Source organism: Mytilus edulis, chromosome 2 (genome assembly GCF_963676685.1).
Source record: "Mytilus edulis chromosome 2, xbMytEdul2.2, whole genome shotgun sequence".
Classification (NCBI taxonomy): Eukaryota; Metazoa; Mollusca; class Bivalvia; order Mytilida; family Mytilidae; genus Mytilus; species Mytilus edulis.
The window spans coordinates 35,051,905-35,315,735 of record NC_092345.1 but is presented as its reverse complement, the minus strand read 5'-3'; the positions used below and the strand labels follow the sequence as shown (position 1 = coordinate 35,315,735).

General features: G+C 32.4%; 5 protein-coding genes across 11 annotated transcripts; 2 read left to right on the top strand and 3 right to left on the bottom strand.

Moving 5' to 3' along the window:
• Positions 1–36,303: 36,303 nt before the first annotated feature.
• On the bottom strand, positions 36,304–49,729 carry LOC139512076 (perlucin-like protein). Of its 3 annotated transcripts, none has more exons than XM_071299399.1 (6): positions 49,609–49,729; positions 41,939–42,129; positions 40,798–40,898; positions 40,076–40,157; positions 36,567–36,808; positions 36,304–36,379 (listed from the first exon to the last, which is right to left on the bottom strand). In XM_071299399.1, the coding sequence occupies exons 2-6, from the start codon at positions 42,105–42,107 to the stop codon at positions 36,362–36,364; spliced, it is 612 nt and encodes a 203-aa protein (XP_071155500.1). In that variant the 5' UTR covers positions 42,108–42,129; positions 49,609–49,729; the 3' UTR covers positions 36,304–36,361. The 3 variants fall into 3 exon arrangements, with proteins under 3 accessions (XP_071155500.1, XP_071155502.1, XP_071155501.1); XM_071299401.1 differs by having other exon boundaries at positions 49,521–49,634; XM_071299400.1 differs by lacking the exon at positions 49,609–49,729 and adding an exon at positions 42,873–43,044.
• A 3,586-nt stretch (positions 49,730–53,315) lies between these two features.
• Positions 53,316–74,756, bottom strand: LOC139512058 (WD repeat-containing protein 37-like). 2 transcript variants are annotated; one of them, XR_011662149.1, is made up of 13 exons: positions 74,658–74,756; positions 65,204–65,397; positions 64,077–64,147; positions 63,279–63,377; positions 61,111–61,293; positions 60,478–60,659; positions 59,408–59,468; positions 58,006–58,191; positions 57,356–57,494; positions 56,404–56,538; positions 54,385–54,499; positions 53,474–53,678; positions 53,316–53,431 (listed from the first exon to the last, which is right to left on the bottom strand). XR_011662149.1 is itself a non-coding variant. In XM_071299380.1 (12 exons), exons 2-12 carry the CDS (start codon positions 65,335–65,337, stop codon positions 53,553–53,555), a joined length of 1,431 nt encoding a protein of 476 aa, XP_071155481.1. In that variant the 5' UTR covers positions 65,338–65,397; positions 74,658–74,756; the 3' UTR covers positions 53,316–53,552. The 2 variants fall into 2 exon arrangements, 1 of the variants encoding a protein (XP_071155481.1); XM_071299380.1 differs by having other exon boundaries at positions 53,316–53,678.
• Positions 74,757–82,664: 7,908 nt separating this feature from the next.
• Positions 82,665–102,810, bottom strand: LOC139512055 (non-homologous end-joining factor 1-like). 2 transcript variants are annotated; one of them, XM_071299373.1, is made up of 8 exons: positions 102,536–102,810; positions 97,366–97,575; positions 96,428–96,566; positions 95,220–95,281; positions 94,806–94,914; positions 93,374–93,403; positions 83,850–84,025; positions 82,665–83,232 (listed from the first exon to the last, which is right to left on the bottom strand). In XM_071299373.1, the coding sequence occupies exons 1-8, from the start codon at positions 102,728–102,730 to the stop codon at positions 83,131–83,133; spliced, it is 1,023 nt and encodes a 340-aa protein (XP_071155474.1). In that variant the 5' UTR covers positions 102,731–102,810; the 3' UTR covers positions 82,665–83,130. The 2 variants fall into 2 exon arrangements, with proteins under 2 accessions (XP_071155474.1, XP_071155475.1); XM_071299374.1 differs by lacking the exon at positions 93,374–93,403.
• A 2-nt stretch (positions 102,811–102,812) lies between these two features.
• Positions 102,813–110,732, top strand: LOC139512057 (uncharacterized). Of its 3 annotated transcripts, none has more exons than XM_071299376.1 (6): positions 102,815–102,953; positions 105,257–105,318; positions 105,624–105,732; positions 106,581–106,610; positions 109,356–109,531; positions 110,165–110,732. In XM_071299376.1, the coding sequence occupies exons 2-6, from the start codon at positions 105,304–105,306 to the stop codon at positions 110,264–110,266; spliced, it is 432 nt and encodes a 143-aa protein (XP_071155477.1). In that variant the 5' UTR covers positions 102,815–102,953; positions 105,257–105,303; the 3' UTR covers positions 110,267–110,732. The 3 variants fall into 3 exon arrangements, with proteins under 3 accessions (XP_071155479.1, XP_071155477.1, XP_071155478.1); XM_071299377.1 differs by lacking the exon at positions 102,815–102,953 and adding an exon at positions 104,032–104,056; XM_071299378.1 differs by lacking the exon at positions 106,581–106,610 and having other exon boundaries at positions 102,813–102,953.
• A 23,772-nt stretch (positions 110,733–134,504) lies between these two features.
• LOC139510831 (uncharacterized) lies at positions 134,505–260,408 on the top strand. The gene is made up of 81 exons (XM_071297367.1): positions 134,505–137,594; positions 137,775–138,290; positions 139,179–141,878; positions 142,484–142,605; positions 150,197–150,502; positions 151,720–151,927; positions 152,230–152,480; positions 152,609–152,822; positions 153,613–153,864; positions 154,248–154,379; positions 154,869–155,072; positions 155,345–155,602; positions 156,381–156,591; positions 156,809–156,978; positions 157,573–157,737; positions 159,220–159,342; positions 160,191–160,313; positions 160,632–160,763; positions 161,737–161,853; positions 162,465–162,731; positions 163,025–163,156; positions 164,049–164,174; positions 164,531–164,656; positions 165,366–165,497; positions 165,763–166,026; positions 168,971–169,084; positions 170,917–171,042; positions 171,652–171,786; positions 172,562–172,684; positions 172,992–173,246; positions 173,675–173,941; positions 174,495–174,758; positions 177,642–177,767; positions 181,560–181,583; positions 185,408–185,443; positions 185,921–186,030; positions 186,798–186,868; positions 188,610–188,782; positions 189,368–189,473; positions 189,993–190,009; positions 193,798–193,919; positions 200,103–200,408; positions 203,931–204,138; positions 204,427–204,677; positions 205,379–205,592; positions 207,277–207,528; positions 209,621–209,752; positions 210,236–210,439; positions 210,737–210,994; positions 211,788–211,998; positions 212,223–212,392; positions 212,965–213,129; positions 213,901–214,023; positions 216,378–216,500; positions 216,841–216,972; positions 217,967–218,083; positions 218,681–218,947; positions 219,239–219,370; positions 219,914–220,039; positions 220,529–220,654; positions 221,107–221,238; positions 221,454–221,717; positions 222,120–222,233; positions 222,937–223,062; positions 223,656–223,790; positions 224,661–224,783; positions 225,095–225,349; positions 225,817–226,083; positions 226,611–226,874; positions 231,999–232,127; positions 234,875–234,910; positions 235,390–235,499; positions 236,155–236,225; positions 237,468–237,640; positions 238,184–238,289; positions 238,816–238,832; positions 255,298–255,433; positions 256,050–256,207; positions 257,487–257,566; positions 258,363–258,413; positions 259,755–260,408. Exons 1-81 carry the CDS (start codon positions 134,525–134,527, stop codon positions 259,785–259,787), a joined length of 18,687 nt encoding a protein of 6,228 aa, XP_071153468.1. The 5' UTR covers positions 134,505–134,524; the 3' UTR covers positions 259,788–260,408.
• Positions 260,409–263,831: the final 3,423 nt, after the last annotated feature.

The following is a 263,831-nucleotide window of genomic DNA, read 5'->3' as shown; positions in this document are numbered from 1 at the left end:
ATAAGTGCTATGGGCCATTTTAAGGGCAATAAGTACCTCTTCCTCTGGTAGCATTGCCCACGTGGAGAATCTCTTCGTTTGGCCAGCCGGCAATAGTTCATTTTCGAATTTGTGATATACCATGGTACCCCCCTTATCCTTTTCTGACTAACTCGTACGGGTCTAGGGCATAAGTGCTATGGACCATTTTAGAGGCAATACCAACCTCTACCTCTGGTATAATGGTCGATGTGGAGAATCTCTTAGTTTGGCCAGCCGGCAATAGTTCAGTTCGAATTCGTTGTATCCGGGATACCATATCCCCCCTTTGAACCCTCTACTGACAAACTCGTACGGGGTCTAGGGTATAAGTGCTATGGGCCATTTTAAAGGCAATAAGTACCTCTTCCTCTGGTAGCATTGCCCACGTGGAGAATCTCTTCGTTTGGCCAGCCGGCAATAGTTCATTTTCGAATTTGTGATATACCAGGGTATCCCCCTTATCCTTTTCTGACTAACTCGTACGGGTCTAGGGCAAAAGTGCTATGGGCCATTTTAGAGGCAATACCAACCTCTACCTCTGGTATAATGGTCGATGTGGAGAATCTCTTAGTTTGGCCAGCCGGCAATAGTTCAGTTCGAATTCGTTGTATCCGAGATACCATATCCCCCCTTTGAACCCTCTACTGACAAACTCGTACGGGTCTAGGGTATAAGTGCTATGGGCCATTTTAAGGGCAATAAGTACCTCTTCCTCTGGTAGCATTGCCCACGTGGAGAATCTCTTCGTTTGGCCAGCCGGCAATAGTTCATTTTCGAATTTGTGATATACCATGGTACCCCCCTTATCCTTTTCTGACTAACTCGTACGGGTCTAGGGCATAAGTGCTATGGACCATTTTAGAGGCAATACCAACCTCTACCTCTGGTATAATGGTCGATGTGGAGAATCTCTTAGTTTGGCCAGCCGGCAATAGTTCAGTTCGAATTCGTTGTATCCGGGATACCATATCCCCCCTTTGAACCCTCTACTGACAAACTCGTACGGGTCTAGGGTATAAGTGCTATGGGCCATTTTAAAGGCAATAAGTACCTCTTCCTCTGGTAGCATTGCCCACGTGGAGAATCTCTTCGTTTGGCCAGCCGGCAATAGTTCATTTTCGAATTTGTGATATACCAGGGTATCCCCCTTATCCTTTTCTGACTAACTCGTACGGGTCTAGGGCAAAAGTGCTATGGGCCATTTTAGAGGCAATACCAACCTCTACCTCTGGTATAATGGTCGATGTGGAGAATCTCTTAGTTTGGCCAGCCGGCAATAGTTCAGTTCGAATTCGTTGTATCCGAGATACCATATCCCCCCTTTGAACCCTCTACTGACAAACTCGTACGGGTCTAGGGTATAAGTGCTATGGGCCATTTTAAGGGCAATAAGTACCTCTTCCTCTGGTAGCATTGCCCACGTGGAGAATCTCTTCGTTTGGCCAGCCGGCAATAGTTCATTTTCGAATTTGTGATATACCATGGTACCCCCCTTATCCTTTTCTGACTAACTCGTACGGGTCTAGGGCATAAGTGCTATGGACCATTTTAGAGGCAATACCAACCTCTACCTCTGGTATAATGGTCGATGTGGAGAATCTCTTAGTTTGGCCAGCCGGCAATAGTTCAGTTCGAATTCGTTGTATCCGGGATACCATATCCCCCCTTTGAACCCTCTACTGACAAACTCGTACGGGTCTAGGGTATAAGTGCTATGGGCCATTTTAAAGGCAATAAGTACCTCTTCCTCTGGTAGCATTGCCCACGTGGAGAATCTCTTCGTTTGGCCAGCCGGCAATAGTTCATTTTCGAATTTGTGATATACCAGGGTATCCCCCTTATCCTTTTCTGACTAACTCGTACGGGTCTAGGGCAAAAGTGCTATGGGCCATTTTAGAGGCAATACCAACCTCTACCTCTGGTATAATGGTCGATGTGGAGAATCTCTTAGTTTGGCCAGCCGGCAATAGTTCAGTTCGAATTCGTTGTATCCGAGATACCATATCCCCCCTTTGAACCCTCTACTGACAAACTCGTACGGGTCTAGGGTATAAGTGCTATGGGCCATTTTAAGGGCAATAAGTACCTCTTCCTCTGGTAGCATTGCCCACGTGGAGAATCTCTTCGTTTGGCCAGCCGGCAATAGTTCATTTTCGAATTTGTGATATACCATGGTACCCCCCTTATCCTTTTCTGACTAACTCGTACGGGTCTAGGGCATAAGTGCTATGGACCATTTTAGAGGCAATACCAACCTCTACCTCTGGTATAATGGTCGATGTGGAGAATCTCTTAGTTTGGCCAGCCGGCAATAGTTCAGTTCGAATTCGTTGTATCCGGGATACCATATCCCCCCTTTGAACCCTCTACTGACAAACTCGTACGGGTCTAGGGTATAAGTGCTATGGGCCATTTTAAAGGCAATAAGTACCTCTTCCTCTGGTAGCATTGCCCACGTGGAGAATCTCTTCGTTTGGCCAGCCGGCAATAGTTCATTTTCGAATTTGTGATATACCAGGGTATCCCCCTTATCCTTTTCTGACTAACTCGTACGGGTCTAGGGCAAAAGTGCTATGGGCCATTTTAGAGGCAATACCAACCTCTACCTCTGGTATAATGGTCGATGTGGAGAATCTCTTAGTTTGGCCAGCCGGCAATAGTTCAGTTCGAATTCGTTGTATCCGAGATACCATATCCCCCCTTTGAACCCTCTACTGACAAACTCGTACGGGTCTAGGGTATAAGTGCTATGGGCCATTTTAAGGGCAATAAGTACCTCTTCCTCTGGTAGCATTGCCCACGTGGAGAATCTCTTCGTTTGGCCAGCCGGCAATAGTTCATTTTCGAATTTGTGATATACCATGGTACCCCCCTTATCCTTTTCTGACTAACTCGTACGGGTCTAGGGCATAAGTGCTATGGACCATTTTAGAGGCAATACCAACCTCTACCTCTGGTATAATGGTCGATGTGGAGAATCTCTTAGTTTGGCCAGCCGGCAATAGTTCAGTTCGAATTCGTTGTATCCGGGATACCATATCCCCCCTTTGAACCCTCTACTGACAAACTCGTACGGGTCTAGGGTATAAGTGCTATGGGCCATTTTAAAGGCAATAAGTACCTCTTCCTCTGGTAGCATTGCCCACGTGGAGAATCTCTTCGTTTGGCCAGCCGGCAATAGTTCATTTTCGAATTTGTGATATACCAGGGTATCCCCCTTATCCTTTTCTGACTAACTCGTACGGGTCTAGGGCAAAAGTGCTATGGGCCATTTTAGAGGCAATACCAACCTCTACCTCTGGTATAATGGTCGATGTGGAGAATCTCTTAGTTTGGCCAGCCGGCAATAGTTCAGTTCGAATTCGTTGTATCCGAGATACCATATCCCCCCTTTGAACCCTCTACTGACAAACTCGTACGGGTCTAGGGTATAAGTGCTATGGGCCATTTTAAGGGCAATAAGTACCTCTTCCTCTGGTAGCATTGCCCACGTGGAGAATCTCTTCGTTTGGCCAGCCGGCAATAGTTCATTTTCGAATTTGTGATATACCATGGTACCCCCCTTATCCTTTTCTGACTAACTCGTACGGGTCTAGGGCATAAGTGCTATGGACCATTTTAGAGGCAATACCAACCTCTACCTCTGGTATAATGGTCGATGTGGAGAATCTCTTAGTTTGGCCAGCCGGCAATAGTTCAGTTCGAATTCGTTGTATCCGGGATACCATATCCCCCCTTTGAACCCTCTACTGACAAACTCGTACGGGTCTAGGGTATAAGTGCTATGGGCCATTTTAAAGGCAATAAGTACCTCTTCCTCTGGTAGCATTGCCCACGTGGAGAATCTCTTCGTTTGGCCAGCCGGCAATAGTTCATTTTCGAATTTGTGATATACCAGGGTATCCCCCTTATCCTTTTCTGACTAACTCGTACGGGTCTAGGGCAAAAGTGCTATGGGCCATTTTAGAGGCAATACCAACCTCTACCTCTGGTATAATGGTCGATGTGGAGAATCTCTTAGTTTGGCCAGCCGGCAATAGTTCAGTTCGAATTCGTTGTATCCGAGATACCATATCCCCCCTTTGAACCCTCTACTGACAAACTCGTACGGGTCTAGGGTATAAGTGCTATGGGCCATTTTAAGGGCAATAAGTACCTCTTCCTCTGGTAGCATTGCCCACGTGGAGAATCTCTTCGTTTGGCCAGCCGGCAATAGTTCATTTTCGAATTTGTGATATACCATGGTACCCCCCTTATCCTTTTCTGACTAACTCGTACGGGTCTAGGGCATAAGTGCTATGGACCATTTTAGAGGCAATACCAACCTCTACCTCTGGTATAATGGTCGATGTGGAGAATCTCTTAGTTTGGCCAGCCGGCAATAGTTCAGTTCGAATTCGTTGTATCCGGGATACCATATCCCCCCTTTGAACCCTCTACTGACAAACTCGTACGGGTCTAGGGTATAAGTGCTATGGGCCATTTTAAAGGCAATAAGTACCTCTTCCTCTGGTAGCATTGCCCACGTGGAGAATCTCTTCGTTTGGCCAGCCGGCAATAGTTCATTTTCGAATTTGTGATATACCAGGGTATCCCCCTTATCCTTTTCTGACTAACTCGTACGGGTCTAGGGCAAAAGTGCTATGGGCCATTTTAGAGGCAATACCAACCTCTACCTCTGGTATAATGGTCGATGTGGAGAATCTCTTAGTTTGGCCAGCCGGCAATAGTTCAGTTCGAATTCGTTGTATCCGAGATACCATATCCCCCCTTTGAACCCTCTACTGACAAACTCGTACGGGTCTAGGGTATAAGTGCTATGGGCCATTTTAAGGGCAATAAGTACCTCTTCCTCTGGTAGCATTGCCCACGTGGAGAATCTCTTCGTTTGGCCAGCCGGCAATAGTTCATTTTCGAATTTGTGATATACCATGGTACCCCCCTTATCCTTTTCTGACTAACTCGTACGGGTCTAGGGCATAAGTGCTATGGACCATTTTAGAGGCAATACCAACCTCTACCTCTGGTATAATGGTCGATGTGGAGAATCTCTTAGTTTGGCCAGCCGGCAATAGTTCAGTTCGAATTCGTTGTATCCGGGATACCATATCCCCCCTTTGAACCCTCTACTGACAAACTCGTACGGGTCTAGGGTATAAGTGCTATGGGCCATTTTAAAGGCAATAAGTACCTCTTCCTCTGGTAGCATTGCCCACGTGGAGAATCTCTTCGTTTGGCCAGCCGGCAATAGTTCATTTTCGAATTTGTGATATACCAGGGTATCCCCCTTATCCTTTTCTGACTAACTCGTACGGGTCTAGGGCAAAAGTGCTATGGGCCATTTTAGAGGCAATACCAACCTCTACCTCTGGTATAATGGTCGATGTGGAGAATCTCTTAGTTTGGCCAGCCGGCAATAGTTCAGTTCGAATTCGTTGTATCCGAGATACCATATCCCCCCTTTGAACCCTCTACTGACAAACTCGTACGGGTCTAGGGTATAAGTGCTATGGGCCATTTTAAGGGCAATAAGTACCTCTTCCTCTGGTAGCATTGCCCACGTGGAGAATCTCTTCGTTTGGCCAGCCGGCAATAGTTCATTTTCGAATTTGTGATATACCATGGTACCCCCCTTATCCTTTTCTGACTAACTCGTACGGGTCTAGGGCATAAGTGCTATGGACCATTTTAGAGGCAATACCAACCTCTACCTCTGGTATAATGGTCGATGTGGAGAATCTCTTAGTTTGGCCAGCCGGCAATAGTTCAGTTCGAATTCGTTGTATCCGGGATACCATATCCCCCCTTTGAACCCTCTACTGACAAACTCGTACGGGTCTAGGGTATAAGTGCTATGGGCCATTTTAAAGGCAATAAGTACCTCTTCCTCTGGTAGCATTGCCCACGTGGAGAATCTCTTCGTTTGGCCAGCCGGCAATAGTTCATTTTCGAATTTGTGATATACCAGGGTATCCCCCTTATCCTTTTCTGACTAACTCGTACGGGTCTAGGGCAAAAGTGCTATGGGCCATTTTAGAGGCAATACCAACCTCTACCTCTGGTATAATGGTCGATGTGGAGAATCTCTTAGTTTGGCCAGCCGGCAATAGTTCAGTTCGAATTCGTTGTATCCGAGATACCATATCCCCCCTTTGAACCCTCTACTGACAAACTCGTACGGGTCTAGGGTATAAGTGCTATGGGCCATTTTAAGGGCAATAAGTACCTCTTCCTCTGGTAGCATTGCCCACGTGGAGAATCTCTTCGTTTGGCCAGCCGGCAATAGTTCATTTTCGAATTTGTGATATACCATGGTACCCCCCTTATCCTTTTCTGACTAACTCGTACGGGTCTAGGGCATAAGTGCTATGGACCATTTTAGAGGCAATACCAACCTCTACCTCTGGTATAATGGTCGATGTGGAGAATCTCTTAGTTTGGCCAGCCGGCAATAGTTCAGTTCGAATTCGTTGTATCCGGGATACCATATCCCCCCTTTGAACCCTCTACTGACAAACTCGTACGGGTCTAGGGTATAAGTGCTATGGGCCATTTTAAAGGCAATAAGTACCTCTTCCTCTGGTAGCATTGCCCACGTGGAGAATCTCTTCGTTTGGCCAGCCGGCAATAGTTCATTTTCGAATTTGTGATATACCAGGGTATCCCCCTTATCCTTTTCTGACTAACTCGTACGGGTCTAGGGCAAAAGTGCTATGGGCCATTTTAGAGGCAATACCAACCTCTACCTCTGGTATAATGGTCGATGTGGAGAATCTCTTAGTTTGGCCAGCCGGCAATAGTTCAGTTCGAATTCGTTGTATCCGAGATACCATATCCCCCCTTTGAACCCTCTACTGACAAACTCGTACGGGTCTAGGGTATAAGTGCTATGGGCCATTTTAAGGGCAATAAGTACCTCTTCCTCTGGTAGCATTGCCCACGTGGAGAATCTCTTCGTTTGGCCAGCCGGCAATAGTTCATTTTCGAATTTGTGATATACCATGGTACCCCCCTTATCCTTTTCTGACTAACTCGTACGGGTCTAGGGCATAAGTGCTATGGACCATTTTAGAGGCAATACCAACCTCTACCTCTGGTATAATGGTCGATGTGGAGAATCTCTTAGTTTGGCCAGCCGGCAATAGTTCAGTTCGAATTCGTTGTATCCGGGATACCATATCCCCCCTTTGAACCCTCTACTGACAAACTCGTACGGGTCTAGGGTATAAGTGCTATGGGCCATTTTAAAGGCAATAAGTACCTCTTCCTCTGGTAGCATTGCCCACGTGGAGAATCTCTTCGTTTGGCCAGCCGGCAATAGTTCATTTTCGAATTTGTGATATACCAGGGTATCCCCCTTATCCTTTTCTGACTAACTCGTACGGGTCTAGGGCAAAAGTGCTATGGGCCATTTTAGAGGCAATACCAACCTCTACCTCTGGTATAATGGTCGATGTGGAGAATCTCTTAGTTTGGCCAGCCGGCAATAGTTCAGTTCGAATTCGTTGTATCCGAGATACCATATCCCCCCTTTGAACCCTCTACTGACAAACTCGTACGGGTCTAGGGTATAAGTGCTATGGGCCATTTTAAGGGCAATAAGTACCTCTTCCTCTGGTAGCATTGCCCACGTGGAGAATCTCTTCGTTTGGCCAGCCGGCAATAGTTCATTTTCGAATTTGTGATATACCATGGTACCCCCCTTATCCTTTTCTGACTAACTCGTACGGGTCTAGGGCATAAGTGCTATGGACCATTTTAGAGGCAATACCAACCTCTACCTCTGGTATAATGGTCGATGTGGAGAATCTCTTAGTTTGGCCAGCCGGCAATAGTTCAGTTCGAATTCGTTGTATCCGGGATACCATATCCCCCCTTTGAACCCTCTACTGACAAACTCGTACGGGTCTAGGGTATAAGTGCTATGGGCCATTTTAAAGGCAATAAGTACCTCTTCCTCTGGTAGCATTGCCCACGTGGAGAATCTCTTCGTTTGGCCAGCCGGCAATAGTTCATTTTCGAATTTGTGATATACCAGGGTATCCCCCTTATCCTTTTCTGACTAACTCGTACGGGTCTAGGGCAAAAGTGCTATGGGCCATTTTAGAGGCAATACCAACCTCTACCTCTGGTATAATGGTCGATGTGGAGAATCTCTTAGTTTGGCCAGCCGGCAATAGTTCAGTTCGAATTCGTTGTATCCGAGATACCATATCCCCCCTTTGAACCCTCTACTGACAAACTCGTACGGGTCTAGGGTATAAGTGCTATGGGCCATTTTAATGGCAATAAGTACCTCTTCCTCTGGTAGCATTGCCCACGTGGAGAATCTCTTCGTTTGGCCAGCCGGCAATAGTTCATTTTCGAATTTGTGATATACCATGGTACCCCCCTTATCCTTTTCTGACTAACTCGTACGGGTCTAGGGCATAAGTGCTATGGACCATTTTAGAGGCAATACCAACCTCTACCTCTGGTATAATGGTCGATGTGGAGAATCTCTTAGTTTGGCCAGCCGGCAATAGTTCAGTTCGAATTCGTTGTATCCGGGATACCATATCCCCCCTTTGAACCCTCTACTGACAAACTCGTACGGGTCTAGGGTATAAGTGCTATGGGCCATTTTAAAGGCAATAAGTACCTCTTCCTCTGGTAGCATTGCCCACGTGGAGAATCTCTTCGTTTGGCCAGCCGGCAATAGTTCATTTTCGAATTTGTGATATACCAGGGTATCCCCCTTATCCTTTTCTGACTAACTCGTACGGGTCTAGGGCAAAAGTGCTATGGGCCATTTTAGAGGCAATACCAACCTCTACCTCTGGTATAATGGTCGATGTGGAGAATCTCTTAGTTTGGCCAGCCGGCAATAGTTCAGTTCGAATTCGTTGTATCCGAGATACCATATCCCCCCTTTGAACCCTCTACTGACAAACTCGTACGGGTCTAGGGTATAAGTGCTATGGGCCATTTTAAGGGCAATAAGTACCTCTTCCTCTGGTAGCATTGCCCACGTGGAGAATCTCTTCGTTTGGCCAGCCGGCAATAGTTCATTTTCGAATTTGTGATATACCATGGTACCCCCCTTATCCTTTTCTGACTAACTCGTACGGGTCTAGGGCATAAGTGCTATGGACCATTTTAGAGGCAATACCAACCTCTACCTCTGGTATAATGGTCGATGTGGAGAATCTCTTAGTTTGGCCAGCCGGCAATAGTTCAGTTCGAATTCGTTGTATCCGGGATACCATATCCCCCCTTTGAACCCTCTACTGACAAACTCGTACGGGTCTAGGGTATAAGTGCTATGGGCCATTTTAAAGGCAATAAGTACCTCTTCCTCTGGTAGCATTGCCCACGTGGAGAATCTCTTCGTTTGGCCAGCCGGCAATAGTTCATTTTCGAATTTGTGATATACCAGGGTATCCCCCTTATCCTTTTCTGACTAACTCGTACGGGTCTAGGGCAAAAGTGCTATGGGCCATTTTAGAGGCAATACCAACCTCTACCTCTGGTATAATGGTCGATGTGGAGAATCTCTTAGTTTGGCCAGCCGGCAATAGTTCAGTTCGAATTCGTTGTATCCGAGATACCATATCCCCCCTTTGAACCCTCTACTGACAAACTCGTACGGGTCTAGGGTATAAGTGCTATGGGCCATTTTAAGGGCAATAAGTACCTCTTCCTCTGGTAGCATTGCCCACGTGGAGAATCTCTTCGTTTGGCCAGCCGGCAATAGTTCATTTTCGAATTTGTGATATACCATGGTACCCCCCTTATCCTTTTCTGACTAACTCGTACGGGTCTAGGGCATAAGTGCTATGGACCATTTTAGAGGCAATACCAACCTCTACCTCTGGTATAATGGTCGATGTGGAGAATCTCTTAGTTTGGCCAGCCGGCAATAGTTCAGTTCGAATTCGTTGTATCCGGGATACCATATCCCCCCTTTGAACCCTCTACTGACAAACTCGTACGGGTCTAGGGTATAAGTGCTATGGGCCATTTTAAAGGCAATAAGTACCTCTTCCTCTGGTAGCATTGCCCACGTGGAGAATCTCTTCGTTTGGCCAGCCGGCAATAGTTCATTTTCGAATTTGTGATATACCAGGGTATCCCCCTTATCCTTTTCTGACTAACTCGTACGGGTCTAGGGCAAAAGTGCTATGGGCCATTTTAGAGGCAATACCAACCTCTACCTCTGGTATAATGGTCGATGTGGAGAATCTCTTAGTTTGGCCAGCCGGCAATAGTTCAGTTCGAATTCGTTGTATCCGAGATACCATATCCCCCCTTTGAACCCTCTACTGACAAACTCGTACGGGTCTAGGGTATAAGTGCTATGGGCCATTTTAATGGCAATAAGTACCTCTTCCTCTGGTAGCATTGCCCACGTGGAGAATCTCTTCGTTTGGCCAGCCGGCAATAGTTCATTTTCGAATTTGTGATATACCATGGTACCCCCCTTATCCTTTTCTGACTAACTCGTACGGGTCTAGGGCATAAGTGCTATGGACCATTTTAGAGGCAATACCAACCTCTACCTCTGGTATAATGGTCGATGTGGAGAATCTCTTAGTTTGGCCAGCCGGCAATAGTTCAGTTCGAATTCGTTGTATCCGGGATACCATATCCCCCCTTTGAACCCTCTACTGACAAACTCGTACGGGTCTAGGGTATAAGTGCTATGGGCCATTTTAAAGGCAATAAGTACCTCTTCCTCTGGTAGCATTGCCCACGTGGAGAATCTCTTCGTTTGGCCAGCCGGCAATAGTTCATTTTCGAATTTGTGATATACCAGGGTATCCCCCTTATCCTTTTCTGACTAACTCGTACGGGTCTAGGGCAAAAGTGCTATGGGCCATTTTAGAGGCAATACCAACCTCTACCTCTGGTATAATGGTCGATGTGGAGAATCTCTTAGTTTGGCCAGCCGGCAATAGTTCAGTTCGAATTCGTTGTATCCGAGATACCATATCCCCCCTTTGAACCCTCTACTGACAAACTCGTACGGGTCTAGGGTATAAGTGCTATGGGCCATTTTAATGGCAATAAGTACCTCTTCCTCTGGTAGCATTGCCCACGTGGAGAATCTCTTCGTTTGGCCAGCCGGCAATAGTTCATTTTCGAATTTGTGATATACCATGGTACCCCCCTTATCCTTTTCTGACTAACTCGTACGGGTCTAGGGCATAAGTGCTATGGACCATTTTAGAGGCAATACCAACCTCTACCTCTGGTATAATGGTCGATGTGGAGAATCTCTTAGTTTGGCCAGCCGGCAATAGTTCAGTTCGAATTCGTTGTATCCGGGATACCATATCCCCCCTTTGAACCCTCTACTGACAAACTCGTACGGGTCTAGGGTATAAGTGCTATGGGCCATTTTAAAGGCAATAAGTACCTCTTCCTCTGGTAGCATTGCCCACGTGGAGAATCTCTTCGTTTGGCCAGCCGGCAATAGTTCATTTTCGAATTTGTGATATACCAGGGTATCCCCCTTATCCTTTTCTGACTAACTCGTACGGGTCTAGGGCAAAAGTGCTATGGGCCATTTTAGAGGCAATACCAACCTCTACCTCTGGTATAATGGTCGATGTGGAGAATCTCTTAGTTTGGCCAGCCGGCAATAGTTCAGTTCGAATTCGTTGTATCCGAGATACCATATCCCCCCTTTGAACCCTCTACTGACAAACTCGTACGGGTCTAGGGTATAAGTGCTATGGGCCATTTTAAGGGCAATAAGTACCTCTTCCTCTGGTAGCATTGCCCACGTGGAGAATCTCTTCGTTTGGCCAGCCGGCAATAGTTCATTTTCGAATTTGTGATATACCATGGTACCCCCCTTATCCTTTTCTGACTAACTCGTACGGGTCTAGGGCATAAGTGCTATGGACCATTTTAGAGGCAATACCAACCTCTACCTCTGGTATAATGGTCGATGTGGAGAATCTCTTAGTTTGGCCAGCCGGCAATAGTTCAGTTCGAATTCGTTGTATCCGGGATACCATATCCCCCCTTTGAACCCTCTACTGACAAACTCGTACGGGTCTAGGGTATAAGTGCTATGGGCCATTTTAAAGGCAATAAGTACCTCTTCCTCTGGTAGCATTGCCCACGTGGAGAATCTCTTCGTTTGGCCAGCCGGCAATAGTTCATTTTCGAATTTGTGATATACCAGGGTATCCCCCTTATCCTTTTCTGACTAACTCGTACGGGTCTAGGGCAAAAGTGCTATGGGCCATTTTAGAGGCAATACCAACCTCTACCTCTGGTATAATGGTCGATGTGGAGAATCTCTTAGTTTGGCCAGCCGGCAATAGTTCAGTTCGAATTCGTTGTATCCGAGATACCATATCCCCCCTTTGAACCCTCTACTGACAAACTCGTACGGGTCTAGGGTATAAGTGCTATGGGCCATTTTAAGGGCAATAAGTACCTCTTCCTCTGGTAGCATTGCCCACGTGGAGAATCTCTTCGTTTGGCCAGCCGGCAATAGTTCATTTTCGAATTTGTGATATACCATGGTACCCCCCTTATCCTTTTCTGACTAACTCGTACGGGTCTAGGGCATAAGTGCTATGGACCATTTTAGAGGCAATACCAACCTCTACCTCTGGTATAATGGTCGATGTGGAGAATCTCTTAGTTTGGCCAGCCGGCAATAGTTCAGTTCGAATTCGTTGTATCCGGGATACCATATCCCCCCTTTGAACCCTCTACTGACAAACTCGTACGGGTCTAGGGTATAAGTGCTATGGGCCATTTTAAAGGCAATAAGTACCTCTTCCTCTGGTAGCATTGCCCACGTGGAGAATCTCTTCGTTTGGCCAGCCGGCAATAGTTCATTTTCGAATTTGTGATATACCAGGGTATCCCCCTTATCCTTTTCTGACTAACTCGTACGGGTCTAGGGCAAAAGTGCTATGGGCCATTTTAGAGGCAATACCAACCTCTACCTCTGGTATAATGGTCGATGTGGAGAATCTCTTAGTTTGGCCAGCCGGCAATAGTTCAGTTCGAATTCGTTGTATCCGAGATACCATATCCCCCCTTTGAACCCTCTACTGACAAACTCGTACGGGTCTAGGGTATAAGTGCTATGGGCCATTTTAATGGCAATAAGTACCTCTTCCTCTGGTAGCATTGCCCACGTGGAGAATCTCTTCGTTTGGCCAGCCGGCAATAGTTCATTTTCGAATTTGTGATATACCATGGTACCCCCCTTATCCTTTTCTGACTAACTCGTACGGGTCTAGGGCATAAGTGCTATGGACCATTTTAGAGGCAATACCAACCTCTACCTCTGGTATAATGGTCGATGTGGAGAATCTCTTAGTTTGGCCAGCCGGCAATAGTTCAGTTCGAATTCGTTGTATCCGGGATACCATATCCCCCCTTTGAACCCTCTACTGACAAACTCGTACGGGTCTAGGGTATAAGTGCTATGGGCCATTTTAAAGGCAATAAGTACCTCTTCCTCTGGTAGCATTGCCCACGTGGAGAATCTCTTCGTTTGGCCAGCCGGCAATAGTTCATTTTCGAATTTGTGATATACCAGGGTATCCCCCTTATCCTTTTCTGACTAACTCGTACGGGTCTAGGGCAAAAGTGCTATGGGCCATTTTAGAGGCAATTAAATGGACTGGCAATGTTGAGATTAAAGACTCTTATTGATCTCCGTAATTTTGAAGAATTATGTCATTGAAATAGTAATTGACAGTTTCTATTTTTCTGTTTATTATATTCCTTCAATAAACTATGTTTCTTGTTTTTCTGATCTTTTTAATTGTGTGATACTATCGTATGTATTGTATATTTTAGTTTTAGAATTGGACTATATTTGTAGACAACGAACAGATTATGGAATGCCCATATGACAATTAATTCCATTTAATTACCCTATATTTAATCATCTTGTTTTAATTACTATAGTTTACATTGATTCAATAATAACAACATTTTAATGTTCATAATTGTTTTGTGTTGTGTGAGGCAATGCAATTAAACTTTTCATTTACTTTCATTTTAAATGACGCGGACCTTGCAGAAGACACCTATTGGCTTACTATTTCCTAATTACTTTATATTACTATAAATAGCATAACCATATTGGATATTAACAGCAAAAGTTATTTTATTGTCACAATCTAATAACTACCCAAAACATTTCATCGAACGCGGTTTTGATCTCATGAATATTATTGACGGCTAGCCTCATGAATATTAACGCCGGCTAGATCCACACTAGTATCATTATCTCATGTTTTAACGGCTGTTTGAAGCGGTGAATAGTTTGAATTTGCCTAATTGTATTTGAAATGTAAATAATCTTTTTGAAACATTATCCCATGTTTAACCGGCTACTTGAAGAGATGAATAGTTCGAATTCACCTAATTGTGTTTGAAATGTAAATAAGCGTTTTGAATCATTATTCCATACTTTAACGGCTACTTGAAGAGGTGAATAGTTCGAATTCACCTAATTGTGTTTGAAATGTAAATAATCTTTTTAAATCATTATCCCATGTTTTACTGGCTATATGAGAAGGTGAATAGTTTGAATTTACCTAAATGTGTTTGAAATGTAAATAATCTTTTTAAATCATTATCCCATGTTTTACTGGCTATATGAAGAGGTGAATTGTTTGAATTTACCTAAATGTGTTTGAAATGTAAATAATCTTTTTAAATCATTATTGCATGTTTTAACGGCTCCTTGAAGTGGTAAATAGTTTTAACTCACCTGTGTTTGAAATGTAAATAATCGTTTTGAATCATTATCCCATGTTTTACTAGCTATATGAAGAGGTGAATAGTTTGAATTTACCTAAATGTGTTTGAAATGAAAATAATCTTTTTAAATCATTATCCCATGTTTTACTGGCTATATGAAGCGGTGAATAGTTAAAATTTGCCTAATTGTGTTTGAAATGTAAATAATCTGTTTAAATCATTGTCCCATGTTTTACCGGCTATATGAAGAGGTGAATAATTTGAATTTGCCTATTTGTGATTGAAATGTAAATAATCTTTTTGAAACATTATCCCATGTTTTAACGGCTACTTGAAGAGGTGAATAGTTCGAATTCACCTAATTGTGTTTGAAATGTAAATAAGCGTTTTGAATCATTATTCCATACTTTAACGGCTACTTGAATAGGTGAATAGTTCGAATTCACCTAATTGTGTTTGAAATGAAAATAATCTTTTTAAATCATTAACCCATGTTTTACTGGCTATATGAAGAGGTGAATAGTTTGAATTTGCCTTATTGTGTTTGAAATGTAAATAATCTTTTTGAATCATTATCCCTTTTTTTATCGGCTACTTGAAGTGAAATGTAAATGATCTGTTTAAATCATTGTCCCATGTTTTACCGGCTATATGAAGAGGTGAATAGTTTGAATTTGCCGAATTGTGTTTGAATTGTAAATAATCTTTTTGAAACATTATCCCATGTTTTAACGGCTACTTGAAGAGGTGAATAGTTCGAATTCACCTAATTGTGTTTGAAATGTAAATAAGCGTTTTGAATCATTATTCCATACTTAAACGGCTACTTGAATAGGTGAATAGTTCGAATTCACCTAACTGTGTTTGAAATGTAAATAATCTTTTTAAATCATTATCCCATCTTTTACTGGCTATATGAAAAGGTGAATTGTTTGAATTTACCTAAATGTGTTTGAAATGTAAATAATCTTTTTAAATCATTATCCCATCTTTTAACGGCTACTTGAAGTGGTGAATAGTTTGATTTCACCTAATTGTGTTTGAATTGTTAATAATCTTTTAAGATCATTATCCCATGTTTTACCGGCTATATGAGAAGGTGAATAGTTTGAATTTGCCTTATTGTGTTTGAAATGTAAATAATCTTTTTGAATCATTATATATCCCTTTTTTATCGGCTACTTGAACTGGTGAATAGTTTGATTTCACCTTATTGTGTTTGAATTGTAAATAATCTTTTTAGATCATTATCTCATGTTTTAACGGCTGTTTGAAGCGGTAAATAGTTTAAATTTGCCTAATTGTGTTTGAAATGTAAATAATCTGTTTAAATCATTGTCCCATGTTTTACCGGCTATATGAAGAGGTGAATAGTTTGAATTTGCCTAATTGTGTTTGAAATGTAAATAATCTTTTTGAAACATTATCCCATGTTTTAACGGCTACTTGAAGAGATGAATAGTTCGAATTTACCTAATTGTGTTTGAAATGTAAATAAGCGTTTTGAATCATTATTCCATACTTTAACGGCTACTTGAAGTGGTAAATAGTTTTAACTCACCTGTGTTTGAAATGTAAATAATCGTTTTGAATCCTTATTCCATGTTTTAACGACTACTTGAAGTGGTGAATAGTTTGAATTCACCTAATTGTGTTTGAATTGTAAATAATTGTTTAGATAATTATCCCATGTTTTTACGGCTACTTGAAGAGGTGAATAGTTTGAATTCACCTAATTTTGTTTGAAATGTAAATAATCTTTTAAAATTATTATCCCATGTTTTAGCGGCTATATGAACTGGCCTGGTGACTAGTTTGAATTTGCCTAACTATGTTTGAAATGTAAATAATCTTTTCGAATCATTATCCCATGTTTTACCGGCTACTTCAAGTGGTGAATAGTTCGAATTCACCTAATTGTGTTTGAAATGTAAATTATCTTTTAAAACCATTATCCCATGTTTTACCGGCTATATGAAGCGATGAATAATTTGAATTTGCCTAATTGTGTTTGAAATGTAAATTATCTATTTCAATCATTATCCCATGTTTAACGGCTACTTGAAGAGGTGAATAGTTCGAATTCTTTTAATTGTGTTTGAAATGTAAATAATCTTTTAAAACCATTATCCCATATCATTTTTTCTATTATTCCCACTTATTTGAAAGCCTTGCTGAAAATGATTCACTAAATCGTTTAAAAATGTAAATAATATTGTTTAAATCATTTCCCCATATTATATCGCTTACAAGAAAAGGAGAGTAATTTGTATTTACCAAAACTTGATAGAAATAAAAATATTATTTTTAAAATCGTTTCTCAAAGTTTGAACAGCTTCTTTAAAAGAAAATACATTTGGATGAACTGATATGTTTGATGCATAGATGTGCATTAAGGGATAGATAAACGCTGATGTTGTTTAATGGCAATTGGGGGACCAGGGTGACATCCGCTATTGCTTGCAATGGCAATTCTAGTTATTATTCTTCTTCTTCCTCTTCCTCTTCCTCTTCCTCTTCCTCTTCCGCCACTTTAAAAAATGAACTTGTCCGCAGCGTTTCTCCAAAACCGCTTGTCAGATTGACTTAGAATTTCATAAAATAGTAGACTAATATGTCTAGGTGAGCCATCAATCTTTCGTTTGTGCATTGGGGTCTGTTAAGGGGTATTTTGGGGGGTAGAAAGGAGGAAGGGGTTTACTATAGAACCCTATGGGATTTTATTTTCTAAAATTTTCAAATGAATATAACTTAAAAACTGTAAGTGATAGATACATGCAGTCTTCAGAATTGATTATAGGACAATAAAACAAATCATATGAAATATAGGGGGAGTCCCTGGGAGTTCATCCCCACCCCCTTCAATTTGAGAATATGCTTATATTTTGTAAACGGTCCAGATCCCTACCCCTAAACCATATATATTCTTGAATGGGATGATAAAACAAATCAAATGAAATTAATGGGAGGTCCCAGGGGGTCATCCCCACCCCAGTCAATTTGAGAATGTGCTATTATCTTGTAAACGGTCCAGATCCCCACCCCTAAACTACATATATTCTTGTAGGGGACAATAAAACAAATGAAATTAAATTAAAGGGAAGTCCCTAGGGGGTCATCCCCACCCCCTCTTGTTTGAAAACTTGTAAACGGTCAACATCCCCACCCCTAAACCATATATATTCTAGTAGGGGACAATAAAACAAATGAAATGAAATTAAAGGGAAGTTTTTAGGGGGTCATCCCACCCCCTCTTATTTGAAAACTTGTAAACGGTCAACATCCCCACCCCTAAACCATATATATTGTTGTAGGGGACAATAAAACAAATGAAATGAAATAAAAGGGAATTCCGTAGGGGGTCACCCCACCCCCTCTTGTTTGAAAACTTGTAAACGGTCAACATCCCCACCCCTAAACCATGTATATTCTTGTAGGGGACAATAAAACGAATGAAATGAAATAAGAGGGAAGTCCCTAGGGGGTCACCCCACCCCCTCTTGTTTGAAAATTTGTAAACGGTCAACATCCCCACCCCTTAACCATATATATTCTTGTATGGGACAATAAAGCTAATCAAATGAAATTAAAGAGAAGTTCCTGGGGGTTGCCCCACCCCGTTCAATTTGAGAATGTGCTATTATCTTGTAAACGGTCCAGATCCCCACCCTTAAACCATATATTCTTGTAGGGGACAATAAAACAAATGAAATGAAATGTAGGTGAATTCCCTGGGGGTCATCACCACCCCCTCCTGTTTGAATACTTGTAAATGGTGGAGATCCCTACTCGTAAGCCATATATATTCTTGTATGGGACAAAAAATCAAATCAAATGAACATGGGACCATATGAATGGCGAGTTATGGGAGCTTTGTTTGGGAGACTTCGTAACAGCATCCTGTTACAATTACTTCTTGTTTAACAGGATTTTATCATTGAATCAACATTCTACAAGAACATAACATACAAATAAATGAAATAATCCATGGGTACTAATAGTAATTTTGTGCAGGGGAGAACATTTAAACAATACTTTAATGTAAGAGACATACAGTGGTGTATTTTTAAAGAGACCGAAAGAACCTGTAATAACTTGCCATGAGTATATTTTCCCAACCAGAAGCTCGTTCATAATAATATACAATTTAAATTAAAATTATTGTATAAACATTACAGATAAAGTCTTAAAAGAGCAAAATTTAATTTAGTTTTAAATAATTACATTAGTCACATGTATGTTTCATTATAATATTTTATTCTGATTGGCTAACTGACATCACGTGTTATTCAGTAAGCAGTTGCATTGCTCAATACAACTTTTCACTCATGATAACACGTGCTCCAACAATAAAGTGCACAGGTGAATTAAATAATAAAATATATAAAATTCGTGTTTTCATGATCATAGCTAAAAATGTAATTATAAGTATTGAATGCTTCTTTTTGTAACTTTATAGGGTTGTAAAAGCGTTGACCGGTACATTTTTAGAATGAAGCGCTTCCGCGCTTCATACAAAATGTACTTCGGTCAACGCTTTTACACCCCAATAAAGGAGTAGGTCCGGTAAGGCCGATTTCGGCCTCAATTTTCAAGTTCATCTAACGAAAGATTTTAGACACTTTCTAAACACTTAAGTGTCTATTTCAATTGATTCAATTAGTTAATGGCGAAGATATTAACTTAATAAGTCGTTTAAAACGCCCCGATTCAAGCTTAAATAGGAAAAATCTATCAAATATGCCAAAAATCGTCACTTTTCAGATGATTTTTGTCAAAAATGAAAGTGTCCGCATCCGTGTTCATCCTCAACCTTTATATATATTATGTATTATCATCAAATACAACTTACATTTCAATATTATGAATGAACACGAATGCGGCCACTTTCATTTCAGACGGAAACCGTCTAAAATTTAACTAAAATGCTACAATTGTGAAGATTTCAGTAATTTAGCATGACTTAATGATGCTAGTACCCGATATATGTGCATTGTTTTGTCAAAAACAGCCCATATTTATGTAGCAGAAGCATTCTACTTTGCAATAAATATCTAAACGATTACATTTTCACAATTTTCTAAAACTGCTATATTTTGAGGCCAAAAAGGGGTCTTACTGAACCTACTCCTTTACAAAAAGAAGCATTCAATCGTTAAAGTACAAAACATTAAAATAAAAAAAAGCTTTTACAAACTTTTAGTCCTTTCCATGTTGTCGGACATGTAGAAAGTTTATGCTTTAACCATTTATGTAGCTCCATATAGCTATATAGGGGACTGGATCCCTGCCCCCTAAAAGAAAACGCCTTCGAATCCGACAGCAATCAATCGATAAAAAACAACAAACAAAAATCTAAAGGGAAATATGCCATTCGTACACTTGATACATATAGCATGCTCTCCATTGTGAATTAATAAAAAACTAAATCAACACAGATTTTTTTATGTTTTTTTTTTTAACATGATAAGGTTCCTACCTTGGTTCAGGCGTTTGAATAAATTATTTTTAGAATATTAAGTTGATAAATGGATTAGAAAAAAAATCATAAAAGAATGAACATCTTTCGTTCTGTCTTTTGCAAGTTAGACTCTTTTCCCTGAGTAATTTGTTTCAAAGTTGATCAACAAATACAACTAAAATCCAGGATGCGAGTCATCTATGTATATGGAACGCCAACACTGTCTTGTTATGACTATTTTCGTTATATGATGTGCATTTACCTTTATATGATGTGCATTAACCTTAATATGCTGTGCTTTTACCTTTATATGATGTGCACTTGTCATATGATGTACAAACACCTTTATATGATGTGCAAATATCTTTATATGATGTGCAAATATCCTTATATGATGTGCAAATATACTTATATGATGTGCAAACATTCTTATATGATGTGCAAACATTATTATATGATGTGCAAATGTACTTATATTATGTGCAAAGATCCTTATATGATGTGCAAAGATCCTTATATGGTGTGTACATATCCTTATATGATGTGCAGTTTCCCTTATATTACGTACAAACATCTTTATATGATGTGGTTGTGTCATTATATTATGTGCTTGTAATCTTATATTATGTGGTTTGGTTTACTTCATTATATGATGTCGAAACGTCATTATATGATGTGCTTTCATCGTCGTTATGGTCAATGAACATGATTACGATTAGAATGATTACTGTCTACGTCATAACTGATTCCGATCTGCTTCTGTAAACTATTAACCCGGCTCAAACATGTATCTATCGCTAGCGAAAGTGCAATTTATAGGGAAAATGAGACAATGCAATTTAACAAAATCAACGTTTCAAACATTTCGGTTGAAGATTAAGATCAGTTAATACAGAAGCTAGTTGAAGAAATTCCCGGCTGTGGAGAAAATGATAACAAATGTAAGAGCCTTTTTATAGCTTGCTATTCGCTTTAAGCATAGGCTCGGCGTTAAAGGTCGTACTATGACCTATAAAAAGTAAAAACACAAAAATACTGAACTCCGAGGAAAATTAAAAAAGGAAATTCCAAAATCAAAAGGCAAAATCAAAAGTCCAAACACATCAAACGAATGGATAACAACTGTCATATTCCTGACTTGGTACAGGTATATTATAATTGTTTCCTCTTACAAATTATGACTTAGATGGAGAGTTGTCTCAGTGGCTCTCATACCACATCCGCTTATTTCTATTCATTGCAAAAGACACCATTGAGATCACAGTCTGTTTCAAAAATATTTCATAACAATAGCTATAAAATTATCTACTGATCAATGCATAATATGGCGAGATGGTTTGTTTTATAAAATGTTATTGACTAATATTAATCTTTTAATTGTAAGATGTATAATGTAGTATTGAATATGTACAATGATATTAAATCTAGTGTATCATATAATCTATGCCACTAAAGGAAGAGACCGATTTCATTGAGCCGCAACTCCTCTAAAACCATACCAAGTCGGAAATATTTGTGATATGACGTTTACATGTAGTGTTTTTTACTTTTGATTTGTCTTTGAATCAATCTTTTTTTCCACAGAAAACGCCAATTATGTGAGAAAATACCCAATTTCAAAGATTGCAAGCTTAGTCGACGTAGTGCCCGCGAAATGCGAAATGGCTATGTGGGTAATTATAAAAAAAAAAGTGGTATCTTTGCTAATGAGACAACTCTTCACAACAGACCAAATGACACAGAAATTAATAACTATAGGTCACGATACGGTCTTCAACAATGAGCACATATTGGCATATACAGATTGTTTATTTTCAACTTATTTTAATGGAGATTTTTTTAATTGCTAATAAAATTCTGAAACATGAGTACTAGTATGTCAACAGATTTGGAGTAGCGTCAACGATTTCTGAGATACAAGGGGTTGATTCCTGATGAAGTGTTTTAGATTTAATTTTTCGTCCGATTACATCGGATTTTCCCCATTGTGGAAATGGCAACGGATTTTACGTAGACGATACAGTTATTGAGTTAAAATGGGGAAAAACCCACTGAAAATCACACTTTGCCACACTTTTTCCAATTAAGGGTATTTAATATTTCATTTTCCAACCGAGATGAATGGGCTGACGCCCGTCTTTTGCATTTTGTTCCTCTTTTTCGTCTCCTTAAAAAAATAGAATAAAAAGGATTAACTTTGTCATTACTGTGTCTACCTTATTACTGTGTCATCACTCTTTGTTCCAACACTTGCCCACTCGCTGGCATCTCCGTGTATCATCGGTACAGCGGATATAGGTACTAACCAAGTAGTCGTGATCGATTTTTCGTCTGACATGGTACGAAAATCTTTGTTTTGTTACATTATATCAATGTGTACTTCAATCTAAACATATTTGTTGTTTAAAGAAATGATTTGGTCGTAGGGTGGTGATTCGAGAAGTCTCACTATTTGCCCATGTGCAAATACTTGTCAAAGAAGTTGGCGCTCGTCTCATCCGATATGATTCGATATTCATTGCAACTCTTTTTCTGATAGAAGGCCACTGTTTGTGCGTAATAAGTATAGCTGTTTCAATAATTGGCATTGAAATATTTTGTACATAAGTTATTTTTCGATATTTTATTCCGACAAGAAGCGTTGTGTATAGCTGACCAAATGAATCCTGCTGTACGGTGCATAGTTAAATGAATGTACTGTATAATAGTTTTTCACGCTTCGAAGTACCTATAAAGCTATATCCGCTGTACCGATGATACACGGTAGTAATTATAATTCGGAATACTTTGCTTGCTTGTGACAATGGTGTTCGACAAGGAGAAAATTTATCACCTTTCCTATTTTATTTACTTTTGATTGACTAAATTAATTTCTTAGTGACTAAAAATATTACAGGACTAACAGAACTATACCAAAAGATCTGGAAAGAGGATTAAAATATATATCTTAAGTGTTTTGTTATATTGTTTGCAGATGACACGGTGTTGTTGGCTGAAACAGCACAGGACCTGCAGACTCAACTCAATGCTTTCCATGATTATTGTAAGGCTTGGAACTTGAAAGGAAAGTTGACAAAATTAAAGTCTTTGTGGGTTTTTTTTGGACGGAAGCCAAAAAATCTCCGATTTTCTTACAATGATACTAACATAAAACAATATAACTATTTGGCAATTGTTGTTACTAAAACGGGAAATGTTAATATGACAAAAAACATTAATCCGATAAGGCTTTAAGCCATGTACGAAAACTTGAAAACAGGAAGGATGTATAAGATTTCTGTAAAATGTCAACTTCAGCTTGTTCGTTTATAAAAAAAATATATAAACACGTGCATTTGTCCTCCAGCTGGCTTAGTAATTTTGAAACCTCTCTCTCTTGAGCTTGTTTTGTATATACTGTAAATAGTTATTATTTTTATCTCTGTATACTGATGTCATACATTGACTTTGTGAGACCAAATATATAGATTTAGAGGCCATAAGTATACCGGTATGGATTATTGATTGACTGTTATTTAGCGCCACTTTCAACACTTTCATGCTATTTCGTGGCGGTGAGTTTATATTGGTGGAGAAAGCCGAAGTGCCCGGAGAGACTCCCTGACCTTCGTTTGGAAAACAGACAATTCTGGTCAAGTAAGATTGGAATCAAGCTTACCTGCCACGTGCGGAATTTGAAATCGCACACCTCAGTGTTGACATGCTAGTGCTACAGCAGTTCGACTACTTATAAAAAAGAAGATGTGGTATGACTGCTAAAGAGACAACTCTCTACAAGAGGTCAAAATTACACAGAAATTAACAATTATAGGTCACCGTACGGCCTTCAACAATGATCAAAGCCCATACCGCATATTCAGCTATAAAAGGCCCCGAAATGACAATGTAACCACTCGACCACCAAGCGCTCATCACTTTCACCCGAAATGGATTAAAGGAGATATGGAATGAAGCTGAACTCGCTGCATTACATTTACGTGCAGCTTTTTATCATGTTTTTGTGCATATATTTCACAGTTTCAACTATAGATGATTATGGGTGGATTCCTGAGGTCCAGCGGCAAATTGATATATGCATATTCGTACAAGAACATGTTAATGTGATATGAATATTAACCCTGTTTTGTACTAGACCGACACCCTGAGCCGGATTTTTTAACATGCTAGTTCAAAAGGTAGCATTCCGAAGGAAGACATTATATCACCTTAACCAGACACATTTTTCTGATTCCGAGCCGACCAGCTTTTGCTCTTAATCCTTAATCTCGCGTGATTATATAATTAGCTGGGAAGCAGCATGTAAATATGAATTTTAAAGTCTTTGGTTTTGACCCGGCCGGGGTTCGAACCCACGACCTTTCTCACTCAAGGCGAACATGCTACGACGAAAAGGGGGAGGGGGCAAGGTGTTTTGTAAATGTTTGATTCTAAATTTCTTGAAAGAGATTTTATCTATTTCAGAAGGGAAGCAAAATAGTTTGTTTCCATCTAAAATGAGGAAAAAATAAAACAATGATGAAACTTAAAAAAAAAGATAAACCACGTTTTTCGTGTTTTTTTAAAAATTAATTTCGAACAAGGAATACACGTGCTCCTTCCCTCAAACTAGAGTCGGTGTCTACCACATTTATTTATTAATATATAATGTACAGATCATCTGTTTAAGCTTTGGATACAGAGATCTGACAACACGTCATTTTATTTTCTGTCCTTGTATATATGACATCAGCCAATGAAATTTCAGCCTTCAAATTTTTGAAGGTGTGTATCAATCCAACAAAACTGGAGAATTGAGTGTTTTTAATCTGGTTTCTAAATGAACTTAAAACACTGCATTTATTTATTTTTAACTGAGACCTGTTGTTCTCTTACAGATAGAGAGTGGTGTTTTGAATTTTTCAAAGTGAAGATTTACGGCAGCGGATTTTAATATTTTGCGTTTATCCTGGAAACATAATTAGATTTAAAAAAAACAAATAGTGCAATGTGTCTGAATTATACTCTATAGTAAAGGTTCCTTTTGTGCAATTTTGGCTTTTCAGAGTTTTGTTGTCTTATTGGCTATTATCTTGATAACTAATAATGGAGAAACCTTTTCTTGCAAGGTATAGACAAGAACATATCTAATCAAAGTACTGAAGTATGAAAGTTGTTTGCGACTTCAAGGAACTTAGTTTGGATTTGCCGTTTGTGGTTTCATTAATTTTTACCACGCCTTCATTCAATAATAGCTACAGATGAAAAATTCTCTGCTAGAAGAAATTGTTGAAACTAAATTTTCAGGTTTTAACAATTCAGGTGAGCGAACGAGGCGTAAAGATTGATGCCTACGGTTGACGAAGAATTCGCAATAACATTATACCGCGGCAAATTTATAACTATATAAAATTGAATGTCACTTTTCCATTCCAAAAATGATAAAATGAAAGGCCCCCTTTATTTTTTCCTATCCCCTCTTTTTTTCTTCTTCAAATGACCGGTTCCTTATATGAACCATTACTCTACCAGAGTCCGGTTTTTTCCATATTGTTTGTGTCTATCTTGAGAATATACAAAGAGAAACTCCAACAGCTAAAATGATCAGAAAGGCAATATTTACATAAATGAAAAAATGCTAACGTTAGGTATACTGAAATTGACAAATATAATGCCTTCCCTCGTTAAAACGTTCATAGAGCATGACATAAAAGAATTATTTATTAAATTTAATAACCTTAACCGTATTGTAGACTTCGTATGAATATGTTTATTATTAAAGACCCGTCGATTTAAACAAAACTTTGCAATTCATATATATTTTTACAATTTTCCAACAATATCAGATGTGATTTTTTGCAACTTAAAACGAGGTACTAACATGAAAAGGTTTATCTCAAGTCTCAACCATTTTCTAAACGGTAGCTACAGATTTGATCCTAATTAGTAGTAACGGTTACTCCGCAGAAGCAGATCGGAATCAGTTATGACGTAGACAGTAATCATTCTAATCGCAATCATGTTCATTGACCATAACGACGATGAAAGCACATCATATAATGACGTTTCAACATCATATAATGAAGTAAATAAAACCACATAATATAAGATTACAAGCACATAATATAATGACACAAGCACATCATATAAAGATGTTTGCACATACTATAAGGGAAACTGCACATCATATAATGATATGTACATATCAATAAGTATATTTGCACAGCATATAAGTATATTTGCACAACATATAAGTATATTTGCACATCATATAAGTATATTTGCACATCATATAAGGGTCTTTCAACATAATATAAGTATATTTGCACATCATATAAGAATGTTTGCACATCATATAAGTACATTTGCACATCCTATAAGTATATTTGCACATCATATAAGTATATATGCGCATCATATAAGTATGTTTGCACATCATATAATGATGTTTGCACATCATATAATGATGTTTGCACTTCATATAATGATGTGTGCACATCATATAAAGGTGTTTGCACATCATATAAGGATATTTGCACATCATATAAAGGTGTTTGCACATCATATGATGACAAGTGCACATCATATAAAGGTAAATGCACATCATATAAAGGTAAATGCACAACATATAATGAAAAATGGGCATAATAAGACAGTGTTGGCGTTCCATATATGTACATGACATTGCTTGTCTTCTTGCTGTATTGTCGCGCCTGTGACATGCGAAAGATACAGATAACAATCCTACGGTGTTAGCTATTTGTATTGAGCCTGATATTTTATATGGTAATTGACTTGAACTGGAGGCTTCATACCTTGTGTACAGATGGCTTATACATGTATAACGAAAGTCTGTATTGTGTCTGTTGGCCTTGACCTCTCATTTTCATTGTCAAGCAACTGCTTGAAAACAAATTTCTATTTTTGTTATGTTAATTTCTCGTTTACCTATTAGTGAACTACCGAATTGGACTATTTATCGGGTTTGTAATAACACGGGTAACAGGATGGGTACTACATTTATATGTGGAGCAGGATCTGCATACCCTTCAGGAGCACCCGAGATCAAACCCATGGTGGGGTTCGTGTTGCTTAGTCATTTATGTGTCTTGTGTACTATTATTTGTTTAATTTGCACAGGTCATTGGTCAATGTTAAATTTATGGTTCATTGGTCAATATGTAACTTTCATGGTTTTGTCTGTTTCTTGTTTAAGATATGGGCGACTTTTTTCTATTTTTTGGTTTATTTATCACTAAAATTCAAACGACTGTGGTTTATCTCACATTGACTTCATTTTCATGGATCTTTGACAATGTGTGGTGTATGTGACACTTCTACTAAAACTCTATCAATGGTCTATCAGAATAAAATAATTCGTGAATAGAAAAGCAGGCGAGACGATTCAGCTTGAGCATTCTTGATACATCTTATGTTATAAGTTATATTTGAGACATTATTGGTTAGAGCTTACAAGACTGACTGATTGTTGAGGACCAAGAAATTTGAACAACAAGAAAGAAATAAAGAAAGGTTGTATAAACTTAAACATGCTCACTACCAAAAAGAAAACATATTTACTTTCTATAATATTATCTAAAATATGTTCAGTTACTGTTAAATTCATGTAAAGGCTCGATTCGTGTTCATTTCCCATAAAAAAAAAATCATGTGATAGCTCGATTCACTTTAATTTCATAGGTAGAAAATTTGTCTGTAGTTTAGATAATTCTTTTACACTAACCGTGATTTTGAAAGTGATTTAGGTCAAGGACAACAAAATGCAGTTTTTTGCAATTGAACACTCTTTTACTTGTAATGTAAAAGATGAAGAAAACCGAATTAGACTCCATATAGTAACAGACTGAAATATCTTTGGTAGAAGGGTTACTGTTTCGTGAGAATTTAACTAATATTTCTTTTTATATTTGGAATATGTATTTTAATTGGATTCTGCCATACTACCCTAAAAATTGAACAAGGATTAATTTCATAGGTAGAAAGGTTGTATAAACTTAAATATGCTCACTACCAAAAAGAAAACATATTTACTTTCTATAATATTATCTAAAATATGTTCAGTTACTGTTAAATTCATGTAAAGGCTCGATTCGTGTTCATTTCCCATAAAAAAAAATCATGTGATAGCTCGATTCACCTTAATTTCATAGGTAGAAAATTTGTCTGTAGTTTAGATAATTCTTTTACACTAACCGTGATTTTGAAAGTGATTTAGGTCAAGGACAACAAAATGCAGTTTTTTGCAATTGAACACTCTTTTACTTGTAATGTAAAAGATGAAGAAAACCGAATTAGACTCCATATAGTAACAGACTGAAATATCTTTGGTAGAAGGGTTACTGTTTCGTGAGAATTTAACTAATATTTCTTTTTATATTTAGAATATGTATTTTAATTGGATTCTGCCATACTACCCTAAAAATTAGTCCAGCTTTTCATTCAAAATCTACTGCTGTCAAAATTATTATGCTATATATATTAAAACCACACAAAGAACAATAAGAAGCAAAGTTCTATTTTCTTGCCGTTGAATAGAAAATATCAATGTTGGTCAAAATAAGAAATGTGGTTATAATTTTCAATGACACAACTATAATTCACCAAAGTTTTAGTTAGATATACGCAATTGTAGTCAATTGTACGGCCTTAATAGAGTGAGTAAAAGTCGCTATAAAAGGTTTAAACATGTGAAATATGAATATGAAACTTGGTCCAAGGTTCATGTTATAAAAATATCTTGAAACGTGTGCTTATTCTTTTAAATTACTTTGAAATTATTCCTGATAACAAACTGTCATGGTATCAGAAGGATCTTTTCTTTCTATAGGAGAAACGTGAACTATATTAAAGACTTCATTGCAATTCAAGTGCTACAAGAAAGTGTGAAAGAGCAACAGTTTTAATATAGACGACTGCATATATAATCTACATATTTAGTTCTATTAATAAAACAAGGAGATGTGGTATGCCTCCAAACTAACAACAGCATAACAAGGATACTATATATATATAACCATAATGTTCAACGTCAGCCGTCGACAAAATCGGTTCAACCCGCCACATTTATATGCACCTCTGCCCCAAGTCGGACAAAGTCATGTTATAGATATGTCTTTGTGCAGTTATACATTTAGTTTGATGAACGATATTCTGACATTGTGCTGTACATCTAGATGACATCTATATTTTTTTTTGTCGGAGCTATTCAGAACTTCTTGTATGGTGTTGACTGCTTAATATTGGAAGAACTGTATTGGTGACCTCTGTCTAATGGTTTTGTATTTGTTGCTTATGTGATTGAATTTTACTGTCTATATGACAGCTCCTTTTCCGTCTTTCACATGAATCAACAATAAAAACATCATTGCTCATAAAAAGCTGTAAAGTCTACTTGATAACTAGTGAAACTAATCGTAAGGAAAAAAACGCACTGATCTACGCCAAAAACATTGAATAACACAAATTATGACATACAACAAATAACGACAATCAAAAATGAGAAGTCGTGGCTTGAAACAGGCACATATAGTTCATCAAAAGAACCCTGTTCAATGTATTAATGTGTTGATATGAAAGAATACATATAGCCATGGAGTTTTAAAAAAAAATACTTGTTTTTATCCCAAACCAACTTATGATATTTGTTGCTGATTGATTGATTGTTGATTGCTTTATGTCCAGTGGTAAATATTTCACGAAGGTTCAGGACGAGAACAAGTTAACAATAAATACAACAGGTACTAGTATAGGTCTTGTAATAATAGAGGCCCACCGGGATGATGATCGGGAGGAATTTCGACTTCCACTGGAAAATATAGGTATATTAGATAGGGACAGAAATTTTGCCATGCAACAGTAAGAGTTGTTGCAAGGGTTCTTACATGTAACGTGCAGAGATCTTGTCACTCTCTTTACACGAGGCATTGGATTTAAACTCCCCATATGCATTTTGACAGGACGTAGCTGCAAACTTGATACATCTCGCACAGCCAGACGGACGCCCCACTTTGGGAAGCTTTTTACTGCTGGTCGGAACAGGACCAAGTGACCATATTTCTATTCCCAACTCCCCCTTGGGGCTTATGATGTTTGTGATAGCATAACCGAGGTTTTTTTTTTTATCAGGTCTTGAATTTGACTACAACTTTCTGTACTTAAAAATGATTGAATTTTCAGTACTGTAAAATGACTGAAATTTTCAGTACTGGAAAATGACTGAAATATACAGTACTGAAAAATGACTAAAACTTTCAGTACTAAAAAATGACGGAAATATACAGTACTGCAAAATGACTGAAATTTTCAGTACTGAAAAATGACTGAAATTTTCAGTACTGAAAAATGACTGAAATTTTCAGTACTGAAAAATGACTGAAATTTTCAGTACTGGAAAATGACTGAAATATACAGTACTGAAAAATGACTAAAACTTTCAGTACTGAAAAATGACTGAAATATACAGTACTGCAAAATGACTGAAATTTTCAGTACTGAAAAATGACTGAAATTTTCAGTACTGAAAAATGACTGAAATTTTCAGTACTGAAAAATGACTGAAATTTTCAGTACTGAAAAACGACTGAAATTTTCAGTACTGAAAAACGACTGAAATTTTCAGTACTGTAAAATGACTGAAATTTTCAGTACTGTAAACAACTTTTTCCCAACATTACTGAAAATGATATAAAAATTAATGTACTGAATAGTGATGTTTCCTAAAAGTACTGTTTATATAGCGGCATTTAATGTACTGTTTAGTGATGTTTCCTAAAAGTACTGTTTATATGGCGGCATTTAATGTACTGATTAGTGATGTTTTCTAAAAGTACTGTTTATATAGTGGCTTTTAATGTACTGATTAGTGATGTTTCCTAAAAGTACTGTTTATATAGCGGCATTTAATGTACATGTAAATGCTAGTCAAATTGTTGGTAGTGTATATAATATCGTTCGTCAACCAGAAAATGAAAAAAAATATAAAAAAAATCAGGATGTTAGTTCTCTTCAAATTTTAACATGATTTGGTCTCCAACTGCTTTGATTCGAGTGTCACTATTGTTTAATATTGACGAAACAAATTTTAAGTCTGATATCTTTGTTTGGATTGTTTAACCGTTCTTTTGTTTTTCTGCGGTTTACATGTTGTGTCGACTGGTTTGTGCGTTTCTCTGTGATGAATGATCTCTCGTGTGTGTGCTGTGTTTCTGGCACGTAGTTTTTGTCATTTAAGCGATGTATTTTTAACATTGTAATGAAGCGGGAAGTTGTGCTCGCCATTAAACCAGGTTCCACTCATCATTTCTTCTATGATTTTCTACTATCTACACTACATTTCCACACAATTATATATAATATCATTGGAGTCACACTTTTCTTATAAGATTAAGTTCTAACTATATATCCTACTGCCACTTGTATGTTGGCATTACACAAGTCATGTCTTCTTTTACTGTCCATGGCGTTTAAACGCTTAATCCCTGGAATGTGTTTTAGTTGATTTTAGTCTTTGATTTACAATTCACGAAAGCTAGGTAAAGTCAAAAACAATTAACCAAAAAAATATTAAAATTAATCAGAGACTAACATTAACTACAACACATCTCAGTGATTTAGCGTTTAAACTCTCAAATCGTATGTTCGTGGTAATGAGACCTGTTGACACAGTTTTAATGCATTTTTGTTATTCAATATTTACTTATTATTTTATATGACGTCTTACTATTTATAGTATTGTGTCACGTCTCACTATTTTGTAATTTACCTCTTGTTTCACATGTCAATGTGACTGAGTGTTTTTGAAATAAAGCATATTGTATTGTATTGTATTGTATTGTAATAGTATGGACCACGTTTGAAAAGTATTCAGTATGACGATAAATGTTCTATTCTGTTCTTAAATCTTGAATCACAAAATTTTTCTGTTAAAAATATTTATATACTCCATGTACTCCTTACAACATGATAATTATATTTACCTGTGTTCGTTATTTTATCTACCATAATTTCGTCAAAGGCTATAGTCGTTTCTCTGATATAAGTTTGCATCTCCCTCCCTTTTTTAATGAGTATTGTATGTATAGTGTGTCATGATCCCATTTAATAGTTCAGTGTATATTTCGTTTTTGTTTATATATATATGTTTTTTTTTATTTAGTTTAGCCATTTCATTTGATATTTTATAGTGAGTCTTTCTATGTTTAAATGCTACGCTAAGCATTTGGTTATGATGAAGATTGGTGCATATTAAAACTTTTAAACCCAGCTGCATTTGTTTGCATCTGTCCTAAGTTAGGAACCTGTTGTTCAGTGATTGCCGTTTGTTGATGTGGTTCATAAGGGTTACACAATTCTCGTTTTTTTATAAAGTTTAGACCGTTGATTTAAATTTTTTTAACTAGTCAATATTGGGCCATTATAGTGGGTTTTTGGTGTGAGCCATGGCTTCGTATTGAAGGCCGTACGTACCTATAAATGTTTACTTTTTACACATTGTACTTGGATGGGAAGTTGTCTCATCAACACTCATGTCAGATTTTTAAAAATTATTTTAGACATTAAACAAAACCCCATAGTATACAGACAAAAATAAAAAAAAACTTGCCTATCGGAAAAACGAACCATGCAAACCGCAGTTATTTTTCTTATCGAAATCTATTACAAAACATATTAAGAATAATTTACTCTACTAGATTGGTGAATATTTCTCAATTAACCCGAGTTCATTATAATACCTATTTTAACCATAAGTACGTATAGATATTTATTAACTTCTAGTTCGTGATGTTAGGCATATACAATCATGTCAGTAGAGTTGATGAAGAAAGGAATTATTACATTTAAATTATCAATTAGTAAAGCATTACTATTATAGTATGCGTTTCGACATAGTGCAAGCAAGAATAGTTTTAACCTCGATTATATCATGTCGTAAGCTTACCAATTTTGCCTTGAATTATTAACAATGAAAACGAAAAATGAACTAAATCTGTTTGTCGGATCAGTAGTTTAGATATAAGCATAAATTATTGAATCAATTAATTGCTTTTAATTTTCAAAAGAGCTCATCAGATATATGAATAAATGTCAAAAACGAACTTGATAACAAACTATTCCTGTTATATAAATAGACTATAATAGCTAGTTAAAAGTTCATTTTGTAATTCCATATAAAATGCTAACAGCACAAAGCATGCAAAGCATAATGTGATCAATTATAGTCGGTGACAGCAACCAGTCAGATGATGTTGGTTAATCTAGTTTTACTTTTGTCAGTAGTAGCTGTATACTCAGGTAAGATTTATTTCGTACATAGTTCTACAAAGTTGTATAAGGAAAGTTATTTTTTGATTAACCATTATTTTACAGATAATTTAGGACTAGAGATATATTGAAGTTCTACATTAAAAAAAAAATGGTTTTTTTTTTTAATTCTTATTGTTAAATTCGTTTTATTTATGTACTGCTCGCTTGTGTCCAACAGAGGGCTGGGACTTTGTTGATAAAATTCATTATGATAACCAAAATATCATGATTGTAAGGGGTAGTTACGTTGTGTTTTCATTTAGTGGAAAACAAGGTCTGTTTCAATTTGTTAAACTATTTGATGAATGATGGCAAAAACGTTTTCACATAGATATAATGTGTCAAAGACAGCACAAACAGATGTATTTATCATACATTACTGCACAAGTTTATAACTATCTCAGTATACTCGTGGCATGCAATTTTACCCATTTAAAGTCTAGATGAACAATGTATCGAAATAAATAATATTTGTATTAATATTTCAAAACCTTTACAATCAATAAAAGAAACTCTTTGAACCAAACAAATTTCGGTCGATTTTTTTATGACTTTCGAGAGTAGAAATTTTAGCAAATACAAATCGAGGCGTTTTGAAAAACGTCTATCTTTCTATATTTTTAAAACTACATTAGGCAAATATGAAAATCGCAAAATTGTTGACAGGAGTATTGCCCGGATTGTGACAGGATATTTACCGGATGAGATTTTGTTATTTGGTAGACTTTTTTTATATTTGTAGGAGAAATTATATTTGTAGGACAATTTTTATAACACTATACAAAAGAGGGACGAAAGATACCAAAGGGACAGTCAAACTCATAAATCTAAAACAAACTGACAACGCCATGGCTAAAAATGAAAAAGACAAACAGAAAAACAATAGTACACATGACACAACATAGAAAACTAAAGAATAAACAACACGAACCCCACCAAAAACTAGGGGTGATCTCAGGTGCTCCGGAAGGGTAAGCAGATCCTGCTCCACATGTGGCACCCGTCGTGTTGCTTACAATATTTGTCAATGAAATAAAGAAATCTATGATATTAATAATTATCTTTTACGAATATATAAACTTTAAAGTAAAATGTTATCTTTAGATTGAACATGATTATGATGTATTTGATCAACATCTTGAAAGTAATATGTTTTATGACTTATTAGAAGTAAATGATATTATCAGTTTCTAAATTACAATTACAAACAAGAAATATCAAATTCTAAGCCGAAAAATGCCTTCCTGCTTATTATTATTTTCTCGTTATAAAACCTGATCATTTATACCTTAATATTGAAAAACACGGACAAGGTAAAACACTGCATTTTCAGTGAGCTACAAGGAAAGTGTGCACAACACATATAGTATTCAGAATAAGATGAACAAGATGACGTAAACAATTTTACTTGCAAAATAACAGCAAATTGGTCTGATCGAATGTAAGATAACTCGAAAAAAAACTTTGTCTTCAATCGAAAAAAATGGAACGATTTACTAGAAAACACACGATCTCAATCGGAAACACTACCTACTGTGGTTATTCTGTTAAGACCTGAACAATAGACATTGTCGTTTTAATAATGATAAGTTTCACAAAAACAGCCTTTAATAAAGACAATAACAATCAAAACCAAGGAGTAAACAAAGACTCAAAAAACCAAAGGACATTTACATAAACAGTTTTAAATAATAAATAAGAAACAACACGAACATTAACCTGCCTTTTTGTAATGGTATGTTCCTCTTTCATTGGCAGTAGTGTAACAGTGGCTCAAGACTTTTGGCATTTGTTTACATAGATGTGTTTGTAATAAACTGTGGCATTTTACACACTGTGTTATGTAATTTATAAATATGAGTCCATTTAACGATTTATCTGTTTCTCTTTTCATCATACCGTGATGAAAGATTAAGTTTCTGCTTGTATTGTCTTGAAATACACCTTACGTAATTTCACTTTTCGGAATTAACATTATCTGTAAAGTTCATAAGTTAAGGCATTGGGCTTTAAACCATTTATATGTTATTTGTATCTATTGTACCGTTATGTGTCGCTCACCTAGGCCTGTGTGCTTCTTCGATCATTAGATAGTCTCCACAGGTGATTTTTCTTGTTTTCTCCCTCCCTCTCTCTCTCTCTCTCTCTCTCTCTCTCTCTCTCTTCTGTTTCTATTTGTCCACTTGGAATATTTTCTGTATGTTTTTAAAATGAAGTACACTCCTCTTTTAATTGATACTGGAAGGAAATATATATTTATAATTTTAAGAAATGCATACCTATATTTGTATATACCTGACGTCCGCAAGACCCCTATTTATATTACTAAAAGGGCCGTGGAAAGGTTTATTTGTCAAATGCATATGATTATGTTGACCATGAGTAATCTTTGAGATCTTAACACATATCATAAAAGAGGTACGAAAGATAACAGAGGGAGAGTCAAACTCAAAGATAGAAAATAAACTGACAACGCCATGGCTAAAAATAAAAAGACAAACAGAAATATAATAGTACAGAAGACACAACATAAAAAACTAAAGACTAAGCAACACTAACCCCACCAAAAACTTGTGGTGGTCTCAGGTGCTCCGGAAGGGTAAGCATTGGATTATTGTGTATGTCTGCAAGTACGATGACTGTACATAATTTCATGTATTTTAAATGAAATACCTCCTTTTCAATAAAGAGTTCAATTGAAAACTTGCACATTAATGGCACCAAACAGTTTACGACCAGTTAGTATGTCTTTGGAATATATACCAACCTTGAAAGAATTATATCAATAATTTGAAGACTTAATATTCTTTAATTTGAATTTGAATAATTTTAGTTTTCTGTCTTCTTTCAATTGCAGTCTTGTCTCTGTAATAAAAAAATAATCTTTAGTTCATATGTACACGCATTTAATCTAATTTTTTTAAATGTCTTTGCTTGTAGTTAAACAGTGTGTTTGTTGATAACTATGTGATTCTTAAAAACGTCGTTCGAATAGTCTTTTATTTTATTCAGACTTAAATATTTAAAAAAAAAATGTTTTTTAAATATTTACCAATTTCTTTTTGCACAGGTAACGTATTTTTTTGTCACATGGAAAATCATTCCAAGTTCCCTTATACGTTTGGTAATTTAGCATATTCAGGCAATTTTCCTTTGTCCCGCCATTGGGTTCTCCACTTCCTTTATTCCAGTTAACATAAGTAAAGGGAGAGAAATCTGCCATCCAAATCCACTGTCCGTCTTTCAAATCACTGCCACCAAGCCATAGTAGAAATACGTCATGCAGTTGTAATTCTGGAAAGATAGTATACACAGCTTTCAAAACTATCAAATGACAGCAATGGACGATGTATCGAAAATAAAAACTTCGACTTTGAACAAATGAAAAAAGTACTGGTTAAAATGCACTGTCCGAATGTGTCTTTTGCAGTTGAACAACCTACTTTATTATCATGAAATAGTATGGGTTTTTTGTGTAAGAAAAATATTCGTATTCTTCAAAAATACCTTGTTTAGTTATTTAAAGTCATATGAAACGAGTGACCGGCGAAAAATAATGTTAATCTAATTCTTGAACCAATGCATACATATGTCATAAACTAAGTATTCTGTGTACGATTTTATCATTTTTACGCTTCCATTTCGTATAATCATCAAGAATTTATTTCAATCGGTCAGTGTTGTGAAAATATGGCATCTGAATATCTATGCTTCTTTGTTTGTTTTGAAGCCGAAGTTAACCTACTGTCATTTTTTGTAAACAAACAAAGAAGCATGGATATTCAGGTAAGTACGTGTATAACATGTACAATAAGATATATAAAATTGAAAATGGAAATGGGGAATGTGTCAACCCGACAAAAGATGACGAAGCGATGTTAACATTTGTTTTTTCCCTTCACACTTGCGTATTGCAATCACCGGATTTTTACGAGAAAGGACACGCTGAGGTAACTGCATACGGGAAACGTGTCGGCGAATTGTTTGCTGAAAGCATACTGTGGTAAGTGGTAACGGTTACTCTGGGACCTCCTCCATCTCATTTTATAGGGGGGAAGCCTACACCTGCCAACAGGTTGGACAATAATAACTGGCGCATTGGTAATACGAGTGTTTTCACAGGTCTCCCCCAATGGTAGGTGGTTGTGTAACCGTGTTTAACATCCAGGGGTTTTATGACGCTATGTCAACATAGGTCAGCTGCTAGCCATTGTGTATAGGTAATACGTAGTCTCTCTGGTGCATCAACAAAATATTATAGAATACTCTAAAGCCAAAGTAATCCACAGAGTTAAAATGTATATTCTAGGCATGAAAATGCAAATACAAGTTGGTGTAATAAAATGTGTTTTAATAAGAATTATTGCTTTTTGTATACCACAAAGTTAAAATGTATATTCTAGGCATGAAAATGTAAATACAAGCTGGTGTAATAAAATGTGTTTTAATAAGAATTATTGCTTTTTGTATACGTGGTAAAGGTTTTAAATGAAAAACAGAGGATGGAACCTCTACACAAATGAGTTTAGTTATAAAAAAACATTTGCATATTTTTTTTTTAATTTAAAGTTTCATATGACTTTAACGGTATTAAACTTAATGATTATAGTGTTGATGTAAACCTCAGTTGCATCGCTGGACATGACTTATATATCTAAAATTTTTATTTATATCTAATGTATCATTGCAATATCTGTCACATTATATCATAATGTAGAATGTGTATTATGTGGGTTTGCTTACATTATGTTTGTTTATAATTATAATTGTGGATCGTGAATGCCCCTTATAAAAGCATGATCAGAACCATTCACATTCAAAATTATAGAATTCAACAAAAAGAGTAATCACAAAAATACTGCACTCCCAGGAAAATTCAAAACGAAAAATCTCTAATCAAATGGCAAAATCGAAAGCTCAAACACATCAAACACATCAAACACATACTAAATTAATATAGGAAAATGTTCAAATTAAGGGGGAGGCCTTGGTAACACCAAACTTTTCCTCTCGTTTATTTTTTCTTATATTTACATCATTGAAAAGGTAGGGGTCAATGCATCATCTGCCAATGTCTTAATGAAATTCACCGTTCCATTTTATGTTTAGGGTATATTGAATATGACCAGTTTTGGGGTACCCTAAAAAACGGTCGAAAACACTAGTAGGTAAAAACCATTGCATGTTTTGCACATGTCATCATTAGAAATACCCCTGACTGTTAAGTTGCATGGAAGAAACATATTTTAAAGTAAATATGAAACATCATGGTAATACCAATAGCCTGAATGTTAAACAAAACGGTTTTTAATGATTGATACTGCGAAAGTCTGGCCAGCTCAGATAACACATTTTTTCTTAAAATTAGCCAGAAAAAAATGGTCGTTTAATCCTGCAAAAAAATGTTAAAACATTTATTGGTTATAAATCTTGAAAATCATTTAGATCTCTACTTTTATTGAATTTGACCGTTTCAAATTTTCAAAATCTTTTTAAACAAGTTGGCTAACAAGGCTCATGAAAAAAATTCATTTTCCCCGTACAAAACCTCATTCAGACTGTCTATGCATTCTTTTTATGTGTAATAGTTAAAGGTGTACTGTCCCAATAATATTTGTAATACATTTTAAAAGGAAAAACAGTAATAATCAGTATGGGATAAGAATCCTTGGGGCGAGTTGACAGAATTTTTTATCACAACCATTTATTGGTTTCACTTTCCAGACTACAAAATGCCCCTGTTATCAATAGCAGATGCTATCAGAATTCATTGTTTTGACATTCTGTCACTATCAAATACTATCTTTGTGTTAATGTAGATTATCTATTAACATAAGCTTGTACTAGGATTGATGTTCAGATCATAGTGCCTTTAATAATTGAAAAAACAAACACAAACAGTAAAGTACAAACTCTGTATCAACTATCAGTATTAATGACTTAGCACTAAAACCCTATTACTTCATTATTTAATCCATTTGCTCAAATCGAATTTCCCCCAAAAAAATCTAAATGATGCCACAAGATACTTTAGTCAGTATAGTTGCTCCAGAACTCCTCAGACTCAGTTCATTGGTGTTTTTTTAAGCATATGATGATGGTAATTTTCTACCTTTTCATCCACGTCATTATAAAAATATGTTCTTTAGTTGAATGCTTGGTGGTGTCAAACAGCTCACTGAATCTGTTTGCATCATTCTTACAGCCAAATGTAAACAACAGAGATGCTTGATCACTGTTTAATTTACTGTTATGTTACATGTTAAAACGCACTAATGACTTTCAATTCATGTGTAAAACCCTTAAACGATCGATATAATTTTTCTCCTGCAATAGCATTAAAACATGTGTTTTAACAACTTTCAAAGGAATTTATCATACTAATAACTTTTAAAGAAAAATTGAAATTATATTAAAACTGTGCGCTATTGTTCGAAGACTAGTTTAGATAGTAATTATATATAACATGCCAGATAGTTGAACACAAATATAAGTTATCTTATTGTTTGAATATAAATTTGGTATTTTATATTAACTGATAGCTGTAATAATTTTATATACCGTTTGTTTTTGAAGATATCCATGCATTCTCAGTAGCATCATCAATCTTCGCCAATGTACTTCCGTGTTTATGACAATATCGCTTGAAAATCAAAATTGAATTTAAATTTATTTACAGGAAAAAAATAAATAATACATTGTTTTTAATTTAAAAAAAATGTATTTGCATAATATAAATTGGTGCTATATCAAGTTATATGTTAATAAAATACTTCCTGACTTTAAAAAAAAATGACAATGACAACTTTTGCTCAAATCAAAATGTTTACACGGACGCCGTTGAAACAACAATTTCAAATTGTGATGTGGAAATTAAATTTTCGAATATATTACGAGTCGCTTGATCGCTATGGAATATCTGTTTCACAGTTATTGACAAATATGTTCCAATTGTTGCAACCGCAATCTCGTCCTCCTTTCCTCGACTGAAACCTTCTGAATTATACCTATTGTACTGACGTGACAACATGACAAGGGCTTCATATGGCGAAGGATCTGCTCACCCCTCTGGAGCAGCTGAAATCACTCCCAGGTTCTTTTGGTGAAATTCGCGTTGTTTACGCAGTAGTTTTCAATGCTGTGTTTTCTGTACTAGTTGTCTTTTCGTCGTATGTCGTAATTTGCAATGGTGTTGTCAATTTGTTTTCGACTTATAAGTTTGAATATTCCTTTGGTATCTTTCTTTTTGTTTTAAATATTCTAATTTACAATATCATACTAACCTGTGCTTCAAACCAGTCAAGTTTATTTAAGCCGAAGAAGTAGCAGTGATTTTCATATTCCGTCCATCCTTTCTGACAGCCACTCGTTTCTATGACTGTGACTGTGAGGTAAAAATAAAGTAAAAACCGATGTTTCTGCTAAGTTTACAAAATTTTGATAAGACGAACATGCATTACCTTATCTCCAAAATTGAAAGGCTTTAGAAAACATTTGAAGAAGTGTTACCGTCGTGAACCCTCTCCGCATATTCTTTGAAAAACCTATATGGCAAATTATTTTTGTAACAATTTTTGTTGAAAGAAGTTTTAAGTGTTTGATCAGTTCGATCAGCTAATTTTTCTAAGATGTACACAATTATAAAAAATTGGGGACCCGTTCTCGATTTTTTCTGTTTAGACATCGGTTAAGTTTAATTTTTCTACACGGGATCGAATACTTTCTAAAACTTGCCGATTAACATTGTTATCTAAATCTTAGATTTTAAAAAGGTTAGTAGCTTGTAATTGCAAAGCCATAATATTGTATTATTTATCTTTCTGTCAAGCAGGTTTTTTAAGTCTCTCAACAATATAATGGCTAGTGACAAACACAAAATATTGTAATTGTATATACAACTACTCAACTACTAACAACCCATAGTAAAGATATAACCACTCTATCATAAGGTATCTTTTTTGGTTGAATTTTTAAGGGGCCTCAACATTTTCAAATAATTATGCATAACATATCAGGACACGTCAACTCCCTCTAATATGTCTTGTATGTTAAGTTTGCAGTAAACAGTCCTTGTATTTAAACACACGTTTTTGCAATAACGTTAAAACACAATCTAGTTCAATTTAAATATTGATTAACTTCTCCATATATTTATACATAAAATTAAGAGCAATCAAGATACAATTTTAACTTGATTGGATTTAAACGTTGACTTTAATTAGATAACAATACTTTACAACGATTGGATGATCGGTCAATCGTTTTATATGTGGATCGTTCACCATGCGGCATTAGATAAATCATGATGGGTGTCTATTCCATGAAGTATACATTTAACTGAAATGACCGGAAACGTCCCCCAACATCGTCTGCGGACCCATATACTTCACTATAACAGCTACAAAGATACGTATATCAACATACGTTTTAAGCTATCTTCTAATCCAGTGATCTGGGAGTTGAGTTGTTGAATACTGTTTCTAATGGTTTTAATGATAGTTTTCTCTTTGGGTGCAAGACATGTATGATTTCCGTCTACATTGACGACGATCGTGCACATAGCAAGTACTGGGTACAAAATTGTCAGCATCATTATAATACAAAACCAGTAATCGCTGAAATGACAAATAAAAGTTTTCTCATAAAAAATACAATTATCCCGAAAAGGTCGTTTAAATTAATAGAAAATATACTCTTCCTTTCCTCCATAAAACTTCACTGTCATAAAAAAAAAACCATAGCATCCCCTTTTCATAAAATAAATTGATACAATAAATTATTTAAGGAATGACTGTAATATTTTTTCGGTCTATGAAGAAATAACATATAAATTTGGTGCACACTGAATAATGCGCGAAGCGGGTTGTTTAACAGTGTGTACCACATTTGTTATGTTATTTCGAATAGACAGATAAAATATTACAGTCATTTCTTATAATTTAATTCTAAATTCCATTTTAAACAGTAGAAAACTATGAAAAAAACGTTGATGACGTCACGGTCACATGACTAAATTATGTCTATGGGCTGATAAAATAAAAAACGTCAGCCAATCAGAAGACGCGTTACGTCCAAAATTAAATTATTTACAAAATGACCGTAACACTTAATTTGTTCCTTGCTCTGTGTTACAGTAACAATTCTATCGAAGATGAATAATGGTCATTTCTAAAGTTTATGTTAAGGTCATCACTCAAGAAATTTTACGGTCGACATCATGAGCTGATTGGCCATTATGACAAAAGTGTGTCGGAAATCATATCTAACATTCTGCTTCAGTCATAATAACCATCCATCATTACCGGACTGAAAAAGAAAAAACACGACGGGTGCCGTATACAGTGCAGGAAATGCTTACCCTTCGGGAGCACCTGATTTCACTCCCGGTTTTAAGTGGAGTTCGTGTTGTTTCTTATTTCTTATTTATAACTATTGATGTAAATGTCTTTTGGTTTTACGAGTCTTGTTTACTCCTTGGTTTTGATTGTTATCGTCTTGAATCTGGATTAAGAAGTGATTTCTATTTCACCCTATAAAATAAATGAGCCGTAGTGCGTATTAAAGCCTCTAAGTATGAGCAAAGAATGTCCCCTTAGTTTAGGCGGTAAAATGAGATGCAAATACTTCAAATCTTTCAGGAAAATAAAAAATTTTGACGGTTTATTTCCAACGAATATTTGATTGGTTTCTGTAATTTATCTAATAAATTTAAATCGACATTTGTTTGTCCTGCTTATTGATCCATGAAATTTGATGACCAGCATAGGTTATTCAACATTACAATTCAAATCAAATTTTGGTTAAATACAACAGACTATGTAAGTTTGGTATAAATTTGAATAACAAAACTACCGACCCCCGTCGAAAGTCCCTTAGCAAATGGCAAAACCAAAAGCTCAAAGACATCAAAGTAATGGATAACATTTGTTCTATTCCTGACTTGGTATAGGCATTTTCCTATGTTAAAAATGATGGATTATACCTGGTTTTCTGGCTAGCCAAACCTCTCCCTTGTATGAAAGTGGCATAAAATTCAATTATAATGATAACAATGTGTGAAAAAAACAAATAAACATAATAGGTAACTATGTCAAAAAGGAATATAGCAGTTAACATTGTGTTATAGTCACAATCACTACAAAAAACAAACAAATATTTCAACAAAGAAAAACAAAAGGGCGTGTAGACACAGCACATTAGCTAAATCGAAAGACAAGATCTAGAATACAACAATATACCACATCACAATATAAACATAATGACGGGATAAACTAGTACTCAGCAACTTGAAATGGACACTACCAAAAAAGACAGTAAAAATAATCATTTACAAAGTCAAATAAAAGAATACTATGACACGTTATTATTCTAATAATAGCAATCGAGTTGAGATGACCCATGATAATCTGTTTATCGCTATTTTACCTTTGACGACGTTGTCAATTTCATGTCAATTTCATTAGCAACGCCACGTGCCTCCTTAGTTTCTAGTGATAATTTTCCATCTCAAGCGAGTAGCATGATATGAAAAATTATCACAAAAATATCAAAGGAAAAATGCATAAAAACAGCGATAAATAAATATATAGGAAAAAATTTGCCCATTTGATCGTAATTTCAGAAAAAATGCACGACTTAAAAGCAAACGTACTACACAGAAGGACACATTGTGATATGGAGTAAATTTTAAATTTCACTTTTATGTTGATTTTAGTTATCATTGATATGTTCATATTTATAAATTTACTGTTAACAAAACTTTCAATTTTTGAAATACTTAGGCTTTCTATCTCAGGAATAGATTACCTTAGATGTGTTTGGTCATCAATGCTCTTCAACTGATTTTTTATTTGGCCTTTTAAGCATTTTTTTATTTGAGCGTCAGTGAATTTTGTAGACGAAACGGGCGTCTGGCGTAAATTTAAAATTTCAATCCTGGTATCTATGATTAGTTTTTATACTACTGTTGCCTTTATTTATCTATGTTATGTGTCATTTAATAAGATACATATGTTGATCGATAGTGCGCTCATTGGTCGGGTTGCTGTCTCTTTGACACCTACACCGATTCAATTCCCAATTCTATTATACATTGCATCAGATAACCGATTGGTTCGAATTAACATTACCGTTTACAATAGTAATGCATGTAAATTTGCTAGACTAAATGAAAATGATGTATCTTGAGCTCAATCAGTTTATCAAGAGATAGAAAACCACCCAAATGTGCAATTTAAATAGTATTGCTATTATGAAGAGGTCTTACAAGAACTGGAAAAATTTGATTTTTATTGCAAGGTATTTATTTAATATCATTCTTGGAACCAATCAAAAACATTAATTTAGAAATATTTTTTTGAAATATAGTTCAATCAATGAAGTTAAATAGATTGAAAAATAGATTATGAAATCACCATGCATGTGATGTTTTCTTGCGTGTTGGTTATCTTATAAACATCCGTCACAGATTGAAATAAAAAAATAAATACAATAAGAACAAACATTAAATAAATAACTTGATTTGTTGGCACAATCGAAGTTATCCAAAGATAATTATTATTGTTATATTTAATGAAATTATTGACGATTTAAATAGAAAAAAAAAATGACCATAAATGAAAAAATAAATGAAAAAGCAATATATGAATGAATACATTTTCTCCCGATAGGGTGACAGATTTTATCGGAACAAAGAAAAAACAAATGATAAGTGTTGGAGTAGATGATTGGAAATGATATGAACTCAATCTTCACGAAAGTGTCAAAGACAGTGAAAGTCTCCAATCTACCTCCAACCAACAAGTCCCTGATATAGTAGTTTGGAAAAATGTTACGTCCCATTTAATAGAACTCTGTCACGACTTAACAATTATTTATAGCCGCTGTGTAGTTCGAAATTGTTAATCCTTCGAGACACTTTCGCATTCCGCGTAATAACTAATTATTGATAACTATCAAATTTCAGCTTTCTTTCAATTATGGTTTTATTATTGTTGGAATTTATTTCAAGTGCCCATTCACATAATAGTAAATTCGATAGTAATTGTTGGTACAAAATAATAAATGAATCTTGTTTTAAAAATAAAAAGGAGATCAACCAGTCAACACATCGGTTTTGTCAATGATATTCTTTTGTGTCTTTTAAAAAAACGTTTACGTTCAATTTGTCAGAATGTAAAATTGCTCTTCTTCCTGCACATATATTGCCGAACAAGGATTTACAAATATCAGTAAAAGCAATCGATTACAAATTCTAAAGGAAAAGGATAACGGTATCATTTTCAAAAAAATAACCAACATACAACTTCAAATGATATAGAGATTTTTGATAACTCACATTGACCTTTAAAATCTGATACGAATATATAATGTTCTGTCTCATTCAAATAAAAACAAATATCAGCGAGACAGCATAACAAAGACAAAAAAATGATTTCTCAAAAAGGCGGGTGTCAACAAAATAAATAAAGCTCTGAATCGTCCCGAGTCTTGATAAAAGTTTAAAACAGAAACAATCAAAGATCTGATATTAAAATCATTTTTTTCAAATAACCACACAATTTGGAATATTTGTCATAATTATTTATTTTTTGTCCCTGTATATTTTTGCTGTCGTTCTATTATACCATAATACCTATATTGTAAAACAAATATAAAAAAGAAGACGTGGTATCATTGAATTGTCAATGAGACAACTGTCCACAAGAGACCAAAAGGACACAGACATTAACAACTATAGGTCACCGTACGGCCTCCAACAATGAGCAAAGCCCATACCGCATAGTCAACTATAAAAGGCCCCGATAAGACAATGTAAAACAATTCAAACGAGAAAACTAACGGCTTTATTTATATAAAAAAATGTTTATTTTGTTATTAACTTTGCAATCTTATTTTATGTTTTTCTATAAACCTTTGGTGAACGAGACAAAAATGGAAATAGTTGAGTTCTTTAACATACTGATTACCTCAGCACATGTTCATTTTCCAATTTAGGATTTTTGTCAATATAAAAAAGAAGATGTGGTATGCTTGTCAAAAAGACGAATCACCATAAGAGACCAAATGACACAGAAATAGTTTGTTGGTTTATTGAGCTATATCAATGTTTAGTGTTCAGTTGATGTTTCATTTGCGTACATCTTACATTTTCTTTTAGATATAATTCAAATATAAAACACTAGAATTTTGCCTTTGTGGTGAAAAGAGTCGAAACTTATGGGCGTCATCAAGAAAAATTAAAAGCTTATGATCAGCAGTTGGAGAATGCAATCGATATAAAAGGAGAAAAATATAGCTAATGAATGTTTCTATTGTAGATATTATTTGTTGATTATTACATGATAGTTGACGAAAGATCAACAATTCAAATTAACTTGTTTATTCATAGCGACATTCACAGATAAGCGGATAAGCCGACGTAAAAAACGAAGACAAATCATGCGATAGAATGTTATAAGAAACATGACCTAACTAACTTAAAACTACGAAATTGTCTTGAATTATCAAGATCAATGCTACTGAGTTTGATCCTTTTGGTGCACTTATCTGGATCAAAAGGAAAAAAAGACTTTTTACAAATAAAAACATGGTGACAAAGACATTTTCAAACTTGTGTAAATAACAGATGAAAAATAATGTTCAAAATTGTTTTCTTTTTAACTTAGCTGTGATTGTGTACATACAGTTCCTACCTTTCTGGTAAATGCCCGGTTGCGTCAGAAGTTTCCTACTAATTGTTTTGTGTACAATAACATAAAAATTCGTAAGGGTTCCGCGGAACCCAGTGTCTCGCCTACTCTTTCTGTTAATCGCAAGCTCAACAAAAATGAGGAAACAAATCAATAAAATATTTCTGTTGATACTATCTTTTGATTGTAAGAAGCTTCTGTCCAAGTTTGGTAAAAATCCAGGATAGTTTATGTAATAAATGTTTAAAAAGTTTAACTGCTGTTAACTAGAAGAAAACAAAATTTCCTTCTTGATACTAGCTTTTGATCATAAACAAGCTTTTTTCCAAGCTGGGTACAAATCCAAAATAGTATAAGAAAGTTATTAAAATTTAAAAAAGTTAAACCACAGAGTAAATGTGTTGTTTCGCAGCAAATCTAAATCATTTTAAAAGTAAAATACAAAAAAAATAGATTTTTTTTTTACAAAATTTTCTTCTAGATACTAGCTTTTGATCATAAACCAGCTTCTGTCCAAGTTTGGTACAAATCCAAAATAGTATAAGAAAGTTATTAAAATTTAAAAAAAGTTTAACCATAGAGTGAATGTATTGTTTCCTGGCAGAAAACTATTTATAAGTAAAATACGGAAAAAATGGAATTTTATTTTTACAAAATTTACTTCTGGATACTATCTTTTGATCATAAACAAGCTTCTGTCCAATTTTGGTAGAAATCCAGGATCGTTTGAGAAAGTTATTCAAATTTCAAAAACTTTAACCACAGAGTGAATATTTGTGGACGCCGCCGCCGACGACGACGACGACGGAATGTAGGATCGCTTAGTCTCGCTTTTTCGACTAAAGTCGAAGGCTCGACAAAAATGGTTTATTCCTTGAATGCCAACATCCTTTGATCTATCGACAATTTACCTGTTAAATTATGTTGGCGTTCAAGGAATAGGTGCAAGTAGTTATCACAACAACAGTGCATGCTTATCAAAACAATCATACTACATGTAATTAAACAGATAGGTAAAACACAAAGTCAATATGTGCATATTGTCAGGACAGGAATTCCAGTTTGCACAAATTCTACAATAGACTCTTTGGACTTTGAAGGTTTTTTTCAATATGTCTATAGTTGTGTGTGCTGTAATATTCTACCATATCACAGATTAAATTTCTTGAAACTTTGTATCTCGTGTTAGATTACTATTTTGTTTATTTCAGTTTGTTCAGGATATTTTTCTTGGTTATACAATTACACCCCTTTTTTTATTTATTGTAAGTGATTCGTAAAATAACATCGTTTAGTTGTTTGTAATGTCATGTTCGCAACTCATATGAATTCTTGTTGCCATATTTCATGAATTTTCTTGAAACTTTTGTAGAGTTTCCAGCTTAGATGTTATCAAATTAACTTGATTATTTTTTTAATTTAATTAATTGTACAACTGAAATCTTCATATACATTATGTAGTTTATATTAACTAATAAAATATATAAATTGATATGGAACTAAAACAAATCTCTTATATCCTTTATGTAGTTTGAAATAATTGTATTAAACTAAAATTTCATTAAAATTTTTAATATTTCTTATGTTATTAACATATTCCTTCAAAACATTTTTTGATAAAAAGTAATAAAACGTTTTAATTTTCTTTATTTCTTTAAAATTCATAATTTTACCCCTAAAAGCTACTATTTTTCCTTATGAGAAAGTGATAAAATGTTGCATTTCTATAAAGTTCATTAATTATTTTTAAAAGTTAAATACTTATAAAACACCTATTGTTATTTTATAAACATCTATTGAAATATTTTTGTTGGCATTCAAGGAATAGCTAGGTAACATAGAAAATGTTGGCATTCGCGGAAGACACCATAAAAATATCAGTTCCAAAATCTATTATATATGATTTTGTCACAGCTTTGATATGCAACTTTCAATAGCACGCAATACATTTTTACTTCCGAGTTACTTGGAATATACATTTAGCGATTTTTATAGTTAGTGTTAAATATATGATTTAAATGATATATGATCTAAGTTTCTGTCTTGATTAAACATTTAAACCATTTAGCGTTTTGACAAATTGCCATATTGTGTGAAAAAAGTTTATCATTTTAATCATATGCAAATATGAACACATAGTAAAACAATAGCTTCATCATTCAAAGCTAACAATGTTCAATTGGTTATCATAGCAATCTTGTGAGAATTGCAATAACTATTTGTATTAGCTGTTGATATAAGAAACATTCTGCAAATTTAAACGATGACAAAGTAAAAAAACGTGAGATATCAGATACTTAAGAAAACAGCCTAACCAGGTTTTTTGCAAAATGTGCTACTATACTCCTTTAAGTTAATACTTTGAGATATTAAATAGGATATTTTTGAATAAATTATAATTACCAGTATTCCGATAGAAGTATCAAATTAAACCAAGATATGTCTAGACAGGAACATATATATTAACGGGACTTGACACTACCTAATTATAGCCGATTTCCTTGTCGTGTAGTTAATTAATAAATGACACGATACGGAAACGGATATGTTATACTGTTCCCAGGTCTAGGTCAAAAACAATTTTATATCAAACAACTGACTGTTGATTTGCATAAAGTACAGTTTCTAGAACCAATATTGGCATGTCACCAATATAAGACAATGTTGTCTTCTTTTGAACGTATCATAGTATATAATTAGTTAGTATTGTATTCATTTTTCAACAGAACAATGCCTGCTCATGTATGATATTTTTATTGGTGCAATATCTGGTTGTTTCGATAGCTGGAATCGCCCTGCAGATAGAGCATTCCAAGGTCACTGGGATGATGGGACTGATGATTTATAAAGAGAAGCATATAATGAGAGGTTTAGGGGAAATATTCCTAATGTAAGTCAATGCAAGAGTATACGAAAGACATGCGAAACTATTTTAGATAAAGCAAATATTGATATAAAAAATGGTCCAAATAACTGTGTAAAGTGTAATAGGAATATGTGATTTTTAAACGTTTAAGATCAGCATTCAGCAATTGTGGAAAATAATTTATGTTACAATTTGAATATGAATAATGTAACTAAGGATTATAACATAAATTTTGGATGTTATGTTTTGAATGTTATTCCAAAATGAAGTACATGTACAAAAAATATGATTTCTCATCACATGCTTATTTTTGGAGTAGTTCTCTTAATGAATGTTATACCCAAATGAAGTAGATATTCGAAGATAATGTATGAGTGCCATTGAGACAGCTTTCCATCCAAGTCACAATTAGTAAAAAGTGCTAGTAAACACTTATGTAATACACAAGAAACTAAACATTTTAATTTTATTTTCTTGTGTATAATTTGGAGTTTAGTATGACGTCCATTATCACTGAACTAGTATACATATTTGTTTAGGGGCCAGCTGAAGGACTCCTCTGGTGCGGGAATTTCTCGCTGCATTTTAAAAGACCAATTGGTAGCCTTTTGCTGTTGTCTGCTCTATGGTCGGGTTGTTATGTCTTTGACACATTCCCCATTTCCATTCTCAATTTTACATATATCTCCGGATCGACCAGATACCCATATATCGTATATGTTTTCCTGCACATACACACTCAAAACAAAAGGCAATAGACCACGACTGAGGGGGCATGATCCAAGTAATCTCCGTGAAAATTAGCCAATGATAATTCGTAAGGGTACCAATTATCATTGACCCGACACCAATGGTTCCCCAAAAATTAGCCTAATCCTAACCTAACATAATATAAAACGCTGCCAGAAACAGCATACCTGCCTCGCTTTTAAACACTGTCAAGGCGAGACAAAAATCTGACAGTATTTGTTCATGCAAGAGCGCTATCAAGACAGGATAGACAGACGTAAAGACACACAGTATTAAATACTATTTTCTATGTCTCCTCTTACAGTTCGGTCAAGGACCAAAAAATATTCCTCATCAAAGAGAAGCAAAAGTTACCCGAGGGACATTCAAACTCATATGTCCAAAATAAACTGACGCCTTGCCTTTAAAGAAAATCAACATACAGACAAAAGTACACAAAACTAAGGTATAAGCAACATGAAACCCACAAAAACTGGGGTGATCTCAGGTGCTTCGGAAGTGTACACATATCCTGCTCCACAGGTGCCACTCGTCAAGATGCTCATGTTAGTAAAATACCAGGTAACAAGTCTAATTTAGTATGTCACATTTGTGAGAACAAGATTATAGATACAACATTCGGAACAAATCAGCTATCATCTGTGAAATGGACATTTCATAACTGTCAACAGAAAAATGAAAATAAAAATGGAACTCAACATCCACATATTCCAACATCCTTATTTAACTCATGTCAGACTTACTTAACCTGTCTAAGGAATAAAAATATTTCATTCCTGGTGATATTTTAATATATTCTAGAAAATCACTAGAGCTGAATGGATAAATTAATAGAATTGCTTGCATGAATCCTAGTATAAAAGTGACACCTAACATCCATGTAGTCCAACATCAATCCGAATTCTGATAGCAAACAATCTTATTCGGAAGACTCCGTATACATACTATAAGTATTTTATTGTAATTATGTTACAAAATATTGATCACATGATTACTAGACTTGCAATTGCTTTACATCAATCCGACATTAATTTAATGTTTCGGCGGTTTTTGTATTATATGCTAATGATAAATGTATAACATTTATGAAAGGGTTTAAGCATTGTAGGCCCGCCATCATCAGGGATTTACCTATATCAATTTATTTTAATTTTGTCGTTGTCAATAGATCTGCAATATTTTTATGCTTTTTATAAGCTATTATTGGTTTGCGTGATGGCGTAGGTAAAATTTATGCAGGGATGATTTCAACTTCACCATTTGGAACTCTTGGTTTAAAATCTATCTTGTGAAAAGCAACCATCTATCAAGGAAATTGTGATAGGAAATATAATCCCAGGATTATCCTATTCATTGGGAGATATATACTCTGTATGCAGGCGATGCTGAAAAGTTGCTACATGGATATAGAAAGTACACAATTAAGAAACCCATAGTTTCTGGAAACATATTCAAAGAATTCAACATTCTGCTATGAAATCATGCCTTCCTATGCTTTTATATTGGTAGATGGTTCAGAAAAGACAGGAAGACTAATATTGAATAAAATAAGAATTTAATTTTTTAATTTTTTATTCATTATATTACTGATTTAATATGGTCAAAATAATTTTATCAAAGAACTTTTTTATCATTCCAAGCTTTTCACACTAAGAAATTATAAAAATGCAGATTTATTTGAACAACAACTAACAATATGTAAAAATAAAACATAATAAAAATAAGGAAATATATACTGCAAGATATATCTAGATTAATCAACTAAATTAATATTGACAATGTCTTTAATAATAGTAAATTTCTTTAAATGATTATCTTTGAAAAAATTATCTTTAAGTGAAATTCCTTCACAAAAAATGACCAATTGATAAGAAAGAGATAATATAGCATGATATCTGTCTATTTCCTTATTCCAACTTTTTTGTATTTATATGCATATTCCCTCTCTTTGTTTTTCAAGATACTCTTTTCCGATATAAATTTATTACTTCCTCTTTATATTTATTTTCAAATAATTAAACCTGGCTTGGATGTCTCTTATTAAAGCTCAGCTCGTTTAAAAGATCTCTTTCTTACCAATTTACAACAAATACATCTAACTATTCAGCCTGAACTATGTTCTGTCAGCTATAAATAAGATTCACAGAAGCATCCCTGAGGGATAATGCCTTACATACTGAAAACACATGTGAAAAGTCAATATCGTATATGTATTGTATTTATACTATTATTTCATAATTTTCTACAACGTTCATTTTATATGACAAATTGAGACTAGGTAGGTTTCCCAAAACCCAAAAACCTTTTAGGACTTGTGCAATATTTATTTGATGTGCATACAGCAGAGAACTATCCAACATGAATTTCAAATTTTAACATCTGGCACAGAAATTTGACAACCCCTAAGCATTGGTCTTGCTACATGACTGGGAAAAACACATTATTAACCATATTTCTATACTCCCCGTGATTGTTAAAACAAAGATAAATACACAAAGGAGAAAACAAGCAACTATAATGTCAATCAATGTAAGCATAAAGTCAGATATCTGTTGACAGATAACAAATTATATCCACTGTTAACTGTTAATAGATAACAAATTATATCCACTGTTAACTGTTAATAGATAACAAATTATATTCACTGTTAACTGTTAACAGATAACAAATTATATCCACTTAAAGTATTGCACTAATCACACATATGTATTTTTCTCTATTTCAAAGTTTTTTATTCTTTACTTTGAAAATTAATAGTCCATCCTAGTACTTGTCTATCAAAACCACATGAGAAGAGATTGCACACTGTGTTTTCTGTCTCAGACCAGCATACTGATGTCACCATTTTACTATGACCCTGAAAAAAATAAAGCAAGATTCAGCTTCATTAAAAATTGGTTTTTATTCCATATTAACCATCTCTTTCTTGAACCTTTGAGTAAAGTTAAAACTGTAAAAGTCAATCACTCTGTTGTTATCTACAGTTCCAACTTCCAAATTCAATAAATGAACAACTTAATAGTTACAACAGTGAATTTTAACCATTTTAAAATATTCAAGTGTGAATGTGTGTTTCCAGGAATATTACTAATTTCTGTAATGTGAAAGATTCTAATTAAAGAACTTGCACATGAAATAAAAATGTATGCCGGCATCTTTTGATATACTTTATTAGTAAAGTCAACACTTATCACATCTCATTTTGGTTCAGTGTTTTCAATATATTTAAATTTGTATTCACAGTATAGTCATCCCGTGGTTTTAATGTAGCAAGTCAAACTTAATTCCCAATGTACATGATGTATTGATCAAAATCAGTAAGACAGTGGATACATTATTATTCATTGAATACCAAGTTTTGTTGATTTCTTAATTACAAATGAACCTTCAAATTAAATCTTCATAGTATAGCAAATTTTCTATAGGCTTGTATGAAGACTTCATCAAACCTAGGCAATTAAATATCCACAAACAAATACGTTTTTGTCAATCAACAAAAATACGGTACCCACAAAAATTAATGAATCCACACGTACAGTAACACAATAGCAATCTCAACAAACCTGTCTATTACTTCTTGGCAACCTTCCAATTCTGTTACCATGGATATCATACAACCTTATATGTCTGTTATCATGAGGTATAGCTATACAATTATGGCTACCTGATACTGCTAACCTATAAAATATTTAAAAAATATCATAATAATTTTCACAATCAAAACAATTATTTAATGTCTAAATATAACACTAAGATGTGAGATGATTGCTAAGGAGACAAATATCCTCGAAATACTAAAGGACTAGTACTCAATCATCAACAGCACATTATACTCCCTTCATCAATAATGTGCATATTGCGCCAATGAATAACTATGTACAAAATTCAAATGAAAACTTAAGGTCAGAGATAAGCCTTACAATTATGACAATTATGACAGACAGCAACCAATCACAATCACTGGACTACAGGATCCTAACTTTGAAATGTTTCTTCAGGTGCATGCATCTTATACAATTTCCATGGTGCAGACTTATTTGTGGATCTTGTATTGCTGATCATTTTTGCCATTCAAAGTTTCTGTCTTATCTACTAGAATTTTTAAGATATGAGGCAAATATACAAAAAAATGGTAAAATTCACTATAAATGACATACAATAGAATTTTTTTTCAAAAGTTTCCTTAAAAAAGTATAAATTTTCTTATTTGACCTCTCTTGACAGAAATAAAAATGAAATAAGACAGGAATTTGATGTTCATGTTCAGTAGTTGTTGTATGTTGATGTGGTTAATAAGTGTTTATTATATCTGGATTTTTTAAATAGATTAAAAAAACTCATCATAGATACCAGGACTAAATTTTATATATACGCCAGACGCGCGTTTCGTCTACAAAAAACTCATCAGTGACGTTCGAATCCAAAAGAGTTAAAAAAAAAAAAAAAAGGGCAAATAAAGTACGAAGTTGAAGAGCATTAAACCATTGGTTTTCCCGTTTGAATGGTTTTACACTTGTAATGTTTGTGGACCTTTATAGAAGAGGGACGAAAGATACCAGAGGGATAGTCAAACTCATAGATTGAAAATAAACTGACAACACCATGGCTAAAAATGAAAAGACAGACAGACAATAATAGAACAGAAGACACAACATAGAAAACTAAAGACTAAGCAACAGAAACCCCACCAACAACTGGGGGTGATCTCAGGTGCTCTGGAAGGGTAAGCAGATCCTGCTCAACATGTGGCACCCGTTATGTTGCTTATGTTGTTTCAAATCCAATAAATAGTCTTATTCGGTAGGTTACATTCATGAAAACAGAGGATATTGTAGTTAGGACATAAGGAACATATCTGATATCAACTGTGAAATGGTTATTCCATAACGGTCAACCAACTCGTGATGGCGTCCATAAAATTTACAAAGGGATGATTTCAACTTCGCCATTTGAAACTCTTGGTTTAATAGCTTCCTTGTAAGCAGCAATCCTCTATCAAGGAAATCATGATAGGAAATACAAGGCCAGCTGTTAATTGTGAGCCAAGGTTCTGTGTTGAGGACCGTTACATACTTTGACCTATAATGGTTTACTTTTATAAATTGTGACTTGGATGAAGAGTTGTCTCATTGGCAATCATACCACATGTACATCTTCTCATATCTATAAACTTTTTTACTTTTGTAAAAACATGAGTAATTATATTTCAAGATAACATAAATTTGTTCATAGAAATAAAAATACTTATTAGATTGCATTTCTGGATTGAAAGTTGCTCACTTAATTAAAAATCTAGACCAATTGTATTCTGCTATTAAACAATCCAAGATGGTGGAAGACACACACATATATTACCTTCAAGTGTTATTCTACTTCCAATGACTGTAGTTGTACTTTCAAAAAGAAGTATCTTAAATTATGAAAAGTTTTTAAACTTTATTATAAGTGCCTTCTGGTGCACAAAAGTTTTCATATTTCTTTTATTTGTCTGACCTTTATTGTTCATGAGAAGGCCAAATGAAGGTTTATCAAAAAAGTCCCAAATCTGGAATCCAGTTAGGAAACCTATGATTTGTAATTACCTATTTACAGATGAGTCTGTTCTAATGGTTGCTATGGGTGATCTCATGTTTTTTAGATCCCATACTTTAACAGTTCTATCATCACTACCAGAAACAACATTTTCACTTCCAGCAAAAACAGCACTTGTTACAGGCCTGAAATATATAATCATTACTATACACGTTATTGTCTTAAAGCTAAAAACATAAAAATTTACATCAATTTTCACTTAATCAATTTTTCTCTGCGTTGAAGACCCATTGTTGGACTTCGGCTATTGTCTGCTATTTGGTCTGGTTGTTGTCTCCTTGACATATTCCCCATTTCCATTCTCAATTTTATGCTTGTTTAATCATTGCTTTTACAAGACTTTTGAATATCTTACTAAAATGACACTGCATAGATATATCATACAGATTCCATAACTTTATATTATGATGATTTTGTTACTAAGTCTAAAGGAATAAAATGAATCCAGATAAAAAAAAAACAAGTCAAGCTGGCTCAAATATTTTTGGGAACACCACTTTTTTCATCATTTTAGGTTACTGAAAACTAGCTTCTTTCAAAATTGTACAACAGGACTACGCAGTATCATGGCAATATTTTTCCCAGCATATAAATATAGAATTTATGTCATCTCTATTCACAGAACTAATCCATGAAATATTCCTACAAAATAAAATAACATCCTTGAAAAAGGATTACTCCAAATGCATTGGTGCATAACCAATGTTGCAAGCCCCCAAAACACAAACACTCTCAAATTGAAGTAACAAAACAAGGTCCAACCCACACTTTTTCAGAAAATATGATTAAATGTCAAGGATTAAAACTTAAATTTTTAGAATTATCCATTTTGGTTATTTTTGCTAAATACAACAAAAAATTCCTCCTACTTCGTAATATAAAATATCTGTCCTTCTCTGGGGTTTAATGTATTATAAGCAACACAATCTAAGGCTAACGTACTGTGAGTGTCCCTGGAAGACATTTACAAGAAGATTTGGATCCCTCATATCAAACAATCTGAAGGTGGTGTCCTTAGATGATGTCACAGCCAATCTCTGTGTAGGATGAGCTCTCACATCAGTTAATTCTTGGTCATGACCTAAAACAAAGTTTAAAAAACAATCAACCCATGTTGCACAACATTGTAAGTTTTGTGATGAAATTAAAGACTATGACACAAAATCAATACACACAAAGAAGCTTAAGGCATAGTTTTTGCTGTTCGTCATCTCAAAGCTTTAACACAGAGCAAAAAACACCTCACTGCAAGTTTAACACATTCCTAAGCACCAGTTGGAGCAGAATTTATTGCAAACTAACAATCATCCCACTTTTGTGAATTCAAGAACAAAACCATAGAGTAATTAATATCAATAAATTAGTCGCCAAACACCCATGTACTAAAGTATGCAAAAGCAATACAAACATTTAGACAACCACAGGCCACTTCAAGATAGATGTAAGATAACTTGGCAGGAATTGTTTAGTTGAGACCATAAAAAAAAGATTTAAGTACTGTTTCAGTTTGCCTATGGCTACCATGTTACACTTTTGTCACAAAACCTTTTTTTTAATTTAACTTAACTATAAGTTACATGAAAGCAATTTACCAGTTAATGTTATGATTTGTTCCCCAGTATCTGCATCAAACAAAATGGCTGATCTATCCCATGATGCAGTTATCACCTGACTTCCTTCAGCCATCCAATCAGCAGCTACTACGACTCCCATGTGACCAGACAATTCCATAGTTGGTGTTCTTAATGTGCTAACCTCCTGAATCTGATCACACATATCTGTAATTCAAATTAATGAATTAAACCAGATTTTTTTTAAATGAATAAAGCATATTCTATATGTACTCACAAGATATCTAAAACCTTATATCCCAAGTTTCAGCCATTAAAATTTTGAATTTTGTTTGTCACATGCTTTCTTAAGAACTTTTTCATTTTGAGAAAGTTCTTGAATCAAACATTATACATTCATTTTCTCTACAATTATTATATGAATAAATAAATAAATAAATGAATAAATGAAAAGGAAAGTCAAGAATCTTACAAACAATTTATGTGAATTGTTCAAAAGTTAACAAAAATGATACACCCTCAATTATTTCCTGTCTTTATTTGTCCTCAATTTTGAGATAAAAATATTATGTGCTTGTTGCAAATATTTTATTGCTTAAAATTTGATGACATTATCAATCTTTATAACAGTATGCAAAAAGGTTACATTCATTCATTTAATAAAAATTTACAAATTCTATTTTTAATTAAATACATTGAAATGTCTTGCCTTTTTTAGTATTCATGACTGAATGTTATCTTGAAAGTTGTTCAGATTAAGGTTTTACTACAGGTCTTACAAAAAATACAATATCAACGATTTTCTAAAGATGATGTCAATGTCATTTGAACCCTCCTAGATGGTCACTGAACCATGAAATTTTGCTTAAAGCTTACAGGCACATGTCAGAGGGAAGATTTAGAACATACTTTACCTGTGTACAATATATCTCAAAATGTGTGCTGTGACCACCACCACATAAGCAGTATGTGACCAATGCTGGCAATTGTAATAACCTAACATTACATTATATAAAATTGTTTATTAAAGTGGTTTTTTTAAAGAATTTTAGTGTTTATGATAGATAAATCTTCAGCTTGACATACCAGTATGGTATAGATAATTGTATATGATAATCTATTGACAATTAAATGTCTAGACTTTTTTTTCTCTGTTGCTGTGAACATATTTTGTTGTTGCTGTTGTTGGATATCAAAGGTTTTGGTGAATTCAAATTTTAGTAAAAGATTGGAAATGGAACGAAAAAGTTAAGAAACAATCTACAACTTATTTACATACAAACAGGTTTAGTAAGATGAAGACAATCAATTTTTTTAAAAAAGGTTTCTAACATTCAAGTTAACCCAACTAATCAATCACTAATCTTATCTTTAGTTTTCTCAAGGTTCAGTTTAAAGAGATTTCACAGTAAAATCTATTTACCATCAACTACATCTTCTTTTTCTGATCCATCAATATCATCTTCTCCTGAAGAGTGAGATTTCTGAAAAAATCATTTGGTCTAGAAAGTACTGTGGATTTATTGTTGGATATAAGCTTTAAGTGAATCACTAATTTAAATGCTCAACTAATTACAAATTTTCGATAGAAATGAATGTCAAATCTGGCTAAACCAAGAAATCAAATATCCGTGAAAATGCCAGTGTTTATCAATCTACGAAAATTGATACCCACAAGAATAAATCAATCCACAGTATAAATAATATTGGCTAGCATTATTCTCTATATATAGGGGGTCTCATTGGGGGGTTCCGATCCCGGATCCTGCTTACTGTTTTGTCAGATTCCCGTATCCCGCTTACACTATGTATGTAAGCAATTCTCATTTTCTTGTCATTTCCCAGGTCCCGCTAGACCTCATTTCCCGTTTTCCAGAGACAATAACTTTGATTTTCACGTGTCACGCTTACAAAAAATTGGCAATCCCGCATTAAGCTTAGATCCTAATGAGACCCACTATATATCTGATTTAATTATGAGTGATGTGTAGAAGAGTAAGTGAAAATAATTGACTGGTAATATACATAACACATATCACTACAGCTATTCACTACAACAATACACAACAATGCCTTTGGTAATAAATATCCATTTTGTTTTGGATATTTTTTGTATTGGTGAAAATTGGATTCTTGTATCATCTCTTATTTTTATTGGCTACTGGTTATTTTCTCATACATTTTACACCACATCTTTTTATAAAAAAAAATTGTAAGGTGTTTTGCAGAACTCGGAGTCTTCTCTGAGATTGCTGCTGTCAGTGTAAAAGAATAATGTTGAATTAAAAAGTCAGTCTATTTATCAGTAAAAATACAGAATTTAAAAATAAGCTTCTGTCCAAGTTTCACAAGCAAATATTTACTCATATATCTATATATATACACAAACTAATGACTTCTATTAATTTTGTTTGATCAAGTGTGGATCTATTTCCAAAAATAATGTTTTCTCATTTCTTAATTGATTAAATTGAATCATGCAATAAATCTTACAACAACATTCTGAGACAATGGACTGACATGTGCTCCCCAAATATGTGCTGTCTGATCTCCAGAACCAGTTAAAGCCAGTTCCTGGTTTGGATGGAATCTCATTGAGTTGACTGACCCCTGGTGACCAATGTATTGCAATAAACATTGATTGGTACCAATGCACCATATTCTTGCAGTGTTGTCTAAAATATAGATGTATATTTGTCATTATTATTGGCAGATGTAGAGGTTTATTTATGGTTTAGAGTATTTTTCCTAACTAAGATTCAAACCTGTATCTAATGGGAAATATGTACTCTTTCTATAAAAATTATTTTAATGCATTGTTAAACGGATATCTCATTTTGCCCTAAATATGCAGCTTGCCCTTAATAGGCAGCTGTCATTTGTTATATAGATCCAACAGAATTTAACTGTGTATTTGAACATCACATATAGTAAAATCATTTGATTCCAGTATGCAAAACATTTACCTTAGTTTTCATGTATTTTGTTTTTCAAAATAATCAATGTTTTGATAGAAACTAATTTTGAATCATGCTCGTTAGCTAGTAACCAAATTAGCAATAAGAAAAGCATTATTTTAGAAACAACAAGATTAACATTTAATATTGTATAAGTGTAGAGAAAAACCTGCTGAAGCTGTTCCCAGGACTGGTTGACTTGACCTTGACACGCTGACCTCCCACACACCATCTCTGTGACCTCTGTAACTTCTCACAACAGAATAATTAGGTGAAGGATTTCTAAAACTGGAAACAATTTTGCTGGTAGAAGCTTTGTAGGTTGTCTTTATCTTCTGTGATATTTGTGTAGCTGAAATTAGAATTCAAATAAATAGTAATAACTCAACTGTGTTAAAATGGTATATTTACAAATCAAAGTGCTTGTAAGCACTGGAGGCCTAGGGTAAAGATTGTTTTAATTTATCAGTGAGAAGTAACATAACACTTTGAACTATAAAGGAAGCTTTGGTTGTAGATGATTCGACTACAAAGGAAGATGACTCCAATTTTTTAAATTTTTTAATATATATATGTTGTGTACAAGTTATCATTTTGTACAAATTATAATTTGTATTTTGACTGTACAAATTACAATTTGACGAAAATTCACTTATATGTCATACTATGAATTTTTGTGAAAAAGACTTGATACACACCATTGTTATTAAGTGACCATACAGTACATCTCATTTACAAAATATAAAATTGTTCTTTATCATTAGTTTGTGCAGGTTATTGAATTATGACATCGGTAATTGCATCTTTTGACTTTCACACTTATCTCTTCTCCAATACTTACTTTGGGGTCAATTGCTTTAATAAGTTGCCAAAACTAAATATCCTAGGATTTATCATTTACAATCTTTTATCCATTTACCCAAATGATGCAATAGTGTAAACATGGATGGCATTGTTGATCACAAGGAGAAATTTGTCCAAAACGTTCTGAACCTAGGTAGCAGGGAATAATGCACAAAAGAACATTGATTATGTGTACACCAAGGAAAATCATAATGTGCTTATAGTTAAATTGGGTAAGACACTGATATTGAAACACCGAATATTCTTGCAAGGAAGTGTGCACTGTGTGGGAAATAGATCCAAGACTAATATCTTACCGCAAAAACAACCAGTAACTATCATAACTTGTTGTTTTTGGTTAATGTCATTATACATATTCCTCTGTATGATCATGATGATTGTGTCCAAACCTGTCCTCGATAAATCTTATGCGTAATTGTTGAATCTGGAGATTTGGGTTACCAAATCGAAAAGCCAGTATAAATTTTAACAGGATATTTATCTATTAAAGTTAAACTTAAGCTCTGAAAGACACATGTTTATTCACAGCAACGGTCCTTGAGCTTCAACTTTCGCTATATGTGAAGCAGTTAAACAGACTTTAAAACAGGTTGTCATGGGTTTCTTTCAAGTAAACGCATAGGCGGGTACAGACCTTTTTAATGTAAAAATGTGAAAGTCAAAAGACGTTGTGCAATTCCCAATGCCATCGCAAACGAATGATAAAGAATTATTTTAGTATTTGATAAATATGGTGAATTGTGTGGTCATTCATTAGCAATTCTGTAGTGTGTATCAATGCTTTTTCCACCAAAATACATGTTATAAAATGTTGTACAAGTTATAAGTGAATTTTCGTCAAATTTTGTACAAACTGTAATTGTACAGGCCCTTTTAGTACAAAATACAATTTGTACAAAGTCAAAATACAAATTATAATTTGTACATTTTTTTTGTACAAAATGATAACTTGTACACAACATATATATGTCATTTTTTGTACATAAATTTTTCAGTTTTCTTATTTGAATTGTTCTACATTAGATATTTCAGGGTCTTTTATAACTGACTGTGCAGTATGGGCTTTGGTCATTGTTGAAGGCCGTATGGTGACCAATAGTATTTAATTTGGTCTCTTGTGGAGAGTTGTCTAATTGGCAATCATACCACATCTTCTTTTTTATATATACAATGTTTAAGTTAGTTAAGTACATACTATTCAAAACTCATATCTTTTCTTTTTTCATAATTCATAGTGAAATTTATGTATCTGATTTGTATCACTAATTCAATATATTCAAGTTAAACCAGTTTGTGATATTTTATTACAATTCTACAGAAATGTTCCTTGTAGAGACAGTAGAGTGCCTCCCCATGCCTCAAGTTTAAGTCCTTATAATATACAAGATAATGGAGTGTGTGTCCTTTTTTAATATTGAGAAATGTGAACTTTTCAAAGAAAATAACAGAAGCATCTACAATAGAACACAATACCTCTTTTAGGTTTGCTGGCACCAAGATCTGGTGCATCCAGACTATCTGTTAATGTCTTTTCACTTTCAAGTCTTTCTAGAACTTCTATTCTTTCACTTACTGTAAAATAATGGATCAAAATAGTAATAACTCAACTTTGTTTAAAGAATATATTTACAAATAAAAACCATTGATATTAAACCCAAACAGAGCTGTTCAAACAAATGGCAAGTGTCAGAAGTCAATACTTTTCTGGTGTTTAAGTAGCTTGGTTAAAGTGACTTAACTTTAATATTTACTTGAGTTCCTTTTAGACAATTTTAAATTCAATATTTTAATTCCTAATATTAACCCTTTCCTACATGATTTTATTTTTACATACTAGATTCGCATAGGATTCTTTCAATAAAAAAAAAAAATCATCAGGTTTAAAGTATTGATGCATTGTGAAAACAAATATTTCATCAATGAAATTAAATTCAGATATTTTCATGGATATCCTTTTCATATTGGATACAATTTTTTCTAAGTCTGATCCAGACATTTTGTAGTCAAAGCATTTCAACTGAGGTACTACACAGGCGTCAAAAGGGGTCATTATGGAGTAAAGGGGGTGGCGTCAAAGGCGTCAGTCATAATGGAGGAAAAAAAAGGATTTTTACATTCTCATCATTTTTGGTCATGGATGGATGGTTTTCTCATTTGGCAATCATACCATATATCATATATATTCGTTAGTTATATACTTGAATTTATTTCTGCCGTAAACTAAAATACTTTAACAAATCACAATTAAATATACCATTACAATAAACTTACATGCCTGGTTTTCTGCATACAAACTTTCAAATTCTTTTTCAATCTGACCGAACAAATTGTGAAGTTTTTCTCTAAAAAAAAGAGATTTTAAATGCATTCATATATCTGAAGAAAACTGGCTCCTTAATATAATTAACCTATTTCTGTACAATAAAAAGCAAGTCATTAAAGCATGCACTTATGGCCTAGTAGAATTTTAATATAACTTTCTGTAGTATTTTTATAATATGTATATTATTGAAGAATTTCATTTTTTTTTTTACACCTGTAACTTATAACAGTTAGTGATCATTGTTGTAGGGTGATTGTACTGCAGTAAAATTGTTTACATATATTCCAGGTAAACTTCTCAATTCTGAATTTTTTAAATAAACCACTGTAATTAAATCTTTGAATATTGTTTTTCTTAGTACAAATATTGATTTTGTAAAATTAAAACCATAATAAATATTATTATTATATGGTTATACACATTTGTTATTTCAAGGTAAATATGTACTACAATCTGTCGATATTTTTATTTTGGCATTGCACAAGATTATGTTTTTTTCTGAAATCATCATGTAAGGGAAATAACTCATGTTAGGGTTTAAATAATTCATAGTTTCAGTCATGTAAGTATTTTGTAGATCTTATATTGCTGATCATGATATCTGATTATCTGTATCACTACAGCATATATTAAATCAATACAAATGAGTATTACACTGTGACCTTTCACTATAAGGCAACGGAGATACAAAGAAGCAAACTGTAATTACCTTTCAATGTCATACAAAAGTGGAAATTCAAAAATCCAATGTGCCAATCTGCTTTCTTTACAAGTACATGTAGTTTATAAATCCTTACTACATGTAGGTAGATAGAAGTATTTGTATTGATTTAATATATGTTGTAATTGTATAATGATACAGAATATATCATGATCAGCAAAATACTTTTAAATGATCCCAATTATCAATTAACCCCTACAGGAGTTATTTCCCTTACATAATTGCCATTTATCTTAAAAACTCTATAGTAAATAGCAAGAAACTGTAGCATGATAATTAAAGATCAATAGAAGATAGCTTTAAGAGTTCCAACATTCATCAAGTAATTAGTGATAATGAAATAATTCAACATACCTTTGTTCTGTAGGTAAGAACCCTTCGCATTCAGACTCATATCTACTCATTCCTGTCACATCAGTTCTCATTTGATGTCGTCTATTTCCTCGTTCCAGCTTCTGTTTTGCTTTGTTTGCATTATCTCCAGGCATGCTCAGTTCCAGATCATATATCTTTTACAAAGACGCAATCTTTTGTCTTCAATCTATATACTGTAATGAAATTAGTGAATAATGAATTACTTTTGGTGTCCGATTATTGTCCTAATCATATCCCCTGGAGTGAAATGTGTTGAAAAGTTCTCAATTATATCACAGAAGAAACTCATTCATTTCGAAGGTGAAATTAACAACACAAAAGAGTATGTAAATGACAGAAATGTCCTGTTCCAAGAATGAAATTGATCTTTAAAAGCTTAATTCTTCTAAGGGATAATTAAATCATCCTTGCAAAATAAATCTTATACTTAATTCTCAAAGAAACCAATAATTGATATATATCTACTGTGAAAACTTTTCTTCTTCAAACTCAGCAATAAGTATTGATTTCTTGATTCGTAAGTTTAACTAAGAGAAAAATCAAGTATCCAAATATAAGACTATTAAAAATACCCTGCACATAGCTTATCTATCATAGAAGAGGGGGGATAGGAGGGGTCTTGATCCCGAAATCCTGGACTTGAAAAAACGAAATCCAGAGGTCCCGAATTTAAATAAAGCAAATCCCAACATCCTGAAATCCGAAAAAAAGGATTCCCGGATCCCGAAAGGGTCAATCCCAAAATCCCGAGCTTAAAAACACCCGATCCCGGAGTCCCGATAAAGGTTCTATCCCCCCTCATAGAACCAAAAGTTTCCAATATGTAATTAACCTAACAAATATTTAATCATTACCATAATTACATTTTCATCTTTCACCTGCATGTATACTTGTGCTCTATGACAGAAATATATAAACCTTTTTATTATGATTATGACAAATTGAAAAGAAAAAAATAGCTCTATTTCATGCAGTCATCTTTTAATTGCTTAAAGAACAAATGAAGAAACATATTACATTTTGTAGTTTACAAAATACAAATCTTAGTTCACTATCAGCAGGTGATATCAGTAATTATTTTATATAAAAAAGAAGATGAGGTATGATTGACAATGAGACAACTCTTCACAAGAGACCAAAATGACACAGAAACTAACAAATATAGGTCACTGTACGTCCTACAACAATGAGCAAAGCCCATACTGCATAGTCAACTATAAAAGGCCCTGAAAAAAACAATTCAAACAAGAAAAGCCTAATTTATGTAAAAAACAAGAATGTGTCCTCAGTACACGAATGCCCCACTCGCACTATCATTTTCTATGTTCAGTGGACCGTGAAATTGGGGTAAAATCTCTAATTTGGCATTAAAATTAGAAAGATCATATCATAGGGAACATGTGTACCAAGTTTGAAGTCGATTGGACTTCAACTTCATCAAAAACTACCTCGACCAAAAACTTTAACCTGAAGCGGGACAGACAGACGAACGAACGAAGGAACGAACGGACGGAAGGACGAACGGACGCACAGACCAGAAAACATAATGCCCCTCTACTATCGTAGGTGGGGCATAATAAATACACGGAAAACAAAATTGTAACACATTAATAACAAACAACCACTGAATTTCAGGCTCCTGACTTAGGACAGGCACATACATAGAGTTTATATAGCTCGGACAGATAGTTATATAAGCTGCTATTAGCATGATTTGTGCATCATGTAAAAGAATTTAGCAAATGTTATTGTTATATTAGCCCTGTATTAATGCCTCATAACCTACATTTTTGCACATGTATAGCAAATGTATAGGGCACACATACAGCATGGATTTAATCTTAAGATGAACTTTTAATTTCCCAGCGTTAAGATATTCAGTCAGAATTACAAGTATTTACTTTGACCCTCTGACAAAAATATAAAAATTTCAAAATATTTGAACCAATCGTTTTATCAGAAAAATTACACTGGTTATATAGCAGTTTGACAAACACTTATGTGTTCTCTTCTTTTCTATCATTCATACCCATGATTGTTTGACAAAATTACATTTATGTCATCTTTTTTTAAACGTGTGTACATTTGCTACTGTGCCAAACGATATTACATACTATAAATTACAATAAAAACTTAATCACTTTAAATAGTTTTCTGTTTTTATTTCAACTTCCTTTCACATGATCAAACTTTATTATTCAATTTCTATATCATTATTCACCATGTTCACTAGGAATCATTTATACACATTTGTAACTGTACTGAAAATGATATATTAGAAAGTAATATAATATGTATGTGACCAGTTATTTAGGGGATTAAGATCAACAAACCCAGCATGATGCATAATCTGGGGTAATTGACATCAGCATGATGTCTGATAAGACCACAGCTACAAAGTAGCTGAAAATTCGGGCTTATGTCTTAGAGTGTAGGTCTCAGATCACAATTGATTCCCTTTGTTCGTGGTCTAGGAATATACATGATATAGTTCCCAATCATTATATGGGGTATTTCTTCCCAAGTAATCTGTCTACTGTTTTCTTTGAAATGTTTACTATTTGAGTGGTCCTATCAGTTGCATATATATTTAAATAAGTAAAACATGTAGAAAAATGATTGTTGAAAGTGAAAGTAGTGATTTGGCCAAAATGAAAGTAGGGTAGAAATCAGCCTTCGTCATTTGTTCAAGATTCAAATCCTACCATTGGCATGCTAATAGGGCCCTCAAAAGAAAAAGCACTGATGGATTGTACTGGGACAAGCATATTTTATTAGAATAATAATGGTCTATAAGCAGTTAAATTTATTTCATGTTTGTGGCGGTGCAATTTTTTTAATTCAATTTGACTTTAACTAAAAAATGCATTGTAGCCAAGGGGAAGAATAATTGTGTTCTGAGGCCTGTAGCAGTTTGACAAACACTAATTTTGATCATTGAGAAGCTTAATATTCCCTTAACAACACAACGTAATTAAAACGTATAGCAGATTTTACAGAGTTATCTCCCTGTAGTGTTAGGTACCACCTTAAACATCATATTTTAGACAGTGAACTTTTTTGTTGCATCTTTTTTCCCTACATTTGTCATTTCTTAATGATTTTGTTATGGTCCGAAAAATAAATCTTCAGGCAAGTGTAGTTTACTTTTCATTGAATTTTGACAATGTTTACAAAAATTCAAACATTAAACATGTTATGAATAAACTTTTTAGCATACATGGCATAAGCAACAAATTAAGTATAACCAAATTTTCAGAATTAATTCTTTCTCCATAAGAAAACGTACATTTCCAGTATTCAAATATCATGAATATACATGTACAAATACCTGATACTGTACATAACATGTTAATCAGCAGTATAATCAGTGATAATAGCTTAAGAATAAACAAATCAATTTATTACAGAAAATGATCAGGTTATGCAATTAGTATACTGTAATTTGTATCATGTGTATTACATGTTATTATTGTATTTATTAAGCTTCTGTAATTTGCTGATAATTGTAACTAATATAAATAAACCCTAGTTTTTTTTAATACTTATCAAGAGAATATACCACTGATTTTACAAGTAAAAAAGTCCCAGCTTACCTGTTCATCCTGTCATACCTTTTATATTATTTATTTATTTTTTTCTATTTTCAAACAAATCATGTAAATGATATCCCTGCTTGCATATCATATAAAGTTATAAAGGGAAATAACTGAAAAATGGTAAAAGGGATGCTACACAAATTTTTTATTGATCTGAGTTTTGAAGTAATAAGCATGATAAGTATTGTGTTTAGATCTCCATTTGGTTGCGGCAAACTTAAGTTAGAGAGCGGAAATGAAGAATTCATCAATTTTATCTTTTGAAAAGGGAAATAACTCTAGAAAAGTCAAAGTGACACCTACAAAATTGATCTGTGTTTTGTGGTAATAAGCATTGTGTATAAGTTTCATATTAAATATTTGGTTGAGGCAAACTTAAGATAGAGAACAGAAACCAACTTTGGGACGTACAGAAGCACTGACGGACAACATGGACAAGGGTAAAACTTACCAGTAATACCCCTCCACTAAAGAGGGGGCATAAAAAATGCATATATAAATAAGTGAATTTAATGAGGATTTTTCAAAATCATACACCATATCAAGCTGGGACACCAATATAATCCCAAGAGCTCTGCTTGAGAGCTTATATGGGCATGATGGGTGTCTTGGGTTGATACAGTTGTGATATTGATAAAGGACATACACTATGACACATTGTACATGTATGTATTATCTATTTACATTTAATAAAATACAATCTACATGTACACCTATAAATCTGTTTAAAATGGTGTATGGTATACATGTAAAAAAGGTGAAAACAAAACATATACAGAAACAAAAATCAACTAGGAAATAACTCATGAATAAGTGAAAAGAATTAAAGTATCCGATATAAACAGAAATAGAAAAAAATATCACAACAAGGGGACATAACTCTCAAAGGGGATGATGAAGTCTTAGGCAGCCTCATATGGTAATACATTATGATGACGTCTACCTATTGTCCAGATAAGGTCATGATATCTTCAAAAACAACGAGGGGGGGGCCATGTCGAAATAAACCAATAAAAGGGAGATAATTTCTAAAGGGGATGATGAAATCCTACACAGCCTGGGAGCTCATCTGGTAGTACTTCATGATGAGGTCTACCAATGGTCCATATTTGGTCTTGATAACTCCAACAGAAACAAGGGGAGGCCATGTCAAACAAATGCTGGATGAAAAAAAAAACATGAGAAAAACAATAAGGTCTTTCCTCGCGTAGAGGAAAGACCTTAAATATCTATCCTTTAAAGACCCCTCTAAACATCTAATAGCTGGATAGAAATGACATGGCGTATAAGCTAAAACAAAAAATGTCTCTGGGTGGTCCAAGGACACATTTATCATCCTTTGGTGATTGTTGTCTACAAATATAGTCCCTACTGTGAACTGTGAATAACTTGGATTTTTAATTTGATACACTTTCCCAATTTATTTCTTGATATTAAATGCATGAAATATTAAGAAGGGGTATGAAATTACATGTTAAAAAAATTTAGGTGCTGAATCTTTGTTAAGTAGTGATTTGGTCCAATTCAAAAAGATCAAATTTTATTACGTCTGAAGCTGTCAAACTGGACGTCTGAAGCTGACAAACTGAATTTCAGGTCCCTTAACACAGAATTGTCAATAGTTTGAGTTAGAGCTGGTAGAAGTTTCTATAATTTTAATATTATTCGTCCCACTAGTAGCACACTACACTGTAAAAAAAAATTTAGAGATAGAGCAGGTGCAAATTTTTTAATTGTCTAAAATAAATGCACTATGAAATAACTGTGATCTCGGGTCAGGTGCTGGAATTTATAAAACTTTTCAAGTTGTAGTTTTGTTAGTAACCATGGTAACCACAAAATAATTTATTGAGTAACCACTGCCATTTTTGTCAAATAATGAAGTAGTAATGATGAACATTAATCAGTTAAAACAGAGATTTTGAGAACTATATTATAAAGGTTCATCAAATCCACAGGCACTTGTCTCAGAATTTTTTTTCCCTATATACCTTAAACAAGGGTATCCGGTCGTTCCGGCCCCAAACCGATCCGGCCCTAAGTCAAAACGGCCCAAAGTCGATCCGGCCCACGTCGATCCGGCCCCAAGTCAATCCGGCCCTATAATAAAATATGAATAAACTATATTCACTATATGGCAAATTTGAACTGTATAAACGGAATTTGCAAAAAGTGTTGATGATGGATGACAACAGGTAAGCGAAGTATTGAAGTACCAGTTAAACATGTTAAAGAACTACATGTATTTTAAATCGATACGAAACTGAGTGTTAGTTTAGTCTTAGATGCATGATTTTTTTATTAGTTGTTAGTGGCTTTGAACTATAGTTATTGTGTCTATTTGTACAGCAGCTCCAATGATATTTTAAAATGTGAAGATATTTTCAAAGTTGACTTTAAATGTCATGGCGATTTTTATTTTATTTACTTCTCACACAGAGTAGCTAAATAAATATTTACAGTCCAATGGAACCGTAAAAATTTAACTCATCATTAATGTCTTGTTCATGTTGTTTAACCAAATCATTAGTCTATAATTGGTTTGTTTATTCAATAATTGTCTGATGATTGTGAACTAAGGTACAATGTAATGCCAATCGTAATCACTTAATTCAATCAAGTCTTGATTAATTAAAGTTACGTTATCAACAAGGTCTTTGTAGTTTGATCTTTTGTTTGGTGTTTATATAATAATAACTAATTGTATTATTTTTTCAGGTAACATCAGAGGCTTCTATAACACATGTTACACTTGTTTTTCTTTTGTAATATCGAAAATAGTCAATTTATTTTTCTTAACATTGACAATACTTTGAATAGTTGTGTGTAGATAAAAAAAACAAGTAATATGAGTATCCATTATTCTTTATTGCAAGAAAATAACAAACCAATGACACTAAATGCACATGTAGGTCCCATAACCGTTGACACAAGGAAAAGCCATTGTGATATTAAAAACAAACACATTCTGTCTTCTCTTTTAGAAAGAACTACGCAAATCAAACAACATTTCTCAATTTTAGAATTTTAAGAACTTAAAAGAAAAACAAAATTTGTATGTATCAGCTTGGGGATCGGCCTGTACCGTTGTGTACAAATGTATGTAGCTATTTGTTATAACACAAGATAAAAGACGTATTGGATCACAGTCAGCATTTTATGTTTCCGCAAAAAAAAAGTCTACGTTTACGCAAAAAAAAAAGTCTACGTTTCCGGAAATTAATACCTTACTTTTCCGTGAAAATAGTAACCATTCCGGAAAAAATATATTAAAGATAATTAATCTGAGTACCTTGAACTTTGTCCTAATGAAACCTGCAACAACCATTGATTGTAGTAGCATGAAATTTTTGTAAGAGCAGTATGCATTGCGCATTTAAAGTCAATTTATCTACCTCGGGCTGGAGATTTAGTCTTCCGGTTGTGCACAAATCAATAAGCAGATCCCACATTTTGATAAAAAGTGGAAGTAACACAAACACAAGAGGACTGAAGTTGCCATTTTACACCCTTGTATGGAATAGTTAACCGTGCCATCCATGCAAATATCAGTTATTTCATTACATAGACAATCATAGACATTTCAAGTTGGCAAAACACGAAAATATAACGATTTCGACATATCATCTTTCACTAAGGTGAAACTTTCATATTTTGTTTTACTTCTAGTATATTGTAGATAGAAGATCAGAACCCTTTTTGTATGATAATAGGAAATGAATAATTTATCTAACATATATATACATGTATATACATACAGGTTGATGTCTGAATTCTTTTATAAACGTTTTAATATAATTATACTCAATCTTGAAAACTTGTAATAAAAACACAATCAACCTAGTTTTCTTATGCTCATCTAAAGAAAATATTTTTCAAAGGCTTTTTTATTTTACCGTACACCGTACACCTTTTACATTATAATAAAAAAAATCATAAACATTTATGAATTACAATTAATATATATCTTTTTATTTTTATTCCTTATAAATATATTTTTTATTGGGGCCGGATCGACGTGGGACCAGTGTTCTCCCCAGGATTTTTGGATAGCACCAGGGTAACGCGTGACGAAATGAATTTTACAGTATTTTGTGTCGCTTTGCGTCGCTTATTTTTTTTCTTGTTACTTTTTGTCATTACCTGTTTGCCTTTGTTTTGTTTACTGTGGAACTGTGTTGTAGGACTTTGGGTCAGAAAATTATTGGTAGAAAAAGTAAATTAATAAACAGTTTGTATACTTTAATATCTTTGAAGAATAAATAAAAGAAAGCACAATTAGTCTTTAAGCTAAAGTCACTTCTTATATTTTGATCAAGCCATTTTGTCCCGATACTTGTAGTTACACTACACATTCCCCATAACAATGAACTTTGAACAAGATTTTTGATACAGAACCTTCAGTAAATTAAAAGCTATTTTCCATAGTTTTAGATCTGATTCTTTTAGACAACAACAAATTTGTTTTTATGATTAATACTTTGTTACAGACATGGAGAGTACTTTAAAAGAGTTTTCTATTCACAAGGTTCATCCCTAGCTTTAGTCCTGCGTGGGAATGTATTAGAGTTGTGGCAGTAGGCTTTTTAGACCTGTTACAGTCAATAATTAATAACATCGTATAAATTACCTATTTATTATAATATGTCTGTGCATCAATAATGGTATGATTCTCAAAAATAATTTGCAAAACATTTTTGTTGGTATGTTCTAAGAATGTTTTCATCCTTAATGTAACATTCTAATATAATTTTGCATTCAATTTGTACTTTATTTTTATTTGCAATGAGAAATTATATGTGAGGAGCATTTATTTGTAATTAGCAAAATCAGGGGAAGTAACTCCACAATTAATTCCTAAAAGGCAAATTATTTTGACTTGAGACTGGCGTAATAGGGTTCATTAACAAATGTCTGCTTGTCCCTCACAAGTCTGTTATTTAAATTATGATCTCTTAATTAATTAAAACACAAAAGAATCATGTACATCGATTAAATCCAATCATCAAGGTTAACCTCAACAGGTAAATCGATCACGTGGTGTAAACAATCATCTTGTCAATACTGGATTAAACTGGTTAGAACTGGTCAATTTTGATGTAAAGTTGAAGTCATCTGAAACTTTACCGATTTTAATACGATTTTTTACCGAAAACTTTAGCACCACGGAAAAAAATTATACATCGCGGCAAGAACGATACCACCGCGGCAGAAAATTATACATCGCGGCAAGAACGATACCACCGCGGCAGAAAATTATACATCGCGGGCCCGTGGTCCTTTAAGGGCCTGGGGAGAACACTGGGGACGGATCGACTTGGGCCGGATCGACGTGGGGCCGGATCGACCCGAAAGCGAAAACAAATTTCTGAGACAAGTGCCTGTGATCAAAACCTTTCAGCAAATATTGCCGTATTTATAGTCCAAATAATTATGACGTCTTGGAAGGCTATTATAATTTTTTTCTTTGACGCCTTACATCAAAGAAAAAAATTATAATAGCCTTCCAAGACGTCATAATTATTTGGACTACCGTATTTACTATTAACACCACAAATTTCACTCAGAGTACAGACAACCAGTGCACCTGCAAAGGTTTTGGAGCATGACTGGACCTAGATATATAAAAGATAATTGCATTTTAAGTTTCATAAATTTTACATCAAAAACTTCACTGGATGTTGCTACATGTATAATTTCTGTATTCATTTTTTTGGGGGCTGTGTCCAACCAAACGCGCTGGTGCCAAAAATGAACAAAAACACCCTCTACCTGAATTAACGACTATAACCATTATTAGACTTTCATAAATCTTCCTTAAAGATAAAACTTACGCATAAACAGATAAATAAGTAGATCGAAAATTTTGACATTTTAACTTCCGGTGAAAAATAATATAAATTTGGAAACAAGTTCGTATAACTACGGTTATAATACGCATATTGTCATAGTTTTAGTTCAGCTGCCAGGCCGTTGCAACTGAGCATGTGAAACCTGAGACTATTAGAATAACAAGTGTTAAAGTAGTCTCAGGTGAAACATATAAATCTTAGACAATAGAAACATCATTCTAGTGTTCAGTGTTTTAAAAAAAATCAAGTTGAGTCATATAAAAAAAAATCGTACCTCTCATATTTAAAAGCCACTGATTGGGATACATTACAGACTTAATTTGAAAATAAATGTTGGTACTTTTTTTATTTGTTTATCATTATCCTGATTTCCATACATATTTTAAACGCCAAAGTGTCAAAAGACTGAAAATTGAAATAGTAATGTTGTTTTATAAATTAATATCAAAACAGATCACAGACGAATACAAATTAACAAATGATATGAGGATATATAAGCATAATGCGAAATTTTTAATATATTTTTGAGTACACAGGGGCGTAGCTAGGTATTCAGTCAACTGTAGGCACCAATCGGCAGGGGGTCTGGGCAGAGGCCTGGTAGGGAGTTCACTGAGGGACGGAAAACGGTTTTCAGCGTAAAAAAATGTACAAAAAATCAAATTTACTTATTCATTTAATTACTTTATTTAACAGTCTGTTTAATCATGATAATTATAATATACAAGATGAAAAGTTCGAAGAATTATGAATTTTGTACCATAATATCAGACTGGGGAATTAGATAACGCAGTACAATTGGAAATATATATAAAAAAAAATTTACAATATGCATTGCCCAGCGTAGATCAGCGTATGGACTATACATTGTATATCCCTTTAACATGTTTAATTAAGCAGTACACCCTGTTTGGTATTATCATATCTAATTCCGTTCTGATTGATATATACGTTTAACTACAATAGTACATATTGACGATCCTTCATTAAAAAAATAGGCACGTAAACACTGATATTACTATATATATATTAAAACAATCCTTTTGGCTAAACATCAACCATCAATCTTTTGAATCTTAAAACTTCACCCTAGCCACACAAACACATACACACAAAGTCGATGCCTAAGAGAATTCAAGAAATTCGTATTTCTTTATATCCTCTACTGTAAAATCCGTACCTGCTAAGGAATTTGAATAATTGTTGGCTGGCCATTAATATACGCAGATCTGAGAGTACTCAAAATTACTGGAAGCCAGTTAATTGATTGATTTTTAAACATCCAGTGTTAAATATCTATGCAAGTTCATGACAAAAAAAAACAAAACAATAAATACAACTTGGAGCTAGGACCTGTAATATGTGTCGTCCAGGACGAAAGTCTGAAAATAAAAAAATGCCATGCATTGGAAAATGAGGGACTATTGGATAGGAGCCGAAATTTTGCCTTTCAGTAGACCAACTACGAACTCCTTAAAGAGTTGCATTCTCTCTACAACCATCGGATTTAATGTCCCCATTCTGACCAGACGTGATTGCGTATTTATACATCCTGCACAGCCAAACGGACGACCAACATTGGCAAGTCGGGTGAAGACATAGTGGAAAGCTAGTTGAAAACTAACAGCAACTAATTAAAAAACTCATATGTCTAAGTTGAGGTTCATTCAGGTTTTTGTTGATAGAAGTGAAATGATCTGAACCAAAGTCCTAGTTTATAGTTTCTATATAAGGTAAAATCGTAAAAACATTCAATTCTATCCAATATTCCATTCACTAGTGTACACGTCACATGTCATTCGATAATTAAAGAGTTTTAACAGTTTCAATGGCTTTCATCTACAGATAACGTTGTTTATTATTTTTGTACACATATTTTTGTATTGTACACATTAGATTGCTAGAAATCTTAAATTTTGGTTAAACTAGGTTATATTCGGTTATATAGGTTAGTTTTTATATGTGCAAGTTGCTTTTTGCCAGTTAAATTTGTTTTGTATATGCGTTTCAGTTTATATTCAGTCAGTCCATGAAACATGTGAAAGCTCAGGGCTTATGTTTGTATTAGGTTTTATACATGCCGAATTAACATCGTTCAATGTCTATACCGAGATTACCAAAGCAGAGGCGGATTTAGGGGACAGAACAAAGTGGTCGATTATAGGGAATTGCTGAAGCATGACTGTAGCAGGCCTCCTCTTAGGCAGTCAGCCCCCCTTCCCCTAATGAACATTTCTGGATCCGCCACTGTATCATGCATTTGTGGAAGGGTGAAATTTCAATGGTTTGTATGTATATAGTTTTAACTTTCAGAATTGTACTTTGATCTATATGATGTTATGGTTTTCTGTATAATAAAATTTCATTGGAACGTATTTATTGGATTTGTTTACTTATTTACAGAATAGAATCTTATGTCAATAATAAAAGAATAAACCATGCTGTTTTGTTTATCTTTATATGCTAACTAAGGTGAAGACGATCAGATTCGTCTTATTGGTAACAATAACAACAAATAAATATTTATTAATTTACAGGACGTTGTCGGCGTTGGCGTCTTCGTCGACGATCTGAAGCAATTGGTTTCCAGACAATATCTTGACAATAAGTGTATGAATCTTTATGAAATTGTACCACAAGCTATATATGGTTCCATATCACAAAAAAAAGGTTGGGATATATTTTTGGGATAATTGTCCTAATTGCTTAGGAATAAGAGATAAAGATGGAGCAACAAACACATTTTTTTATTGTTTCAGGACATTAAACTGTGTATCATAGATCTCAATGAAATAGTAACGGTCCTTACAGACAAGGTTGTATACTCAAAAGGAAGGTTGGGATTGATGTATGGGGGTTAAGGGCCAAATCGTTCATGAAATAAGAGCCAAATTCAAGGATTTTCTGGTTCAGTTCTGACATTAACTTGAGTAAAAGTCTATGGAGGTATTTGAAATTGTCCGATATGGTTCCATACCTAAAAGGTCCTAAAACAGAAGGTTGCAATTGATTTGTTAGGGTTATGGCCCGAACTGTTTAGGAAGCACAATACTTTTCTAATAATTTGTATAAATTGTATATTTCTTGACCAATTTTAATGTTGATTAATTCAAAGTCTTGATGATTTTCAGGGTTATGAATCTAGCCGTGTATTTAAATTTTGGATTTTGAGCCCTGTTTAAAATTGATCCACGTTAAGGTCCAAAAGGCCCAAAATTATAATTTGTTTGATTTCATCAGGGACTTTCTATACTAGTTAGTATAGAAAGTCCCTTATTTCATAAAAAAAATATTTAGGAGATTCGATGATATGCCAAATCATACCGCGCTTGTAGTTATTTTTTTTATTTTGATTTCCAAATTGATACACGTGGATTAAGGTCCAAAGAGCACAAAATATTTAGTTTGATATCAACACAAATTGAATATAGGACCATATACGGAATTATTTGATATGCTAAATCTGACTGTGTATTAAGATTACGATTACGGATTTTGTGCCCCGTTATTAAAGGAATTCAAATATAGGTCTTATGAGTCCAAAATTGAACAAATTAAGAGCTCAGTGCACAATACTAGTAAATAGGAATTGTAAGTAAAATCGTGGTAAAATCACAGTTAAAAGTATATACACTGAGCATCAAATAATATTTCAGAAGAAAATTATGTAGTTTGACTATTCATTATTAAATATTTTGAAAAATAATCAAGGTAAGTTTTTTTTAAAGTTTTTTTTTTAAGAAAAATGTTTTATTGAGGAATGATATTTTGGAAATTTTTTTTTTTTTTCATTTTTTTTTTGTAAATGTTTTGAAGAACTTCGTGGAAAGTTTGTTGGTATTCTTATATGCCTCGCCTGTTTGCAGAAAATTACGAGAAAAGAAATCAATTTGATGGACAGCAACATTGCAACAATTTAAAGTAGCTGTTCGACCCAAGGGTCAGGGCCTTGAAATAGTCATCAAACGTTTGTACTGAAATTAATGCTATTTTACAGAAATTATCATTTATCTTTCGCAAGTTGTTCCTATCAAACTGGGTTAATCAGAAAACTTAATAATTGTTGACGCATCCCCCTCCCTCTTATCCCACTACCGTCGCCCAACGAAAAACAATACCTATGTCATGTATTAACACAAACAACGTTTGAGAAAGGTCGTGTAATAAAAATGAGGAGACCGTGAATCTTTGACAAAGAAAATCTTGAATATATATATAATTTTTTCAGAGACAAGTTCCAGTGGACCGTGCACCATTATTGCTGTTTTTTTTTCAATCAAAATAGAGGATCTAAATGCGTGTGTTGCTCACTTAGGTCTAGGTGCATTTACAACAGGCGACAGTATGCACCATATTGTGGATTAGCCAATGATTAGAATTCATGACAAACATCTCTTTTTTGTAGATCTTTATTGTATCGTGATCATGTTTTTTAAGTAGTTTCTCGTCTTTCTAAATAGTTTTTTTTAACAATGTAAAATGAAAATGAGAGCACGGTCAGAGGCGGACCTAGGGGGGGGGGGGGGGGGGGGGGCAGGGGCTAGATACGCCAGTGACGGTCAAATAAAACATATCAGACAGACATGTACACCCTCCGAAGTATCTTATTTGAAAAAGATCAAACCACAAGAACTAAAAATTGACAAACAAACCATAAATGATCGACAAAGTCAAATGAAAGTTTAATCTGTCAGACATGTACATCTTACGATAATTTCATACATCGAATATAGTTGACCAATCGGTTTTAGTATGTGAGATACGGAAAAGACCAGAATTGATCAATTAAATGAAATTCTATACAAATCAAATTGCTTGTAAGCACAGAAGGGTAAATATTACTTTAATTTATCAGTCGAAAGTGAAATTAAATATTGCAAAAATTGTCAATAAAGTATTGGTTGTAGTTGATTCAACTACAATTCTGAACAATGGGAGATAACTCCAACTTTTTAAGATGACTTTAACAATGACAACTTTTGTATTTTAAGAACAGATATTAGACTTCTGCACCGTGTAAAAGTTATGTAATTTTCTTGAAAGGTGTAAAATCGTTTTGTGACTTGAATATCTGAGCACATATTACATTGAAAAGTTTCTGGAAATGGTCATGGATAGGATGTATAGAATGTTTTGATCAATGCACTATATTTTGTGTATCAAAAAAGTATCGATAACCCTTGGAAGAGTTAGATATCAAGTCAGTAACATAAGGTTTTGATTGCATTTCATGCAATCTTTACCCAGAATTAGTTATCCTTTTACCTGTTCTTATAATATTTGAGTATTTCAAATGACAAAACAAGAGTGCACACACTGAATATTCCCACCTGCTTTAACTTTACTGACCATTGATTTTATTTTGATAATCCTAGTCATGAAGTATAACCATTAACATATAAAACAAGAGCAAAGAAAATGAGATCAAGATAAACCCAGCCGGAAATGCATGTACACCTTAAGTTAAAATCAACCTATACAAAGAATACAGTTGACCTTTTTTTTTTTTTTTAAAGTATACAAGAAACAGACCAAACTATGCCAAATTTATATTGAACTATGAAAATGATGTTAAGGACAGATGAACCCTGCCAGATAGGCATATATACCTACAATCATTCCAAACAACAAGTATAGTTGACCTATTGTAAATAATAGAAGTATTAGAAAAACAGGCCAAAACACAAACATAGACCTTTACCAGTGAACCATGAAAATGAGGTTAAGGTCACTTGACACCTGCTAGTTGGACATGTACACCTTACAATCCTTCCATACACCAAATATAAAAGACCTATTGCTTATAATAGTACATGAAAAATGATCTTGGCCCCTAATACTATAACCTTGTCCAGTAAAAACTTCTGACTGACCTTGCAAGGTACGCACATGCCAAGTATAGTTATCCATTACATATGAGAGAGAAATTATCATTACAAAAAAATCTTAACTTTCAAGTTGTCAAAATGAAAAAGAGGTCAAGGACAATGAACATATGACAGACTGAAATTTCTTATCATAGGACATCTCTGTACAAAGTATGTAGCATCCAAGCAGTTAACCATAAAAAGGATTATGATTTTTGTCTTTTATGTGATTTAGGGCCACGTTAAAGCACCACTTTTGGGCTTTTTCCTGGTGGCTAGTTTCTATTAGTGGATGAAACCACAGACCCTCGATAGGAAAACTGTCAATTCTAATCAATTCAAATTGAAGTAGAGTACACCCGCACGAGTGTTGACTGGCTGTAATTACAGAATTAACTGCTTAGACCACTCTGCCACCAAGCCCCCCACCCCCCATGAAAATGAGGCCAAGGACAATGAACATATGACAGACAGAAACTCAGTAACATAAGATAACATAAGATAATAGCATACAAGGTATGAAGCAGCAAGTCAAGGTATTCCACCTTCTGAAATAAAAAGCTTACATTTCGGTTGCAGCAAGATTTTAATATCTTTATCTTGGATTCTGTGACTTTTGTAGCTTACAAGACAAAAACATTGTAAGGGTTCCGCAGAACACAGTGCCTCTCCTACTTTATGAATGTTATTAATGTTTTAAGAACTTTAACTGCAGATAGACTGTATGTGATGTTTACTGGAGAAAAACTAAGTCCATATATAAGTAACATACGGATAAACAGGATTTTATTTTACCAAATTTACTTCTGGATACTATCTTATGATCATAAACAAGCCTCTGTCCAAGTTTTGTAGAAATCCAGGAAAGTTTAAGAAAGTTATTAAATTTTAAAAACTTTAACCACAGAGTAAATGTAATGTTAACTGGCAGAAAAACTAAGTCTTTTTATAATAAAATACGAAAAAACAGGATTTTCTTTTTACAAAATTCATTTCTTGATACTATCTTATGATCATAAACAAGCTTCTGTCCAAATTTGGTAGAAATACAGGATAGTTTAAGAAAGTTATTAAAATTTCAAAAACTTTAACCACAGAGTAAATATTTGTGGACATCGCTGATGATGACCAAATGTAGGAACACTTTGTCTCGCTTTTTCAACAAAAGTCAAAGGCTCAACTAAAACTATGAGATAAGTCACATTCATGTATATCATTATTTAGCAGGAGGACAGAGTTTTGGCTCTGGCAATTTGACCATATCCTTGCTCATCTGTGACACATATGAATACACCATAAATGTCAACCAAAATACGACAATGTCCCTAAAATATTAGAATGGAATACAGTCATTACTTCAACTTTCAAACAATCTGCCCAACTCAGAAACATAATACAGATATATCTTGAATGAAATTTATCTATTATGTATGTAATTCTGATTGCCAAGGTTACATCATCCTAGTATAACCAGTGAAGCATTTAAAAATATGTTGTTCCTTCTTCTTTACACATTTACACTACACACAATATCTTATAAAAACATTTGCTACAATTCCATAACAAAACAGTATTGAAAATTCCATCTGAAAATGTTTTATCAAAATCTGAATTGGTAGTTATGAACTCAATTAATTTTAAACTTATAGCCTTTACAAATGTACTATAAACTTAAAGTAAAAATAAAACAATTAATGTAGAAACTAATACCCTTTACAAACCTGAAGTAAAAAAAAACTTGATTAATGTAGGAACTAATTCCCTTTACAAATCTACTATAAAACTGACATAAATGTGAAATATTCAAGATTTGTATGTATTATATTATATGATGTATGATAACTGCTAGCTTAGTCTATATATAGTTGATAACTGCTAGCTTAGTCTATATATAGTTGACTGTTTGCTGGATGAATATAGTTTCATTGCAAATATTAGCATGCATATTGATGTTCAATGAATATAATCTGCAGTATTACTATTTTTGTGTTAATGTCTTGAAGACCTCAATCCAGTAACTAACAATGTATCATTGAACTTAAGTGATGGAAGGGATCTTCCTTCTGCTGTTTTTCATTTTGTTCATAACACTGTGTCATCTTTAATATCATTGAACACAAAATAATTCAGCTGCCTTTTTATTTCTTTAAAAATACATCTACAATATTTAAAACATAAAAATATATAAATAATTGAGTTAATGCACATTTCAAATATAGGCTCATGTTCATATTAAATTTATCCAACACAAGAATATTGAACAAGTAAATTGATGATCCAGGAACTAATAGTCATCATGAAAATATCTTTAAAACTATTAAACTGTGTGAAGTAGTTGACCTGTAAATTTTGACTTCTTAGAAAAAATACAAATAAAAGAAATTTTGTTTTCTATAATGTTTACTTTTTCAGATAAATGTCATGAATATTTAAATTTAGGTCCAACAACAAGGTATCTTATCATGTCCCTGATCCATTCATTAAATATAAAGATGCATGACATATCAGGAACTGAATAATACAAGACATCAAGTGATGAAAAAATCATGAAGGCTTAAATGAGATGACAATAAAATGATAAAAAGTTCTTAAAAAGCCATTTTCTTTTTCTTTTTTGTTTTCTCATGCTTCTTTGCCTCATCTGATTCAAGTCTTCTTTCTAATGCCTGTCTCCTCATGAGTTCTGTATCCTGAATAAAAATAAATAATATATGTGTTACTAAACATATGACCAACAACATAAAGATGGTAACGTTTTTTTGGGAAATTAAGCTTCAACATTTAATGCTGTAACCTCAAATTATTCAAGTGAAAATCAATACACATGGAATTTATTCCCTATTCTTAACAAATTAAAACATAGATCATATATATGTCATATATATGTTTTAACAAATTGTTAAGCATGTGGTCCATTTAATTTAAATTGTTACAAAAACTTTAATTAAAAGAAAAGAGACAAACAGATACCCTATATAATATTTCTCAATTGTGTTGATTCTATTTGTAAACATGTCACAAGGTACAAACAGCATAGCCAGATAAACAGTAGGTTAAACATTCAAGGCACTGGAAGTTTGCTTCTTTCAAAATAGTAGCTTAGAAGATGATTGTAGAATTAGAATTAACCAAGGTGACAAAGGAGATCTATGCATGTAAATTGTTTCTACAATTAGAAAAGGAATTGTGCTAAAGTCATCCAGCCATCCCTTTCTTCTACTAAATTGAAAACACTAAAATACAAATTAAAAAATTAAGATGTATTTTTTTGTTAAATTTTGCCCCATTCTGAAGACAAAAGGCCTACCTTAATTGGTGATGTGTCAGGTGTATTAGATTTTGATGATGCAGGTGATTTATTTGGACTTTTCTGTGATGGAGGTCCAGTCACTGATGGAGGAAGTCTACTACTTCCCCATGATGTCCCTGTTGACGGCTTTCTTCCTTGGTCACTAGTATCATTCACAGGTAATTCTTCCTCATCTGAAATTAAACAAAAAATTATTGTCAAAGATTTTATTCTACAACGGCTAAAATTATATGACCTAGTACAAAATGTTCCTAATCCTCAATCACATGCATCTTCAACCACTTCATTTAAAAAATGTTTTATCCTCTTTAATTAAATTCAATGAACAAACATGTAAACCCTTTCAATGTTGTGTGTATTACAAAACATATCCAGTGGATTGATATGATTTCAAGGAGTACTGTTTGTAGGTTATTGTTTAATGAATTATGCTACAAAGTACTATTTTGTTTAGGTTTATATGGAGAAATTATTGAACAATTAAAACTAATTATCCACAAAAGGGGCCACTTACTTTAGTGCAATTTTCAATTTTGACAGATATAATGTTAGCGCTAACTTTGTAGGTATCATCTGTTATGAATTGAGATAATGTTGCTTTTTTGTTGTGCTAACATATATATATATATAAAGTGGCGCAAAAACCGGAACATTTCCTCCAGGCGCGGATCCAGAGGGGGGGTTCCAGGGCTTGGAACCCCCCCTTTTTTTTGGACGATCAATGCATTTGAATGGGGACATGTAATTGGAACCCCCCCTTTGTCCTGGGTTAAACCCCCCCCCCCTTTTTAAAATGGCTGGATCCGCCCCTGTCCTCAATTCACAAAAATTCATTACAACCACAACTAGAGGCTCTCAAGAGCCTGTATCGCTCACCTGATTCTACTTGGGTTTTTGAAATCATATAAAAAAATATAAAATTTGGCTAAAAGTGACAACACAACCTCATTTATAAGAAAAGGAACATGTTTAATTTCATTCAAAAGTCCCCCACTGGCGGCCATCTTGGATGACGGATCGGCTACAAAGTAACAACACTTGGTCAGCACCTCATAAGGAACATTCATGCCATGTTTGGTTTTATTCCATTCAGTGGTTCTCTAAAAGAAGTCATTTGTATGCATTTCCCATAGGGTCCTATGTTAAACTAAGTCCCCTGCTGGCGGCCATCTTGGATGATGGATCGGCTACAAAGTAACAACACTTGGTCAGCACCTCATAAGGAACATTCATGCAATGTTTGGTTTTATTCCATTCAGTGGTTCTCTAAAAGAAGTCATTTGTATGCATTTCCCATAGGGTCCTATGTTAAACTAAGTCCCCTGCTGGCGGCAATCTTGGATAATGGATCGGCTACAAAGTAACAACACTTGGTCAGCACCACATTAGGAACATTCATGCCATGTTTGATTTCATTCCATTCAGTGGTTCTCTAAAAGAAGTCATTTGTATGCATTTCCCATAGGGTCCTATGTTAAACTAAGTCCCACGCTGGCGGCCATCTTGGATGATGGATCAGCTACAAAGTAACAACACTTGGTCAGCACCACATAAGGAACATTCATGCCATGTTTGGTTTCATTCCATTCAGTGGTTCACTGGAAGAAGTGATTTGTATGCATTTCCCATATGGTCCTATGTTTAACTAAGTCCCCCGCTGGTGGCCATCTTGGATAATGGATCAGCTACAAAGTAACAACACTTGGTCAGCACCCCATAAGGAACATTCATGCTATGTTTGGTTTAATTCCATTTAGTGGTTCTCTAGAAGAAGTCATTTGTATGCATTTCCCATAGGGTCCTATGTTAAACTAAGTCCCCCGCTGGCGGCCATCTTGGATTATGGATCGGCTACAAAGTAACAACACTTGGTCAGCACCCCATAAGGAACATTCATGCTATGTTTGGTTTTATTCCATTCAGTGGTTCTCTAAAAGAAGTCATTTGTATGCATTTCCCATAAGGTCCTATGTTAAACTAAGTCCCCTGCTGGTGGCCATCTTGGATGATGGATCAGCTACAAAGTAACAACACTTGGTCAGCACCTCATAAGGAACATTCATGCCATGTTTGGTTTCATTCCATTCAGTGGTTCTCTAAAAGAAGTCATTTGTATGCATTTCCCATAGGGTCCTATGTTAAACTAAGTCCCCTGCTGGGGGCCATCTTTGATGATGGATCAGCTACAAAGTAACAACACTTGGTCAGCACCACATAAGGAACATTCATGCCATGTTTGGTTTTATTCCATTCAGTGGTTCACTAGAAGAAGTCATTTGTATGCATTTCCCATAGGGTCCTATGTTAAACTAAGTCCCCGCTGGCGGCCATCTTGGATAATGGATCGGCTACAAAGTAACAACAATAGGTCAGCACTCCATAAGGAACATTCATGCAATGTTTGGTTTCATTCCATTTAGTGGTTCTCTAGAAAAAGTCATTTGTATGCATTTCCCATAGGGTCCTATGTTAAACTAAGTCCCCTGCTGGCGGCCATCTTGGATGATGGATCGGCTACAAAGTAACAACACTTGGTCAGCACCCCATAAGGAACATTCATGCTATGTTTGGTTTTATTCCATTCAGTGGTTCTCTAAAAGAAGTCATTTGTATGCATTTCCCATAGGGTCCTATGTTAAACTAAGTCCCCGGCTGGCGGCCATCTTGGATGATGGATCGGCAACAAAGTAACAACACTTGGTCAGCACCTCATAAGGAACATTCATGCCATGTTTGGTTTCATTCCATTCAGTGGTTCTCTAAAAGAAGTCATGTGTATGCATTTCCCATAGCGTCCTATGTTAAACTAAGTCCCCCGCTGGCGGCCATCTTGGATGATGGATTGGCTACAAAGTAACAACACTTGGTCAGCACCTCATAAGGAACATTCATGCCATGTTTGGTTTCATTCCATTCAGTGGTTCTCTAGAAGAAGTTCAAAATGTAAAAAGTTAACGACGACGACGACGACGGACGACGACGACGGACGACGGACGCCAAGTGGTGAGAAAAGCTCACTTGGCCCTTCGGGCCAGGTGAGCTAAAAATGATATCTACAAAATTAAATGAATCCAAAATTTACGATAAAAATAAACTGTTATCACAGAGATATGTCTCGCTTTTTATAATTTCGATAATGCAAATGTTGAAATTAGAATAGCAGCACTTTAACATGTAAGTTTTGCAAATGTTCAAAGTCAATGAACCATGACTGAAGGTACATGGCTAACAATCTCCATGGAAATGAGATGTGCCAATGCTAATACAACTGCATACCAAATACTATTGACTTATCATAAGTAGTTCCCTTTAAACAAACCTAAACACAAACTAATACATGTAAACTTAGCAAAAAGAAGAAGTCAATAAACCATAACTGAGGGAGCTGCATCAAATAATCTCCATGGTAAATGAGATATGCCAATGCTTATACAACTGCATTGACCTACCACTAGTGATTCCCCATAAACTGACCTAATCACAAACTAATACATGAACACTAAGCAAAAGTTTCAAAGTCAATAAACCATAACTGAGGGGGCATGGCCAAATAATCTCCATGGTAATGAGATGTGCCAATACTTATATCATGGCATACCAAATATCTAGTGGTTCACCATAAACTAGACCTAATCACAAACTACTACATTGTTGATGCCTGCCACCGCCGTCAACACTTGAAACTGCATACCTATGTCTCGCTTTTGGACTCTGCCAAGCGAGACAAAAATTTAACAAAAATAAAAATATCTCAATTTATAGAAAATTTGTGAAAAAAAAACATTTTTTGCATCCAATCAAAATACAGCATTATTACATGAGGTGGATCTATTACAAAAATAATGACATGAAAAGCCCCTTATTAAAATCTGAAACAACTATCTACAATATGTACACAATATCTTAAAAGCTTAACCATAAGCAACATGGCATTCAGCAACCCATGAATCCATTCTAACTCTAGAATTCAAGCAGCTTTACATGCGGTATGTAGATCTTGCATTTTCCAAAAAGAAAAAATAATGCTACATTATGTAGATAACTTAATTAAAATAATCCATCTTCATCGAGTTTTGCGTAACATCTAAAACAATAAATAAAATTTTGCTATAATTTAGATTGAACATGAACATATAATGCCTCTTTAATTGCTCATAGCAAAAAAAGATTTTCTGTCAACCTCACTAGCAAAACTATGTCAAGAGGTGGCAAGTGATTTTAAATTGCCGTGATTGCCAGCTTATTTATTATAATTACATAATGTTTTTTAAAGTTTCCATGGCAACAGAACCATTGCTGTCTAATCAAATCACTGGTTTTTACACAGGAAAGACGGAAAAAAAGATGTGATACACAAACATTTCTTTTATTTGCTTTTGAGCTACAATCTTTATCCACTCTATATGCATTCATGTAATGTAAAGTATATCATTTTAAAGGGTCAAATTATTTAGTGTTAGAACTTTTATACATCAATGTAGCAATTAGAGAAATATATCTTTTATACACATATTTTCTCAAAAAACTAGGAAAAAAAGATTATTGAAAAATTTTGTTTTAATTTTGACATAAGTTATCTCAGGAAATGATTGTATAACACTCATACTCTTTTTTGTTTGTTTATGGTATGGAAATTGTTTCACTACCATTTTTTTTTTGCAATTTCATCACCATGATCACCATTAAATAACTGTTTGATAAATGGTATAACTCACACAATAAACAAAATGCAAATATATTTTTTTCTAAAGTTTGATTGAAACAACATGAAAGCCAATTTTAGCCAATCTTTTCGATAAAACATCATTTCTTACATCTTTTTTAACTGTACACAATTTGTGATACAACTCAAGGAGGGTTGCACTCAAGAAATTATGTATTAAATTATATTGATACTGAAATGAATTCAATTCACAATAAAATTCATTCTATTGAACAAGGAAATATAATTCTACATGAATTAATGCTGAATGCATTAGCTTGAAATTTCACTTTAAAAAAAAATAAGAAATCATTTTTAAGGTGGTACCCAACACCTTAACTAAAATAAATTTGGCTCGTTTAATTTTCTTAAAATTTTGACAAAGTATTTACTTTGACCCTTTGACAAAAATATAAAAATTTCAAAAAATTTGAACCAATCTTTTAATCAGAAAAATTACACTGGTTTTATAGCAGTTTGACAAACACTTATTTAGATCATTGAAAAGCTTAATATTCCCTTATCAACACAACGGAAAACAAGAATGTGTCCATAGTACACGGATGCCCCACTCGCACTATCATTTTCTATGTTCAGTGGACCGTGAAATTGGGGTCGAAACTTGGCTATTGGTACTTTACGGAACGGAACGGAACGGAATTTCATTTAAGGTATCCAAAGGGGGCATTTATCAAAATTTCGAAAAATCTTTAAAACAAAACAAACTTTAGAATTTCTGTGTTTTACGGTTTTCCATATACAAATAACACAAATGTATACTTAATCTCATCTTCACAGGTGAAATGTGTAATAATGTATAACATCGGGAAATATTCTGTAGATGAATATGTCGGATTGTCCTGATAAATTATCATGAAATTAACGCATTTGCAAGTCATGCATTATGATATCTAGACTGACCTCACGTCGTCCTTGATTAGAGACAGTGATCAAAATGAATCTGATTTAAACTTTTTAATTTATTTTTCCGTTCTGTTCCGTTCCGCAAAGTACCAATTGCTCTGAGGAATTGGTATTTAACGGAAAAAACGGAAACAGACATCTTTAATGTAATTAAAGCAGTATGATAAAAAAAAATTGTCTGACACCTCTTTTTGCGTGAGTGGTATGTGTTTTAGATAGCATTTTCGACTTGATCAATAATAAAAAATTTAACACAAAGGCAGGTTACACAAAAAGTCTTTCTCCTTCCATCGGTAATTATATTTTAAAAAAGAGGCCTTCAACAGCCCATTCCGACGATGATTAGAGACAGTGATCAAGTTGAATCTGATGTAAACTTTTTAATTTAATTTTCCGTTCCGTTCCGTTCCGCAAAGTACCAATTGCTCTGAGGAATTGGTATTTAACGGAAAAAACGGAAACAGACATCTTTAATGTAATTAAAGCAGTATGATAAAAAAAATTGTCTGACACCTCTTTTTGCATGAGTGGTATGTGTTTTAGATAGCATTTTCGACTTGATCAATATTAATAAAAAATTTAACACAAAGGCAGGTTACACAAAAAGTCTTTCTCCTTCCATCGGTAATTATATTTTAAAAAAGGGGCCTTCAACAGCCCGTTCCAACGATGATTAGAGACAGTGATCCAGTTGAATCTGATGTAAACTTTTTAATTTATTTTTCCGTTCCGTTCCGTTCCGCAAAGTACCAATTGCTCTGAGGAATTGGTATTTAACGGAACGGAACGGAAAAATAAATTAAAAAGTTTACATCAGATTCAACTTGATCACTGTCTCTAATCATCGTCGGAACGGGCTGTTGAAGGCCACTTTTTTAAAATATAATTACCGATGGAAGGAGAAAGACTTTTTGTGTAACCTGCCTTTGTGTTAAATTTTTTATTATTGATCAAGTCGAAAAAACTATCTAAAACACATACCACTCATGCAAAAAGAGGTGTCAGACAATTTTTTTTTATCATACTGCTTTAATTACATTAAAGATGTCTGTTTCTGTTTTTTCCGTTAAATACCAATTCCTCAGAGCAATTGGTACTTTGCGGAACAGAACGGAACGGAAAAATAAATTAAAAAGTTTACATCAGATTCAACTTGATCACTGTCTCTAATCATCGTCGGAACGGGCTGTTGAAGGCCTCTTTTTTAAAATATAATTACCGATGGAAGGAGAAAGACTTTTTGTGTAACCAGCCTTTGTGTTAAATTTTTTATTATTGATCAAGTCGAAAATGCTATCTAAAACACATACCACTCATGCAAAAAGAAGTGTCAGACAATTTTTTTTATCATACTGCTTTAATTACATTAAAGATGTCTGTTTCCGTTTTTTCCGTTAAATACCAATTCCTCAGAGCAATTGGTACTTTGCGGAACGGAACAGAACGGAAAAATAAATTAAAAAGTTTACATCAGATTCAACTTGATCACTGTCTCTAATCATCGTCGGAACGGGCTGTTGAAGGCCACTTTTTTAAAATATAATTACCGATGGAAGGAGAAAGACTTTTTGTGTAACCTGCCTTTGTGTTAAATTTTTTATTATTGATCAAGTCGAAAATGCTATCTAAAACATATACCACTCATGCAAAAAGAGGTGTCAGACAATTTTTTTTATCATAGAGCTTTAATTACATTAAAGATGTCTGTTTCCGTTTTTTCCGTTAAATACCAATTCCTCAGAGCAATTGGTACTTTGCGGAACGGAACGGAAAAATAAATTAAAAAGTTTACATCAGATTCAACTTGATCACTGTCTCTAATCATCGTCAAAACGGGCTGTTGAAGGCCACTTTTTTAAAATATAATTACCGATGGAAGGAGAAAGACTTTTTGTGTAACCTGCCTTTGTGTTAAATTTTTTATTATTGATCAAGTCGAAAATGCTATCTAAAACACATACCACTCATGCAAAAAGAGGTGTCAGACAATTTTTTTTTATCATACTGCTTTAATTACATTAAAGATGTCTGTTTCCGTTTTTTCCGTTAAATACCAATTCCTCAGAGCAATTGGTACTTTGCGGAACGGAACGGAACGGAAAAATAAATTAAAAAGTTTACATCAGATTCAACTTGATCACTGTCTCTAATCATCGTTGGAACGGGCTGTTGAAGGCCTCTTTTTTAAAATATAATTACCGATGGAAGGAGAAAGACTTTTTGTGTAACCTGCCTTTGTGTTAAATTTTTTATTATTGATCAAGTCGAAAATGCTATCTAAAACACATACCACTCATGCAAAAAGAGGTGTCAGACAATTTTTTTTTATCATACTGCTTTAATTACATTAAAGATGTCTGTTTCCGTTTTTTCCGTTAAATACCAATTCCTCAGAGCAATTGGTACTTTGCGGAACAGAACGAACGGAAAAATAAATTAAAAAGTTTACATCAAAATCAACTGGATCACTGTCTCTAATCATCGTCGGAACGGGCTGTTGAAGGCCCCTTTTTTTAAATATAATTACCGATGGAAGGAGAAAGACTTTTTGTGTAACCTGCCTTTGTGTTAAATTTTTTATTATTGATAAAGTCGAAAATGCTATCTAAAACACATACCACTCATGCAAAAAGAGGTGTCAGACAATTTTTTGTTTTATCATACTGCTTTAATTACATTAAAGATGTCTGTTTCCATTTTTTCCGTTAAATACCAATTCCTCAGAGCAATTGGTACTTTGCGGAATGGAACGGAACGGAAAAATAAATTAAAAAGTTTAAATCAGATTCATTTTGATCACTGTCTCTAATCAAGGACGACGTGAGGTCAGTCTAGATATCATAATGCATGACTTGCAAATGCGTTAATTTCATGATAATTTATCAGGACAATCCGACATATTCATCTACAGAATATTTCCCGATGTTATACATTATTACACATTTCACCTGTGAAGATGAGATTAAGTATACATTTGTGTTATTTGTATATGGAAAACTGTAAAACACAGAAATTCTAAAGTTTGTTTTGTTTTAAAGATTTTTCGAAATTTTGATAAATGCCCCCTTTGGATACCTTAAATAAAATTCCGTTCCGTTCCGTTCCGTTGCGTTCCGTAAAGTACCAATAGCCTCGAAACTTTAATTTGGAATTAAAATTAGAAAGATCATATCATAGGGAACATGTGTACTAAGTTTCAAGTTGATGTAACTTTAACTTCTTCAAAAACTACCTTGACCAAAATCTTTAATCTGAACTTTGCACTATCATTTTCTATGTTCAGTGGACCATGAAATTGGGGTCAAAACTATAATTTGGCATTAAAATTAGAAAGATCATATCATGGGGAACATGTGTATTAAGTTTCAAGTTGATTGGACTTCAGCTTCATCAAAAACTACCTCGACCAAAAACTTTAACCTGAAGCGAACGGACGCACAGACGGACGAACGAACGAACGGACGAACAGAGGCACAGACCAGAAAACATAATGCCCCTCTACTATCGTAGGTGGGGCATAAAAAAAGTTTTGCTGATTTTACAGAGTTATCTCCCTGTAGTGTTAGGTACCACCTTAAGTATCAAATTCTGTGGATTCAAAACAAAATAAAGCTGTGTATATACAAATTTCAGCTATTAAGGGAATGTGTATAAAATTACTCCATGTAGTTTTCCTGAAATAAAAGCAAGCAACTATATATATATATATTCAATATACATATTAACTGAATAATTATCCACAACCTTTAAATAACTGATATAAATTTATACAATAAACTCTTTGATAGCATGCATACATCACATATAAAGACGAACATGTCCTTTTTTTTTCCTTATAAACAAGACAATAGCTAATACAAATTAACAAATTAACATGCTATAAATAGCAACAAACCTAGCGATGATGATTCTGTCTCTGTATCATCTAAAAATTGGAACAAAAGATATTATACTAACCATAGAATTTTCTGCTATTTCAGAAATTAACATATCATCCATAATTATGTCTATTAAAACAAGTTAAGGTGGCTCGGGGCCTATTAAAAGTTTCTATCAGAAGTGCCGTATTTTTTGTTATTTCATTGTTTACAGAAATTTTATCAAATTGGTCGAAAAAAAATAGGGGTTCACGGAACATTTAAGCTCAAAATTTTACTTTTAAACAAGTATGTCAAAGGGACCATTTTTCAATGAAATGATAGGGAAAATAGAGGTATTGACATAATTTTATCGGATTATCAAAAAAACGTTCTATGACACCTGTAATATAAAAAGCTGAAATATAGCTTCAAAGAATGAGCAAATAAAAAAAGTTGGTCACCGATAAGGAAAAAAATATATTTTGCCTTAAAACCCAAATTTTGGCGGGAAAATGGTGAAAATGGGTGAAATGTCATTTTAACCATTTAACAAATACGGATTATAACAAAATTATTCTATTATTCACATAACTACAATGATTTAACATTTCTAATCAATCAACATATTTTTAAAAATTATATCGAATTTACGACAAATACTTTTGTAATTCATGCGCAGTCGAATAGTCCCGAGTCACCTTAAGTTTGACTGTACATGTTTAACTTTGAGCTCAAAGTTATCGATAAGAGGTGGTCCTAAGGTTTTGACCACCACAATTTGCAAAGGACTGGCGCACACTTTCAGTATTTAACATTAGAAAAAATAGTGAAAACCAGCATATTTCCCTCAAGCACCACCAGGGGGAAAAAGATTTCTTAAAATCTGCAGTGGACAGAGCTTAACAATAATGCCCTGCTATAAGTATTTTGTAAACAGAAAGTTTTAACAAATAATAAAATAATAAAAATAGCTATTAATATGAAAACACACCACAGTATAGCATGCATGCATGGTCAGAAGAATATTGATATAGAGTACATAAATATTCTGTAATCAGAAAGCTGTATAGAAATGAATGTAAAAACACATCATACTGTATTGTATAGCCTGTTTAAATTTACATTAATCATTATTACAAACTTTTGGAAGCTCTATTTTCATGATTTTGTAGTTCCTACGAAAAATGGGAAGAAATGTCATACATGAACATTATTTGAAAGAATGTATAAGTATTTGATAAACAGGAGGTAAATGTGAGATGAATATAAAAACACATAACACAGTGATGCATGCTCAAATAATGCTCGATACCAAATTTTTTGATGCTCTGGCTCGTAAATTAAGAGACAGATGTGCATTAATTAATGAAATGAACAGGGGAAAACAGTATTCCCTTCAAATATGTAATGATCATAGTCTTACCTAAAATAAAGAAAACACCATTTTAATAATAAAAATAATCTCACTTTTTTGTCTGTGTAACCAAGAATGTTTTGTCATGATTTGACGGTACAGATCCTGGCCGCTATCATCAAATGCTGAACTACCAAAACTCTTCACTTCCTCTTCAAAACCCTATAATAACAAGTTACATTTAATTGACCTTCAAGAATTATTTATATCCAGTTAATCTATAATTAAATGCAATTAATACACAGGCAAAAAAAAATGTTCTATAAACATGATAAACGTAAATCTCTTACACAGCCTTTCGCACACTAATTATTTATACATTCAAATATTCTGGAAGTTAGAAGAATTTCAGTTATAGATATAAGAAAACGTGGTATGAGTGCCAATGAGACAACTCTCCATCCAAGTCACAGTTTATAAAATGTAAACCATTATGTATGAATTACTGTAGTTAGTGCAATTTATACCTTTGACATCAACATTGTGTTTTCAAATGCTGTTTCCACAAACTCCTGAGTTTCTATATGTTCTAAAATAGAAATTTAAACAAAAGTGTTTACCATTACTTTTAAATATAAATCACTATATTTCTATCCTAAATACAGCAAAAAAGTAAATCATTTAGCTTAATTAAAGTGATTAAACAATTAAATAATCATTGATAAACATATATAGTAAAATAAACTGTTGTTTCAGGTTTCTGTCATTATATAGCTTTTATTAGTGTACTATTAAAATGTTTATAGGAGCCTGTGGCCTTTGTTAGTCTTGTATGTTTTTTCTTAAAAAAATAAAATAAATTTATATGTTTAAGAGTTAAGTGTGACGTCCATATTCACTGAACTAAGTAGTACACAATATAGTGTAGGGGCAAGCAGCAGCCTGTCTTGGGATGTGGTATTGTCTCACTGTATTGAAGATCCACACTAGTGGCCTTGGGCTGTTTTCTGCTCTTTGACACATTCCCCATTTCAATTCTCAATTTTATTAGCTATACATATTTATCAAATTTCACATTATTGTTGATGTTTGCAGATTTACAGAAACAGGAGAAATGCACAAAATCTCTGTTATATTTATAGATCAAAACAGACTGTTAAACTTCCAAGCATTATTAATATGTTTTTTTACATTAAAAACACACTGAGCACTATCATTTTGATTACTGTTCCAAGAAAGCGCATAAAAGATTAAAAAGAAAATGAAAGTTGTTTTGAAAAACTTGGCCCTGTACAAACATGATTTAAACATGAAAATAGCAGACAAAAAGAAACTATTTCTTTAAAATAAAGAAAGTTTAATCAAGATAAAAACAATTAAAAGCAATGAATATTTGTGAAAAAACAATTATAAGGACCTAAACAGAACAGCTACAGGAAGTCATTTAAACTAGCAGTCAGTGTCACATGACCATCAAACCTGAAGATTGTAAATCTGTATACTGTGGATTCAATTTTTTTAGTGGGATATCAATTTTCGTGGATTTCAGGGATACAGGTGAACCACGAATACAATTGTTCATTGAAACACAAATGCTCTATAGGCTTGTATGAAGACTTTGAAAAATCACAAAATTAAATATTCACGAAAAGGCAAAGTTTACTGAATCCACGAAAATTGATACCCACGAAAATAATTGTATCCTCAGTAATTACTCTCCTCCACAAATACTCACTTCGTGTTGTTTTCCCACCCTGTGATTTGTAATCTTCAATCTCCTTGTCCTTATTTTGCAGTATTTTGATAAGTTCTCTCTGCCTTCTTGTTAATTCACCTACCATTGCCATTAGTGGAACTATCAAGTTTTCTGAGGCCTATATATAAAGATAGAGAATATAAAATTTTAAATAAGTGACAATATTCTATCATTGTACAGAATTGTAAAAAGATGCATGTTGTATAACCAAAAACTGGATCAATTAAAATCATTACTTTTACCATTTGTTAATACTGAAACCTTATATACTTATCATGCTTATACCAATTATCAAATATGATATGAGACAGATGAATAGTTCACTTTTGTTATACTGAATAATAGTGCTTCTTATTTTCAATACTATGACAATTATGAGTTGGGTGTAACCTGTGAAAGAACATGAAGAAGTGCACATTTTTTTTTATAATGGTACATGTATGCCTAGTCATGTAAGTAGAACATGTTATTTTTATGATTTATTGTAAACATTTTTATTTTTTAATTTTAATGTCTTTATATTTATTTATTTTAAATCAGATGTATATTTTTTTAAGACAAATTTAATGTTTATTCAAGATATATTACAAAATATGTAGTTGGTACGGATAAAACACAACTAAAGACATGAAAGATGCAATGTTCTCCCCAGGCTGTTTAAGTGTTGAGGCACCGAGACGCTATATGATGCTATAATAATTTTGAGGATGCTATTTTTCTTGTCTATCTGGCAAAACCGTGTCCTACATTTTTAACTTTCATCTAATTACGCTTGTGATCATAAAAACTCATTTGACTCCGTTCCAGTCAAGTTAAACTCTACATCATTTGTACATCTTCAAAAAGAACTGGCATAAATAAATAGATTTGGGATTACTGATCTTGACCACTTTCAATTATATTTTATTATTCCATACCATTTCTTTGTCAGCTGAATTTCCTACAAAATCCCAACAAAACGGCAACCCTGCAAGCTGGGAGTTAATCTTAAGAACCATTTTAGAATTTTCTTCTTCCTCATCTTTAAAGCCAATTGTAATGCTTGTTCCTTTTTCTTGACTTTCAAGGCAATTTTTAATCTGGTCCAATATCCTAGAAACTGATGCCTCTATACTAGGATTTAATTTCTGTGAAATATAAATGAATGATCATGGTTTTGATTCAAATTATTTTCTACAGCCTAAATCAAAGTATAAGATGTAAAAGAACGATCACCATGATCTCATGAAAAATTCATTTTGCAATTTCCAGAAAGATATATAAAAAGAATGTAAAACACAACAATATAAAACTAAGATCCCTTTACTTTCTTTGATTTTCAGTCCCCATACACTTATATAATTATTTAAAGTAACAATGCGAAATTAAACAAGATTTAAACAAATTTAATGAGCTCTCGCATTGTTCAGTCACATCACTATTGGGACAGGGTTTTTCTCCACATTTCATGCATTTAGTATTCTCACATTCTTCTTCTGCTTTAAAAATTTTGTAAAACAAAAGAGATATTTACACATTTTATTGATCAGTTCAATATAATCAAAGCATATTTTGATTGAAGCTACTGTCAAAACTGAGCAGTATTTTTTTTGGCTCAAAACTATTTTTTTAAATGTATGTATTACTTTAGTGTCTCAACATGCTCAAAGTCTCCAAACATCATTGAACATAAAAAAGTATGCCATAACGAAAAAGTTATAATCATTTTTATCTCATCCAATTGTCATGTCATTGGTGTGTAAATCCAAATTAACGAAATAATTGAACTCTGAATTATTAGATTTTCTTTTTATAAAGTAATTTTAATATTCCAGGGGCGGATCCAGGAATTTATTAGGGGGTGGTCACCTTTTGAAATCTTAAATCAAAATTCAATTTTTTTATTGGTATCATGAAAATAGTTACAACTATAGAAGTCAAAAGTTACACATTATTTATAAAATTGATTCAAATTAAGAGATAACTGTATTGTATTTGAAGCTTTAAGGACGTCCATCTGTAGTTTTACTGTCGCAAATTTAGTTTACCTGGTGACGAGGAGCGGAGACAGGTAAACGGGTATTTGCGACAGTAAAACTACCGATGGACGTCCGCAAAGCTTCAAATACAATACAGTTATCTCTATTCTAATGCAAAACAAGTTTATAATTAAATTTCAATCATTATTTCAGTGTAAAATGTTCATTAAAGAAAATTCCGCGAAAAGATGTTATGTTCTTTGGTCCCTACACTTGGTGCAGGGGTTAAAAAATACACTAGCCCGACGCCCGGGACTAGATCATTTACGCCTCGGGCAATTAAAATGTGTAATCCGATATGCCCGACGGACTAGTAACAAAAAATTCTTGACGTTTTCAAAATAGAAAGTGAAAAATCCCTTCATCACTATTCTATGTTAGCCAATTCGATTCAATTAAATCATCTGGGATTCCAAGAATTTGAACTGGTTTGTACAGGTCCTGTTGTACATATTTTAAAAATAGAACAAATAACTCTGGCATGTCTGGTGGCCTGGTATCATGTGTTGATTGCAATTCTCATACTTTAAATATCGATTTATCATACCATGGCTTGGGGTATTGTACATTGCTTATAGTGCCGAGATTTTCAATTAACGGTATTTGGGGGTATGATGTATTGATTGGTATTGACCTGTCTTGTTGCACAGCTCTTGAGCACGAAATCATGCAACAAAATATTTTTTAATATTTTAGTACGGGAACCCCAGGAACTTCGTCAGTTTCAAAACGAAAAACGGTAGATGAAAGGAGTAACGAGGCTGAAAATTCATCCCCTAAAAATGCTAAATACGACAGGGAAAAGCCGCGGAAAAAATTAATAGTGTCCAGGACAGAAGGGCTGCCAAGTCTTTAGCGCGAGACTCACACATGTTCATGCTTATTTGGCGTCATTTTCCTTTGATCTATTGTTTTTTCTCTTTGATCTTTACAGTTTGGCCAAAAAATCACACATTCACTTCCTGAAAAGTTGGCAGAACTGGGACACAATGTTTCCCTGGCAAGGTTGGCTGTTGCTGATGAAAAAAACGAAAATGCTCAGTGAATATTGCCGTTAGTTGCCCCAAGCACGCAAAAAAAAAGTCTGCTTTGAATTTGGAAACAACTAAGTAAGGTTAAGCACCAAAAGAATAAATAACAGACCAACAAAAATTATTAAATACAGTGTATAATGTCTCCTTCAAAACAAAGGACACCCACTTTGTATTATGCAGCAAACTCCTGATTTTTAAGGCATACTAGGGCTAGCAGGTCAGTTTTGATTGACTAGCAGTTCTTCCAACAGGGCTAGTAAAATCCTGTTGCCAATAAGTCATGGGCTAGTTTGCTGTAACCAAATTTTTTAACCCCTGTGGTGACGTCATAGGTATGCTTCCGGCGTCAAACATAAACACCGGCCGTTTTCTGGCTTCTGTGCCGCTTCAGAATGTAATAAAATTTGATAAAAAGAAAATTTTTTAGGCGCAACAAGTGGGTTTTTTGTTTATTATTGTAGAAATAACATGTCAATACATTCCGAAATTCAAAATGTCGGCTTCCTTAGTTACAGACAAGGAGATAGAGAATTTTACGCTTGCTGTTATCCAATCAGAACAATTGTTACAAAATAATTGCATTAGAATTCATTTTTCTTGGATGCCTGCGTGCAAACATGTCAACTATAACATCAAATTCTAACTCTAAAATTGTAATGCACGTGCATCAGTATAAGTCCATTTAGTCGGTCCTGGCCCATTGTTGCACGTAAAAATGTTTTAAGTAACCCGAGCTCACTATTCGAAAGCTCACATTCACAACTTGTTACACTCATTGTGCAAACAATTTTAAGAATTGCATATATATTGGGATAATCAAGTTTGTTGCATTTTTTAATGGTTTCAGCAGCTGACTTTGGCAATGTATCTGTGGTATGTTTCCAGAAATGCAACCACCTATCTACTTTCGAAAAAATTCCAAATGGACTAGGCAAGTCAGAGTGATAAAAATCAAGAAATGGTTTAATGTTCTCGAGTATTACATTCAGCGTGTTGTTTCTGGATAGTCATCTCTGGAATTAAAACAAGCGCCATAACGTTCATTCATTGCTTTATCAATAAATGTTTGAATATCAGTAGTCCTTTGCTCAATGTTGTCAAGAAAAAGTTGAGCTTTTGCTCTAGCTTCAGTATGACTTTTTTTACATGATTTCTCATCACGTGCCATATCTGTTAGTGGTTTGCATGATCAGTCAGGGGACTTACTTAAATGAGTGATTTAGAAAATCACTGATTCAAGTAACATTATTTCCTTATAGGTTGGAAGCAAGAGTTGTCTTTCTTTAATAATCACCTATTTAAGTAGTACAAATTAATCACTAGAAGAAGTGATTGAATTTTATTATACTTTAAATATAGAATACTAATGATCCAGTCCTGAACTAATTATGTTTCTAAAATTATCAGAACCAACATCTGTGTTGTCTAGGATGACCATGTCATTTCAGGTGATGGCCTTGTACTGAATCTAGGATAATGACATTAAAATCACTTGTTTAAGTTTCATACCTCAATTTCCTTCCCAAAAATAACTTATTTAAGTATCATTATTTTAATAACCCCCACTAATTTCAACAACCCCGAACAGTGAAATTTTTATCGCGAACAGTAGAATTTTATTACATAATCTGAAAGATGAAACCTTGAACTTTACAGGAAAAATACTCCCACTGCTGGGAAAAATCTGTTAAGAAAGTATCAGTTCATTATGTAAAGCCATTATTATAGCATTTTTTCAACTAAAATAGAATTTGCAGATAAATGATAACATCAAAGGCATAAACCTTGCTACATAAAAGAAGCAAAAAGTTTATTTTTTTCAATTTCATTAATGAAAAGATATTATTTAAACATATGTGTTTAAAATTTTGGTAAAACTACAAAATCACAATTTGTGACAAAACTTCAAATTTGCTACTCAAATAAGTGATTTATGTATGTCCCCTGACTGATGATAATGTTCCCAAACTATCAACCTCAAACAGAGCACAGTATATGCAGTAAGCTCCTTCTTGTGAAGGTGAGTACTCTAGCCCATCATAGCGATTTAGCCAATTCAGCTTTCCTGCATATTGTTTTATAGGAAAGTTATAGTTTATTCCAGGTTGGAAATGATTTCTTATCAAATTAAATTTCTCTTTGTTTGTTAATTTACGTTTTTATTGTTTTACAAAACCAATGTTGTTTGTACTTATATGTAAGTCAGGGGTTGTTTCTTCAATCTGATCACTTTTATTCGTATCAATGCTAGGACCATTACAAGTCGTTGGTACTTCAGAGGGGGCTGATTTGTGGCGTTTCATGAAGGAAAGAGGGTATAAGTTACTAAAAAATTGGAATGAACGAAATTATTAGACAAACAGATGATGGAACGGGGGTATTCATTCAATATAGAATATTTATGTGACTTTAAAACTTTAAAATTATTTTTGAATTTTGGCATCACAGTAAAAAAATATTATTGGTCGAGAAAAGTTATTATACAAACTTTAAAAATTTAGATAAACTTAATGTAAAAAAAGTATAAATTACCTGCTAAAAACATCTGAGATTGAAGACTGTCTCTTCATTTTTACACCTTAACATCAAAGAAATCGACCAAGTAATTAGCGATTGTTGATTACATGTTCATTGTATAAACGTAAAAAGTACATGTATTTAGCCTTAAAGTAAGTAATGACAACTTTATGACTGGTGATTTTGATAGACAAATTGATTTGATCGACAAATTTATTTTTCAAAATGTTCAAGGTGCACCATTTTTTGGTACATGGTGCACCATTTTTGCAAACACAGGGGGTGGTCACCGGCACCGGGTGACCACCCCCTGGATCCGCCTCTGTATTCTGTGGTATATTTGAGTAATTTTATTGTAATTTATTATGTAGTTCTGTGGTAATAATTTCTTGTTTACAGTTACAACTTCCTAACAGTAACATCATGAACATTGAAGATTGGACAAAAATATAAATATAACTGTATCAAAGAAAAGTAAAGAAAAACAATAAATATTATCCAAATTTTCCTATGATTACCTGAACTCTCTTTTTCAAAGCGTTCTCTGACAACTCTTCATACCAAAAGCTTTTCAGGTTCGTAAGAAGTAACTCATAAGAGTTTTGAGTAAACTTGCATTTGATTAAGTAAACATCACCATCGATATTTAACGGTTGCCATGGAATAGATGTAAGATCCGGTTTCCAACGTCTTCTCCATTCGATTTCTGTCATTGTTAAAAAAAATTGAGTATTTAAAACTAAAGGAGGTAAGAAATTTTATTTGTATTTAGCGGAAGTGAACACAAGGGAGACGATCAAGAAAAGTTCAACGTTCTATCAAAATAGTTGCCGAATAGAATCATTTAAGATGTTACAAAATACTGATACAAATTTTAAGAACGCAACCACCAAAGACGAACAGATTTGAACAAACACACACAACTGAAAACGAAGGGTAAACAAAAACTAATAAAGGTAGATCATAAGTTAATATTTTTTGAGACAGAATTTTCTTATACTTAGCCAAAACGAAGATTTTACTATGCTCTGTTCAAAAATATAATGAAAAGTATGGGTCACCGTGCTATTTTTCAAGCTATGAGACGTTGAAAATTGCCTAAATTTGGTTAGATTGTTCATGGAAAAACACATTTGTGTGCATAAAAAAAAATCTATGAACTTGTTTTCTTGCTACAAGTAAAAAGAAAAAATTTCCCTATCAGTGCAGTATATTTTTTTTACTAAAAGAGTTATCTTCCCTTAAATGGACCATTTGAAAAAATTGATTCTAAAAGTAAATAAAATTATATTTGTTTTAATATTTTGAATTATACAATAAATCACCAAGTTTTCTTTATATTATTAATAAACAGTCTAACCTTTAAATTGCAAATCTGTCTCCAAATTTGAAGATTTAGGCAAATAACTAGACCGATTTTTTACTGTGATTGTACAATCCAAGATGGCGGTATACCATGTATCTACCTTAAGGTCATGTTTCGGATTTTTTGACAGATTTTCGGAATCCTCTGGTTTTATCCATTTGAATGCCTGGAAAAAATTTGCCCGGTGACCCCCATTTTTCTTTTTGAAATTCTTTAACATGTATAATGATAAGCCATCTGTAAAAGTCTTATAAAATTATAATTACTTTTTAAGAGTTTTTGAGAACTTTAACTTGTTTATGATAAAGCTATGAAAAGTCAAGAGAGAATATTTTCCCGCCAAAATTTCAATGGCTCATATCTCGAAAACAAGCACGGTGACCTATATATATTTTTTGCTCTTTGGATTCCTTTGTTAATTCCTTATCAATATAAACTAGTGTTTTGAAAAGTTAATTACTATGAAATTGAGAAGCGAACTCCCTTAAATTAAACACCAAGAATTTGAACGGAGAACTGTAACAGGCATATTAATTGGAATTTACATGCATTGATTTTTTTTCAAATATCATTTGCAGAATGGGATCACGGTTCACATGAATGAGTTCTCAACTAAAATTTGTAATTCTCATATGCTTAAAGAGAATTTTTTGACATCTTTTGAACTTTTAAGGTAAAATTATGTTGTATTCTACTAAATATTTCAATGTCCAGAGAAAATGTTACGGCCATGTTCCATATTTGGAATATTTCTACTTTATTGCATTTGTTTAAGTATCAACATATGCTCATTTTACAAAAATCATACTGATTCATTTATTTCTATGAATAGTAGATGCTGCATTATAGATTTTATTGGTTCTCAAAGATTATGGATGCTCTCTCGATTATATTAATAACTTTTGTAGTTGTGAAATTGTTTTGTACAAAAAGCACTTCTTATTTCTGTATATAGCATGTTTAAAAAAAGTGTCTGCGGATAATGAAGAACAAAATTAAAATTGCATCTTCACCTTTGATAGAGGCTGATGTAATTCCTTTAATTTTATACTGAATACCTCAACGATTATATTCTGGCTTCCAAATATTTTTAGATGCTGGCATCCCATCACATTGGCATGATGGCATCATACCAGTTTGGATGCTAGTATGCCAAAATATTGGGATTCTGGCATCCAAAAGTATCTGGATGCTAGCATCCCAAAATATCTGGATGCTGGCATTTCAAAATATCCGGATGCTGGCATCCCAAAATATCTGGATGCTGGCATCCCAATATATCTGGATGCTGGCATCCCAATATATCCGGATGCTGGCATCCCAATATATCTGGATGCTGGCATTCCACTGTATCTGGATGCTGGCATCCTAAATTATGCGGATGCTGGCATCCCAAAATATCTGGATGCTGGCATCCCATAATATCCGGATGCTGGCATCCCAATATATCTGGATGCTGGCATTCCACTGTATCTGGATGCTGGCATCCTAAATTATGCGGATGCTGGCATCCCAAAATATCTGGATGCTGGCATCCCATAATATCAGAATGCTGGCATCCCAATATATCCGGATGCTAGCATCCCAAAATATGGGGATTCTGGTATCACAACCATTCAGACATTCCTTTTTTCATAATGTCATACGAATTTAAATGCTTCTTCCTAATCAATTGGATTTTAGTATTAATCCACTAATACAACACCCAGTACATTTCCTAAGGTTATGAGCGAAATTTATTAACACTCTAGACAATTTACACTGTAACAAGAGGCAGACAAATGATACAAATAATAATTTACAATGGTGAACAATAATAGTGATTTATATTTAAAAGTAATGGTAAACACTTTTGTTTAAATTTCTATTTCAGAACATATAGAAACTCAGGAGTTTGTGGAAACAGCATTTGAAAACACAATGTTGATGTCAAAGGTATAAATTGCACTAACTACAGTAATTCATACATAATGGTTCACGTTTTATAAACTGTGACTTGGATGGAGAGTTGTCTCATTGGCACTCATACCACGTTTTCTTATATCTATAACTGAAATTCTTCTAACTTCCAGAATATTTGAATGTATAAATAATTAGTGTGTGAAAGGCTGTGTAAGAGATTTACGTTTATCATGTTTATAGAACATTTTTTTTTGCCTGTGTATTAATTGCATTTAGTTCTAGATTAACTGGATATAGATAATTCTTGAAGGTCAATTAAATGTAACTTGCTATTATAGGGTTTTGAAGAGGAAGTGAAGAGTTTTGGTAGTTCAGCATTTGATGATAGCGGCCAGGATCTGTACCGTCAAATCATGACCAAACATTCTTGGTTACACAGACAAAAAAGTGAGATTATTTTTATTATTAAAATGGTGTTTTCTTTATTTTAGGTAAGACTATGATCATTACACATTTGAAGGGAATACTGTTTTCCCCTGTTCATTTCATTAATTAATGCACATCTGTCTCTTAAACTACAAGCCAAAGCTTCATAAAATTTGGTATCGAGCATTATTTGGGCTTGCATCACTGTGTTATGTGTTTTTATATTCATCTCACATTTACCTCCTGTTTACCAAATACTTATACATTCTTTCACATAATGTTCATGTATGACATTTCTACCCATTTTTCGTAGGAACTACAAAATCATGAAAATAGAGCTTCCAAAAGTTTGTAATAAGGATTAATGTAAGCAGGCTATACAGTATGATGTGTTTTTACATTCATTTCTATACAGCTTTCTGATTACAGAATATTTATGTACTATATATCAATATTCTTCTGACCATGCATGCTATGCTGTGGTATGTTTTCATATTAATAGCTATTTTTATTATTTTATTATTTGTTAAAACTTTCTGTTTACAAAATACTTATAGCAGGGCATTATTGTTAAGCTCTGCCCACTGCAGATTTTTTGAAATCTTTTCCCCCCTGGTGGTGCTTGAGGGAAATATGCTGGTTTTCACTATTTTTTCTAATGTAAAATACTGAAAATGTGCGCCAGTCCTTTGCAAATTGTGGTGGTCAAAACCTTAGGACCACCACTTTTCGAGAACTTTGAGCTCAAAGTTAAACATGTACAGTCAAACTTAACTTGTTTTGATAGACTTAATTATGGATGATATGTTAATTTCTGAAATAGCAGAGAATTCTATGGTTAGTATAATATCTTTTGTTCTAATTTTTAGATGATACAGAGACAGAATCATCATCGCTAGGTTTGTTGCTATTTATAGCATGTTAATTTGTTAATTTGTATTAGCTATTGTCTTGTTTATCAGAATAAAAGGACACGTTCGTCTTTATATGTAATGTATGCATGCTATCAAAGAGTTTATTGTATAAATTTAAATTGTAACAGTTATTTAAAGGTTGTGGATAATTATTCAGTTAATATGTATATTGAATATATATATAGTTGCTTGCTTTTATTTCAGAAAAACACATTCCCTAAATAGCTGAAATTTGTATATACACAGCCTTATTTTGTTTTGAATCCACAGAATTTGATACCTTAAAATGATTTCTTATTTTTTTTAAAAGTGAAATTTCAAGCTAATGCATTATACATTAATTCATGTAGATTTATATTTCCTTGTTCAATAGAACGAATTTTATTGTGAATTGAATTCATTTCAGTATCAATATAATTTAATACATAATGTCTTGAGTGCAGCACTCTTTGAGTTGTATCACAAATTGTGTACAGTTAAAAAAGATGTAAGAAATGGTGTTTTATTGGAAAGATTGGCTAAAATTGGCTTTCATGTTGTTTCAATCAAACTTTGAAAAAAAATAGATTTGTATTTTGTTTATTGTGTGAGTTATACCTTTTATCAAAGAGTTATTTGATGGTGGTCATGGTGATGAAATTGCAAAAAAATATTGTAGTGAAACAATTTCCATACCATAAACAAACAAAAAAATAGAGTATGAGTGTTATACAATCATTTCCTGAGATTACTTATGTCAAAATTAAAACAAAATTTTTCAATATTTTTTTTCCCCTAGTTTTTTGAGAAAATATGTGTATAAAAGATATATTTCTCTAATTGCTACATTGATGTATGAAAGTTCTAACACTAAATAATTTGACCCTTTAAAATGATATACTGTACATTACCTGAATACATATAGAGTGGATAAAGATTGTAGCTCAAAAGCAAATAAAAGAAATGTGTGTGTATCACATCTTTTTTTCCGTCTTTCCTGTGTAAAAACCAGTGATTTGATAAGACAGCAATGGTTCTGTTACCATGGAAACTTTAGATAACATTATGTAATTATAATGAATAAGCTGTCAATCACGGAAATTTGAAATCACTTGCCACCCCTTGACATATTTTTGCTAGTGAGGTTGACAGAATCTAGAATGCAAATCTTTTTTTGCTATGAGCAATTATAGAGGCATTATATGTTCATGTTCAATCTAAATTAAAGCAAAATTTTATTTATTGTTTTAGATGTTACGCAAAACTCGATGAAGATGGATTATTTTAATTTAGTTATCTACATAATGTAGCATTATTATTTCTTTTTGGAAAATGTAAGATCTGCATGCCTCATGTAAAGCTGCTTGAATTCTAGAGTTAGAATGGATTCGTGGGTTGCTGAATGCCATGTTGCTTATGGTTAAGCTTTTAAGATATTGTGTACATATTGTAGATAGTTGTTTTAGATTTTAATATGCCCGGGCTTTTCATGTCATTATTTTTGTAATAGATCCACCTTATCATGCTTATGTAATAATGTGTATTTTAATTAGATGCGAGAAATGTTTTTTTCACAAATTTTCTATAAATTGAGATATTTTTCTTAAATTTTTGTCCCGCTTGACGGCGGTGGCAGGCATAAAAAATGTAGTAGTTTGTGATTAGGTCTAGTTTATGGTGAACCACTAGTGGTAAGTCAAAGATATTTGGTGTGCCATGGTACAAGTATTGGCACATCTCATTACCATGGAGATTATTTGGCCATGTCCCCTCAGTTATGGTTTATTGACTTTGAAACTTTTGCTTAGTGTTCATGTATTAGTTTGTGATTAGGTCAGTTTATGGGGAATCACTAGTGGTAGGTCAATGCAGTTGGATTAGCATTGGCATATCTCATTACCATGGAGATTATTTGATGCGGCTCCCTCGATTATGGTTTATTGACTTCTTCTTTTTGCTAAGTTTACGTGTATAAGTTTGTGTTTAGGTTTGTTTAAAGGGAACTACTTATGATAAGTCAATGGTATTTGGTATGCAGTTGTATTAGCATTGGCACATCTCATTTCCATGGAGATGGTTTAGCCATGTACCTTCAGTCATGGTTCATTGACTTTGAACATTTGCAAAACTTACATGTTAAAGTGCTGCTATTTTAATTTCAACATTTGCATTATCGAAATTATAAAAAGCGAGACATATCTTTATGATAACAGTTTATTTTTATCGTATACTTTGGATTCATTCAATTTTGTAGATATCAATTTTTGTGGTTGTAATGATTTTTTTGTGGATTGAGGAAATGTTAGCACAACAAAAAAGCAACATTATCTCAATTCATAACAGATGATACCTACAAAGTTAGCGCTAACATTATATCTGTCAAAATTGAAAATTGCACTAAAGTAAGTGGCCTCTTTTGTGGATAATTAGTTTTAATTGTTCAATAATTTCTCCATATAAACCTAAAAAAAAATAGAACTTTGTAGCATAATTCATTGACTAATAACCTACAAAAAAAAAGTAATCCTTGAAAACATATCAATCCACTGGATATGTTTTGTAATACACACAGCATTGAAAGGGTTTACATGCTTGTTAATTGAATTTAATTAAAAAGGATAAAATATTTTTTAAAATGAAGCGGTCGAAGGTGCATGTAATTGAGGATTAGGAACATTTAGTACTAGGTCATAGATATAACTTTAGCCGTTGTAGAAAAAAATCTTTGACAATATTTTTTTTTAATTTGAGATAAGGAAGAATTACCTGTGAATGATACTAGTGACCAAGGAAGAAAGCCGTCAACAGGGACATCGTGGGGAAGTAGTAGACTTCCTCCATCAGTGATTAGACCTCTATCACAGAAAAGTCCAAATGAATCACCTGCATCATCAAAATCTAATACACCTGACACATCACCAATTAAAGTACTAGACCTTTTGTCTTCAGAATGTGGCAAAATTTATCAAATAATACATCTTAATTTTTTAATTTGTATTTTAGTGTTTTCAATTTAGTAGAAGAAAGGGAGAGGTGGATGACTTTAGCACAATTCCTTTTCTAATTGTAGAAACAATTTACATGCATAGATCTCCTTTGTCACCTTGGTTAATTTTAATTCTACAATCATCTTCTAAGCTACTATTTTGAAAGAAGCAAACTTCCAGTGCCTTGAATGTTTAACCTACTGTTTATCTGCAGGCTATGCTGTCTGTACCTTGTGACATGTTTACAAATGCAAATGTAGAATCAACACAATTGAGAAATATTATATAGGGTATCTTCTTTTCTCTTTTTTTTTTAATTTAAGTTTTTGTAACAATTTAAATTAAATGGACCACATGCTTAACAATTTGTTAAAACATATATATGACATATATATGATCTATGTTTTAATTTGTTAAGAATAGGGAATAAATTCCATGTGTATTGATTTTCACTTGAATAATTTGAGGTTACAGCATTAAATGTTGAAATGTCTTAATTTCCCCAAAAACGTTGCCATCTATATGTTGTTGGTCATATGTTTAGTAACACACATATTATTTATTTTTATTCAGGATACAGAACTCATGAAGAGACAGGCATTAGAAAGAAGACTTGAATCAGATGAGGCAAAGAAGCATGAGAAAACAAAGAAGAAAAAGAAAATGGCTTTTTAAGAACTTTTTATCATTTTATTGTCATCTCATTTAAGCCTTCATGATTTTTTCATCACTTGATGTGTTGTATTATTCAGTTCCTGATATGTCATGCATCTTTATATTTAATGTTTGGATCAGGGACATGATAAGATACCTTGTTGTTGGACCTAAATTTCAATATTCATGACATTTATCTGAAAAAGTAAACATTATAGAAAACAAAATTTCTTTTATTTGTATTTTTTCAAAGAAGTCAAAATTTACAGGTCAACTACTTCACACAGTTTTATAGTTTTAAAGATATTTTCATGATGACTATTAGTTCCTGGATCATCAATTTAGTTGTTCAATATTCTTGTGTTGGATAAATTTAATATGAACATGAGCCTATATTTGAAATGTGCATTAACTCAATTATTTATATATTTTTATGTTTTAAATATTGTAGATGTATTTTTAAAGAAATAAAAAGGCAGCTGAATTATTTTGTGTTCAATGATATTAAAGATGACACATTTATATGAACAAAATGAAAAACAGCAGAAGGAAGATCCCTTCCATCACTTAAATTCAATGATACATTGTTAGTTACTGGATTGAGGTCTTCAAGACATTAACACAAAAATAGTAATACTGCAGGTTATATTCATTGAACATCAATATTATGCATGTTAATATTTGCAATAAAACTATATTCATCCAGCAAACAACTATGTATAGACTAAGCTAGCAGTTATCATACATCATATAATATAATACATACAAATCTTGAATATTTCACATTTATGTCAGTTTTATAGAAGATTTGTAAAGGGAATTAGTTCCTACATTAATCAAGTTTTTTTTACTTCAGGTTTGTAAAGGGTATTAGTTTCTACATTAATTGTTTTTTTTTACTTTAAGTTTATAGTACATTTGTAAAGGCTATTAGTTTAACATTAATTGAGTTCATAACTACCAATTCAGATTTTGATAAAACATTTTCAGATGGAATTTTCAATACTGTTTTGTTATAGAATTGTAGCAAATGTTTTTATAAGATATTGTGTGTAGTGTAAATGTGTAAGGAAGAAGGAACAACATATTTGTAAATGCTTCACTGGTTATACTAGGATGATGTAACCTTGGCAATCAGAATTACATACATAATAGATAAATTTCATTCAAGATATATCTGTATTATGTTTCTGAGTTGGGCAGATTGTTTGAAAGTTGAAGTAATGACTGTATTCCATTCTAATATTTTAGGGACATTGTCGTATTTTGGTTGACAGCTCTGGTGTATTCATATGTGTCACAGATGAGCGAGGATATGGTCAAATTGCCAGAGCCAAAACTCTGTCCTCCTGCTAAATAATGATATACATGAATGTGACTTATCTCATAGTTTTAGTCGAGCCTTGACTTTTGTTGAAAAAGCGAGACAAAGTGTTCCTACATTCCGTCATCATCAGCAGTGTCCACAAATATTTACTCGGTGGTTAAAGTTTTTGAAATTTTAATAACTTTCTTGAATTATCCTGTATTTCTACTGAATTTGGACAGAAGCTTGTTTATGATCATAAGATAGTATTAAGAAGTAAATTTGGTAAAAAAAAAATCCTGTTTTTCCGTATTTTTCTTATAAATTGACTTAGTTTTTCTGCCAGTTAACATTACATTTACTCTGTGGTTTAAGTTTTTAAAATTTTAATAACTTTCCTAAACTATCCTGAATTTCTACCAAACTTAGACAGAAGCTTTTTTATGACCAAAAAGGTAGTATGCAGAAGGAAATTTTGTAAAAATATATTTCCAGTTTTTATACGACCGCAAAAGTTGAAAAATTTTTGGTCGTATATTGGTATCACGTTGGCGTCGTCGTCGTCCGTAGTCGTCGTCTGAAGACATTTGGTTTTCGCACTCTAACTTTGGTAAAAGTAAATAGAAATCTATGAAATTTAAACACAAGGTTTATGACCACAAAAGGAAGGTTTGGATTGATTTTGGGAGTTTTGGTCCCAACGAATTAGGGGCCAAGAGGGTCCAAAATTAAACTTTGTTTGATTTCACCAAAAATTGAACTATTGGGGTTCTTTGATATGCTGAATCTAAACATGTACTTAGTTGTTTGATTATGGGCCTAGTTTTCAAGTTGGTCCAATTTGGGGTCCAAAATTAAACTTTGTTTGATTTCAACAAAAATTCAATATATGTGGTCCTTCAATATGCTGAATCTAACCATGCATTTATATTTTTAATATTAAGGACCGGTTATAAAATTGGTCCACATTGAGGTCTAAAGGGTCCAAAATTGAACTTTATTTGATTTCATCAAAAATTGAATTCTTGGGGTTCTTTGATATGATGAATCCAACCATGTTTTTAGATTTTGGATATTGGAATATCACAAAGGGATGGTAAGAATTGTCTTTGGGAGTGATGGCTCAAACCGTTAAGGAATAAGGTGCAAAAAAGGGGGGGGGAAGGGTTTCCAGGTTAATTGACAATTACTTAAGTACAAAGCATAATTTAAAAGCAGTGTAAGGTTAGTAATTGAAACTCATTTTAATAGCTCACCTAAACTGCTCTTAAATTATGTATATTGGAAATTTACCAAAAACTTTGTGATTAATAAATTCCATTGGAAATTTGCCAAACACTTTAGTTTAATGAACTTCATTGGAAATTTGCCAATATAAAATGTTGCATTGGAGTCATCTTTCTTTTTCCAGAATAGTAGTCAAATCAACTTAAATTATCACTGTATGACATTTTATATTTAATGATGTATGTAAATCATGACTGTATGACATTTTATATTTTATGATGTATTTAAATGAGTAGTTATTGTTGAAAACTCCGTTAGAAATTTGAATTGAGATCATTTTTGGAATAAGAGAAAGGGGGAGGTGAAAAAAAATTGGTGGGGTTCAATTTTTCTTATTTCAGATTTCAGAAATGAAAATGAAAATTTCTTCAAATATCAAAGGATTAATATTCAACAGCATAGTGAATTGCTCAAAAGCAACAAAAGCATTTTAAGTTCATTAGACCACATTCATTCTATGTCAGAAACCTATGCTGTGTCAACTATTTAATCACAATCCAAGTTCAGAGCTGTATCCAGTTTGAATGTTGTGTCCATACTAGCCCCAACCGTTCAGGGTTCGACCTCTGCTGTCGTATAAAGCTGCGCTCTGCGGAGCATCTGGCTGCATATGTTACTTATATATGGACTTAGTTTTCCTCCAGTAAACATCACATACAGTCTATCTGCAGTTAAAGTTCTTAAAACATTATTAACATTCATAAAGTAGGATAGGCACTGTGTTCTGCGGAACGCTTACCATGTTTTTGTCTTGTAAGCTGCAAAAGTCACAGAATCCAAGATAAAGATATTAAAATCTTGCTGCAACCGAAACGTAAGCTTTTTATTTCAGAAGGTGGAATACCTTGACTTGATGCGTCATACCTTGTATGCTGTTATCTTATGTTACTGAGTTTCTGTCTGTCACATGTTCATTGTCCTTGGCCTCATTTTCATTGGGGGTGGGGGGTGGGGGGGCTTGTTGGCCGAGTGGTCTTAAAGTTAATACTGTAATTACAGCCAGTCAACACTCGTGTGGGTGTACTCTACTTCAATTTGAATTGATTAGAATTGACAGTTTTCCTATCGAGGGTCTGTGGTTTCATCCTCTAATAGAAACTGGCCACCACGAAAAAGCCCGAAAGTGGTGCTTTAACGTGGCCCTAAATCACATAAAAATCAAAAGTCAAAATTTTTTTTATGGTTAACTGCTTTTTTCTACATACTTTGTACAAAGAAGTCATATGATAAGAAAATTCAGTCTGTCATATGTTCATTGTCCTTGACCTCTTTTTCATTTTGACAACAGAAAAGAAAACAGATTTTTTTAATGATAATTTCTCTCTTATATGTAATGGGATAACTATACTTGGCATGTGCGTACCTTGCAAGGTCAGTCAGAACTTTTTACTGGACAAGGTTAAGTTTTAGTGGCCAAGATAATTTTTTTTTGTACTATTATAAGCAATAGGTCTTTTATATTTGGTGTATGGAAGGATAGTAAGGTGTACATGTCCAACTACCAGGTGTCAAGTGACCTTAACCTCATGTTTACGGTTCACTGGTAAAGGTCTATGTCTGTGTTTTGGCCTGTTGTTCTAATACTTCTATTATTTACAATAGGTCAACTATACTTGTTGTTTGGAATGATTGTAGGTATATATGCCTGTCTGGCAGGGTTCATCTGTCCTTAACATCATTTTCATAGTTCAATATAAATTTGGCATAGTTTGGTCTGTTTCTTGTATACTTTAAAAAAAAAAGGGTCAACTATATTCTTTGTATAGGTTGATTTTAAGGTGTACATGCATTTCCGGCTTGGTTTATCTGACCTTGATCTCATTTTCTTTGATCTTGTTTTATATGTTAATGGTTATACCTTATAACTAGGATTATCAAAATAAAATCAATGGTCAGTAAAGTTAAAGCAGGTGGGACAATTCAGTGTGTGCACTCTTGTTTTGTCATTTAAAATACTCAAATATTATAAGAACAGGTAAAAGGATAACTAATTTTGGGTAACGATTGCATGAAATGCAATCAAAACCTTATGTTACTTACTTGATATCTAACTCTTTTCCAAGGGTAATCGATACTTTTTTGATACACAAAACATAGTCCATTGATCAAAACATTCTATACATCCATGACCATTTCCAGAAACTTTTCAATGTAATATATGCTCAGATATTCAAGTCACAAAACGATGTTACACCTTTCAAGAAAATTACATAACTTTTGCACGGTGCAGAAGTATAATATCTGTTCTTAAAATACAAATGATGTCATTGTTAAAGTCATCTTAAAAAATTAGAGATATCTCCCATTGTTCAGAATTGTAGTTGAATCAACTACAACCAATGCTTTATTGACAATTTTTGCAATATTTAATTTCACTTTCGACTTATAAATTAAAGTAATATTTACCCTTCTGTGCTTACAAGCAATTTGATTTGTATAGAATTTCATTTAATTGATCAATTCTGGTCTTTTCCGTTTCTCACATACTAAAACCGATTGGTCAACTATATTTGATGTATAACATTATCGTAAGGTGTACATGTCTGACAGATTAAACTTTCATCTGACTTTGTTGATCATTCATGGTTCGTTTGTCAATGTTTAGTTCTTGTGGTTTGATATTTTTCAATTAAGATATTTGACGCAATAAGGCCACTATGTTTGATGTATGGAATCTTCGGAGGGTGTACATGTCTGTCTGATATGTTTTACTTTAACGTCACTGGCGGATCTAGCCACTGCCCCCCCCCCCCCTAATCCGCCTCTGACCGTGCTCTCATTTTCATTTTAAATTGTTAAAAAAGAACTCTTTAAAGAGATGAGAAACTACTAAAAAATCATGATCACGATACAATAAAGATCTACAAAAAAGAGATGTTTGACATGAATTCTAATCATTGGCTAATACACAATGATGCATACTGTCCACTGTTGTAAATGAACCTAGACCTAAGTGAGCAACACACGCATTTAGATCCTCCACTTTGATTGAAAAAAAACAGCAATAATGGTGCACGGGCCACTGGAACTTGTCGCTGAAAAAAATTGTATATATATATATGCAAGATTTTCTTTGTCAAAGATTCACGGTCTCCTCATTTTTATTACACGACCTTACCCAAACGTTGTTTGTGTTACATGACATAGGTTTTGTTTTTCGGTGGGCCACGGTAGTGGGATAAGAGGGAGTAGGATGCGTCAATAATTATGAAGTTTTCTGATTAACCCAGTTTGATAGAAACAACTTGCGAAAGATAAATGATAATTTCTGTAAAATAGCATTAATTTCAGTACAAACGTTTGATGACTATTTCAAGGCCATGATCCTTGGGTCATGGAACAGCGACTTTAAATTGTTGCAATGTTGCTGTCCATCAAATTGATTTCTTTTCTCGTAATTTTCTGCAAACAGGCGAGGCATAAGAATACCAACAAACTTTCCACGAAGTTCTTCAAAACATTTAGAAAAAAAAAAAGAAAAAAAAAAACTATTTCCAAAATATCATTCCTCAATAATACATTTTTCTTAAAAAACTTTAAAAAAAACTTACCTTGATTATTTTTCAAAATATTTAATAATGAATAGTCAAACTACATAATTTTTTTCTGAAATAATATTTGATGCTCAGTGTATCTACTTTTAACTGTGATTTTACCACGATTTTACTTACAATTCCTATTTACTAGTATTGTGCACTGAGCTCTTAATTTGTTCAATTTTTGACTCATTAGACCTATATTTGAATTTCTTTAATAACGGGGCACTAAATCCGTTATCGTAATCTTAATACACAATTGATGGCATATCAAATAATTCCATATATGGTCCTATATTCAATTTGTGTTGATATCAAACTAAATATTTTGTACTCTTTGGACCTTGTAATCCACGTGTATAAATTTGGAAATCAAAATAAAAAAATAACTACACGTGCGGTATGATTTGGCATATCATCGAATCTCCAAAATTATTTTTTTTATGAAATCAGGGACTTTCTAAACTAACTAGTATAGAAGATCCCTGATGAAATCAAAAAAATTATAATTTTGGGCCTTTTGGAACTTAACGTGGATCAAAATAAAACGGGGCTCAAAATCCAAAATTTAAATACACGGCTAGATTCATTAACCTGAAAATCATCAAGACTTTGAATTAATCAACATTGAAATTGGTCAAGAAATATACAATTTATACAAATTATTAGAAAAGTACTGTGCTTCCTAAACAGTTCGGGCCATAACCCTAACAAATCAATTGCAACCTTCTGTTTTAGGACCTTTTAGGTATAAAACCATTTCGGACAATTTCAAATACCTCCATAGACTTTTACTCAAGTTAATGTCAGATCTGAACCAGAAAATCCTTGAATTTGGCTCTTATTTCATGAACGATTTGACCCTTAACCCCCTTAAATCAATCCCAACCTTCCTTTTGAGTATTCAACCTTGTCCGTTACAATTTCATTGAGATCTATGATACACAGTTTAATGTCCTGAAACAATAAAACAATGTGTTTGTTGCTCCATCGTTGTCTCTTATTCCTAAGCAATTAGGACAATTATCCCAAAAATATATCCCAACCTTTTTTTTTGTGATATGGAACCTTAGCTTGTGGTACAATTTCATAAAGATTCATACACTTATTCTCAAGATATTGTCTGGAAACCAATTGCTTCAGACCGTCGACGAAGACGCCAACGCCGACAACGTCCTGTAATGTTTATTTGTTGTTATTGTTACCAATAAGACGAATCTGATCGTGGCAATGCATGATACAGTGGCGGATCCAGAAATGTCCATTAGGGGAAGGGGGGACTGACTGCCTAAGAAGAGGCCCGCTACAGTCATGCTTCAGCAATTCCCTATAATCAACCACTTTGTTCTGTCCCCTAAATCCGCCTCTGCTTTGGTAATCTCGGTATAGACATTGAAGGATGTTAATTCGCCATGTATAAAACATACAAACATAAGCCTTGAGCTTTCACATGTTTCATGACTGACTGAATATAAACCGAAACGCATACAAAACAAATATAACTGGCATAAAGCAACTTGCACATATAAAATCTTACCTATAACCGAATATAACCTAGCTCAACCAAAATTTAAGATTTCTAGAAATCTTATGTGTACTCAAAAATATATTATAAACTTCGCATTATACTTATATCATTTGTTAATTTTTATTCGTCTGTGATCTGTTTTTGATATTAATTTATAAAACATAACTATCTCAATTTTCCCTCTTTTGACACTTTGGCGTTTAAAATAAGTATGGCAATCAGGATAATGATAAAAAAAAAAAGTGCCAACATTTATTTTCAAATTAAGTCTGTGATGTAAACCCAATCAGTGGCTTTTAAATATGAGAGGTATTTTTTTATATGACTCAACTTGATTTTTTTTTAAAAACACAGAACACTAGAATGATGTTTCCATTGTCTAAGATTTATATGTTTCACCTGAGACTACCTTAACACTTGTTATTCTAGTAGTCTCAGGTTTCACATGCTCAGTTGCAACGGCCTGCAGCTGAACTAAAACTATGACAATATGCGTATTGTAACCGGAAGTTAAAATGTCAAAATTTTCGATCTACTTATTTATCTGTTTAGGCCCAAGACCACATTTAATGATCCCGCTTTTCGTTGTCCACGAATATAGTTCCCTTTGATTATAGTGTATTTTTTCTTTATTTTTTTTCTTTCCTTTTCTCATACATTTCGTAGTTTTTCTGGGGTGGAAATGAAAGAAGAGAGCTGCAATAAACTTTTGGATGTTTTATTTTAACTGATTTTGATATGGAAAGAGTGATTAGGTCATGTGCAAAAAGGTGATATTTACAGTTTTCGGAACATTTCTTGACTTGTCCATAGGGGTATGGATGTGTATTGGATTTGTAAAATACAGAAGAGCAATCTTTTTGAATTTTGAATATAATTTTGGACTAGAACTGTACTTTACACACACAAAAAATTTGACAAAAAGATTAGGTGCAATTTTTTTAATGAAACAAAACGTTGTAAAGAACTAATAGAGAATTTAATTGTGGTATGTGGCCTTTATGCTGAGACTACTATAACACAGAGATTGGTCACTACCGATTTATCGTGTAATGTGAGTCTCCACATATTTAGATACGTTATTTAAACGTAGTTTCGTATTTAACCGTAGTTTCGTATTTAACAGTAGCAAACGACATATATATTACCACCAAATCACTGAGACTACTATAACAGTATCGGATATAATTAAAAATAAATCAAAAACAAAATTGAATAAGTGGAAAAAGGAAAATAAATTATTTATATCTTTGTTATCACTATTTATATCTAGATTGTATTTTTAATCAGTTTATAGTTCGTTAATAAATTGTATTTATGCGGCGACTCTTGAAAATGCAAATGTGATTAATCTTATCCATCTTACAGTTAGGTACATTGTTTTGCTACGAGTCCGTTAATTTTATCTAATATACAAATAGTTTAACTGTAAAGACAGGTAGTCTCAATAGCATGGGAGATGAATTTGTTTCACAGCTGGGTGCCCACAAGATACACGAGGCTCCGTTTATTGCAATAAACTTGTATACTTGTAAGGTATTTTTACAGCTGAGTACCCAAGTTACATGTTTATTGCAGTAAACCTTGTCAATTACCGTCGTTGTACTTGAAGTATGATTCAGGAGAGTATATAAATGGAGTTTTACAAGGGCAAAACAATGTAGAGAATGGAGAAAAATGGACCGACAAATAAAGAATAGAGAATAGAAACTAATTCGGTGTTAAAATTTAAAGAATAGAGAATAATAACACAGAAATAATCAAATAAAATATTTTATTATAGTAAATAAAGAAACCCCACCTAGAACCTCATTCAGATTATCCAGCGTAAATTTTATTTTTGAACCCAATTTTTTTTCGGTTTCAACCCCCTTTCTCTTTTCTCTTTTTTTGTTTTGTTTAATAATAAGGTGTGCGGTTTATTCCTGATCACATAGTCATTGCTTTCCAAAGATTCAGCTAATAAGGATGCCTTTCATAGTCAGTAATAAATGATAATTAAAAGATTTCCTTTTTCAATCAATTTAGATCAAGATTTTGCAAACAATGTAATTAGCGGCAATTTCAGTAGAGACACAAAATTTCGTTACAAAAGTCAAATGAATAATTTCCTTAGGTAATAGATCGGAAAAGAGGTTATAACTTCACATAAGCTAAACTGGACCCCTGCTGTTGTTTCAATCTTCAATCATATCGAAGTATCTATCACCCAGTTGGCACATAAGCCATACAAATTGAAATTATGAATAAATGTTCCCCAAAAATCGCTGTCATTTTTAAATTCACAATGATTTTTTTTTGTCTTGGGATGATAGTGATCTCAATTCTTGATCTTTAACTGGGTGATTAATCTGCATCAGATATTGAATCAGCAGCAACCACTAGTGCTTGTCAATCGAAACGTCAAGCTATATATCAGTGCCCCGAGTGTGACAATACATATTCGTCCGTCACTGGTTTCCTTGGCCATTTAGGAAAAAGCACAGTATAATCAAGATAAAAGGTAGGTAATAAGTCTCTCCTCAGAGACCAAACAACACAGAAGTAAACTTAAGGAATTCCGAAATCGAACTGCCTAGAACAATGACCAAAACCCATACCATAGTGAGCTATATAAATAAGATGAAGATAGTATATTGTTATTTCCAAATCTAGTGTTTAATGGCAACATTTACAACGAAATGCTTTATATAAACAGGAATTGTCTAGAACAAAAACAACAATTTTAAATTAATCAAAGTGATGGAAATTACTCATGGAAAGATTAGAAGAGTAGTTTGAATAATTGCATATTAAGGTATGGTGGTGGAAAATGAACATTAATAAAGCACTTTATAAATTATTTTTCTAACAAGTAAATACAATTGAGAATGGAAATGGGGAATGTGCCAAAGAGACAACAACCCGACCATAGAAATAAACACCAGCAGAAGGTCATCAACAGGTCTTCAATGTAGCGAGAAATTCCCGCACACAAAGGCGTCCTTCAGCTGGCCCCTAAACAAATATTAATAGTTCAGTGATAATGAACGCCATACTAATTTCCAAATAGTACACAAGAAACTAAAATTAAAATAATACAAGACTAACAAAGGCCATAGGCTCCTGACTTGGGACAGGCGCAAAAATGCGGCGGGGTTAAACATGTTTGTGAGATCTCAACCCTCCCCCTATAACTCTAGCCAATGTAGAAAAGTAAACGCATAACAATACGCACATTAAAATTCAGTTCAAGAGAAGTCCGAGTCTGATGTCAGAAGATGTAACCAAAGAAAATAAACAAAATGATAATAATACATAAATAACAACAGACTACTAGCAGTTATCTGACATGCCAGCTCCAGACTTCAATTAAACTGACTGAAAGGTTATGATTTCATCATATGAACATCAGACCAATCCTTCCCGTTAGGGGTTTAGTATCATACCATCATAACATATATGAGAAGAACATAACCCGTGTCATGCCAACAACTGGTTTTTGAATAAATGTGTTTAGTTCCGATGCAAAGACCCTATAAGTGAATCAATATTAACAAATTCAAATTCAATTCAAATATTTATTGTCATATAAACTCTGAACAATAAGTTTGTGACAAATAATATAAACATACACAAAATACATTTAACAAACAAAACCATGAAAACAAAAAAAGCAAAAAAGCAAAACAATCTATTTATATGATATATAAATATATTTTATAAATAAATCAACAGTCCCCTGTCCTCAGTTCTAATGCCTGTTTAAAATAGGATCCCAAGCTTTCTACTTCTTATGAGGTTGATGGACAAAGAAGATATTTATTTATTTCATTTTCTTGCCAGGACATAATATCTGGCATATGTTTAATTACATTTCTTATAAAATTATCTCTCAGTTTAGCAATTTTTTTGGCAGTATAAAATAAAATGGGCTTCATCCTCCATTGTATTACATGATGTGCATAGTCTTTTTTCTCTAGGTATTTTTAAATGTCTTCTTTTTTCTATCATTAAATTATGATCGCTAATTCTCATTTTTGTTATGTTTCTTCTCTTTTCAAAAGATTTACAGTTTCAGTAGTTTTCCATTTCTAAATTTTGCTTTAAACTTTTATATAAATACAATTTACTTTTTTTATCTATTTTTATCTATTTTTGTTTAAATATATTTGTGTAGAAATTTAAGAATTGATGTTTTAAGGGTTTTTTTTAACAACTTTGAGTAGTTTTTTCTTTTGTTTCCCTCAAGAATGGATACGTCCATGTTTACCTCTTTCAAAATAATTTTAACATATGTAAACCAGGTATAGCAACCTGAATTATCTAAACTTATAGAAAGTAAAAAGGATTCGTATAACAATGGATTAATTTCAGAATTTAGTAATCTTGATAAGTAAAGTATACTTTGAGTTTTTATATGCATCTCTATTGGGCATCTCCCTAGCTCGGTTCTAACAGCTATGTTTGATGAAGATTTTCTTGTTCCGAGGATATATTTACAGAAAGACAAAAATAATTTTTCTAAACTTGATTTATCAGTAAAATTAAGGGGGTCTATATTTGTTTTGGAAATATTTGAACGTTTTTTCTGCTCTAAATTTTGAAACATAAGTATCCATATAAGTAATTTCTGAATTATAAGTGGCTATTGGTTTAACTATAGAATCAAAAAGACTGCAAGCTACTTTAACTGGCAGATTATTTAAGGAACCAGTATAAGTTTTAATGGCAAACATCACTTTCTTTGCCTTATTTACAAGCTCTTCAGAGCTTTACAATAAGTTTCCATTTGATTTCACAAGAATTCCAAGAAATGAATATTCAGAGACATTTGACAAATTTTCATTTTTATATTTTGTGAAAGATGTTTCTACTTTTTTATTTTTTTGCTGCAGAATCATTGTTTATTAATATCTAAAGTCAATTGCCACTTTTCACAATACTTTTCTAAGTTGTTCAGACTATTTTGTAGGCCTTCTTTACTTTCAGATAATATTAAAAGGTCATCAGCAAATTGTAAAGATGGACAGCTATTTTCATTTGAAAACTCTACATCTAAATCATTAATAAATAAATTAAATAAAGTAGGACTCAATGAATCCCCTTGTTTAACCCCTTGTGTGACCTCAAAATATTCTGAATGCCACTCTTGATGCTAAAAGGCAGATTTTGTTTCCTCATACTGTCGCCAAAATATGCAATCTTTAATGACCTGACAACAGTATCGTAACTATATCCCTTCTTAATAAGTCTATTCAAAGGTTTTGTTAGTTTTTGAGGTGAATACTGACATCTTTGTGCTTTATAAAGAATATTTCCATAAAAAATTGGATGTGAAATACCTGAACGTATAAGAAGTCCGCATGTTGAGCTATATTTACGAATGATGTCCTTATACCGATGATAAAATTTAGTAAATGTTTTGACTAGTTTGTGATATCGAAAACCCTGGTGTAATAATTTTTCAGTAATTATACATAAATTTCTCTCGTTAAAATCTAAAACATTGTTACATACACGAGCGAATCGTACAAGTTGAGATATATAAACACCGTAAGATGGTGACAAGGGAACAAAGACTGCTTTATTTTATCAACAGAACCAAATATAAGTCTGAATTTCTTAAACTAACAATGTAAATGAACCTATCATTCGATATCAGACCTCATGTTGTTTATTCACCTTGTCACTCGAGCTTGTCACGTGTGATTCTCAATTATGCATCGGAACTGTCACGATACAGACATGTTCGAAGCGGATTAATTTATAATTAATTCTATTTAGGTAAGTTAATTTCAAGTTTTAATTACACATGGACGCTTTATGCATCTGTCAAAAAAAAATATGAAAAGCCAGTCTGATATCTTCAAAATTAAAATCTTTGAATTAAAATTTAAAAAAATTACATAAATATATGATAAATATTTGAAATGAAAATTAATGCACTTGTTTAAACCGATATTTGAAAACTGAATAGCGAATTATTACAAACGCATTGTTATTTATTTTTTAATTTTAACTTGAAAAGGCGCTTGTATGATATAAAAACTTAATTTTAAAATAGAGATGACTATCTGAGAATTGTATTAATTTCTACAATTTTCTAATGATTTCGCACGATGAATGACACATTTTTGAAAGCAGGATGGTAAGTGACCTCATAAGTACTCTGATCGCTTCTTGATTTTTACCTTTCTTCTTCAGCAGTTCTTTGTGGTTAATTCTGTTTGCTTTTCTTGGATAATTGTTTCTATACTATATTGTCATTGTATCCTCGAGCAACAAAGTCTTTTGACACCCGGCCGGGATTTGAACCCATGACCCCCGTACCCGAGACAAACACACTACAACGAAACCACATTGAGATTGGTGTACAGAGAGCAATTGTTGTATGTCTTCTTCGTATGAGATCTGTTATTATGGTTCCGTTTCGGATGTTACTCGAAGCATCAAGGAAAATAATTTTGTCCACTGATGTTTCGTGTGTAAATTTTATGAATGTCGGAAGAGCTATAGTGTTCAAGAAATTCATTCAGGTGGTCTAGGAAATGAGTCTATTTAAAATTATTATCATCAGTAAATTGACCATGATAAGGCTGGTATTCATCACTAGCCAAGGTTTTCAAGTTAGTCTAAGTATTTGCCATATGACGGTGCCGCTTTAGTGCCCATACTAGTGACGTCTACCTGTAAATAGTTTTTGTCATTAAAAGAAAAGTTGTTGTTCTCCAGCGCTAGTTTCTTAACATGGGATTCGTTTGGATGACTGTTGTCTCTCTGTTGGATTGTTCCTTCTCTACATTTGTATTCACATGCTGCTATTGTTTCGTTTTGTGGATTATTTGGTTCATACCATGTTCGTTGATAAATATATACATAATCAATATAAATATCAACACAACAATGTTAAATCTGCAAATTACCGCAAAAGTTTGTTCTTCCCATACCGGGATTTGTACTCGTACTATTGGGATATCGTGACAACACCGCTTGCACTTTGTTCAGCGCTCTATACCACACGGCTACCTAGACTAAACTTATAATTCAGCTTTCGATGCCCTAGTGATATATATATATATATATATAATATGCCAATGAATATGTTAATATTCTGAATGTCCTATGTTACCTGTATTATCCGTAACAAGAAACAGCATCATATACACAGATACTTTCCTATGGAATTTGTTTCCTATATTCGTAGCTTTTAGACTCTTTCAAATTTAACATGGTATGATAAATCCAATGGTGTGTGCCCTATATACATCAAAGAACCCCTGCACAATGATTAAGATTTTTTTTTTTGAACAATTAGTATTTTACATTTTGCTTGTTGGTTGTTTTCTAATTAAGTAAATATATACTTATGATAAAAAGTAATAATATACAGACAAGATGAAATAATACATAATATCGATTAATAATTCAGTAATTTATGAAAATAAATGCCCCCCCCCCCCCCGCCCCAATAATACAACTGTAAAATAGATAAAACATTCTTAAGAAAGCAACCCTCTTTCAAACCTAATAGGTATCAGGTCGTCTGTAAAGGGCGATATTATACAGACAGGAATAGTTTACAAACCTAAAGATTTATGCAACCGTACTGAGAAAAGATATATATAAATACGAAACAATACGACATAATATCGGATGATCATTTATAAGCATACCAAGGACACATAAGCGAGGTCATTTCCAATTTCAATAAGTTTACAAAAGTAAATAAAATTGTTTTAAAGATAGTTTTCAGCCTTGTATAGTTTTTCTAAGGGTTCTTTGATGTACATAGAACACGACAATCTGCCACATTGAGCATTTAATTCATCATACCATGTTAAATTATCAAACTTTTAATGAAAAGTATCTGTGTATATGTAAATGGAACACTTTAAATCACTCCTAGTCACGGAAACTTTGAGTGACATTAGACACAAGATTGTACTAAAATGATATCCTATTCAAAGTTCACATTGAAAATTGTAACCCTTTAAACAATGTACCTAAATCCCTTATATAGTGTTCATAAATCTTTCTAATCTTTTAAAATTTTTCGCGACATTTAGAACATATGTAAAATGATTTGTTTTATTTTAAAATCATCCCTATATATATACGTATTAATAAAACAGTATGCCGCGAAGGGATTGTATTATTACAAAATTTTGCGGAGAAACGTCACGATCATAATTAGTTGTTTCATTATTATCTAATCTACAATTGGATACTAAAAAATGTCAAAAGAGATAATAACATTCAAATACTCAAATGATTTTGAGATTAAATATGAAATAACTCCTTTTTTTGTTGATTATACGGAAACAAATCACATATTTGTAAAGACTCGATAATCTTATGCAAAACCAAGTCATAAATATGCACCGTTTTATTTGAGTTAAAAAAGTATTCCACATAAAATCGGAAGCCACATATTTAAGTGGATTAAATCACATTCAAACACAGATGAAAAGAGCTTGAACCACGTGGCCTTAAGGATGTACACCTCTGAGGAGCCAAAAATTTCTAGAATTAAACTTTTTTTCTTAACCTGATTTTTGAGTTTATAAGACTGTAACAAAATGATTGGTGAAGAAAAAACCATATGGTGGTGCACTTCTTTTTTTACTACAGCCTTTTGAAAATGCCAAATTTTGATGATTTTCCCATTTTTCATCGATTTTTACCTATTTTTGGGCTATTATCGTGTAAAAAATCACAGTTCCACAATTAAACTTTTTTTCATACTCTCTATAAAGATGAAGTGGACCAATCTGAATTAATTTTACTTAAAAAAACTATAGGTAGGTGTTAATATAAGAAAGATTAATCATATTTTAACGCTTTTTTGTGTAAAATTTACCATGCTGTCAATTTTGTTTTTTTGTGATTTTTCTCTGTTTTAAGAACAAAATGCATATTATTTCAACTTTTTTGTTATAAATGATTGAAAAAATACATATCTAAGAAATTTGAAAAGACCAAAATGTACATGATTCTTGTAAAATCATTTTTTGTATCCCTAAATCATTTTCTCAGAATTTTGGCTAAAAATTGAAAAGTGGATTACTCAAAAACCATTCATTGTAAATACATAATTTTTTCACAGAGTTATGTTAGATTATAATATTTTTGAAATTCATTGATATTTTCCACTTGTATCACATGTTTTGGAAATAATTCCAAAACGAGATTTCAACGAGACTGAACGAGACTGAAAAGTCAGAGGAATACATCCTTAACCAACACTTTCAATTGGATTTAAGTGCTTAAATCGACAAAAGATATACAACAAAACTAAGCGATCGTAAAGTCCACTTTAAACAAGCCAACCTACGGAAAGCTGTTTCTAGGTGTTTTTCTTATTCTTAGCTTCAAATCTTTATTTTTTAAGTTTCTATGGTTTCAATTGTCACCTGTAGGGACGACATCGAAATTAAGTAGACGGTAAATGACTTTAAAGTAATAAAAAAAGTCAGAATCCCTAGACTTGAGCCAATACACTTTGATTTAGCTATAGTTTCTCTTATAGTAGCGCAATGAAGTCACTAACGCATAGCTTATTGCATGCATATATACAAAGGGAAAGTTGAAACTTAAGAATAAGAATGGAATTAATGAAAAAATAAACGAGTCAATTAAAAAGTGTTTTAAATACTTTTAAAAAATCCTAAAATTTTCACATAAAACTATATAAGCTATAATGGCAAGACACAGTACGTATGTATACAATCGGATGAAGGATCAAGATAAAGATAAAGATATCTTATTTCCTAATCATAGGGCTCATAACAAGCATGTAATCTTGTTGAACTTACTTTAAATAAAGCTAATACTAACAATGACCACTGCCCTTTCCTCGATCTTGATATCGATATCACTAACGGAAAGCTGAATACTAAAATTTATGATAAAAGAGATGATTTTTCATTTCCTACCGTTAATTATCCATTTTTAGATGGTGACGTTCCCTTGTCACCATCTTACGGTGTTTATATATCTCAACTTGTACGATTCGCTCGTGTATGTAACAATGTTTTAGATTTCAACGAGAGAAATTTATGTATTACTGATTATTACACCAGGGTTTTCGATATCACAAACTAGTCAAAACATTTACTAAATTTTATCATCGTTATAAGGACATCATTCGTAAATATAGCTCAACATGCAGACTTCTTATACGTTCAGGTATTTCACATCCAATTTTTTATGGACATATTCTTTATAAAGCACAAAAGTGTCAGTATTCACCTCAAAAACTAACAAAACCTTTGAATAGACTTATTAAGAAGGGATATAGTTACGATACTGTTGTCAGGTCATTAAAGATTGCATATTTTGGCGTTAATATTGATTCACTTATAGGGTCTTTGCATCGGAACTAAACACATTTATTCAAAAACCAGTTGTTGGCATGACACGGGTTATGTTCTTCTCATATATGTTATGATGGTATGATACTAAACCCTTAACGGGAAGGATTGTGCCTGATGTTCATATGATGAAATCATAATCTTTCAGTCAGCTTAATTGAAGTCTGGAGCTTGCATGTCAGTTAACTGCTAGTAGTCTGTTGTTATTTATGTATTATTGTCATTTTGTTTATTTTTTTTGGTTACATCTTCTGACATCAGACTCGGACTTCTCTTGAACTGAATTTTAATGTGCGTATTGTTATGCGTTTACTTTTCTACATTGGCTAGAGTTATAGGGGGAGGGTTGAGATCTCACAAACATGTTTAACCCCGCCGCATTTTTGCGCCTGTCCCAAGTCAGGAGCCTCTGGCCTTTGTTAGTCTTGTATTATTTTAATTTTAGTTTCTTGTGTACAATTTTGAAATTAGTATGGCGTTCATTATCACTGAACTAGTATATTTTTGTTTAGGGGCCAGTTGAAGGACGCCTCCGGGTGCGGGAATTTCTCGCTACATTGAAGACCTGTTGTTGACCTTCTGCTGTTGTTTTTTCTATGGTCGGGTTGTTGTCTCTTTGGCACATTCCCAATTTCCATTCTCAATTTTAATCATATAAAGTAAAAATAAAAAGCCTCTCTCTCCCACTCGCATAAACTCACACATACAACTATCGTTCGGATATATTTTAATGAGAAAGAAACAAACGACGAACAAAACCAAATGCTACTTTGACAACAGAGACAGATTTAGGTTGGGGGCTATTATTATTATTTGTCGAGAAGTCAATAAAAATAACTTTTTGACTTTTGCATATCCGAAGCGCTATCTGGATTTAATATTTCCATGAATTTCATAGCCACAATTTTGAAAGTCTAGGATGTATAAATACTTGAGGCGCTGGCTTTATAACCAATAGGACAAAAACATGTACACAAATATACCTTTGTATTGCCAGAGGGAGATAGAAATTACGTTTTTGAATAATTTGATCAATACTATTTCAAAAAAAGACTGTTCCCTAAAGATGGAAAGAATATACACAATTTAAGTGTTTTATAAAAATTTTGTCTTTGACAATTAAAACTGCACCATTGAGCTATAATGATTCATTTTTAAAATTTGTGACTTGGATGGAGAGTTGTCGCATTGCAGTCACCTAGACCACATCTTCTTATATCTATTTATAATAACAAATTTATTTGACAATAATTTTAATACACAATATGCCTTGCTTTATTAGACTATCTTTATATATTTCTGAATTCGGTGAGGTTATTGAAAATAACAGATTATGATTTAATTAAATTTCTCCAGATGAATGGGAGGAATGATAACTAATCAAACAAAATTCCTATATTTCCTCAATACAAATATTTGTGTCGAAGGATTTCAATATCTTTGTTAAATATCTTTTTTCAAAAAACGGTCAGTTTATACTAAATGAAAACATCTCTGTAGAAATTGTAAGAATGGAATGACCTCGACATTTAAATCATGAATGAACAATTATCAATAGTCACTTAAATGGCAAGGTCTCACTTGTAAAATTTTATCAATATTGGTATGTACTAGAACGCGCCTTGATTTGATATAGAAAAAGTATTCAAAATTTTAATTGCCAATTTTCCAATAAGAAATACGTAAGGACATGATAATTATTGTAAATAAACGTAGGTTTTAAATAGAATAGACACGTTGAAAAATATTAAATTGATTTACAAGAAAAACTTTAGCTATTAGATCATTTTCAAATACCTGATAATTTATTACACATACAATCTAAATCTATATATATCATCATGTACTGTAGTACGCCGCTAGATTAAAACTGACGAAGAAAGGTAACACACGGCCAGCGAAAGCTCTTTTTTTGAGAGCCCAGGTGGTCATGTGGTCTAGCGGGACGGCTGCAGTGCAGGCGATTTGGTGTCACGATATCACAGTAGCATGGGTTCGAATTGCGGCGAGGGAAGAACCAAAAATTTGCGAAAGCAAATTTACAGATCTAACATTGTTGGGTTGATGTTTAGACGAGTTGTATATATATAGATAATTTAGCTGATCTGTAACAATAACATCTTCATGCCTTATATATCATGTACTGTAGTACGCCGCTAGATTAAAACTGACGTGGAAAGGTAACACATGCCCAGCGAAAGCTCTTTTTTTGAGAGCCCAGATGGTCGTGTGGTCTAGCGGGACGGCTGCAGTGCAGGCGATTTGGTGTCACGATATCACAGTAGCATGGGTTCGAATTGCGGCGAGGGAAGAACCAAAAATTTGCGAAAGCAAATTTACAGATCTAACATTGTTGGGTTGATGTTTAGACGAGTTGTATATATATAGATAATTTAGCTGATCTGTAACAATAACATCTTCATGCCTTATATATCATGTACTGTAGTACGCCGCTAGATTAAAACTGACGTGGAAAGGTAACACATGCCCACCGAAAGCTCTTTTTTTGAGAGCCCAGGTGGTCGTGTGGTCTAGCGGGACGGCTGCAGTGCAGGCGATTTGGTGTCACGATATCACAGTAGCATGGGTTCGAATCCCGGCGAGGGAAGAACCAAAAATTTGCGAAAGCAAATTTACAGATCTAACATTGTTGGGTTGATGTTTAGACGAGTTGTATATATATATATGTCGTGTACAAGTTGCGATTTTGTACAGGTTATAACATGTACAAAAATATTGTACATGTTATAACTTGTATAATGCAAAAATACAAGTTATAACATGTACAAAAGTACCTCATACATGTTATAACCTGTACAAAATATTGCTTAAAAATGGTTTTAACTTGTACAAAATCGAAAAATAAGGATATTTTTCTATTATCGCAACAGATGTTATTCCATATTGATAAAACTTTAGTAGGTGTTTCTATATGAATGGGATTTTGAATAAATAAGCATATTCACCTGCGGAAAAAGGATATTCACCGCGCATAACGTCGCGTGCTTTTACCTGCACTATTTTGGTAAAAAAACGATTGATGTACAATTGGTTTTGGTTAATAATTGCCATTACATACATTTCTCTCGGAATATGGAATAAAACAATTACTGTCTTTTGTTTCGGTAAATATGTGGTTTAATTGACTTTTGAAAAACTGATATTCACTTCGGCCGTTGGCCTCAGTGAATATCAGTTTTTCAAAAGTCAATAAAACTACACATTTACCTCATCAAAAGACAGTAATTGTATAATATTGACCTCAATAACATATTCATAACTTTTGTATTATTCCTTCATGTTAGTGTGTTTTCTCCTTTTTTGATACTGTAATGTCCAGGGGTCGGTATTACGAAGCATTCCTAAGACCTGTCATAAGATATATATTAGGACATGTCTTATGATCCTCTTAAGACTACCTATGGACATATCTTTATTTAATGAATTATAATTATGAGTGTCCACTTTGAAGGCAATAGTAAAATACTTTCTTTCTAGTTGACACTAAAAGACATAAGAGGATAGCCAGGATAGATGTGTCTACAAATAAAATTGGGAATTGAAATGGGGTATGTGTCTAAAAGACAACAACCCGCCAATGGAGCAGACAACATCCAAAGGCCACCAATACATGCTTTCAAAGTAGAGGATATATATTTAAAACATCAAAATGACATTCGCCTCATGCAATGATCTTATAGTTTATAAACAAAAATTGAGTTATAAATTTACATATGTCATGCTGAAGGCCAAAAATGTAGAAGAGTAGATCCAAAGATATTGATAATGAAGCATGGTCCAATGAAAACTATTTCAGCTCTCTCTTGCTTTTACAGAGTAAGCATATAAGACATTGTTTTAGTCTTTGCATGCTATAAAAACGAGAGGGAGGAGTATTTCCCAAAATTATTAGGAGTCGTTCTTTAATTTTATGGAAGAATTTAGTTACTATATAGTATCTAATGTAATTGTCATTGAGGAATGCAAGCTTTTATAGTGAATAGTTTCACACGTATTTAAGCCATGATGAACTGCATGAAACATAGAATTACATGAAAACACATTTTGCCAACATAAGTCATGAAACATATATTTCTGAAACTATGTGATCATTGTCCTCTACAGAAAAAGACACGTTCTGGCCTATTTATTGTTGTTCTTTATGCATTGGTGAATTTAAATGTATATTTTACTTCATTAAAGTTTATTTTAAATTTTGTACAAGTTAAAACCATTTTTAAGCAATATTTTGTACAGGTTATAACATGTATGAGGTACTTTTGTACATGTTATAACTTGTATTTTTGCATTATACAAGTTATAATATGTACAATATTTTTGTACATGTTATAACCTGTACAAAATCGCAACTTGTACACGACATATATATATATACTTATTAATAATCGGAGATCAATTTGCCATCATATGTACCGTGTAATCGCCTTTTTTTTGTGTCATTGCAATTCTTTTTTATCGTCTTATCTTTCATTGCACCCATTACCTGTTTTCATTCAATATGTTAATATGCGACCACACACGTTATTCTACTATCTACCAGGGTCTGTCACGTTTCTCTCATACACCTTTTCCTCTAGAGGTCTCAATGGCCGATTGTTCTACGTAGTTCATTTACAACAATCCTAGCCTGACATTATTAAAGCATTACAGTTATGAGTCGAACCCTGCATGCTCGCGTCAGAAGATTGACTTGGATTGCTAGTTTTTCTGCCAAAGGTACGAGGTTCTTTGTGGGTACTCATACTTTCTCCAAGAATAAAACTACCCGCAATGATATACCCATATCTCATCCATTCTTTTCCCCTACGTTTATCTTTTAAAATAATCTGATGTCATTCCATATGGATGAGATATAGAATGTCACTCAGCGAAATTATATACATGCTTAGTATACGTTAGACCTTTTAAAAGGACCTTGAATATTGGTATTCAATTACTCTATGTAGTCTGTGACACTCGTAGTCGTCTTTCCCTCCATGTCATACTAACACTAGTTGTTTTTTAAAGTTTTGACACAAAACAAACCCGGATTTTAGACCGAAAGATATGGTCTCTGTGGTTAACAATTGAAGGCTTCATCGATATCTTTTCGTTCGTCGTTCTGTTTTTTAAAGTTTTCAAATCATCTTGCTATTTGAATTGCTTAAATATGCGTTTTCACATTTGGATTAGTATAATTTATAGTCTGGTTCATTGATTAATTTTTGTTTTAAAAAAAGTACCACTCCCCAAAATGTACAAAAACCAACAACATAAAACAAAACAACAATCTAGGATGGAAACAAACACAAATATTTTTCAAACTACTTGTTTTATAGACTTTTGTCATATAAACTATAATGGGAAAATAAATGATTAGATGCAACTACTATTACATGGATTTATAACACATAGTTAACAATATGAACATTTGAAGTCTTGTTGGTTGTCGTGTCTTTTGAAGGTTTCTTCGCTACTTCGATTGTATGATTTAAAATAAAACACGTTTATTTGATAATTGAAAATTAAAAACAAATACAACATATGGTCTTGTTAATCAACTATAACGATAGTTTAAACATATTTTATTGTTCAAAATAACAAATGGATTAGACACAAGTTTTACAACTTAGTAACGTCTTCTGCAAACTATAACGATGGAATCAAAAAGCTTTATGTTCTAACTAAGAAACCAATACACTGCTACCTGCAGTGGGGGATCCAGAATTATCATAAGCAGGGCCCATTGGGAGCCTACGAAGTGCCCGCTCCGTTCATGCATCAGTGATTCCCTATATAATAAACCAAATTTTCCCCAGAAAATAGGGGCCCGGGCCTCCTGCCCCCTTAATCCGCCTCTGACCTGCATTTGGACAAGATATATAAAATAAAAAAGATTATCAATGAGACAACTATCCACCAAAGGACAATAATGTGAACACCTTCAGGTCATACTACAGCCTTTAACAATGAGCAAAATACATATATAAATCTTGTAATTGCTCTGCTGACCAAGTTTTTATATCTCAAATCTTTAAAACCTGACAAAAGTAATTGCTGTTTCAATTTTACATAGGCATTTTGCTCCTTTATGATAAAAAACAAACATCGATGGGAGCAGAAACCGAATATATGACCCATAAAATAACGAACACGATACATTACCAATTAAATAAACACAATAGATTAAAACCCATCATATTTAAGATTTCTTTTATGTTTTTCAGTGCCAAAATGTTAATAATAGGACGACGGATAAAAACTTCAATGGCAGTTAGAATTTTAATTGCACTGCTTTTCATGGGATCTATTGCTTTGTCGAACACAACAGATTCTTCTGCTACAACGACAGACTCTACTGCTACAACGACAGACTCTACGGCTACATCGACAGACTCTACTGCTACATTGACAGACTCTACTGCTACAACGACTTTAAATATAGCAGAAACTACAACGGAACTGACGACAGAAACAGCTGGCACAACAGAAACGTCAAATAATGCAACGAGCAAAACAACTGTAGATACTGCTGACACAACAATTGTTGTTACAACAGAAACAGCTACAAATACTGCAGATTATACAACTGATGTTACAACAGAAACAGCTACAAATACTGCAGATACGACAACTGATGTCACAACAGAAACAGCTACAAATACTGCAGATACGACAACTTATGTTACAACAGAAGCAGCTACAATAACTGCAGATTCTACAACTGATGTTGCAACAGAAACAGCTACATCTTCTGCAGATTCTACAACTGATGTTACAACAGAAACAGCTACAAATATTGCAGATTCTACAACTGGTGTTACAACAGAAACAGCTACAAATACTGCAGAAACAACAACTGATGTTACAACAGAAACAGCTACAAATATTGCAGATTATACAACTGATGTTACAACAGAAACAGCTACAATTACTGCAGATTCTACAACTGATGTCACAACAGAAACAGCTACAAATACTGCAGATACGACAACTTATGTTACAACAGAAGCAGCTACAAATACTGCAGATACGACAACTTATGTTACAACAGAAGCAGCTACAATTACTTCAGATTCTACAACTGATGTCACAACAGAAACAGCTACAAATACTGCAGATTCTACAACTTATGTTACAACAGAAGCAGCTACAAATACTGCAGATACGACAACTTATGTTACAACAGAAACAGCTACAATTACTGCAGATTCTACAACTGATGTTACAACAGAAACAGCTACAAATACTGCAGATTATACAACTGATGTTACAACAGAAACAGCTACAAATATTGCAGATTATACAACTGATGTTACAACAGAAACAGCTACAAATACTGCAGATTATACAACTGATGTTACAACAGAAACTGCTACAAATACTGCAGATACGACAACTGATGTTACAACAGAAACTGCTACAAATATTGCAGATTATACAACTGATGTAACAACAGAAACAGCTACAAATACTGCAGATTTTACAACTGATGTTACAACAGAAACAGCTACAATTACTGCAGATTCTACAACTGATGTTACAACAGAAACAGCTACAAATACTGCAAATTCTACAACTGATGTTACAACAGAAACAACAACTACCACAGATGCAACATCTATAGAGACCACAACTGATGCATCAAGTTTAGAAACGACCACAGCAGCAACAACATTAGACACCGCAACTGAGGCAACTACTTCAGAAACTACAACTGAAGTAACTACCTTAGTAGATACAACTGAAGAAACTACCATGGAAACAACAACTGAAGGAACTACCTTAGAAACTACAACTGAAGGAAATACTTTAGAAACTACAACAGATGGAACTACCTCAGAAAATTCCACTGACGGAACTACTTTAGAAACTACAACTGAAGGAACTACCTTAGAAACTACAACAGAACTAACTACCTTAGATACTACAACTGAAGGAACTACTTTAGAAACTACAACAGAACTAACTACCTTAGATACTACAACTGAAGGAACTACCTTAGAAACTACAACAGAACTAACTACCTTAGAAACTACAACTGAAGGAACTACCTCAGAAACTATAACTGAAGGAACTACCTTAGTAACTTCAACTGAGGGAACTACTTTAGAAACTACAACTGAAGGTACTACGTTGGAAACTACAACTGAAGGAACTACGTCAGAAACTACAACTGAAGGATCCACCTTAGAAACTACAACTGAGGGAACTACTTTAGAAACGACAACAGAAAGAACTACTTTTGTTACGACAACTAAACGAACAACCTCAGAAACTACAACTGAAGGAACTACCTTAGAAACTACAACTGAAGGAACCACCTTAGAAACTACAACTGAGGGAACTACTTTAGAAACGACAACAGAAGGAACTACAATAGAAACTACAACGGAAGGAACCACTTTAGAAACTACCACTGAAGGAACTACCTTAGAAACTACAACTGAAGGAACTACTTCAGAAACTACAACTGAAGGAACTACCTTAGACACTACAACTGAGGGAACCACCTTAGAAACTACAACTGAGGGAACTACCTTAGAAACTACAACTCAGGGAACCACCTTAGAAACTACAACTGAGGGAACTACCTTAGAAACAACAACTGAAGGAACTACCTCAGACACTACAACTGAAGGAACTACATTAGAAAGTACGACTGAAGGAACTACCTTACTAACAACAACTGAGGGAACTACTTTAGAAACTACAACTGAGGGAACTACCATAGAAACTACAACTGATGGAACTACCTTAGAAACAACAACTGAAGGAACTACCTTAGACACTTCAACTGAAGGAACTACATTAGAAAGAACGACTGAAGGAACTACGTTAGATACTACAACTGAAGGAACTACCTTAGAAACAACAACTGAAGGAACTACTTTAGATACTACAACTGAAGGAACTACCTTGGAAACTACAACTGAAGGAACTACATTAGAAAGTTCAACTGACGGAACTACTTTAGATACTACAACCGAAGGAACTACTTTAGAAACTACAACTCAAGGAACTACCTTAGAAACAATAACTGAGGGAACTACCTTGGAAACTACAACTGAAGGAACTACATTAGAAAGTACAACTGAAGGAACTACTTTAAAAACGACAACTGAAGGAACTACTTTAGAAACTACAACTGAAGGAACTACCTTAGAAACAATAACTGAGGGAACTACCTTAGAAACTACAACAGAAGGGACTACCTTAGAAACTACAACTGAAGGAACTACTTTAGAAACTACAACTGAAGGAACTACCTTAGAAACTACAACTGACGGCACTACCTTAGAAACTACAACTGAAGGAACTACCTTAGAAACTACAAGTGAGGGAGCTACTTTAGAAACTACAACTGAAGGATCTACCTTAGAAACTACAACAGAAGGAACTACCTTAGATACTACAACTGAAGGAACTACTTTAGAAACAACAACTGAAGAAACTACTTTAGAAACTACAACTGAAAGAACTACCTTAGAAACAACAACTGAAAGAACCACTTTAGAAACTACAACTGAAGGAACCACTTTAGAAACTACAACTGAGGGAACTTCCTTAGAAACTACAACTGAAAAAACTACTTTAGAAACTAAAACTGATGGAACTACCTTGGAAACTACAACTGAAGGAACTACGTTGGAAACTACAACTGAAGGAACTACGTCAGAAACTACAACTGAAGGAACTACCTTAGAAACAACAACTGAAGGAACCACCTTAGAAACTACAACTGAGGAAACTACCTTAGTAACAACAACTGAGGGAACTACCTTAGAAACTACAACTGAGGGAACTACTTTAGAAACTACAACTAAAGGAACTTCTTCAGAAACTACAACTGAGGGAACTACCTTAGAAACTACAGCTGAAGGAACTACCTTAGAAGCTACAACTGAAGGACCCACCTTAGAAACTACAACTGAAGGGACTTCTTTAGAAACTACAACTGAAGGAAGTACTTTAGAAACCACAACTGAAGGAACAACCTTGGAAACTACAACTGAAGTGACTACATTAGAAAGTGCAACCGAAGGAACTACTTTAGAAACAACAACCGAAGTTACTACTTTAGAAACTACAACTGAAGGAACTACCTTAGAAATAACAACTGAGGGAACTACCTTAGAAACTAGAACAGAAGGGACTACCTTAGAAACTACAACTGAAGGAACTTCTTTAGAAACTACAACTGAAGGAACTACCTTAGAAACTACAACTGAAAGAACTACCTTAGAAACTACAACTGAAGGAACTACCTTAGAAACTACAACTGAGGGAACTACTTTAGAAACTACAACTGAAGGAACTACATTAGAAACTACAACAGAAGGAACTATCTTAGATACTACAACTGAAAAAACTACCTTAGAAACTACAACTGAAGGAACTACTTTAGAAACTACACCTGTAGGAACCACTTTAGAAACTACAACTGAAGGAACTACTTTAGAAACTACAACTAAAGGAACCACTTTAGAAACTACAACTGAAGGAACTACTTTAGAAACTACAACTGAAGGAACTACCTTAGACACTACAACTGAAGGAACCACTTTAGAAACTACAACTGAAGGAACTATCTTAGAAACTACAACTGAAGGAACTACTTTAGAAACTACAACTGAAGGAACTACTTTAGAAACTATAACTGAAGGAACTACCTTAGAAACTACAACTGAGGGAACTCCCTTAGAAACGACAACTGATGGAACTACTTTAGAAACTACAACTGAAGGAACAACCTTAGTAACTACAACTGATGGAACTACTTTAGAAACTACAACTGAAGGAACTACCTTAGAAACTACAACTGAAGGAACTACCTTAGAAACTACAACCGAGGGAACTACCTTAGAAACAACAACTGAGGGAACTACCTTAAAAAGTACAACTGAGGGAACTATTTTAGAAACTACAACTGAAGGAACTACTTTAGAAACTACAACTGAAGGAACTACCTTAGAAACTACAACTAAAGGAACTACCTTAGAAACTACAACTGAAGGAACTACTTTAGAAACTACAACTGAAGGAACTACCTTAGAAACTACAACTGAGGGAACTACCTTAGAAACAACAACTGAGGGAACTATCTTAGAAACTACAACAGAAGGGACTACCTTAGAAACTACAACTGAAGGAACTACTTTAGAAACTACAACTGACGGATCAACTTTAGATACTACAACTGAAGGAACTACCTTGGAAACTACAACTGAAGGAACTACATTAGAAAGTACAACTGACGGAACTACCTTAGAAACTACAACTGAAGGAACAACCTTAGTAACTACAACTGATGGAACTATTTTAGAAAGTACAACTGAAGGAACTACCTTAGAAACTACAACTGAAGGAACCACCTTAGAAACTACAACTGAGGGAACTACCTTAGAAACAACAACTGAGAGAACTACCTTAGAAAGTACAACTGAGGGAACTACTTTAGAAACTACAACTGAAGGAACTACTTTAGAAACTACAACTGAAGGAACTACCTTAGAAACTACAACTGAAGGAACTACTTTAGAAACTACAACTGAAGGAACTACATTAGAAACTACAACTGAGGGAACTACCTTAGAAACAACAACTGAGGGAACTACCTTAGAAACTACAACAGACGGGACTACCTTAGAAACTACAACTGAAGGAACTACTTTAGAAACTACAACTGACGGATCAACTTTAGATACTACAACTGAAGGAACTACCTTGGAAACTATAACTGAAGGAACTACATTAGAAAGTACAACTGAAGGAACTACTTTAGAAACAACAACTGAAGGAACTACTTTAGAAACTACAACTGAGGGAACTACCTTAGAAACAACAACTGAGGGAACAGCCATAGAAACTACAGCAGAAGGGACTACCTTAGAAACTACAACTGAAGGAACTACTTTAGAAACTACAACTGAAGGAACTACCTTAGAAACTACAACTGAAGGAACTACCTTAGAAACTACAACTGAAGGAACTACCTTAGAAACTACAACTGAGGGAACTACTTTAGAAACTACAACTGAAGGAACTGCCTTAGAAACTACAACAGAAGGAACTACATTAGATACTACAACTGAAGGAACTACCTTAGAAACTACAACTGAAGGAACTACTTTAGTAACTACAACTGACGGAACTACTTTAGAAACTACAACTGAAGGAACTACCTTAGACACTACAACTGAAGGAACCACTTTAGAAACTACAACTGAAGGAACTACCATAGAAACTACACCTGTAGGAACTACCTTAGAAACTACAACTGAAGGAACTACTTTAGAAACTACAACTGAAGGAACTACCTTAGAAACTACAACTGAAGGAACTACTGTAGAACCTACAACTGAAGGAACTACCTTAGAAACTGCAACTGAAGGAACTACTTTAGAAACTACAACTAAAGGAACCACTTTAGAAACTACAACTGAAGGAACTACCTTAGAATTTACAACTGAAGAAACTACTTTAGAAACTACAACTGAAGGAACTACCTTAGAAACTACAACTGAAGGAACTACTTTAGAAACTACACCTGTAGGAACTACCTTAGATACTACAACTGAAGGAACTACATTAGAAACTACAACTGAAGGAACTACCTTTGAAACTACAACTGAAGGAACTACTTTAGAAACTACAACTGAAGGAACTACCTTAGACACTACAACTGAAGGAACCACTTTAGAAACTACAACTGAAGGAACTACCTTAGAAACTACAACTGAAGGAACAACTTTAGAAACTACAACTGAAGGAACTACCTTAGAAACTACAACTGAGGGAACTCCCTTAGAAACGACAACTGAAAGAACTACCTTAGAAACTACAACTGAAGGAACTACCTTAGAAACTACAACTGAAGGAACTACATTAGAAACTACAACTGAAGGAACTACCTTAGTAACTACAACTGATGGAACTACCTTAGAAACGACATCTGAAGGAACTACCTTAGAAACTACAACTGAAGGAACCACCTTAGAAACTACAACTGAGGGAACTACCTTAGAAACAACAACTGAGGGAACTACCTTAGAAACTACAACTCAGAGAACTACTTTAGAAACTACAACTGAAGGAACTACTTCAGAAACTACAACTGAAGGAACTACCTTAGAAACTACAACTGAAGGAACTACCTTAGAAACTACAACTGAAGGAACTACCTTAGAAACTACAACTGAAGGAACTACCTTAGAAACTACAACTGAGGGATCTACTTTAGAAACTACAACTGAAGGAACCACCTTAGAAACTACAACTGAAGGAACTACCTTAGAAACTACAACTGAAGGAACTACCTTAGAAACTACAACTGAAGGAACTACCTTTGAAACGACAACTGAAGGAACTACTGTAGAACCTACAACTGAAGGAACTACTTTAGAAACTACAACTGAGGCTTCAACGTTAGAATCTACAACTGAGGCGACTACAACAAAGACAACAACATATGAATATACAACAGCTGCAACGACTTTAGAAACCACAAAATCGCCAGATATCACAACCCAGCCAGTTACAACAACAACAATGTCAACAACAACTTCTACACAAACATTAACCACAGTACAGACAACAGCTGCTGCTGCACGTGCTTCAGGTATGATATTTTCCCCCCTAAATGTTGCCATATAAACATGTGCCAATTTGTTAGGAAAAAAGTAGATAAACCGTGACAGGTTTGCATTTCTTTGGTTTTATCGACATAAGGAACTCGATTATAAATAACCATATCTGTTGTAAGATTTTCAACATAAATACATCTTAACTACGCATTGACTTATTGAGGGTAGGGGGTGGGGTGGTTACTTTAATTCAAAGTTTCATATGTTTAAAACATTGTGATTGGTCATTAGTAACATACACAATAGATTTTTGGCCAATTTTCATATCTAGTGTACGACCAAAAAATAATTAAAGATATATAAGGCTTATAATTTCACCACGGGTTAATTTTTCCAAAGTCATCAATTAATAAATCTTAAAAGTTATAAACTGCAATCTTTTAGCATCTATCATTATGGTTACATCTGAATCAAACAATTTACGTGAGAAGCAACAATTACAGACGGCAACACAACAACAAATATGCAAAACAAAAAGGCTTCAAAGAGGCTAATACTTATCGCCAGACATGCATCCGAACTCTTATATTGTCAATTATAGATCTGTGATATTAATAAAACATGTATATATATATTCCAGAATTTATGGCATTCGGAGAAACAACTGCTGATTCACGGCTTTACGGAGATGATGTGTCAACATATAACTTAGGATGTTTCACATCAATTCCTTTCTTGGGTGACAGTTATAGCTACTTGACTGTAAGTTTATACTCTTCTACACATTTCATGTCATTTGCAGTTCAGCAAACTCAAATTTGTTTTTCGTTCATGTATTTTTAAACCGTGTTTGTTCCTTTTTATTCACTAGTTGTTTCAATGTTCGCTTACCTTAGCTATGCGAGACCGTTGATTATTCAACCTAGGAGAGGATAGAAGGATGTCATCTGAAATTCCAAGAAAATCAAACGCTGAATTTAGAATTCATGAAAAAACAAAGCCATCTTTCGAAAAATTAATCACAAATTCCTAAATTCTAAGAAAAACACAATATAAGTGTAAATCCTAAATACCCGCAAAATTAAAGACCTAATCCGTACGTCACGAAAAAGGTCCTTCCACACCTCATCTATTGTAGTTTTGATCAGTTTCCATAATGGCAAAAAAAAAAATGAGTTGCATTTGATACATATTAAAATTACAAAAAACAATCATGTATTCGAGCAGTTACAAAATGTATTTGCCACAAGCCAACTGTAATTATGAAGTGAATGCTTCTTTATGGAACTTCATTGGGGTGTAAAAGCGTTGACCGAAGTACATTTTGTATGAAGCGCTAAAACATACAAACATAATATAATTATCTGTTCATATTTACAAGGATTTTATATAGTAAGAAGAATTGAAATCTTGTTGACTTTTACATAGACTGTCACTATATTATACAAATTATCCTTGATATTAATAAACATTGTACAATTTAAGGATGTTCGCTTGTCATGTTTTGGATTTCTTTCAGTTTTTCGGAATCCTCTGGTTTTATCAAAAAAATGCCTTAAAAAATGTTGCTCATTAATCCCCATTTTTCTTTTCATAAATATTTCACATATATAATTATAAGCCACCTGTAAAAGTCTTATAAAATCTTTGTTATTTTCTAATAGTTTTTGAAGACTTAAAGTTGTCAACGAAAAAGGTATGAAAAATCAAGAGATCCATTTTCCCGCCAAAAGTTAATGACTAATATCTCGAAAACAAACACATTGACCTATCTATTTGTTTTTGCTCTCAGTCTGTTTGTTCCTTTAATATCCCCTTTCAATAGATGATAATTTTATGAAATTTTTTTTCCTGAAAAAGAAAATAATGTAACAATAATATAAACCAATCTCTTCTGAGGAGGTGGTTCATCTGTACTTTTAAACACAAAGTTATTTATTACTGAATAACCATGATAAGTAAAGCATTCATTCTAGAATTGTACACGTCAATTACAAATTTAACCGTAATTTTAATTATATCGGTCTCACTGTCACTTACGAATTTAACAGTAGTTCTAAATTATATCAGTCACACAGGGACTTTCTATGCTAACGTTAGTATAGAAAGTCCCTGAGTCACACCACACGTATTAAATATCTAAATCTTGTTTCAATAGTCATATTTAAAAGAACTCTTTCATTAATTTTAGTAAGTACTGGCTCTTTATTTGTATTTAACTTTGTGCAGTTTAAAGTGAAATGTAATTCATCTTCTACTTCTTAATTAAATACACTAATGGGGCAAATTCTTTCTTATAAAGGAGATTTACTGTATGTCGACCTTTTTCAATTTTAAGAACACTATTATCAAATACTTTCCTATACTTTCGGTAGATAAAAAGTCCCTGCTATTACCAGAGACCTGTATCATGTCTCAGCTATTAGCACATACGAATTTTGTCCTACATATATTTTTTGTCAATGCTTAATTTAAGAGGCCAGCACAAGAACAAAGGAAATTTTTATTCGTTTCCCTTTACAAAACAATCTACAAACTGTTTGCATTCTTTTTATGTGCATAAGTCAAAAATGTACTGTTCTAATAATAATTTAATCAAGTTTATAAGAAAAAAACGGTAATAATCAATATGGGAAGAGTAACCTTTGGACGAATTTAAATATCACAATTATGTGTTGATTTCTCTCCCCAGACAACAAAATGCCCCTGTCGTTCGCTATTAGGGTTCATTGTTTTGACAGTCTGTCACTATCTTAGTACTATCTTAGTGCTAATGTAGGTTATCTTTTAGCATAAGCTTGTAATAGGATTGATGTTCAGATCATATTTTCTTTACAATGTACATTTGAAAAAAAAAACAAAGTACAAACTCTATAAACAGAAGATGTGGTATGATCGCCAACGAGACAGCCTTCATAGTCTGCATTTAATCATAAAACAAATTTGCAATTCGTTGAACATTTAAATTGGTGGTAAACATTGTACCCACAAAATCCACGAAAATTGGTATCCAATAAATTATAATGAATCAACAGTATAAAGGGTAGTCTGCCACATATATGGCATTGGCTGTTGACAGTGCTGTTTGTAGTTGTGTAGTTGTCATCCATAAATGTCACGAAGTTTACAAATACAGTACAGGGTATTCAGAGGATAGAAAAATACTGTGCCAGTCTGTACAGGTGGCTTTGATATTACATGTATATATCATGAATTTGCTTATGTTAGTCCAGTCGATTTGTGAAACAATTGCTCAGATTGTGGTAAAAGCATGAAATTTTGCAGAGGGTTAGTTGAGGTCGTAACTAACAATTATAGCTATGGACCCAATTCAGAAATTCAAAATGGCGGCTCTGGGTGGCCATTTTGAAATCATGTCTAAAAAATTAATAAAAATTATTAGAAAAAATATGAAAAATATATTACTTTACCAATTTTGATAAACTTTCATATATCTTATGACAAAGAATATTAACTGAGGACTATTGAAGTATTAGGTGGCCATCTTGAATGGTGGCCATTTTGGAAACGTAAATTTCGAATATATCATTATTCGCTATCCTTAATCGTTTTTTTGAATTAATATTAAGTTTTATACGCATTTACAACTAGTTTTGCTAATCATTTATTTATGACTGTTGCTATTCATATAGGATATATTCACCAAGTGCTCAAATAAGGCATGCATATGTTAACAAATAAATGTATTTAAAAAATACGCGTAAATTCTTTTAATTACAGTTTAGCATGTAGGGCTTAGATACTTTTTTACCACCAAAAAATGCGTATATATAATATAAGTTATGACCACTGTATGTTGAAAAGGAATAATACGTAGGTATTAAATTCACTGGAGCTGATAAAATAATAAATAGACTGAAAGATTTCCGTAACGCCAAGAGAGGACACATGAGGATTTACAATGCCAATGAAATACAAAAAGAGCAGACATAGACATTTGAGCTGGTAGTCAGTCATTTTTGTAAGCATACAACTGTTCCAAGTTAAGGAAGGTCATGTAATGGGAGAATCACAAGGCAAAAGGTACTTATCCTGTCCAAGCAAATCTTAAGATCAAAATATATTTTGTCAGGAAAAACGAAAAAAGTCTAAGATGAGTCAAGGATTGAAATTACCAGTAAAATAACCAGCCACGGTTGTGATGAATTAACAAGAACAATATGATTGCAGGTTTTTTTTTCTTTCATTGTGATGAGGTATCTGACTATCATCATGAAGCCTCGACAATTATGATCGACAATAGAGTATGTGACTGTAACTTAAACTACTAACCATTGTTCTTTTAGCCAGACTCAGTGCTGGAGATTAATATTTCAGGAGCAGATATCATGCTAAATGTTTGTTAAAACTGCACGACAAGGCAATTAGACAGAATTTGAGAAACAGAAAAAAAGTCAAAAATCTATTATCCATGGAATGAGGGTGGCCAAATTGATAGAAAACAGTGACGGCTCACACTCTGGAACAGATACTGTTTTAATATTTGAAATTGATGATATTGGCAAATTGTACAGTAAACGTTCTTAGTAAATATGAGTTGTCATTGAAGGAATGATTAATACAACACTTCTGAAAAATTGAATACTAGCTGCCTTAGATAATATGCAAGCACACATGAAAGGTTGCGTCTTTCTTCGGATTCTCAACGAATATGTTGGGGAAGTTCTGAAACAGGCCATGTCTTTTGGTCGTGATTATGAAGGCCTCTTCACAGTCAAAGTAACTAGAATAGTTTGAAGAGTTAAGCTTGTTACTATAAAAAGTTTTACAGGGACATTCAATGTTGGATTTCCAAATGAATCGGTTCCACAATCTTTGAGACATCTCACTCTCTATCTGAGGACCGATAAGATGCAGTTGTATCCTTTCAACGACGAGTTGCACAATTGAACTATTATAGCTGAGAAATGGTAAGTCTTGTCTGCCTCTCAACGATATTTCTGGACTGTGTCTCGATGTTTGGCCATCCTGAATCATTCTTACTAAGGAAACGTATGTCTGTTGAACTTATTCGTGTCAACAGCTGTTATTGAGTGTCCCTGTAAAGTTATTCTTAGTATGAAGCATATATATTTTGCATGCTATGGCTATGGTGATGCCTTCATTTTTACCCTTTTATTATGATTCTGTTTCAGAGCTTCACGATTACATTTGTTAAAAATCAAGAGCACTAATTTATCTTGCTTGTATGCTTATAGATATCCTATGGCAGCTACATTCCAATTTTGTTAACTGCGTTGTATCAGTTCTTCCTTCCATGATAACCCCAAGATGTTCCAGGCGTTTACTGTACAATTTAGCGTGATCTGCAAGCTTGGAGATTGGTACAACACCTCTTCCAGACCGTGTGACATCAATGTCTTTTATTATTTAGGAAAGCACTCCAAGGATAAAAGATTCCTGGATTTCTTTCTGTGTCTTTTATTCTGCCTATTTGCTATGTTGTCAAGTTTCATCAATCATCAAGCATGATACTAGTGATTTGACATCTCCAGCTCTTACTTTGGCTAAGAGAATATGTCTTGCAGTACAAATGCACAGTCATGCCCTATTTTTGTCGATTTGAAAAATGTCGATGTATCATGGAGATCTTCAGATACATCACCGCAGAAAAAAAAACATTTCAGTCATTGTTCTTTTTAATCCAGTTCCACTTTATAGTGTCTGGTTACTTATTGTTTCCTTTCAATTGGGAACTTATCTTCAACATCAGAAGTATGTTTTCCTTTTTGCTGATTAAATATTTTGAGGTCTGAAAATGTGTTTGACATGATTTGTGACATTTTGCCTTGTGATTCTGGAGTGCTTTTGCAGTTCCATAGCCCTCATTCAACTGTTTTGAATTGAGCGAAAAGAAAACCAATTCAAGACCCAACATCTTCGTATGCTTGCATCAAAAGAGTGATTGCCAGCTCAAATGTCTATGACTGTTCTGTTTGTATCTGCTTGGCATTGCAACCCTTACATGTCCTCTCTTGCCGTTTCACACATTCCATCCAGTCTAATTGCCCATTATGTTTTTCTGATATCTAGTTCCAGTGTTTTCGAAATCTACAATTTTGATCTTTTCCAAAGAAATACTTTCGGTCATAAATTATATAATATATACGTAATTTCTGTTTTAAAATTTACTTAGGCAAACGTGTAAGTAACAGAAATTTTGATACTGATATCTTAATTTTGTAAACATGTGCATGCCTTATCTGACCTCTTTGTGAATATCCAATATAAATTAGTAAAACAAGTATGAATGCAAACAGTGAATTAATAAGATTAACGAATAATGATATATTGGAAATTCATGTTTTCAAATGGCCATCATTCAAAATGGCTACCAAAAAATCAATATATATGAAGTCCTCAGATGACAGTCCATGTCATCTGTGATGAATATACCATATGACTATATAATAATTTCCTGCAGCAAGCGCTTAACTTATAATTCAAAGTGAACGCGGTTAATAAGGAAATGCAAATGTGTAAAGGCAGTATTAAGTTGTACTACTCTATGTTAATGTGGAGGACAATGCGATAGAATATGATAAACAGAGTGTGGTTTGAGCAGTTTATGTTTTTATAACATTACTTGTATGAAAAAAAAAATTATGTCTGCAATCAAGGTTTTTGAAAGTTATTTCAAATGAACAATATCAACAAAACGAGTTATCCAGTAATCAGTCAACTATTATAAACGACAGGTATACAAATATTTTTTTTTTATTTGTACGTATAAAATAAAATTCTCCTGTTATTCTATGTTGAACAAGCGGTTGCACGAATATTGCTTTCAGAGTAATATTTCATTTTATGATCCTCTTCGTGTCCGCGTTTTAATGCTTTTGTACCCGCTACAAAACAGAAGAATAACTCAGGGAGGGGGATAGGCTCGCATTTTGTCCTGTTTATATAGCTCGAACAAATACATTTGTATATCTTCCACAATGCATGTTTTTTATTATATCGAATAATGACTACATATTTTGGCTTAAACAAAAAAAGATTTTCAAAATGGCCGCCATTCAATATGGGTAATATTTCAAAAACTTTTGTTCTAAAAGACAATTAGATTCATCACTGTTATTCTATTAACCAGATTTCATGTCAATATCTTCTCTAATATCATTTTCATATTTTTTATTATTAAACTATTGAGATCAAACGGTCGCCATTTTAAAATGACCGCCACTTCCGCCAATTTCGACTTTCAGATTGGGTCCATAGCTTAAAATGTTCTCCATGACATATACTACTACTATGCCAAATTTCATGCTTTAACCTCAATCTGAGCAATTTTGTCAAAAATCTGCACAAATCGACTGGACTATGTGTAAATCTTTTTAAAATACTATGGGGAAATAAGAAATGAATTAGTTTAGCTATGATATAGTTAATACCTTTGTCTTCATGCTTAACAATATGTCCTACTCTTTCTATAAGCCAACAGAATCTAACTAAAATTTTCCAAAAAATTAGCTTCAGGCTTGTGGACTCGAAAGTTTATTGCATAGCCAGAAATTAGTAGTGGTTTTGCTAATTAATATTCATAATATGTAAATGAGAATTGTACCACGTGATAGTACTTTGAACTGGACTAGCTTGTGATAGGCTTGATATCATTAAAATCTTTAAAACACGGATATTATAAGTTGCCCGTCAGAGAGTCCTTATTTACAATCACTTTGATATTTCCGTAAAGTTGTCAGGCGGTCAAAATCAAAACAATGAACGCGAATTTAGTGAATTTTTCGTGCTTTCGTGAGTTTATTCTTCTTGAAATAGTGACATTTTAATTTTACGTGGGAACCTAAAGTTCAATGACTACACATACAAGGTTTGGACTTGCTTATTCTTTGGAATTTCAAGTTTCATATTTCACCCCGGCAACCTGTTTTTGTAATGACCTTGTAAGCCAATTTTCAACACGAAGTTTGCAAATTTGACGTTTCAGCCATTTTAGCCTGTATTTTACACTGCAATGTTAAAAGCCTCTCGCTTCGATTTTTAAAATAGCTCAGGAACCTGTATTTTTGCAACAACAGTCATTATGTTTCGTTTAAATGGTGTATATTGTTGTGTATATTCATTTTCTGCCCCGGCAACCTGTCTATCACTTAAATTAAAATTAAAACAGACATTTTTTCAAAATTCCCTATCATTTTAATGTAATTTCCGTGACCCGTATCCGATTTCTTTAGTATAATATTCAAATAAGCAAAGTGGTGTTGATTTCTGGATATGGTGAATGCTGAATCACTGTGAATACCTACATGTATTGCTCTCATGTCGTAACACAATCTGTATATTCATTTTAACTTTTACTTTTCATTCACAGTTTTCTTCAAATGGTCTAGCATGCATGGGATGCAGATATACTTCCTATGTTCCAAGAGAATTGAACTTGTTTACAGATAGAGATATAATAGCTGCATTATGGACAGATTTGGTTGTATCTAGTTCAACGGAGAAGATGTTTTATCATCTCTATAGTGATGATGATGAAAATGGAGATAGAACACTGATTGATTCAGTGTTGAATAAAGTTTCTTCTAACGTCAATTATTACGCTCGAACAAGTGACTTTTCAGCATCTTGTGTGTATATTGCTACATGGGAAAATGCAAGGCTATATGGTGATTTTGTAAGTACATGTAGTAAGATTTGGCCAAATAAAAAATGATGTATGTTTCCTATTACCCTTTTTTCAAGCTGAAAAATAGCCTACTCTAAAGTTTCATTTTTTAATAAGCACTGTTAAAGTCAGAATGTCCCTCCCATAGACTCAATGTTAAAAAAAGGTAAAATAAAAAAAATAAATCCCTACCTACCTACCTTATTTTTTTCAAAGATGTAATCATGGTAATAGGAAATTTACACACATATATTTTTTTTGGCCTTTTATATATAATTGACTTTTAAGGAGATTGATAAAATGATTTATGAACCACACAGACATGATATTCATTGAGGCCAATAACCAAGGATGAATATCATATACATCTCTTTGGTTCATATATCATTATACATTATTAATTGATAATGCTGATATTAAAAGTATTATATTTTGTTTACCCATCTTCAATTTTCTAGTATGTATTCAAGATATTTAATTGCTCCTTGCTTTTCACAATCCAATGCAATCTTTATCTGCTTTTGCAGTTCCTAATTTTGATACCAGAAAGTTCATTAAAATTCCCATAAATATTAGCACTGAAAAATAAAGAAATAGAAAAAGGTTAATTTGAATGAAGACATAAACCTACCTTATATACATGATAGACTTTGCCTGGAACAACTATTTAGGTTCATGTTAGGCATTGCTATTCCAAGGGGCTAGCATTGGGGTCTTAGCGTGACGCGAGATTGTCGATTTTTGTAAGCATGACACGTGAAAGTTAAATTATTTTGCTGTGAAAACGGGAAATGAAGTCTAGCGGGACACGTGAATAAAAAAAAAAATGAGAAATGCTGACGTACATAGTGTAAGCGGGATACGGGAATCTGACCAAACAGTAAGCGGGATCCTGGATCAAGACCCCCCAATGAGACCCCCTTCCAAATCTTATATTACCATGATAACCCTCTCATGATTTTTCTCATGGTGTCAATATGATGTTTCATAAAGCAATATGCTTTAAACCATTTAAGAAGAAAAGAGATTTTTAGTCATATTATTACATTAAGTACTAGGTCCTGTTGAAAATTATGGAAATTGTCTTATACCAAGTTAAAGTGATAATTGATACTTTTGTGCATGGACACCCTCAGAATGCTTCTAACAACTATTGTCAGTCAGGGGAAATACTTGTTTAAGTGAAGTTTCACATACATTAAATTATTCTCTTTTTCTCTTTTCAGAAAACTGTAACATTTCAATTTATTTTGGCAACAAATGGTGAAAAGACCTATGCTTACTCCTTGTTTAAGGATGTCACTATCTTGTCTCCACCTGGTGGCAGACAATGTGCTATAGGATATTCTGGATTAGGTGGACACAAATCAAGTATATACTCCTTCACAGAAAGTGCCTTTGGCATTAGTAGATTTAGAGGAAACACATTTGATGGTGGGTATATAGTGACATTTTTAAATATTAATTAATGTAATGCCATTACAACAGAAAAACTGTCACATTCAACACTTCTATTTAAAAAGACACAAATAATTTATATTGAATAATTATGCATACCTTTATTAAAGATAATTCTGGATTATCTGAACAAAGTCATCTGTTCCAAAGAGTAATTTTTTTTTAATTGTGTTGTGTACATTAATTAGCTACAATGTATAGGGCAATTAACTTTTTTTCAACTGTAAAATGATTCATTGATTGTTTACTTGAATCATGTATTTAAAATTCTATTGTAGGTGCAAATGGTGTATATTTTATGTCACTTAACTTAAACGGTCCAGTACCACAGAATCCAGCTTCTCAGTGTGTGAGATGGTATCGTAAGAATGTTAATTCAGTTCAATGGAGCTTGAGAAATAGGAGATGGTGGTTAGCTAATGTTTGTCCTTGCAATCAGAGAATGATGGTTTTTGATGGAAGATTTTATTTCTTTTCATATCAAAATAATGCGGTGTGCTTTGCCAACTACAGATTTGGTATCAGTCGTGTAAGTACACACTTATATCTGCTTTAATGTGCATAAGTGAATCCATTATATAACATTTATAAGCACTCAAACATACCAAACAAAAGTGATAATTTATAAAGAACAAACTTTGTTTAACTTTTTTTTAGATTTGTTGCTATCACCAGTTCTATGGGTTCCTGCTTAGGAATAGTCCAGATGCTGGTACTATGGTTACAGGGAATCCTTTTACTGATATTGTTACATACCAACAAGATAATGTCATCCCTAAAGAAAATTGTTGTGAAAAATCAAATAATTGTCATCTATACTACAGAGTAAGACCAGTGGGATTTTGTTACAGGCGGTCACCATTTGGTATATGTAAGTACATGTATTCTGCTGATTTATATGTCTAGATGAGTGTACCATATTATAAACCAACTTATTTTCTTGACCTTCCTTAGAAGAAAAACAATGCCAATATAAATCATCATGTATATATTAACGTTGATATGTCTATTCAACTAAATCAAGAAAATTTGAAATCAACAACTTTAATCACCACAAAGTGAACTTGCATCTAGGGGAGATTTTCTTGCGCCATTTTGATTGCCTCTTTGTGTCTTTGAGATGAAGAACAGCAATAAAAGCACTGTTCTTTTGCTTTGTGTGTGTTTATTGCTGTACATGTACTGATTATGTGTCATGAATGGATATCCCGTATCCTTTGTTTTTCTCTTAGAAGGAACAAAACGCAAATTAAATTATCCGCAAAAATATGTTGGTTTACAGTTACAAATGTATACTCTGTTTTGCTTCAAAGAATTGCTTCTTTAAATGTTTGCTTTTTCATATTGATTTCTCATATACAATTTTATAAGTACCACTATTTAAAACTTGAAAAAATTATGAGCGATGGTTTATCAAGCTCAATGATCAAACACTTTGTCCTGAGAATAAGTAGCTGAAGTTGTCGATCAGCAATCACTGTATGAAATAAGATATGCTTATTATACATTATGGAGTCTAACATAATGTAAAATAATTTGCATAGAGAACTTCGTGTTGAATATATGCATGCATGTATTGGTTCTATAATTTCCTTCACGTTATGATTGAAAATAACTCGTTTCATATGACTTCAATTAATAGATTTTGTTTATATTTTCAGTCTTTACCTTTGGAGATCCTCATGTTGACACATTGGATGGATTTCAATACACATTTAATGGCTGGGGTGAATACACAATGATGAAAATTAAAAATGAAAATGTAACCTTTGAAGTTCAAGCTAGAACAGACTTAGCTACTTCAAAGAATGGAACTGACCTAAAGAAAATAAATGCAACTATATTTAGTGGTTTTGCTGCAAAAGAAGATGTAAATGCAACTATGCAAGTAGAACTAGCCAGTGATTTGGAAAGTAAGTTATAAACCCTGGTTAAGTTTAAAAACAACAAAATGAAATTATTGTTTTTGTTTTGTTTTAGTAACCTGAACTATTTAAAAATTGTTACCATAATTTCTCTTAAAAGTATTATTGAAATTTTGAAAGAAGCACAGTTTTATATGTGTCAAAAGTAAAAGAGTTTTTTTTATCATTTTGAAGTAATTATGTAAATTGGATGTTGCATTCTATATAGAAATAAAAGATAATTCCAGAATGCCCTAGCTAATCAATATTAAGGAATAATATGATACTTCTTAGAAATTTAATTGTATATGAAATATTATAATGTTCTATAATTCAGATTTATGTTGTTATGGCTTGTCTTTTATAATATTTGAAAACTTTCTTTATTACAGCAATGGTAGTTTATGGTAACGGAAATGACTACACAACACGGTTTAATACTGAAGATAACTTTGCTGTTTTTCTAACTGGGATTGTGTTGAGACGTCAAAATCATTCACTTGCTGTTGCCTTCTCCGAGTCAGGTGATTCTAACAACATTTTAAATCTATATATATACATATCTTGTTAATCTAAATTTCATAGCAATGGACGTTTTCAGGTATCATACCAATATTGCATTTGGAAAAAAGGCCCATTAGATTAAGTTGACTTTACTGTGTTTAGTTTACTCAAGATATTTGGTTTTCACAGCTCAGATCATTGTCGAATAATTATCATCCTTGTTAAGGCAGAGAACTTGTACAATTCATGCATGATAATGTAAGACAGTGTTACATATGTTTACTTCGGATATCTGTAGTTTTACATATATCTCTTGGAAAGAATAATTTAATGAAATAAAGAGGTAAATATCTTTGACACATGGTTTATAAACCTAGGTTGAATCTACCAAATTGTCTACGGTCAATAACATTTTTGACAAATATTTTTACATACATAAAATGGTGAAAAAACATTAAATTTGATTTATATTTCTTTATTTTTATGTATATAATCCTTTACATTTGCAGGGATTCAGTTAAACTTTCAGGTAAAAACTCGGCAGTTGACTTTGTCAGCATCAGTTCCTGAGGATTTTAAAGGCCAAGTTCAAGGTCTTATGGGAAACTTTGATGGCGACAAAACCAATGAATTCATATTACCAAATGGAAATGTACTTCCACCTAGTGATGTTGATTCTGAAAGAAAAATCTATAACAATTTTGGTCAGCTGTGTAAGTAATAAAATCTCAGGTTTAGTGATGTTTGTTTAAAAAAAAAAATATGACATAAAAAACAATTCTTTAATTAAAAATGTAAGTAATTTGTTTTTCTTTTGAGACTTTTTTAAAATCTTTTCTTTTGAAATTTCTTTACTTTTAACATGATAAGAGTTTTAAGTGCATTATACTTTACAATTCAATGGTTCAACTACATAATTTTTAGCACCCTTTAACAAATACTAGGGATCGGTTTTAATTATAATATTACAATATTTGTGTTATAGGGGAGACAACTGCAGCCAATACAATATTTGATTATACTGATGGGAAATCCTGGGTTGATTACAGTCACCAAGATTTTGTTCCATTGTTTATTGATGAATTTGATAATAGCACCCTCCAGTCAGCTTATAGCGTCTGTGGTGGCAGTACTGACCAATACAAAGCTTGTATCTTTGATTACTTAGCAACTGGTGATCAGTCATTTGCTGATGATACTCAATCAACAAATGTGGAAGCTGAGTCTGAAACTGCACAATTACGTAAGTTTTGTTTTTATTTCTATACTTAAAAGACAGTATTTCAAATTTTGAAGGTGTAAGCTTTCAATGTAAAATTGTTGAATGTCTTATTTTTTTTGGAGTTGAAGGACAGCAATAAGAACCCTATTCATGAGAATTGAGTTAAGTGATTTGTTTAATATTCAAAAACATTAAATCCCCTCTTTCTACAATTATTGACAGTGACCGAATCTGGTTATTCAGATACTTTTGAATAAATCAAATTAGCACAGTTTAAGTCTTCTAATATTAGAATATGATATCCTTAAGTGGAAAGATATTTTCAGAGTTTTGATCAATTTAAGTCTTTCAAGTTACATTTAACCTTTTCTTGCTATTTTTTTCTGTAACTGTAACATCCTTGAATATCAAATACTCAACTTTTGAGTTCCTGTTGATGATGCATGTCTTCATTTTGGTCACATGGTGATAAAATTCACATAACAGATTCAACTAACTAGTACTGTATCCTGGAACTGTCGTTTTATGATTGGTTGATTATATGGTGCCTAACGTCCAATGTCATATAATATTATGAGTTTTAGAAACAATGATGGGTTTTGTTTTAACAATCTAGACTACTCACAAGGGTCTTGTCCTGTCTGTAATTCAATAACCAGCTCCTTTGAAAACATTGGGGTTAGTATTCCTCAATCTTTGTTTTCTGTATAGTTATGTATAGACTGTTTGTCTTGATTTAAGTGATCTCTTTTCTTTTGATGAAATTGTTATATAATTCAATAAATTCCTTATCTTCCAGAAAATGAGGCACCAGAAATAGAGGGAGAAGAATCAATCAAAGTAGTAGTAAATCAACCTATAAGTTTCAACTTCCAAGGTCAGGATGATAAACCAGGTTTCAGATACAGTATAATAGATCAGCCAGGTCAAGGCTTTTTCGCAGCTAATGATTCAACAGGAAATTTGACATTAACATGGACACCTGCAAATCTAGATACAGAAAAAATCAGGTAACTTTTGCATAGGTATTTTGTTTTTAAAAAATTCTAGGGTTGAGGAGTGAAACAATGAGAATGTTCTGCGTTTGATATAGCATGTAGTTATTCATTAAATATTTTCTATTTTATTTTGTAATGATATTATGTAAATTGAGGAATATTAATTTTCTTTCAGACTTTGATTAAATTGTGTATATAAATGTGTAATTATTTTACATAAACTCCACAGGGTAACTACTGTGGACAGTGATGGTGTAACAGCAGACGCTATAGAGGTGATCATTATGGCGTGTAGTGGATGCACAGGTGACCACGGAACATGTGACTATGACAATCTAAGAAATGAATCCAATCCAACCTACGTCATTGCCTCATGTAACTGTACAACTGGTTGGTCTGGTAAGGACATATTTTTTTATTAAAAATATAGTAGTGGTTTAATTTAAGATTGCATCTGCCAGATAATCAAATCTGGAATTCAGCTATGGGAAGTTTACAATGTTCTGTTATATAGAATTTGAAAGTATTGGAATCTAAATCAAAACAGGTTCCAGAAAAAAAAACATTTTGCAATTATATTTTTATTTTCCTATAATCTTGCAGTTACATCAGGTGTTGTATCAACTCAGTCAAATGTGCGATGTTTAAAACTGTTAAATTTAACACTTGTGAAATTATCAGCCTAAAATCACATAGAAAGGACACCAGTTTGGGAACCTTTCTTCCTCAAAAAAATATTTTTTAGTTTTATTTGTCCAATATTGCATCATTTTTTCCTGAAAATTTTTCATATATAAAACTGTTAGAAAACCAGCATGAAAAGCAGCTGAGTGACTGACCACTGTGTAAGTGTGAACCTGAGGTTGAGAGAGAAAAACATTTGTATCTTTTTGCTTTGTATGAAATACCAGTAAGATTGACAAGTCATATGTAGATGGAGGACATAAATGTATACAATAAATAAATACAAACCTTTATTTCTTCCCTTTTCAGGTGATGACTGTGAAATTGATACAGATGCTTGTGCTGATAATCCATGTGCTTTAGGACGTACCTGTTTAGATTTATTACCAGCTGATGAAATATCACTTGGTCGTGGTTACAACTGTTCTAATTGTCCACTAGGCTATGTTATTACAGATGATGAAAAATGTGAAGGTAAACAAAGAGATCGATTGATTAAGAATTATTCCAATTGAGGGCATGAATAAGAAACCCTTTTTTACAGTGTGATTTTAAATAGTAAAGGTTAAGCCTGAATATTTTAATATTTACGAATTGAATGCTTCTTTTTGTAAATTCATTGGGGTGTAAAAAGTATATTTTGTATGAAGCTTGAAACGCTGCATTCTTAAAATGTGTGCACGTTCAACGCTTTGATAACCCTATGAAATTACTAAAAGAATCATTCAATACTTATAATTACATTTTTTCGCTATGATCATGAAAACACAATTACTATCAAGTTTTTTTTTATTTACCTGTGCACTTTATTGTAGAAGCATGTGTCAACATGAATGTTACAATTCATTTTGAAATGAAGTTGATTAAGGAATAAAGCGAGATAGCAGTTAGCCAATCAGAATTACATTTAAGACAGACAGCTAGATACCATAAACATACTATGTATACACATGCCAGAGTCTGAGCTTGATTTGCCATATGATATAAAAACTAAACTGACGAAAAAAGATCATTTATTCAAAATCATAAAATGCAAAAAATACATTTTGCAAATAAAACATTTGACATAAAAGTTCATATTTAATATGAAATAATAATACATAATTTATACGAAATTACATCAACCAATATCATGTCAATTGAATAAATGACAAAGAATAGCAAAGGTGGGGAGAAAAATCTGCCCTATAAATAAACATATATACAGATCTACTTCAAAAGATAACATTAAGGGCGGTATGTGGGTGGGAATTTTGAACAAATTGTTTGATACGAATCACAAGTTAACACATCAAATGCTGATGATAAAAGGAAGTGACCACAATACACTTTCACGTGAACTCGTATTGACCCGTAAGATCATTGACCAATAAGAAAGATGATATCCAATCATGCATTGGTCATAAGTGAAATTTCTGTGCACGTGAAAACATGTTATCTAATTTCAACAATTTATCGTTTAATTAAGTAGTACACTCTGACCCTTTGACCAGACTAGAGACATCATACATTTACAGTATTAATAGCTCACTCTTTTATTTAAGTCGGTTAGTAATAACCAATTAAAACAGAATTATCTTCTCTGCTGTCTTAAATTATTTTATTCCGCTTAATTTTCAATTAGCAAATAAAATTGGTTATCATAAAGAAACGTGCATCTAATGTAGTTATTAACCCTTGACACACACACACACTCTTATTGAATGAATTTGGTTCATTGATGTTTCAAATGAATTTTCCAATCATTCTTATAATTAATGAATACATGATTTCTTTTTCTTATATTACATCACCGATCCACAATGTTGTTTCTTCCTGTAATGATTTTCATTACTCTAGGTATTTTCTTACTTTTTTCTCATAACTCTTATAATATTTTGCGTCAATTAAAAAATAATGCCAACTTTGAAAGTGATGGAGTAGAAATTGCCATTAAAATGACTGTTTTATTTTCAGATATAAATGAATGTTTAGATGGAACTGATAACTGTCCAGCAAACAGTAATTGTACAAACACAGATGGAAGCTTTACATGCAACTGTCTTGCAGGGTTCCGAAAAGTGGGTTCTCTATGTCAAGGTTTGTACTAACATAACATAAGTTTATTTTAGGCTCAATCAAAGTAAATGATGTTTTGGTCCCTTAATAGCTTGCTGTTTGGTGTGAGCCATGGCTCCGTGTTGAAGGCCGTACCTTGACCTATAATGGTTTACTTTTATAAATTGTTATTTAGATGGAGAGTTGTCTCATTGGCACATCTTCCTATATCTATTAAATCATTTTTATGTAAAAGATTAAAAATAACCTCTGCGACTTTCCAAGCAGATGTTTCAGTCTGTAGTTCATTCAAAATTGTGCATTAAGGTGGTACCTAACACTACAGGGAGATAACTCTGTAAAGTCAGCTTAACGTTTTAATTACGTTGTGTTGTAAAAAGAATATTAAGCTTCTCAGTGATCAAAATTGGTCTTTGTCAAACTGCTATATAACCAGTGTAATTTTTCAGACAAAACAGTTGGTTCAAAATTTTTGTTAAAGGGTTAAAGTAAATACTTTGACAAAATTTTATGAAAATTAAATGAGCCAAATTAATTTTAGTGAAAGTGTTGGGTACCACCTTAAGCTCCTATCTACGGAAACTTGATTTTGGCAATTTTTCTTCTTTAAAAATGGAAAGTAAAAAATATAAACAAACTTTATATAGTCCTATTTCAATCATCTATGAAAAAAAAGTATTATGTTATCACATTGACACCATTTGTCTAGACATAATTATAAATGATAGAATTTCAATGAAACATGATATCTTATTTGAATGTTGAGCAATATAGAATGGAGAACAGTTATAATAAAATTTAAAAATCAACTTGCACAATCAAGTTTTAACCTGTAATAGATTCAGATCACTTTAATTATATTTTCACAGATATTGACGAATGTACTGAAAGGACAAGTGGTTGTGATCAAAATTGTGCTAATAGCGATGGAAGCTTTACATGTAGTTGTGTGTATGGATTTGAGCTGATAGCTGATGGTAAATGTAATCAAAGTAAGTGTAATTTAGAACCTAAGTCACAACTTTAACCATATAAAGTAGGAAGGTGTATTGAATGTAGGTAATTGTGTTATTTCAGTTTCTCATTTTATAATAAACTATAGTTAATGAATAAGAATTGTAAGTAGCTTAATTCAGCAGGTGATTTTTCAGAAAGTCTTAAATATATACATTTTAAGATAATAGGATAAACTTATTGCATCCAATATTTTTTTTATTAATGATGTCAGTATGATTCAGTGAATCATTATCCTGCTTTTCCATGTCTAATTTTGAAATTTTTGATTGTTTAATTTTCTATCTACATTTCAGCAATATTTGATGTCTGTACACTGCAGAATTTAACCTGTGGTTATGGTTGTGATAATATTACAAATCCAGGGACGTGGGGTTGCATATGTCGTGAAGGATATCAACTTGATATTGCTAGTGGCAATTGTTCTAGTAAGTGTCATTTATATAAAAATAGGTTGTGGTATGATTGCCAATGCTAGCAACTATAGGTCACTATACAGACTTCACCAATTAACAAAATTCATAATGTTTAATAAGCTATAAACTACCACAGCATGACAAAGGGGAAAAATAAGGACCTTACTTATGCAAAAATAATAAACAAATAACAATTATGACAGACAGCAATTAAAAACAACCACATGCACTCCAAATTAGAGACTCCTTTACTTGTTTAGAACACTAAAAAAGTTTGATTTGCAAAAGCCCACAATCAGAAAAGCAGGATAAAATTTCTGCATTTTTATTGTAAAACAAAAATATGTAAGTACTGGAATTGATATTGATATGTTTCACATACCTTATTCGGAAAGAACAACATACGCTGGCATATATATATGTATATATATTGTTAAATATCATTGCTCCTAGTGTAATATACTTTTACATGATATAAAAATTCCTGTCATAAGACAATACTCTAAAATGAAATTTTCACACAGTAATATGCAACTTATGTGAATAAATACATGTAGCAATCTTTCTGTATTTTTATTGTAAAACGTAAAACAAAAATATGTAAGTACCCGAATTGATATTGATATGTTTCACAAATTTTATTCAGAAAGTAAAACAAATGCTGGCATGAATATTTATTGCTTAATCATTCCACCTAGTGTAATATACTTTAACATGAAATTAAAATTCCTGTTATAAAGCAATACTCTAAAAAAAAATTTTCATCCAGTAATATGCAGTATGCCCTTATAGCTTGCTGTTTAGTGTGAGCCAAGGCTCTGTGTTGAACGCCATATTTTGACCGAAAATAGTTTACTTTTACAAATTGTGACTTCGAGGTAAAGTTGTCTCATTGGCACTCATACCACATCTTCTTATATCTAAGTATAAGTGAATTAATAAATGTGATAATCTTGCTGCAACAATAATTTTGTTTACATTTCAGATATAAATGAATGTGATGCTAATGTATGTACACAGAACTGTGAGGATACTGTTGGTAGTTATAACTGTTCCTGTTATACGGGATTCAAATTAAATGCTGATAAAACATCTTGTTCAGGTAAAAAATATTAAAGAGTTCAATGCATGTAATTTAATTGTCATGATGCACATATTATATGACTATATCTCTCTTTTGAATAAATATCATTTTGATAATGATATACTATCCTTCATAATGCCTTCAAAGAACTTCGAAGACAAGAAAAGTGAAGAAAAAAATCAATATAGATCACTTTCAAGATCTGTCAACAATTTTTATTCTTAATAAGTTGCCCATCACATAATTAAATAAATTAGTTAGTTTAAAAGAAACATTTTTTTTTATTTTAAACTGTTAAAATATCAATAATTGTATAGAGATATAGACTTGGTAATGTTTATGATAATTTTTATGTTTTTTCTTGTACAAAAAGATGGGTAATGATTGATATTTCATACCATAGTTTGATTTTTGGGGAATTTGGTTAAGTACTGAAAATTAACAATTTATCAGCAATTTAAATCAAAATGAAAAAAAAACAAAAAAACAAACTGATACTTTTGGCAGCCTCTCAAAAGTTTTTTTTTTATTATGTTTATTAACAAGCATGCTCTATCTCGTAACAGCCTGTGTGAATCCATTTTATGGTGTTTTATGTGTATTAACAAGCATACTCTATCTCTTAATAGCCTGTGTGAATCCATTTTATGGTGACAACTGTGCAAGTCAATGCAGCTGTGGACCAGGGGCTGACAGGTGTGATCCTAGTCGTGGATGTGTTTGTAACAGCGCCTGGACTGGAGATAATTGTGACGTTGATGTCAATGAATGTGAAGTTAATCCAGGCATATGTATAAATGGCGACAAAACTTGTGAAAACGAAGATGGTGGCTATCAATGTAATTGTGGATCTGGTTATGAAAAAGTGTCTGCAGTCGACAGCTTTCCTTGTGCAGGTAAATATAAGTTGAAATAGGTAAAGAATAGTTTTTTATAATGTACTTCATTAATACACATTGTAGAATGAGTCCAGTTTTTATTTTCAATAGTTCAAAATCCATTTTCTTGTCAGACTAGGAAATAACGGACTTTTAAAGCAATTTCTAGATTAAATTAAGGAGAAAACAAAGGTCACAAACTTTATAATTAATGAAATTTAAGGTCCAGTACTTTTATTGTTGTTCTATTTCATATAAATAAAGTTTGCCACCACAATGTTTCAAATTTATATCTTTATGCTTAATTTTAGATATAAATGAATGTAGTAGTGCAACAACGAACAACTGTTCAGCCACAGTTTCAACGTGTCAAAATTCTGATGGTGGATATACCTGTAGATGTAAAACTGGCTACCAAACAATTAATCCCTACGAATGTGAAGGTATAATCAATTTAATTTATATCAGTTCAATATTTTATTCATGTCTTACCTTATGTATAAAATTACACAATACATTTATAAAAGTTATATTTTGTATACATAAGCCAATCTGTACAGATTTATGAGAGACAATAATCAACTAAAACAATATGGATATGTACATAATAAATATTAAACCTGAATGGTAAAATTATACAACAAAGTTCAATTATTATTTACAATATAAAACATTTCTGCGTCTTTTAAGAATATAATTACAGGTTTTGGCACATAATCTTATAATATCTTGATTCAAAAATAAATATTACATTTTCTGACAAACAGTAAAACTTTAGAAATGTTCATCAATTTTAAGAGACTCAGTAAATTATCAAATTTGTAAAATTATAAAACATTAGAGAACAAATCCAATATATCTATATAATTCTCAGTAGAGATACCTTGAGATCTAGGATTTTTGAAAGATTTCATGTTCGAATGTTACACCATGCAAAAAAAAATAGTTTATTGTTCAAATCAATAGGGGTTTATTTGTAAGTTGCACACCTAGTGCCTACCCCCAACATATTTTTTGTGGCGTTAAAAGCAAAACTACTTTTTCTCTGCTTGTTAAACATACACCAATTAAAAAAACAACCCAATGACAAAAATAATCCGAAAGACTTCTAGAGAGAAACATAGTTTTCAACAATAGACGGGTGTTTATATTTATACAGTATCTCAGACTAAAATCATCTAAAAAATTGTGAATAAAATCAGAAACAATGAAAGATATCCATTTACACTAAATTTTCTGCATGACCAAAATATGACAACCACTGGAAATGCTATTGCTTTTTAACCTAGTTGGTAGTAATAGATCTTAATAAAATAAAACTTCGATATACAACAGATGTAAACGAGTGCACAACAGAGTCTGATGATTGTGAACAAGACTGTGTCAATAACGTGGGAAGTTATAACTGTCGATGTTTCTTTGGTTACGAACTCAACACTGACAGAAAAACTTGTCAACAAGGTAGGTTAATTAGTTTCTGTATATTGAATACGTTTCTTTATGTTGAAAAAGTTTCTTTAATCAAATATGTTTCTGTATATTGAATAAGTTTCTTTATATTAAATTAGATTCTGTATATTAAATAAGTTTCTGTATATTCAATAGGTTTCTTTAGATTGAATTATAGTGAACATTTAGAAAGAAATACTATAGATTGTAAGAACTCTTCTATCGCAATATCTCTGATGCTTTTTTTACTGATAATAACTTTTAACCTTTGATTTTTTAGTTACATTTCTCTTATTAAAACTATATACTCTTAATGAATTTTGACAGATTACAAATTTGAACATAAGGTATATGATTTCTATTTTTAGTGTCTGATCCATGTGGTACCCTGAGTAACCTGACCTGTAGTTATGCATGCAGACTAAAAGACTACAGTGCATTTTGTTATTGTCAATCTGGATATGTACTCCTGGCTGATAACCAGACTTGTACAGGTAAATCAATGTTAACTGGTTTTATAGCTATTTTTCTAAATTTTCCTTGAATCTTTCTATCAGACTGATAATTTCCTTTCTAAGCAAAGAAGTGTGATATGAAAAATTATCGATAAGGGTGCATGTGGCGTTGTCAATGAAATTCGTAAAATAGTAATTAACAGATAATCATTGGTCATCTCATCTCAATTGCATTTCTCACTCACAACAATAATCTACAATTACTGTATATGATCAGTGTCATTCATAACATTGATGGTCACAAATATTAAACTATGTGTTCATATAATAAAAGACTTTGTTGTGAGCTAAACAAAATTGTGTTAATGGAATAAAGAATTGAAACATGGAATATGTCAAAGAGACAACAACCAACCAAAAAGCCAAAAGCCTAAGGCCACCAATTAGTCTTCAACGCAGTGAGAAAATCCTGCAACCAGAGTTTGATTGCAGCTGGCATGAAATAATTATGTATACTAGCTATAGTTCAGGGAAATGGATGCCAAAAAACTTACCTCCAAAAAATACAAATGAACCAAAATTTGATAAAAAAAATTAAGACTATAAACAAAGGCTAGAGATTCCTAAATGTATGAAATTATGATGATATTTCATAATGATATGGAACAAAATATTGAATTAAATGTTCTATTTTTTAAATTTTACCACATCTAAACTTTGAAGTTTATTTTGCATGTTTTGTTTGTAGATATAAATGAATGTGATGATGACAGTAAAAATCTGTGTACAGATAAGTCAACTTGCTCCAATATAGCAGGAAGTTTCAAATGTAGTTGTCCAATTGGTCAGTTTTTGGAGAACGATCAAAGAACTTGTTCAAGTAAGTACAAAATTCTTTGACAAGAAAAATGTTTTTTTCTTTTATGTTTTTACTATTTTTATCAAAATTTTTTTTTTACATTTTTTTAATTTTTCTTTATTAAAATGAGACATGACAAACTGCTATTGTTATTATATAACTACAATTGATCCATTGGCAGAAAAATAAAATAAGTCATCAAAATTGAACTAAGAATGGAAAAATTGAATTTGAGAATACATTTCATGACATTGCATGGTGACATCATGCTTTATGTACATTTCAGATTGTGATCAGTTTCACTGGGGTGACAACTGTAATAATACATGTAACTGTGGGGCTGGGGCAGAGAGGTGTGACAGAATAACTGGATGTATGTGTAAATCAGGATGGCAGGGGACACTGTGTGATGCTGATATCAATGAGTGTAGTGGTGGAGTCAACCCTTGTGATACCTCTCCCAACCAAAGATGTGTCAACACACCTGGCTCATTTGTCTGCCAGTGTGTGGCTGGTTATCATAATGACACAGTCACAGGAACTTGTACTGGTAAATGAAATAAAAACACCATTTTGATTTCAATATTATTTTTAAAATGTTTTTTCCTATACTGTTAGATTTGAACCCCACAAAAATGTTTTTTACAATGATAATAAAGTTAATTAATCTTGAATAGAACCAAATCATATCAAACCATAAAACATCAAGTAATTCAATCTTTGTCAATCAAGTCTTTACTTAAGAAATAATTGATGCAAGCTATACTTTATTGTAGTTTTAACATGGGTAGGCATTATATTCGTGATTATTTTTTGCCCGATAGTGAGGGCTAAAATAACACGAATATAATGCCTACCCATGTTAAAACTATGATGAAGTATAGCTTGCATCAATTATTTCGATTCTGAATAGGACAATTCAGGTAATTTCTATGTCCGAAAAGTATAAGTGTAAAAGCGCTTGTGTAGGCTCTTCCATGAACCTCCTTTTTTTGTTTGTAAAGAAGCAACAGGCTGGCACTGTGATTTTTCAGAGGGAGGAGTTTGAACAGCCAGCATGAACGGTTGTCGTATCTAGGTCGAATATGTCTTTTTCGGAATGCAACACAATACAGTCATAATAAATGAATAAGTAACATCATGTGCACCATTTAAAGGGGCACTAGCTACGAGATATATTAAAAATTAAATATACTATTTGTTTTGCTCAATCATTAATGAAATGCAAATAGTGAAATAATAATTCGCTTTTAGCAGCCCGTATGGTTAAATTTTGACAAAATATGCTAAATTGATTATGAATTATTCAATTGCAAGTGAATAATTCAACCTCATTGAATTCATATTCGTGTGGATTTCAATATAATCACCTTAGCTTGAGATAGATATCACGTGAATTGTATGTGTAAAGTTATTTAAAGGAACAGAATGTCAACATTAAAAGTGAAACGAAGGTAACTCGTTTGATTGACTGATTTGATCCACAAAATATCATTCGTATACAAGTAAAAACGATGATAAACATTTATTTTTGGTGGAAGAAGACTTCAAGTCTTCTGAAGGCCAATGGTGCCGACTTTAAATTCATTGAGCCTCCGTATGCTGCATTCGTTTCTGTGTATTACAATTTCATAATAACTTCTGATTCCTGACACCGATTTTTACACATGATTAAGCATCTGAATCATTTAATTTGTAAATTAGAATTGAAAAACAATCACTGTCGTAAATATGTACCCTTTTTTTGTAAATTATTAGATTTCATCTCAACTACATGAAAGTTATTTGTTTACTTGTAACCGCATGTTTTTACTGTAGATATTTGTGGTACGCATGCGTGAATTTGGTATCGGGACAATTCGCCCTGTTTACATGTTCGCCCTTGGTCTGTTCGTCCTGAGTTCTTTCCTCCGTTTAGTATGTTCGCCCTGTGTTCATCCTCTTTACTCTATAATAAGTTTGGGAACTTTGAAAAGTTGGCGGGTATGTAACAAGTCTTACTATTTGTATGCCCCATTTAAAGACATTATGTTTTCTGGTCTGTCTGTCCGTCCTGCTTCAAGTTAAAGTTTATGGTCGAGGTAGTTTTTGATGAAGTTGAAATCCAATCAACTTGAAACTTAGTACACATGTTTTCCTTATGATATGATCTTTCTAACTTTACTGCCAAATTAAAGATTTTACCTAATTTTCACAGTCCACTGAACATAGAAAATGATTGTACAGATGGGAAATCCATGTACTTATGACACATTCTTGTTTGAAGAAAAAAAAATACGTCATAACGATATTGGAACAAAGCAGGCTGGGTTAGTGGGGCAGCTTTTATGGTAATTCAAGTAACCTTTTATTCACCTTCTTCCACCTAAGAGTTATCAGCTCTTTGATTCATCTGTAATATGAAATTAAATAGACCTAGAATAATCCAATAGCACGAGTTTGCTCAATCTATTTATATCTTTATTTATGTTTACAAGAGTTCCAAATGGTGAAGTTGAAATCATCCCTTCGTAAATTTTACGGACGCCATCACGAGTTGGTTGACCGTTATGGAATAACCGTTTCACAAATGATATCGGATATGTTCCTTACGTCGTAACTACAATCCCCTTCCCTTTCATGAATATGACCTACCGAATTAGACTATTTACCGGATTTGTAATCACTTAAGCAACACGACGGGTGCCACATGTGGAGCAGGATCTGCTTACCCTTCCGGAGCACCTGAGATCACCCCTAGTTTTTGGTGGGGTTCGTGTTGTTTATTCTTTAGTTTCTATGTTGTGTCGTGTGTACTATTGTTTTTCTGTTTGTCTTTTTTTATTTTTAGCCATGGCGTTGTCAGTTTGTTTTAGATTTATGAGTTTGACTGTCCCTTTGGTATCTTTCGTCCCTCTTTTATATGGTCATCGGATAATTATTGAGGTCAACTCAATAAATAATTAGATGGCGTCTTGACTAAATTACACACGAAACGAAGCTACGTCTTTTCATTCCCGTGCCCTGTGAATTGTTTATATTATCTTTTGATAGTTTGGATAAATGTTTAACATTGTTATGAATAAAATATGAGAATTTGATTAAAATCGGTGAACATGAATTTGACAGCTAGTGCCCCTTTAAAAGTATGAAAGTGTTATAAAGTTACGGAAATATATTAAGTGCATGATAATTTGATAAAATTTATTATTCTAAAGAAGTCAATATACGCATGTGCAAACAAATTTTATTGGATTTAGAGCATGGGTTTGTTCACAAAGCAAACAAAGCACGTCATATTACAATAAATTGTAAAATACATTAGATGAAAGGTTACTTTAAAAAAAAATTTGTGACATGTCATCATGTTCATTTAATTTTTTTTGCACAGAGACTTGGATTTTTTAAACATGCAAAAGTAGAAGAAATTGAATCTAGTTTAAAATTCCAGAATAATTTCTTTTCTTTTTAATGGCTGGAGGGCTTTTAAGTAAAACCTGATTATTCTTTTTCAGATATAAATGAGTGTGATAACAATCCATGTGATCAGTTATGTGCCAATACAGATGGAAGCTATACATGTAGTTGTAGAACTGGCTTTACAAAAGATGCTAATGACAAATGTCAAGGTAATATTGATTATTTAGTATTTTGTTAAAAAATTCTACATAAGTTCCAAGGGGTATCACAATCTTATGCATTCTGTGTAATAATTCTACAAGGATATATTCAGCAAAATGTTGTATGATTTGCTAATATTAAAAAAGAAGATATGGTATGATTTCTATTGAGCCTCCACAAGAGTCCTAATGACACAGAAATTAACAGCTGTAGGTCACCTTATGACCTTCAACAATGAGCATAGTCTGCTGTTATAGGCCCCAAATTTACAAATGTAAAACAATTCAAATGAGAAAACTAACGGCCTTATAAATCTAAAAAAAATTAATGAAAAACAAATATGTAACACAGCAACAAACGACAACCAATGAATTACAAGCTCCTGACTTGGGACAGGCACATACATACAAAATGTGGCGGGGTTAAGCGTGTTGATTGGATCCCAACTCTCCCCTAACCTGTGACAGTGGTATAACAGTACAACATTAGAACAAACTATAAAAAACATGTTTTGAACCCAAAATAATTAGTGTTGTCAAATCATACACTTTTACCTAACAGGTTACTCGGATAATCGTTCGACCGATTAACCGGTTAACCGATAGTTTAAGTTGATGTTTGAAGGCCTTATCTATAGTACCATACATATAGATATAAGAAGATATGGTATGAGTGTCAATATGAAAACCTTCCATCAAAGTCATATATTTACGTTTTTATAATACGATGAATCGAAGTTTGTCCTTTGGTATTATAAGGCTTGTATGTGAAGATTCCTGACGAAGTTTGACTTTTGATAATCAAACACATCGTATCAACTGTGGCGTTTGTACTAACTTCAGATTGAAAAAGTCTTAATACCGTAAAATTCAATATGTCTGAAACCGACGATTCTTTCATTTTCTCTTGTTGTCTTCGAAAATAATGTGGAGTGTTTCAATTTGAAATGATTTAGTCAAAGCTTGTTACTCGTACTATCAAATATGCTTTGATTACATTCTCATTGTTTTGCATTGCACACTTTTTTAGTTAGCATTTCGTTTCAAGTATGACAAAGCCTTGCACAACGGAGATTGCACATTCAGATAAAGGTCTTTACAATATAAGAACAAAAATGAAATAATGAAGTAAATAATAAAATTTAATTGTATTACTGATTTAAAAATACTGTTACAAAAAAAATATGTTTACTAATTATATTTCCTTAATATCTTGCCCCGAGCTGAGAGACAAGTTCTAATTAATTCTATGTTTTTGGATTAACAATAGCAATCAATATACTGGACAATTGATCTGTCAAATTAATCACCAAGACGACAATTTTTTAAGAAAACATAACAATTTAATGATTTCAATTTATATTCATATCAAATCTATCAAAATTGAAAAAAGTCTGGTTAACCGGTTAGCGTTTTTGGTATTCAGTATTCGGTCGTTTAAATGGTTAACTGGTTAACCGTTGACAACACTACAAAAAATCAATCAATGACTTGACATTATTTTTACTAAGGGGGAAAACAATTTAATAGCTCATAGTCTTGATATTGTAAATCAAAAAGTTGTATAAATATTTTTGTAACCCTCACCTCTTATTATTTGAAAGAAAAGACAACTTGATATAGAAAAAGTATAAAATCCAAATGCAGAAATTTTTTAAATTGTTTTTATTGGCTGCTTAAAAAGATAAACACAAAACAGTAATTGAGTTAAAGACAGAAATATTATGAGTTGTGACTAAATTTGAAATGGCTGCCAAAATATATTAAAAAGATTTTTTATATTCAGTCTTGTTTTAATGATCAAATTGTTTAGATTAATAATTAGAAATCTTATTTTGTAGATATCAATGAATGTGACACAACCTTGAACAAGTGTGACCAGAACTGTCTTAATACTCCAGGAAGTTATAAATGTTCTTGTAATAATGGATACATACTCAGCCCAACAGACCAGAGGACATGCAACAGTAAGTTTTTTGCCAGAAATCCTGAATTCCTGCTCCACCTAGTTAACTACAAAGTTGGAAATAAGAATTAACTCCCATTTCATATAATCCTAGTTGGAAATAAGAATTAACTCCCATTTCATATAGTCCTTGTTGGAAATAAGAATTATCTCCCATTTCATATAATCCTAGTTGGAAATAAGAATTATCTCCCATTTCATATAATCCTAGTTGGAAATAAGAATTATCTCCCATGTCATATAATCCTAGTTGGAAATAAGAATTATCTCCCATTTCATATAATCCTAGTTGGAAATTAGAATTAACTCCCATTTCATGTAATTCTCTTTTATTAAGAAATTTTCATGTCGGTTGTTAAAAGGTAAAACATTGATTTAATTATCAGACTTTTGTGTTTGGATATATTTAACTGTTTTGAAATTGTTTACCCTTTTCTGGATACCAGTAAATGATTATTAGATTTGTTATAATGCAATTTATCAAAAGATCAAAAAGGGCTTTTAAATTTTATCAAGCACCAATCATGAATGAAGAAATCTAGTAAAAGATTACAATAAATTTGTGTATGCATTGCAATATTTATATATGTATTTATTATTTTATTTACAGTAAAGACCGAATGTACCAATTTCAATTGTACCGCGCCAGGAACGTGTGCAGTCAAATCTGATGGAGCAGAATACTGTACATGTCCTACAGGATACAATCTAACCATGACTGATAATATTACTGGAATCTGTGAAAGTAGGTTTTTATGCCCCATATACGAAAGTATTATGTTTTCTGGTCTGTGCGTCCGTCTGCCCCGCTTCAGGTTAAAATATTTGCTCAATAGAGTTTTTGATGAAGTTGAAGTCCAATCGACTTGAAACTTAGTACACATGTTTACTATGATATGATCTTTCTAATTTTAATGCCAAATTAGAGTTTGACCCAAAGTCACGGTCCAATGAACATAGAACATAGATTTGAGACAGTTAAGATTTGCAAAATGTGCTCTATGGATATTACTGATGATATTTACATTATTGTTAAAACTTAATCCATCATTATGTTTATAAATTAGAATTACAATTGTTATGGTAAATAAAAATAATCCTTATGAATAAAAGAAATGGGATGTATCTTAATAAGACATCAACAAAAATAACCAATATATATCTTAAGGGCATTACACAGTCTTCAACAATAGATGCACCTTATAACATTTCTATATTTTCATTTTTTTTTAAATGTTACAGTATGAAGTTTGCAAGACATGCAGGAACTCTGATAATATTAATGTCACTGATTCTTTGATTTCAATAAAACAGAAATGCATAAATCACAATAAATGGTTCTTGTAAATCTAAATAAATCCCTTCACCAATTGAATTTTAATGACTACAGACAAAGATAAAAAGAAAAAGAAAAACTAATAATGATTATTAAATATTTTAGACATTTTACAAGAAATGTCTATAATTCTATCTTTATTACTGACATAAGTAAAGAAGGGTATATTTATTAAATATTTCAGACATAGACGAGTGTGAGCCAAGCAATCCATGTGCTGATATGTGTACTGATAAAACACCAGGATACAAATGCTCCTGTACCAAAAATGGTACAAAACTGGACAGCGATGAACAAAGTTGTAAAGGTTGGTATTTTATTGTGTGGAGAGAAAATTAATGTTTCGTTTTTTTTGTTAAAACAATTCTAAATTAATACTCTCAATGTAGGAAAAATGTTAAGAAATGGACAAATAAAAAGTAGTTAAACATTAATATCGTATTAAGTGTATATTAAAATATTTTTTTTTACATTATAGTAATACATGTTGTTTAAAAAAACTTAAATATTCATAAACATGATAAATGTGTAGGTCTGTGTGAAATAAAGACATACAAAAAATTTCATGGTGTTGACATACACACTAAACTGAATTCAATATTTTATTTCAAAAGCTTGTGCTGAAGGAGAATGGGGACAGAACTGTGTTGAAAACTGTACATGTGTGACAGAAAACAACAATTCTTGTAACAAAACAGATGGAAATTGTAATTGTAAAACTGGCTGGAAGGGAGATAACTGTGATACAGATATAAATGAATGTGACAACGCAACAATATGCCAGGCTAACTCATTGTGTGAAAACACCAATGGATCCTATGTTTGTATCTGTAATGAGGGTTATTATAACTCTGCAGATGTTTGTCAAGGTTAGTTTTCAGAAATTGTCTTTTTATCTATGAGGCCCCTCATGGGGGTGTCCAAGTAATCACATAATTATTAATTGTTTTTTAAACTAGATAATCAAATAATCAAAAATGAAATATTTGGTCTGGTAATCAAAAAATTACTGTAAAAACCCCATGAGGAGGCTCATCTATAACTGTTTTGTATTTCTCAACTTGACTTCAATTGTTTGGTTAAATATTTATTTATTTCTGATATTGACTGAAAGACAGTAAATAATCTGCCAGATATTATATTTATAGAATAGAGAGTAATGGTAAAACAAGGGAATAGAGAAAATTGGCCTAAAAATTGCAAAAAATACTGAAATGAAAACCTCCCAAACCATACCATCAGATAAGAGGGTAATAACATAGTATTTATTCCTGAACTTAAATCATTTCCTTTCCAGTATGTGGTTCTAACACATTTGGTAAAGACTGTGCACAGACCTGTAGCTGTGTTGTTACCAATACAGATTCCTGTAATAATGTTGATGGTAGTTGTACATGTAAAACTGGTTGGAAAGGAACCACCTGTTCTGTGGATGTTGATGAGTGTACAGTTACTCCCTATATATGTAACACTACATCTAATTCTGAATGTAACAATTTAAATGGTACCCATGAATGCAATTGTGTTACTGGATACCAGAAAATAGCTGATGGAAGTTGCCAAGGTAGGCTGATATTTTTAAGTACTGTAAATTCAACAATTATTGCGGGCATTTATTATTGTGAATTTGTCATTTTAAACTAAAATGCGATTTTAATTTTTGAGATATTGAGTAATAATATTTTATTCATATAAAAAAAAAATGCGAGTTTAACTTATTGAGATTATAACCCTGTATCATTTTTCACAATAATTTCTGAACTTACAGCAGTATAATTGATGACCCTGTTCTTGAACTTCTGAGAAAAACTAATGTATAGTTACAAAATCAAATATCACAATTGGAAGCTTTACAATATTCAGTTCAACTGCACATAAATCTTAATAATGTCCGATAAAATGGTTATTTTCTTCCAAGATGATTGTAATTTTTATTTCATATGTTTTCGTGCTTAAGGTTAATATCAACTGTGTTTCATGAAAATTGCAATTGATTGAAAAGCAGCATATATATTTTTTAATTTTTCGATCATAGCTAATAAGGCATTTTATTTCCTTTCCTGTTTGTTTGTTTACATACCCCCACTTTTCAAGCATCATTTTAATGTCATTTTCAGAATGTGGCAGTTCAAACTATGGAGATAGCTGTTCTCAGGCCTGTACTTGTATTGTTGCCAATACAATGGACTGTAACAATGTTAATGGTAGTTGTACTTGTAAAAATGAATGGAAGGGAGCCAACTGTGACATGGACATAAACGAATGTGATGATGCAACAACTTGTGACGGCATTCCCTATTCAACTTGTCAAAATTCAGTTGGTTCTTACGACTGTGTCTGTAATGCTGGATATCAGAAAAATTCTTCTAATCTCTGTGATAGTAAGTTTATCAAGTTGATGTAAACTGTTATAAGTTAAATTATTGCCACCTTTATCTGAAAAAAGGAAAGAAATGGATTTAATTTTTTCATCTCAACATCTCACGGATGAAGGTATTCTGAAAATTTAAGAAATAAACTATGGATAGTTATGCATTTTTTATTCCAATTCTATTTAAAACAAATGTATTTTTTATTCAAATTGTATTATAACAAAATTATCATGTATCAGTGTATAAAACATTTGTTACAACGTCTGCACAGCAAGAGACATCTAATATCATTACTTGTACAGAGTAGTTTTTAAATTTATTTTGTACACAATTTTATTGTACATCAGTTTTTAGGCAGTCAAGCTGCCTTATGCGAGCACCCTAGATTTGTGTTCTACCCAATAAATGCTGAAATACGTGCCATTGTCATTATCTAGCTGGATATAATGTTATTTATAACTAATTGGAAAGTTTTTTCATACTTTTAATTCTGGATTACAAAAGATATGACCAGAAAAACCTTAAATGATCGTCGAATCACCCAAAAGTTGTGAAGTTGCACATAGGAAGTAGAACACATTAGGAATCCTTATGTAGTTTATTATCCCCTGAGCTTTTGGCTAAGATGTCAAAGAACAAATGTATGAAATATTTAATCGACGAAAATCTCTAAAGACAAGTAGCTAAGATTTCCCAAATGGCAAAAGTCGTAGGAATATCGTTCGTCGTCAATATGTAGTCAACTACGTCAGTAGTCTATTAAAATAAGTTCAACTGTTCATGCTGTTGGCGGCAATTTTAAATTAGAAGTCAAGATTTTCGTATCTTTTCAATTTGGATAACTTTGCAAACCTTTTTACCAAAGTCTCAAAACGATCTCAAAACTTATTTTCATCATAATTATTCACGACAGCGATATTCATTTTGTCCAACCGCTAGCTTAATACAGAAAATCGCCGACAAATAATGTGTAAATTCGAGTAATATCGTATCTGACAAAAACATCATTGAAAACAAAATGGATGCCATAAGAAGGGAAATTACAATATGGGATCAGATTCCGGAAGCGGATAAGAGTAATTCCATGTTTTGGCGACCAACTATATTTTTTTTCAGACAGATGACAAAATACATCTATGTATGGTATAAACACTAGAATTGGAAACCAAAAGATATATGTAAAAGAAAGAAAAGCAGAAACTATTTTGTACAGAAACTCAAAATTACTTTTTAACAAATTTTAATGTCTAAATCCAATACAAGGTGACAGCTGGGAACAGTATCTGATTATCTAAAAAATATATATGTTCCTGGTGACAGTATAAATTTTCTTTATCAGTGATAAATGTTGGTAATGCATGTTAGATGCTTTTAAAGTGTAAAAATATTACTGCAATTTCAATGGGTATTTTTTCTCAATTTTGATGGGTCAGTTAAAATAGCTGGAAGTTTTTACTTTATTGTCACAAATAGTGCAACTAGATTATATGATACCTGAATGTAAGCAAATCATATGATATATAGGTGGAGTCTTTTGGTACACTCTACTCCCTCCTGATGAATAACTTTGAAAAGGATGAGATCCCAACCCCTCAACCATATGCATTTATGTATGGGACTATATAACTAATCAAATGAAATATAGGGGAAGTCCCTAGGGTCAACCACCCCCTCCTGTTTTAGAACTTGGAAACAGTCGAGATCCCCTCCCCTAAACCATATTTATTCATGTATGGGACAACATAACTAATCAAATGAAATACAGGGGGAGTCCCTGGGGTCACCCCACCCCTACTGTTTATGAAATTTGAAACAGCCGGTCGAGATCCCCACAATATGATAAATCAAATGAAATATAGGGGGAGTCCCGTGGGGTCACCCCACCCCTCCTGTTTGAGAACTTGGAAACAGTCGAGATCCCCACCCTTAAACCATATATATATTCATGTATGGGACAATATAATAAATCAAATGAATTATAGTGGGAGTCCCTTGGGTCACTGTACATCCTCCTGTTTGAGAACTTGGAAACGGTTGAGATCCTCACCCCTTAACCATACATACTCATGTATGGGAATATATGACAAATCAAATGAAATATAGAGGGAGTCCTTGCGGTCACCCCATCCCTCTTGTTTTGAGAATTTGGAAACAGGCGAGAAAAAATTGAAGCAATATTGCCAGTTTTCAGAATTATGGTTGCCTTGATTTTTGGTTAACTGCCTACAGCGCTTACAGTGCTTTGATTATTTATTTTTTCACTAATATTTATAGAAAATTTTGAATAAATTGTCCAAGTGGTTCATTGTTTTAAATTGGCTATGCAGGCCTTGTCTCCAGTTTGTACTGTTTTTAAAATATTTTTGTGTTGTTTTATTGCATGGCATTGATGCAACCATGTGCAATTCTGCTATTTTTTTTAATTTTTTTTTATACTGCTTATAATTAAACTATCAAACCTTATTAGTTATTAGTAATCTCGTTTGTAAAATGAATAATATTTGTACAAATACTATCAATATGTGTATGGGATATCATGCTTTGTTGGACTACATTTAAATATGTGATTGTAGAAAGTTTCATCTTAATCATCTATTTGGAATATTATGAATGCAAAAACTCTAGCCTCTTTCTACTTCATCAATGGACAGAATGTAGGATCTCAAATAAACAGGAGTACTAATTGAAGCAAGTTGTTATATAGAATAAACTATGTAAATAATTATAATAAGAATAAAAAGATAATTATAAGAATAAAAAGATAATTATAAGAATAATTATTTTCACAGGCAATGAAGAAAACGTACAGAATGTGTCATTTTTTTTTAACTTATTCGTTTACACACTATGACTTGCTAATAGTTCATGGCATCATTTAACTTTTTCTTGTAGACATTAATGAATGTGGTAGTAGTTTGAACAACTGTACAGAAAATGCTTCCTGTTTTGATACGGATGGCAGTTTTGATTGTGTCTGTGACTCAGGGTATACTGGTCAAGGAGATGTAAATTGCACAGGTTAGTTTATTTTATGATATTTATTTCATTTGCTACCATTATAATTTTCTTGTCAAGCTTGTCGATCTTAAGATATCCCTAGTTTCCTTTAATCTTTTCTAAAATTCGTTTTGATTTTCACTTCCTTAAAGCATTTGATTAGTTTATTATGTAGATTGCAGCAGAGTGCACAGTTAGTTTTGCTTCGCCCCAAAAAATACACGAATTTCATATATATTTCACATCATATTTCTATAATTTGCTTTTGTAAATTTCCGTTTCAAAGGAAGTTGTAAATAGTGGGACTATACATGTATGTATAGTCATTTCAAATTAGTCAGTGTTGTTCATTATTTGTGTTATTATGTCATCTATAATAAACATAATTTTTACTGCTTTTATAACATTGTTGTAAGTGAGGTATTTTAAACATTTTATTAGAAAAGTTACATTATCATTTGAATGAAATAGTTGTAAACACACAAATTGTAACAGTTGACAATATTTAGATTAAGCATAACATTGTATTATACATGTATACTCAGTCAAGTTTTTTTAAACATAGTTAGTATAGTTATTTATGTTTACCAGTTATTATATTAATAAATTAGAACACATTTAACTATAATAACTGAAGCTGTTACAACAGTTGAGCCTGATACTACACAAACAACAGAAACTATTGAGTCAACAGCAACAGAAAAATATATCTTTTCCTACCATCCTAAGTTGAAGTGTGTCAATTTTAAAAATTTGCCTAATTGTGTGGTTTTGTGGTTAATACTTCTTTCATAACATTTTGAGAGGAAATCGAAATCTAAAGCAGCGAAAATATGATAATTATTTGTTGTTGGTGAAAATGAGACAATTCGGATGATTGAAAAAAAAAAAAAAAAGAATATGTACATCAGGAAATAAAAGTTTGTCTAATAAATTATCATTAATTTATAGGATATTGTGATAATAAAAAATACAAATAATAAAAGCACGGCAGTCATTATTGTGCTGGATGGATTTGTATCAAAATATGATTTGATTTTCATTTCCTCAATAATGTTGGGGACAGGTTTAGTGTGTAAAATGCAGGTCTTTGCACAAAAATTTTTCTATTCAGAAATGACATATATTTTACATCATATTTCTTTACTTTGATTTGTAAATTGAACACTTTCAATAAAATACATTAGAAGATAGTAAAAGATTATTTATAGACATATTGCTAATTAATCTTTAGTCCGCTACAATAAGTAGGACTTTTGCAAACAGTAAACTTACTACAATTAATGTAACTAATGTATTCTAAATATTTTTATAAGAAGTTATCATTTGCATTTAAATTAAATAATTGTAAAAAAGTCGAGGATATTGAGATTTATACATATAACTGTAATCTACTGAAACCAATCTTCATATGTGGTAATTTTTACTTGTAATTATATTGATATTTAACAACCTTTCATTACTTTTATAAATGAAGCTGTCACAACAGTTGAGACAACATCTGAAACTTCACAAACAACAGAAACTTCGGAGTCAACAACAGCTGAAAAGGGTACTGGATCTACCACAGAGAGATTTACAAAACAGACAACTGAAACCTCTTTACAAAGTATGACAGCACAAACTACTGAAGCTTCAACTGACATTTTTTCTACCAACAATTATTCCAGAACCACAGCAGAAAGTGCATCCACAAAAGCACTGCAACTCAAACCTCTGGAACCACGACAACCGGCATTGCAACTGAAACCTCTGGAACACCATAAAAGGCACTGCAACTGAAACCTCTGGGACCACCACAGAAAGCATGCTAGCCACTAGTCAAAGTGAAACTTCAACAGTCATTGGTACTACCATACAAAACCCTGCAACACAAGGTGTCACAACCATACAAACCACTGAAATCTCAACAAACAATGGTTTATCTACACATAGTATAGAGATCATATCAGACAGTGTCACTGCAACTCAGAGATCTGAAGCCACTACAGACAGTGTCACGGTCATTACTAATACTGATGCCACGACAGACAGTGCCACAAGTTCTATAAACACTGTACCTCAAGGTACCGGAACCGGTTCAGAAAGTAGTGTGACCACACAAGACACTCAAACCACAGTATATATGCCGTCTGGTACACAGACAACTAAGGATTCTGAAGTGACAACACAAGAAATATCCACAGTTGATTTCTCCCGTAGTGAAGGTACTTGAGCATTCTATCCATGCTCTCCTGTTTTTATTGATAATTGGTGATTTGCTGATTTTAAATTTCTAATGTTAATTTTTATCTAAATTCTACTTTAGAGGCGTTTTGAATTTGGGTTTTACTGGTACTTCTTCTTTTTCAAAGTTTTTGTGTTTAAATTCTTCTCAAGAGCTCAATGGCTATCACATATCAAAATACTATTTAAGTTTCTTTCATTGACTACTGTTTGTCTTTTTCATTTTTAGCCATGGCGTTGTCAGTTTGTTTTAGATTTATGAGTTTGACTGTCCCTTTGGTATCTTTCGTCCCTCTTTTAAAAGGATACTTTTCCACATTTATTCAACTTTTACTTTAAGGGAAGAAATGTTCTCATCAACTGTCAACACCAGCTGTTTCTAATTCTATTCAACACTGTTACAGATTTCATTTTATGGGAGATTCTGTTATGTTTTCGGTTTCTTTTTTCTTTTTTTTTAATTCTTAATTTGTACTGAATTAAAAATGGTTTGAACTTTTTTATGTCAATTTGCAATATTTATGTTGATTATGATATCACTTAAAGTTAATTTTGCATTGTATGCTTTAAGTTCCTTTAAAAAAAAATCGAAATTATGTAACTGGCATTAGATGTATTTATTATGTACCTTTTGTTGAGAAAGATTTTGTCATAATTTGTGTATAAATGTCAATTGTAGCAACATCATCCACAGTTTATTCTACAGGTAAAACAACTTCCCTGATCAACCTACCCTTTATCTGAGTTTGCACAACATCTTATCTTTGCACTTTTAAAACAATCATACCTAGTGTGGCTGACTCTACATCTACTACTTTTATCTTTATTTTTCATTTATAAAAAATCATCAATACAAACAGGTGTAGTTGATTTGAATCATAACTAAACATAAGATGGTGCCTGCTGAACTTTTATTTCATACTGAAACCATCATTTCAACGTTTCCTTTCACCTATCGTCATTGTCTTGGAATGGTTTAATCTGGTGTGTGTGTGTGTATATATATATAGTACAGTATTACTGTACAATTTACGAACTTTTAATTAAAATTGAGAATGGAAATGGGGAATGTGTCAAAGAAACACCAACCCGACCAAATAAAAAACAACAGCAGAGGGTCACCAACAGGTCGTCAATGTAGCGAGAAATTCCCGCACCCGGAGGCGTCCTTCAGCTGGCCCCTCAACAAATATATACTAGTCCAGTGATAATGAACGTTTTAATTGTTTGTTTTCCCCTCCTTCTGAATTCAAATTTGTGTTTTGATTGCTTGTATTTTATTGTGTTAATATAATATTGTTTTTTTATAGTCAGTCAGAAGGTTATATGACTTTCAGTAATTTGAGTTTAAGTACTTCTGGAAAATGATGTTGACAATGGGAATAGTTTAAACAAACACAATCATTTAAGCTTTCTCATTATGTACCATTAGTAATTGTGAGACAATTTTTATATTAATCATTTTTATTCATTTGTATGTACTTACATTTCAAAATCATGTTTTATAATTGCATTTATATATTGTATGTAATAAGCTTAATTAAATGGTCTTTGATATTTATGATATGATTTTTGTATTACTTATAGCCACTACTGCAGTCCAAACTACAGGTAAAAGTCCCTATTATGCACTCCCCACATCCTCTTATTAGCAATGTATTCTGTATCTTTGTATAACTGCATTTGCACTTAATTATATGGATTTACTTGGTACACACTTTTGTTCTAAATTTCTTTCTATCTTTGTGTCAAATTTACATAATATTTACATATTTCTTTAGGAAGTTCTTATTGAATTGTAAAAACAAATATGTTAGTCCTAATAATATCCACGTTATGGTTTTTATAGAATTCATACTGTGACAAAATCGAACAATCTGTTCAATTTTATCATTTATGAAAATAAAAATTTAGAATTCTCAAATCATGCAAATGGTGGAAGACTTTTTATATGTTGTTAAGTACTTTTATGTCTTTTCAGTTATTATTTTAGAAAAAAATCTTTTATAGCTCATTTTTTTCAGACATTCTTGTGAGTTTTTTCTATATTTGATTCTACAAGATATAAATGAAAATCTTAAATTTTTTGTTGCATTTAAGAAATAATTTAATTTTGATTTTTTTTAACCAAAACATTTAGATTCAGGAATATTATAATTAAATGTGATTGAAAAATAGTATTGAAGTAAAATATTTATGAAAGAGTGTTTATACAGTATGAATAATTTGCATTGCATGTACTCCTTTTATGTTGAAAGTTGATTAATAGAAAAGTTCAATAAGTTAAATTAAATGTATATATCTCAATTTCTCATTTAAATATAATATCAATTGAATGACTCAAACTGGCTAGAATTATTGTAATTCAACTTGACCATTCTTAATTCCAATATTCAATTTTTGATATAGCTTTAATAAGTATCAAACAGATTTACAGCAACCAAAGACTTGGTTAAAATAAAAATTTTCAATATTGTTGATAGCTGTAAAAAGTAAAATCATAAAAATACTGAACTCAGAAGAAAATTCAAAACAGAAAGTCCTTAATCAAATAGCAAAATCAAAAGCACAAACACATCAGACAGGAATTATATTTTATGATATAACAAATTGCTATATTCAGGGAAGAGGATTTTGTAAATCACTTTTATTAAAATGTTGTTTATATGTAAATGTAGCTTATGTTATATATATAACATTCTGCTCTTATATTGTGTGCACAATACCTACCTAGTATGTAATTCACCACCAATCATTTTTCTACCATTATAATGTATACTGATCTTTATTTCATACTCTGTGCACAATACACATGTGTGTTATTCACCACCAAATTTTTTTCTGCCATTACAATGTATACTGATCTTTATTTCATACTCTGTGCACAATACACATGTTTGTAATTCACCACAAATCATTTTTCTTCCATTATGATATAAACTGATCTTTATTTCATACTCTGTGCACAATGCAGGTGTTTGTAATTCACCAACAATTATTTTACTACTATAATAATGTATAGTGATCATTATTTTATACTCTGTGCACAATTATACATACATTTGTAATTTACCATCACTCATTTACTACAATAATAAAGAAAAACAATCAGAAATAATAATGAAAAATGAAACAAATTGGCTTTTCTTCATTTTCAGTTTTTAATCATTTATTCTGAACACTTCTTTTATCATACCAACTATTTAGATCATTCAATACCAAAATGATATTTGCAGCTTTTCTACTGCATTCATAAGGATTATAGCAACACTGCTTTAAATGGTAAGCATTATGATACATGGTCAAGCTAAATGATATATCAGATTTGAGCTTTACTATGAAGCTATTTAGCTGTTGAAATCCTCATGTAAGTCACTGCACAGGCTTGTTACTTTGATAGTGCTTGAGATGCATATAAAGATAACTGAAAAAAATCATTGATCATAATTGCATTGCTACTATGTTTTGCTTGCAGGAATTTTATAATTGCCTATGATATCTGATTCTTGTCTAATTTTGAATAATGAAACAGAACATGAGACACAGCTGGCTAACTTCGTTCACCTAAAAGAAAACTGACTATAATACAGTAGTCAAAGAATTTGATAAGTTTTCCTTAATTGCAGATGCAAAATATTATTATGTTCTCATTTGACATTTGTCTGTTGTCCTTGACCTCATTTTTATGGTTCATGGACCGCTTAAAAACTAGTTTTCTTATTAAGTGATTTAAAGCAGTTGTGAGTAGAAGGACAAATGAATTTGGTATATGGAATCATTGCAAGTAATACATGTATGCCAGGAGGGGGTAATCTGACATCATTTTCAAAATTTATTGGTCAGCATTAAGTTTTTATATTTAAGTATCATTGTAAAGACACAGCTAAAAGAGGTCAGCATGGTCGGAATTTTTGAACATTGATGTATGAAATAACAAATTTGAATGGTGTTTATGTTCATCTTGCATTATTAATTTGACCTCAACCTCATTTCCCACAATCATTGGCATGGTCAACCATTAGTTTTTGTCGAGCCTGCAACTTTTGTTGCAGAAAGCTAGACATAGGGATAGTGATTCGGCGGCGACTACGGCGGTGGCGGCGGTGTTAGCTAACTTCTTAAAAGCTATATATTTTAGAAGGTTGAAGACCTGGATGCTTCATACTTTGTATATAGATGCCTCATATAACAAACTTTCCGTCAGTCACATGTCCAATGTCCTTGACCTCATTTTTATTGTTCAGTGACTTGAAATTTTTTTATTTTTTATTTTTTGTAATGTTAAATTCTCTCTTATTATAAGTAATAGGATAACTATATTTGGATTGTGCATACCTTGGAAGGTCCTCATGCCTGTCAGACAGTTTTCACTTGACCTCGACCTTATTTCATGGATCAGTGAACAAGGTTAAGTTTTGGTGGTCAAGTCCATATATCAGATACTATAATCAATAGGTCTAGTATATTTGGTGTATGGAAGGACTGTAAGGTGTACATGTCTAACTGGCAGGTGTCATCTGACCTTGACCTCATTTTCATGGTTCAGTGGTCAAAGTTAAGTTTTTGAGTTTTGGTCTATTTTTCGAATACTATATATGTTTGGTGTATGGAAATATTTTATGATCTATATGTCAGTCACGCAGGTTTTATTTGACTTTGACATCATTTTCACGGTTCAATGCTAAGTATTAAGTATTTGTGATTTAGTCTGTTTTTTTTTTTAATTTATATCAATAGGTCGACTATATTTGTTGTATGGGAGAATTGTCAGCTGTACATGTCTGCCTGGCATGGTTCATCTGACCTTGACCTCATTTTCATAGTTCATTGATCAATGTTAAGTTTTCTTGGTTAATGCTGAGTTTATGTGACAGTTGTAATAAAGCTTTATATTTAGGACTATCAACATTATATCAATGATTAGGAAAGAAGGCGAGACATTTCAGCGTGTGCACTCTTGTGGTAATTAGGTGTGTATACTATTCATAACAGCTAAACTGTATTTGGTGTATATATTGACAGTAACCGTGGCAGATCCAGAAATTTTCATAAGGGGATAGGGTGGGGTGGGGCATCTCTAGTCATGCTTCAATAATTCTGTTATATATTCAACCAAATTTTTGCCACAAAAGGGGGGCCAGGCTCCCAGGTCCCCCCTGGATCCACCTTTGAGTCAACTCTACATTACTTTTGTCTTTCTTACATAGTTTATTCACCCTTGACCTCAGATACATGTGTCATTGTTCATATTGAGTTTTTGTTTTACTATACAAATACCTGTATAAAAATGTAAAATTCATTCATAGTTAAGACATTACACAGCCAAGACATTCCAGTGTGTAACCTCATCTTAAAATTATGCTTAAAAATCTTCAAAATGAGACGATTGTCATTCATGTTTATAAATGTAACAAATTTGATAAATTCTATTTCAGTGAGTGTTCCAACAACAACATATACACCTGTATCTGGTAAGTTTTTTTTCTTTTCTTTATATACATCTTAACAAAGTATTTATGTTTAACTCAAATGCTGATGGCTCCTTTGTTATATTGAAATTTAATTTGCAGAACACAAGTCGATATCAAGTAATAATCCAGTTCTCACTTGTTATGAACTTATAAGTAGTAGCACTTATCTCATTAAATAATTTTTAGTTTTAAAAAAATATTTGAAATTGTAAGATGGAACATGAGTTTTGTTTGATGTAAGTAATCACTTGTTCTCATCTAAGAAAAAAAGCTTGATTGATCTGGGGAATAGCATTCCTTATGTGATGTTAATTTATATCCTTTGTCAAAGTAAGAAGTAAGCTTTCTTATGGTTTTCTAATGCCTGTACATCTTTGTCTCGCGCAGTCTTTTGAATTAAAAGTATTTCTATAATATCATATTATGTCAGAACAAACCAGATACTAATATTTTGATATTTATAAATCTTTTTTATAGGTGAATTAAAAGTAGAAGTAGTCCTGACTATAAATGTAACACCCCATGATGGAATAAACAATGAAAATTCTGCGTACTATCAAGAATTATTCAATGCGACTTTTATAGTGGTAAGATCATAAACAAGTGCCCATGAATATTGCACTTGGTCCAACAGAACCTGATTGAATGATATCAAAATGATGCGCATATTACTTATTATGATTTATTGTAGTATCCATGGCGTTTTGCTTTAGAAACTGACTTGGAAAAGGCATTTTTGTTTAAATGGGAAAATGGGATTGTTCACATCGGTATAATCTTAAGTTATGTCTAAAAAGACCAATCCAAAACGGTAAAGGGAAATTAGGAAAATCAGAACTCAAAGACGACTACACCAATTAAGCGTAAAATGAATGATGGAACAATCAGAATTCAACAAACAAGATCTGTGTATTTACATTCAACAACAAGAATCACACTTCCAATAATCAGTGGTTTGAAAAGACATAGCAGCATTAAATGCATAAATCTGATTTTCAATTTAATTTTTAACATATGCAGTTTCTACATTTCCCTTTTAAAATAAACATGTTTTTAATAAATACTCTATTATTATGTGAAAATAATTTGAAATTATCTTCACACCATTCAGAATCAAACTCACAAACAATTTTAATGTAAAAATAACATTAGCCATATAAACATAAATTATGGTGATCATTTTGACGACCTTGGAATTACTGTCTAGACACATATGATACCAAATCATCTTGAAATAGAAATAACAAGGATCTCAACAATGTTTATGAATTAAAATTGTATTATTGTTATTAATAAGCATAATTAAACTTTTTTTCAGAGTGTAAAAACATTTTTATTTTTGTTTATTTTTCAGTTGACAAATTACTACTCTAATTCAGCTGCAACAAAAGACAATTTCATTCAAATTGTCGTGTATAGAATAAGGTAGGAAAACTACACATATACATATGAACTTTATATTCCCTTTCCCATTAGTTTGCAATTATGAGAAAGATACCAAAAACAAATGTCTTTATCAATCACAATATATGAAAAAAATAAATGACAATAGGAATCCTCAAGTAATCACGTTCGTGAAAGGTCCCGGGGTCTTCTTTTATTGCATAGCAAGAGTTCAGAAATGAACGGACACTCTATGAAGACATATTTCCTGTCTTTGTATATTTTGAATTTTCTTTTTATCTTGTTTGATTAAAGTCTGTTCAGATGGGTGAATAAACAATGTAAATACATCTTTACCAAGAATTCAACAAATTTGTTGTTTCAATTCAAAGGTGTTTGCTAAATTTATAAAAAAAAATATGTACTTGTTCTTGGGATCGGTGTGGTTCTAAGATGGTAGTTATCTCATCAACCATGTCATTCACCTTAGCAGATGCTAAATAAATTATAAATTATATATAGTTGTGTAAATTGACATGGGTGAGAACATAACCACACCACTACAGCAGAGACTAAGAATCAAATTCTTTCTGCATTCTATCTTTGAAACAGGGTTTCTTCCTTTATTTTAATTGGAGCATAAAATAGTCTTACATTTTATTTCAGTTCATTCATATCTTGAATTGATAAGGAATTTCATAAAAATGGCGGAAACCATTGGAATAACCCTTTGAGTTTCTATGGTCAAATTCATATTATTTCCTTGTAAAGTACCGCACACAATTAGAAATAATTGGTTAATTCTCAGAACTCTTTGTATAAGGAATAGGTTTGCTAGTAATGACAGGACCAAGAATATGACCATAGTCTTCAAAAGCTTTGCAAAAAAAGGCAATGTAGTAAACTGGTGTTCAAAAGTCATGAATTGATGAAAAAAAAAATCTGTGTAACAAACTATAACCCAGGGAAACACATCAACTATAAGAGGAAAACAAAGGAACAACAAGATAACTAGAGTGCAACAAAAACAAACACCAACATGCATAGAAACAAACTAATTGATAACAACTGCCATATTACTGACTTGGTACAAGACATTGTAAGAAAAAATGGTGGGATGAACCTGTTTTAATGGCTACCCAAATCTCCCCCTTTATGACAATGTTAATAAATATCACTAAAATGATAACACACGTAAGAACATTCATAACAGAGAAACCCACAAACCAATAATATATAAGTGGACACATAATACAAATAACAGAAAGGATTTTTTTTTGCAGCTGTTCCAAACATTAATGTCTTGCAGTTAAAAGTAATTTATGGTTTCATGATTTATATTTTCTGGAACCACCCTTTGAAATAAACTATAAGTTTATGGTCGTATCCTGGATACACTCTGGAATTATTTTGCTACTAAAAGATTTGGAGCTCTGTAAGTAAAGAAGATGGATAACAAACTGTCTAAGTCTTCATGATCTAAATGTTTGACTGAATATAAAAAGTTTTTAAAATATTTAAAAAAAAAAATCTTGTACAGACAATTTAAGAAATGTTTATAGGATATAATTTATGATTAATTTAGAATAATGCCATAGTTGTCCTCTCATTGAGTTGATCATACAATTGTGAACAGGGTTATCATATCATTTTATTTGTACGTCCTTGCTAGTAGATTAACCTCTATACCTCATAAATGCTACACCATGTTTCCTAATTTTCTGTATAAGTATGGAAGTTCTTGAAATTTGATCTTTAAGAATTATATTTAAAAAAATTTCAGCAAAGGAAGTTTAGTTGTGAATCATGCAGTCATAATGAATTCAACATCTACGACTGGCCAAAATCAGGTTGCTGCTGCCACACATAATCTTGTAAATGGGGGTGCTACAATGACAATTGGTTTTGTTACAGCAGGTGCAACTAACGCTGCCATTTATGCACCAGGAGGAAATGGTACTTCATTACTCATACTACTTTTATTATTTTTATTCCAAGTCTAAGTAATTCTTTTAGATAAGATGATTAGATCAATTCTTCCTTTAATTTCCTTTTATCAATTTAATTATAGAAATTAAGTGAATAAAGCAAATTGACACAATATCACTTGAAATTCTTTTTTTCTTTGTTTAGGTATAAATTATATCTGCGTGATAGCTATCTTTATATCAATATAAAATAGAACTGAAAGACCTTTGATCAAAGAATTATTAAAATCTATAATAATTTTGAATTCAGGAAAATTGATACAAAAAAAAATGTGATGAAATGTTAGCCAACCAATAAAGTAACATTAACCATGTGAGCATGACCAAGGTAAATTTGACTATCTCTGATATTTCAGTATAAGCTAAATAATCCCCTTAGCCATGTGCGTGTGAGCATGCCTCACCCTGTTAAGTTTGGTTAGTTATCATCATACATTTCTTGTCATTTTCCTGAATTCAAAATTATTCAAGATTTAACTAATTCCTTGTTTTAGTATGATTTTTTTATTTGTTTTGATGAATACATATTAATATTTTGGAATTGATCTTACAGCTACAGTTACAACATCTACAACTATTTGTGACACATTCAATACATTGAACACATGTCCAAAAGGTCAGGAATGTTCTATCGATGGTAATGGCGTACCCTATTGTGCGTAAGTAAACTTATAATTTATTTATAATCTTTATTTCTGCTAAATAAAAGACTTTTTTTTCTTTTATTCTTTATGGTTCTTAAATAAAAAGTATTTACTAAATATGCATGAGCAAAAAAATCTAAAGTTAATTATGTTTTTTAACATTTCTGAAATTAAATATTTTGAATAAGGCCTCACTGGTGATCCGACTAATAGAAGAAATATTCCAAATGACAGTAGAGAGTTCCATTGTAGATATTTAACAGATACACTAGTTATCAGGAAATCATTCTACTCTTTATAATGATAAATATTTCCTAAACCTATGCTTTACACAACCCTACTGAAATGACTTATTTTATCAATTTGTAATTTCTTTTTTCTGTTTCATGAAGAATTCTTGAAATAAATGTATTCTTAGGTTCGAATTTTTTTATTGCATGTTTGATCAGTAATTAACAGTTATAATGTAGTTTTTGAGTTTTACAAATATGTACTATGCAGAAGTATTAAACACATCTTTATTTTTGTTTTTAGGCCAATTGAGAGTACAGGTAAGTTTTGATAACGATGAATCATGCTAAAAAATATACTTTAATAATAGGATATAAAGTAGCTGCCAATAAACATATGATAGTACAGAAATTGCTAAAAACTGGAAAATTTTCTCTTTATTATTTTGATACTGAAAAGTAGAATCACCAAAAAAATTGCATCACTCGGAGCAAGCTTATGCATGTGTGAAATAAGAGTGAGAAGATTATCAAGGTGGCATTCAAAAATCTTTAGTAATATTGATACCAAACAGACATATACAGAAAGTGAAACAAGTTATAACAACAATTCATGTTATATTCTGGGTCTTGACAGTAACATACATTTTAGAAAAGTTCTCAAAAATTAATTTTGCAATTCAAATAATTGTGACGAAAAAGTTTAAGTATGGGGACTTAAACTAACGTGTGTATTCTTTTGGTTGTGTTGTGTTGTTGGGTGTCAAGGTTTCACTCGTACACGGAACGACAAATGCCCAGTATACTCTTTAACAGGGTTACCCTTGAAATCTTCTGGTAGCGTGATTAAGGGAATCCTGGTCACATAAATAAATAATGAGTCCTGATTGTAGTCTGAACGAAGTCTTGTGAGTGAACATAAACATGAAGTCGAATAAAAGTTCAATACTGTATTATTTAAATCACACGACTATAATAAAGTTACAAGTATAACACAATGTACATCTTACTTCAGGCTCAACAATACGGCTCTCCTCTCTACTTAATAAACGCAACTGTCCTCTCCTCACTATAAATTCTCTCTCCCCCTCTCTCACGCTCTTTCTCTCTTTTATATGACCCCTACAAGCCTGTATACAAATATAGACTACTAGGTCAACCGGGCTCCGTGTAGTCCGTGCTCCGGAGGTCCGGGTGCTCCGGTGCTCCGGGTACTCCGTTGATCCGGGCAACTAATGCTCCGTGCTCCTCACAAAAATTTACTAGGGCACCATATGCAAATCATTAGGGCTCACTAGTCAAACAAAGAAATATAATTATATCTCTTAATTAATATAATCTCTGATGATCTCGATCTAACTGTATTGAATGGCTATGTGTGAAAATACAGATGTATGTAAACCTGATACAATCAGATAACACGCTTGACCTAACATATTAAAATGTTACACAGCCCCCTCTTAACTATGAACTTCCACTGTTCACTATACAGCATTATATGAACAAAATCAATAAGATACTGTTCTTCCACCTTATAACAAATACACCTGTAGCCAAGAAGTATATTAACAAATATTATTATCAAAACATGCAATGCATGTTTCACCGTTATTTATTTCATTGGTACACATAATTATATAAAACTAAGAAACCCTACGACGCATCACGTTTCATTATATAATTAAAACTCACACTAAGTCTTGCACATAAAAATAAACTTCGACTGACCAGACTTTATGTATGTATATTGCATTTCTTAATAACAAAACTATACAATAACGCATCTTATATATTCTTTGAACACCAATGATACATTTTGAGTCTTCAATTTGTTTTTAGATTTAAAACCTTTGAAACAACAGAATTTACTGTTCTTTAAAAAAAAAATGTAGTCAGTCATTGTTTTAAGGGCTTCGGGACACCATAACAATATGTTTAGGGTCTCGAGCACCAATTTGTACTTTAAAAGGGCTCCATGACACCATAACAATATGTTTAGGGTCTCGTGCACCAATTTGTACTGTTAAAGGGTTCCATGACACCATAGCAATCTGTTAAGGGTCTTGAGCAACAAATAAAGTTTAATTTTCGACTATTCTAACATAGTTTACACAATAAATAATCAACTGTTCATAAAGTCACTTGGTTTATTCACTATTTTCTTCAGTCGTTTCATTGGTTTTTTTTCTTTTCATTAGGTCGTCCATACCGGGTGACCGACACCTGGCCTCTGGTGTCGATCTCCTCTGCGTAAATCTGTCTCTCGAGAATATTTACGGTACCCTTCTCGGTTCGAGAAATTCTGGTGGACGATTTTTAAACATCGGGGATCTGTCTCTTCCACGCCCATCTATCATGGTTATAAAATCGCCCTTGGGGTCCTATACCGTTATTCCGTGTGGGTAGTAATCAGGAACTTTATTTCTGTCGACATTTTCTCTTCGTGTTCCTTCTGCTTCTGAAGTAACATCTTCATCACTATCCTCGTCTTCAACTTCAAATATCGGCCACTGAACTGATTTGAAAAGCTTGGCCAGGTCCTTCTCTCCAACTCGTAAGCATTCTTCCTGCATTGAATTATTTACCGCCTCTTGCAGGGTATTAGGTCTGGTTTGCTTTACAGCAAGGCGAAAATCTTTTGATTGTCCGCACTTGTCAAGGAACGCTTTAATAGAGTTCTCCTCTACAATCTCAGGATTGCCCGGATACGCTCTACTGTACAAATCCTCTATGGCTTGATCAAAATCTCGTAAAGATTCTTCCGGTTTTCTTTTTCTCAGTTTTGCCTCTGTCACATATCTTTCTTTCATCGCCGTATATCCAAATCTCTCTTCCATCTTTCGTTTCAGGCGATTATAATCTCTCTGTATGATTACTGGCATCCCGTATACATACGTCTCCGCTTGTCCCTCAAGAGTGCTAAGTAGGACCCTTCGTGGCTTTTCATTGTTCCCTACATTCAACTCGGATATATTCTCGAAGTATTGAATAAACTGATTCCAAACATCATTCCTTGCTCCGGAAAAATTCCTCCGTACAGGATATTTATTAAAGATATATAAGGCTTATAATTTCACCACAAGACACCATGCAACTATTATCCAACTTTGAGTTTGTCCGTTTTAATGGACTTTCTCTTTTAGACTTTACAATGAGGTATGATTTTGTTATACTTTTTACTGCTATGTCAGACGTATATATAAGCGCGTTTTGCCTACTGCTTTTAAACAGCAAGTAAATTTCAAAATGGTATCAATGATATTTCATGTAAACACATGACTGGTGTCTCGCAGAGGAAACGTGTGGTTGCAAACACCCGGTTCATAGTTTAGTGTGTTAAATGCGGTCGCAGACGGGCTTTTTCTTCTACATAAGAGGCTTCAGTGGTGCTAGATTCAAATAATTTCAAGATCAAATCAGATACGAAGTTGAAGAGCGTAAACAATAAACTTCAAAAAGTTATCCCAAATCCGACTGAGGCAATAAATATCTGCAATCAGATAAAACCTTAATTTTCGAATAATTCAACATAAAACAATAAACAGAAAACCATTATAAGTTTTAACCTGTCATGTCTTATTGTCCCCAAATGCAGGACTATGTGGGTTCAGTTGGTCATTACAAACCAAAGACTTTTTAATCATGCAGTAGTGGAAGTAATACATGTAATATGAATCGAAATCAAACTATTGCGTCCGTATTATTTGATATGTCCTCATGTTGACTATTTACTTGCTTGCTAAAACCTAAATGGTTTTTTTCAAGTACAAAGAACCGTATGATATGAACATATTGCATTAACATGTAACTCGTCACCATCTTGAATACTTAGTCTAGTATTCATGCCCCTGTTATTTTTGCCAAAGTCATCAATCAATAAATCTTAAAAGTCATAAATTGCAATCTTTTTGCATCTATCATTATGGTTATATATGTGAATCAAATAATATACATAAGAAACAACAATTATAGACGACAACACAACAACAAGTAGGCAAAACAAAAAGGCTTCAACGAGGTTTATACTTATCGCCGGACAGGCATGCGAACTCTTATATGGCCATTCATATTTCTGTGATGTTAATAAAACATGTATTATAATCTTCCAGAACTTATGGCATTCGGAGAAACAACTGGTGATTCACGACTTTACGGAGATGATGTGTCAACATATAACTTAGGATGTTTCACATCAATTCCTTTCTTGGGTGACAGTTACAGCTACTTGACAGTAAGTTTATACTCTCTACACATTTCATGTCATTTGCAGTTCAGCAAACTCAAATTTGTTTTTCGTTCATGCATTTTAAAACCGTGTTTGTTCCTTTTTATTCACTAGTTGTTTCAAGGTTTGCTTACCTTAGCTATGCGATACTGTTGATTATTCAATCTAGGAGAGGATAGAAGGATGTCTTCTGAAATTCCCAGAAAACTAAACGCTCAATTTAGAATTCCTGAAAAAACAAAGCAATCTTTCGAAAAATTAATTATAAATTCCTAAATTTTAAGCACAACACAATAGAAGTGTAAATCCTCAATACCCGCAAAATCAAAGACCTAATCTCTACGTCACGAAAAAGGTCCTTCCACACCTCACCTATTGTAGTTTTGATCAATTCCATTATGCCAAAAAAATTAAAAATGTGAGTTTCATTTCAAACATATTAAAATTACAAAAAACAATCATGGATTCGAGTAGTTACAAAATGTATTTACCACGAGCCAACTGTAATTAGGAAATGAGTGCTTCTTTTGTAACTTCATTGGGGTGTAAAAGCGTTGACCGAAGTACATTTTGTATGAAGCGCTAAAACATACAAACATAATATAATTATCTGTCCATATTTACAAGGATTTTATATAGTAAGAAGGATTGGAATTTTGTGGACTTTTACATAGACTGTCACTATATTATACAAATTATCCTTAATATTTATAAACATTGTACAATTTAAGGATGTCCGCTTGTCATGTTTTGGAATTTCTTTCAGATTTTCGGAATCCTCTGGTTTTATGCAAAAAAAATGCCTTAAAACATTTTACTCATTAAGCCCCATTTTTCTTTTCATAAATATTTTACATATATAATTATAGGCCACCTGTAAAAGTCTTATAAAATCTATGTTATTTTTAATAGTTTTTTTAACTTAAGCATGTCAATGATTTCAAAAGCGATGAGAGAACATTTTCCCGCCCAAACTTTAATGGTTAATATCTCGAAAACAAACAAACGGACCTATATAATTTTTTTCGCTCTCAGTCTGTTTGTTCCTTTATTAATTCCCTATCAATATATAATAACTTTATGAAAAGTTTGTTACTGAGTACAGAACTACCTTAAAACGAAAATAATGTACCAATTTCTGCTGAAGAGGTGCATGGTTCATTTTTACTAATATGAAAGTTTAAAATATATATAAATCTTGATTCAATGGTCATATTTAAAAAAAGAGGGAACTCTTTCATTGATTTTACAAAACAATTGCTCTCTATTTGTATTTAACTTTATGCAGTTTAAAGTGAAATGCAATTCATCTTCTACTTCTAAATTAAAGATACTATAGAGGCAAATTCTTTCTTCTAAAGGAGATTTACTGTATGTCGAACTTTTTCAATTTTAAGAACACTATTATCAAATACTTTTCTATACTTTCTTTAGATAGAAAGTCCATGCTATTACCAGAGATTGTATTATGTCTCTGCTATTAACATATACGAATTTTGTCCTATATAATTTTTGTCAATGCCTAATAAATAAAAATCTTTAAAAGGCACAAGAACAAAGGACAATTTTATTCGTTTCCCTCGACAAAACCTTCTACAGACTGTCTTTGCATTAAGTCAAAATTTTACTGTTCCAATAATAATTTTAATCAAGTTTATAAGGAAAAACAGTAATAATCAGTATGGGACGAGTAACCTTGGGACGAATTGAAATATCACAATTATGTATTGATTTCTCTCACCAGACTACAAAATGCCCCTATCGTTCGCTATGAGAATTCATTGTTTTGACAGTCTGTCACTATCTAGCCTCACTGGACACTATTTTTGAACTGTGAATCATATTTTTTTATGTAGACTACTTTTCTTGAATTGTTTATACCATAGAATTTAAGATGTATGAAGGCTTTCCAAGAAAAAAATTATAATAGCCTTTCAAGACGTCATAATTATTTGGACTAGGTAGGGGTGTGCCATTTTTGCCTCTAAAAACGTACCCATTTTAATATAACATTAACTGAAATCAGTACTTATAGTTATATAAATATTTAAGAAAGAATGACCTATACTTATATACAATATTTGAAATATCAATTTACAGTGAGAAAAATTTGGTGCACAAACCAGTATAATTTCGCCAATAACTCAATTGTTCAAGATACTGGTATAAAGGATATCAACACTGCCTGGCGTACCCACCACCAAGTAAAAAATCGCAACGGCAGATTGTCACATCCAATTATAAGCTAGGGATTATATCCCAGCAGGGTGCTCAATTTAAAACATGAAACACAAGTAGCATTAAAGTAATTAACTATGTACAATGATGTAATATATTCAAATATTTAATTTTCATGCAAGGAGATTTTATTTGAATATTTTTATGGCCCACCTACGATAGTATATGCCCCACCTACGATAGTCAGTAGATTAAATGACGTCAAAACGTTATTGAAGATCAAATCAGGAGACAAATTTCCGGGGTTCATTTGGGAACTTATTTGAAAGGTGAACTTTCAAATGAATTGATTTAATTTAATATAATAATTGACCATTAATAATGTAAGATTCTCAACAGCATATTTATATATGATATGTACACTCGGAAATCAGTGATTAGAGTTTGTGATTACAAACTCTCTGGGCGTACTGTAGATCATACCCCAAATCAATGTACAGTTATCAAACGTAAATGCATATGAATGTAGGATGTCATTAAAAAGGAGGGCCATTTATATATAAAATCTCGCAAAATTATGACCCATATTTTTGGCACATCCTCGTATACCCAATAATAGGAAGTTACCCCCCGTGGATAAAGCATACATTAATCTTAATCTCAAATACATTTTCATAGGCAAATAAGATGCACAAGTTTGTATTTAACTTCAATTACTTCAGCAGTGGTTGCAGACGAAATGTCTGTCATGTGTAAAGGAAGGATTTCTGAATTATTTTTTTTTTGTGTAAGTTCCTCCTTTTAAGGAGCACTAAATTAAAGTTTATCCATTTGATGGTGAACTGATCATTCATCTAAGAATTTTTTTTATAGAGGTCAACATTTCTTTCGGAGTTCTCTGGACTTTTCAATGAAATTGACATATTTTCTTTTGACCATAAATAGGGTCACAAGAGTCTAAAAAACGTCAATTGTGGGGTTATTTGGGCAAGATAAAAGGCATCATGCATATGAACAGAATCAGAAGACATTTTTCGTTCTATATATTAACAAAAGAAGCCAATATGCACTTATCTTTATGTTTTTTTTATAGAACTTGCAGGCCAGATTGTCGTTCTTATAATATTTTCAGAATGATTTTGTCATCGTCATCAACATTCACCAAGTGCACATAAATTGTATTATCATGAACACAAGGGAATTTAAATAGGGTTTTTATTGATAAAAACATTTATTGATCTGTTATATAAGCTTTGGATTTCAAATATTTTGGCCACGAGCATCACTGAAGAGACATGTATTGTCGAAATGCGCATCTGGTGCAAGAAAATTGGTACCGTTAATTTTATTATTGATAAATACAATTAAATATGATCTCAGAGGGCAAACATTGGAAATCGTTCGTAATTGTGTCCAGTCTTAATTGCGTCCTGTGGGGCTAAGTGCTATCTTAGTGCTAATGTAGATGATCTATTAGCATAAGCTTGTACTAGGATTGATGTTCAGATCATATCTTCTTAACAATGTACATTTGAAAAAAAACCAAAGTACACACTCTATAAATACTAAAATAGTCCCAGGTATCTTAGACTTAGCACTACAAGTTAAAACCATATAACTTCATTATTTTAAATGGTGATAAACATTTATGTTTACATTTTGCTGTGAGAATGATGCAAACTTGCATATTCGTGGACATTTGATATCATGGTTTTCCAAAATAGATATAGAGGAAGATGTGGTATGAGCGCCAATGAGACAACTCTCTATCCAAGTAACAATTTATAAAAGTAAACTATTATAGGTTAAGGTACGGCCTTCATAGTCTGCATTAAATCATACAAAAAATTTGCAATTGGTTGAACATTTTAATTGGTGGTTAACATTGTACCCACAAAATCCAAGAAAATTGGTATCCAACAAATTATAATGAATCCACAGGAAATACATACTATAGGGTAGTCTGCCACATACGTACATGGCATGGGCTGCTGTTTGTAGTTGTGTAGTTGTCAAACAGTTCCAAAACAGTTCCATCTAAATTTTGTGTATATTAACCCTTTCACGGCGAGTGTATCCTTCAGGATACACAATGCACAGGGTGGATGTATCCTTAAGGATACATGATGCGCAGGGCCACTGTATTTTTCAGGATACATAAATATTGTCCCAATAAAAGCCGCAAATTAAACGCTATTTGCCGTTCTTAACAGTTGAAATCAATGTTTCAATCAAAATCTACGATATCTGAGGGTATTATTTCAGTTCTTCAACAGCAGTAATAACATCGTGAAAGGTAAATAAATCAAATCGGAAAATTTTATTTTCTAAAATTAGAACATGAAACACGTTTTGAGGTCATGTGGTGTTTCAAAATGGCTCCTCTCGATAACAAGCAGTGGAAGTAAGGCTGTTTTAGGCGTTTTGATGAAGCCCTTCACATTTCATAGGTAGTGTTAGATACATAATAATAATAAATGGTTCAATATATATTTATAAATTATCAAAGCGATCATTGTTAAGCCCTTTTTCCCACAAGTAGGCACAAGACAGGTAAGACTTGCATGTAGTTAAAAAAAATTGTCACCGGTTTCGAGGGGAAAAGATAATTGGGTTTGGAATGTACGGGAAAATGCACGAAATTAATTAAGGAAGTAAAAATTCGTCTGCTACTATTACAGTCTAAAAATGTCGTCAGACGAATCTGACGGCGACTTTGAAGGTTTTAGCGAAACAGATGAAATTAATGCCGAAAATCAGGTCTTGGCCGCTGAGGAAAGGTTGAGAATGATTTTGAATGATCAGGGGATAGGAGATGACAGTGATGTGGATTTAAATGAGTCTGGTAATGAGGATGAAGGGGAGCAGGAGGTGAATATTGATGAGAGAGAAGATGGTGGTGATGGATGGCACATTGGGTTTGATATTTTTGAAAGGGGTCTTCCGCATTTAGTTACCCCTCGTGGCAATACTGGGCCAAGTTGCGTCATAGGTGCTGAAAAGGAGGTCTTAGATTTTTGGAAACTCTACATGGATGATCATTTTCTTGAGTTTATTATAAACAAAACAGATAGTTATGCCAACTATAACATTCAGCATAGGCCAAATGATAACAAAATGCCTTGGAGCATCCCAACTTTACCAGAATTAAAAGCATTTCTTGGTCATACCTACCAAATGGGAATAACTCGCAAACCTTCCACAAAGTTATATTGGTCAACAGATCCAATTATGGTCACCCCAATATTTTCATCTACAATGACCAGACAGGTACACCCAAATATTGCGGTACCTCCATTTCTCCGACATTGCAAATGAACCTAAACAAGGTGAACCAAATTATGATCCTCTGTACAAAATTAAACCTGTAGTAAACCATTTAAATAACAAATTTGGTTTGGAATATATACCAAAACGAAATGTCACCAATGAGGAGTGTATGGTACCTTTCAAAGGGAGAACATTACTGAAACAATACATACCAAGTAAACCACATAAATTGGGCGTAAAGATTTGGATGCTGGCAGAATCTGCCAACAGTTACATACAATATATAGATGTGTATCCAGGCAGAACAGTTCGAACAGAGGGCAGTCTGGGTTCTTCAGTAGTAAAGAATTGTTCAGAAGGTGCAAATATTGGTGGTCAGGGGTATCATGTTGATACTGATATTTTTTATACTTCGCCTAACCTTTATTAAGAGTTGTGGGAGAATTAGGACACAGCTGCATGTGGTACAGTCCGTAACAGTAGGCAGGTCTGCCAAAAGATATCATGTGCTATGAAATAGTTAATAATACCCAGTCTTCATGCTTAAAAACAAGTCTTACGGCCCTGGTTTGTTAAATTCTTCTCTATAAGCCAACAGAATCTAACTAAAATTTTCCAAAAAAATGAGCTTCAGGCTTGTGGACTCAAAAGTTTATTGTGAATGCTGAATACCTACATGTATTGCTCTCATGTCATAACACAATCTGCATATTCATTTTAACTTTTACTTTTCATTCACAGTTTTCTTCAAATGGTCTAGCATGCATGGGATGCAGATATACTTCCTATGTTCCAAGAGAATTGAGCTTGTTTACAGATAGAGATATAATAGCTGCATTATGGACAGATTTGGTTGTATCTAGTTCAACGGAGAAGATGTTTTATCATCTCTATAGTGATGATGATGAAGATGGAGATAGAACACTGATTGATTCAGTGTTGAATAAAGTTTCTTCTAATGTCAATTATTACGCTCGAACAAGTGACTTTTCAGCATCTTGTGTGTATATTGCTACATGGGAAAATGCAAGGCTATATGGTGATTTTGTAAGTACATGTAGTAAGATTTGGCCAAATAAAAAATGCTGTGTGTTTCCTATTTCCCTGTTTTTCAAGCGAATAAAAGCCTACCCTTAAGTTTTTCTTGTCATTTTTTAATTAGCACTGTTAAAGCAGAATGTCCCTCCCATAGACTCAATGTTAAAAAAAAGGTAAAATAAAAAAATTCCCTACCTACCTACCCTATTTTTTCAAAGATGTAATCATGGTAATAGGAAATTTACACACATATATATATTTTTTTCCTTTTATATACAATTGACTTTTAATGAGATTGATAAAATGATTTATGAACCACAAAGACATGATATGATTTCTGATATTCATTGAGGCCAATAACCAAGGATGAATATCATATACATCTCTTTGGTTGATATATCATTATACATATTAATTGATAATGCTGATATTAAAAGTATTATATTTTGTTTACCAATCTTGTGTTCAAGATATTTAATTGCTCCTTGCTTTTCGAAATCCAATGCAATCTTTATCTGCTTTTGCAGTTCTAATTTTGATAGCCTGATAGCAGTAAGTTCATTTAAATTCCCTAAAAAAGAGAACACTGAAAAAAAAGAAATAGAAAAAGGTGAATTTGCATGGAGTCATAAACCTACCTTATAGAAATGACAGACTTTGCCTGAAACAACTATGTAGGTTCATGTTAGGCTGAGCTGTTCCAAATCTTATATTACCATGATCACCCTCTCATGTGTTTTCTCATGGTGTCAATATAATGTTTCATAAAGCAATATGCTTCAAACCATAAGAAGAAAAGAGATTTTTACAGTTAAGCTGCATTATGCGAGGACCCGAGATTTGTGTTCTACCCAATAAATGCTAAAATAGCTTGCCATTGTTATTTTCTAGCTGGCTACTATGTTATATATAACTAATTGAACACGTTTTAATACTTTTTATTCTGGATTACAAAAAATATGACCAGAAAAACCTCAACCAAAAGTTTTGAAGTTACACATAGGAAGTAGTGCTCATTAGAATCATTGTGTAGTTTAGTATGACCTGTACTTTTTGCGAAGATGTCAAAGAACACTTGTATAAAATATTTAACCACCGAAAATCTCTAAAGACTAGTAGTTTAGATTTCCCAAATGGCAAAAGTCGTAGGAATATTGTTTTTCATCAATACGTAGTACAACTACGTCAGTAGTCTATCTATAAGTTCAACTGTTCATGCTGTTGGTGGCAATTTCAAATAAGAAGACGAAATTTTCGTATCTTTTCAATCTGGAGGCAGGGGTACAAATTAGCGGTGGTCCGAGGTCCGCGACCTTCCACTTTTGCACGCGGAAATTCGACTTGGTTTCTAGCTACACCAGACGGAGTCAACTTCCACTGGAAAGAAAATAAGAAATAACTTTGCCAACCTTTTCACCAAAGTCTCCAAATAAACGATCTAAAAACTCATTTTCATCATAATAATTCATGACAGCGATGTTCATTTTGTTCAACGGCTAGCTTTATACGGAAAATCGCCAACAAATAATGTGTCAATTCGAGTTAAATTGTATCTGATTGACAAAAACAACGTTGTTAACAATAACAATGGCTGCCGTGAAGATAAAATTTACAATATCGGATCCGATTCCGGAAGCGGATAAGGGTAATTCTGGGTTCTGGCGATCAACCACAAAAAAATCCAGGCAGGTGACAAAATACATCTATGCATGGTAAATGAATATAAACACTAGAATTGAAAACCAAAATATACATGTATGTAAAAGAAAGAAAAAGCAGAAAATATTTTATACAGACACTCAAAATTACTTTTTGAAAAAAATTAATGTCAAAATCCAATACAATATGACAGCGGGGAACAGTATATCTAACAATATATATGTTCATGGTCACAGAGTAAATTTGCATGTGAGATGCTTTTAAAGTGTAAACATTTTACTGCAATTTTGAAGGGGTATTTTTTTCTCAATTTTGAAGGGTCAATTAAAGTAGCTGGAAGTTTCTTACTTTACTTTCACAAATAATGCAACTATATTATATGATACCTGAATGTAAGCAAATCATATGATATAAAGGTGACGTCCTTTAAGGCCATTCTACCCCCTCCTGTTTGATAACTTAGAAACGGTCGAGATCCCCACCCCTGAACCATATATTCAAGTATAGGACAATATAATAAATCAAATAAATTATAAGGGGAGTCCCTGGAGTCACACACCCCCTCCTGTTTGAGAACTTGGGAACGGTCGAGATCCCCATCTCTTAACCATATATATTCATGTATAGATCAATATAACAAATCAGATGAAATATAGGGGGAGTCCCTTGGGTCACCCCACCCTCTCCTGTTTGAAAACCGTTGAGATTCCCACCCCTCATCCATATATATTCATGTATGGGACAATATAACAATTCTAATGAAATATAGGGGGAGTCCCTAGGGTCACCGTACACCCTCCTGTTTGAGAACTTGGAAATGGTCAAGATCCTCACCCCTAAACCTTTAATACTTATGTATGGGACAATATAACAAATCAAAAGTCCCTGTGGTCACCCCAACTCTCCTGTTTGAAAACTTGGAAACGGTTGAGATCCCCACACCGAAACTATATATATTCATGTATGGGCCAATATAACTAATTGAATGAAATATAGGGGGAGTCCCTGGGGTCACCCTACCCCCTCCTGTTTGAGAACTTAGAAACCGATAAGATCCCCACCCTAAACCATATATATTCATGTATGGGACAATATAACAAATCAAATGAAATGTAGGGGAAGTTCCTAGGGTCACCCTACCCCTTCCTATTTGAGAACTTAAAAACCGTCGAGATCCCCACCCCTTAACCATATATATTCATGTATGGGACAAAATAACAAATCATTTACATTTACTTTCGGCAGGTCAGTCAGACCTCACCTTTGATCCCTGTAGTAGTGAACATTTGTCTGATTCGTGTCTCATAACTTTTGTACTATAGAACACAAACTCAGTTTTCTTTCCAGGGAAACCAGTCCATTCACACTATTTCATGTTCGTACTAAGTTAACTTGTACTACTAGCAGTCAACTAAAACCAACGTTAACTACCAAATAGAACAACTGCAATCATTGCAAACTTGTATCATAAAAGATATGCATTGATATATGCATTGATTTTGAAACCTTGATAACATATAAATTATTTGTCTTAATAATTAATTCATTAGATAAACATAAATGTACTATATATGAATGTTTAATGTTGAAGCAACATTGCAACAGTTTTCATAATTATGTTTGCCTTGGTTTTGGGTTTTTGGTTAACTGCCGTCAGCACTTACAGCGCTTTGATTTAGTCATATTATTACATTAAGTACTAGGTCATGTTGTAGATTATGGAAATTGTCTTATACCAAGTTAAAAGTGATAACTGATACTTTTGTGCATGACACCCTCAGAATGCTTCTAACATCTATTGTCAGTCAGGGGAAATACTTGTTTAAGTGAAGTTTCATAATATTATACATTAATTTATTTTTCTCTTTTCAGAAAACTGTAACATTTCAATTTATTTTGGCAACAAATGGTGAAAAGACCTATGCTTACTCCTTGTTTAGGGATGTCAATATCCTGTCTCCACCTGGTGGCAGACAATGTGCTATAGGATATTCTGGATTAGGTGGATCCAAATCAAGTATATACTCCTTCACAGAAAGTGCTTTTGACGTTAGTGAATTTAGAGGAAACACATTTGATGGTTGGTAGATAGTGACATTTTTAAATATTGATTCAATGCCATTACAACAGGAAAACTGTCACATTGAACACTTGTATTTAAAAAACACACAAATAATTTATATTCAATAATTATGCATACCTTTATTAAAGATAATTCTGGATTATCTGAACAAATTCATCTGTACCAAAGAGTTAAAATTTTAAAATTGTGTTACAAGCTACAATATTAATGTATAGGGCAATTAACTTTTTTTTCAACTGTAAAATGATTGTTTACTGGAATCATATATTTATAATTCTATTTCAGGTGCAAATGGTGTATATTTTATGTCGCTTAACTTAAACGGTCCAGTTCCACAGAACCCAGCTTCTCAGTGTGTGAGGTGGTATCGTAAGAATGTTATTTCAGTTCAATGGAGCTTGAGAAATAGGAGATGGTGGTTAGCTAATATTTGTCCTTGCAATCAGAGAATGATGGTTTTTGATGGAAGATTTTATTTCTTTTCATATCAAAATAATGCAGTGTGCTTTGCCAACTACAGATTTGGTATCAGTCGTGTAAGTACACATTTATATCTGCTTTAATGTGCATAAGTGAATCCATGTAGATGAAGACATCATGTTTGCCTGTGATGTTTGGAATAGGAGAGCATGCACCTGATGTTTAAATGCAGTAAATTCCTTTTTTCATTCTCTATCATCTTTTATCCATGGTAAACACATTAACATGTTATAGCCATTATTGACCCTCACAACATTTCTTTGAATAAAAATGGACCTTGGAAGTGATTTGACTAATATATGAATTTATGAAGATTTAGATTACAAATTAAAGAATAAAATGGCATGTTTAAAGAATACCCTGACATATGTTACACCTCCCAGAAATCATGATTAAATAATTCATTTAGATAAATAAATTCAGGATTGATAACATTTGCAAAAATATATATTAACAGAATGATGTAACATATTTTTTATGACTATTTGTACTTGCTACCTTTCTTCTTTGTGTACCTTTTGATACATGCATTTATTTTGAAAATCCATTAAATTGATACTCAAGAATAAAATTACCCTCGCAGTATAAATTGATGAGTATAAACATAAAACACAATCAATCTACATGACAGCTAGGCCTTGTTCATATTTCGTATAAGAAAAAAACATTCGTATAACATTTATAAGAACACAGACATGACAGACATGCCAAACAAAAGTGATAATTCATAAATAACAAACTTTATTTAACTTTTTAGATTTGCTGTTATCACCAGTTCTATGGGTTCCTGCTTAGGAATAGTCCAGATGCTGGTACTATGGTTACAGGAAATCCTTTTACTGATATTGTTACATACCAACAAGATAATGTCATCCCGAAAGAAAATTGTTGTGAAAAATCAAATAATTGTCATCTGTACTACAGAGTAAGACCAGTGGGATTTTGTTACAGGCGGTCACCATTTGGTATATGTAAGTACATGTATTCTTCTGATTTATAGGTCTAGATGAGTGTAACATATTATAAACCAACTTATTTTCTTGACCTTCCTTAGAAGAAAAACAATGCAAATATAAATCGTCATGAATATGTTAGCGTTGAAATGTCGTTATTAAACTACATCAAGAAAATTTGAAATCATCAACTTTAATCACCACAAAGTGAGCTTGCATTTAGGGGAGATTTTCTTGCGCCATTTTGATTGCCTCTTTGTGACTTCAAGATGAAGAACAGCAATAAAAGCACTGTTCTTTTGCTTTGTGTGTGTTTTTTACTGAACATGTACTGGTTTTGTGTCATGGATGGATATCCCATATCCTTTGTTTTTCACTTAGAAAGAACAAAACGCAAATTAAATTATTCGCGAAAATATGTTTGTTTACAGTTACAAATGTATACTCTGTTTTGCTGTAAAGAATTCCTTCTTTACATGTTTGCTTTTTCATATTGATTTCTCATATACAATTTTATAAGTGCCACTATTTAAAACTTGAAAAAAGAGTAGGTTCAGTAAGACCACTTTTTGGCCCGAAAAAATAGCAGTTTTACAGAATTGTTTAAATGTAAATTTTTATGCCCCACCTACGATAGTAGAGGGGCATTATGTTTTCTGGTCTGTGCGTCCGTCTGTCCGTCCGTCCGTTCGTTCGTCCGTCCGTCTGTCCGTTCGTCCGTCCGTCTGTCCCGCTTCAGGTTAAAGTTTTTGGTCAAGGTAGTTTTTGATGAAGTTTAAGTCCAATCGACTTCAAACTTAGTACACATGTCCCCTATGATATGATCTTTCTAATTTTAATGCCAAATTAGAGTTTTTTCACGGTCCACTGAACATGGAACATGGAAAATGATAGTGGGAGTGGGGCATTCGTGTACTGAGGACACATTCTTGTTAGTTATTTTTTGGAAGTTATAATGCATCTGTTACATAAATATGGGCTTATTTTGGAATTACAATGCACATATATCGGGTACTGGCATCATTAAATCTTGCTAAATTACTGAAATCTTCACATTTTCAGCATTTTAGTTAAATTTTAGACGGTTTCCGTCTAAATTGAAAGTGGCCGCATTTGTGTTCATTCTTGATATTGAAATGTAAATTGTGTTTAATGATAATACATAACATATATAAAGGTCGAGGATGAAGACGGATGCGGCCACTTTCATTTTTGACAAAAACCATATGAAAAGTGACAGTTTTTGGCATATTTGATAGATTTTTCATATTTAAGCTTAGTCGGAGCGTTTTTAATGAGTGAATCAGTTAAAATCTTTCACAAAAAATAATTGAATCAATTGAAATAAACATTTAAGTGTTTAAAAAGTGTCAAAAATCTTCCGTCAGATGAACTTGAAATTTGAGGCCAAAACCGGCCCTTACCGGACATACTCCTTTATGAGTGATGGTTTATCAAGGTCAAGGATGGAAATATTTGTCCTGAGAATATGTAGCTGAAGTTGTCGATCAGCAATCACTGTATGAAATAAGATATGCTTATTATACATTATGGAGTCTAAAATCATGTAAAATAAATTGCATCGAGGACTTGGTTTTGAATATATGCATGCATGTATTGGTTCTATAATTTCCTTCACGTTATGATTAAAAATAACTCGTTTCATATGACTTCAATTGGTAAATTTTGTATATATTTTCAGTCTTTACCTTTGGGGATCCTCATGTTGACACATTGGATGGATTTCAATACACCTTCAACGGCTGGGGTGAATACACAATGATGAAAATTACAAATGAAAATGTTACCTTTGAAGTTCAAGCTAGAACAGACTTAGCTACTTCAAAGAATGGAACCGAACTAAAGAAAATAAATGCAACTATATTTAGTGGCTTTGCTGCAAAAGAAGATGGAAATGCAACTATGCAAGTAGAACTAGCCAGTGATTTGGAAAGTAAGTTATAAACCCTGGTTATGTTTAAAAACAACCAAATGAAATTATTGTTTTTTTTAGCTCACTTGGCCCGGCCAAGTGAGCTTTTCTCATCACTTTGCGTCCGTCGTCTGTCGTCGTCGTCGTAGTCGTGATCGTCGTCGTCTGTTAACTTTTACAAGAATCTTCTCCTCTGAAACTACTTGGCCAAATTACACCAAACTTGGCCACAATTATTATTGGGGTATCTAGTTTAACAAATGTGTGGCTTGACCCGGTCAACCAACCAAGATGGCCGCCATGGCTAAAAATAGAACATAGGAGTAAAATGCAGTTTTTGGCTTATGACTCAAAAACCAAAGCATTTAGAGCAAATCTGACAAAAGTAAATTGTTTATTAGGTCAAGATCTATCTGCCCTGACATTTTCAGATGAATTGGACAACCCGTTGTTGGGTTGCTGCCCCTGAATTGGTAATTTTAAGGAAATTTTGCTGTTTTTGGTTATTATCTTGAATATTATTAAAGATAGAGATAAACTGTAAACTGCAATAATGTTCAGCAAAGTAAGATTTACAAATAAGTCACATGACCGAAATGGTCAGTTGACCCCTTTAGGAGTTATTGCCCTTTATAGTAAGTTTTTAACCATTTTTCGTAAATCTTAGTAATCTTTTACAAAAATCTTCTCCTCTGAAACTACTAAGCCAAATTAATCCAAACTTGGCCACAATCATCTTTGGGGTATTTAGTTTTAAAAATGTGTGGCTTGACCCGGCCAACCAACCAAGATGGCCGCCACGGCTAAAAATAGAACATAGGAGTAAAATGCAGTTTTTGGCTTATAACTCAAAAACCAAAGCATTTAGAGCAAATCTGATAGATGTAAAATTGTTTATCAGGTCAAGATCTATCTGCCCTGAAATTTTCAGATGAATTGGACAACCCGTTGTTGGGTTGCTGCCCCTGAATTGGTAATTTTAAGGAAATTTTGCTGTTTTTGGTTATAACCTGGAATATTATTATCGATAGAGATAAACTGTAAACTGCAATAATGTTCAGCATAGTAAGATTGACAAATAAGTCAACATGACCGAAGTGGTCAGTTGACCCCTTTAGGAGTTATTGCCCTTTGTAGTCAATTTTTAACCATTTTTCGTAAATCTTAGTAATCTTTTACAAAAATCTTCTCCTCTGAAACTACTGGGCCAAATTAATCCAAACTTTTCCACAATTATCTTTGGGGTATCTAGTTTAAAAAATGTGTGGCTTGACCTGGCCAACCAACCATGATGGCCGCCGCCATGGCTAAAAATAGAACATAGGGGTAAAATGCAGTTTTTGGCTTATAACTCAAAAAAACCAAAGCATTTAGAGCAAATCTGACATGTGGTAAAATTGTTTATCAGGTCAAATTCATGTGCCCTGAAATTTTCAGATGAATCGGACAACCCGTTGTTGGGTTGCTGCCCCTGAATTGGTAATTTTAAGGAAATTTTGCTGTTTTTGGTTATTACCTTGAATATTATTATAGATAGAGATAAACTGTAAACTGCAATAATGTTCAGCATAGTAAGATTTACAAATAAGTCAACATGACCGAAATGATCAGTTTAACCCTTTAGGAGTTATTGCCCTTTATAGTCAATTTTTAACAATTTTCATAAAATTTTACTAACATTTACATCACCATCACCAAAACACAATTTTGTCATGAATCCATCCGTGTCCGTTGTCTACTATTCACATAGACCAAGGTGAGCGACACAGGCTCTTTAGAGCCTCTAGTTTGTTTTAGTAACCTGAACTATTTAAAAATTGTTACCATAATTTCTCTTAGAAGTATTATTGAAATTTTGAAAGAAGCACAGTTTTACATGTGTCAAAAGTAAAAGAATTTTTATCATTTTGAAGTAATTATGTAAAATAGATGTTGCATTCTATATGGAAATAAAAGATCATTCCAGAATGCCCTAGCTAATCAAAATTCAGGAATAATATGAGACTTCTAAGAAATTTAATTGTATATGAAATATTATATGCTCTATAATTCAGATTTATGTTGTTATGGCCTGTCTTTTATAATATTGAATTGAAAACTTTCTTCATTACAGCAATGGTAGTTTATGGTAACGGAAATGACTACACAACACGGTTTAATACTGAAGATGACTTTACTGCTTATCTACCTAACATCGTGTTGAGACGTCAAAATCATACACTTGCTGTTGCTTTCACAGAGTCAGGTGATTCTAACAATATTTTTAATATATTTATCGTGTTGATCTGAATTTCATAGCAATGCATGTTTTCAGGTATCATACCAATATTGCATTTGGAAAAAAGGCCCCTTAGATTATGTTGACTTTAACGTTTTTAGTTTACCCAAGATATTTGGTTTTAACAACTCAGTTCATTGTCAAATAATTATCATCCTTGTTCAGGCAAAGAACTTGTACAATGCATGAATGATAATGTAAGACAGTGTTAAATATGTTTACTTCGGATATCTGTAATTTTACATATATCTCTTGGAAAGAATAATTTAATGAAATAAAGAAGTAAATATCTTTGACACATGGTTGATAAACCTAGGTTGAATCTACCAAATTATCTACGGTCAATACCATTTTTGACAAATATTTTTACATACATAAAATGGTGAAAAAAACATTAAATATTGATTTATATTTCTTTATTTTTATATATATAATCCTTTACACTTGCAGGGATTCAGTTAAACTTTCAGGTAAAAACTCGGCAGTTGACTTTGTCAGCATCAGTTCCTGAGGATTTTAAAGGCCGAGTTCAAGGTCTTATGGGAAACTTTGATGGCGACAAAACCAATGAATTTATATTACCAAATGCAACTGTACTTCCACCTAGTGATGTTGATTCTGAAAGAAAAATCTATAACAATTTTGGTCAGCTGTGTAAGTAATAAAATCTCATCTTTAGTGATGTTTGTTTAAAAAAAAAATTATGACATAAAAAAAATCTTTAATTAAAAATGTAAGTAATTTTTTTTTATCTTTTGAGACTTTTTTAAAATCTTTTCTTTTCAGACTTTTTTAAAATCTTTTCTTTTGAAATTTCTTTACTTTTAACATGATAAGAGTTTTAAGTGCATTATACTTTACAATTCAAGGCTCAGCAACATAATTTTTAGCACCCTTTCACAAATACTAGGGATCGGTTTTAATTATAATATTACAATTTTTGTTTTATAGGGGAGACAACTGCAGACACTACAATATTTGATTATACTGATGGGAAATCCTGGGTTGATTACAGTCACCAAGATTTTGTTCCATTGTTTATTGATGAGTTTGATAATAGTACCCTCCAGTCAGCTTATAGCGTCTGTGGTGGCAGTACTGACCAATATAAAGCTTGTATCTTTGATTACTTAGCAACTGGTGATCAGTCATTTGCTGATGATACTCAATCAACAAATGTGGAAGCTGAGTCTGAAACTGCACAATTACGTAAGTTTTGTTTTTATTTCTACACTTTAAAGACAGTATTACAAATTTTTGAGGTGTAAGCTTTCAATGTAAAATTGTTGAACGTCTTAATTTTTTGTGGAGTTGAAGGACAGCAATAAGAACCCTATTCATGAGAATTGAGTTAAGTGATTTTGTTTAATATTTAAAAACATTATATCCCCTCTTTGTACAATTATTGACAGTGACCGAATCTGGTTATTCAGATACTTTTGCATAAATCAAATTAGCACAGTTTAAGTCTTTTAATATTAGAATATGATATCCTTCAGTGGAAAGATATTTTCAGAGTTTTGATAAATTTGAGTCTTTCAAGTTACATTTAACCTTTTCTTGCTGTTTTTTTTTCTGTAACTGTTCCTAAACATCCTTGAATATCAAATACTCTACTTTTTGAGTTCCTGTTGATGATGCATGTCTACAATTTGGTCACATGCTGATGAAATTTACATAACAGATTAAGCAAACTAGTACTGTATCTCGGAACTGTCGTTTTATGATTGATTGATTATTGGTTGCTTAATGTCCAGTGTCATATCATATATGATGAGTTTTAGAAACGATGATGAGTTTTGATTTAACAACCTACACTACTCACAAGGGTCTTGTCCCATCTGTAATTCAATAAAAAGCTCCTTTGAAAACATTGGGGTTAGTATTCCTCAATCTTTGTTTTTGTCTGTATAGTTATATATAGACTGTTTGTTTTGATTTAAGTGATCTTTTTTCTTTTGATGAAACTGTTATATAATTCAATAAATTAATTGTCTTCCAGAAAATGAGGCACCAGAAATAGAGGGAGAACCCTCTATCAAAGTAGTAGTAAATCAATCTATAAGTTTCAACTTCCAAGGTCAGGATGATAAACCAGATTTCAGATACAGTATAATAGATCAGCCAAGTGGAGGCACTTTTGCATCTAATGATTCTACAGGAAATTTGACATTAACATGGATACCTGCAAATCTAGATACAGAAAAAATCAGGTAACTTTTGCATAGGTATTTTGTTTTAAAAAAATTATAGGGTTGAGGAGTGAAGCAATGAGAATGTTCTGCGTTTGATATAGCATGTTGTTATTTGGTATTCATTATATATTTTCTATTTTATTTTGTAATGATATTATGTAAATTGAGGAATATTAATTTTCTTTCAGACTTTGATTAAATTGTGTATATAAATGTGTAATTATTTTACATAAACTCCACAGGGTAACTACTGTGGACAGTGATGGTGTAACAGCAGACGCTATAGAGGTGATCATTATGGCATGTAGTGGATGTACAGGTGACCACGGAACATGTGACTATGTCAATCTGAGAAATGAATCCAATCCAAACTACGTCATTGCCTCATGTAACTGTACAACTGGTTGGTCTGGTAAGGACATATTTTTTTTAGTTGTGATTTGATTTAAGATTGCATCTGCCAGATAACCAAATCTTGAATTCAGCTGTATACAATGTTCTGTTATATACAATTTAAAAGTATTGGAATCTAAATCAAAACAGGTTTCAAAAAAAAAACATTTTGCAATTATATTTTTATTTTCTTATAATCTTGCAGTTACATCAGGTGTTGTATCAACTCAGTCAATTTAGCGATGTTTAAAACTGTTAAATTTAACACTTGTGAAATTATCAGCCTAAAATCACATAGAAAGGACACCAGTTTGGGAACCTTTCTTCCTCAAAAAAACATTTTCTTGTTTTATTTGTCCAATATTGCATCATTTTTTTCCTGAAAATTTTTCAAATATAAAACTGTTAGAAAACCAGCATGAAAAGCAGCTGAGTGACTGACCACTGTGTAAGTGTGAACCTGAGGTTGAGAGAGAAAAACATTTGTATCTTTTTGCTTTGTATGAAATACCAGTAAGATTGACAAGTCATATGTAGATGGAGGACATATACAACAAATAAATACAAACCTGTATTTCTTCCCCTTTTCAGGTGATGACTGTGAAATTAATACAGATGGTTGTGCTGATAACCCATGTGCTTTGGGACGTACCTGTTTAGATTTATTACCAGCTGATGAAATATCACTTGGTCGTGGTTACAACTGTTCTAATTGTCCACTAGGCTATAATATTACAGACAATGAAAAATGTGAAGGTAAACAAAGAGATCGATTAGGAATTAAAAATTATTCTAATTGCAATGAGGGCATAAATAAAGAACCCTTTTCATTATAATTTTAAACAGTAAAGGTTAAGCCTAAATATTTTATTATTTAAGAATTGAATGCTTCTTTTTGTAAATTCATTGGCATGTAAAAGCGTTGACCAAAGTACATTATTAAAATGTGCACACGGTCAATGCTTTTTACAACCCTATGAAATTACTAAAAGAAGCATTCAATACTGATACATAATTATATTTTTCCGCTATTATCATGAAAACTCTATTACTAGCAAGTTTTTTCTTTTATTTACTTGTGCACTTTATTGTAGAAGCACGTGTCAACATGAATATTAAAATTCATTTTGAAATGAAGTTGATTAAGGAATAACGCGAGATTGCAGTTAGCCAATCAGAATAACGTATTCTAATGAAACATACATCTAATGTAGTTATTAACCCCTGACACACACACGCACAAACTCTTATTAAAGGAATTTGGTTCATTGATGTTTCAAATTAATTTTCCAAAAATGATAAATCGATCATTCTTTATAATTGATGAACACATTATTTTTTTTTATATTACATCATCGATCCACAATGTTGTTTTCTTCCTGTAATAATTTTCATTACTCTTAGGTATTTTCCTACTTTTTTCTCATAACTCTTATAATATTTTGTGTCAATTGAAGAAAAAAAAATGTCAACTTTGAAAGTGATGGAGTTTGATCATTGCTATTAAAATGATTCTTTTATTTTCAGATATAAATGAATGTTTAGATGGAACAGATAACTGTCCAGCAAACAGTAGTTGTACAAACACAGATGGAAGCTTTACATGCAACTGTCTTGCAGGGTTCCGAAAAGTGGGTTCTGAATGTCAAGGTTTGTACTAACATAATAAAATTGAGAATGGAAATGGGGAATGTGCCAAAGAGACAACAACCCGACCATATAAAAAAAGCAACAGCAGAAGGTCACCAACAGGTCTTTAATGTAGCGAGAAATTCCCGCACCCGGAGGCGTCCTTCAGATTGCCCCTAAACAAATATACACTACTTCAGTGATAATGAACGCCATACTAATTTCCAAATTGTACACAAGAAACTAAAATTAAAATAATACAAGACCAACAAAGGCCAGAGTCTCCTGACTTGGGAGAGGCGCAAAAATGCGGTGGGGTTAAACATGTTTGTGAGATCTCAACCCTCCCCCTATACCTCTAGCCAATGTAGAAAAGTAAACGCATAACAATACGCACATTAAAATTCAGTTCAAGAGAAGTCCGAGTCTGATGTCAGAAGATGTAACAAAATAAAATAAACAAAATGACAATTATACATAAATAACAACAGACTACTAGCAGTTAACTGACATGCCAGCTCCAGACTTCAATTAAACTGACTGAAAGATTATGATTTCATCATATGAACATCAGGCACAATCCTTCCCGTTAGGGGTTTAGTATCATACCATCATAACATATATGAGAAGAACATAACCCGTGTCATGCCAACAACTGGTTTTGGAATAAATGTGTTTAGTTCCGATGCAAATACCCTATAAGTGAATCAATATTAATGCCAAAATATGCAATCTTTAATGACCTGACAACAGTATCGTAACTATATCCCTTCTTAATAAGTCTATTCAAAGGTTTTGTTAGTTTTTGAGGTGAATACTGACACCTTTGTGCTTTATAAAGAATATTTCCATAAAAAAATTGGATGTGAAATACCTGAACGTATAAGAAGTCTGCATGTTGAGCTATATTTACGAATGATGTCCTTATACCGATGATTAAATTTAGTAAATGTTTTGACTAGTTTGTGATATCGAAAACCCTAGTGTAATAATTTTTCAGTGATACATAAATTTCTCTCGTTAAAATCTAAAACATTGTTACATACACGAGCGAATCGTACAAGTTGAGATAGATAAACACCGTAAGATGGTGACAAGGGAACGTCACCATCTAAAAATGGATAATTAACGATATGAAATGAAAAATCGTCTCTTTTATCATAAATTTTAGTATTCACCTTTCCGTTAGTGATATAGATATCAAGATCGAGGAAGGGGCAGTGGTCATTGTTAGTATTAGCTTTATTTAAAGTAAGTTCAACAGTATAAATTTCTTTAATATACATACTGAAGTCGTCATTATTGAGAGCCAAAAATTCATCCAAATATCTAAAAGTATTATTAAATTTGTTTATCAGATATTGTTTCGATGGGTCTTTGCTTATTTTTGTCATAAATTATAACTCATAGCAATACAAAAACAGGTCCGCAATAAGGGGTGCATAGTTAGTCCCCATTGGAATTCCAATAATCTGACGATATACGGAATCCCCAAAGCGAACAAAAATGTTATCAAGGGCATATATAGTATCAAAGCATGTCCAATTGAGATAGTTTTTTTGTTTCTTGCTACTAAAAAATGACCTAAAAGAGTTTGAACATATATATTCACATTCTGACTTTTTAAATGCCCATTCAATTAGGTGTGTGAATTTTTTCTTAATGAGAATGTGAGGCAATGTGGTATACAGGGTAGAAAAATCTAAACTTTGAACAGATTCAAAATCACCAATAAAAGCATGCAATTTATCAAGTACTTCCAACGAGTTCTTGACACTCCAAAAGTAATTAATTCCACTATTGTCGAAAGCCTTATTTGAACAATTTATTATCAGGTGTTTTATTGTACCAAGTGTGCTGGTAAGAAGAATAGACAATTTAGTAGTGGCACAATGGCTTGAAGACGAAATAAATCTATATTTGTAAGGTGTTTTGTGAAGCTTCGGAAGTTTATTTTAGGCTCAATCAAAATAAATGATGTTTAAAACATTTTTATGTTAAAGATTAAAAATAACCTCTGTGACTTTCCAAGCAGATGTTTCAGTCTGTAGTTCATGCAAAATAATGCATTGAGCTCCTACGGAAACTTGACTTTGGCAATTTTTCTTTTTAAAAAATGGATAGTAAAAAATAATAAACGGTATACAGTCCTATTCCAATAAACTACGTAAAAAAAGTGTTATGGTAAACACATTGACACAATTTGTCTTGACATGAGTATAAATTGATAAAATTTCAATGAATAATATGATATCCTATTTAAAAGTGTTTAGCAATACAGAAATGAGAACTGTTAATAATAAACATTAAAAGATCAAGTTGCACAATCAAGTTTAACCTGTAATACATTCTGATCATTTTAATTATATTTTCAGACATTGACGAATGCACCGAAAGGACAAGTGGCTGTGATCAAAATTGTGCTAATAGCGATGGAAGCTTTACATGTAGTTGTGTGTATGGATTTGAGCTGATAGCTGATGGTAAATGTAATCAAAGTAAGTGTAATTTAGAACCTAAGTCGCAACGTTAACCATAGTAGGAAGGTGTATTGAATACAGGTAATTGTGTTAGTCTAGTTTCCCATTTTGTTTATTATAATTTGAAAATGAAAATTGTATGTAATTTCAGCAGATGATTATCAAAAGTTGATTTATCGAAATTTTTGTGAAGGTAGCTATATGCTATAAGATTTGCGTACATTGTAAGGTAATATATTAACTCTATTGCATCCAATAATTTTTAATCAAATATGTTAATATATACTTCATTAAGTCATTATCCTGCTCGTCCAAGTCTTGTAATGACTGATTGTTTAATTTTCTATCTTTTTTACAGCAATATTTAATTTCTGTGCACTGCAGAATTTAACCTGTGAATATGGTTGTGATAATACTACAAATCCAGGAACATGGGAGTGCATATGTCAAGAAGGGTTTCTACTTGATAGAGCCAGTGGCCATTGTTCTAGTAAGTGTCAATTATATAAAATGTAAGATGTGGTACGATTGCCAATGAGAAAACTATCCACCAGAGACCTAATGACATAGATATGAGCCACTAGAGGTCATTATACAGTCTTCTGCAATTAACAAGATTCATAATGTTTAGTAAAAATAAATTAATAACAAAATAAACAGCATGACAAAGGGAGAAAATCAATTATCACAGATTATCAACTAATAACAACCACTGAATTACAGATTCTTGACTTGTTTAGTACACTAAAAAAATTCGATTTGCAAAAGCCACAATTAGAATAGCAGGATACAATTTTTGCTTTTTGATTGTAAAACAACAATATTTATATACCAGATTTGATATTGATATGTTTTACATACCTTATTCGGAAAGAACAACATACGCTGGCATATAGATATGTATATTTAAGAATTGAATGCTTCTTTTTGTAACTTCATTAGGGTTTGAAAGCGTTGACCGAAGTACATTTTGTATGAAGCGCGGTAGCGTTCCGCGCCTCATTCTAAAAATGTGTGCACAGTCAACGCTTTTACAACCCTATGAAGTTACAAAAAGAAGCATTCAATACTTATAATTACATTTTTTAGCTAGGATCATGAAAACAAGAATTTTATCATTTTTTTTGTTTTATTTACCTGTGCACTTTATTGTGGGACAACGTGTAATCATAAATGATAAGTTTTATTGTGTAATGCAATTGCTTAAGGAATAACATGTGATGTGCAGTTAGCCAATCAGAATACCGTATTATAATAAAAACATACATCTAATGTAATTATATATTGTTAAATATCATTGCACCTTATGTAATTATATATTGTTAAATATCATTGCACCTAATGTAATATACTTTTACATAATATTAAAATTCCTGTCATAAGTCAATACTCTAAAATTAAATTTTTCACACAGTAATATACAGCTTATGTGAAAAAATACATGTGGTAATCCTTCTCCAACAATAAAAAAATTTACATTTCAGATATAAATGAGTGTGATGCTAATGTATGTACACAGAACTGTGAGGATACTGTTGGTAGTTATATCTGTTCCTGTTATACAGGATTCAAATTAAATGCTGATAAAACATCTTGTTCAGGTAAAAATTATTAAAGAGTATTGCATGTAGTTGAATATTTGATTGGTATGATGCACATATTTTGCAACAATCTGTCTGTATTGAATATATATGAGTTTGATATCAATATGCTAGCTATCCTTCATGACATAAAGCCTTCAAAGACAAGAAAAGCAAAAAATCATTAAAATCCCTTTTCAATATTTTTGTTCGAAATATTATTGCCAATCACATAATTAAACAAAATAGTAAGTTTAAAAGAAATAGCTCTATTGGCATCTTTTAAGCCATTAAAAACAATCAGAGATACAGACTTGTCAAAAGACTTATAGAATGTTAATGATAATTCTTGTGTTTTTTCTTGTACAAAAAGATGAGTAATGATTGATATTTCATACCAGATTTAGATTTTTGGGGAAATTTGGATATAGGTACTGAAAAAAAAACAATTTATCTGCAAAAAAACAAAAAAAAAGCAAAATACCTGATACTTTGGTAGTCCAGCTAAATGAAAGGTAATGAGAATGAACAGTTTAAAAAGCAATACATTGATATAATATATAAGCATATACTGTTTTTGATTATGTGTATTAACAAGCTTGCTCTATCTTATGACAGCCTGTGTGAATCCATTTTATGGTGACAACTGTGCAAGTCAATGTAGCTGTGGACCTGGAGCTGACAGGTGTGATCCAAGTCGTGGATGTGTTTGTAACAGTGCCTGGTTTGGAAATAATTGTGAAGTTGATGTCAATGAATGTGTAGATAATCCAAGCATATGTATAAATGGCGACAAGACTTGTGTAAACGAAGATGGCGGCTATCAATGTAATTGTGGATCGGGGTACGAAAAAGTGTCTTCAGTTGACAGTGTTCTTTGTGCAGGTAAATATAAGTTGAAATAGGTACAGAAAAGTTTTTTATAATGTGTTTCATTAACACATATTGTAGAATGAGTCCAGTTTTTATTTTCATAGTTCAAAATTAATTTTCTTGTCAGACTAGGGAATAACTGATTTTTGAAGCAATTTCTAAATTAAATTAAAGAGAAAAAAAGGTGACAAACTTTATGATTAATGAAATTTGAGGTTCAATACTTTTATTGTTGTTCTATTTCATATAAATAAAGTTCGCCACCACAATGTTTAAAATTTATATCTTCATGCTTAATTTTAGATATAAATGAATGTAGTAGTGCAACAACAAACAATTGTTCAGCCACAGTTTCAACGTGTCAAAATACTGATGGTGGATATACCTGTAGATGTAACACTGGTTACCAAACAAGAAATCCATATGAATGTGAAGGTATGATCATATATGTAAAACATAAAATATTTAGAGAATAAATCCAATATATCTATACAGTTCATAGTGGAGATTCCTTAAGATCTAAGTTTTTGAAAGGTTCCATGTTTGAATGTTACATCATGCACACATTTGAGTTTATGGTTCAAATCAACAGGGGCTTATTTGTAAGTTGGACACCTAATAACGCACCAAAATATTTTTTGTGGCGTTAAAAACAAAACCTCTTTTTCATTGCTCTGCTTGTTAAACATACACCAATAAGAAACCAACCCAATGACAAAAATAACCCAAAAGACTTCTAGAGAGAAACATAGTTTTCAACAATTGACGGGTGTTTATATTTATACAGTATCTCAGACTCAAATCATCCAAAATCTATAAAATGCAGAAAAAATGAAAGATATTTTCCATTTCACTTAATTTTCAGAATGACAAAAATATTTAGATATGACATAAAGACAACCACTGGCAATGCTGTTTCTTTTTAACCTAGTTGGTAGTAATAGTTCTTCATCAAAATAAAACTTTGACATACTTTAGATGTAAACGAGTGCACAACAGAGTCTGACGATTGTGAACAAGACTGTGTCAATAATGTGGGAAGTTATAACTGTCGATGTTTCTTCGGTTATGAACTCAACACGGACAGAAAAACTTGTAAACAAGGTAGGTTGATAATGTTTGTATACGATAGAAGTTTCTGTTTATTAAAAAAGATTCTGTATATTAAATTAGTTCTGAATAATAGATAAGTTTCTGCAGTCGGTTTCACCAAAAAACTCACGGTTAAGATTGATCGTAAATCATGAACTATTCAGTATGCTTATGATATTTGCGAAACCGACTCCTGTATATTAAATTAGTTTCTATATTTTAAACTAGCCCTTACTTGCATGTCGAGACTTGATTACACAAAATATTATGTAACATTTGCAACATCTCTGCAATTGAATAATGCAGAATATTTCTATATTATTAATTATAGTGAACATTTAAAAAAAAATACTATAGATTCCATCTCAATATCTCTGATGCTTTTTACTGATAATTACTTTTAACCTTTTATTTTTTAGTTACATTTCTCTGATTAAAACTCTACTCTTCAAAGAATTTTTACAATTGATAAAAAATGAGGTATATGATTTCCATTTTTAGTGTCTAATCCATGTGGTACCCTGAGTCACCTGACCTGCAGTTATGCATGCAGACTAAAAGACGACACTGCATTTTGTTATTGTCAATCTGGATATGTACTTCATGCTGATAACCAGACTTGTACAGGTAAATCACTGTTAATTGGTTTTACTGTATATGATCAGTGTCATTTGATGGTCTCAGATATTAAACGCTGTGTTCATATAACATGTATAATAAAGGACTTTGTTGTGAACTAAAATCCAACCAAAGAGCAAGACAGCCTAAGGCCCCCAATGGGTCTTCAACCCACTAAGAAAAACATGCACCCAGAAGCTAACTTCAGCTGGCTCTTGAACAAAAATATAAACTGGTTCAGCAAAAATGGACGCCACAATGAACTCCAAACAAATACAAATGAACCAAAATTTAATAAAAAGATTTAAGACTATAATCAAAGTCTAGATGTTCCTAAATGTATGGAAATATGATAATATCCCATTATAATAATATGGAACAAAAATTGAATTGAATGTTCTATCTTTAAAATTTTACCACATCTTAACTTTAAGTGTTTATTTTGCATATTTTGTTTGTAGATATGAATGAATGTGCTGATGACAGTAAAAATCTGTGTACAGATAAGTCAACTTGCTCCAATATAGCAGGAAGTTTCAAATGTAGTTGTCCAATTGGTCAGTTTTTGGAGAATGACCAAAGAACTTGTTCAAGTAAGTACAAAATATTAAGTAAAGTTAAATCGTATCTTTTTTATTTTTTTTATTTGAATTAGATATGAATAACTGCTGTTGTTACAGTATTAAAACAATTGATCAATTGGCAGCATATTGAATTAAGTCATCAAAGTTGAACTAAAAATGGACAAATTGAATTAACGAATACATTTCCTGACTTATTGGTGGAATAATGTTTATGTACATTTCAGATTGTGATCAGTTTCACTGGGGTGATAACTGTAATAATACATGTAACTGTGGCGCTGGGGCAGAGAGGTGTAACAGAATTACTGGGTGTGTGTGTAAATCAGGATGGCAGGGGACACTTTGTGATGCTGATATCAATGAGTGTAGTGGTGGAGTCAACCCATGTGATACCTCTCTTAAACAAAGATGTGTCAACACACCTGGCTCATTTGTCTGCCAGTGTGTGACTGGTTATCAGAATGACACAGTCACAGGAACTTGTACTGGTAAATGAACAAAAATCCACGATTTTGATTTCAGTACTATTATTAAAATGTTTTTTTTCTATACTGTTAGATTTGAACCCCACAAAAAGGTCTTTTACAATAGTAATAAAGTTAATTAATCTTGAATAGAACCAAATAACATCAAACCATAAAACATCAACTAATACAATCTTTGTCAATCAAGTTTTTACTACATTATAAAATACATTAAATAAAGGGTTACTTTAAAAATTTAATTGTGACATGTCATCATGTTCATTTTTTTTGGCACAGAGACTTAGGTTTTTTAAACATGCAAAGAAAGAAAGAAGAAATTGAATCTAGTTTAAAATTCCAGAATAATTTCTTTTCTTTTTAATGGCTGGAGGGGTTTTAAGTAAAACCTGATTATTTTTTTTACAGATATAAATGAGTGTGCTAACAATCCATGTGATCAGTTATGTACTAATACAGACGGAAGCTATACATGTAGTTGTAGAACGGGCTTTACAAAAGATGCTAATGACAAATGTCAAGGTAATATTGATTTTTTAGTATTTTGTTGGAAAATTCCACATCAGTTTCCGCTATCACAATCTTTAATATATGCATTCTGTGTAATAATAAATGTATTTAAAATTTTGGTATTTAGCTGTATTTTGTCTCCGAATAACCTTAGTAGATCTGCTCCGAAAAAACTTTCAGTGTCAAGCAACAACCACTTTTTAATTGTGAAGTTTACAGGTACCTGTGTAATTTTATGTAATGACGGACAAATTTGCATACAAGTGTAAATACGTCTATTCTACTAGGATATATTCAGCAAAATGTTGTGTGATTTGCTATCAATGCTTTGAACCAAAAGAAAAAATCAACCAATGACTTGACATTATTTTCTTTAAGGGGGAAAACTATTTAATAGCTTATAGTCTTTTTGATTCTGAAATTGTAAATTAAAAAGTTGTATATATATTTTAGTTGCTTGTCACCTCTATTTGAATCAAATGACAACTTGATATACTAGCAGATAAAGTTAAAAAAAAATTGAAATAGATAAAATATTAAAATTGTTTATATTGGATGCTTAAATAGATCAACACAAAAGAGTAATTGAGTTAAAGAAAGAAATATATTAAGTTGCAACTTGGAAATAGCTGCCAAAATATATAAAAAGAACTTGAATTCAGTTATGTTTTAATGAACTTTCTTAAGATGAATAATGAGAAATCTTATTTTGTAGATATCAATGAATGTGACACAACTTTGAACAAGTGTGACCAGAACTGTCTTAATACTCCAGGAAGTTATAAATGTTCTTGTAATGATGGATACATACTCAGCCCAAAAGACCAGAGGACATGTGACAGTAAGTTTTTTGCCAGAAATCCTGAATTCCTGCTCCACCTAGTTAACTACAAAGTTGGAAATAAGAATTAACTCCCATTTCATATAATCCTAGTTGGAAATAAGAATTTACTCCCATTTCATATAATCCTTGTTGGAAATTAGAATTATCTCCCATTTCATATAATCCTAGTTGGAAATAAGAATTATCTCCCATTCATATAATCCTAGTTGGAAATAAGAATTATCTCCTTTTTCATATAATCCTAGTTGGAAATAAGAATTATCTCCCATTTCATATAATCCTAGTTAAAAATTAGAATTAACTCCCATTTCATGTAATTCTTTTTTCATGTCGGTTTTTAAAATAAAACATTGATTTAATTATCAGACTTATGTGTTTGGATAAATTTTACTGTTTTGAAATTTTTTACCCTTTTCTGGATACCAGTAAAGGATTATAAGATTTGTTATAATCCAATTTATCAAAAGATCACAAAGAGCTTTTAAATTTTATCAAGCACCAATCATGTATGAAGAAATCTAATAAAAGATTACAATAAATTTGTGTATGCATTGCAATATTTATATATGTATTTATTATTTAATTTACAGTAAAGACCGAATGTACCAATTTCAATTGTACCGCGCCAGCAACTTGTGCAGTCAAATTTGATGAAGCAGAATACTGTACATGTCCAACAGGATACAATCTAACCATGACTGATAATATTACTGGAATCTGTGAAAGTAGGTTTTTATGCCCCATATACGAAAGTATTATGTTTTCTTGTCTGTGCATCCGTTCATTCGTTTGTCCGTCTGTCCCGCTTCAGGTTAAAATATTTGGTCAATGTAGTTTTTGACGAAGTTGAAGTCCAATCGACTAGAAACTTTGACCCAAATTCACGTTCCAATGAACATAGAAAATGAAAGTACCAGTGGGGCATCCATGTACTATGGACACATTCTTGTTTTATATTTCCCATGATTAGTGATTTGAGACAGTTAAGATTTGCAAAATGTGCTCTATGGATATTACTGATAATATCTACATTATTGTTAAAACTTAATCCATCATTATGTTTATAAATTAGAATTACAATGGTTATGGTAAATTAGAATAAGCCTTATGAATAAAAGAAATGGTATATATCTTAATAAGACATCAACAAAAATAACCAATATATATCTAAAGGGCATTACACAGTCTTCAACAATAGATGCACCTTATAACATTTCTATATTTTCATTTTTTTTTAAATGCTACAGTCATGAAGTTTGCAAGACATGCAGGAACTCTGATAATATTAATGTCAATGAGTCTTTGGTTTCGATAAAACCCAGATATGCATAAATCACAATAAATGGTTCTTGTAATTCTAAATAAATCCCTTCACCAATTAAATTTTAATGATTACAGACAAAGATTAAAAGAAAAACTAATAATGATTCATTAAAATCTGAAAAAGTGTATTTCACCAGAAATTTCTATAACAGTAACTTTAATTTATAAATGACATAACTATTAAATATGTTAGACATTTTACAAGAAATGTCTATAATTCTATCTTTATTACTGACATAAATAAAGAAGGGTATATTTATTAAATATTTCAGACATAGACGAGTGCGAGCCAAGCAATCCATGTGCTGATATGTGTACTGATAAAACACCAGGATACGAATGCTCCTGTAACAAAAATGGTACAAAACTGGACAGCGATGAACAAAGTTGTACAGGTTGGTATTTTATTGTGTGTGTGGAGAGAAAATTAATGTTTCGTTTTTTTTGTTTAAACAATTCTAAATTAATACTCTCAATGTAGGAAAAAGGTTAAGAAATGGACAAATAAAAAGTAGTAAAACATTAATATCGTATTAAGTATACATTAAAATATTTTTTTTTACATTATAGTAATAAATGTAGTTTTAAAAAACTTGAATATTCATAAACATGATAAATGTGTAGGTCTGTGTGAAATAAAGACATACAAAACATTTCATGGTGTTGATATACACACTAAACTGAATTCAATATTTTATTTCAAAAGCTTGTGCTGAAGGAGAATGGGGACAGAACTGTGTTGAAAACTGTACATGTGTGACAGAAAACACCAATTATTGTAACAAAACAGATGGAAATTGTAATTGTAAAACTGGCTGGAAGGGAGATAACTGTGATACAGATATCAATGAATGTGACAACGCAACAATATGCCAGGCTAACTCATTGTGTGAAAACACCAATGGATCCTATGTTTGTATCTGTAATGAGGGTTATTATAACTCTGCAGATGTTTGTCAGGGTTAGTTTTTTAGAAATTGTCTTTTTATCTATGAGGCCCCTCATGGGGGTGTCCAAGTAATCACATAATTTTTAATTGTTTTTTTAACTAGATAATCAAATAAACAAAAATGCAGTTCTAGATTTTCAAATTATCAAATAATCGTGAAATATGTGGTCTGGTAATGAAATAATCACCATAAAAACTCCATGAGGAGGTTCATCTGTAACTGTTTTGTATTTCTCAACTTGACTTCAATTGTTTGGTTATATATTTATTTATTTCTGATATTGACTGGAAGACAGTAAATAATCTGCCAGATATTATATTGATAGAATAGAGAGTAATGGTAAAAAAGGGAATAGAGAAAATTGGCCTAAAAATTGAAAAAATACTGAAATGAAAACCTCCCAAACCATACCATCAGATAAGAGGGTAATAACATAGTATTTTTTTTTATTTCTGACCTTAAATCATTTCCTTTCCAGTATGTGGTTCTAACACATTTGGTAAAGACTGTGCACAGACCTGTAGCTGTGTTGTTACCAATACAGATTCCTGTAATAATGTTGATGGTAGTTGTACATGTAAAACTGGTTGGAAAGGAACCACCTGTTCTTCGGATGTTGATGAGTGTACAGTTACTCACTATATATGTAACACTACATCTTATTCTGAATGTAACAATTTAAATGGTACCCATGAATGCAATTGTGTTACTGGATACCAGAAAATAGCTGATGGAAGTTGCCAAGGTAGGCTGATATTTTTAAGTACTGTAAATTCAACAATTATTGCGTGCATTTATTATTGTGAATTTGTCATTTTAAACTAAAATGCGATTTTGATTTTTGAGATATTGAGCATGTTGAGTAATAATATCTGATTAATATTTTAAAAAAAATGCGAGTTTAACTTATTGAGATTATAACCCTGTATCATTTTTCACAATAATTTCTGAAAGTACAGCAGTATTATTGATGACCCTGTACTTGAACTTATGAGAAAAACTAATGTATAGTTACAAAATCAAATATCACATAAATCTTAATAATGTCCGATAAAATGGTTATTTTCTTCCAAGATGATTGTAATTTTATTTCATATGTTTTCGTGCCTAAGCTTAATATCAACTGTGTTTCATGCAAAATGCAATTGTTTGAAAAGCAGCATATATATATTTTAATTTTTCGATCATAGCTAACTAGGCATTTTATTTCCTTTCCTGTTTGTCTGTTCACATACCCCCACTTTTCAAGCATCATTTTAATGTCATTTTCAGAATGTGGCAGTGCAAACTATGGAGATAGCTGTTCTAAGGCCTGTACTTGTATTGTTGCCAATACAATGGACTGTAACAATGTTAATGGTAGTTGTACTTGTAAAAATGAATGGAAGGGAGCCAACTGTGACATGGACATAAACGAATGTGATGATGCAACAACTTGTGACGGCATTCCCTATTCAACTTGTCAAAATTCAGTTGGTTCTTACGATTGTGTCTGTAATGCTGGATATCAGAAAAATTCTTCTAATCTCTGTGATAGTAAGTTAATCAAATTGATGTAAACTGTTATAAGTTAAATTATTGCCACCTTTATCTGAAAAAAGGAAAGAAATGGATTTAATTTTTTCATCTCAATATCTCACGGATGAAGGTATTCTGAAAATTTAAGAAATAAATTATGGATAGTTATGTATTTTTTATTCAAATTCTATTTAAAACAAATGTATTTTTTATTCCAATTGTATTATAACAAAATTATCATGTATCAGTGTATAAAACATTTGTTACAACGTCTGCACAGCAAGAGACATCTAATATCATTACTTGAACAGAGTAGTTTTTAGATTTATTTTGTACAGTTTTATTGTACATCAGTTTTTAGGCAGTTAAGCTGCCTTATGCGAGCACCCTAAATTTGTGTTCTACTTAATAAATGCTGAAATACGTGCCATTGTCATCATCTAGCTGGATATTATGTTATTTATAACTAATTGGAAAGTTTTTTCATACTTTTAATTCTGGATTACAAAAAAATATGACCAGAAAATCTTAAATGATCGTCGAATCACCCAAAAGTTTTGAAATTGCACATAGGAAGTAGAACACATAATTAGGAATCCTTATGTAGTTTATTATCCCCTGAGCTTTTGGCTAAGATGTCAAAGAACAAATGTATGAAATATTTAATCGACGAAAATCTCTAAAGACAAGTAGTTTAGATTTCCCAAATGGCAAAAGTCGTAGGAATATCGTTTGTCGTCAATACGTAGTCAACTACGTCGTCAGTAGTCTATTACAATAAGTTCAACTGTTCATGCTGTTGGCGGCAATTTTAAATTAGAAGTCAACATTTTCGTATCTTTTCAATTTGGATAACTTCGCAAACCTTTTTACCAAAGTCTCAAAACTTATTTTCATCATAATTATTCACGACAGCGATATTCATTTTGTCCAAACGTTAGCTTAATACAGAAAATCGCCGACAAATAATACGCAAATTCGAGTAATATCCTATCTGACAAAAACATCATTGAAAACAAAATGGATGCCATAAGAAAGCAAATTACAATATCGGATCAGATTCCGGAAGCGGATAAGAGTAATTCCGGGTTTTGGCGACCAACTAAATTTTTTTCAGACAGATGACAAAATACATCTATGGTATAAACACTAGAATTGGAAACCAAAAGATATATGTAAAAGAAAGAAAAGCAGAAACTATTTTGTACAGAAACTCAACATTACTTTTTAACAAATTTTAATGTCTTAATCCAATACAAGGTGACAGCTGGGAACAGTATCTGATTTTCTAAAAAAAATATATGTTCCTGGTGACAGTATACATTTTCTTTATCAGTGATAAATGTTGGTAATGCATGTTAGATGCTTTTAAAGTGTAAAAATATTACTGCAATTTCAATGGGTGTTTTTTCTCAATTTTGATGGGTCAGTTAAAATAGCTGGAAGTTTTTTACTTTATTTTCACAAATAGTGCAACTAGATTATATGATACCTGAATGTAAGCAAATCATATGATGTATAGATGGAGTCTTTTGGTCCACTCTACTCCCTCCTGATGAATAACTTTGAAAAGGATGAGATCCCCACCCCTCAACCATATACATTTATGTATGGGACTATATAACTAATCAAATGAAATATAGGGGAAGTCCCTAGGGTCACCCACCCCCTCCTGTTTTAGAACTTGGAAACAGTCGAGATCCCCACCCCTAAACCATATATATTCGTGTATGGAACAATATGATAAATCAAATGAAATATAGGGGGAGTCCCGTGGGGTCACCCCACCCCTCCTGTTTGAGAACTTGGAAACGGTCGAGATCCCCATCCCTAAACCATATATACTCATGTATGGGACTACATGTATTTAACGAATCAAATGAAATATAGGGGGAGTCCCTGGGGGTCACCTCACCCTTCTGTATGCACTACAAAAGTCAAAAAGTCTGAAAAGACCAGTTTTTGTCTGAATTTGCATGAATTTTTACTCGACATTCCTAATTTGTGTGAATATTAAAAAAAAATACTTGACATATTATGAATTTGTCTTATAAGGTTCTTGATTTTTCTTGACAAGTGTCTTGACAGTATAAACATTGTCTTAAAATTTCTCGACACTTCCTGTATCATCTGATAAGAGTCTGCATTAGTCTCGACCAATTCTTGACTGTCTTAAATTTGTCTCTATCTGCCTTGACATATTCTTGACATTCTTAATAATGTCTGAATGTGTCGTGACATATTCTTGACATTCTAAATAATGTCTGAATATGTCTCGACACATTCATGACAGTCTTAAATATGTCTTGACACTATCTCAACAGTATAAATTTAGCCTGAAATGTGAACAGACTTATTCTACTCTGTTTATGACATTATATTGCTGTTATATACTCCTTTTTATCATGGCTAAACTAAAATTTGAAGAATCCAGGATTAATTTGGTACAGCGAGATACCCTTTTGGTTCAACTAAGTTTTAATACCCTGAGTAATCCTCCATGTAGTTTAATTTTGATTTATTTTTATTAAACGTTTAATAAATTGTTTTTACTTTGGAATATAAGTCGAAGTTACTGACAAACAGCATTGAGATTTTTGCAGTTCGCAAAACTGCCACTCTAATTTGCTTTACTATAAAATAGGTGACTTGAGGCAGTTTTAAAAACTGAAAATGTGTCTCCTTTGGACCCCATAATTCATCTTTTAGGTTTGTGTGGCTAAAACAAGAGGGGGGAGCTTTCGTGTAGGTCAAATTATTTGTTTTAATCCTGGGACAACCCAAAAACATTTTTTATTCAACTTTGAGTGTTGAATTTTATAATTTTTTTATCAAAAATAAATGTTTGTGAAAAGAAAAAAATGTTTATATCTATATTAGGCATGTCTGTTTGAGATCCATTTCATAAGACCAATGATTTCTATAGAAATCATTGATGGGACCCATTATGAATACATTTTTTTAAAATTATTCCCGGAGTAGATAATAATTTTCTTTTTATCTTTTGGAATTGTTCAATTTTTCATGTTAAAATAATTAACTTCATAATTTTGAAGAAGAAAATCCATTTTAATTCAATTTTTTTTTCATCAAAGTGATGATTTTCATTTTCATCTATCAACACACTTTTAAATTGTAGTGGCATGGTCGGTCAACTGATAAGTTGTAAGGCTGATTTTAGGTAAAGCAGTAATTTTATTTGACATTTGTGTATACTCTGGGGTGTGGAATACCTTTATTTTATGGGGAACAGCCTGTCCATGTGTAATACTTAATATATATTCCAACAGATGACATTACACAAAATTTTCTTCTGTTAAATGAATGATTTGTATATCATCATACTTTACTATCTATATAAACCACATTTTGGTACAATAATTGTTTACCATATTAAGATTGAACATTATGAACGTAGAATGAACTATGTCTACTAGAGACAGTATGATTGGTTTTAATCATTTAATTCATAAGACATAGGAATTAAAATTTGTAATTTAAAAACTCACATTTATTTAAATTGTTTTATATCAACACAACCACATTTAAATTATTTTATACATTAGATTCCATAGCTATATTTGCGTTTGTAAAAATATTTATATACCCAAATTTTCAATTATTTTACATTCCCAACTTTTATTTTTGTTGTAAGAAGTGTTATATAAAGGGAAATAAAGATTAAAGTTATATCATATTGGTCAAGATTTGTAAAACTCAGAACTGTCAAGTAAATTTAAGACACAATTCAAAATGTTCAGAATATGTCAAGCATTACTGAGAAAAAATAAGAATGACGAGAATATGTCGCGAAATATCAAGACAGTATTCAAATGTCAAGAATTTGTCAAGAAATTTTAAGACCATATTAAGAATGTCAAGAATATGTCGAGTAAAGTATGTACAAATTTGATATAAATGAAAATTTGTCAAGAAAATTTAAGACACAAGTCATACTTTTGGAGGATGTCGAGTAAAAGTTCATGCAAATTAAGACAAAAACTGGTCTTTTCAGACTTTTAGACTTTTGTAGTGATTAGAACCTGGAAACGGTCGAGATCCCCAATCCTAAACAATATATATTCATGTATGGGACAATATAACAAATCATATGAAATATAGGTGGAGTTCGTGGGGCCACTATACCCCTTCCTGTTTGAGAATTTGAAAACGGTCGAGATCCCCACCCTTGAGCCATATATATTCATGTACGGGACAATATAATAAATCAAATGAATTATAGTGGGAGTCCCTTGGGTCACTGTATATCCTCATGTTTGAGAACTTAAAAACAGTTGAGATCCTCACCCCATAACCATATATACTCATGTATGGGACTATATAACAAATCAAATGAAATATAGAGGGAGTCCTTGCTGTCACCACATCCCTCTTGTTTTGAGAATTTGGAAACAGGCGAGAAAAAATTGAAGCAATATTGCCAGTTTTTATAATTATGGTTGCCTTGATTTTTGGTTAACTGCCTACAGCGCTTACAGTGCTTTGATTATTTATTTTTTCATTAAGATTTATAAAAAATATTGAATAAATTGTCCAAGTGGTTCATTTTTTTAAACTGGCTATGCAGGCCTTGTCTCCAGTTTGTACTGTTTTTAAAATATTTTTGTGTTGTTTTATTGCATGGCATTGATGCAACCATGTGCACTTCTGCTATTTTAAATTTTTTTTCTTCTATTTTTGTTTATTCTGCTTATAATTTAACTATCAAACCTTAATAGTTATTAGTAATCTCGTTTGTAAAATGAATAATATTTGTACAAATGCTATCTATATGTGTATGGGATATCATATTTTGTTGGACTAAATATTTGATTGTAGAAAGTTTCATCTTAATCATCTATTTGGAATATTATGAATGGAAAAACTCTAGCCTCTTTGTACTTCATCAATGGGCAGAATGTAGGACCTCAAATAAACAGGAGTACTAATTGAAGCAAGTTGTTATATAGAATAAATTATGTAAATAATTATAATAAGAATAAAAAGATAATTATAAGAATAATTATTTTCACAGGCAATGAAGAAAACATACAGAATGTGTCAGATCTTTTTTTTAAACTTATTCTTTTACACATTATGACTTGCTAACAGTTCATGGCATCATTTAACTTTTTCTTGTAGACATTAATGAATGTGGTAGTAGTAGTTTGAACAACTGTACAGAAAATGCTTCCTGTTTTGATACGGATGGCAGTTTTGATTGTGTCTGTAACTCAGGGTACACTGGTCAAGGAGATGTAAATTGCACAGGTTAGTTTATCTTATGATATTTATATCATTTGCTACCATTATAATTTTCTTGTCAAGCTTGTCGATCTTATATGCCTAGTTTCCTTTAATCTTTTTTAAAATTCGTTTTGATTTTCACTTCGTTAGAGCATTTGATTAGTTTATTATGTAGATTGCAGCAGAGTGCACAGTTAGTTTTGCTTCGCCCCAAGAAATACATGAATTTCATATATATTTCACATCATATTTCTATAATTTGCTTTTGTAAATTTCTGTTTCAAAGGAAGTTGTAAATGTGTGAGACTATATGTATAGTCATATTTCAAATTAGTCAGTGTTGTTCATTGTTTGTGTTATTATATCATCTATAATAAACATAATTTTTACTGCTTTTATACTATTGTTGTAAGTGAGGTATTTTAAACATTTTATTAGAAAAATTACATTATCATTTGAATGAAATAGTTGTAAATACACAAATTGTAACAGTTGACAATATTTAGATTAAGCATAAAATTGTATTATACATGTATACTCAGTGAAGTTTTTTTTATACAGTACTACCTGTGACATTATCTTATTCATGGTGGCCATAAAAATTATGTCCACCATGGTAGCCCTATATGTCCATCATTATACCCCCTGTCGCTTAATTAATACACAAGGTATTAATCAAAAACTAGTCGAGGATGAAGGGAAATCATGACTGCATTTAAGTGTTAAAATTATATGACTTACAGGTCATGTGTCTCAGGTAAAATATACATGTATGTGTTTGTGAAATATAATTACTGTTATTATGACAAGAAAATTCAAAAATAAAATGAAATAATATTACTAGTTGAATAAAAAGCTGATTGTTATTTTTGATTTGACTCATGACTATTTGTTTTGACATTATGCCTTTTTAATTTATTTTTACATGTACTTTATGGTAAGTGAAGAATAAATGAATATCATCTTCTAATATAATGTAAACTTTCCCAATGTCTGCCTTTTTCTATTTAGAAAAGTTGTTTCTCAAATTAATTTTCTTATATCAAATTGATATATACATGTTATATTTAAATCATAGTAGATAGACTTATCTGCATTCAATACTGTTTTACAAATGTTAAAGATTGTCTTTAGAACTTATTCTAACTAAAATTTAGGCAAATCCTTATTTCTCTGTTGAATAAATATATTCAAAATATTCATTAATTCAACAAAATTTGATAAAATTTGTATTGTCATATAAACATATGGTATTTAGTTTGTGACAAAAAAAAAAACAAACAAAAAAAAACCAATTATAATGCAAAGAATTAACAATTCTATAAGAAATTAAAACACATGGATTGTTTTTTAGGTTTCTGCCCTCAGTTCTAATAATGACTATTTCATAAGGGAGCCAATATTTTCAACATACTCATGTTATAAAGATTTAGCATTTCTTTCACTTTTTGTTCTTGGGTAAGAGATTATATTATGAGAAGGTAAACAATTTTCAAATAGATTATCTCAAGTTGTTTTGTTAATTTTACAATTAAGGAAAGGAGTGGTCTTCATTGTCCAGCAAGTGGCACAGTATTGTCCACTATTTTCTACTTCTTAACTATGACCACTAACTCTCTATGTGACACATTTGAGAATACAGTTTTTACCAAAGTTTTTATTCTTAAATCTATTTTCAAAAATGTTCTTATGTTTTTCTTTAAATTGATTTTTCATCAAGGGTTTTAAAGTCTTAATTCATTCAAGTCCCTGAAATTGTTAACTTTATCTAAAATGCCTGGGTTTAGGGAAATATTTCCAAATGTATACCAAGAATATGTATCATACCAGTCCAGCACTTCCAACAATATAAATGTACACAGAAAAGAATGATTTAATTAATAGACAATTAAAGTGTAACCATCTTTATAAGTGTATTTTGTCAAATTTTGGCTTTTAACTGACAGATATTAGCCAAACTGAAGATGTCATATTTAAGTTCACACTTATATAAAAAGGCAAAGCAAGACAGTTTTTTTCTTTAAATATTTTTTTGGAACATAAGTCTCTTCAACATGTCCATTATGCATTTATCTTAACTCCTGATTTCAGATTTAAAAAAAAAAGATAGACAAAAATAGTTTTTTCCTTTTAAAACCGTATAATGATATAAGTAGTTTTCCTAAATAATAATAGATTTTATAAAACTTTATTATAAGAGGATTGATATTGTCTGATCATTTTATTTTGTTAAGAAACAAGCTCGCTAAAAATTACTACCTTCATGGTTTCTTTAAAAATATCATTTGCTTGATTATTAGTTATTTTTAATGATAATTCATTAAATAATGCAAATAAACAATTAAATACTATGAACATCATGTACATTAATTATTTTTTTTACTTTAAAAAAAAAAATTAAAGTCTGTTGTCTTTCAAATGCTAGTCAATAACTTATTTTTTGATATTTTTGTCTTTTTGCTTCTAAAGATTCTTACTAAGAAGGGTCCCCCCTGGATCCACCTTTGAGTCAACTCTACATTACCTTTGTCTTTCTTACATAGTTTATTCACCCTTGACCTCAGTTACATGGGTCATTGTTTATATTGAGTTTTTGTTTTACTATACAAATACCTGTATAAAAATGTAAAATTCATTCATAGTTAAGACATTATACAGCCAAGACATTCCAGTGTGTAACCTCATGTTAAAATTATGCTTAAAAATCTTCAAAATGAGACGATTGTCATTAATGTTTATAGATGTAACAAATTTGATGAATTCTATTTCAGTGAGTGTTCCAACAACAACATATACACCTGTATCTGGTAAGTTTTTTTTTCTTTTCTTTATATACATCTTAACAAAGTATTTATGTTTAACTCAAATGCTGATAGCTCCTTTGTTATATTGAAATGTAATTTGCAGAACACAAGTCGATATCAAGTAATAATCCAGTTCTCACTTGTTATGAACTTATAAGTAGTAGCACTTATCTCATTAAATAATTTTTAGTTTTTAAAAAATATTTGAAATTGTAAGATGGAACATGAGTTTTGTTTGATGTAAGTAATCACTTGTTCTCATCTAAAAAAAAAAGCTTGATTGATCTGGGGAATAGCATTCCTTATGTGATGTTACTTTATATCCTTTGTCAAAGTAAGACGTAAGCTTTCTTATGGTTTTCTAATTCCTGTACATCTTTGTCTCGCGCAGTCTTTTGAATTAAAAGTATTTCTATAATATCATATTATGTCAGAACAAATCAGATACTAATATTTTGATATTTATAAATCTTTTTTTATAGGTGAATTAAAAGTAGAAGTAATCCTGACTATAAATGTAACACCCAATGATAAAATAAACGATGAAAATTCTGCGTACTATCAAGAATTATTCAATGAGACTTTTATAGTGGTAAGTTCATAAACAAGTGCCCATGAATGTTGCATTTTTGTTTAAATGGGAAAATGGGAGTGTTTACATCGGTATAATCTTAAGTTATGTCTAAAAAGACAATTCCGAAACGGTAAAGGGAAATTAGAAAAATCAGAACTCAAAGACGACTACACCAATTAAGCGTAAAATGAATGATGGAACAATCAGAATTCAACAAACAAGATCTGTGTATTTACATTTAACAACAAGAATCACACTTCCAATAATCAGTGGTTTGAAAAGACATAGCAACATTAAATGCATAAATCTGATTTTCAGTTTAATTTTTAACATATGCAGTTTCTACATTTCCCTTTTAAAATAAACATGTTTCAAATAAATACTCTATTATTATGTGAAAATAATTTAAAATTATCTTCACACCATTCAGAATCAAACTCACAAACATTTTTAATGTAAAAATAACATTAGCCACATAAACATAAATTATGGTGAACATTTTGACGACCTTGGAATTACTGTCTAGACACATATGATACTAAATCATCTTGAAATAGAAATAACAAGGATCTCAACAGTTTTTATGAATTAAAATTGTAACATTGTAATTAATAAGCATAATTGATCTTGTTTTCAGTGTGTAAAAACATTTTTATTTTTGTTTATTTTTCAGTTGACAAATTACTACTCTAATTCAGCTGCAACAAAAAACAATTTCATTAAAATTGTCGTGTATAGAATAAGGTAGGAAAACTACACATATACATATGAACTTTATATTCCCTTTCCTATTAATTTGCAATTATGAGAAAGATACCAAAAACAAATGTCTTTATCAATCACAATATATGAAAAAAATAAATGACAATAGGAATCCTTAAGTAATCACGATCGTGAAAGGTCCCGGGGTCTTCTTTTATTGCATAGCATTAGTTCAGAAATGAAACGGACTCTCTATGAAGACATACTTCCTGTCTTTGTATATTTTGAATTTTCTTTTTATCTTGTTTGATTGAAGTCTGTTCAGATGGGTGAATAAACAATGTAAATACATCTTTACCAAGAATTCAGCAAATTTGTTGTTTTAATTCAAAGGTGTTTTCTAAATTTCTAAAAAAAAAATGTACTTGTTCTTGGGATCGGTGTGGTTTTTAGATAGTAGTTATCTCATCAACCATGTCATTCCTCTTAGCAGATGCTAAATAAATTATAAATTATATATAGTTGTGTAAATTGACATGGGTGAGAACATAACCACACCACTTCAGCAGAGACTAAGAATCAAATTCTTTCTGCATTCTATCTTTGAAACAGGGTTTCTTCCTTTATTTTAATTGAGCATAAAATAGTCTTTCATTTTATTTCAGTTCATTTATATCTTGAATTGATAAGGAATTTTATAAAAATGGCGGAAACCATTGGAATAACCCTTTGAGTTTCTATGGTCAAATTCATATTATTTCCTTGTAAAGTACCGCACACAATAAGAAATAATTGGTTAATTCTCAGAACCATTTGTATAAGGAATAAGTTTGCTAGTAATGAGAGGACCAATAATATGACCATAGTCTTCAAAAGATTTGCAAATAAAGGCAAAGTAGTAAACTGGTGTTCAAAAGTCATGAATTGATGAGCTCTGTAAGTAGAGAAAATGGATAACAAACTGTCTAGGTCTTCATGATCTAAATGTTTGACTGAATATAAAAAGTTTTTAAAATATTTTAAAAAAAATCTTGTACAGACAATTAAAGAACTGTTTATAGGATATAATTTATGATTAATTTAGAATAATGCCTTAGTTGTCCTCTCATTGAGTTGATCATACAATTGTGAACAAGGTTATCATATCATTTTATTTGTACGTCCTTGCTAGTAGATTAACCTCTTTATACCTCATAAATGCTACACCATGTTTCCTAATTTTCTGTATAAGTATGGAAGTTCTTGAAATTTGATCTTTAAGAATTATATTTAAAAAAATTTCAGCAAAGGAAGTTTAGTTGTGAATCATGCAGTCATAATGAATTCAACATCTACGACTGGGCAAAATCAAGTTGCTGCCGCCACTTATAATCTTGTAAATGGTGGTGCTACACTTACAATTGATAACCAAACAGCTGGTGCCAGTACGGCTGCTATTTATGCACCAGGAGGAAATGGTACTTCATTACTCATACTACTTTTATTTTTTTTATTCAAAGTCTCAGTCATTCTTTTAGATAAGATGATTAGATCAATTCTTCCTTTAATTTCCTTTTATCATTTTATTATAGAAATTAAGTGAATAAAGTAAATTGACACAATATGACTTGAAATTCTTTATTTCTTTGTTTAGGTATAAAAACTGAAAGACCTTAGATCAAAGAATTATTTAAATCTATAATAATTTTGAATTCAGGAAAATTGATACAAAAAAAATGTGATGACATGTTAGCCAACCATTAAAGTAACATTATAGCCATGTGAGCATGACCAAGGTAAATTTGACTATCTCTGATATTTCAGTATAAGCTAAATAATCCCCTTAGCAATGTTCACGTGAGCATGCCTCACCCTGTTTAGTTTGGTTAGTTATCATCATACATTTCTTGTCATTTTCCTGAATTCAAAATTATTCCAGATTTAACTAATTCCTTGTTTTAGTATGATTTTTTTATTTGTTTTGATGAATATATATTAATATTTTTGAATTGATCGTACAGCTACAGTTACAACATCTACAACTATTTGTGGCACATTCAATACATGGAACACATGTCCAACAGGTCAGGAATGTTCTATCGATGGTAATGGCGTACCCTATTGTGCGTAAGTAAACTTATATAATTTATTTATAATCTTTATTTCTGTTAAATAAAAGACTTTTTTTTCTTTTATTCTTTATGGTTCTTAAATAAAAAGTATTTACTAAATATGCATGAGGAAAAAAATCTAAAGTTAATTATGTTTTTTAACATCTCTGAAATTCAAAATTTTGAATAAGGCCTCACTGGTGATCCGACTAATAGAAGAAATATTCCAAATGACAGTAGAGAGTTCCATTGTAGATATTTTACAGATACACTCGTTATAAGGAAATCATTCTACTCTTTATAATGATAAATATTTCGTAAACCTATGTTTTACACAACCCTACTGAAATGACTTATTTTATCAATTTGTAATTTCTTTTTTCTGTTTCATGAAGAATTCTTGAAATAAATGTATTCTGAGGTTCGATTTTTTTTTTTTATTGCATGTTTGATCCAGTAATTAACAGTTATAATGTAGTTTTTGAGTTTTACAAATATGTACTATGAAGAAGTATTAAACACATCTTTATTTTTGTTTTTAGGCCAATTGAGAGTACAGGTAAGTTTTGATAACGGTGAATCATGCTAAAAAATATACCTTAATAATAGGATATAAAGTAGCTGCCAATAAACATATGATAGAAGTACAGAAATTGCTTAAAACTGGAAAATTTTCTCTTTATTATTTTGATACTGAAAAGTAGAATCACCAAAAACATTGCATCACTCGCAGCAAGCTTATGCATGTGTAAAATAAGAGTGAGAAGATTATCAAGGTGGCATTCAAAAATCTTTAGTGATATTGATACCAAACAGACATATAAAAAAAGAGAAACAAGTTATAACAACAATTCATGTTATAGTCTGGGTCTTGACAGTAACATACATTTTAGAAAAGTTCTCAGAAAATTAATTTTGCAATTCAAATAATTGTGACGAAAAAATTTAAGTCTGGGGACTTAAACTAACGTGTGTATTCTTTTGGTTGTGTTGTGTTGTTGGGTGTCAAGGTTTCACTCGTACACGGAACGACAAATGCCAAGTATACTCTTTGACAGGGTTACCCTTGAAATCTTCTGGTAGCGTGATTAAGGGAATCCTGGTCACATAAATAAATAAATGGGTCCTCCTGGTGTAGTCTGAACGAAGTCTTGTGAGTGAACATAAACACGAAGTCGAAAAAAAGTACAATACTGTATTATACAGTCCCTGTAACGTAAAAGTTAACACGTATTTCGTTCGGTTATCTTACGTACAGCGTTCGGTAATCGTTCGTATAGAGTTCGGTCATCGTTCGTACATCATTCGTATAGCGTCCGTACAACGTTCGGTCAGCGTTCGTTCATCGTTCGTTCATCGTATGGTAAATGTCATCGTTGATGGTTTTGTATAACGTATGGTTCATGGTTTCATTAATCGTTTATTTGTCGTATGGTTTATGGTATGGTTTAGCGTTTAGCGTTTCGTTTATTGTATGGTATGTGATATCGTTTAGCGTTTCATCAATCGTATGGTATATCGTTTTGTTAAACGTCTGATATACACGTATGTTAGGGTTTTATTTCAGAAAGTTATTTCAATTATTTATAGTTATGAGTTAAAGTGATTTAATATAAAAAGATGCGGGATAAAAAAAAATCATTAGTTTGGATTGGATTCAATCATTATGGAATATATATAAAACGAATGGGAAACGTTTCCTCCAATCACATTTTGACATGAATAACATTAGACCAAATACCGCGATATAAGTCAGGCTCTCTATGTCTCTCTCTCTCCTCCGCCAAACATTTCTTTGATCCAAATATTTCCTTGACACAATAAATTATGAAGAATATTCTATAAATGAGGCTTTATATGAAGTAAATGTTTCATATCTAAATGTATTAAAAAAAAAGCCAACACATCCATGCATGGTATTTGTTCTCAATGTGAGAGTCTGATATAAACCGAAAACTGCCAGGGGTATATAAAAATTCTTTGAAGATATCTATGGAACCAGCGTCGCTTGTGATTCCTGCTGTCGGTGTTAAAACTGTTTTTTTACTGTAAAAAGTGCTTAAGTCCATTATGAGTAAAATACAGAATTAAAAAATAACTCTACCTTTTTTATATTTCTTTATTTTAGAGGTAAGCTTCTGGTCAAGTTTCACTTATTCTGTCGCAAATCATTTACCTAAATAACCAATCAATTGTATTCTAAAAGAAATTGATTTGTTCTTTGTACGAATACATGAAATATTTCTCACTGGACGTTATGTTTGCAATCGATGATCAAATACAAATCTACAGTATTTATATGAAAGAGACTAAATAATATATTTTTTTATTATTATTCTACACATATTTGTAAAATCGAAATAATCAGTTCTACAAATGGGTGTTATTTAAAGACTTGACATTTTACAGTTATCACATGCATCCATGAAATTTGTTATCGACGCACCAAACTTTTCCCTTTCATCGTGCATAGCTCATTTTCCGATTCACTTAAGGTCTCTAACGATCTTCTTGTTCATTAAATTCTAAATCCTACACAAATTTCAAAAACTTCTATTCTACGGCTAGACTGCGTAAAAGATAAATACTGTTTTGTTTATGTACACACAATGTTTTGAAGGCCGATATACAGTTTCGCTAGAAAAGAATTAATTTGCGCCACAAGTTAATTACGCCAATTCTTATTTTGCATCACTTTATTGTAAAAACTGCAACATTCATTTGCGCCAATAAAACAATCATTTAATTGCGCAAATATTATAGACTTGTTTTCAAATGTTTCTTCTTAGTTCACTGAGGAGGTCCTTTCCGGTATTTACAGGTACAGATACCGCAAACTGAAAGGGCCTCCTTATTGCACTTAGAACAAAATAGTGCACTAGGGACCTGATGGAATGATAGAATTTACACAAAAAACATGGCATACGGAAGGAGAAGTACATAATTTCAATTATTCGTAAATCGAAAAACGCACAAATCTGAATAGAATCATATGGCATTGAATGATTTTTCTAACTCAAAACTAGTTATACATGTACATGTATATGCCTCTTAAATTATATTTTTCTCGTTGGGTTGCTTGTCCATTAATTGATGTTTACGCTAATTAAGAATCGTGCATAATCACATGGGGACCTTACTTTAACCAAACTTCACAGAAACAATAAATTCAGGATCTTTTGGAATCACAGATAAAGCCAATAATGATTGGCCCGACTATTTACCTTACATGAAATTCATAGGCAGAACTACAACAGAGAGAATCACCCCCCCCCCCCTTTCCTACCCAAATTCCTTTAGAATATTAGAATAAAAAAGATCAGAATCAAATGTATAGTTTTTTTTTTTTATTAGAATGAGTTTTTTTTTTCATAAAACGATGTTAGACAATATAATTATTTTAAAACAACTCGTGCTTTATTTAAAACCTTCAAAACACGATGCTATATCTTCATCATTATGATTTTTGGCCGGACAAATAGCGAAAAACCGTAAAAATGCTATTTGTCCGGCTTGCCGGATGAATAGACATTTTTGACAATTTGTCCGGCTAGCCGGACGAATAGCCACTGCCTTAAAAGAAGGGGGACAATATACCTCTAAGTAGTGAAACTTTAAGATTGCATGGTATTCTTTAAATTGTATAACTTTCTTATTCTGGCTTTCACCTCAATTTTTAAATTATATTAAGAATCACGTTTTTACGCCAGATCTTTTATCATTTGTTAAATCAAAGACATGTAGTACATGTATTCTATTTTCCGGGATAAATTATTCACAATGATAAAGAAATAAGGAATGATTTAGAAATTGGAATTTTGTGTATATGTTCCAGATCGTATGAGTATTTGGACCGTACGCGTACGGTCTGGACCGTATGCGTACTTTTTCAAAATACTCATACGGTCGGACCGTATACGTACGGTCTGACTTATATTAAGAAGTTGGCAAAGTTAATTAGATGCATATAACAGATCAATATAACTTAATTATCAAATTGATATAAAAAAGTTTAACTGTAATTGAAAAAAAAAACCACTTTTATATTTTATTGACTTAAAAATACTGGTTATTTGATATAACAAAAAACATCTGTTCCAGACCGTATGAGTATTTGGACCGTACGCGTACGGTCTGGACCGTATGCGTACTTTTTCAAAATACTCATACGGTCGGACCGTACGCGTACGGTCTGACTTATATTAAGAAGTTGTCAAAGTTAATTAGATGCATATAACAGATAACTTAATTCTCAAATTGATATAAAAAAGTTTAACTGTAATTGAAAAAAACACTTTTATATTTTATTGATTTAAAAAATTCACGCTAATTGAATCTGTTAATCTCTTGTATTTAGCATGTCGATCACTCAGTAAAATAATTGAATTATGAACACTAAAATTGAAAATATTGGAAGTAAATATAATGTGGGAGGACAATTGTTTTAGAATATTTAGCAACTTTACGAAAAATGCAAATGCTGAGGAACATACACGAACTGCAAACTTGTAAATGTAAAAAATATTAGTACGTTACTTGTGGTGGCAAGTGTAACATTGGTTGAGAGTACCAAAATAAGGATCAAGATATATACAATTAAACAAATATTTAATTTTAATTGTTCATTTGTTCATTTTATCCGTGTAATTGTATTAATATTAATTAGTAAACCTAAAAATAAAGATTGTGATTAATGTTAATTTGTTTAAATTTAACCCATATGATCTAATAACATATATAGTTAGCTGGTTAGCTCGTACTGGACCATACGCGTATACTCATACGGTCCCGACCGTACGCGTATGGTCGGACCGTACGAGTATACGTATACGGTCCGGACCGTACGCGTACGGTCCAAATACTCATATGGTCTGGAACATATACACCTATCTATTGGTGAACACTATATATGTTACCCACTAGCTGTCCTTATGTGTTTTTGTTGTTTGATTGCTGGCTCGTTGTCGTTAACCCCACTATGATCTCCTACAGTTTCAATATATATTTCCCTTAAGACTTTGCTCAGAGGAAAGTGATAGAATAGGTTTGTATATACATTTTAGCGTTTCACTTTTCAATTTTTAACTTCCCAAAATTTTATTTTAAACTATTAATTTTGAAAACGTGTGTTATCTAAACGAAGTCTAAATGGTCACCAATTGGCCGTTTCAGAATCTAAAGCATCATGGGTAATTTCATTGTTCGTACCCCAAAGTGAAAATAACGTTACGTCATTGGTTGAATTTCCATTGTTTATAACGTTTTAAACCAATCAAAACGCTTTGGTGTACGCTTTTGAAAATATTACCCAGTATGCATTAGATTCTGAAACGGCGAATTACCAGTTTATTGATTCCCTATTTGGCACACACCTAAATATAAACATCATTATAAATCCAGTCGCAGTAAGTTCTATTGATCACAAAACAAATCCACGGGTTTTTTTTTAAATATGAAAAAAAATAATATTCATTTTTTTTTACTTTGAAACAAGGAAATAATACTTTAAATTACATTGTGCAAAATATGTCGTAAAACCTTCCTTCGAATTAGAAACTCTTTTTCTTCATAAAAATGTTTGACATGGTTTACCCTGGACATAATACAACTTCAATCAATCAACTAAAATATATTTAAGGGATTATTATTATGCATGTACATGTATATAAATGCCGTATACCATATACATATATTGTGGGTTAATTATTTTAAGCATAAAGTTCATAAATCGATCTCTGAAACAAATAATATATATATAGAATAAAGTAAAAGTAAAGATTAAACTTATGCATGGCGGAAAAGAAATATATGAAAACGATAGCTACAATGGGCATGCAGCCTTGCAAATGATATTTTAAAAAATATATATTTACTTTATTAAACTTAGGACTTAAATTTAAGTATTGTTGATGGGATGTTGAAGTTTCCAGAACATAGAAAATACACAAGAAAATTTATCAGTACACTATTCTATCAAAATGTGTTTGGTGTCCATTTTGCAATATATTTGTTTAAGAATTAAGTGTTTTCCTATTCATTCTGACATCTGTGTCCATGGATCTGAACAAGAAATTGCGAAGACGTTATGCTTATCTTTATACCTCTAATTTAAAAAAAAATGATTAAACAAATTTTCAACAGAATATTTTATATATATAAAATTATTTAATTTTTGTTTGTCTTTGCGAAAACAAAATGGCCCTAAAGCTTAAAGGCATCGTCAGCATGTATAATGGAAAGCGATAAACACTTTAGAATATACAACACCTGCTGGATCTTTTTACCTGTGCCCAGATCTTGTTACGTAACATGTATGAATGTAAAATTCTCGATATGGTATATTCAGTCAAATATACACGATATCTCTGGACTGGGGTATTGCAGGTATTTTGATCTCATAATGTAACATGTAAATTTATTTGTGCTTTATGTAAACAAAAATGCATTTGACCATTTTATTTTCAAAACTTCTTTAAAATGAGTTGACTTTGAGCATTTATTTATTTTCAAAACCGGGTACAAATCACTGATTTCCAATTTTAGACCAATCTCATTATTATCAGTAGTCGGCAAAGTATTTGAAAAAAAAATTGTATTTAAAAACGTATTTAATCACTTAATTAGTTATACACTGTATTTCAAATATACAAAATGCGTTTCTGTTTCAAGTTTATATTTGCCTTTTGAGAATACTAATGCAGGAGTTCCACAAGGCTCTGTATTAGGTTCCCTACTATTCCTTATTCATGTATATGACAAAGCTGGTAATTTGATAAGTCTAACTCGATTGTGTGCTGATGAAAAATCCTTTTCTTATTCAAGTACTAGTCCTAACAAATTAGCGAATGTCTTAAATAGCGATTTAGAACAAAGTTTAGTATGGTCTAAGGATTCATTTGGTTTATTGATTTTAATCGGAACAAGACTATTACTATGCTATTCTCCTGTAATCCTTCTCCGGATGATATTAAAATAGAACAAGATTCCAACAATCTGGAACATGTCGTTCAATCGGCAGCAGGAAGATTAGTAACTGGGTTGCCTGTGTTCGCTAGTCCGGAAGTTATATATATTTTCAGTGGTACAGGCAGACATTTGCTAGTGGACAGAAGAAAATCTAAAAAGCTGAATACGTTCTATTCTTCACATAAAGTGGGACTGCCTCTACGATTTAATGCCAATTTTTCAGTTATAGATAGAATATCAGAAAGTCCTTTTTTTCATCTACTACTATCGAATGAAATAGCCTAAACTCTGACATATGTACGTCCAGAAATATGAATAATTATATTTATCTAACTTGAAACAGACACAATTGCTCGTCACTCTTTATTATTATGGACAGTTGATTGGATAAAAGTGATGGATTGCCACGCCTATATTAAAACTGAGATCCTATGAACAGACTTCAGATAGCTCCCAGGATTCAAATTTGAAAAAAAAAATATATATTTATATCTTATATTGTTTCAATATTAAAGGTGTTGGGTAACGTAGTTGAATTTTAGATTAAATTTGGGAAGTCGTGTATATGTTCCGGACCATATGAGTATTTGGACCATACGCGTATGGTCATGACCATATGCGTATACTCATATGGTCCGACCATACGCGTATGGTCCGACCGTACGCGTATGGTCGGACCATATGAGTATAATACTCGTTTGGTTATTAACGGGCCGGACCATATGAGTATTTGGACCATATAGATATTTTTTTTCAAATTACATTATAAACGTATCAATACAAATACTATATAAAAAGCAAGATGGTTACATGATAATGTATTAATTTTATAATTCAAAGGCTACGTAAAAATTAAATATTGATGCCCTAGTTAGTTTTCATCGCTAATTATATTCTTGCATGTAGGCTTGATGTGACAGTTACTTCCACACCGTATTATAGCTTTTTTTTGCATTTACTAGTCCGTGTTGTGCACACGTTGTAACAAATCGGTAATAACCATCGGTAATGACCATCGGCAATGACCATTGGTATAAAATGTGTTTATGATAGTTTTGACAAGTAAATAAAATTAACTATTTGAAACTTCTAAATTATTTTAGTTAATCTTTTTGTTATGATTATATAAATTAATATAAAATCACCTATATGATAGCGTCTTTTTAATGAACAGTCATACCCTATGAAGAGTTGAGACGTATTTAAAGTAAACTGTAACATAGTGTTAATTACCCCGACCATACGCGTACGGTCGGACCATACGCGTATGGTCGGACCATATGAGTATATACCCATATGGTCATGACCATACGCGTATGGTCCAAATACTCATATGGTCCGGAACATATACATGTATCCCCATTTGTTAGGTTATTCAACATGAAGAAATACAAAAAATATCAGCTGGTTTTAAGTGTTGCAAATATTAACAAATTAAATTTATGGTACAGAATTATTTTTTTGTTTGTGTTCCTCAACAGTGTTTGCTAAATATTTATTTTCCTCGAATCCCCAAAAGTGAAGAGTTTTTAATACGTGTAAATCCCGAATTCACACAAACGACGTTCATAAATGGTCTGTTCAAGAGTACAATTTCACGTTTCAAAATATTTCAGACACGTTAATAATAAATGTTATTAGTAAGAGAAAAAAAAATCATGAAAATTTTCGATAACATTTATTTTTTTTTGTTCGTCGTACCATTGTCTTTATGTTTAAGGTGACTTATAGACCAAAAAGGTCGGGTGTTCTAATTATTGTTTTTATATCTCACTGTATTATATAATATTTTGTGAAAAACACATGTCACTATAATAAATAATTTACTCACTTACTTACTTACAGAGTACTTACTTACTTACTTACTTACTTACTTACTTACTTATTAGTGCTAGCTTCACAAAGAAAATATCCACTGACATGCATAATATTTAATGCCATGGGTCACGCATGGACTGTCTTATTTTATAGGGATGCCAATATGGCCCATCAAAGATAAGATTGATTGAACCATTGTAATTGCAACCGATCTTAAATTCACTTGAATACATTAACCTGTTATGTTGTCGACTTTACAGCTAATTTCCTAATGCTTGTAGAGTAAAGCTTTGATAGGCTTCCTTGCTCTGTTTCTATAAACATGGATTCCAGCTTTGTAAATAACATTGACATCTTCAAACAATATAGAGGCATATTTTAATCTGCATATATTATATTTAAATTTGATTGGACATTATCCCAATTACAATTGTAAAATATACAAACTAAGCAAGCAAGCTAATCAAAGTCTCGCTTTACATGCATACGGAAATTAGCTGTAAAGCCAACATAGAAATAGCCGCTATATCATGAGAAGAGACCACGATAAAATTTGAAAGTTAAACACATCTTAGTTTTCACGAGAACGAATATTTTGTTAAAGCGTTGTAGTGATCAGATCATCAATGACATAATTTAAAAAATAAGACGACAAGGTTGAAAATAGTTCTAGACGTCTTATAGCAAGAAAGTCTCTTCACTCAGCTTGTGGTTATGTGTTGGTGGTGGATAGAGGCAAATCGACTTACAATTGACTATTTCTCTGCGGTTACCATTAAAGCTCGAGGTCGAAATCAACACTAAGGAGATACCATTAAATTTGTACAAGGTAGGGGTGGGGGAGTTGTGGCCAGGATGAAATATGCTGTCAGACAAACTTTTTCGTGCATGTGACTTCATATTTGAAAAGGGATAAGAAATGTCTTACTTGATAAGTTCTGCATTGCATTTAAAACATCCATTGAAAGAATATTGTATAATTAGAAATCATTGTCTGCTGTTGGAAGTTTAGTTTTGCCATTTTTCGTGCTTGTCATAAGACGATATTTTAGGGGTTTCGATTGTTAAACTCGTTAAATCAAATAACGAACATATTCCATCTCAACCTGAGAAAGAGTGGCTCATTTACATTAATTTTATCAATGATTATCGTTTATAAGATGTTGTACTTTCAATGCTATTTATAAACGCCGAGTAAAATTTTAAATGTTTGGTATAAAAAATTTAAATTGTTTATCTTTAAAATATTATATATATGTTGCTTTTATTAGCTGGTGACGGTGACATATATCAGAAATACACTAAGATTTAGAACATTCAATTAAAATTCGGAATTCCTACTTATCAACTCTTCACTCTAGTTCAGTTTTATATATTTCTCTTATACGTTTTGTTTTTGAAACAATGCTATATTTTGTCAAAAGACAAGCACAATAACCCCAAAGCGAATTGCGAGAAGTGGTTTCGTATTTCGTTTTCGTTAAAGAAAAAAATACTAATAGTTTATGTAAAATAACGACTCTTGTACGGTGTCGCGTTATATCTTTTAGATGCATTGGTGCAATTGGATGCAAACAACAATTACCATAAAATGTCAGATTTGCGAGATCAGAAAGTAATCTAACAACTAAACAATTGAAAACCTAGAGATCAATGAGCAATTTTCATAAATAAAACATGATTTAGGTGAATACTTTACGAGTAAAGAAAAAGAGACTACTGTCCATAGATTTGTTATAGATACTTGATGGGTACAAAATAGTATTCAGGAATTACCACTTTGCATTACACCACAATACAACAGAAATTAGAAAATACATGTAGGGACTCGAAGTATTTTCCTGTTCAATGTAGCTTTTTTTCTGGCAAACACGGTTTTATAAATGCTGACAGGCACCGACCATTGAAAAATAATCGATTTGTTTAAAATGAGAAATGAAAATAATTGTTTTTTTTATGGCAAATAAGAAAAATGACCGTTTGATTTGAAATTGTTTAAAGTTATTCAGAATAAATTGAAATAGATAAAAATAACGTATTTCAATGTGAAAAGGCTAGACTTTAATTTGTGTCGTAGGGATGTGATTGAGTGGTTTTGTTTTACAATTATTTCCCATTATTGAAAATCTGCAATAATTATTTTATCATCATGTTGTTTGATTTTCACATTATAACAAAACTAAGAATATGACGGATGAATTTATAGTTAGCTGTTTAATGTCCAGTGGCAACTATTAGATGTATCATTAGGAGGACATTTACAATGTTATAATAACATTAGATGTATGTTTCATTATATGTTGTGTCACATACATATAAATATGTAGTTTTATGGCAATAAAGATTTGAATTGAATTATAATACGTTATTCTGATTGGCTACACTGCAATCTTGCGTTATTCCTTAATCAATTTCATTACACAATAAAATGTATCATTCAAGATGACACGAGGTCCCACAATAGAGTGGACAGGAAAATTAAATAAAAACTTGATAAAAATCGTGTTTTCATAATCCTAGCTAAAAAATGTATTTATAAGTATTGAATGCTTCTTTCTGTAACTTCATAGGGTTGTAAAAGCGTTGACCGTGCGCACATTTTTAGAATGAAGCGCTTCTTACAAAATGTACTTCGGTCAACGCTTTTACACCCCAATGAAGTTACAAAAAAAAGCATTTAATACTTAAAATAAATATGAACAAGGACATCCTGTGTTATGCAAACATGTGTATTTCGGCACAAGCGATGACCTATAGACCGTGTGTATCATATGTATATATAGGGTAGGTTGCTCCGAATTAAGGAGGTATAAATACAGGAAAATAAAGCAAAAAAAAAAATACAAAATTAGAATAGTCTAAGAGTATAACGGGCAAAATAAAGAACAGAGGAAAATCGTAAAAGAAAATTAAGGAAAATGGTATAAGAAAAATCAGGAATAGAGGGAAATGGTCTAGTTTTTTGCCGGACAATTGTTGATGATTGTTTTTTTAAAGTAAAGTGCATTTATAGGACTGGTAAAATAATACACAATCGTTTGTACATTGGTAGGGATTTATGTTTGGAGTTGATGAGGCACATAATAAGTAATTGTTTTTGTTTAAAATTTCTCGAATATTTTTTTTTTCGTCTGATTTTGAAATGAATAAAAACATCTATAATACAAAACTAAATGGTTTAATTACGACATATAGATAAAACTGCTATTCAGTCGATTTTAAAATACATGCTATAAAAGAGAATACATAAAAAATATTTAATAATCTTTTTAAACAAAAAGTCAACCTTACGACCCGTAATATATTTCGGTAAGAACATTACATTAATTCCGACTTCCATCTAAAATAACTTGAATTGTTCATTTGAAAAAAAAAAGGTGATGCCTTAGGCTATTTTCAAAAAAATGTTGATTGATCCGAATTTTACGCATATTATCACCTATATAAAAAGATTTAACAGAACACCTTTCATGTTTTATATTTAAAAAAAACATATACGCTAAACGAAACTATGCACGCCAAGAAACGATGTACGCTAAACGATACGATATACGCTAAACGAAACGATGTACGCTAAACGATACGGTATACGCTAAATGAAACGATTTACGCCAAACCATAGGATATACGATTAAAGGGCGCTTATGTTATCGTTTATGGTATGGTTTATGGTACATGGTTTCGTTCGTGCATCATTCGTTCAGCATCCGTACAACGTTCGGTCAGCGTTTCGTTTGCATTCGTACACTGTTCGGGAAGCGTACGTACATCGTTCGGGCATCGTACGTACATCGTTCGGGCATCGTCCGTTCATGGTTCGGGCATCGTTCGTATTGTTAACTTTTACGTTACACGGACTGTATAAATCACACGACTATAACAAAGTTACAAGTATAACACAATGTACATCTAACTTCAGGCTCAACAATACGGCTCTCCTCTCTACTTAATAATCGCAACTGTCCTCTCCTCACTATAAATTCTCTCTCCCCCTCTCTCACGCTCTTTCTCTCTTTTATATAACCCCTACAAGCCAGTATACAAATGTAGACTACTAGGTCAACCGGGCTCCGTGTAGTCCGTGCTGCGGAAGTCCGGGTGCTCCGGTGCTCCGGGTACTCCGTTGATCCGGGCAACTAATGCTCCGTGCTCCTCACAAAAATTTACTAGGGCACCATATGCAAATCATTAGGGCTCACTAGTCAAAGAAAGAAATATAAATATAACTCTTAATTAATATAATCTCTGATGATCTCGATCTAACTGTATTGAATGGCTATGTGTGAAAATACAGATGTATGTAAACCTGATACAATCAGATAACACGCTTGACCTAACATATAAAAATGTTACACAGCCCCCTCTTAACTATGAATTTCCACTGTTCACTATACAGCATTATATGAACAAAATCAATAAGATACTGTTCTTCAATCTTATAACAAATACACCTGTAGCCAAGAAGTATATTAACAAATATTATTATTAAAACATGCAATGCATGTTTCACCGTTATTTATTTCTTTGGTACACATAATTATATAAAACTAAGAAACCCTACGACGCATCACGTTTCATTATATAATTAAAACTCACTCTAATATAAAAAAAAAAGATGTGGTATGATTGCCAATGAGACAACTATCCACAAAAGACCAAAATGACACAGACAATATCAACTATAGGTCACTGTACGGCCTTCAACAATGAGAAAATCCCATACCGCATAGTCAGCTATAATAGGCCCCGATAAGACAAATAAAAATAAACTTCGACTGACTAGACTTTATGTATGTATATTGCATCTCTAAATAACAAAACTATACAAGAACGCATCTTATTTATTCTTTGAACACCAAAATTTTAGGGATTCAAGACCGAGAGTTACTAATAAAAGACTAAACAAAAATTTGGGCCTAGTGACACCAAGCAATTAACAAGGGTCACAGGGCTACATATAAACAAAATTACTTTAAACTAATGTTGGGAACAAAATTTAAGTCTATGTAAAATAAGCACAACTTATTAAAAATAAGAAATATAACAAAATATATGTGCTAACTGGTGCTGACAATGATACATTTTGAATCTTCAATTTTGTTTTTAGATTTAAAACCTTTGAAACAACAGAATTTACTGTTCTTTAAAAAAATGTAGTCAGTCATTGTTGGGCTTCGAGACACCATAACAATATGTTTAGGGCCTCGAGCACCAATTTGTACTTTAAAAGGGCTCCATGACACCATAACAATATGTTAAGGGTCTCGTGCACCAATTTGTACTGTTAAAGGGCTCCGTGACACCATAGCAATCTGTTAAGGGTCTTGAGCAACAAATAAAGTTTAAATTTCGACTATATTAACATAGTTTACACAATAAATAAACAACTGTTCATAAAGTCACTTGGTTTATTCACTATTTTCTTCAGTCGTTTCATTGGTTTTTTTTTCTTTTCATTAGGTCGTCCATACCGGGTGACCGACACCTGGCCTCTGATGTCGATCTCCTCTGCGTAAATCTGTCTCTCGAGAATCTCTACGGTTCCCTTCTCGGTTCGGGAAATTCTGGTGGACGATTTTTAAACATCGGGGGTCTGTCTCTTCCACGCCCATCTATCATGCATGGTTATAAAATCACCCTTGGGATCCTATGCCGTTATTCCGTGTGGGTAGTAATCAGGAACTTTAATTCTGTCGACATTTTCTCTTCGTGTTCCTTCTGCTTCTGAAGTTACATCTTCATCACTACCCTCGTCTTCAATTTCAAATATCGCCCACTGAACTGATTTGAAATGCTTGGCGAGGTCCTTCTCTCCAACTCGTAAGCATTCTTCCTGCATTGAATTATTTACCGCCTCTTGCAGGGTATTAGGTCTGGTTCGCTTTACAGCAAGGCGAAAATCTTCTGATTGTCCGCACTTGTCAAGGAACGCTTTAATAGAGTTCTCCTCTACAATCTCAGGATTGCCCGGATACACTCTACGGTACAAATCCTCTATGGCTTGACCAAAATCTCTCAAAGATTCTTCCGGTTTCTCTTTCTCAGTTTTGCCTCTGTCACATATCTTTCTTTCATCGCCGCATGTCCAAATCTCTCTTCCATCTTTCGTTTCAGGCGATTATAATCTCTCTGTATTATTACTGGCATCCCGTATACATACGTCTCCGCTTGTCCCTCAAGAGTGCTAAGAAGGACCCTTCGTGACTTTTCATTGTTCCATACATTCAACTCGGATATATTCTCGAAGTATTGAATAAACTCATTCCAAACATCATTCCTTGCTCCGGAAAAAGTCCTCCGTACAGGATATTTATTAGATGGAGGAACGTTACGTCCACTGATACACCAAGTCTTCGGGTCCTCCGTAGTCGTTCCGTTTATGTCAGTACATTCATTTTCCCGACTATCAGTCTCTGACAATTAAACCGGTCCTGGTGATAAACCCATGTTTTCCGATGTTTGCCCGGGTAATTCAAGCTCCATTTGGCTTTGCCCATTTCGAACAGGGCGATTAGGCCTAGGACTCGAGTACGAGGGCATGTTCCTGAACCATGCGTATACAGTGTTTTCTGACTTATGACTAGAAATGATGGAATTCCATATTAGTTTCAAAACAATTGTTCAAGTTAATAGTCCTATTATCACTAGTAGTCCAGTCATAACGTATTCCCGAAACTTCTGTACAACCCGGTTGTTAGGAAAATAAATCCATGCTGATGCGACGAAACCGCTACTGAGAGTAAGCAAACTAAACCAAATTTGCCAAAATTTCTTCCAACCATTTCCTTTTCCACTTTGTGTATTGCTTATCTCCTGGACAGCTCTATCCTGATTGTTCCTCGGTGAACAAGGCCGGATTCTCCGTGAATAACGGATATCTGGCATAGTCTCCGTGTGAACATCATGGAGAGCACCAGTGGCAGGCGAACTACTTAACCCAGATTCTGCTGGGAAAAATTACTGATTTCTTAATCAATTCTGCCTTACCTGAGAGAGCGTTGGAGCCTGAGTTGATGACCTTATTGTTCTTCTTGGTGTTTCCATTGTATGATTAAACAAATACAATAATCTCTACCAAGTTCGTTGAAGTCACACACAGTAAATCCCACCGCTGAAAAGCATAAAAAGCATAAAAATACCCGTAGAATAACACACAGCTTTAACATATTATAAATCCCACCGCTGCAACCAATGTGACGAAAAAGTTTAAGTATGGGGACTTAAACTAAAGTGTGTATTCTTTTGGTTGTGTTGTGTTGTTGGGTGTCTAGGTTTCACTCGTACACGGAACGACAAATGCCAAGTATACTCTTTAACAGGGTTACCCTTGAAATCTTCTGGTAGCGTGATTAAGAGAATCCTGGTCACATAGATGAATAAATGGGTCCTGGTGAAGTCTGAACGAAGTCTTGTAAGTGAACATAAACACGAAGTCGAATAAAAGTTCAATACTGTATTATTTAAATCACACGACTATAACAATGTTACTAGTATAACACAATGTACATCTAACTTCAGGCTCAACAATACGGCTCTCTTCTTTACTTAATAAACGCAACTGTCCTCTCCTCACTATAAATTCTCTCTCCCCCTCTCTCACGCTCTTTCTCTCTTTTATATGACCCCTACAAGCCTGTATACAAATATAGACTACTAGGGCAACCGGGCTCCGTGTAGTCCGTGCTCCGGAAGTCCGGTACTCCGGTGATCCGGGCTTCTAATGCTCAGTGCTCCTCACAAAAATTTACTGGGGCACCATATGCAAATCATTAGGGCTCACTAGTCAAACAAAGAAATATAAATATAACTCTTAATTAATATAATCTCTGATGATCTCGATCTAACTGTATTGAATGGCTATGTGTGAAAATACAGATGTATGTAAACCTGATACAATCAGATAACACGCTTGACCTAACATATAAAAATGTTACATAATCTTTAATAACTATTTCGAGATGCAATTTCAAATCAATCATCAGAAACTGATCTGTTTAATGTTTCTGTTTTGTCATGACCACATTAGATGTCATTGCTCACTTTTATAGTATTTGTTGCTTATTAGACAGCTGATGAACAGCAGATAAAAGTTGAAAGTGTCTGCTGCAAATTAGTTGTTCATACATTGGTTTCTTTTTTACTGAGATATTATGCCTTATCATTTCATTTTACTACTTAAATTTGTTTTCCTAACATTTTCTAGCTATTAATTGATGTTTCATCTTATTATTTGATTTCAGATAATTTTCCACTGATAGTAGGCCTTGGCGTTGGAATTCCTTTGTTTTTCATAGTTCTAGCATTGATCATAGTCCTATGTGTATATAACAGTAAACGTCATAAAAGTAACTCAATAGACGATGATGATTTAGACAGGTAAGAATATAATAGAACTATCATGTTTAATTACTCTATATGCAGTAGTTATAGATTGTAATTACTTAAACAGAAAACCATTTACTGTTTTGACAAATCCTCGTATTGGGTGAAAAGGTTACAATTTTAATCAAATGCAACCAAGAATACATAGTAAAAATTAGTTAAATCAATTAAAGATAACCCCTTTTATTGGTTGTCAGTCTGAACCATTTTAAGTATATTTGTAATAGCAATTTTTATATTCTGTTGATATAAGAAATGAGTGGGAAATTCTGCTAATTTGAATAATAAGTAAATGATGTATCACATATTAATAAAAACACTAAATCAGTTGCTTGCAAATTGTGCTACATTCAAATAACTTCTCTAAAATATCTTATTGCATAGTTTTTTTTCTAAAAAAATTAAAAAAATTCCAGTATTTTGATGAAAGTATTGAATTAAACTAAGATATCTCAAGATAAAAACATAATTTTGTTGTGAACCTTCAACTGTTTCATTTCCAAATTGTACAGTTTATTTATCCAATATTTATTTGCTTGTCTCTAATATATATAGTCTTTTGAACATATAACTAAAAAAATGGCATTTATATTTCATTTTTTTCCTACAGAACTCATGAAGGAATTTTTACTGGTGCTATACCTGGTCGATTCAATAGCTGGAATCACCCTGGTAATAGTGCATTCCATGGTCGTTGGGATGATGAGTCTGTCGATTCAGAAAGAGGAGCGTATGATAATGAGATGTTTCGTGGAAAAGATATCTATGGTAAATAAGACAATGCAAGAGTTGAACATTAGAGGTTGTTTCAATTAAAGCAAATAATGATATAAAAAAAAGTAATTGTTTACAAGTGTAATAAAAAAATAGGATTTTGAAAAGTTTAAAGAATGTGTCATGTTTCAGCATTCAGCAATTGTGAAAAATATATTATGTTAAAAGTTAAATGAGTTTTTTTTATAAGTATAATAACAAATTATAACGTGAATTTTGGCAGTCATGTTATAAGAAATATCAGCAAAACACTAGTAACCCTGTATCATAAATAAAAAACCACCAGTAGCCAACAATTTATATTTATCACTGATTTCTGATCACATTCTTGATTTTAGTCCATTTAATGAAAGTTATTCCAAAATATCTTATAATGTTACTGTGTACATTTACAAACGAAACACAAGTTTAAACCCAAGATACAAGAGTGGATCAAATAAAAAATGATTAACATAAAAGCAAAAATTATGTCCAACATTAAGCCTGTGTGACAGAGTTGCAATCTTAGTTTAAGAAGAATTGCAAAAGTTCATGAACTAAACATTTACTGACAAAATATATTATTTAAAGCATGCCAGTATAGAAGTACTAATGGGATTGTATTCTTAACGAGTGACCATGATAGTTGTAAACCTGTATGATAAAACCAGGTGTTCTGTGCAAATAACACATATTTTTTTATAAACCTTCATCACATGCACAATTTGAGAAGTCACAGAATAAATACAAGATTATGTGTAATAGAAAAACAAGGGATATGGAGTATTCATCCATGAAACAAAATCAGTTCATGTCCAACAATAAAAGAAAAAAAAACATGCATACAAAAAGTAACAGAACAGCCCTTTTATTGCATGTACATCTAAACACAGTGTTAAGATGCAATTATTTCATGAAGAAATCTTGATTTTAAGACAAGGTCATATCTCATATATACTTGACGTTATGGAATTCGAAGTTCTTTTGAAACAACATGTCAAAACCATTGAACAGCATTAAAACCAACTTGTAGCACAGTCCTCTTTGTTCCTGCTAAGCAGAAAAGATAACGATTATTTTTAGAACAAACATAGAAAGTATATCTAATGAATTTATCGAGCACTTATGAGTAACATGTACAAATACATTTACCGATAAAGATGGACTTCTTGAATGAAGGAAAATAATAACTATCAAGGTGAGGCACATATGAACATTGTGCTCTGTAAATAAATGTAACAGACTAGCTTGAGAAATGTGCAGTGGTTAATATATTTACTTTTTCTTTTAATAGAGTATGATAACAATAAAGGAGGAAAACCTGCTTCATTTTCATGGGATTTTGTTTTCCAAAGTTTACCGGGTAATGGTCAGGTAAGCATATCAGAATATATGATAGTTATTATATTGAGTTAGTGTTAAAAAATGTGTAATATATATTGAAAAATTAAACAGCTATAAATAATACAGTCCTTTTTATGTTTTAAATGCTGGGTAGTTTATTAAAAACTTTCAAGTAAAACATTAGACAGTGCTATATTCATGATATTGTTGTAATAAGAATGTTGGAAATGATAATTTTGATTTCATTAAACAATGGGTGCATTAGCTACAAGTCCATCTGCAAATATTTGGCCACCAGGACAAGCCATTACACAACTGCAAAAAAGGAGTTTTAAAATCCTTATCAGCAGTCAGTACATTTACAAAATAAGCAAAATGGCAGGCAAACAATACTCCTAAAAAAGGATTACATACATTAAGATTGAGCAATATACAAGTTCAAAGAAAGGGAGGACAGATAATATATTTTTAGCAGGGTTATGAGTTTCTGCCTTGTCAAGAACAGATGTCACTTACATTATTAGTAGTACATGTCAAAAGAGTCATACAAGTGCTTGATATATAGAAGGCAAAATGTCTGAGAAGTACTAAAACTACTGAAAGCATAAAAATACCCGTAGAATAACACACAGCTTTAACATATTATAATCTTCAAACATTTCAAACATCATAGTATCCTTTAAAATATAATGTTCTTATTCTTATCTCATAAGGTTACATGTGCTATTGTAATATGGAAGCACACTAAGTTTGAATGCTTAGTCTCAAAATTAAAAGTTAGACTTTTCATATTGCAATTGTCATGAATAAACCTTTCTTGTTACAGTATCATATAAAGAGACCAGAAACAAATCCAAACCCTAACCCAGTTTTTTCGGTAAGTTTATTATTTACATAGACTTAAATCATTGGTAATCCAGTTAGTTTAGTTTTGTAAAATTAAGAACATGTATACACATTTGTTTATGTCTGAATATATAAAATGTTGCAAAATTATCACTCAAAACTGATATTCTGTTAGAATTAGATAACAATATGTTACAATATCATACAGTCATAGGACAAAAGTGATTTCTCACTCAAAAAATGTCCTATCATTTCAACTTAAATCGATATTTTTCACAAAATTATTACCAAATAAATCTATGAGCGATTTTTATAAAATAGATACCATAAGATGCAGAAATGTCTGAAGATTTTTTGTTTATTTGGCCATAATTTTGGTGAGGATCGTTTTCATTATCTATTGGGTTAAACACAAATGCAAATTTTTACGATTTTAATTTGGTTGAAATACAATGCAAACTTTTCAAGAAATATTTTTCTTCATGTTCACCTCATCAGAAATTTAAAACAAGCATGAAAAATATCATGGCCAAATAAACAATAAAACTTCAGACAATTCTGCATCTGATGGTGTCTATTTTATAAAAACCGCTCAAAGATAATAATTTTTAGAAAATTATCGATTTTGGTTTAAATGATACGACATTTTTTTTAGTGGGAACTCACTTTTGTTGTACATTGATTCAGAAGATTCAAATCAAGGTACCAAACGAGGGAATCGTTTCTCCGGTTCTGCATCCATCAACAGTCATAACAACTCAAATTTAGTCTAGATGTGATAACAGGGAATATGCAACACTTGATCAAAACAGATCAAAGGCCAAAAACATGTAGTAACTTGAGACACAGAAACATATCATACAACCATGCAAATTAGGATGGTGATTGTAGAAAATTATGGGAGCAGTTTTTGTGTAAGGAGCACACCCCTGTTAATAAAATGTGTATAGTGTGATCATGCATAAGTGTAATGTATCAATTAAGATATAAACACCAAAAAATGAGCCATATAGTATATAAGTGCTAACAGATGAAAAGTTGATGATTTTAAAATTAAAATTACAATAAATAAAAATATAATACTAATTGCAGATGTAGTTCCTTACATAAAAATATAAACTAAATAACTTATGGAACTAATGAAGATATTTTTGTAATTTTAAGGAAAATGGTTATTATCAATAATGCATTTTGTGGTGAGAGGCTTTATTGACTTAAAAAAATAAATGCTCACTGAAAACGTGTTATTATTTTGTTCTTGTGTATATTAATTTGCCAAGAATTTTAATGTTAGAATAAGTTCTTGGAAAGATGCAAAACAATTCAATGTTGCTTTAAAGTTTTTGCTTTATTTTGTATATTTCTATTTCAGAAAAATGGTGAAGGTCCGTCAACTAATGCATAGATGACTAAGAATAGTTAAATAAATTTTAACAAGTGTTCCTCTAAGAGGGCTTCCATATACCCATGTGCCAATATTAGAGATATTCTTCATCTAATGAAATAGAGACATGAAAACATTGACATTGAATATGTGCTTTGTGCATTATGTAATTGTCATATTGTATATCCCAATGTCAAAACTGTGTTTTAAAAGTGAGGCATATAGAATGTATATACAGCTTATTTGTGCAGTCAGCTGTAAGTAAAAATTTCATACATTTTAAAATAATGATCTTTATACTTGACTGATGCTGAATTGTAATTAATTTACAGGTAAAATACTATAAAATCATGAATGATTTATTGTAAAAAAAAAAAAAAAAATGTAAATGTGTTTCAAACTGATAACACAGAGGAAGAGAATAACACAACACAAGACAGGTGTTTTCTGATGGATAGAATCAACGCAAATATTTTGGTGTAAATTATTTTGATGATATTTATACAGGGTTTTATTATGTAAACTGTGAATATTTTATATAGAACAAAATCAGTAGATAATTTATATATCAGACGGAATCATTTTAATGGCAACTTATGTATAAAGGAAAAAATGTGATTATGTACAATATGAACTTGTTTTTTCACTCAGTCTGTCTATCTTTTTCCATCACAATTTTTATCATCATATTAAGCATCACATATTGTTCATCATTTTTAGATATTTTTGTGTCTGAATTTTCCATTGAATATTTAGTTTGAACACGTTAAAAGACAAATTTTCCTTTATTGAAAACAAGCAATTCTTCTTTTGCACTTATGGCCAAAAATTGTTTATGTACAGATTTGAAATAGATTTTTTCAAAATGATATAGTTAAAATTGCATTTTAAATTATCTCAAATGGGATTTTGAGAAAGGCCAGTTGTGGGATTATAAATCCATATTTAACATAATGAATTTAAATGTTGTCATTACATAATCTTCAAACCTGTATTATGTTTTTTTTTCAACATTGCAATTTTCAAAACACATTTCAAATTTTTCAAATTTTATTTTTCAACAAATTCTGAATTTGACGGGTGCAATCTAGATACATTATTGGTATAGTTTCTTCAATGATACTAAAAACGTTTATTATTCTCTATATTAGTCGTTCAATAACGTTTAAAATTTTTATTAATAACGAAATTCATAGGCATTATCATTCCGTAATGCCTGTTTTCCCGTTTGAAACTTCTTACTAATTAATGGTTGAAAATTTCCACTATTTTATCAATCATGCCTAACAATTGTTTTTAATTGACCTTTTATACAAGCCAACTTGTATGTCCTAAAAAAAAGTACTATTAATCTGAAGTGTAGTTAGATATTTTTTTTTTTAATTTGTTAATTCTTGGTTTTACTTTATTTATATGCATGAATGTGAGTGATGTAAGTTTAGGTTAATGGATGCAAATTTGAAGAATGAGTGCAATTATTTTATAATGTACCATTTCCAATCAAATTGTTTAATAATATATGCATTTTATTGTGCTATTAGTAATGCCATATATATACATTTAAACTTTTAGGTTTACATTCAGGGATTTCGATTTGTTGAATCAAAAATACTATCAAAGCATGCTTTGGTTAACCCATATACTTGGTAACAACAATTTGTCAAAACTGTACTTCTATTAGCAATAGTTTTAAAAACAGGTAATTTTAAAGCAAATAAATTTTATGTAAAAAAATATAAAACAAAATATAGTTCTAATCAGAACAGTGGCGATTTATGACAAGTCTTTCACCTTTTATTATTCTACATAAGCTTTACTTGCAATCATTAAATCAACCATAATTCAAATTGTAAGTGCAATATTTTTAAAATCATATTTGGAATAGTTCTTTTAAATACATTATCTATATGGAAAGCTTGCATAGTTTTAGTTCATTCATCCTTAATAGTTTTAACACTGTAAACTGCTGTTTATCATTTGTATTATAAGTTCTATCATATCTGGAAGTAGTAACAATATCACAATACACTTTAAGAGATAACTTATACCTTACCTAGTGCTTACAGATAAAAAACAACTTTCAAGACCAATTTCAATAATATTTTAATACCTTAAATATAGGCTTCTATTGTTGTGATTACTAACAAAATTGTATGATAAATATATTGTTGTTTTTTTTGTTCAAATCTCTTTTATGTCTGTCTAAAAAATCATAGACATTGCTAAATGTATCTTTAAGTTTTATTTGATTTTATTGATGTTGATTTTTAATTATTTAAAACAAATAGTATGATTATGAAGTTACGTTTGTTTATAGGAATATGTTATATTATAATATTTCATATTTAGCATATTTGGTTGAGATAAAATCAGTTTCTTAAAATAAAACTTTTAAGTTTTGAATGAAACATGATTGCATATCAATATTTTGTTAAATATGCCAAAATCAAAAACTGCTTACAATTTGTAGGCAGTTAAGCAAGCAATAATTGTTAATAGATTTGAAGTTCTATTATATGTATATATGTAATAAGGTATGGTCCATAGAAATATTGTTATATTATGCATTTATATTTTTCAAAAATTAAAATTTATTTATACATCTAAATTATATATTTAAGTATAAAAATAAAAATATTTTTTTAATGAAGTGTTTTTTGTCAAAATACCTGCTCAGTTAGATATTGGAACATTCTTTTTTATGGCTTAATGGTGGAACTTTACACGTTAAGGAGGCTTACGGTTACAAAATTTTCAGCAAAAAATTAAAGATATGTTTTTTTTTATTACAAATTTTATTTATCACACTACTAGTTATTAGTGTATGATATGGTACAAAAATCAACCAAAGAAGTCGATTCGTTTTGGCCCCAGATGACAATTAAAATGTTTATATCATTATAAAAGCTCCAAATTATCTCACTTCGGTGCAAAAATGCCATTTTTTTTGCATTAGATTTGAAATATTTTTTTTTTACTCATCAGTGACCTATATTTTTAGCTCATCTGGCCCAAAGGGCCAAGTGAGCTTTTCTCATCAATTTGCGTCCGTCGTCGTCCGTCGTCGTTAACTTTTACAAAAATCTTCTCCTCTGAAACTACTAGGCCAAATTAAACCAAACTTAGCCACGATCATCATTGGGGTATTTAGTTTGAAAAATGTGTCCGGTGACCCTGCAAATCAACGAAGATGGCCGCCATGGCTAAAAATAGAACATAGGGATAAAATGCCGTTTTTGGCTTATAACTCAAAAACCAAAGCATTTAGAGCAAATCTCACATGTGGTAAAATTGTTTATCAGGTCAAGATCTATCTGCCCTGAAATTTTCAGATGAATCGTAAAACCTGGGATTTAAAACCACATCCTGACACATAGACGAAGGAGCAGTTTGGTTTTAATGGCTAACGAAAAAATAAAAAAATCTAGAAAAAAGATCGCAATCAGTGTTCAGGTTCTCTAGCTTTGTTTTTTGACAAAGAAGTTTCCAGTTTCATTTTACGGCTCTTATATGGAAATGTTCTTTTTCATCTGGTTAAAAAAGCAGATTTTCGTTCGTTTCGCATTTGCTTCAAAAGATCGTGCTGTTTTGACCCAATATCTTCGAGTTTATGTACATATCTTACCTACTTCTGAATCAACAATTTCCTTAGAAGAGTAAATTTTGTACAAATCTGACGACTCTTCTAGAAATGGATTATCAAACTTATTCATCACTTTAGAAAGCCTTTAAAGTTTTTCGAAGAAGTCCTTTGGTGTTTTCGTAGAGTCTTCATGGCGTCGTTCTTCTGTTGTAGAATGACTCAAACCACTAAATCTTTTAAATTCATCTACCAGTCTACTGACTTCTGGTTCAGCTACCATCTGTCGTCTCGAAGGTATTTTCGATCAAACGTATGCTACCAATATCGCCGTTCACGACTTATTATTCTGTGTTTGTGTCTGATCAATTGTAAGATAAGACATCAACTTGCTGGCCTTTATTATTAAATAAAGTAATAATTGTACTCGACAAGACGGGACATAATCTCGACAATCGATAACTATAATAATCTGTATTCGACCT

What these genes read in the sequence shown, in the direction of transcription:
- LOC139512076 (XM_071299399.1), bottom strand. Translation starts at nt 42,107, where the DNA reads ATGATGCTGACAATTTTGTACCCAGTACTTGCTATGTGCACGATCGTC. An exon ending in ATTAGAAGATAGCTTAAAAC is followed by an intron (nt 40,899 to 41,938) that starts GTATGTTGATAT and finishes TTTACCTCACAG; the next exon opens with TCACAGTCATAGAAACGAGT. An exon ending in GATATCTTCAAAAACAAACG is followed by an intron (nt 36,809 to 40,075) that starts GTATATAAAATT and finishes CTATCTTTCCAG; the next exon opens with AATTACAACTGCATGACGTA.
- LOC139512058 (XM_071299380.1), bottom strand. Translation starts at nt 65,337, where the DNA reads ATGCCTGGAGATAATGCAAACAAAGCAAAACAGAAGCTGGAACGAGGA. An exon ending in CATTGTCTCAGAATGTTGTT is followed by an intron (nt 59,469 to 60,477) that starts GTAAGATTTATT and finishes TGATTTTTTCAG; the next exon opens with AAATCTCACTCTTCAGGAGA. An exon ending in AAAAGAAGATGTAGTTGATG is followed by an intron (nt 58,192 to 59,407) that starts GTAAATAGATTT and finishes TTTGAATTACAG; the next exon opens with ATATGTGTGATCAGATTCAG.
- LOC139512055 (XM_071299373.1), bottom strand. Translation starts at nt 102,730, where the DNA reads ATGACAGAAATCGAATGGAGAAGACGTTGGAAACCGGATCTTACATCT. An exon ending in GGGTGGGAAAACAACACGAA is followed by an intron (nt 95,282 to 96,427) that starts GTGAGTATTTGT and finishes TTTCTATTTTAG; the next exon opens with AACATATAGAAACTCAGGAG. An exon ending in TTGGTTACACAGACAAAAAA is followed by an intron (nt 93,404 to 94,805) that starts GTGAGATTATTT and finishes TCCAATTTTTAG; the next exon opens with ATGATACAGAGACAGAATCA.
- LOC139512057 (XM_071299376.1), top strand. An exon ending in TTGGTTACACAGACAAAAAA is followed by an intron (nt 105,733 to 106,580) that starts GTGAGATTATTT and finishes TCTAATTTTTAG; the next exon opens with ATGATACAGAGACAGAATCA. An exon ending in CTGACACATCACCAATTAAA is followed by an intron (nt 109,532 to 110,164) that starts GTACTAGACCTT and finishes ATTTTTATTCAG; the next exon opens with GATACAGAACTCATGAAGAG.
- LOC139510831 (XM_071297367.1), top strand. Translation starts at nt 134,525, where the DNA reads ATGGCAGTTAGAATTTTAATTGCACTGCTTTTCATGGGATCTATTGCT. An exon ending in AGATGATGAAAAATGTGAAG is followed by an intron (nt 157,738 to 159,219) that starts GTAAACAAAGAG and finishes TTTTATTTTCAG; the next exon opens with ATATAAATGAATGTTTAGAT. An exon ending in TCAATGAGACTTTTATAGTG is followed by an intron (nt 235,500 to 236,154) that starts GTAAGTTCATAA and finishes TTTATTTTTCAG; the next exon opens with TTGACAAATTACTACTCTAA.